This window comes from Carcharhinus amblyrhynchos, unplaced genomic scaffold, assembly GCF_965287045.1.
Source record: "Carcharhinus amblyrhynchos unplaced genomic scaffold, sCarAmb.v2.hapA chromosome_186, whole genome shotgun sequence".
NCBI lineage: Eukaryota > Metazoa > Chordata > Chondrichthyes > Carcharhiniformes > Carcharhinidae > Carcharhinus > Carcharhinus amblyrhynchos.
Genome location: NW_027649926.1, coordinates 92,501 through 337,578, shown reverse-complemented (window position 1 = coordinate 337,578; position 245,078 = coordinate 92,501). Strand labels below are relative to the sequence as shown.

At 43.5% G+C, this 245,078-nt stretch overlaps 4 protein-coding genes and 1 long non-coding RNA gene across 14 annotated transcripts in view; 1 reads left to right on the top strand and 4 right to left on the bottom strand.

Annotated features, from left to right (window-relative positions):
* Positions 1 to 7,910: 7,910 nt before the first annotated feature.
* Positions 7,911 to 14,684, bottom strand: LOC145338816 (Golgi-associated RAB2 interactor protein 3-like). The gene is made up of 3 exons (XM_080183227.1): positions 14,636 to 14,684; positions 11,159 to 11,388; positions 7,911 to 8,121 (listed from the first exon to the last, which is right to left on the bottom strand). The coding sequence occupies exons 2-3, from the start codon at positions 11,341 to 11,343 to the stop codon at positions 7,911 to 7,913; spliced, it is 396 nt and encodes a 131-aa protein (XP_080039353.1). The 5' UTR covers positions 11,344 to 11,388; positions 14,636 to 14,684.
* An 8,126-nt stretch (positions 14,685 to 22,810) lies between these two features.
* On the bottom strand, positions 22,811 to 145,649 carry sacs2 (sacsin molecular chaperone 2). Of its 9 annotated transcripts, XM_080183215.1 has the most exons (10): positions 107,748 to 107,849; positions 91,854 to 91,916; positions 82,804 to 82,838; positions 76,384 to 76,473; positions 66,213 to 66,300; positions 57,350 to 57,461; positions 50,303 to 50,449; positions 45,645 to 47,115; positions 43,979 to 44,067; positions 22,811 to 34,162 (listed from the first exon to the last, which is right to left on the bottom strand). In XM_080183215.1, the coding sequence occupies exons 3-10, from the start codon at positions 82,833 to 82,835 to the stop codon at positions 23,157 to 23,159; spliced, it is 13,035 nt and encodes a 4,344-aa protein (XP_080039341.1). In that variant the 5' UTR covers positions 82,836 to 82,838; positions 91,854 to 91,916; positions 107,748 to 107,849; the 3' UTR covers positions 22,811 to 23,156. The 9 variants fall into 9 exon arrangements, with proteins under 9 accessions (XP_080039341.1, XP_080039342.1, XP_080039343.1 ...); XM_080183216.1 differs by lacking the exons at positions 91,854 to 91,916; positions 107,748 to 107,849 and adding an exon at positions 145,496 to 145,649; XM_080183217.1 differs by lacking the exon at positions 91,854 to 91,916.
* Positions 121,467 to 182,570, top strand: bcat2 (branched chain amino-acid transaminase 2, mitochondrial). 2 transcript variants are annotated; one of them, XM_080183223.1, is made up of 11 exons: positions 121,467 to 121,523; positions 148,092 to 148,166; positions 150,436 to 150,636; positions 159,535 to 159,645; positions 160,204 to 160,323; positions 161,980 to 162,143; positions 164,447 to 164,589; positions 164,962 to 165,047; positions 169,645 to 169,785; positions 176,971 to 177,045; positions 181,203 to 182,570. In XM_080183223.1, the coding sequence occupies exons 1-11, from the start codon at positions 121,485 to 121,487 to the stop codon at positions 181,242 to 181,244; spliced, it is 1,197 nt and encodes a 398-aa protein (XP_080039349.1). In that variant the 5' UTR covers positions 121,467 to 121,484; the 3' UTR covers positions 181,245 to 182,570. The 2 variants fall into 2 exon arrangements, with proteins under 2 accessions (XP_080039349.1, XP_080039350.1); XM_080183224.1 differs by lacking the exon at positions 169,645 to 169,785.
* A 14,677-nt stretch (positions 182,571 to 197,247) lies between these two features.
* Positions 197,248 to 203,351, bottom strand: LOC145338817 (uncharacterized). The gene is made up of 3 exons (XR_013885892.1): positions 202,827 to 203,351; positions 199,178 to 199,278; positions 197,248 to 197,442 (listed from the first exon to the last, which is right to left on the bottom strand). It is a non-coding gene; the product is annotated as an uncharacterized LOC145338817 (long non-coding RNA).
* Positions 203,352 to 226,895: 23,544 nt separating this feature from the next.
* The window catches only part of LOC145338815 (uncharacterized), a 61,087-nt gene continuing 42,904 nt past the window's right edge, over positions 226,896 to 245,078 (bottom strand). The window contains exons 8-11 of the mRNA XM_080183226.1: positions 242,831 to 243,004; positions 235,699 to 235,849; positions 230,447 to 230,542; positions 226,896 to 228,643 (exon numbers count right to left, since the gene is read on the bottom strand). Of these exons, the coding sequence (XP_080039352.1) occupies positions 228,551 to 228,643; positions 230,447 to 230,542; positions 235,699 to 235,849; positions 242,831 to 243,004 (514 nt within the window). The 3' untranslated portion in view covers positions 226,896 to 228,550. The remainder of the gene's footprint in view (positions 228,644 to 230,446; positions 230,543 to 235,698; positions 235,850 to 242,830; positions 243,005 to 245,078) is intronic.

Sequence of the window (245,078 nt, the reverse complement as noted above, 5' to 3'; positions counted from 1 at the left end):
GATCGAGTCAATGCACTAACCAAAATGTCTCTCAGAATGTGGGAGGAAACTGGATTCTTTTGAACGTTATTATAGAATGTTATTACTCATTCAATAATCTGTCTTCCTATTATTGTTATCAAAATGGATAACCTCACATTTATCCACATTATACTGCATCTGCCATGCACATACCCACACACTCAGCCTGTCCAAATCACACTGAAGCATCTCTCCACCCTCCTCACAGCTCATCCTCCCACCCAACTTTATGTCATCTGCAAATTTAGAGATAATATATTCAGTTCCCTCTTCCAAATCATTAATATATAATGTGAACAGTTAGGGTCCGAGCACAGATCCCTGCAGAACCTCACTAGTCACTGACTGTCCATCAGAAAAAGACGCATTTATGCCAACTCTTTGCTTCCTATCTGCTAACCAGCTTTCTATCCATCTCAACACATTACCTGCATATTACATCCACAAACCAGTCTAAATAATTGTGTCAGCACATTGATGTGTCTGGAATATATTTATAATATTCTGGTTAAGGTTAGCTACAGGAATTTGGTGACTGTAACAGCTGGATAACTGGCTGTTGCCGGGGGAACATGGCAATGCTTTGGGGTGATTCTGTTTCAATCTCACTCTGTGAAGACACTGAGAGGTTGATGTGCTCCGTGCTGGGCCTTTCTCAGTTCCCGGTCTTTTATGTCCTCCTCTTCAGCCTTGTTTATCCACAGGATTGGCTCAGACTTTCTCCGATTCTCTGAAATGCAGCATTTTAAATTCAGTCACCTTGTCTCTTCCTGAGAATATTTTGCATCCTCTGCAGGCACATTCTCCCCTTTGAATTCTTCCTTCTCTCCTTTATTCTCACTATCTGCTTCTCACTCTCCTTTTCCAGGGTTTCCTGAAGAATTGTATGATGGTGTTGGGCTGGGCTGGATCTGCTCGCTGTCCGGTACATTCTGGGCAGTTCTGCAGTCTCTCTGTGGTGACGGGGAGTCGAGTTGCCCTGAGTGGGTGTCTGTGTGTGTGTGTGTGTGTGTGTGTGTGTGTCTGTGTGTGTGGATTGAAACAGAAATCAGATGAACAAATGATATCTGGTGTTACTAAACTCACATTTACGTAATGCCTTTCAAACAGTCAGTCTCTGAGGGTGTTGTATGGGATGGAGCAGGGTCCAAACTCCTAGAATCAGCAGAGGATGGATTTGTTCATCAAGAACTTCAAGCTCCTTCCATTCAGACCAGATGTCAAACAGGAAGCTTTGCTGCTGAGTTTCCAAACCCTTATGTTGTTTGCCAGGTCCAGCGAACAGGGTCACGCCTGCTTGTTGAGGGCCTGGGTCAGTAATGTTCAGCCGATGGTCACCGGCTGGTGAATGTTGACCCTTTTTTGTGATTTGCAAACAAACAAAGCCACTCGTGCCGACGGGACGTTGATTCACACATCAGGCTCTGCAAGCGGATGGAAAAGACCATGTTTCAAATCACACCAGCTCCTTGTGTAAATGACCCAGATTCCCAATCCCTCTCAGGATCAGTCAATCTTAAATTCTTCAGATGTTTTAAAAATTGGTTATTGTTTTCTGTAATTCAACACAAATAAAGAGTAATATTTGTTCCACAGCACTGGGCCTGTGCTTTGCAAAGTTCTGTCACCAGAAATGTTTCAGTCGCGGTCTCGTGGCAAATAACAGCCGGTAAAATATAAACTAAAAAATGCTCCAATCAGCAAAGACTAACATAAAAAACTCTAAAAAACTCAGGCTGATATCCGGTGGAAAATAGAGACAGGAATCAGAGAGTGAGAGTGAATATCAACAGATGAAAACACACTCAGTGAAACGGAATTATTGAGCAGAATAAAACAAACCATCAACAAATGACAGACAGTCGGTGGTGGATAAAGAGTCAATATGATCACTTTAACAAAATCAATGGATCTGGTGTGAGATCAGTGGATCCGGCGTGTGATTGGTGGATCTGGTGTGAGATCAATGGATCCAGCGTGTGATTGGTGGATCTGGTGTGAGATCAATGGATCCAGCATGTGATCGGTGGATGTGGTCTCTGATTGGTGGATCCCTACAGTGTAGAAGGAGACAGTCTGGCCAATCAGCACCGACTCTCTGAGGGAATATTTTACCCAGGCCCCCCCACTTCCTATCCCATAATCCCGTGCACTGACTCTCCTCCATCGATGATACACACCTTTGGACACTAAGGGGTAGTTTTGTGTGGCCAATCAGCCTAATCTCTGTGTGATATCTCAGCACACATAACTGGAAAGGGACAGTATTTATTGTTGAACAGGAAGTGAAGTCACTACTCAGTGGCAAACATAAACACATCCCAGTCGGGTCAAAGATTTTCCAACATTCCCAATATCTACCTTATAAAGGGCTCAGGCCAGACCACTGCCTGTTACCATGGGAACCCCTATTCCCCATGGATTCGTGGGGGTTTATCAAACTGGAGGGTGTGGAGTCCAAGAGGCGTAGACGAAAGTCGTGGGTAGCAGAAGGATTGGGATGAGGCAGTCACTGAGCGTGAAAATGGGCAGTGCGGATTTGTGGGGCCAAAGGGCCTGTTTCCGGTGCTGTTCTTTGTTCTTTGTGGGATTCTCCCCAAAAAAAGTGTTGAATTTGTGTAAAAACTGCAGTAAATGAAAATGAATCTGTCAGATTGTACTGCAGAGTGAACCAGTCCAGAAACCAGTGGATGGGGGTCTATTCCTGCTGGCGTGGTGAGCAGACCACTGTATACAGGCCCGTGTGCGTGGGTTACTGCGTACGGGCCCATGTGCGTGGGTTACTGCGTATGGGCCCGTGTGTGTGGGTTACTGCGTACGGGCCCGTGTGCGTGGGTTACTGCGTACGGGCCCGTGTGCGTGGGTTACTGCGTACGGGCCCGTGTGCGTGGGTTACTGCGTACGGGCCCGTGTGCGTGGGTTACTGCGTACGGGCCCGTGTGCGTGGGTTACTGCGTACGGGCCCGTGTGCGTGGGTTACTGCGTACGGGCCCGTGTGCGTGGGTTACTGCGTACGGGCTGATCAGTCAGTACTGGGATTGGCGCTTACGCAGTGACCCCTGTCTGCTGGCCAGCCCCACACCCCCCCCCCACAGTGCTGACCCTCTCACTGGCCCATGGCCCCATTGCTGGTCTCCTGGACATGCCCCTCCTGCCCGACGTCAATCTCCTGCTCCCCAACCACCCCCACCCTCCCACGACTCCCCCCTCCCCACCAACAATCCCAAACAACCTACCCTGCCACCCCCAACCTCCCCAGCAGACTGCCCCCTCTCCCCCCTCTCCCCTCCACCCAGGGGCCAACTCCGATCATTGGCGTCCCTCCTTCCACCACTGATCCCGGCTGCAGAGTGGCAGCAGAACCCCTCACCCTCACACATTACCCCCCCCCCCCCCCAACCACCCCCCATCCTGCATTAGCCCAATGATGCCCAATGGACTGTGTCCCCTAGGCATTGGCACTTTGCCCCTTGGGCAATGTTAGGGGCCCAAGTTGGCACTGCCAGGATGCCCATGCCCAGGGGGTACCACCGCAGCGCTCGACCCTCTGGGGGACCTTGATTCCCCCCCCCCCCGCCTTTCCTCCAGCAGAGTCAGGCCACCAGATCCCCCATTAGTGGGGGGTAAACCCCACTGGAGTGAAACACTCCTGGCCGGATGGGGAGGTGGGGGGGGAGAGAGAAGGGGAGTGGGGGAGGGGGAGAGAAGGGGAGTGGAGGAGGGGGAGAGAAGGGGAATGGGGGGGGAGAAGGGGAGTTGGGGGGGGGAGAGAAGGGGAGTTGGGGGGGGAGAAGGGGAGTTGGGGGGGGGAGAGAAGGGGAGTTGGGGGGGGAGAAGGGGAGTTGGGGGGGGGAGAGAAGGGGAGTTGGGGGGGGAGAAGGGGAGTGGGGGAGGGGGAGGGAGAAGGGGAGTTGGGGGGGAGAGAGAAGGGGAGTTGGGGGGGAGAGAAGGGGAGTGGGGGAGGGGGAGGGAGAAGGGGAGTGGGGGGGGAGAGAAGGGGAGTGGGGGGAGGGAGAAGGGGAATGGGGGGGGAGGGAGAAGGGGAGTGGGGGAGGGGGAGGGAGAAGGGGAGTGGGGGGAGGGAGAAGGGGAATGGGGGGGGAGGAGGAGGTTCGAAGGGCCAGTGGGCCCAAAGGCCCGGACTCACTAACGAGATTGAAATAGATTTAAGTTTGCTGCAGAGGTTCAGCAGCTCCAACGCTGATCTCCAATGCGGAGCGCACGGTCTGGGGGATCCGGCAGTGGGAAATGTGTGGAGGCTCGAGCACCCATCGGCCGCCATTCGAGTCTCCGGCCCACAGCGCTAAATAAGCAGCAGAGTGGGTGAATTGTGGGAGGAAACCCACGCAGACACGGGGAGAATGTGCAGAGTCCACACAGACAGTGACCTGAGCTGGGACCCCGGTGCTGTGAGGCAGCAGAGCTAACCCACTGCCCAATGGATCTGATGTGTGATTGATTAAGCTGATCCAGAGCTTCCAGATCTTGTTTCTTTTCATTGCAGAGTTCCTGCACCTGTAGAATTTTGTTTGTGGTTTTGTAATAAATTGTTTCTGAATAAAAGAATTACTCTGAGGAACCAAGGGAAATGCTTTACTGGAAGAAATGGGCATGAGATATTTCACAATGAGTTGAAAAGCTGGCTAATTTGTAATTTGGAGAAAGATTAGAGCAAGTGAGAACACAGGAAGGATATCGGTGAAAGGACAGCGGTCAGTCTGGAGAGGATGTCCGAGAGAAGCTGTTCAAACACCAACCCCGATATCCCCGGTTTATCACACAACAGGACAGCGTGAGCAGGGAGAGGTAGATTCCGAACACTCAGGCTGATACTGAGTAAACCTTGAAGGTTTCTAACAAGTGGTTTGAATATTTGTGCTTATTCTCAGAGGCTGGCCTCTATTTCACCATTGCAGAAATATTTCTGTAACTCCCCCATTAGTGAGTCTGGCAGTCCCCAGTCTGATCTTCCAGCGTCCTGAACTAGTCCAAGGATCTCCTGGAGAAATCCCTGTTCCAAATGCTTTGATGTTCAGTGCTGTGCCCAGTCCTGTACCTCAGTCACATCTCTGACAGGTAAATTAACCCTTTATTCAATATTGGGATCTGACCATTGATGGTAATTCTCTAATTGCCATCAGAAAGTTGGTGGTGAGGCACCTTCCTGAATCGCTGCTGTCCGTGTGGTGTAGGTACACCTACAGTGCTGTTAGGGAGGGAGCTGCCAGATTTTGACCCAGGGACAGTGAAGCAATGGTGATATATTTCCAAGTCAGGATGGTGAGTGTTTTGGAGGGGAGCTCACAGTTAGTGGTGTTCCCATATATCTACTGCCTTGTCTTTCTAGATGGGACAGGTCACGTGTTTGGAAGGTGCTGTTGAAAGAGGCTTGGTGAATTGGGAGTTTCTCTCTGCAGGATTCCTGGCCTTTGACCTGCTCTTGCAACCACAGTATGTATAATGCCCCCCGTCACTCTTACCCCCCAATCTCCCCATTCCTCTCCCCTCACTCTCCCTCAGTCGCCCTCACTCTCCCTCAGTTGCCCTCACTCTCCCTCAGTCACCCTCTGCCCCCATTCCCCCTCACTCTTTCTCCCCATTCCCCCTCACTCCCCCTCACTCTCCCCCCGACTCCCCTTCACTCTCCCCCCGATTCCTCCACACTCCCCATCCTGGGATATTGAAGTTCCCAAGTATGAAAACACAATATTAGACAGAAGATGGATCTGAGATGCTGGTTATATTCACTCTAACCAACCCTCACCCTGCGATGTCCAGTAGCTCACAGATTTCACACTGAGAATCAGAAACGGAAAATAATTTCTTTTATTCCTGTTTCATTCTGTCTCCAGCGCTGTTTCCTCTCTCTGACCTGTTGAGCTGTGAGTGAGTGAGCTTCGATATCAGAGTCAGACAGATTCAACTCCTCTGGATAAATAAATGTGAAATAGGCAAGAGGCCCAGGCTGTTTGCAATGCTGTACAAATAGTGAGTGGGTGGAGTGGGGGGGGAGCGGGGTGAGGCGAGGGAGTCAGGGTGGAGTGGGGGGGGAGAAGGCTAAGTGGGGGAGCAGGGTGAGGGTGGAGGAGCAGGGTGGGGGGGTGCAGGGTGAGGGGGGGGTGCAGGGTGAGGGGGGGGTGCAGGGTGAGGGGGGGGTGCAGGGTGAGGGGGGGGTGCAGGGTGAGGGGGGGGTGCAGGGTGAGGGGGGGGTGCAGGGTGAGGGGGGGGTGCAGGGTGAGGGGGGGGTGCAGGGTGAGGGGGGGGTGCAGGGTGAGGGGGGGGTGCAGGGTGAGGGGGGGGTGCAGGGTGAGGGGGGGGTGCAGGGTGAGGGGGGGGTGCAGGGTGAGGGGGGGGTGCAGGGTGAGGGGGGGGTGCAGGGTGAGGGGGGGGTGCAGGGTGAGGGGGGGGTGCAGGGTGAGGGGGGGGTGCAGGGTGAGGGGGGGGTGCAGGGTGAGGGGGGGGTGCAGGGTGAGGGGGGGGTGCAGGGTGAGGGGGGGGTGCAGGGTGAGGGGGGGTGCAGGGTGGGGGGGGGTGCAGGGTGGGGGGGGGTGCAGGGTGAGGGGGGGTGCAGGGTGAGGGGGGTTGCAGGGTGAGGGGGGTTGCAGGGTGAGGGGGGTTGCAGGGTGAGGGGGGTTGCAGGGTGAGGGGGGTTGCAGGGTGAGGGGGGTTGCAGGGTGAGGGGGGTTTGCAGGGTGAGGGGGGGGTGCAGGGTGAGGGGGGGGTGCAGGGTGAGGGGGGGGTGCAGGGTTGGGGGGGGGTGCAGGGTTGGGGGGGGGTGCAGGGTTGGGGGGGGGTGCAGGGTGAGGGAGGGTGCAGGGTGAGGGAGGGTGCAGGGTGAGGGAGGGTGCAGGGTTGGGGGGGGTGCAGGGTGGGGGGGGTGTGCGGGGTGAGGGGGGTGCAGGGTGGGGGGGTGTGCGGGGTGAGGGAGGGTGCAGGGTGGGGGGGTGCAGGGTGAGGGAGGGTGCAGGGTGGGGGGTGCAGGGTGAGGGAGGGTGCAGGGTGGGGGGGTGCAGGGTGAGGGAGGGTGCAGGGTGGGGGGGTGCAGGGTGAGGGAGGGTGCAGGGTGAGGGAGGGTGCAGGGTGAGGGAGGGTGCAGGGTGGGGGGGGTGCAGGGTGAGGGAGGGTGCAGGGTGGGGGGGGTGCAGGGTGAGGGAGGGTGCAGGGTGAGGGAGGGTGCAGGGTGAGGGAGGGTGCAGGGTGAGGGAGGGTGCAGGGTGAGGGAGGGTGCAGGGTGGGGGGGGTGCAGGGTGGGGGGGGGTGCAGGGTTGGGGGGGGGTGCAGGGTGGGGGGGGTGCAGGGTGGGGGGGGGTGCAGGGTGGGGGGGGGTGCAGGGTGGGGGGGGGTGCAGGGTGGGGGGGGTGCAGGGCGGGGGGGGTGCAGGGCGGGGGGGGTGCAGGGTGGGGGGGGGTGCAGGGTGGGGGGGGTGCAGGGTGAGGGAGGGTGCAGGGTGAGGGAGGGTGCAGGGTGGGGGGGGTGCAGGGTGAGGGAGGGTGCAGGGTGGGGGGGGGGTGCAGGGTGGGGGGGGTGCAGGGTGGGGGGGGGTGCAGGGTGGGGGGGGGTGCAGGGTGGGGGGGGGTGCAGGGTGGGGGGGGGTGAAGGGTGAGGGAGGGTGCAGGGTGAGGGAGGGTGCAGGGTGGGGGGGGGGTGCAGGGTGGGGGGGGGTGCAGGGTGAGGGAGGGTGCAGGGTGATAGAGGGTGCAGGGTGGGGGGGTGCAGGGTGGGGGGGGTGCAGGGTGGGGGGGGGTGCAGGGTGAGGGGGGGGTGCAGGGTGAGGGGGTGCAGGGTGAGGGGGGGTGCAGGGTGAGGGGGGGTGCAGGGTGAGGGGGGGTGCAGGGTGAGGGGGGGTGCAGGGTGAGGGGGGGTGCAGGGTGAGGGGGGGGTGCAGGGTTTCAGGAAATACGAGGGGGGTGGGGCAGGTCCTTGCCCGATGAGGAAATGTGTCTGACCAGCTTCACCCAATGCTGGAACATTTCATCCTCAAACTTTGGGTTCGCTCCAATCAGCTGCAGGTAAAAGGATTGATGTGTCGCCAATTTGAGCTTCAGTCTGTGGTTCTTCTCATCGTAGATTGAAATCTTTGTTAACTTTAGGGGGAAGAGCCTGGGAAGCAGGAGAAATCCACAGGGAGTTAGTGATTGTCAGGAAACTGCATCAGAAATGATCATCTTAACCCCGTCACTCTGAAACATCGAGATCTCCCCTGTTATTCACCATTCTATACTCTTCATTATTTAATACTATTGTCAAGAAAAGGAAGTTTTAAAATCTCTTGATTTTGGAATATCTGAGATACAGAAATTCAAGCTTACGGGCTGTGACCTGTTGAATGAGATTTGCGACAGAAAGTCTGCAAAGGACAAATATCAATAAGGAATATGTCACGGAAAGTGGTTGAATATTTTGATGAACCGAGGGTGCCAGAACATCTTAAATAATAATTTATATCAGGCAAAGGAGTGGCTTGAAGTTGGCTGTTGTATTTCCAAAGGAAACATCTAATTGGAAGGTTGTAAACAGGTGAGGAAAGATAGCAAAGATTTACTTGAAAAATATTATAGCCAGAAACTAAGAAATCAATTCTAGGAAAAAGGAACTTCTAAAGAAATGTAGGAAACAATAAAGAATAAAATTAAAAATGGATTTTAGAAAACACGGATAATGTGAGTGGCAACTGATACCATCTCAAGGAAGTTATCAGGTGAACCCTCAGAAAACTCCCTAAAAGCTACAGGGTTTTGTGTGGCAGAGTTACTGGAACTTTACCAATGTGAAAGTCTATTAATTACCATTTAAAGGAAGTTTAGCTAGGAGTTCTTTATACCAAAATCTGTTTTGAAAAGTTTAAAAAGTCTTGTTAATTGTGTCAAAGTGCGTAAGGGTACTTTCCTAACTGGAAGTGTGTAACAAGTGATATTCCACAAGGATCGGTGCTGGGGCATTTGTTGTTTGTAATATATATAAATGATTTGGAGGAAAATGTAGGTAGTCTGATTAGTAAATTTGCAGATGATAGAAAAATTGGGGGAGTAGCAGATAGTGAGGAGGATTGTCAGAGAATGCAGCAGGATATAAATCGGCTGGAGGCCTGAGCCAAAAGATGGCAGATGGAATTTAACCCAAACAAATGTGAGGTGATGTGATTTGGATGGTCTATTGCAGAGTGAAAGTATACAGTAAATGATAGAGCTCTTAAAAGTATTAGCATTCAGAGGGATCTAGACATGCAGATCCACAGTTCCCTGAAGGTGGCAATTCAGGTGGATAAGGTGGTCAAGAAGGCATATGGCAAGCTGGCCTTCATCGGTTGGAGCATTGAGTGTAGGAATTGGAAAATCATGTTGCAGCTGTATAAGACTTTGGTTAAGCCACATTTGGAATATTGTGCACAATTCTGGCCGCCACACTACTGGAGGGATGAAGATGCATTGAAAAGGGTGCAGATGAAATTTACTAGGATGTTGCCTGGTTTGGAGGATATGGACTATGAAGAAAGGTTGAACAAACTTGGATTGTTTTCATTGGAACATAGAAGGATGAGGGAGGACCTGATAGAGGTTTACAAGATTATGACAGGCTTGGATAGAGTTTTTCCCCCCCAGGGGCGAAGAGTCAATTACTGAGGGGGCGTAGGTTGAAAGTCAGAGGGGGAAGTTTAAAAGAGATGTAAGGGGCAAGTTTTCCACACAGGGTGGTGAATGCCTAGATGGTAGTGGAAACAGACTTTTTTAACAACGTTCAAGACGCATCTGGATAGATATATGAATAGGCAGGAAATAGAGGGATGTGGACCACGTAGAGGCAAGAAAATATTAATTAGAGAGGCATCTATCAGCACAGAGTTGATGGGCTGAAGGGCCTGTTGCTGTGCTGTCTCTTTTGCCTCATAGTGTCAGGCACTGTGTAACTGTGTGGAGTTTACACATTTTCCCATTTCTGTGCGGGTTTCCTCTGGGTGTTTTCTCCATTGTAGGGATTGTATAATTCTATTCACTCTTGTATACAATTCTATTAGAATCATTGAATCCTCACAGTGCAGAAGAGGCCATTCGACCCAAACCTGCAGTCACCACAATCCCACCCAGGCTCTATCTGCATTATCACACATATTTGCCCTGCGCGTCCCCCTGATACGAGGGTCCATTTAGCATCCATCGAACCCACACATTATTTGGACTGTGGGAGGAAACTGGAGCACCCGGAGGAAACCCATGCATACATTATATACTACACTATAAATTCACTATTTTATTCTGTACTCTACAATCCTCCTGTCCAGGTCACTGGCTACATTACATTATCTCAATCCCTGCTGATATGTGGTCTTAAACAATCAATGTTAGTTGAGTATTTGATTTCTAATCACTCATGTCCGTGCTCCGCCAGAGAGTATCAGTGAGAATGGCTTCAGTACAAGAGCAGGCCATTCAGCCCATTGTGTCTGGACTGGTCCTCTGCGAGAGTGATTCAACCAATCCCATTTTTCCTTTTCAGCCACTTATCCAAAGGCCACATTTGAAGATGTCTCCACCACATCCGGATCCAAACCACCCACTGAATAAAAGTGTTTTCCAAACAGCCTCCATCTGTCTTTGATTCAAACCAATTCTATCCCCAACAAACTCCAACTGTTTCCAACAAGGTTGGAAAAGCAGGTACCCTGGACAATTTAACTCTCTCTCAGGCTTTCCCCACTGAACACAGGTTAGGTCAGGTCAGCGTGACTGCATCACTCATCGTTTGTCACTGAGTGATGGGGAGAAGCTCAGGAAAGTTCTTAACCTTTGGTGATATTTCCAATTTATACACTAATCATCCTTTGACCTTTCCAAACAGAATCATCAATGTCTATAAGAGTACATTGATATCATGAAAAATTCTATATTAAACATCAGTAACAGGAGCTGGAATCCTTCATTAAACAATAGCAGGCGAGAGGAAGCTGATTTACTGATTAAAACCTGGTGACGTTGAGGTACCATTTTACAGCACGTTCCCACATTCTAAACCTCTATGATTTTATATTTTGGAATAAATGAAATATGAACTTTAGAAAAAATTTGTGACTGGAAACTTTTGTTGCAAACAAGAGCGATTAGAAGTAACTGAACAGGCTCAAAGTGATGCCAGCAGGTCTTACCTGAGGAGCTGCAAAGGGGTAAAGGTCCCAGAGTGGGAGCAGGATTCAGCCTGCAGGCCTCCCCTTGGGTTCCTGTTGAATACCTGCAGTTGCAGCTGTTTTTGTCTGTCGCTGGGTTGAGCGATCAGTAAAACATCTGGAACATAAAGTGTGGGGTCGGTGGAGGAAACACCTATTGTTACCATGGTAACTCGATGATGGATGTCACTCACATGGCCCTTTTTACTAACCTGCCACCATAAAAAGAAAGATTTACGTTGATAAATATCAATATACATTGTTGTACATATGACTATACTTCTTTCTGTTTCAGAAATATTTTAAAACACATCCTATCCAACAACTTCCTTTCATTTAATTTGAATTAAATTCCAATTTTTTCTTTCAAAAAAATACTTTCAGTTGAGCCAATGGGTCAAGAGAAGGTTGTTGAAAAAGATCAAAGGAATGAGGGAGAAGCAACAAACTTACTGACCCTGTGTGAGATTCTCACTGACCCGGTGTGAGATTCTCACTGACCCGGTGTGAGATTCTCACTGACCCGGTGTGAGATTCTCACTGACCCGGTGTGAGATTCTCACTGACCCGGTGTGAGATTCTCACTGACCCGGTGTGAGATTCTCACTGACCGGTGTGAGATTCTCACTGACCCGGTGTGAGATTGTCACTGACCCTGTGTGAGATTCTCACTGACCCGGTGTGAAACCTGGCATTCAGAGAATCAGTAATGTAATCACTTCAACATTCTCACAGATTAGAAAGAGGAATCAGGCAGCAACGTTCTATTACCGTTCCAGTGGGAGCCCTGGCCACGTTGCACTTAAGTAAACCCTTGGAATGATATTATTCGAAGGACAAATGTTGGCCAAAACACCAAGGAAATGTCCCTGCCCTACTTGGAATAAATCACAGGATCTTTTACATCCAGCTGTTGGAGCACACAGCTCCTTAACTTCAAATCTCAGCCAGACAGCAGGTGTGACAATGTGGCACTCCTGCAGTTCTGCACTGAGCTTGTCAATCTACATGTTGCATTCTAATCTCTAGCGAGTGGGTTGAACCCATAAACTACAGACCCAAAGGGGAGAAAGTGACCACCTAACCCCAAAGGCAGCACTGATTCGTCAACAAGACGACCATCATCCTGGAAAGCCAGGCAGAGTGTCTTAATGACCATCTGCCAGTGCCTCGGACACCCATCATTATGAAGTGCTTTGAAAGGTTAATCATGGCACGAATCAACTCCAGCCTCCCAGGCTACCTGGATCCAGTACAGTTCATCTATCATCGCAACAGGATGACAGCAGACACCATCTCCCTGGCCCGACACTCAACCCTGGAACACCTGGGTAACCGATGTCAGACTCCTATTTATAGACCACAGCTCAGCCTTCAACACCATTATTCCCACAAAACTCACCTCCAAACTCTGTGGTCTGGACCCCAGCACCTCCCTCTGTGACTGGATCCTAAACTTCCTAACTCACAGACCACTGTCAGTAAGCACAGGCAACAACACCTCCTCCACCATCATCCTCAACACCGGTGCCCCACAAGGCTGTGTTCTCAGCCCCCTACTATACTCCTTATACATCTATCACTGTCTGACCAAATCCCCTCCAATTCGATTTTCAAGTTTGCTGACGACACCACCGTAGTGGGTCGGATCTCAAACAATGACGAGACAGAGAACAGGGATGAAAGAGAGAATCTGGGGAACTGGTGCGGCAGCAATAATCTCCCCCTCCATGTCAACAAAATGAGGGAGATTGTCATCGACTTCAGGAAGTGTAGTGGAGAACATGCCCCTATCTACTTGACTTATCTGACAAAGGGGCAGTGCTCCAAAAGCTAGTGGCTTTTGCTACCAAATAAACCTGTTGGACTTTAACCTGGTGTTGTGCGACTTCTTACTGTGTTTATCTGAGTCCAACGCCGGCATCTCCACATCTTATCTACATCAAGGGTTGACAGCTTCAAGCTTTTAGGTGTCCAGATCACCAACAACCTATCCTGGTCCCCCCCAATGCTGACACTATAGTTAAGAAAGCCCCACCAATGCCTCTACTTTCTCAGAAGACAGAGGAAATTTGGTATGTCCGCTACGACTCTTACCAACTTTTACAGATGTACCATAGAAAGCATTCTTTCTGGTTGTATCACAGCTTGGTCTGGGCTCCTGCTCTGCCCAAGACCGCAAGGAACTACAAAAAGTCATGAATGTAACCCAATCCATCACACAAACCAGCCTCCCATCCATTGACTCTGTCTACACTTCCCACTGCCTCGGAAGATCAGCCAGCATAATTAAGGACCCCACACACCACAGACATTCTCTCTTCCACCTTCTGTTGGGACACATAATAATCAAGAATAGCTTCCTCCCTTCTGCCATCAGACTTCTAAATGGACCTACCTCGCATTAAGCCAATCTTTCTCTACAGCCTAGCTACGAGTTAAAGTTTATTTATTAGTCACAAGTAGGCTAACATTAACACTGCAATGAAGTTACTATGAAATTCCCCTAGTTGCCACACTCCGGCACCTGTTCGGGTCAATCAATGCACCAAACCAGCACATCTTTCAGAATGTGGGGGGAGCACCTGGAGCAAACCCACGCAGTCACAGGGAGAACATGCAAACTCCACACAGACAGTGAGCCAAGCCAGGAATCGAACGCAAGTTCCTGGTGCTGTGAAGCAGCAGCACTAACACTGTGCCACCGTGACACTCTAACTGTAACACTACATTCTGCACTTTCTCCTTTGCTATGAACAGTATATTTTGTCTGTGTAGCGCAGAAGAAACAATACTTTTGAGTGTATTTTGATTTGCTTTATTGTCACATGTATTAATATACAGTGAAAAGGATTGTTTCTTGCGTGCTTTACAGACAAAGCATACCGTTCATAGAGAAGGAAAGGAGAGAGTGCAAAATGTACAGTCACAGCCAGGGTGTAGAGAAAGATCAGTTTAATGTGCCAAACCTGTAGCAGATTGAATTAAAGCATTGTTAGAGAATTTAAGAGAGTTAGAATAAAGTTTTAGAAGCATAGAACGAGTGGAAAAGATAGAATGAGAAGGGCACAGGTTGCAAGAAATCATCTCGTTCCAGCACCATCTTGGAAAGAAATGTAAACCAAACATATGACAATAATAAGTCAAATCAAGCTCAACGCTGTGTGCCATCTAATCTCAGCTTCTGAATTACCCATTCTGACCAATTCCACACATAACTGCGGATGGGCTGTACTCCAGGGTTAAATCCTTCAGCAATGATTCACCATGAGAAAAGATTTACTGATTGAAATACAAAGGATTCCTAACTAGAACAAAAGTACAAAAAGCAAACCAGTAATGAGGAATCTAAACAGAAAATACTGATAACACTCCGGTCAGTAAGGCAGCATCTGCAGAAAAGTCAGGTCCAGTTGAATTGTAAACTTTGAACAACACTGCTGAGGTTTCTAACTTCACCTGAATAAAGTTGCTTTCAAAGACAGGCGCTGTTTTAAAGAGCGTATAATCTCCATTATACAAATGTTGTTGCATTTCTCCCACACATGAGGTCGGCACGGCTCCAATATCCTCCAGGAGATTATAGAATAGATAGGACCTGATATCGAGGGCAACCTTTTCAGAACTGGACAAAAAAAAATCTAAAGAATATCATTAATTGTAAATGAACTTTTAGTGTAGAACATAAGTGACATTTTCCCAGACTAACTCGCGTTTACATCTCTGTATCAGAATGATAGAGAGTGGGATAGTTTGATCTTGGGTTCGGACATAGCTCGGCACAACATCAAGAGCCGAAGGGCCTGTACTGTGCTGTACTGTTCCAGGTACCTATTTGATCTAACTGAAGATAATCTAAAATAACAATATGGCAACATCTCTCTCAACAGCTAACTGGATCAAAGGATTAACTCACTCCTTACTAACCAGAATCTCAGAGGGTAATCCACCCAAAACTAACCAGAATCCCAGAGGATAATACACCCAAAACAAACCAGAATCCCAGAGGATAATCCGATATAACTGGAGCAGTGTGGGGCTGGTAGATGGGTTGCTGCTCTGAGTTAGAGTGGGAGCCATCCACCAACCGAATCAGGGTCTGGCTCAGGGTCTGGGTCAGACTCTGGCTCAGGGTGGGTGGGGGTGGGGGTGGGGGTGGGGGTCAGACTCTGGCTCAGGGTGGGTGGGGGTCAGACTCTGGCTCAGGGTGGGTGGGGGCGGGGGTGGGGGTTAGACTCTGGCTCAGGGTGGGTGGGGGGGGCGCTGGGGGGGTCAGACTCTGGCTCAGGGTGGGCGGGGGGGGCCACTCTCTGACTGGGGTCTGGGTCTGAGTTAGGGTCGGGGGGGGGGGGGGTGGGGGCGCTCTCTGACCTGCTCCGTGTCTCAGTGAATCTGGACTCTGAGGGTTTATCTTCGGGCATGAACACAATGGCAGCGGCAGCGAGAGGCTCGGACTCTGTGTCCGAGAAGCCGCATCATTGACTCCGGACCCGGGGCGCGGCGATCGTTCCGGCCGCTCCTGTGAGCGCACAAAGGGGATAATCACCCGGGGGGGCCCCGGATAAACACCCGGGGAGTCCGGATAATCACCGGGGGGGGGGCCGGATAAACACCCGTGGGGCCGGATAAACACCCGGGGGGCCGGATAAACACCCGGGGGGCCCGGATAATCACTGGGGGGGGGGGCGGATAAACACCTGCGGGCCCCGGATAAACACCGGGGGGGGGGGGGGGAGCCGGATAAACACCGGGGGGGGGGGGGGGGAGCCGGATAAACACCGGGGGGGGGGGGGGGGGGAGCCGGATAAACACCGGGGGGGAGCCGGATAAACACCGGGGGGGGGGGGGGGAGCCGGATAAACACCGGGGGGGGGGGGGGAGCCGGATAAACACCGGGGGGGAGCCGGATAAACACCGGGGGGGGGGGGAGCCGGATAAACACCGGGGGGGGGGGGGAGCCGGATAAACACCGGGGGGGGGGGAGCCGGATAAACACCGGGGGGGGGGGGAGCCGGATAAACACCGGGGGGGGGGGGGAGCCGGATAAACACCGGGGGGGGGGGGGGGAGCCGGATAAACACCGGGGGGGGGGGGAGCCGGATAAACACCTGGGGGCCGGATAAACACCCGGGGGGCCCGGATAATTACCCAGGGGGGCCGGATAGTTCCCCGGGGGGCCGGATAAACACCCGCGGGGGCGGATAATCACTTAATATATTTCTTCAAAGGCATGCAGTGCAGAGAAGGCCTTTCGAGCATTGAGTCTGCACCGATAATAATTAGCACTAAACTCACACTAATCCCATTTTCCTGTACTTGTCCCATTTCCCTGAATATTGTAATATTTTAAGTACTCATCCAAACATTTTTTAAAGTTTAGTAGCACACGTCAAAGCATTGCCCATTTTTGTAAGAAGATGAAAAAAATCTTTAAGTACTCCTGCTCCTATTTCTTATGTTCTTATGTTCTTATGTTAGAACAAGCATTATGAATTGTGTTGAGCTAGAACTGCTGTTTATTCTGATAAATTGGAAGGTGTTTTATTGTCTGTGCCACACCAAATAGAATAGAATCTGGATTTTGTATTTATAAACACAATGCGATTCTATTCGGAGAATTGTGTCCTTTGTCCCCTTTATGGGGTGTTCTGCTAAAGGGGACAGTGTTTGAGCTTCTTGGTTACAGTCCAGGAGACACAGATCCGGTTTCTTCATAAATTCCCTTTCTTTTCTGATTCAACTCCACTTATACACCTCCTACACCCAGCGCCACCTGTATCCCCTTCATATCCCAGTGAATGGTTCACATCCAAGTTAGGATGAACTGGAAGGTAACTGTTAATCCGTTCCTAACACTCTCACCATCTCACCAAATATTTCGGTAAATATTGTTTCCACACAAAACACAAAACATTTTATTTCCCCTTCCGACCTTCCTTCACAATGTCCAAACGTTTCTTTGAACTAGCCCCTCTCTCCGTAAAACAATTGGAGAATTGATAACTACGATCAACTAATTTTCAATGTTTCCCCCTTGTCCCACATCTGCTTTAAGCTGGCAGTGTCTATCTGTAACCTTCTTTACACTCTCAGTGTGCACTTCTCAAAGTGATTTACTGTCAATGTGACACTCTATTCCTCAATCCCCTAACTCCACAATTTCTGTCAGCATCTGGGATATGAAGAAACCATATCCACTGCCTCTACAGGGTTTAGTGTCTCAGTGGTCAATGTGCTTTTAACCACTCCCCTTATTTATTTCCCACACAAAAGGGGTAACATTTACCATTTCCCCCCAAAGGGGAAGATTATAAAACCTCCAACAGTTGAAAACCCATCACTCTAATTGGACAATTGGGGCTCATTCTGGGGTAGGTGGGACCTCTACAAGAGCGATGGTCTGCACCTGAACCAGAGGGGTACTAATATCTTGGGGGGAAAATTTGCCAATGCTATTCAGGGGGGTTTAAACTGATTCAGAGGGGGGATGGGAACCTGAATTGTAGCTCCAATGTACAGGTTTAGAACGGAGTTGAGGAGGAACTTCTTCACTCAAAGGGTGGTGAATCTCTGGAATTCTCTGCCCGTTGAAGTGGTGGAGGCTGCCTCGCTAAATATTTTTAAGAAGTGGGTTGATGGGTTCTTGATAAGAGAGGGGATTAAGGGTTATGGGGAGAGGGCGGGAAAGTGGAACTGAGCCACAACAGATCAGCCATGATCTTATTGAATGGCGGGGCAGGCTCGAAGGGCTAGATGGCCTACTCCTGCTCCTATTTCTTATGTTCTTATGTTCTTATGTACAGGAGGATGAGAATAGGGAGGTCATGGATAAGGTTTCTAGGTCACAGCAGTGTATTGGCAGGTGGGAGAGTGGTTTGAAGTGCGTATACTTTAATGTGAGGAGCATATGCAATAAGGTGGATGAACTTGCAGCCTGGATTGGTGCCTGGGACTTCGATGTTGTGGCCATTTCAGAGACATGGATAGAGCAGGGACAGGAGTGGTTGTTGCAGGTTCTGGGGTTCAGATGTTTCAGTCAGAGCAGAGAAGGTGGGAGAAGAGGGGGAGGCATGGCATTGTTAGTCAAGGACAGTATTACAGTGGCAGAAAGGACGTTTGATGTGGACCTGTCTATTGAGGTAGTATGGGCTGAGATTAGAAACAGGGAAGGAGAGATCACACTGTTGGGAGTTTTTTATAGGCCTCCAAAAAGTTCCAGAGATGTAGAGGAAAGGATTGCAAAGATGATCCTGGATAGGTGCGAAAGTAACAGGGTAGTTGTTTTGGGGGACTTTAACTTTACAAATATCAGTTGGAAAAGCTATAGTTCAAGCATGTTAGAGGGGTCAGTTTTTGTCCAATGTGTGCAGGAAGGTTTCATCAGACAGTATGTAGATAGGCCAACAAGAGGTGAGGCTACATTGGATTTGGTACTGGGTAATGAACCAGACCAGGTGTTAGACTTGGAGGTAGGTGAGCACTTTGGTGATAGTGACCACAATTTGGTTACGTTTACCTTAGTGATGGAAAGGGATAGGCATATACCGAAGGGCAGAAGTTATAGCTGGGGAAAGGTAATTATAAGGCTATTAGGCGAGATTTAGGACACATAGGTTGGAGTAGGAAATTGCAAGAGCTGGGAACATCTGAAATGTGGGGCTTATTCAAGGAGCAGCTACTGTGAGTCCTTGATAAATATGTACCTGTCAGGCAGGGAGGAAGTCGTCGAGCGAGGGAACCATGGTGTACTAAGGAAGTTGAATCTCTGGTGAAGAGGAAGAAGGAGGCTTATGTAAAGATGAGACGTGAAGGTTCAGTTAGGGCACTGGAGAGTTATAAATTAGCCAGGAAGGAGCTAAAGAGAGAGTTAAGAAGAGCTAGAAGAGGACATGAGAAGATTTTGGCAGATAGGATCAAGGAAAATCCTAAAGCTTTCTACACGTATGTCAAGAATAAAAGATTGGTTAGGGCAAGATTAGGGCCAGTCAGAGACAGCAGTGGGAAGTTGTGCATGGAGCCTGAAGAGATAGGAGAGGCACTGAATGAATATTTTTCATCAGTATTCATGCAGGAAAAAGTCAGTGTAGTCGAGGAGAATACTGTGATACCAGGTAGTAGACTAGACGGGATTGAGGTACATAAGGAGGAGGTGTTAGCAATTCTTGAGAGTATGAAAATAGATAAGTCCCCTGGGCCAGATGGGATTTATCCTAGGATTCTCTGGGAGGCTAGGGAGGAAATTGCAGAGCCTTCACGTCATCATTGGCTTCAGGTATAGTGCCGGAAGACTGGAGGATAGCAAATATTGTCCCCTTGTTCAAGAAGGGGAGTAGAGACCATCCTGGGAATTATAGACCAGTGAGCCTTACTTCTGTCGTGGGCAAAGTTTTGGAAAGAATGATAAGGGATAGGATTTATAATCATCTAGAGAGAAATAAATTGATTAGGGATAGTCAACGCGGTTTTGTGAAGGGTAGGTCGTGCCTCACAAACCTTATCGAGTTTTTTGAAAAGGTGACCAAAGAGGTGGATAAGGGTAAGGCAGTTGACACGGTGTATATGGATTTTAGCAAAGCGTTTGGTAAGGTTCCCCATGGTAGGCTATTGCAGAAAATGCAGATGCATGGGATTGAGGGTGATTTAGCAGTTTGGATCAGGAATTGGCTAGCTGATAGAAGACAGAGGGTGGTGGTTGATGGGAAATATTCAACCTGGAGTTGAATTCAGTTACAAGTGGTGTACCTCAAGGATCTGTTTTGGGGCCACTGTTGTTTGCCTTTTAAGGGCTATATTCTGTAGTAACAAGGACCAGGGCAGAAAGGGCCAAGAGTAATTGATATTAGTTGATATTGACTATCTGCCTAAAGGTTTAGTTTAAAGGGTTAAGTCATGGCAGGAGAAGCCAAAGCCATGGTGCTCCTCCTGCTCGATGTTTGAAACTGAGAACATCACGAATGCCAAGGATTGGAATGTTTCTGGAAATGTCTCTAGCTGCAGATCCTAGAAGCCTGAGTTGTGGAGCTGGAGCAGTGGCTGAGGAGCATCCACAGGCAGGGATATGGTGGTTAGCTCATATAAAACGCGGGTCATACCACAGGTTCAGGCTCTGCAGGCAGGAAGGGAATGGGGAACTACATCAAGCCTGTTTACATTTGAGCAATTAATTCATCTGGTTTACCGTGAACATTCTGTGCATTAAGGCTTTTTAATATTACTTGTCCCATTCCCATAATTCCACACTGCTGCCCTGAATCATTCTGGCCCTGATTTCTCTCTCTGTCATTGTCCTTATTCCCCTTTTTGTGTTTTGTTCTTGTCCCTGTTTCCCCTCCAAACAGCTGTGGGTGTACTTACACCACATGAACTGCAGCGATTCTAGAAGGCAGCTCAACACCATCTTCTCAAGGGCAACTGGGGATAGGCAATAAATATTGGCCTAGCCAGCAACACCTATATTCTATGAATGAATGAAAAAGACAGATGTACCCATGTATCTAATTAAACAGTTTTTGTAAAGTAAATTACAAGTTTGTTCACTTGTCCAAATCCCAAGGAAAGTTTTACACTGTGTAATTTCAGACAGGCTACATTATCAGCAATGAGAAACTGAAATTTTGATGCTGTGGCTGGATTACTTTAATGTATTTTAACTTTGACGAAATTTGCTGATGACACGAAGATGAGTGGAAAAGCAAATTGCGTAGAGGGTGTGGAAAGTCTGCAGAGAGATCTGGATAGGCTGAGCGAGTGAGCGAGGACCTAGCAAGTGGAGTACAATGTTAGCAAGTGTGAGGTTATCCACTTTGGCAGAAATAATAGTAGGAGGGATTATTATTTAAAAGGTGAAAAGCTGCAGCATGCTACGGTGCAGAGGGACCTGGGGGTCCTTGTGCATGAGTCGCAAAAACCCAGTCTGCAGGTGCAGCAGGTGATCAAGAAGGCGAATGGAATGTTGGCCTTTATAGCGAGGGGGATAGAATATAAAAGCAGGGAGGTCTTGCTGCAACTGTACAGGGTACTGGTGAGGCCGCACCTGGAGTACTGTGTGCAGTTTTGGTCACCGCACTTGCGGAGGGATATATTGGCCTTGGATGGAGTGCAGAGGAGGTTCACTAGGCTGATACCGGAGTTGAGGGGGCTGGCCTATGAAGATAGACTAAATAGACGGGTCTGTACTCATTGGAGTTTAGAAGGATGAGGGGGGATCTTATAGAGACGTATAAGATAATGAAGGGGATGGATAGGGTAGAGAGATTCTTCCTGCTTAGAAAGGCTAGCAGGACTAGAGGACACAGCCCCAAGATAAGGGGGGGAGGGGCAGTTTAGATCAGAGTTGAGGAGGAACTTCACTCAAAGGGCGGTAAATCTCTGGAATTCTCTGCCTGTTGAAGTGGTGGAGGCTACCTTGCTAAATATACTTAAGTCACGGGTAGATAGGTTTTTGATAGATAGGGGAATTAAGGGTTATGGGGAGAAAGCGGGAAAGTGGAACTGAGCCACTTCAGATCAGCCATGATCTTATTGAATGGCGGGGCAGGCTCGAAGAGCTAGATGGCCTACTCCTGCTCCTATTTCTTATGTTAACTTGAAATGCTGGGGTGATTTTGAACCTGCACTATCTACAGCAATGGTAGCATGTGTTAAAATCCAGAAAGTTCCAATCTTATCTGCCTCTCGCCAGTCGAGTGGTGTGAAACATGTCATGGGACCACATTTTAATATATTAGCATGTTATTGGTGAGCACTCTCTCCAGGACTTCCCCTCCCTCACCATATATTGAGTAGGCACTGGCATGCCATCACCATTTACAACAAGTTCACCTGGACATGAACCTGTCATGGGGGCCTCTCCAAGGTTCTTCAGTATAACCCCTGGGGAGAGGGACATGACCTGGCAATATTCCCTAGCACAGACTGGCATTGCCAGGTTGGCACCATGACCATTCTAACCTGGCAGTACCGACCAGTGCTCGGTGCTGACCCCATTGGGAGCCTCATGGGCGGGTGGGAGGGGTTGGTGTTGAGGGAGATTTCATTCAGATTTGGCTGTGGCCTGGAGCTAACGGAAGAGCAGAGAATACCACTAATAGCTGTTGGGAGGTGGGTGCCACTACCCACTGTGGAAGGAGGGGTGGGGGGGGAATGAACTGATGATCGGAGGGGGTGGTTAGAGAAGTGTTAACTCCAGTCAGGGGAGGGGTGCCCTGAGACCTCTATGGTGGACTGCGGTGGGAGGTTTAGTCAGGTTCGAATCAGGGCACCCTTTGAAGATGGCTCTCTGATCCCCGCCATCTGTATAGCTGTGTCTTGTTAGTGTGTTTAGGCTCCATCTCCTTCAGGACAGCGTGTTTTTGTCGTAAGATCTGGAGAGAAAACTGACTGGTTTCTCTGGAGAGAAGTACGCCAGTTTCCTCACTGGAAATAACTGCCATTCTTGGCAAGGTTTCTCCCTATAGCAATATTAGAACTGTGTAAGGTTACCCACAGAACGATTGTATAATTTGAACCACATATTTAATATGTTTTGTTCAGACAAAAGTAAAACTATTTCAGTGAATTTATCTATTTCAACTGGAAATTGTAGTTTCCAAAACTGAATATGAGTGAATGAAGAAATTGGGTTTAGATTGTTTATATTCACTGAACAGAAACATTTATTTGACATTAGATTCATTATTAGATATGTACATATGAGAAACTGAATTACAGTGAAATTATTAACTATTTGTCAGCATTCTAAGTCAGTAAATTGTTTGACTGCTCAGCATCTCGATATTAAAAACTTGCAGGGACAATGTTAAAGAACCGTTCATAACATACCAGTACTTGTGGCTAACAGATTTAATGTACTTAACCACATTAAACACATTTTGGTCTATCCGGCAATTGCTCTGAACAAACAGTATTTCTAGTCGAAAGTCAGATATTGATTTTTTAGATTACATTGAAACAGTATTGATCACTGAACATGTGATTGGTTCTAGGAGTTGCTCAAGATGTATTCTTCAATAGTGTCCAATACTGTTTGTGCTAAATCCAGAACCTCATGTTCATGCCTTGTCTTGAACTGGTCATTTGGGACATGAGGCTGTGAGTGGTAGTTGGGATACTGGGTCTTCTTGCTGTCTACCCCATGCTCTTTAAGTTTGTTCACTATGTTCTCCAGGTTTGATAGCTTTGTGCTGTGTCTGGATACCTGGCTAGCAAGGAAAGAAATGCTGTGGTCACTTCCCCATTTTCCACTCTTTATGTATTCTGCAGCTATTAAAGCCTTTTCTACTGCTTGATGGATTTTAAAATAAAGCCATTCAGTGGCAGTACAGTCTAGACCAGTGGACCTCAGGTCATTGGATGCTGCTTTAAGGTCACATTTTGCTTGTCTAAACCATCTTTGAGCCTCGTCTGGATTGGACTGACTTTTCTTTGGGAATGACCAGAATTCATTAGCCGACGGATTTTGTTTCTGCTGTGATTGACTCTGCTTATGCCTTGATGCTTCTCTGTTCCACTGGTTAAAAAAAGAAGAAAAATCTTCTTCTTTACCAGAAAAGGAACTTTTGTAAGATGTTGAGCTGCTCCCATTCTCAGCTTGGATTATATCCAGCTGCTTTACCTTTTCTTGAATAAAGTGACACAGTTTGGTCGTCACTTCAATGTTGTTTGGATTTTTGTCTGGGTGCCACTTGAGGTAAAGGCGGCGAATTGCCTTCTGCCTCTCATCCTTTGGGAGATTTCTTATTTCTTTCAGGTATTCCTGAATTTCTTTTTTAATGTTGTCAAAAGATTCATATTTCTGGCTGACTGTTTGTGGTTTGTCTTTTGCTATATCCAATACAACAAGATTCTGACATACTTCCTCGGGTACTTTTGCTTGAGAGAATTTATAGAGATCAAGGTGGTTGACTACAATGAATGAATCTGGACCTATTTTTATTTTATATTTTTGCATCCTAATATCTTTAATAAATACGTCTGTGCTTAATCGTTCAATAAAAATGGCATACAGATAGTCATTGGAAGAGGGGCCTTTATAACCCACATATTCACCAACTCTGAAATTATGCATAATATCCATTTCCAGTGTGTGAATCAGTTCTTCAGGAATTAGTTCTCCAGGATTAGGCAGCTCCAGGGAAGCCTCAATTTTGGAGTTACTAGTGTGAATGCCTTTCCCTTCTAATACGTTCTGGATGTCTTGTGGATTTTCACAGCTGAGCATCAACACCAGGATTAATAGTGAATCTTTGTTTAAGGCATTCTTCAAGAGTAAATTAATCTCTGTTGCTAAAGAATGTATTATGACGGTTTTCATGCTGAATGGTACATTATCTCTGTGTTCCAGGTAAACCACACCACCTCCCATGTTGTTCATTTTAGTGTACACGTGTTTCCCAATGCTTGTGTTACTCAGCTGTTTTATACCTAAGCAAAGGATTGTTTCCAGCTTCTCACAACAAATAATTTGCATTTTGGAAAAGACATTTTCACAGCTACGCTCAATGTCACTCACAGGCAACTCTCCATTGCACTGACCCTTTAACAAACTCACTAACCCAACTCTAAAACTAGAGGACAGAAGAAGCTTGTGAAAATCATTTCTGAAAATGCAATTATCTCCATAAGGACATAAGCGTAGAACAGATTCATTAAGTATTTCCTCTGTTAATTGTGAAAGCATTTTGGGTCGAATTTCTTCGGGTAGAAATTGTAAAAGATTTATTTGCTTGTAAGGGTCAGGATTTAGATAACATTCACCCAGATCTAGAAGAAAATTAAACTTTCCTTTTAAAGCATTGGCATCTCTTCGGGAACCTGTAGTAATCCTGTCATTAAAACATAAAGTGTCTGAAGCGTACAGAATGCCATCACTTGCTGGAAGATATAATGGCTTTAGTTTTTCAAGTACTCGTTCTTCTACCTTGGATTCCAGAAGTGTAAATAGGTTATAAAGAGTTCGTTTCACGGTTGTCATTTGGTTCTGATTTAAACTAATTACTTTGCTGCAATCTTCATAAAGTGATCTAAGCACTTGGGTGAGGTGGGAAGCAGATGGCTCCAAAGCAACATTCAACTTCTGGAAAAACTCACGATATGGAGCTAGGAGAGGCGGGAGCCGATATAAATATGGATGAAACTCGAGATAATTTTGTAAAGAGAACACCACTTGATTGATTTTTACTAGCTTAGAATCCTCTTCCACAAGAACAATTGGAAGATCTGTCAGGGTCTGGACATCAAATGAATGCTTTTGAAGAAAGCCATAAGCAGTCTGAAGCACTTTTGATCTGGTTTTTAAAACATTATGGTTTTTGCAGGGTGCTAAGCAAACTTTCCTCAGGTTTGCTATGACTACATTTTCTGGCGGACTGTAGATGGCCCCAGCAGCTTTAAATTTGTTTATATTACTTCTTGACTGGCTACATTTGATTGGTAGAATAGGCATAGAAGTCCAAACCAGCTCTTCATCTTCATCCCTTTGCTTCACCAATGAATCTTTTAAAGCAATAAAATTCCTTCCTTCTGCATAAGGAGAATGCAAGCTACGCAAACTCTCCCGAACTTTATGTGGATAAATGAATTTAATATTTGCTACTTTTTCATAAAAGTTCTTGTGAAGGTTTTCTTCATCTATGCTACACAAGTATGTGACTAAAGCATCACTTTTCTCAATTAGTTCTTTCAAAGGAACACGCAGTTTCACTTCTTCAGAAACTTGTGAAGCAAAAGCAACAAAATCATCTGAAGATACAGAGCACTTTAATCCCAGATCCTTCAACAACTTGTTCAAATTCAAATCATCAAAGTGGCATCCCATATCTTTAAAAAAGTTCTCAGGAACAAAATTTTCTGTCGGAATCATGATTTTAAATAACTGTTCACTGTTTTCATAGAAATAAGAAATCTTCTGAAATATCCCATCCTTGGCCTTGATCAGTTTTACATTTTTGAGGCTAGATACAATTTGTTCTTTCTTCATTTCATAAGCAGTGATATAACAACAGATTATATTGTACAACAGGCGCATGACATCCAGCTTTTGATCATTAAATATTTGTTCAATGTTAGGAACGATGTAATCCATGAAGAACTGCAGATCATCAATAACTTGAATCCCCAAATCTTCCGACACCTCAATGTTAATCCTTGTTTTTTTTAAAAACATACACGAAGTGTCTAATTTATACAACTGTGGAAATGTGTCACTGAATTGTGTATTTAGAATATAAATCACATTGTACATTTCAATACTTTCAAAAGTCTCTTCCATTGTTTCAAAAAGTGGGAGTGTTTTCAGCTGTTCCTGATACTTATGCTTATCATCACTTGCTTCCATTCCAGAATGAAGGAATCTTAAAATGGTTTCCATTTCCCACTCATTTAAATTATTCCAGTTTAATTTTGTCAGACGCAGATGTTGCAGAATGGAGTTTTTGTCATCAGTCTTCAGTGAATTAGGTCTAATAAAATTAAACATTATCTTCAACGAAAAGTAATCCACAGCAATTTTAGCAAACCCCAGCTTTAGCAGAATTCGTGCTACACTAGTTTGGGTCATTTCACAGATAATGCTACTTAACGATCCAAGAGGTGCAAGGAGATGCTGATCATCATTATAACTTGGACATAACACAGGTAAGATTGCAAGATCTGAGAATAATAACTTTAATTTATCAATTGTGTTCTCTTTATCATCATCATACCTCATCTGACCCTCAAAATACTTCCAAAGTTTCTTCAGCCATTCTACGAACTGCTCATTTTCAGTCCACTTCAGCCACTGGTGCGGATCAGTGGAGTTAATCTGAAATTTATGCCCAAGTTTGATTCGAATGAATTGCTCAGCCCTTGAAATTGTGAAGTCTTCCAAAAAGCCAGCTGCAATTAAGAAATCTTTATATTTCTTGTGGATATCATAATTTGCAAAACACACCTGGGATTCTGGAAATAAATCATGAAATTTAGAAATATATTTGGGACAAGTCCTTCTAAATTTGCCCAACATGTTATCTTGTGTTACCAATAGAGGTAAGCTATTTATACAATTATAATTTCCTTCCTTGACATCAGAGAGACAGTAGTCCAAAAGTGCCATGCATCTGATGCCATCTCTAATCAAGGATTCACTGAGTAGTAAAGGATGGATAGTCTTTGTTAGCTCTGGATTGTTCAGTGGATGGTTCTGAAGAAACTTTCTGACTGTGCCTGGGTTTAAAACAAAGGCATCCATACAAGCTCTTTCTAAACCTTTCAAAATTTTAGCTGTATAGTCAGACTGGAGTACTAAATTCATGCCAATGTCTTCTAAGATTTCGATCAGTTTTTCAGGTGTGTGGACAATTACAAAATGAGGAACTTCAGCTTTCTTTTCTTTAGTCAAACTGGACCAAGTAATAGTAATGATCTTCTTTTCACAATGAAGTTGATTACTCTCATGTCTGACTACAGGGATCAGATAAAGACCTTTGTGACATATGTATCTATAAACTTGACTTATCATTAATTGCCATTCCTGTGGTACTTCTTCAGAAACATGAGGGAAGAACCATAGGTAATGAGGTTCAATACTTTTTCTACATACATCCAAATTATTAAATTTTAGAGGATCAACTTTGCTGCCAGAAAAACGTTTCCGAATGTAATCAAGTAAATCTGCATATAAAGGGGCAATCAGGTGTAATTTTAAAAAGTTGTTCCATTTCATCTTTCCACTTTGTCCATCCTGTTTCCAAAGGTCTCGCCTGGCAAAGTCAACAGCAAAGTTTCCATTGATATGTACAGGGAGACTAGTCTCTATTGGCAGAGGCAAGAAGCAAAAGACTTTACCTTGAAAGTTGTTGCAGTTAATACAAGCTGCAACAGAACTCCGGGGCAAAAGCACTTGACCCAAGTTAGAACAAAAGTTCTGCACTGACTCAATTGCAGCTGCACTATCAACTCCCACCTTATTTGCCAAAATCCATTTGGTTGGTTGTTTGATAGAAGATCGAATCTCGATTTCATAAATGACTTGATGAGATTCAATTTTGGGTACTGCCGCTGTAGAACTTGAATACTGTCGGATATAATGCTTTAAATGTTCTTCTTCCCTGGAGCTTTCCTCAGACATTTCTACTACTGCAGTAAAGATTTCCTGCAATTCGTTTGATTTTTTGTCTATTTTATGAAAACTAATTTTCTTGATGTTATTCAAAAACAAAAGGAGACTATCAGAATCTTCTTTCAACAGCTCTAGCAATTCCAAAATTACATCCTTAGTGACTGCCTGTTTTGAGATATCTGATTTTTCTGCCATTTCTGCTGTTCTCAGTGGCAAACGGAACATGGTACCCAGTTCAAGATCAAACAAGGATGGAAGAAAGGTAGTATAAATATCCTCAAATGTGTTTTTAAACTTCTGGTTGACTATAAACATACCACCTGGAGAATGTGGTTTTGCTGTGGCAAGCACAGCCAAATGAGGGTCAAAGATACACAACATACTGTCACCTGACATAAAAGAGGGACAATCTGTCAAATGATACACTGAATTAAAACCAAGACCGTATTTTCCAGTTTTCTCTGGACTGTTGCGCTTGCCACCTTCTCCAAGTTGTTGTATTCCTTCAATATCTTTGTCTGTAAACCTCTTGTTGTTATAAACACACAGTGCAGGTCCTTGAAGGGTATTCCATTCCTCGCCAAAGGTCTTTGTGTTGCCATGTTTTCTGGGATCCCAAATAAAATGAATTTCTGAGGCTTCGGCATCATCTGCATTCTGAATCAACTCCTTTAGTATATCTTTCTTGGATGGATAAGCTTTGATGATATTTTTTAAACGTACTGTCAGTTTTTCCTGCTGGCCAAATTCCTGTGCCCATACAGACATATCTTTGACCTGTAGATTTTTCATGGCTCTGTGTTTTGTTGTTTGAACACGAAAGCGGACAGCTGTTTCTCTAGCAATCTGATTATGGCAGAGATTTACATCATCTCCTACTACAAGCCACGGTGTGTCATTGTATTGTAATGTTTGAGCAGATTGGAGGATACAGTGTTGATTGGGTAGGAGGACACTCTGCAAGATGTCTTCCTGTTCTGGTGCTTCAATGAATCCAGTTGTTACAATTCTGAGACACACAGCAAGATCGCTATCAGAGAGCCTTGATCCATGGTATTTTTCTGACATTCTTTTCAACACAGAGGCATAATCTTGCAGCTTAAATTGCTCCTTAATCTCTAGGCACTTCCACAGCTCCTCACATTCTACATATTCTTTGGGAAGTTCATAAAGGTATGGAACAGCATCAAATGAAACCTTACGAGCAACCAGTTTGACAGGCACAAACTGTCCATGAACTAAGATAAAGGGAAATTCTTGAGCAGCATTAAATATTTCTTTTTTCACTTCTGGATCTCCCTTTAATTGCTTAGTCAAATAGATGTAACATTCTTTAGTTATTCTTTTCAGATCATTAATCGTTAGATTACTACATGCATACGTATGTTTCAGTTGTTCCAACACTGTCCCAACAGGTGGTTGTCTGTTCAAACCTAGAAAGTAAACTGCTTCTATAGATAGCTTGGTTCCTTTTAGCAGTTCTTTGTCTAAAACCATTTCTGTCATATTCACTAGTGATTGGCATTTGCAACTGTACAAATCTTTTGCTTTTGTCAAAACAATTGTATCTACAGAACCATTCTTTTCCTGACAATGTGGAAGAAAAGCAGGAAGAAATGGCACATTGTGCAAGTTTTGTTGGTCGTCATCACTGAGTTGAATTAGGTCTTTAAGCAAATCCAAGATATGACGAACTCTTTGATATGCTTTGTTCCTATCAAGGTCCCATATTTGTTTAATTGTCCCTGCTCTTTCAAGTAATTCAGGAAAAGCAATTTTGTCTTTTGTCATTCCCAACATTTCTAGCCTTAGCAATCTCTCAGGGTGAAGAAAATCTTCTGAAGTTCCGACGAGAAACCGTCCATCTTCTTCATCATAAAGACAAGCTATCTTGCCATCTGGATGGACAAGGTTTTTGATATATTGGAGGTTTTCCTTCCCACTAGCTGGCATGCATGGTTTTATCCTCAACATTTCATCAATAGATGAATCTCTCATATCAATTGCATAAAGAATAAAATCATTCCTAGTTTTGGGATTGAGAACATTTATGTTCTGAAATACAATTTCCTTGTAAAACAATTCCCAATTATATGTGTTTTGCTCAATGGAATGCCCACACCCACTGGCAATGAAGCTTTGTTTAACCCATTCTGGCAAGTGAGCTGATATAAAGGGTTTTGAAAGAAATTTGGTAAATTCAGTAACTGCAGACTCTCCAACTCTTTTGTTTTTAAGAATTAGTGAATCTAAAAAACGAGCCTGATTGATTGGGCACCAGTCTTTTCCATTGCTGAATGCTTTGATTGTAACACCATTGATTCCATATGCAACTGCTTTGTAGAAACTTTCCACTATTACTCTAAATTGATTATCTACACTTTTCACATTAGGCCAAAAAGTGTAATAGTCATAATTTTCAAATTCTCCCTTCTGCGACATTTGCTGCATGAGTGAAATCGATGTGACATAAGCTGTAGACACTGCATCTTCCAAAAGGGCATGATTCCAATCTCCCTTTGGCCCAGAGCTCCAAAGATTCTTCCTGTTTGAGGTGACTGCAAAAGATCCATTTATATGAACAGGAAGACCACACTGAATAGAAAGAGGTAGAAAACAAAATACCTGTCCCACATGGGCTTCAGTGTTTGGCATCCAATGTCCGGTCTCTTTCTTCTTTTTGAGGGGTATGGCTACACTTCCAAGAGGGGGGGCTAAATAAGTATATGTCGTTTTACTGCAAGCAATCTGCAAGGCTTTTGCCATCCCAAAACATGAATGAACCAGCCAATATTTTATATGATTGGGATTATCTATAGTTTCTTCTGTAAATTGTATAATAGTTGAGGTGCTGAAACTTCTAATTTTTTTAGAGAATTTATTTGTGCTTTCCAACATGTTGACAGCATTTTGTTGCATTTTTTTGATTGGGAAATTATCTGCCATCTCAATTAAATTCAGGACTTGTCTTTCCATTTTGAAAACAGAAATTATCTGGTTTTCATGAACCGAATGTTCGCTGATAAATTTCAGTGAAACCTTTCTCACATTCTTTAGGAATATAACAAGATCTTTTGACATTTGCTTGAAACTATCCACCAAGGACATAATGTGTTTCTGGTTATAGTACTTGTTAGAAAGCCCTGATACTACAGCCTCCTCTGGTGTCCTGAAGGGTAACTTAATGAGAGTTCCATCATAGTAAAAATTTTCTCCAGTGCCAATTTTAAAATTACATCCAAATATTCCATTGTAAGGATTAAATTGTCCAGGAAATCTTTGAATTAATTGTTTATGCTCATAAAGGTTAAGTTTAATTCCAGGGTTACTTACAGAATGGATATGTTTCTTAAGATGAGTAACATTTGGATCAAAAATAAGCAAGTATTTTCCACTGAGGATTGATGGGACATCAGTTATGTGATAAACAGAATTAAATCCAAGTCCAAATTTACCAATTTTATCAATCTGGTTTTCCTTGGATCCTGTTCCAATTCGTGTTATATTGTGAAAATCGTCATCAGTAAAACACTCATTGTTGTATGACCAAAGTGCCGGTCCATGGCATGAGGCCATGCCAGGATCAATAAGACTTTCAGGTGTATCCTTATTTTGTCTCATGTCCACAAGGAAACTGCAAATTGTTGATCCAGCATCTTCAGCATTTTGAAGCAACTCTTTAAAGAGATCATGTTCTTGATCATATTCTTTCAAAATGTTCTTAATTCTCAGTACAATAGGTTCCACTTGTCCATATTGTTCTATTCCAATTAAATCAGTATTCAGAACTTTGCTACTCAAGGGAGGTACATTCAACCATTCAACTATTGCAAGACTTACTTCTTTATGAACAATATAAATGTTTTCATTTTTGTTAATATCCGCCAGTATTCTCTTGTCTATATCACAGAAAACAGCCTTGGAGCATGGTTTCAAGCAGAATCCACCATGTGTGCCTTTCCACACGGGAATGGGAAGATCATTATTAAATGAGAGATTATTTCTGCGCATCCAATCAAGTATTGAAATGACAGTCTTCAATTCACTTGGGCTACCATAGCCAGAGTTCAGTTTAACCGTATTATCTTTGATGCAATATAGGATTTGAATAATTTCATCACTGCTGTAGCCTGCTTTGACTCCACACTCAGTTAGTAACTCTTTGTATGGTACTATTTCCTGTGGGACTCTCTTTACATAGCAGCTGAGATCTAAATTTTCAGGATAGGAGAATACAATTTGCCGAGGGTACGCAAACACGGTTCCATTCCACACCCATGGCTGTTCTAAGGCCAGTAAGAGGACCTTAAATTGACTGAGATGCTTCTGCATATATTCATAGATATTTTGCAAATCTGTCAGGAAGTTGTACTGTGAGTTACTATTGGTGCATACTTGGTCAATTATAACTAGAAGATTTTCAATCACTTTTTTAGGTGGTGGAAGGTTTAGTAGTCCTAGGATTTTGCTTGCTTTCTCAGTAAACTTGTCAGTAAGTGGCATTATTAACCCAATAATGTTGGCAAACTTTGAATCTCTTACATTTTCAGGCGTATGGAAATCAATATTTCTTTTGCTCTCTGCTGATATTTTTGGAAGACTGTTACAGGGCACCCAATGTAAAGACAATAAATGTTCCACAGTTTGATAAGAACAAATGGCCAAGAGTGAGGTTGTATTGCATACTTTAATTAAAGCTTCAGCTTTTTTACAAATATTTTCAATATCGCTAGCCTGACTGTGTTGTCTGTCTATCAATCGTGCCACCGTTAAAAGGTCATCTGGTGAAATACTATCTTCTTTTGATTTTAGCCCAAGCACTTGCAATGCCAGCAAAACTTTCTCATCCTTACAATAAAGTGGAGGGGGAAAGAAGTGCTGAAACTCTGGCTGAAAGAGATGCTGAAATGTCATATTGTTTGGATCAAATAAGGCAGAAGCCTGCACAACTTTGTCTTTTGATGTTAAAAACTTTAGAGTTTTGCACTTGTTCAATATCTCTGTTTTTTGTTTAAAAAGTATCTCACTATTTTTTAGAATCCAGAGCATTACCTTTTCGATCTGTTCAGGCTCATATTTTTGGGCGTCCACTCCTCTCAACATGAGCAATGCAACGTCTGCTGCAGTCAGCAATTTTCCCTTCATCAACATGAGTTTCCTGTCCTTCTCATCAACACACTTCAGTACAGTTTCTGGTAAAGGCATGTCATCTGGGATCTCAGGGTAAACATCATTACTCACAGCTCCATATGTTCCAGCTGTAATAAGTCCTTCATCTGTAGGTCTAATTGACGCCATTTGTTGGAAGATTGGCAACTTGAATAACATAATTGTCTCATCAGTATCAAATATGGATGCTTCAGCAAGAAAACCTCTCAATGATCTTCTGTCTTCAATTGACATAGAACCAATCTCTTTGACTACTTGATCACATCCCAGATTCAAAAACAGTTTCAAAACATTATTTGGGTTTGGTACAAACACGTACTCAGCTAATTGTGGATGCTTTAGAAAGTCATCAGTACTTTGAATTACACTACCTCCAGCTCTTGTGATTATACTGCCTATTGTATCTGGTAACTTGTAACCATTTTGCATTTGAAATATGGTTGTTATATTCTTGGACAAATGTGCTAGTTGGAGGATGGCTGTGGAATCCTTTAGAGAGCCAAGTGGTATAAGTGGCAATCCTTCAAATTTATCTAGAGTTTTACAATTCTTATTCAGAAAATCCCAAAACTGTGTAAGCCAGTGTATCGGAGGGTGCTGGGCATTTGTGATGTCCCATGTCACATGACCAAGTGTTTTAGTCCAATTATCAGGTAGTGCTTTCCTAATGTGCTGTTTTACAGCATTCACATCCAAGCAGATGAGATTTGAAAATAATTCTGAAAGAACAGAACAGAAAGAATTTTCATTAAGTTTAATTAATGTTGGAAACTGCAATGCTACAAGAATTTATAATCCAATGCAAAAACAGTTACAGATTTTCTAAGCTATCAAAATCATTTAGTTACAGTAAACAATCTAAGCTACCTGCATTAGAAATATTTTATATTTTCAGATTCATTATATGAATCTAGTGTTGTAGTGAGATTCTAAAGTTAATCTTGTTATGAGGCAAAAAGGATCAATTAAATCACTGGAATGTCATTCAGCCATTTTGAATCATAGAATTACTGAATGGTTACAGCATGGGAGGTAATCACTCAAACTGTTATGTGCATGCCGACACTCCAAGAGAGCTGGTCCTACTCCCCGGCCCTGAAATCTTTTTGATGCTTATCCAATTTTCTTTCGAAAGCCGTGATTAAACCAGTCTCCACTACATTCTCTGGTCGTGCATTCCAGATTCGAACCACTGACTGAGTAAAAAGGCTTTTCCTCATGTCACTGGTGGTGCTTTTGCCATTCACCTGATCTTGGTGATCTCTGATTCTTGATTTTACTGCCATTGAGAACGATTTCTATCCTGTCTAGACCCTTAAGATTTTGAACACTCTTCAAGTTTCCTTTCAACCTTCTCTTCTCTAAAGGGAACAGCTCCAACTTCACCTATCTATCTTAGGCGATGTTCTCTTTACAGAAGGTTAAAAGGAGACTTGATGGGTGTTCAAAATCTTGAAGTCACTCATTCCTGTAACCATTCTGAAAAATCTTTTCTGCATGTTCTCTCAAGCTTTTACATCTTACTTAAAGTGTGGTGCCCAAAATTGGATACAAATCCAGTTCCGGTTGAACCAATGTTTTATAAAGGCTCATCAGAACTTCCTTAATTTTGTATTGTGTGCCTCTATTTCAAAGACCAGAATTTTGTATGCCTTTTCAATCATTTTCTCAACCTGCCTTGCCAGCTTTAACAATTGTGCACATATACCCCCAGGTCTGTACCCCCTTTAAGAATTGCACCCTTTGATATATATGGACAGTCTTTCCTTGTTCTTCCATCCAGAATGTATCACTTCACAACTCAGCTCCTGCCTCTGCGACTGGATCCTGAGCTTCCTAACCCACAGTAGTAATAAGCAACAACACCTCCTCTGCAATCATCCTCAACACCTGTGCCCCACAAGGCTGTGTTTTCAGTCACCTAATATACTCCTGATACACTATGACTGTGTGGCCAAATTCCCCTCCAATTCAATTTTTAAGTTTGCTGATGACACCACTGTAGTGGGTCGGATCTCAAACAATTATGAGACGGAGTACAGGAAAGAGATAATCTGGTGAACTGGTGCAGCAACAATAATCTCTCCCTCAATGTCAGCAAAACAAAGGAGATAGTCATCAACTTCAGGAAGCATAGTGGAGGGCATGCCCTGTCCACATCAATGGGGATGAAGCGGAAAAGATCGAAAGCTTTAAGTTTTAATGTCAAGATCACAACAACCTATTCTGGTCCCTCCATGCTATTGCTATAGTTTAGACATCTTCTACCTCACTGAGGGTTGAGACCCGTCGGCTACTCTCACCTGGTTTACACGGCTTGTCGAGGCCACTGCCCGCGGTGTGGCCGCTGTTGCATGCAAACAGCTACAGGGAGCCACAGGTGAGAGCAGTGACTATTGATACAGAAGTTAACTGCAGAATAGCAAAGGCAAGTTCTGCTTTCGGTAGACTGCGCTCCAGTATATGGGAACATTGAGGAATCAGTCCAGCAACAAAACTGAAGGTCTGTAGCGCCGCGGTACTCATGACCCTCCTGTATCCCTGTGTCACGTGGGCTGTGTATCGAAGGCATAGAAGACAGCTCAATCATTTCCACGTGACTTGTCTTCGCAGAATATTACGCATCCGTTGGTGAGACAAAGTACCAGACACTGAAGTTCTCTCTAGAGCAAGTTTACCATCAGTCCACACACTGCTGATGAGAGCGCAGATCTGGTGGGCAGGTCATGTCATCCGAATGTCAGACGAGCGCATATCCAAGCGGCTCCTTTTTGGGGAACTCTCTGCTGCAAGACGCTCGCATGGAGGGCAGAAGAAATGTTTCAAAGACACACTCAAGGCCTCCCTGAAGTCACTTGACATTGATACAACCACCTGGGAAACGCTGGCACAAAACCACCCTACTTGGCGCTGCCTCACCCACAAAGGCTGTCAAGCTCACGAAGCAAGGTGTATTGCTGAAGCACAACTTAAGCGTGAGCTGCGCAAGTCCAGAGCCACCAGCGCAACAACTACAGTGCCTACACAAGTCTGTCCGATATGTGGCAGGACATTCCATGCCCGAATTGGCCTGATTGGTCATCTTTGGACACGCTGCAACCAACCTCAAAATGACTAATAGTGTTGAGGTCCTCATCGATGATGATGGACAAACAAGATAGTTTCGAGAGCCAAACAACGCCTCTACTTTCATAAAAGACTAAGGAAATTTGGCATGTCTGCTACAACTCACCAATTTTTAGAGATACACCATAGAAAGCGTTCTTTCTGTATCACGGCTTGGTATGGCTCCTGCTCTGTCCAAGACCGCAAGAAACTACAAAAGGTCGTGAACGAAGCCCACTCCTTCACTCAAACCAGCCTCCCATCCACTGATGTTGTCAACACTTCCTGCTGCCTCTGAAAAGCAGCCAGCATAATTAAGGACCCCATGCACCCCAGACATACTCTATTCCACCTTCTTTCGCTGGGAAAAGGATACAAAGGTCAGAAGTCACATACCAAACAACTAAAGAAGCTTCTTCCCTGCTGCCATCTCACCCTTGCTACAATTGCAATGCTACATTCTGCAACCTTTCCTTTCCTTCTCTAGGTACAATAATGCTTTGTCTGTATAGCACGCAAGAAACAATACATTTCAGTGTATACTTGTACTTGTGACAATAATAAATCAAGTCAAAAACTTCTCTCTATACTTCTTTCCTCCTCAAACCCTACCTTTTTGGTCAAGCTTTTGAACATCTGGCCTAATATCTCCTTGAGCGTTGGAATCAACTTTTGTTTTATAATGCACATATAAAATGCCTTTGGATGCTTATGTTAAAGGCACTGGACAGAATTTTCCCTAAATTTATCAAAGGCCGATGATAGGCAGGAAAAGCTGCAGTTAGCTCACTGATAGCAACAGTGGGTTTTTGTGCCAGACTTCTGCCACTTAGGCACTCACCTCACACTTCTCCTTGGTCAATGGCAAGGAAAGGTTGCAAGGCTGCCCTGAGGTCCTGTGACACCTGTCACAAGACAACTGAATGTAGTGGAGGCATGTGACATTCGGTATCAGTGCAAGGGAAGAAACCAGCTAACAGGGACATCAACCCTACATGGGAAGCAGTAGCAACAGTGGTCAGCACCAATGCCCTGCAGAGGACAGATGCCCAGTGCCAGAAAAGGTTGAACAATCTCCTCTTTTCTGCCAGGCTAAGTCACTCTTCTCATCACTCTCAGCTCACATACAGGGAGCTCATTCACTGCCAGATCAAAGGATACCACCATTCACTCTCCCACAAAAACCTACATCTTCCCTATGGGTTGTGTCCCCATTGTCTGAGTGCTCCCACTCACCATCTACACATGCAAGGCGTCCTTATCATTCACCCTGGCACGCATCTGCTTACATTCTCTCCATCTACTTTCATTCAGGACAAGCTGGCTCACAAGAAGAGGGAGAGATCGAAATTGGACGGAGGGATGACTCAGATTGAAGTCCCCACCAACACTGAAGAAAGAGTCCACCAGTTGGTCAGAGAGGAGGTTAACTGCTCCTATGACAATGGTTAAGGTGAGCACTGATAAATCAAATGGGGATCCAGTATAGCATCATCCATCACACAAAACTGATGTGAGTCATGTCTCCTGTATCTAAAGGTCCCATGTCTGGCACCAATGAAATTTCGCTTCACTCATGGACATGTCATGGGAGTAGCCTAGGCATCCCACTAGACTACTCCAAGGAACGTCCGAGACTAGCTCAAAGATTTCTCGGATGTGGAATCTGAAGAACTGTCATAACTTTCACTCATACCCACAATCAGCATAAAAACACACAACTTGGTTGTCCCTCATTTAGAGAGGCCTTGGAGTCACAAACTGGTGAGCATCTCACTCTTTCCAATCAATAGAGAAATGTCCAAGGGTTCTAGAACTCATTGGATTGCTGGAAGCCGGAATCTGCTGAGACCCAGTCAGATGATTTCCCTCTGGACTTGGTCATGCCTCAGTTGCTGGCGCTCCAAAGGCAATGTCAGGAACATCAATCTTGGACTGAAAGACAAAATGGGAGAAATTCTACTGTCATCTGTCCGATGAGGTAGTGCCAACAGTCCAAAGCAACCAGGTCAACATAGCAACGGCAGCAGCCATTGTGACAGCTTTGGTGCAAGGTTCTGTCCTGCACTGCTACAGGATATGCACTCCGTGATGGGGTTCCATGAGTGCCAATATCAGAGAATGGCAGGGCTTCTCAAGCTCACTCCAGCTGCCTCTCTCTCCCAAAAAATGAGCCAGGGGCCCCCAGACACACATAAGGAGAAGGAGCAGCTTGTGCACAACACAGGACCATCCACTCAGGGTATTTCAGGAGTGTCCTGCCTAATTTCCCACTTCCTAAGCCTAAGCTCTAGGTGCACAATTGAAGGAGGCTACTATGCAGCAGGACCCTTGTTCTCTTGAAATGTCTTCCTGTAATAGCTAGAAAACTGGATTCCTGTACCACAGAAGTTCTGGGTGCTCAGTCCAGAGCTTCCATGGGCTTTCTGCAAGGTTGCCAGCACATTGGCAGCATCCCCTCAGTGACTGAACACATCAGTCATGCTTTTTTCTCAGAGGGAATGAGGAGGTCTCCCATAATGTTCAGGGTTACTGTCACCCAGCCCTGTCATTGTCAATATGTGTTCTCTGCACATGTTGCCCCATACTCACTCTCATATTTAATTTGCCTCAGTCTTGGGTGGCACTGAACCCCAAAGGCACATATCACTAAGGATGACATCACCACAATATGACCCAGGCCACTGACAGTAAGCTAGGTGCCATCAGATAGACAGGGCTCAAACATTCACAGTAGCTCTGTGAGAATCTATGCACTGCCCCTACGCAAGTCATTAGCAACCTTCTGCAATGTTGGGTATATGGGCAACTGCTCCCTCTCCATGAAACAAGCATCCTTACTGAGGGCATGTACTGCCAGCAGTTAAGGCAGGAGAGCAATGCTCATGAAAAGGACATGAGAATGATGGGATGTTCGCATCATCAGCCTTCATGAACAGCTGGCAAAGAGAACGTCTGGAGCTCACCTATCCCATCTGGCCATTGCCACAGCCTCATGGCTGACATCCTCTCCCTCCAGGACCTCCTCTCCCTCCAGGACCTCCTCTTACTCTTCCACCTCGACATCTTCCTCATCCAAGGAAATGTGCCACTCCTCTGTCTCCTCCTCAAGCAGTTCCTCTCTTCCTTGAAGTGCCAGGCTGTGAAGGGTGCTGCAAAGACAACGATGCACAATACCTTCTGCGGACTGTACTGCAGGGCTCCATCAGACCCTAGTCCAGATACCTAAACCTCATCTTCAGCATACACATGGTTTGCTCCAGCAGAGTGCAAGTAGCAGCAGAAGTCTCACTGAATCTCGTCTCAACTGCAATTTCTTCGCCCAGAGAGTGGTCAGCCTATGGAATTCACTAGCACAGAGACCAAAGCATTGAATGTTTTCAAGAATGAGTTAGATATGCCCCTTGAGGTGAAGGGGAGCAAAGAATACGGGCGAAGGGCAGGATCAGGCTATTGAGTTGGATGATCATAATGAATGGTGGAGCAGGCTGGAAGTGCTGAATCACCTCTTCCAGCTCCTATCTTCCATGTTTCTATCAGCCATGTCCTCAGTGGGTGTCCCGCATTCTCAAGCAGCCCTCAAACATGCCAGGGATCTGAGAATGACTGAGGATGTATGAGATGTGTACACTCCCAGGAAAACAAGCACACACCCGGACGGTGCGCTCGGTGTGGTCACAGAGCAGCTGAACATTCAGGGAGTGGAAGCCCTTGCAGTAGTTCACAACTGCACTCGTTGATGCTACAGGGATCGGAGAGCCATATGAATGCAGTCAATAGCACCCCATATCTGTGGTAAGCCAGAAAACTGTGCGGATCCCATGGCTCTTGCATGCTGGCTTGCCTGACCCAATCAAAATAGATGTAGTTGTGTGCCCTAATAAACAGAGCATCCATCGTCTTTTGGATGCACTTATGTTCAGAGGCTTGTGAGGTGCCCTGAAAGGATACCATTGTATTAAAGTTGGGAGTGGTGGTGACTTTCAAGGCCACAGGTAATGGAGGCCCTCCAAGTCTTTGTGGCCCCAAATCCTGCAAAAGGGTGCAGAAGTGAGACACCAATTTCCTTTTGAGGGAAAGTTTTTTGTGACTCTGCAGGAAGGTCAGCAGCAAATGTAGACCCTGGATCAAGGAAGATGCCTCTGAATGACTGCGCTCTGGGGTAACTCCTCTGCCTGCATAGTGGCCTGCTATCACTTCCTTCTCAGGATTCTCCTTGTGCCTCAGGTGAACCAGGAACCCCCACTAACATCATCTCTGCTCTCTATGAACTAGAAAAATGATAGCCAGTTCCACAAGTTCCATCTCTTCCTTGCTCAAATCACTGCAAAATTAAAGGAAGACTGGACACTAGCATGTGTCTCCATAGCGTTTGCCCAATCACCTCGGGAGCTGCGTCTTGATGGCACACTGACTTGTGCTGGACACCACATTGTTGAGCATTCATTCAATCGCCTCCTGAATGGGAAGAACCTACACTACCCTTGCCTCACAAACTTAACCGAATGGCCACCGGTTTGGCCACTACACAGCATTCAGGCAGAGACCCAGTCCCATGCTTCACTTCAAGACTTTGTGCACAACCCAGTCAACGGTGGGCACCTGTCAGAATGAAGTTGAGTGTAAATATCATGTGTCAGAGCTCAGCCAGTGTGCCCTTGCTAACTGTCAAAAGGGATGGATCTGCTTGTTCGGTAATAGCAGTAAGAAGTCTCACAACACCAGGTTAAAGTCCAACAAGTTTATTTGATAGTAAACCCACTAGCTTTTGGGGTTTGCCCCTTCGTCAGGTGAGTGGAGAGTTCTGGTCACAAACAGAGCATATAAATGCACACACAGTTTACAGAATACTGATTAGAATGCGAGTCTTTACAGGTAATCAATTCTTAAAAGTGAGTGGAGATTAAGCATAGGTTAAAGCGATATGTATTGTCTCCAGACAGGACAGTAAGTGAGATGTTGCAAGCCCAGGCAAGTCATGGGGGTTACAGATAGTGTGACATGAACCCAAGATCCCGGTTGAGGCCATCCTCATGTGTGCGGAACTTGGCTATCAGTTTCTGCTCAGCGACTCCGTGCTGTCGTGTGTAGTGAAGGCCGCCTTGGAGAACATTTACCTGAAGATCAGAGGCCGAATGCCCGTGACTGTCACTGAATCTGGACTTCAGCAGACCAGGTGTTAACTGCTGGGTGGCAGTGGCCCACATATCAGTGATGATGCAGAAGGCATAAGCATTCAGACTACAGGCATGCTAACTGGGTTATGGCTGAACTATCTCAGCTGCATCAGAATGTTTATTACTGATTTTTTCAAAAATTCATTTTATGGGATGTGGGCATCGTTAGCTAGACCACCATTTATTAACCATCTCTAACTGCCTTCAAGAAGGTGGTGGCATGATGATATAAATGTAATTAATATATTCTTTTCTTATGGAAACATGTAACTCAAGGGTGTGAAAACAAGTTAATAACTTATTTTCAGCTAGGAATTTGTTAATTAGAGCTAATGGACTTTTGTTTGTACAAGAAAGTCCCCTGGACTGTGAAACTGTTAGCAGAAATGGCAGATGATTTTGAATTAATTCATAAATTAATGTTTGTTTGCAACCTCAATTTATATCCATGAAAGATAGAAACTGAGGGAAAAGGAAATCCTCAGATGGTCAAGGCAAAGGAATCTCTTTGGAGATAGCAAGGACAATGCTCCTCAGGTTAAAAATGAAATGCATGAGGGCGGAAGAGAAAGCTTTCGGTGATGATGCAGCATTTAAATTCATCAGAGACACAGTCTAAAGCAGTGGAAATGGATAGAGTACAATTGCAAATAAGTCAGCTTGAACTAGAAGCACGGGAAAGAGAAAGACTGGCATTGGCAAAGGAAAGGGAGACATAACGAGTCTTTGAACTTCAGAAACTGGAACTGTAAAGAGATCAATTTAAAATGCTGGAGACAAAGACAAAAATGAGGAGGAATCAATCCGTCTTAGTCAAAGTCCTAGTGGTGATATGTTTAAATATATTAAACTACCACCATGGTTTGCTGAGAAGGATGTAGAAGCCTTTTTCATTTCATCAAGAAAGCTTAACTGTTTTCGTTGTAATAACATTGGACACACAAAGTTGAAGTATTAATGACTTATAAAAAGCACTGGGAAGACAGAAGACGGTTAAGCCAGTGGGTGTTGTTAAATTGACAAAGGAAACCACAGTTGAATTTGAAATGTAAAAGAATGTATAAGTGTCTGCCTAGCACCCTGGTACTGTCTTACCTGGCACCCTGGCAGTGCCCATCACGCACCATAACTGTGCCAGACGCAGTGTCAATGGGATATGGCCCGAGTGGGGTACAGCTAAGACAATGAGAGAGGGAAAGAGAGCTCCATAGCGGTGATGATCGGGGTGGGAGGACAGGATCTCTCCAGAATGGGATGGAAGGGGGGGGGAACTCTGCTGAGGGAGGCAGATAGGAAATTGGAGCCACTGTCACAATCAGGTCAGCCATCATCTTATTGAGTGGGGCAAGGAGGTTTGAGGGGCTGAATTGCTCCACCTATAGGAGCTAATGTTCTTCGGGTTAAATACTTGAAGAAAAAACATTTACAGGGGAAAGAGCAGGGAGTGGGTAAAATTGGTTAGCTCTGCCAAAGAGCTGGCACAAGGACTCTGGATCAAAGACCCTGTGTTGCAATACTATATTAGAATACTCTAACATGCATCAAATTTGGAATTTTTAAAGTAATACCACCTTGTGCTTCCCTTTTTTTCTGTTTTTATTCCAATTCAATCAAATCAAGTCCAATTCAGAGTCTCAGTAAGTTGAGGCATTCCCGATCCAAGCTGACAACACAGGGCTCTAACCTCCTGTCTTGGGCTTGATCTACATGATCCAAGCTGTTTGGAGTAGGCACTGCACCTGCTCCGAGGCTTGATCTCATTTGCCTCTTGGCTAAAAGGCCGAGATGCCGCTTTTAAAAATTGCTTCAAATTAAGCTAAAACGTAACCTAATGACTTCAATAGTTCACTTATGGGCTGAGATTAATACATGGGAAAATTTCACACAGCAGCTTGTCCCACATTGTGAAATAACACACTGTTGCCGTGATTAGTAGAGATCCACAGAATTAGGTTTTCGTTAAGGCAACATGTGGGAAAGTTGTCTTTGACACGTGTGAAATAGGCAATTGAATATTAGCAACCCACTTTGCACCAATTTTGATTTTCAGTGGAGTGTAAAACAGGCTCATCATTCTCTATTATTGTCTACTTTGGACCATCACTGATAATCAATTTCATCTCCAGAGATCCAGTTTTTTTCCCTTTTGTAATTGAATCCTGAAAAATCAATGCTGTTTGGGTGCAATGTGCTACCAAAGATCATTTTCCATAATTCTCATAATTAAACCCAAACTAGAAACAAGCTTCTTACGATTATAAGCGATCTTCTTTAGATGTTGCTGCAGTACATCACTGAGATCCTCAGGCAGGAAGCTTCTCTCAAGACCTGGAAGTAAAATTCTACATATATATTTTTAAAAAGTGTCAATTTCACAGTTTGTTTCTATCTTCTTAATATTTTATGTATAGTCACTAAAATATTCTAATCTTTAGTTTTTGTTACAGCGATAATGGATATTAAACTGTTTTACCTCAATAATTTAACACTTGTACTAAATATACAGCAATTGTAACACCTATAGTTTTCATAGCTGATAGTCACTGATGCACACTTCCCAGCAAAAGATCCTGGATGGAGATCAGGAGCAGGAACCCCAAATGATCATTTCTCTATACCCAAGGTTGGAGCTGAAATTAGCAGAAACTATGGGACTGTATTATCCACTCCTGAGGAAAATTCTTGCCTAAAGTCAATGGACTTTTTGTCCATCAAAATTTATTTCCCGTCAAATTTTCCATCCCACTCCTGATGATTCCTATGGTGGGCAGGACTGGAACATTTGGGCCTAGGATTGAATTTGGAACTTTCTTAGGCAGCACAGTTAATCATCACACAGCGTAGCACATTTATTTACAAACTAATCTTAGAGCACAAAATGTTGTTATTGCAAGAGGTTTTAACTCTGCTACAATTGAACAGTTTGTGATTTATTTCCAGGCTATGTGAGCATGTTCTTCAAATCAAAAGTGATTTATGCAGAGGAATTGAAGAAGACATGCAGCTACTTATTCCTTCACATAAATCCTCCTGATTCTATAAGGAATTTGATCTTATGCATAAACACTAATCAGAGAAGTACTTCAGGAACCTTTTTACTTCAGGAAAAATTAAGTTAATTTAGAAAACGAGGCATGCTACATTATACTGAAATGTTACAGAACAATATTAATGGTGTCTTGCACAAGACTATTGAACTGGCCATTCATACCATTTGAATTTGATAATCAGCCATGATAATGATGGGGAGGAGGCTCAAAAGGCCAAACGGCCTACTCTGTTTCTAGTTTCTACAGGCAGAATTTTACTGGTACATCCGCTTGAGATTTGTACGATCCCACCCGAGGCCAGGGAGAATGCTGTTTTCTGAGCCTCGCCTGCCCCCAGAATCAGGGTGGGCATGCCAGTAAAGTTCCGGCCTAGGTTTCTGTTATCCCATCAATCTTCTATCCATCTTACACCTATACCATGAGCTTTTATTTTCTGCAATAACCTTTGATGTAGCATGTTATCAAACACTTTTTGGAAACTTAGGTACAGTACATCCACTGGTTTCCCTTTATCCACAGCACATGTTACTTCAAAGAGCTCCAATAAGTAGGTTAAACATGATTTTTCTTTCACAAAACCCTTACCTCCCTCAGCAGCCTTGGATTTCCAGTGAAAGTCCAGTGAACAATAGGGGAAGGGACTTTAGCCATTTTACTAACCCATCTGAACTGCCCCAATATTACTTCAGTTGAGACAAGCAAAAAAGATAGGAAAGAAATATGGGAACTCCCTAAGTGGCTCAGGAAAACAAACCACATTTTCATTATGGATTGCATTTTCTTATTTAAACTTCCTGTCAGGGTATTGATATTTTCTATTGGAATGATACGACCAAAACTATTTTATGTTATTGTTTTTAAATGCTTACCGTGGAAATTTTGTTGAATCAGTAAATACAGGCTCATCAGATGGACTGGTCTGGAATGTAACAAAGGATCCGCTGCTGACTGGGAGGAGTTGAAGTTTGTTGAGGGAACTGTACTGCTCATCACTTAGGACATATTCCAGGAGCTTTAACTTTTGTTCACATGGGACGGTGTCCAAATGGCAATGCTTAAGTATGTTTCGTAAAGATGCTGGAGTGACCACATTTAGGTCACTTTTATTTTCTAATGTAAATAATATAATCTTAAATACATGACTTGGAACTTTAACCAAAGGTTGAGCCTCTTTTATCAAAAGATTTTCTATTGCTTGTCTTATGTCAAGCCGATCATGGCACTGTAAAAAAATAGCTTTGTCGGCTCTTATCCACCTTTCTTCACAAGCGGCCAAGCAAAGAACGTTGTGATCAAGCAAACGTCTGATGGTTTCCTTAGTAACCTTAATCCAACGCTCCTTATGATTCATTTTTTCATGATCTGGCCACAATCGATAGACTGATGAACGTTTTAGCACTGACATTTGAGCTAGAGTAATGGCATCCAGGATAAGCTGGCAGTATGCACATGGAAAGATTTTCTCTATCAGTAGCTCATTCCACTTGGCTGCTTCATCATATCTTTGGTCTGATTCAACCCATTTGATATGCCTTCGATTGTCTGAAAGTCCAAAAAAGGCATTTATATGGATAGGCAATCCAGTCTTGTTGGCCTCATTATTTGGGAGTGGTAGAAAGAAACTAAGGCGCCCTTCAAAGTCTGTTCTTGTGTCAGTTTCAGTAGTTTCTACTTCACTCAACAGAAAAGCCAGTCCAACATAAGGAGTATAACTTAACCTCTCACCTAGGTCATCTAAATTAGCCCATTCGCCTGTTTTGCCTGTGCAATTTGTTATTAACCAGTGGTTGTGGTGTTCTTCTGTTGCAATGCGATGTGAAATAGCTCTGATGTAGGTACAAGATTTAACACTGGAGACCAATTCCTGTCTTTCAGCATTGAGGTTATGGCTAAAAGAGGGAATATATTCAGGCTGAAAAGCAGTTATTTCGAAAAGGACCTTAATATTTCCGCTGGTGTCTATATGTTTAACACAGACTGAAGTAACATTTCTAAGAAACAAGAGACTCATATCTTCATCTGCTTGGAAGGAATCAAAAAGATCAAAAATCTTAGCTTTATCATACAAGCTGTCTAATATTTCTGAAGGTTCAGTTCTCAATGGAAACCTAAATAAAGTTCCCTTGAAATATTGCTCTTTTAATGCATTAGTCCATGTTATGGTCCCAGTTGCCTCCATGGCACACCTGAATGGCTTGAACTGATCTCTGGAGTGTTCAAGGGCTTTCTTATCCTCTGGGTCATCAAGAGACCATATATACCCTGCTTCCTGTTCTCCAAACAGCTTTTCTTGTGGGTCAAATATACCAATATATTTTCCACTGAATATACTTGGCAAATCTACAGGAGAGAAAGTATAAAACTGGTCACAAGAGATCACAATACAACCTATATCAACTCACCATCATCACTTTAACTCCCAATTCCAAAAATAACACTGATTCTTTGCTCCTACTCTTTTCAGACAAGTTTGGTGACAGGAGTGGAAAATCTCCCGAGATGAGCTTTACATCAGCAGGAAATCTTGATGGAATGTCACTGTTCCTTGCCATAACCTAACAGAAATCCTGATGTTTAACATCAGCAACATCTTTGTAATACATTATCAGACCTCTTCTTTGAATCATCCTCGTCCCGATAAGAAAATCCATTCACATTGGCTTGTGAACAGACGGTTTGGATTACTACTGTTCAGCCATGGCATGCACCTGATTGGCAGACCCCACCCCCCGCAACCCCCGAGGAAATCAGGTGACTGCATCACTCAAGGAGAAAAGGGTCATGCCCGAGCACTGCCTCCTGGCACTGTTGGGTTCATGTGCGCATTGGGTTGGGGGGAGTCCTCCATTGGAGGAGTGGGGCCAGGTGTTCCACATGAACCTTTGCACCCTGGGACTGCCTTTAAAAAGGGCACCCTGATCTTTAATAAAACTATTAAACAGCATTCTGCAACCCACCCCTTGAAGTTTCCTTCCGTGTTCTCACTGATATAGCAGAGAGAGCTGCCATTGGTGCCAGCTTCAAAGCCATCTTTCCCACCTGCTACTGTACTTGGTCAAATACAGGTAAAATTTGCTCAATGGATTTACACGAACATATGAATTAGGAGCAAGACTAGGCTACTCAAATCTGTTCTGCTATTCAATAAGATCATGGCTGATCTGATTGTATCATCAATTCCACCTTCCTGTCCATCCCCAATAACCTTTCACCCTCTTGCTTCTCAGGAACACATCTACCTCTGCCTTAAAATATATTCAAAAAACTCTGCCTCCACTACCTTTTCAGGAACAGAGTTCCAAAGACTCAACCCTCAGAGATAAATTTTCTCCTCATCCCTGATTTAAATCAGTGACTCCTTCTGTTAACAATGCTTCTTAGTATTAGATTCCCCCAAAAGAGAAAACATCCTCTCTACATTAAGACCCCTCAGGTTCTTAAATGTTTCAATCAAGTCACCTCCTTGTTTTTGAGCTCCCGCGGATACAAGCTAGGCTATCTAGCTTTTTTTCATAAGACTACCCATCCATTCCAGGAATTCCAGTTAACTTTCTCTGATCTGCTTCCAATCCATTTACATCCTTCCCTAAGTAAGGATGACCAATACAGTACACAGCACTCAGATGTGGTCTCAGAAATTCTCTGTACAACTAAAACATCTCACTTTGGCATTCAATTTCCCTTGCAGTAAAAAATTACATTCTATTAGCTTTCCTAACAAGATCCCAGGGCCTGATGGGATATACCCCAGAATACTGAGAGAGGCAAGGGAGGAAATTGCCAGAACCTGAAGAGAACTTTTTGTATCCTTACTGGCTATAGGGGAGGTCCCAGAGGACTGGAGAATGGCCAATGTTGTTCCTTTATTTAAGAAGGGTAGCAAGAATAATCTAAGTCAGTGAGTCTTACACCAATGGTAGGGAAATTATTGGAGAGGATTCTTTGAAACAGGACTTACTCCCACTTGGAAATAAATGAACTTATTAGCGAGAGGCAACATGATTTTGTGACGGGAAGGTTGTGCCTCACTAACTTGATCAAGTTTTTCAAGGAAGTCATGAAGATGATTGATGAGGGTAGGGCAGTGGATGTTGTCTACGTGGACTTCAGTAAGGCCTCTGACAATGCCTCTCATGGCAGACTGGTGCAGAAGGTGAAGTCGCATGGGATCACAGGTGAGCTGGCAAGGTGGTTACAGAACTGGCTCAGTCATAGAAGACAGAGTGTAGCAGTGGAAGGGTGCACTTCTGAATGGAGGGCTGTGATGAGTGGCATTCCTCAGGGGTCAGTGCTGGGACCTTTGCTGTTTTTAATATATATATATAAATGATTCGGAGGAAAATGTAACTGGTTTGATTAGTAAGTTTGTGGATGACACAAATGTTGGTGGATTTGTGATGTGGACCATCAGAGGATACAGCAGGATGTAGATCGGTTGGAGATTTGGGCAGAGAAATGGCAGATGGAGTTTGACTCGGACAAATGTGAGTAATGCATTTTGGAAGGTCTAATACAGGTAGGAAATATACAGCAAATGGCAGTACCCTTAAGGTTACTGATAGTCAAAGGGATCAGGGTGTACAGGTACACAGGTCACTGAAAGTGGCAACACAGGTGGAGAAGGTAGTCAAGAAGGCATATGGCGTGCTTGCCTTCATCAGCTGGGGCAATGAGTTTAAAAATTGGCAAGTCATATTGCAGCTTTATAGAACCTTAGTTAGGCCGCAGTTGGAATATGGTGTTCAATTCTGGTCGCCAAACTACCAGAAGGATGCAGAGGCTTTGGAGAGGGTACAGAAAAGATTTACCAGGGTGTTGCCTGGCATGGAGGGCATTAGCTATGAAGAGAGGTTGGAAAAACTTGGTTTGCTCCCACTGGAATGATGGAGATTGAGGGGCGATCTGATAGAAGTCTACAAGATGGACAGAATGGATTGTCAAAAGATTGGATGGAACAGTCAGTTACTCGGGGTCATGAGTTTAAAGTGCAAGCGGCAACGTTTAAAGGAGATGTGAAAGGCAAGTTTCTTTTTTACACAGGATGTGGTGGGTGCCTGGAACTCGCTGCCAAGGAAGGTCATGGAAGCAGATACGGTAATGATTTTTAAGGAGTGTCTTGACAAATACATGAATAGGATGGGAATAGAGAGATACGGTCCCTGGGACTTTAGTTCAGTCAGGCAGTATGACCAGTGCAGGCTTGGAGGGCCAAAGGACTTCTTCCTGTGCTATAATTTTCTTTGTTCTTCGTACTTGTTGTATCTGCGTGCTAGCCTTTTGTGACAGGACACCAAGATATAAGAAATAATTGACCATAACTTGACTTTTAACACCATCTTAATGTTCAGTTACCTTTGTTTTATTTTGTATTATTACTTGTCTCTGGAAAAAAAACTATAATTTTCACAGTATTGTTTCATGTTTTTACAAGGGTTTTTACAAATGGCTAACTTACTAAAAATAATGAATCTTTTTATAGGTATATTACAATGTCATACTTCTTTATATTCTAAAATAATTCTTTCACCTGTGATGTGATAAACAGTATTAAATCCAAGGCCAAATTGGCCAACTTTGCTGGGGTCATTACGCTTTTTGCTGAGTCCTGTAGTTTGGATGCTATGCCAATCCTCTTCTGAGAATACAGAATCATTATACACTATGAGAGCTGGACCTAAAGGAGGAAAACATAAAACAGGAGTTGCAATGGTGATGATGCTGGCAATCAGTTACCTATCATACTGATTCTCTTCTCAAAGAAGGATTAACGCTTTTGATCCAATTTGCTCATAGGATGCAAGTGCTGCTTCAGAAAAGGTATGTTGATGCCAAAACAAATTGTTTCAAGTCTCAGCAGTATTTTAAAACTTTATTCTATTATCACTTATGTTAACAGGACCTTACTGTCACATTGCAGTGAACATGCAGAGCTACTAGGCTGGATTTACTCCTGCTGTCATTGCCTCTAGTAGCAGGCCAGGAATTAATTTCTTTAGCAAAGAAACATGTGGCAGCAAGCTCATGAATGCAGATGTGGATATGTTAGGATGATGTCAAGAAACCTAAAATCACCTGGCCAAAAAAAGTGAAAAGGGTGCCATCTTGCACTAAAAGGCTGGTGAGCTGCAGCATGGCACACTTGAGGGTTCTCCTCAAGGCACTCTGAGTGCCATCTGGAACCTGCCCCTCTGTCAGTAAGCCAAACTCCTCTCCTGGCCAAGATGAGTTCCCAGGACGGACACTGGAGAGCTTTATAAGCCATAACCTATTCCAGGCCTTGGGCTGCTAGAGGACTCCACCACAGTCATCAAAGGCCAGAGAGCACTGCAAGCAGCAGTCTGCTCCCACCACATCTCTCCAGCATTTGGAAATGATCACTTTCACACAGTAAGTCTGGACTGGTGTTTATATCATTGTGTTAAGGAAGATGTGTGAATCTTACAATTAAGCAGCTGTTTTGCTTTAATCTGCACGTGCTCCTTCAAGTGAGAGCTTCCTGACATCACCCCTTTAAGAAAGTTGGATACGTATTATCATGTGAAAAGGGGCACAGAAGCTTGCTTGCAAACTGAGATGCAGGCCTCAGTGTAATGGCAGAGGAAAATCAGTGTGAATGCTTCATTGCAACAATATCAACGGAGACAGCATAGGTTGGTGCACATATGGTCCTTAATGATGATCTATTTGGAAGATGATTAGGATGAGATGTTCCCTTGCTTTCCGTGTATCAACCTCCATGCTTGATTGCAGAAAATTGCAGAATGAAGCTGTGGATATCCTTCCATTTTTATTTCTCTGTTCTCCTCTTCAGATGAGGCTTTTATCTCTTCTTCCTCCTCCAAGTTGATGTTTTTGCCCCTTTACATGATAAGATTACATAGTTAACAGCACATTAGGGCTTTTTGTGAGACCCTCATTGAGTCAGACCTAGAGAATTCATGATTGAGGCAATGGGAGTGCATCTTCAAAAGATTGATGCTTTTCTCTGTAATGGCCCTTGTTGTGCTGTGACTAATATTGCATTGTTCTCCTGACAGGTGTCAACTGCCAGGTCCTAAAAGGGTAGCCCCTGTCTCTGAGGATCTACCCATTCATCTGTGGGCTTGAAAGAAACAAGTGAGGTACTTGTGAGCGTTGAAGTATATTGGCATCATGACTGCAATTAGAATTCTCTGCCGTTGATAAACATTACTGATGTTGATAATGTTGCCTTGATTGAGTGAATTCTATTATACTCTGAAGATGCAAAAAGTCTGCAATGACTGCAAATTCCAATGCGATCTCCATCTGGCTGTCCTCTTCTGCTTGGAATCTTATGAAGTCTCCAGCTTGTACAGTGCATTTGTCACCTCCGTAATGCAGCAACTTTCACCTGTAGATCCCTGGAGGAGCCACAGACATAAAATTTGGAGCTGCAGTGGCCTTCAAAGTCACTGGCATAGAGTGCCAATGAATTTCCATTGATACAAGTTGTCCTGCATCAGGGTGCAAAAGTCTATGTCTGTCTCCCTTCAGCAGTTTCTTCAAGCACTGCCCTTTGCTGTATGTCAACCTGGCTCTGTAAACTCTTGGATGTGCTGGGAACTTGCATTTTTTCTATCGCTGCCTAGCCTCCTGTCCTTGTGCTGTATCCTGCTACTGCTGCTGAGTGCCGAACTCTGGTTCGTTTGCAGGACGGTGAAGAAAACGATCCAGTTTAGCCCACTCCATGTCTCCAGAGTGGACCGAACACACAGAAAAATCAAATGCGACTTCACAGGAAAACAGATAGTTGGTTGGTTGATGATTATTTTTCTCAAATACCTTTCAAAACTCAGGTAATTTTAGTATTTGTATGGTTGTATTAGTAATAGTAAAGTTTACTAATAACAATAAAACTCATTGGGTGGAATTCTTCATTTTTGAAAGTAAGTGTGGTGGCAGGAGGCAGCTTTCCCATTGGTCAGATCCAACGCCTCAGTTGAGTGCTGCCTCTTTAAATTTTGGACGTAAAATCTTTGGATTGAACATTTTCTGCCCGAGGCTCCACCCTCCAAGGGTGTCAGATAAATGAGTTTTTACATGGAAAAAATACTTCTCCAAAAAGCAATCCAATGATTTACCCTCCTGAAAATCAAAAGAACTCTCCCAGTAAGTCAGGTAAATTATATATAGGTAGCCAGCTTTCAATGGGTGAGTTACTGAAGGCAAAAAGATTTGTGTCAATTCCACTAAATCGGTGAGATTACATTCAATCCTTGCAAATCCCTGCCTGTCTAAATACTAGGCCCCGCTCAGTAACAAGCTCCTCTCTGTGGCTCCCTGCACCAGTTTACAAACTCCTAGTCAAAGAGGTGAGTTATTCCATGGAGCTGATCCTCCGATCACAGGCTGTTTGTCTCCCACTTATGATTCTGATAGTTCACAAGTCCACCTATCAGTAGCAAATAAGGGAGAGAACCAATCTCTGATTGAAAGAGCAGAAAGCAGCAGCAATGTGCTGAGAGCTGTTGTGCAACAATGAGGTTAGAAACCAGGGGGCCAAATACAACAGGCCAAGGGCCTGAGGAGGGCGACGTGGAGACTGGTCCTGGAGGGCAAATTCTTGGCAGGCTGGGGAAGAGACTGTGCCAAGGTGAATGCGTAGTAGTCAGTGAGAGTGTCCACAAAGTGAGTGAATGAGTGAGAGCGTGTGAGTGAGTGTATCTGAGAGACTGTGTGGGAGTGAGTTAGTGTGAGACTGAGTGACTGCATGAGGGTAATTGTGAGTCTGCTTTACACCCAGTCTCAGGTTTCTTATTCACCCTCACCACCACACACCAACACATACACATGTGCCCACTCATACTCATAAACTGACCTTCTTACACTCTGGTCATTTTTATTCTATATTTTGTTTTAACTTAGCAATTTATTGCTAGAACACTGCTGAACTTTTGCTCAGCAACTGTTTCTTTCCTTAAAACCTCAACGTTAACAAATTCAATTTATTTTCATGCCAAACCATATCGTTCTGAAATTTGCTCATCAGCACCTCAAGTGAGAAAAATATGCAGTTATGCCCCTGCCCGCCAACACTGAGGGGGCAGATTGGACAAACCGGATTTAATTATAAACACTGGTTTCTCAGATTAAACTTCAATATTGATGAAAGGAGCCACACGTTGTTGAAGCTTTGCATCTCGCACCCATCAGAAGAAATGCAAGAGTGACAAATTTCAAACGATCACACCAATAATAGCCAAAAAGGCTACTGATTGACCGGCAAGTTGACTCAAACTGACCAACTGTTGCAATGGGGAACTATAAGCTCTCAAGCTCCCACTCAATTCAACAAAGCACCAGGCTTTAACTTATATTTAAATTGTACACAAATGGGCCATCCTGCATGACGGTGAGGTGTCCATGACTAATGCCCGAGCTTTTGATTCCTTAACTTTCTCTGTTGACTTAACAAAATACTCTTCTCCCTTCCTGCAGCTTCCTGTGCAAATCTCCACACCTGCCCTCCAGCGGGTTCTATAAAATCCTGCCTATCATTACATTGCCCTTTGGGGTTGCTGAATTCTCACCTCCAGCAACTTAGAAAATAGGAGGAGTAGAACATTTGGCTTTTTGAGCCTGCTCTACCATTCATTATGATCATGGCTGATTCAATAGCTTGATCCCGCCTTCCCCCCAAATACTTTGATCCCCTTCGCCCCAAGAGCCATATCTAACTCCTTGAAAACAACTGCTTTGTCAGAGCAAATTCCACAGGCTTACCACTTTCTGGGTGAACATTAGTGCTTTTGCAATTTTATTATTTAAATGGTGAAAAATTACAACATGCTACTGTGCAGAGGGACCTGGGGGTCCTTGTGCATGAATCACAAAATCTCAGTTTGCAGGTGATCAAGAAGGCAAATGGAATGTTGGCCTTTATCGCGAGGGGGATAGAATATAAAAGCAGGGAGGTCGTGCTGCAATTGTACAAGGTACTAGTGAGGCCGCACCTAGAGTACTGTGTGCAGTTTTGGTCCTCTTATTTGAGAAAGGATATATTGGCTTTGGAGGGAGTGCAGAGAAGGATCACCAGGTTGATTCCAGAGATGAGGGGGTTAGCTTATGAGGATAGATTGAGTAGACTGGGCCTGTACTCATTAGAGTTTAGAAGGGAGAGGGGAGATCTTATAGGAGACATATAAGATAATGAAGGGGCTAGACAGGGTAGAAGCAGAGAGATTATTTCCCCTTAGAATGGAAACAAGAACTAGAGGGCACAGCCTCAAAATAAGGGGAGTCAATTTAGAACAGAGTTGAGGAGGAACTTCTTCTCCCAAAGGGTAGTGAATCTTTGGAATTCTCTGCCCATTGAAGCAGTGGAGGATACCTCATTAAATGTGTTTAAGTCACAGATAGATTTTTGACCAATAAGGAAATTAAGGGTTATGGGGAGCAGGCAACTAAGTGGAACTGAACCACTATCAGATCAGCCATGATCTTATTGAATGGTGGGGCAGGCTCAAGGGGCTAGATGGTCTACTCCTGCTCCTATTTCTTATGTTCTTATTAAAAGCCACAGGTCGTGAGAAAGGTCATAAGTAATTGATCGGCAGGGCTTAGAAATTCAGGTGAAAGAATTGGAGTATCAGCGAAAGGAATGGGTATAGTAGAACAGAAATCTATATCAACACGGTGGCACAGTGGTTAGCGCTGCTGCATCACAGCACCAGGGACTTTGGTTCGATTTCCGGCTTGGGTCACTGTGTGTGTGGAGTCTGCATGTTCTCCCTGTGTCTGTGTGGGTTGCCTGCAGGTGCACCGGTTTCCTCCAATAGTGCAAAGATGTGTAGTTTGAGCGGATTAACCGGGATAATTTTTTAAAGTTTATTTATTAGTGTCACAAGGAGGCTTATTCTGCAATGAAGTTAGTGTGAAGATCCTTTAGTTGCCACACTCTGGCGCCTGTTCAGGGACACTAAGGAAGAATTCAGCATGGCCAATGCACCTAACCAATGGGCCAGGAGATTCTCACTTCGGCCAATTCACAGGATTCGTGCATGCATTCCCACCCCGACAGCTTCTCCCAGCACCGGATTTCACATAATTTCAATTTCATTAGCAGGCCTGGGACTGAAGTCTCCGGGTTCGTTAGCATCCCCTCCACCACCAGAGTGGTTCACTCCAGCGGGGATTACAGTGGCCTCCCCGCACTAATGGGATGCTGACCCTGCTGGAGGGGAGTGAAGGGAGGAGGGTGGGGGGCAAATCAGGCTCCCCAGTCCCAGCCTAGACCCCCTGGCACTGCCCAAGGGACACCTTGGCACTGTCCATTAGGCATCAGGCAGTGCCTAGGTGGTGGGGCCTATGGGGGCGGGATTTCCACTGCCACTCTGCAGACATGATCCGTGGGGGAAGGAAGGAGGGGATTCAGGGCTAGCCCAAGAATGGATGGGGACCAGCGATTACACCGTGAGGTTGGAGGTGGGGAGTGTGTTGCACAGCTGGCGATGTGGGGGTTGTGGGATTGCCAGCTATTGAGCTGGCCAGCAATCAGGAGGCTGGCAGACAGAGGCCACTGTGCATGTGCCAATCTCGGAGTAACAGATCGGCACATGCACAGTTGCCCACTCAGTGCTACGCTGCCGGCCTCTTCAGTGGGAGTAGGCCCTGACCACTGATTAATAATAATATACATGCTAGTGACCTCTGAAGAGCACAGCGTGTGGGAGATTCTCCTCTGAACTCCCGCTGAAGGAAAACAGTGTGACTTCTTCCAGTTTTCATGCAAATTTGCTATTTTGAATTTTTTTGGCAGAATTCTGGCCCACGTCTTTTGGGCTGTGGGAGGAAACTGGAGCACCCAGAGAAAATCCATGCAAACACAGGGAGAACATGCAGTCTCTGCACAGACAATAACCCAAGTTGAGAACTGAACTGGGTCCATGGTTCTGTGAGGCAGCAGTGCTCACCATTGTGCTGCCCATAAATGCAAGGGGTTATGGGGATAGGGCAAGGGTTGAGCATGGATAAGAGAGTCTGTAAAAATTGATGGCCTGAATGGCCTCCTTCTGCACTGTAGTGGTTCTACGGTTCTAGTGTGATCATCACCAAATAACCTGTTTGGCCAGCATGGAAGCACAGTGGTTATACCTGCTGTTCTCATAGCGACAGGCACCTGGATTTAATATCAAACGCAGATCATTGTGTATGAGGAGTGTGCATGTTCTCCCCGTGTCTACATGGGTGCTCTGGTTTCCTCCTACAGTGTAAAAATTTGCAGGTTAGGTTGATTGGCCATGCTAAATTGCCCTTTAGGTGTCAGGGGATTAGCTGAGTAAATACCTGGGGTTACATGGATAGGGCATGGGTGGGATTGTTGTCAGTGTAGGATCGATGGGCCAAATGGCCTCCTTCTGCATTGTAGGGATTCTATGTTCTATAATTTTCTTACTTATGTTGACAAAATTAGAATGATCCTCATTACGTCCACATAACTAGGTAGTACTGTATCTTTTAATTAAGATTTGCTTGGAACTTATCAGTTACCTTCAGAAAAACAAATCCTTTTAAATCTTGTCTTTTATCAGTTTTGTATTCTGAACAGACATACCTTGAAACTTTTTAAGATCCTTCATAAACACAGATGTCGTCCCATAAGTCCGTTCATCAAATAGAAACACAACCCCCTTCGCCTCAGCATCATCAGCATTTTGAATTAGTTCCTGAGTAAAATAAATGAAAGAACAGGGTAAATATACACTCCATGGTGAAGCAGTTCCATCTCTTTAGAGCAGGAAAGCAGAGTAGGAGAGAGTAACATTTAACTACAATACAACGAACCCCAGCAGATGCAGTGCAGCAAAACACAGCCAGACAGAAAGTAGCAACAGCAAGAGGCAGGGATATATTGTGAAGCAACATACTCGTTAGAGTTTAGAAGAATGAGGGGAGATCTCATTGAGACGTATAAGATGATGAATGGGATGGATAGGATAGAGGTGGAAAGACTCTTCCCACTCAAAAAAGACAGTAGGACTAGGGGGCACAGCCTCAAGATAAAAGGGGGGCGGTTTAGAACGGAGTTGAGGAGGAACTTCTTCACTCAAAGGGTGGTGAATCTCTGGAATTCTCTGCCCGTTGAAGTGGTGGAGGCTGCCTTGCTAAATATTTTTAAGACGCGGGTTGATGGGTTTTTGATAGGAGAGGGGATTAAGGGTTATGGGGAGAGGGTGGGAAAGTGGAACTGAGCAGCGACAGATCAGCCATGATCTTATTGAATGGCGGGGCAGGCTCGAAGGGCTGGATGGCCTACTCCTGCTCCTATTTCTTATGTTCTTATGTAGGACAAGGAGTTACTTGAGACTGGTAATATTGTGTCAAAGAATGTAGGTTAGGCATTGGACTCCTCAGTAACATAAGAGCTTATCTTTGGTGTGGAAGTAAGTCATCCTCAATTCTAACAGACTGCCTAAAGAGAAGAGGAAAAAATGGATAGATGAATAGATGTAGCAACCCAAGACTGGACAACTATAAAGAGCTGTAGGCCACTCAACCACAATCTGGAACCTTATTGCCCTGCATATCTCCCATTCTATCATTACCACAAGTGAGGAGATCAACCCTACTTCAATGAACAGTTCAGGAGCACATGCCAGATGCAGCACTCAGCTTATCCAAAAATCAGGTGTCAATCTGGTGAAGCTACAAAACAAAACTACATGTGTGCCCAACAACAAATGACAGTCCGAGCTAAGTGATTACAGAACCAATGGATCAAATCTAAATTCTGCAGTCCTGCCACATTCAGCCATGAATGGTGGTAGACAATTAAACAACTCACTGCAGAACAAGACTCCACAAATAGCCCTAATCTCATTATGGAGGAGCCCAATACATCAGTACAAAAGATAAGGCTGAAGAATTTGCTACAATCTTCAGCCAAAATTGCTGAGTGGATGGTCCCCAGCATCACGGATGCCAGTCTTCAGCCAATTCAACTCATCCTACATGATATCAAGAAATGGCTGAGAACATTGAATAATGAAAAGGCTATGGACTCTGACAACATTCCAGCAATAACGGTGAAGACTTGTGCTCCAGAACTCAATGCACCCCTGTCCAAACTGTTTCAGCACAGTGACAGCACTGGCACCTGCCCAGTAATGTGAAAAATTGCCCAACAGTGCCCTGTACACAAAAAGCAGGACAAATTCAACCTAGCCAATTACTGCCCATCAGTCTACTCCTGACCATCAGTAAAGCGATGGAAGGGGTCATCAATAGTACTATAAAGCAGCACTTGCTTAGCAATAACCTGCTCACTGATGTTTGCATTCAGTTTGAGCTCCACGAAGGCCATCAGCTCCTGATCTCATTACAGCCTTGGTTCAAACATGGACAAAAGAGCCGAACTCCAGAGATGAGGTGAGAGTGACTGCCTTTGACATCATTGCAGCATTTGACTGAGTGTGGCATCAAGGAGCCCTAGCTAAACTAGAGCCAATAAGAGTCAGGAAGAAAGCTCTGCTGATTGGAATCACATCTAGAACAAAGGAAGATAGTTGTGGCTGTTGCCAAGTTCTAGGACGTCACTGCAGGAATCCTCAGGAAGTATCCCAGGCTCAACCATCCTCACACCTGTGGTGGGAATCATGGGAGATGGAGCAGAAAATATAGGGAGAACATAAAAATCTGGTTTACATCAACTAGAAAACAGGACATGTTGTTTGCCTGTGCCTTCAAAGGCACCTGATGTCCAATATCAGGAAGATATTTTAATACATAAAAAAAGTAGAGGGGGTTTTAAACTAAATAGTGGAAGCAAGGGATCAAATTTGGTAAGCTGTGATAAATCAAAGAGTAGAGACAAGGCAAAAGAGAGAAAATGAAAAATATGGGCGGGGTCAATAGAGAGCACAAATTTAACAGTAGATCAACAGATGAGACTAGACGTTATGAAAGGAATAAAAGGATGAAACAGAAAGCTCTGTATCTCAATGCATGTAACATTCAGAACAAAGCAGATGAACGATCAGCAGATATAGAAATAAATAAGTATAATCTGATAGCCATTACATAGACATGGCTGCAGGAGGTCATTTGACAATCCTCAGAACATCTGTAATTATACGCCTTCCGTCTGACAAACCTTCTCAAGGAGAACTCATTTGGTTTCACCTCGATGGTGTAACTGAAAGATCAGACTTGGGCCAAGGCAGCAGCAGATGTTAAGCAGATATAACTCCATTTTGATATCACAATGTCTTTTGGTCCTTTGTGCCTCCTTTTTCTTCATCACATTGCCATCTATCACACTCAGTTAGGGAGTCTACATTCATCCTGATCTTTTCATGGACATGGAGCACATTGTGAACTTTGTGATCTCAGTGTCTGTCCTCATGGCCAGCCCTGGCCCTTGCCAGCTACAAAATTCAAACACACCATGACGCTCGTTTAATAATAAAGAGCACTCATCAGATTCATTATAATCTGGGTTGTGTCCCATTAGAACTCTCCAAAGCTTCAGAAGCTACTATATGCATTCTACAGCACGCTGCAAGGTGCCTTTGATTGCATCACATGACCTTTATTTTTAACTTCAATGACCTCTGTGAGGATATAGGTGAGGAGTGGATCCTCAAAAGTGTGAGAGTCAGCTCTGCATCTTCATATTGTGTCAAGGTCCTTGTCGGTGCAATGCAGACAACTGCAAAGTTAGAAAGAATACAGTTGGAGGCTTGTGGATCAGCAAAATGAAGTGCCTTTGAGAGTCAGAGCTCTAGCACTTAAATGTGGGATAGTGCTCACATTTGTCACTGAGCTTCACAACTGAGCACATGAGAGCTGGATACCCACAAGTTGGACGGGGTCACACAGCATCTCTCAGTAAAGCCTCAGATAGAAAATCCTGTCAGATTACAGTGAGTAAACTGAATGTGAGGACTTAGGACCTTTCTCTATTTTTTATATCTCTCAATGAAAATGAAACCTTTACTTGAAAATAATGCAGTCGAGGCAGGTGAACACTTTAGCCTCAATCACAAACAGACAGAAATGACAAATGAATCAAGCAGCACATCATGTGAACAAGCCTCCTTGCACAAGCAGATGACATTAAGAATATGGCATCAATGATGTTGAAAATGATACAAGGCCACACACACATTGTGGTGACGTGAAAGCTAACATCATCAACCTGAGGAACCTGTTCTGAAATCTTCAATAAGCGGCTTTAGGGACCATTATGTCAGGCTTGATGGACAACATCATGACTGATGATGAAGAGGAGGCAGACACACAAGAGCACAACATATGGTCATCAGCCATGCCCTCATCGTGCTTCTAATATTTCTTAACTTTTCTTACCCTACCATTGTGTCTTGGTGCATCCCAGACATTCACAATGGAATTGGAGGCAGCCTGTTGCCCACTACACCTAATGGTCTATGTTGACTTTGGCATGTGTCCTCTGGAGGGCCAAGACTTGGCTGGCCCACGCCTGCTTTGGTGTCCTGCTACAGAACAGGTGCACCCTCTTCAGCCTGTGGAGGTGGGCGCACAGAAAGAGGGGACTAAGATCAACTGGACGCTCCCAAAGTCACCTAGGAGGATGGCCCCAGTATGTTCACATGCCGGCCTCTTCCACTATGGATGTCTGAGGACCCCTGTCTGATTTCTTAAGCAAAAGAGTAAGCTGGAGTGAGATAAAATTACCGCACTCGCACTCGCACTCGTGTGGCCATGGAGGGTTTCTGTCAATGGTTACAGTGATGGAGTGCTGTTCCTACAGCAATGATGAACTACATCCTAACCAAACGCTCCATCATGGTGACCATCAATTTTCCAGTGTTAAACTTGGGCATGGCTATAACCTCAGACTGAATGCGGATGGTTTTTCCATTGTTCGTTGCAATCTGTGCAAAACAGCTGACAAACCTTCCTGACATTCCCTTGATAGGCACTGAAACTCCGTTGAGAGTCCAGAGATTATCATCAAATTCTAATTCAGCAGAATCCTGGCCTCCAGGAGCCCTCCAAGTGACAGCTATCTCAGAAGTCCCTGCCTCTGCCTGCTGTGGACCAACTGTGAGCTGTGCTGACCAAATTGTGACCCCAAGGCTACTCTAGAACTAGATCCTGCCAAAGTACATGTTGCTGCCCTGCAGAAGCTGTGGGTGAGTGCTGTGACGGATAATCAATGGTGCTCTCTTTGTCTTCTACATCCAAATGTCTTCAGAACTGGAGGAAAGGAGCTGGCTGGATGATGCACATGGACAGCTTCCAGGAGTGTCTACAGAAGAAAGTGCAGATTACTCAAGTATGGCAAGCAACTGGAGAATAGCAGAATAGATTCACAATATGGGTGTCTGATGGCCAAGCTGGTGCAAGGTCCTCAATTGGGTTGGCATGCCCTTTTCACTGTTGCCACATGCATGATCCCAGTCATCTCTGGCCTGTGGAATGGCACACTCTGCCTATGGGGTGAAGGCCTCAATATCAGCCATTCTACCTCTCGGCTAGGATTTCTCCTTCTTATAGTGTACAGTTTGTCCTACATGAAGACAAATGGAGAGACTGCGAGCAGATGATAAGGATGCCTACATTGTGTGTGTGGTGAGAGGACAGAATGAGGATGCGATGTACACGGGATATGAGTCCAAATGTAGATGCAAAGATATCTATGAGAGTGAGTGGTAATGTGCTTTCAGTGTGCAAGATCCCAGTGGCACGTCATCCTGCTAAATTCTGATGTACTTATGAAAGTGAAATGTGAGTCATATTTCCCTGACGGAACAGATGAGATTATTCGTTTTCTTCTTGCATTGGATTGAAATCCTTTTCTGTGCCACATTGGTGCTGACCGCTGAAGCCACTGCTTCCTTAGACAAAGTAGTGACACAACACAGGGGTAGAGGCCAACCCAGTGAGCCTCACCAGCATCAAGCAGGAGGCCAGCAAAGTGTCACTGAACTTGGAAGCTGCACTCTTCTTGCATTTCAGGGCTATTTCTTCCATGGAGCTATCCTGACCTGGAGACATTGAGAAGGTTGACTGCATTTGCATTTTAATTATGGCAACTGGAGTAGAGAACAGCTGAAATCACAGCAGTTCAGAAATCTGAGGCTGCCAACCTGTGATCCACATGTTTCCAGTTTTTGTATTAGTAACGAGGTGGGAGGCAGGCAATAAGGTGCGAAAACCCATCACTGTGCCTGCTGAGGAAAATGTCACTTTTCCCACCAGCCTTCGCACTTAGAGCATGGATGGAAAATCTCACCCGATACTTTCACCTGCTTTGCATCATCAGCAAACTTTATTCTCCTTCTCTTTGTTGAAGGGATTAGCTAATTACCATATATATTATGTGTAGCTGAGGGGTCCCAGCACTGCGGCACTCTAAGTCACAGCTGGCCAACTTGAAAATGCTCTGTTCATCGCTTTGTCTTTGCTATCTGTCTGTTAACCAATCCTCTAACCATGCTGATAGTTTCTCTCTAACTCTGGGGGTCCTTTTCTTGCATATTAAGCTTTTCAGTTCAATTCAAATTCAACTTAGTGCACTTTGGAAATTCATTTCAGGCACATCCTTGCTTACTAAAAAATGACATCAAGGAAAAAAATGATCCTATCATAAAGTCTGACTTTGATTAAATATATGTTAAAATTCTTGCAGTACACTACAATAATCAATGAGGCAGCAAAACCACGAAATTGACAAGGAATAAGGGATAGGAAAGTGCAAAAAGATGGAAAATTAATTCCATCTTGACTGCATATCATGCATTTATCAACTCCATTCATCAGATCCTACCTTTCAGAGAAAGGCACAAACTTATTCAAGAACCTATTCTGTATCTGAAGGATTGTGGCCTTCCCCCCAAAGGCATCTGATAGTACCACTGAGGCAAGTGATGATTCGCTACATTGATAATTCATTCATGGGCCATGGGCATCACTGGCTGGCCAGCATTTATTGCTCATCTGCTTTTGCCCTTGAGAAGGTGTTGGTGAGCTGCCTTCCTGAATCGCTGCAGTCCACATGCTGTGGGTTGACCCACAATGCCATTAGGGAGGGAATTCCACGATTTTGACCCAGCAACTGCGAAGAAACACAGATATATTTCCAAGTCAGGATTGTGAGTAGCTTGGAGGGTAACTTGCAGGTAGTGGTGTTCCCAATTATCTGCTACCCTTGTCCTTCTAGATGGTCGTGGGTTTGGAAGGTGCTGTCTAAGGATCTTTGGTGAATTGCTGCAGTGTATCTTGTAGATAGTATACACTGCTGCTGTAATGGTGGAGGGATTGAATGTTTGTAGATCTGGTGGGCTGCTTTGTCCTGAATGGTGTCAAGCTTCCTGGAGAGTTGTTGGTGCTGCACCCATCCAGGCAAGTGGGGAGTATTCCATCACACTCCTGACTTGTGCTCTTGTAGATGGTGGACAGGCTCTGGGGAGTCAGGGGTGGGTTACTTGCAGCAGTGTTACTAGCCTCTGACCTGCTTTGTAGCCAGTGTGTTTATAGGGTGAGTCCAGTTGAGTTTCTGGTCAATGGTAACCCCAAGGATGTTGACAGTGGGAGATTCAGTGATGGTTACACCATTCAATGTCAAGGGACGGTGGTTAGAGCGTCTCTTATTGGTGGTGGTCATTGCCTGGCATTTATGTGGTATGAATGTTACTTGCCACTTGTCAGCTCAAGCCCGGATATTTTCCAGATCTTGTTGCATTTGAACCTATACTGTTTCAGTATCTGATGAGTCGCGAATGGTACTGAACATTGTGCAATCATCGGCAAACATCCCCATTTCTGATCTTATGATGGAAGGAAGGTCATTGATGAAGCAGCTGAAGATTATTGGGCCTAGGATACTACCCTGAGGGACTCTTGCAGAGATGTCCCGGAGCTGAGATGACTGACCCTCCACAACCATCTTCCTATGTACCAGGTATGACTCCAACCAGCAGAGAGCTTGTCCTCTGATACCCATTGATTCCAGTTTTGCTAGGACTCCTCGATGCCACACTCAGTTGAATGCAGCCTTGATATCAAGGGCTGTCACTCTCACCTTACCTCTGGAATTCAGCTCTTTCATCCATGTGTTTAATCAAGACTGTAATGAAGTCAGGAGCTGAGTGACCCTGGCAAAACAAAAACTGGGCGTCACTGTGCAGCACTCTTTATTGAATGCTTTTTGGAAATCCATATGCATTACATTTACTGGTTCACCTTTATCCACCCTACTAATTACATCCACAAAAGAAATTTGTCAAAAATTATTGCCCTTTCGTTAAACCATGTTGACTTTGTCTGATCATCCTCTGATTTTCTGAGACTTCCTTCACAATAGTTTCCCAATGACTGATGACATGCTGACTGGCCTTACAGCCCCTGCTTTCTCTCTCTCTCTCCTTTTTGAATAACAGTGTTACATTTGCTAACTTCCCATCTGCTTAGATGGTTTTCAAATCTAAAGCCAGAATTTTACACTCCCCATGGTGAGTTCTGGAGTGGCAGCGGTGAGTGTATAAAATTGCACAGACGGGATTCCCTCCAGGATCTCACCCACCCGGCCTAGTTGCATTTTCATGTTGGGGTAGACAGGGCCTTGGGCAGGAAAATCACCCTTTCCCCAATAAAGGCCCTTAAATAGCTCCTCTGACTCAGAAATTGCCCCCCCCCCACCCCACCTCCCGCATCACCCTCCAGAGCATCCCCTACATTCCTGCCCCAGGGATCTCCAGGATTTACCCCAAGTATAGTTCCAGTGCTTAGACTGAGGCAGAGTGCTGTAGCATCTATTCTGCCTGATGCAATACTGTGCCTGGATGGGCTGGCCAATCAGATCGGCTAACAGCTCTCCAAAGCAGGTTATGCAAAGGCAGACAGAAATCCTGCCTACTGCCAATCAACAATCAATTAGGCATGAAATGATAGCGGGCCTGTCAAGAGTCAGCGGGGATAGGTTACACATCAACTCTCAGGGTGGTGAATGCAATTGAGACCTTGGGAAATTTACAGAGAGAAAAACTATTCTCGCTGACAGAATGAAGAACCAGAGGACATCAATTTAAGGTGATTGGTAAAAGAATCAGAAGCGAGATGAGGAATCATTTTGGAGCAAGTGGTTGAGGTGTGAAATGCATGCTTGAGCAGACAGATTCCATTGTGGCTTTTGAAAGGAAATTGGGTAATTATCCTAAGAAGAAAACCTTGCAGAACTATAGTGAAAAGATAGGGAAGTGGCACTTGTAGAGCCAACACTGACACGATAAGCCAAATAGCCTCCTTCCTTGTTGTAACCATTCCATGCTGCTCTAGTTTTCAATTAATTTATAATGCTATTATTGAAATTGAAATGATAAAGGAAATTTAACAAAAAATTATTTCAAGAGAATGACTCCAACTGAAAGATTCAAATTCCCCAGAAGTTGATAACATGTTCTGCTCAGTAATATTCCATGTTGAGCTTTTACCTTCAGAATCTGGCCCCCATCAGGGTATCTACGCAGTATCTCTTTTAGATAGTCAATAAATGGTGGAGTAGTTGCACCAAATTTCTTCCTACATAAATGAAAAATAATCTATGAAATGAAATTCAATTTCTAATTGTATAATTGTTTCATTCTGTTATTGCTGCACCCAATTACTTTCTGTTTTTGAATGCTATGATATTCCATAGCCTTAGTCCAGAGCCATACAATATGTATATACACCAGGCCCAACCTGGCAAGTAAGATCATCTGAACATGTCAACTCAAGACCGCACAGACAAATTTCTTGAGAAGCCTAACTTGAAATGGACTAGCTTCAACCATAATCAATGTTATTTTCTAAACAAATTTTTGTACTTTTCAGTTCAGATGTGTGCATAAGAAGAAATGGGAGAATCAAACAAGAACAGCCAAATAAAAAGTTAGTTAAATAAAATACAATTAAGATGGCAGGGCAGTTAGCATCTGTAGCATTTGGGAGCCATAGACACCAATGTGATGCACACCTAAACCATCTGCACTAAGTGCCTTCACTGCAAGGTACTTCAGTTCCTAGATGATGAGCTGGAATCCCAGCATGGGATACTGCAATGTACTAAGTAGGGAGAATATTATCTAGACATTTTTTTCCAGGAGGCAATTACCTCGGATTTGGTCGATTGTTAGAGACAGGAAGGTGTGACTACAAGTGAGGCAGATATGGGGATTCAGAGGGTAGCAGTGGAGGATTCTCAGCTCTTGTGTTTCCCCATTCTATCAAGACTAGACAGGGTAGATGCAGGAAGGATGTTCCTGATGGTGAGGGGGCCAGAACCTGGGGTCATAGTCTAAAGGTACAGGGTAAATCTTTTAGGATTGAGAGAAGAAATTTCTTCATTCAGACAGCAGTAAGCCTGTGGAATTTGCTACCACAGAAAGCAGTGGAGGCCAAAACATTGAATGTTTTCAAGGAGTTAGATTTAGCTCTTGGGCAAAGGGGATCAGGCTATTGAGTTGGGTGATCAGCCATGATCATAACAAATGGAGCAAACACAAAGATTCTTCCCTAGGCAGTACGTTTGTAAATCAGATGGGTTTCACGACAATCGCAATAGTTTCATGATCACCATTACTAACACTAGCTTTATGTTAATTTATTCATTAATTTATTAATTGAACTTAAATTCCACCGGTCAGTAGATTTAGTACTGTGGAATGAAACAGGGTTAATTAGTAATGTTATTGTAAAAAATCTACTGTGGATGGTAGAAGTCTTGCGTTTGGAAGATGCCTTTGAAGGAGCCTCTGTGAATTGTTACACTGCATCTTGTAGAGGGTGTACACAACTGCCACTGCTCATTGGTGGTGGAGGGATTGAATATTTATAGATGGGTTGCAAATCAACTGAATTGCTTTGCAACGGCACCATAATGCCATTCAATTCAATGTTAAATTTGGAAGTGACATAATCACAAACAATAATCTGAAAATTAAAGCTAATTACGTGGGGAGAATTGGCTAGATTTAGAAAAGGTTTGATTAGGTTGACTCAATTAAGCTCTTGACCGTGTTGAAACACATTGGAGAGATTGATGACCCATTAGAGATCTGTACACGGGACAATTATCAACATGTGGAACAGCCAACAGGGAATCTGAACCATGTGTAATTGGAAGAGGAGTTTGACAAAGATGTTTATCATCAGACCTCTTAGATAAAGAAATAGTGCTTGGAGAGACAGAAAGTGATGTTAAGATTGGTAGATGAATGATAACATCAGTTAGATTTGTATATGGCTTGTAGTAAGCACAGGAGGATTACACAAACCAAGAGTTGACTAATGGCAGAAAGATAGTGATACGGGTAATGATAATCAGAAGGTGATAGGAAGGGACAGAACTTACAAACATGAGATTGCATCAACAAAAAGGGTTAGAATAAGAACAAATGGTAAAAAGACAGAATTAAAAGATTTGTTATCTGAATGCACAAAGCAATTATCAAAACAAATAGAACAAAGAAAATTACAGCATAGCAATTACAACCTTCAGCCCTCCAAGTCTGCACCAGCCATGCTACCTGTCTGAACTAAAACCCTTAACTCTTCTGGAGGGAGCACATCCCTCCATTCCCATCCTATTCATGTATTTGTCCAGATGCCCTTTAAAAGTCACTATCATATCTGTTTCCATCATCTCTCCCGGCAGCAAGTTCCAGGCACCCACCACCCTCTGTGTAAAAAACCTGCCTCGTATACATCCTTTAAACCTTGCCCCGCACACCTTAAATCTGTGCCCCTAGTAATTAACTCTTCCACCCGGGAAAAAAATTTCTGACTATCCACTCTGTCCATGCCCCTCATAATCTTGCAGACTTTATCAGGTCACCCCTCAACCTCTGTCATTAGTGAGAACATAAGAACATAAGAACATAAGAAATAGGAGCAGAAGTAGGCCATCTGGCCCTTCGAGCCTGCCCCGCCATTCAATAAGATCATGGCTGATCTGTCGTGGCTCAGTTCCACTTTCCCGCCCTCTCCCCATAACCCTTAATCCCTTCTCTTATCAAAAACCCATCAACCCGCTTCTTAAAAATATTTAGCGAGGCAGCCTCCACCACTTCAACGGGCAGAGAATTCCAGAGATTCACCACCCTTTGAGTGAAGAAGTTCCTCCTCAACTCCGTTCTGAACCGCCCCCCCTTTATCTTGAGGCTGTGCCCCCTAGTCCTACTGTCTTTTTTGAGCGGGAAGAGTCTTTCCACCTCTATCCTATCCATCCCATTCATCATCTTATACGTCTCAATGAGATCTCCCCTCATTCTTCTAAACTCTAACGAGTACAAGCCTAGTTTATTCAGCCTCTCCTCATAGCTCAACCCCCTCAACTCCGGTATCAGCCTAGTAAACCTCCTCTGCACTCCCTCCAAGGCCAAAATATCCTTGCGCAGGTGCGGCGCCCAAAACTGCACACAGTACTCCAGCTGCGGCCTCACCAATGCCCTATACAGCTGCAGCAAGACCTCCCTACTTTTATATTCAATCCCCCTCGCTATGAAGGCCAGCATCCCATTCGCCTTCCTGACCACCTGCTGCACCTGCACGCTGGGTTTTTGCGACTCATGCACAAGGACCCCGAGGTCCCTCTGCACCGTCGCCTGCTGCAGTTTTTCGCCACGTAAGTAATAGTCCTTCCTACCATTCTTCCTACCAAAGTGGACCACCTCACACTTGCCAACATTAAATTCCATTTGCCATTTCCTGGCCCATTCGCCCAGCCTATCTAGATCCTTCTGCAGACTCTCCACACCCTCCGCACAATTTGCCTTTCCCCCAATCTTGGTGTCATCAGCAAATTTCGACACCCTACACTCGGTTCCCTCCTCCAGATCATCTATATAAATGGTAAATAGCTGAGGCCCCAGCACCGACCCCTGGGGCACCCCACTAGTCACCAACCGCCAATCCGAATAGCACCCATTGACCCCCACTCTCTGCCTCCTATTTGACAACCAATCCTCTATCCACGCTAACACCCTACCCCCAACTCCATGTCCGCTGACCTTCTGCAGTAACCTCTTGTGAGGTACCTTATCAAACGCCTTCTGAAAATCCAGAAAGACCACATCCACCGGCTCTCCTCTATCCACCGCCCTAGACACATCCTCATAGAACTCCAGTAAATTTGTCAGACACGACTTCCCTTTAATGAAACCGTGTTGCGTCTGCCCTATCAAGCAATTCCCTTCAAGATGCCTCGCAATTTCCTCCTTAATGACGGATTCTAACATTTTACCTACCACAGACGTTAAACTAACCGGCCTATAATTCCCCGCCTTTTGCCTGGCACCCTTCTTAAACAACGGCGTAACATTAGCCGTTTTCCAATCCTCCGGCACTTCCCCGGAATCCAGCGACGTCTGGAAAATAACCACCAAGGCATCCACTATCACCTCCGCCATTTCTTTCAGAACCCTCGGATGCATTCCATCCGGTCCTGGGGACTTGTCCACAATCAGCCCCTCCAGTCTGTTGCGCACCACCTCTCTAGTAACAGTAATGTCATTAAGACCCTCCAGTCCTACCACCTTTCCATCGCTAACACCCGGCAAATTATTCACGTCCTCCTCCGTGAAGACAGAAACAAAAAAGTTATTCAAGACCTTAGCCATATCCCCATCCCCTACCACTAGGTCCCCTTTCTCATCCGCTAAGGGACCAACGTTCACCCTAGCCAGCCTCTTCCTTTTTATATATTTATAAAAACTCTTGCTATCCTTTTTTATATTAAGCGCTAGCCCAGCTTCATAGCTTCTTCTACCCTCCTTTATCAACTTTTTTGTCAATCTTTGTTGACATTTAAACCTCTCCCAATCCTCTTCTCGCCCACTGCTCTTAGCTACTCTAAATTCCTCCGCTTTTAATTTAACACTTTCCTTCACCTCCTTCGTTATCCACGGCTTATTACCTCTCTTCCTACTGTCCTTTTTAACCATCGGAATAAATTTCTGCTGAGCACCAAGAAAGATCTCCTTAAAGATCCTCCACTGCTCCTCAGCAGACCTACCTTCCAACGCGCTCCCCCAGTCCACATTCGCCAATTCTTCTCTCATCCTACCATACTCCCCTCTATTCAAACAAAGGACACGTGTCCGGGAACCCACTTTCTCCTCCTCCATCTGCAACAGAAACTCCACCATACAATGATCACTCTCTCCAAGAGGATCCTTCACCTCAAGGTCCCTAATTCTACCCGCCTCATTACATAGCACCAGATCCAAGATAGCTCGCTCCCTCGTCGGCTCCAACACACACTGTTCCAGGAAACTATCCCGGCAGCATTCCAAGAACTCCTCCTCGAGCCCACCTCGTCCAACATGGGTCGACCAATCAATATGCAGATTGAAATCCCCCATAACTACTGCCGTCCCATTCCTGCACGCCGCACTTATTTGCGCGTTAACAGCCCGCCCCACCTCCAGATCATTATTCGGGGGCCTATAGACGACACCCACCAGCGTCTTCCTCCCTTTGCTGTTCCTAATCTCCACCCACAACGATTCCACTTTCTGCTCTTTGGCTCCGATATCATCCCTTGCTACCACCTTGATGCTGTCCTTAATCAGCAGAGCTACGCCACCCCCTCTTTCCTCCTGCCTATCCTTCCTAAACACTTGATAGCCCTGTACATTCATCTCCCAGTCCCTGTCACCTTGCAGCCACGTCTCTGTAATGGCCACCAGATCGTATCCATTTGTGTCGATCTGCGCCACCAGCTCATCCACTTTATTCCGAATGCTTCGTGCATTCAGATAAAGCGCTTTCATCCCAGCCTTCTTCTGGACCCTATTTGCCGTAACGCCACCACTTGGGACATCCTCAGCCTCTTCCCTTACCTGTACCCTATCCTTAACTGTAGACCTCCTAACATCACCTACCCTCACACCCTCCCCCCCCCTAATTAGTTTAAAGCCCTGTCTACAGTCCTCTTTACTCGATTCGCCAGCACTCTGGTCCCAGCACGATTCAGACCAACCCCATCCCGCCCGAACAAGTCCCACCTACCCCAATACTGGTGCCAATGCCCCATAAATTCGAACCCATTCCTCCCACACCAATCTCTGAGCCACCCATTCACTTCCTTTATCCTGTCAACCCTACGCCCGTCTGCACTCGGTTCAGGCAGTAGCCCAGAGAAGACCACCTTGTCGGTTCTACTTTTTAATTCCATTCCCAGCTTCTCATACTCCCTCCCCAGATCCTCAGTCCGCACTTTGCCTACGTCGCTGGCACCCACATGTACCACCACAACTGGGTTCTCACCCTCCCACTCCAGATTCCTCTGCAGCCCAGCTGCGACATCCTGTACCCGAGCACCAGGCAGACAACACACCCTTCTGTGCACTTTGTCATTGTGACAAAGGACAGTGTCAATACCCTTCACCCCACTATCCCCAATCACTACTACGTTCCTTTTCCCCTTCTCTTTGCCTATGTCCTGCTGCATCACTGTACCGTGTGCAGTTTGCTCACCAACCTCACCTGCCTCGTCCTCTTCCAGAGTGGAAGCAAGAACCTCAAACCTGTTATGCAGATTAAGAGGCTGAGGCCTCCGCTCCTCACCCCCCTTCCTCCTCCCAGCAGCCCCCTTTTGTTCCTGACCCTTAGATTTAGACAGTCTAGAGGGGGTGGATGTCACTTGCACCCCATTGACAATGACACCCTCTCTCCCCCTGATGAGCCTCAGTGTCTGTAGCTCAGAGGCCAACAAACCAAGTTTCTCCAAACTCTCCTAACAGCTAATACCCTCCATACCAGGCAACATTCTGGCAAATCTTTTCTGTATCCTCTCCAAAGCCTCCACATCGTTCTGGTAGTGTGGCGACCAGAATTGAACGTTATATTCCAAGTGCGGTGTAACTAAAGTTCGATAAAGCTGCAACTTGACTTGCCAATTTTTAAACTCAGTGCCCAGCCATATGCCTTCTTCACTACCTTCTTCACCTGCATTGCCACTTTCAGTGACCTGTGTACTTGTACACCTAGGTCCCTCTGTCTATCAATACTCTTCAGGGTTCTGCTGTTTATGTATATTTCCCTTCCATAATGTATTACCTCACATTTATCTGGACTAAACTCCATCTGCCATCTCTCTGCCTTAGTCTTCAACCGATCTTTTTCTTTCTCCAACAGTCCTCATTGCTATCCGCAATTCCACCAACCTTTGTGCTGACTGCGAACTTACTAATCAAACCAGTTACATTTTCTTTCAAATTATTTAAATATATTACTAATAGCAAAGGTCCCAGTACTCATCCCTGAGGAACGCCACTTGCCATTGTGCTCCATTCAGAAACGCACCCTTCCACTGTTACCCTCTTGTCTTCTAATATCGAGTCTATTCTGTATCCACCTTGCCAGCTCACCTCTGATCCCATGCGAATTCACCTTCTGCACCAGTCTGCCATGAGGGACTTTGTCAAAGGCCTTACTGAAGTCCATGCAGACAATCTCCACTGCCTTACGCTCATTAATCATTTTTGTCACTTCCTTGAAAAACTCGATCAAGTTAGTAAGGCATGACCTTCCCTTCACAAAACCATGTTGCCTCTTGGTAATACGTCCATTTGTTTCCAAATGGGAGTAAATCATGTCTCGAAGAATCAACTCCAATAATTTCCCTACCACTGACATAAGGCTCACCGGCCTGTAATTACCTGGATTATTCTCGCTACCCTTCTTAAACAAAGAACAACACTGACTATTCTCCAATCCTCTGGGACCTCCCCTGTAGCCGATGGCGGTACAGAGATTCTTCTCAAGGCCCCAGCAACTTGCTCCCTTGTCTGTCTCAGCATTCTGGGGTATATCCCATCAGATGAATGAATTAAACAAATGTAACTAAATAGGTTATGATCCCATTGCAGGGACGTAATTTCCAGGCAACCAAAGTTGGGAGCTGAACTTTGGGAGGGGGTGGGATAGGGCAAAGGTGACAGAAACTTGCCGTTGCAAAAAGTAAGTCTGGATTAGAACTGAAAGTAGGGTCGCTCTGCTAATAAAAGACGACATCACTACTGTAGTGAGAAATGATTGTGGCAGCGGAAAATAAAGTCCCACAGTCCAATGGTGTGTGAGTGTGTGTGTGTGTTAGGTAGATTGGCCATGCTAAATTGCCCCTTGGTATCAGGGGCTCGAGCTAGGATAAATGCATGGGGTTATGGTGATAGGGCCTGGGTGGGATTGTGGTTGATGCGGACTCAATGGCTGAATGATCTCCTTCTGCATTGTAGGGATTCTATGATTCATCCCTCTATCATTGGTGCCCTTCAGATTCCTTGTTCCTAACATTTGGAATTTCCTCCCAAACCCTCTCCATTCAGTCTTGTTTTTAAAACACGTACTGTGGTGAGCATTGCTGCCTCACAGTGCCAGGGACCCGGATTCAATTCTGATCTCGGGTGAGTGTCTACGCAGAGTTATCACCTTCTCCCCGTGTCTGAATGGACTTCCTCTGGGTGCTCTGGTTTCCTCCTACAATCCACCGGGTGCAGGTTAGGTGGATTGGCCATGATAAATTGCCTTAGTGTCCAAAGTTGTTTAGGTTAGATGGATTAGCCATGGTAAATGTGTGGGGGAGTGGATCTGGATAGGATGCTCCGTCAGGGAGTCAGTGCAGACTACTTGGGCTTAATAACCTCCTTTTGCACTGTAGGATTCTATGTTACAAATTCAAAAACAGAAAATGCTGGAAAATCTTGGCAGGTGTAAGATCATCTGTGGAGAGAGAATAGAGCCAACATTTTGAGTCTAGATGATCCTTTGTTAGTGATGAAACACTGTGAGCCATCAAAAGCAGCAGAAGTGGATTCAACCACAACCTATAACCTCATGGTTTGCGATCTTCCTCACTTTAATCATTATCATCTAGCCTCAGCCCAACCCTTGTTTCATGGGGGTATAGGAGAACATGAATAGTACGAGGCATACCTAAAAATGAGGTGCCAAGCTGATGAAGCAATAACACAGGACTACATACACACTAAATAGCAGAGGCTAGAAATAGTGCTAAACAGTCCCACAGCCACTGAATTGAATCAAAACCCTGCAGTCGTGCACCATCCAGCCTGTAAACAACTAATCAGAAAGGAAGCATTCACTAACATCCCCATTCTCAATGATGGCAGGAGAGTCCAGTACATTGGTGCAAAGCACAAGGCTTTAGCAATTGTGGCCATCTTCAGCCAGAAATGACAAGTTGATGATTCATCTTGACCTCCTCCTGAGGGCCCCACATCAAAAATGTTAGTCTTGAGCCAATTCAATTCACTCTATGTGATGTCCAGAACATACTGGACAAATCAATGGCTGTGAGCTCTGACAACATCCAAGCTCTAATACTGAAGACTTGTGCTCCAGAACTAGCTCCAGCCAAACTGCTCCAGCATAGCTAAACACTGGCATCGACAATGTGGAAAATTGTCCAGATATGTCCAATCAAAAAAAAGCAAGACAAATCTGGCCAATTGATGTACCAAACTATTCTCAATCATCAGCAAAGTGATGGAAGGTGTAATCTACAATGTTTTTCAAATGGCACTAATGGTTATTCAGCTCCAAACTTCATTCGAGCCTTGGTCCAAATGTGGACAAAAAAGCTGAATTCAAGAAGTGACGCAGAGTGACTACCCTTGATATCAAGATAGCATTTGACCATATGGAGCATCAGGAAGCACTAGCAAAATTTGAAGTAAACGGAAATCAGAAGAAAAACACACCACTGGCTGGAATCGTACCTGACAAATGGAAGGTTGTGGATATTAAAAGTCAATCATCATAGTCCCAATACACTGCTGCATGGGTTCGTCAGGATAATGTCCTAGACTCAACTGCCTTTATCAATGATTTCCTTTCATCATAAGATTAGGAGTGGGGATGTTTACTGATGATCGCAGTGTTCAATGATATATATAGTGAAACAATCTATGCCTGCCTGCAGCAAGATCCGGACAAGTTTTAGAAAAATATGAAGGATGAAGCATCTGTGACTAACTAAAGGAGTTTAGGATGGTACCAATTCAAAAGAAATGCTGCAAAGGTTAGTGATCAGCCTGAGTTTGGAAAAATTATAACAACTAGTAAAATTTGACTCAACAAAGAGAGGAAACTAGATTGAGTGTAAACTAGCAAGTAATATTAAAATAGAAAGCAAGAGCTTTCACAAATATGTAAAAAGGAAGAAAAGCCAAAGTAAATGTTGGTATTGCAGAGGTGAAACTGATGAATGAATACCAGGAATGCAGGGAATTGCAGACACTTCAAATTTTGCATGTATTTTGCATGTCTTCATGGTAAAAGACAATAAAAATATTCCAATAATAGTAGAAAATCCAGAGTAGAAACTTAAAGCAATTATCACTAGAAAAAGAATACTAGGTAAAGTATTGGAACTAATAGCTATCAACTCAACTAGACCTGATGGCTTGAATTCTAATGTTTTAACTGAAATGGCCGTATGATGCATTAGTTGTATTCTTCCTGGTTAAACTTATCTTCAAACATTGACCAGATTCAACAAAATGAGGCTACGGTTGTTGAATGTCACAGGAAAATATTGGTGCTACCCTCTCAACATTATTGCTGCATCAACACAGTACTACTCTTTCGGTACCATACCTTGTTTTCTTGTTACTGCTACTGAAACTGCCACCTGCTTGTCTTTCACAATGCAGTAAAGAAGCCATCATAAGAGATGCTGCTGCACACCTAAATAAAAGTAAAAAATACACATGGAATATTCAAGTCAAAAAGAAATATTTTCATGTTCACGAATGTGCATCCCAATAACCAGTTTTCAGAGGTAAAAAAACATGTATTTAGTGCTGCACCTTATTTCACCACTCCACCATAATTCTTGTCACCTGAAGACAATCCCATACATTAATACATGCATTTAATGGACGCACTTCAAAAACCTGATCACACTGCAGAAACTAACAGCATGTCTTGCAAACACTGGCAGCTTGTTTTAAAGTCTGATCAAGTCTGAAGGTGTTGACCTAAGCACCAAAAATTGCATTTGTCTTTGGCTGTGTTATGACACAGGATTAATCAATTATCTGATAGTGGTGGGATTCTGGTCACTGCAGACTTAATGGGCCGGATTCTAAGAGATTCTATGATTAACGTAAACTATCTACTTACATATTTAACATTAACCTTTTGTACTACAATCCCCAAGTCTCTGACTCTGATATACTCCTAACATCATGTTATATTGTGCCACTCTCCCCACTCCTATTCAAGTCTCTTTGTAATGCCTAAGTGCCCCTTCTCTGCAGCATCTTGAGTCTGAAGACTCTTGGGAAATAACCATTCTCTTGTAAATCAGTCAGTCATCCACCACAGATGTCCTTGCTGCTCACAGTATTGCATTAGGATTAAATTATTTGGAATATATACTGCAAGTAAACAGATGGGAATAGCTTTAGCACATTAAAAACATAAGAACATAAAAAATAGGAGCAGGTGTAGACCATTTAGCCCTTTGAGCCTGCCCCGCCATTCTTCATTTGCCTTTTATACTTTCTAATCTCATTTGTTGTTGATGGTAAAACTATCTTGATTATGAGATATAGACTTTATTTCATCAAAATTGATGTCTTCTTGCAAAGATTTTACAGCGTAATGCATGACAATGTGTCTGTTGTTGTTTTCCTTGCTCATATTTGTCCATTTGTTTCTTGGTGGATGCAAGCCATCCTTCCCGGTAAGGGAATTGCATCACCTGCAGTTTATGGGAAATCTTGCATCTTCTATTTTCAAGGTGGCTCTAATGCTCCTCCTCCCAAGTATTTGTTTCACTCTTTTCAAGACCTTGGAATAAAAACTGGATCACATACAAAGCTTCTGCACCTTTGCTTTTCTTTGTACAGAACTTCAGTAATCAACTGTCCCTTAATCTTCAGTGGAATGCCTCCTGGACCACAGACAGAACCATATGGTCAATGGCTGGAGGAAGTCCTGCTTTAGCCGCAAATTCTTCCTCCAATGTCCAGGTTGAAGTTTACTCTATGTTTGTGGATCATAATGTCTCTGCTCCAATAGCTCCCAAAAAAAACCTATCATTTCATCCAAGACCAGCACTTCATTTGTCATTTCAAAGCATCATAGCAGAATCCAAAGAACATAGACAACAGGCCTTTCGGCCCAAGTCTGTGCCAACACAGATGCCTCTCTAATCTAATATTTTCTTGCCTCTGTGTGGTCCATATCCCTATTTCCTGCCTATTCATGTATCTATCTAGTTGCCTCTTGAATCCCAACAGTCCACAAGGAGGCCATTTGGCCCATCAAGCCTGCACAGACCACAATTCCACCCAGGCCCTATCTCCATGCATTCACCTTAGCTAGTCCCCCGCCATTAAGGGGCAAATTTACATGGTGAATAAACCTAACCCACACATCTTCGGAGTGGTTTCATCTTCAGCTCTCTCAAACCCCCAACCCTCACTTCCCAATCCATCCCTCACCCCCAATCCATCCCTCACTCCCAATCCATCCCTCACCCTGCACTCCCACCCTCAACCCCAATCCATCCCTCACCCTGCACACCCCCACCCTCACCTCAATCCACCTCCCACCCTCACCCCAATCCATTCCTCATCCTACATCCTCATCCCCCATCCACCCCTCAACGCCCACTTCCACGTCCACACCCCACTAAGCCATATTTTACCCCATATTTGACTTCAGTGTCTTTCAGAAAGCGGACGGTACATAAGGGTAACTCGCTGGCCTGATTAAGTATTTCGATCATTGTGACATAACCCGAACTCTAAGGTCTGCAAATGTAATGGGCACCTTTGCCGGGACCATTGCTGCGTTCACACATCCCGCAAGCGGCAACCGTTTGCCACCGCGTGCCCGCCCACTCCGACCGTTAGTATTTAAAGTCGCATGGGGGAGGGATCAAGGGAACGAGGTCATGGAGGGGCGGGGCCCTTCCACGACAAGCCCCGCCCACCCTTGCCGCCCCTCCCCCCTCTCCAGGATCCTCCCAATCCCGCCGCAGATTACAGCCTCGAGCGCCGAAACCACGCCCACCGTTACCCTGACCACCTTGGCCGCGCCCATCCTACCACATGCCCCGCCCCCAGCTCCTCCCCGCGCTGACCGTTAGTATTTGAAAGGTAAATTGTTCACCTGTGTCCCACAGAGGGCGAGCTGACACTTAAGGTGAGATGGTTCGGGAGGAGGAGGTGGTGGATTTACCAATTACAATCTCACCAAAGGTTTATTTTAACTCCAGAAATTTTTTTTTGTCCTGAACTCTGATGCAATGAATCCCCGGGGTTGAACATTGGCCACAGAATGAAGTTGACCTGAGGGATATTGCTTTGCCTCAATGCCTTGAGTAATCCAGATTGTTTGTGGATTGTGATACCAGACGGCATATTCTCCCATGAAAGCTCTCCCCGAGGATGGAGAAACCAATATTGGGCTTTAGGATGTCACAAACCTCCCCCAGATTGTTGGAAAAGTTAGATCTAGACCCACCAAAACAAAACTGCATGTTTGGTTCTTTACTGGCTTGAATTCCTTCCTGTCACATAGAGAAATTATTTTGGCTTATCAGGGGACAGACTGATCTATATGGACACTGTGAACAATGTGATTATATTACTTAATTTTCAGTTTATATGCAACTCAATAGTTTAATATTCTCATGTAGTAAATATAAAGTGTTATTCTCTACCAAAACATCACACATTCCTAAGCAACAAACAGGGAGAAAGCTGTAAACTTACACAGGATTTCAGTTACTGTTCCCGTGTTCTCATCTTTAAACTGTTAGATGGATGCAGTGTGAAACAGAAGATTTGTTTAGAATTACTCTCATTACATTACAAAGTACCATCTATATTAAATTTAATGGGACCAACAGTTTAATTGTTTTGCCAAAAAGATTAACAGTGAGTGAAAGAAATTTATGTCAATGTTAGCAGATAAAGAAAGGAAAATTCTTGTGAACTTGCCTTTACTTGAGGCATACAATGTAGGAACAGAAACTAGCTCCAGGCTTTTAATCAAATGGCAGAGTTTCAGTCATTTTTGCTCGTTTTTTAGTTCTCACAAAAGGTTCTTCTCAAGTTGCTAACTTGCTTGTTCGATCTGCTGATGTTTATTGACTTAGTGAGTGCAGCATTTGAGTGCAATATTACTGAAAATATGTCCTCTTTCATTATTTGAAAGGATTACTTATACATTTGTGTCCAGCTTTGTTTTACAGGTTGGACAATTTGGAGGATTTCCTGATGGATCTATTCCTGGCCAAACTTGACCATGGGTGTCATAGAGGGTTGTGTTATGTGCAGGGATATTAGGTAGGATTTGACATTCTGGTTGTACTTGTATACACCATATGTGATGCCTAATGCCTCACTGAATGCAAAATGAAATTCTTGCTTGACTTCCTCCATTTATTATTTAATATGGTTAATTTTGCTGTTTTTTAAATTAGAACTACCTCGTGTGGTAATTCTAATGAAAATAAATTAGGAAATCTCTCTGTGTTATTCCCTGGGGGACCCTTGTTGAATTCCAGTTGGTTTGGTCAATATCAGTCGTACATTTCTCCTAGCTTGTTAGAAATGAGACCCTTTCAAGTTAAACTGACATTTGCTATTGCCCTAAATATGTTGCCCAACATTTCCTTTCTGTGGATTACAACCATGGTGGAGAGGTTCAAGCATTCTATTGATCTCGAGAATGATGCTGTCGGGAGTCTTAAAGTCCTGGCAGGATCACTCATGATGTTAAGGTTGGAGGGGAGGAATCAGATTAAACAAGTCCTCAACAGTAGATCAGGCGGAAGATACTTATACGGTATCAATGACTGCCATGGTGAGAGCTCCTATGCTACCCTGGACACCATACTCTCCAATTTTCCTATGGAAGCTAAGATCATCCTCCTCGGGACTTCAACGCCAAGATTGGAAAGGACTTCCAATTCTTGAAAGAATTGGGAATTACAACTCCAATAGGGTTCTCCAGCTCACCAACTATGCAGAACTTCCTGGAGATATCCACGATCAAAGCACTGTCACATGATTGACTGTCATTGTCCGATTCCAAGACCAAAAGGAAACTGTTATCACCAAAGTGATGACCAGTGCAGATGACTACTGGACAGACCACAGGATCATCTGCTTCTCTCTGTCCATCAAATTCCATCAGAAGCAGCAGAAGATGAAGAAACAGCGCAGAAAAAAGATCAAGAGCCTGAATTCTGGAGGCAGCTACAGGTATTGTTCAGGCAAGCCCCAACCTCTGCATGTCACATTGTTCCAGATATGTTCTGGATTGGCACGTTTTCCCACTGATACCATGGAGAATCGGGAATGCGTGAAAGATACTGGCCAGACCAATAACAGGACGCACATCCATTTCACGCTGGTTCCCAGTGGGTTTCCTGATCTGCTATGGTGAACACCCAACAGAAGATTTTTGGACTCCCATCAAATTCTTCCCTGCCTGTCATTAAACCCACGGGCCATGAGAGAATTGTGCCTCATATCTCTAATGGCTAAACAGGGTTTTTACTGGGTTAAAGTTAGTGGCATACAAGCAAAAAGGCAACCAAAATTCCACAGTCCATTTCTTTTCTATTCAACATGCGCCCATGGAACCTTGTGTAATCAGCAACTTTACAGATAACTTGTTCTAAATTATTCACACATCAGAGTCCCAGAATAGATTTCTATGAAACATCACTAGCTACTGCTGCACATTTTCCATTCTCAATCCATTTAAACCTTTTGACAATTCTTCATGAGCCTTCACTTTGTCTGCTCGCCTCACTTAAGAGCTTCCTTGAGTCCCTTTTTAAAAGTTCATGTGACTGGATTACCCTTACCGACCAGCTCATTCCAACATTTAATGCAAGTAATTATTTAATACTTACAAAGATTAAAAGCAAAATCTTGCAAATGCTGGAATTGGAAACAAAAACAGAAAATGCTAGAAAATCTCAGCTAATGTCTTGAGTCTAGATGACCCTTCGTCACAAATGCTGTCAGACCTGCTGAAATTTTCCAGCATTTTCTGTTTTTACTTATAAAGATTAACTGGATCCTGGGCTCTTCATACATTCACATATGACACCCTAAGGAACACCCTTTAAAAAAGTTTATTAGTCCTAAGTAAAGCTTACATTAACACTGCAATGACTTTTTCCTATTATGTTATATGAACCAGCATGTAGTCACTTTGTGCCTTACTCGTTTTTTAAACCTTTTGTAACTATTCAATTCTCTATTTACATTAAGAAGTGATGAAAATACCATCTAAATTCTCATTAATATTACTTCCAGGTATTCTATCTGATTGAAGAATCTTGTGGCTACTTAGTCCTACCAGATTCTGCCTAAGACACATTTTATTCACTACTGTATGGATTTCTTGACTCTTTTACTGTGATTGAAACATGTCTTTGGTTGTCTGATTAAAACAATCTATTCAGTATAGCTGCTATTTCCTGATAATTTGCAGTATTTTTCATCATTGGGTGGCACAGTGGTTAGCACTGCTGCCTCACAGCACCAGGAACCCGGGTTCAATTCTAGCCTTGGGTCACTGTCTGTGTGTGGAGTTTGCACGTTCTCCCCGTGTCGATGTGAGTTTCCTCCGGATGCTCTGGTTTCCTCCCACAGTCCAAAGATGTGTGGATCTGGCCATGCTAAAGTATCAGGGGACTGGTGGGGTAAATATATGGGGTTAGGGGGATAGGTGGGATTATTGTCACTACAGGCCTGATGGGCCGAATGGCGTCCTTCTGCCCTATAGGGATTCTATGATTCTAAGTCCTTTAATGGACACCATTTTTCTTTTACTTTCCCCTATTATTAACATAGTCGTAAAACTTTTGGGATTCCTCTTTACATTGGAGCATTTTAAAAGGAATATAAGCTTCCTGCCATTTCTGGACTGTATTAATGTTCCACTGAATATAAAGATGGAATTTAAAACTAAATAATCAGTTAAATGTAACAAGTTTCCTAATCATACAATTAATTGTTTATCTTTAAGTTTTACCTTTCAGTTGGTAACATTTCCTGGGCATCCATTTCCTGTCAAAAAGGAAAAACGGTTTCAGTAAATGTGTACAAACAAAACTTGGTTTAGGAAGTAAAACTGGTTAAGTGCAAGGATATCAGTGGGTGAATATTTTGGTGGTAGTGATCACAAATCAGTTAGATTTAACGTAGTTATGGAAAAGGACAAAGATAGTCTGGGAATAAAAGTTATGAATTTGGAAAGGGCCAATTTTACCAAGTTTCAATATGATTTGACAAAAATGTACTGGAAACAGTCACTTTGGCTGAATAGCTATCTTTTGTGGTGCTGATATGACTATTGGTTCACTGTAAGAGTAACTCAGGTCATCGCACTCCCCTCTTCTCTCGGTGCTCCTGAAAAAATGGGACTTCCAAAATGAAAGCACCTTAGACATCAAGAATCGTAGAGGGTAGGATAATACAAAAATGGAAGTTTATATCTGGTATCGAGAGCTCAAAATTTCAGAAAACAGAGTCATATAGAAAGTGCAGAAGAGAATTTAAAAGGGAAATTGGGAAAAAATGAAAAAATACTAGAAAGTAAAATCAAGGGAAATCCAGAAATGTTTCATAAATACAAAAAGCGTAAGAGGCTAATTTAAACAAGAATCTGACCTGTTAGAGACTAAAAATTTAAGCTGTGTGTGAAAGCAGTAAATTTTGGGCTGGTTCTCTGTTCAGAAGAGGGGAATGATGATGCAGACATTGTAGTTAAGGAAGCAGAATGTAAAATATTGGATTGTCTAAACATCGTGAGAAAGGAAATATGAAGGGATTCAGCATCTTTGAAAATAGATAAACTGCCACACCTGGATGAAATATGTCCCAGGCTGTTCAGAAAAGTTGGAGAAAATAGCAAAGACTCTGATTATCATCTTCTTTGGCTATAGATGACTGGTAATGTTGTACTTTTGTTTCACAAGGGAGAACAGGGTAGACTGAATAATTACAGTCAGTGATACAAGTTATTGGAAAAATACTGAGAGGCAGTATTAATCATCAATTAGGAAGGAACGGATTTAATTAAGGGCAGTCAGCAAATAAAGATTGTGTTTGACTAACCTGAATAAAATTTTGAGGAGGTAACAAAGATGACTGATAGGGTAGCATATTTGCCTATAGTATATAGGAGAATTTTAGCAATACATTTTATAAACTCTTACCTTTCATATAAGAGCTCAAGAGATCCCTGGGAAATCAACAAGTTGAATTCAAAATTGGCCCAATATTAGGGACAAACTTTAATGGTGGAGGATCTTTTTGTGACTGTAAGGCTGATTCCTGGTCTATATCAATGATTTAGATTTAAATGTTGGAGGCATTGATTAATAAGTATGCATATGTTGGTGTGTATGATAGAAAAGCTGCAAACCGTATGAAGATAGCAATAGAGTGATCAGGCGAGCAGAAAAGACCCAAATGGAATTCAATCCAGAGAAGTGTGAGGTATGTAATGCATTTGGATTTGGGGAAGGAAAATGAGGCAATCAAATACACATGTACAGTGGGTTAATGAAATGTGTAGAGCAGCAGAGAAGTCTTAGAATGCATGCATAGATGCCTGAAAATAGCACAACAGATAGATAAGATGGTTAAGAAAACATTTGGATTTGTTTCATTAGCTGAGGCATCAGATATAAGAACAAGGAGTTATGCTATAATTCATTAAAATACTAGATTGGCCATAACAAGAGTTCTGCAAACAGGTGTAATCACTCCTTGAATATGCACTTCAAGTACATTTCCGATAAGGCTTTAGACTAAAAGCTGGAAAGTGGGACTCTATTGTTCTTGTTTCTCAGCCAGAATAGACAAGGTGGGTCAATTGGTAGCTTCCTATCCTATATAGCTCTATAATTACAAGAAGGATGTGATCACATTAGGGAAGATACATAGTACATAGAAAAACTACAGCACAAACAGGCCCTTCGGCCCACAAGTTGCGCCGAACATATCCCTACCTACTAGGCTTATCTATAACCCTCTATCTTACTAAGTCCCATGTACTTATCTAAAAGTCTCTTAAAAGACCCTATCGAATCCGCCTCCGCCACCACTGCCAGCAGCCGATTCCACGCACCCACCACCGAGTGAAAAACTTACCCCTGACATCTCCTCTGTATCTACTTCCCAGCACCCTAAACCTGTGTCCTCTTGTGGCAGCCATTTAGCCCTGGGAAAAAGCCTCTGAGAATCCACTCAATCAATACCTCTCAACATCTTATACACCTCTATCAGATTACCTTTCATCCTTCGTCTCTCGAAGAAGAAAAGACCAAGCTCTCTCAACCTCTCCTCATAAGGCATGCCACCTAATCCAGGCAACATCCTTGTAAGTATCCTCTGCACCCTCTCTATGGCTTCCACATCCTTCCTGTAATGAGGTGACCAGAACTGAGCACAGTACTCCAAGTGGGGTCTGACCAGGGTCTTATGCAGCTGCAGCATTATCTCCTGACTCCTAAACTCAGTTCCTTGATTGATGAAGGTTAGTACACCATACACCTTCTTAACCACATCCTCTACCTGCAAAGCTGATTTCAGCATCCTATGAAACCGGACCCCAAGATCCTTCTGATCTTCCACACTGCTAAAAGTCTTACCCTTAATATTGTATTGTCATCCCATTTGACCTGTCAAAATGAACCACCACTTATCTGGGTTGAAGTCCATCTGCCACTTCCGCCCAAAGTTGCATCCTATCTATGTCTCGTTGCAACGTCTGACATCCCTCCACACTATCCACAACACTTCCAACCTTTGTGTCATCAGCAAACTTACCAACCCATCCCTCCACTTCCTCATCCAGGTCATTTATAAAAATCACAAAGAGTAAGGGGCCCAGAACAGATCCCTGGGGCACTCCACTGGTGACTGACTTCCATGCAGAAAAAGACCTATCTACAACCACTCTTTGCCTTCTGTGGGCAAGCCAGTTCTGGATCCACAAAGCAATGTCCCCTTGGATCCCATGTCCCCTTACTTTCTCAATAAGCCTCGCATGGGGGACCTTATCGAACGCCTTGCTGAAGTCCATATAAACCACATCTACCACTCTTCCTTCGTCAGTGTGTTTGGTCACATCTTCAAAAAACTCAACCAGGCTTGTAAGGCACGATCTGCCTTTGACAAAGCCGTGCTGACTATTTTTGATCATACTATACCTTAATATGGTCGAGGTATAGATAGGGTGGATTCTCGGACGCTGTTTCCTAGGGCTGAAATGGTCGCTACAAGAGGACACAGGTATAAGGTGCTGGGGAGCAGGTACAGAGGAGAATTCAGGGGTAAGTTTTTCACTCAGAGGGTGGTGAGTGAGTGGAATCGGCTGCCGTCGGTGGTGGTAGAGGCAAACTCACTGGGGTCTTTTAAGAGACTTCTGGATGAATACATGGGATTTAATGGGATTGAGAGTTACAGATAGGCCTGGTAGGTGTGGATATGATTGGCACAACTTGTGGGCCGAAGGGCCTGTTTGTGCTGTAGTGTTCTATGTTCTATAGCTCTCCAAATATTCATAAGTCCTGTCTCTCAGGATCTTCTCCATCAACTTACCAAACACTGAGGTTAGACTCACTGGTCGATAATTTCCTGGGCTATCTCTTCTCCCTTTCTTGAATAAGAGATTTACAAAGGAGATTTACAAGGATGTTGTCAGAAGTGGAATATTTTAAATATGTGGAAAAGTTGGCTAGGTTGGAGCTGTTTGTTTTGGAGTAAATGAGGCTGAGGAGAGGTTTAACCTCTGAGGAGAAGTGTATAAGAGGAACCGTGATTGAAGGACTTGTTTCATTTTGCAGACAGATCAATAATAACTGAGTTTGTATTTACAGTAATTGATAGAAAGATTAGAGGGGAGTTGAGAACATCTAGCTTCCAGTGGGTGTATAAATAGGAAACTCACTGCCTTAAAGGGTAGTAGAGGCATAAATCCTCATTATATTAAAAAGCACTTGGATATGCACTGGGGGTGCGTAATTTACAACGCTACAGACTAAGATCTGCAAGGTGAGATTAAGCTTGATAGTTCTTTTACAGGTGATGCAGAATCATGGGCTAAGTTACTTCGTGTCATAAATTTCAATGATTAAATCATCTCATGCATCTGTGGAAATAGTGAGTTAGCATAATGACAGCAACATAGCTGTTCATAGCACACCACATGCATCAAGACTGGAACAACATTATTGGGCTGATAAATGACAAGTAACATTTGCATCATACATTTGTCAAGCAATGATCATTTGAACAAGAGAGAATCTAACTACCTCCCCTTGGTATTCAATGTATGATTTGGATGAAGAAACTCACAGTAGGGTTGCCGAACTTGCTGATGACAAAGATAGGCAAGAAAGTAAGTTCTGACGAGGACAGGAGGCTATAAAAGGATATAGATAGGTTAAAAATCTGACGAATGAAGGATAATGTGGGATGATGTGAGGTTCCTCTTTAGCGGGATGAATAAAAAATAGCATGTTATCTAAATGGTGAGAGATTGCAGAGCAATCTTTCTCATTTGGAAAGATGCAGCTTAATCTGGGATAGTCCGCATGGTTTCGTGAGGGGTAAGTCCTGCCTCACAAAGATTGAATTCCTTGAGGAGGTAACTAAGCGTGTAGACAAAGGCAGAGCAGTTGATGTCATATACATGGATTTTAGTAAGGCCTTTGGTAGGCTCATGAAAGTAAGGAAATGTGGGATAGAAGGAAATTTGGCTGATTCAATAAGTAACTGCTGTCTCATAGAAGACAGAGGGTGGTAGCGGAGGGAAGATTTTCAGACTGGAGGCCAGTTACCAGCAGTGTACCACAGGGATCAGTACTGGATCCTCTGCTACTTGTGATTTTTATCAATGACTTGGAAGAGGGGGCTGAAGGGTGGGTTAGTAAATTTGCTGACAACACCAAGATTGGTGGAGTAGTGGATAAGGTGGAGGGCTCGTGTAGGCTGCAAAGAGACACTGATAGGATGCAGAGCTGGGCAGAAAAGTGGCAGATGAAGTTTAACCCTGATAACTGCAAGGTGATTCATTTTGAACCCTGTCAACGGCAGGGTTCTGAAGAATGTGGAGGAACAGAGAAATCTTGGGCTTCATATTCACAGATCTCTGAAGGTTGCCACTCAAGTGGGTAGAGCCGTGAAGAAGGCTTATAGTGTGTCAGCGTTTATTAACAGGGAGTTTGAGTTTAAGAGTCGTGGGGTTATGCTGCAACTATTCAGGACCTTGGTGAGACCACACTTGGAATATTGTGCGCAGTTCTGGTCACCTCACTATAAGAAGGATGTGGAAGCATTGGAGAGAGTGCAGAGGAGATTTACCAGGATGTGCCTGGTTTGGAGGGTAGGTCTTATGAGGAAAGGTTGAGGGAGCTGGGGCTTTTCTCTTTAGAGCAGAGGAGGATGAAAGGCGACTTCATAGAGGTTTATAAGATGATGAGGGGATAGATAGAGTGGACGTTCAGACTAGGGGGCATAACTATAAGGTTCATGGTGGGAGATATAGGAGGGACGTCCAAGGTAGGTTCTTTACTCAGAGAGTGGTTGGGGTGTGGAATGCATTGCCTGCTGTGATAGTGGAGTCGGACGCTTTAGGAACTTTCAAGCGGTTATTGGATAGGCACATGGAGCACACCAGAATGATAGGGAGTGGGATAGCTTGATCTTGGGTTCGGACATAGCTCGGAACAACATCGAGGGCCGAAGGGCCTGTTCTGTGCTGTACTCTTCTATGTTCTATTAGTCAGCTCGGATTTGTGAAGAGTAAGTCTCACCTCACAAATTTGATTGAATTCTTTGAGGAGGTAACTAAGTGTGTAGATGAAGGTACAGCAATTGATGTTGTATACAGGATTTTAGTAAGGCGTTTGATAAGGTTCCCATGGTAAGCTCATGAATAAAGTAAGGAGGTGTGGGATAGAGGGAAATTTGGCCGATTGGATAAATAACTGGCTATCTCATAGAAGGCAGAGGGTGGCAACGGATGGAAAATTTTCAGACTGGAGACCAGTTACCAGCGGTGTACCACAGGGATCAGTGCTGGGTCCTCTGCTATTTGTGATTTTTATCAATGACTTGGAGGAGGGGGCTGAAGGGTGTGTCAGTAAATTTGCTGATGACACCAAGATTGGTGGAGTAGTGGATGATGAGATGGAGGGCTGTTGTAGGCTGCAAAGAGACATTGATGGGATGCACAGCTGGGCAGAAAAGTAGCAGATGGAGCTTAACCCTGATAAGCGTGAGGTGATTCATTTTGGTAGGATAGATTTGAATGCAGATTACAGGGTCAACGGCAGGGTTCTGAAGAATGTGGAGGAACAGAGAGATCTTGGCGTTCATACCCACAGATCTCTGAAGGTTGCCACTCAAGTGATTAGATCCGTGAAGAAGGCCTATAGTGTATTAGCGTATATTAATAGGGGGTTTAAGTTTCAGAGCCGTGGGCTTATGCTGCATTTGTACAGGAGGTTTATAAGATGATGAGGGGGATAGATAAGAGTGGATGTTCAGAGACTATTTCCTCGGGTGGATGTAGCTGTTACTAGGGAGCATAACTATAAGGTTCATGGTGGGAGATATAGGAGGGATGTCCGGGAGAGGGAATGGACTGCCTGCTGTGATAGTGGAGTCGGACACTTTAGGAACTTTCAAGCAGTTATTGGATAGGCACATGGAGCACACCAGAATGACAGGGAGTAGGATAACTTGATCTTGGTTTCGGACAAAGCTCGGCACAACATCAAGGGCTGAAGGGCCTGTACTGTGCGGTACGGTTCTATGTTAGCTCTCAGATGCAGAGGGAAATCCTAATGTATGAGTTGAAAAAGGTTAGTATGCAGCTGCAACAAATGAAGCTAATAAAATATTATTGTCTATTACGAGGGAAATTGAAGCAAAGAGGAGGAGGGTTATGCTTCTGTTATATCTTATTGAGACCATATCTGGAGTACTGTGTGCAATATTAGTCTCTTTATCAAGGGAAGATATAAATGCATTGGAAGCAGTTCAAAGGTTTGCTGCACTAAAACGTGGAAAGATTTGATAGGCTAGGCTTGTATCCGCTGGAGTTAGAACTAAGGGTCACTGATTAAAAGTAAGGGGTTACCCACTTAGTACAGAGATGAGGAAATAAATTTCTGAGGGTTGTGAGACTTTGGAATTTTCTTCCTCAAAAGGTGGTTGAAGCAAAGTGTTTGAATTCTTTGAGGCTGAAGAAGATCAGCTCCCGATAAACAAGAGAGTGAAAGGTTATGGGGGGGTGCGATAGTTAGGAATGTGAAGTTGAGGTTAAAATTGAATCAGCTACAAACTTCTTGAATGGCAGAGCAGGTTCAAGGGTCTGATTGGCCTATTCCTGCTCCTACTTCATGTGTTTGTAAATCATTGTGCGTGTCTTGTTTTGCCAGGTTGTGCAACATATCTGATCTTGTATGAATCTCATAATTTGAAAATGCTGAATCAAAGTGGCAGTACATCATAGTTTTAGACAACACATTTGTGTTCTTTGTGGCACGGTGGCACCATGGTTAACACTGCTGCACCAGGGACCTGGGTTCAATTCCGGCCTCAGGTCACCGTCTACGTTGAGATGGCACATTTTCCCTGTATCTGCATGGTTTCCTCTGGGTGTTCCGGTTTCCTGCTACACTTCAAAGATGTGCAGGTTGGGTTGATTGGCCATGCAAGTTTGCTCCTTCGTGTCAAGGGGCTAGCAGAGTAAATACATGATGTTACAGGGGTAGGGCCTGGGTGGAATTGTTGTCTGTGCAGGCTCAATAGGCCAAATGGCCTCCTTCTGCACTATTTCTCACATAATGCCATAGAAACAAAGAAAATAGGAGCAGGAGTTGGCCATTCCGACTTTTGGGCCTTCTCCGCTATTCTTTGGGATCACAGCTGATTCTCTATCTCAACATCGCACTCCTAATTCTCCTCATATCCCTTGAATCCCTACAGAATCTACAAGTCACCAACTATCATTTCAAAAGGACCCATTTATTCCTACTCTATTCTTTCTGTCTACCGACCAATTCTCAATCCAAGTCAATATATTCCCCATCATCCCATGTCTTTAATTTTTTTACACTAACCTCTTATCTATTCTGGCAGTTACATCCTCAAAAATCTTCAGTGGGTTTGTCAAACATGATTTGCTTTTCGTAAATCCATGTGGACATTATCTAATCCTGTTGATACTTTCTAAGTGTTCTGCTATCATATCCTTTATAATAGACTCTAAGGGCAGAATTTTACACCCACCCCCAAGGCAGGCTCTAAGACATGGGAGAGGGGAGTGTAAAATTGAATGGATGGGATTTCTGTCCGACACTAGACGCAATTTCACACTTTCACAGAGGCAGGGTCTCGGGCAGGAGACCGGCCCATTCACCTATTAATACCGTTAACATTTAATGACCTTATCCCATCCAATCTCAATCTTTAGGTTGGCAGCTGTGAGTGTGGTGGGAAAGTGATGTTTTTACCTTCTCTCATCTCAGACAGGAAGGAGGGGGCCGCTCACTCTGTAGGCCCCTTTGAACTTGGAGCATGCAGCCCGGGGATGCTATTGCTCCAGGTCCCCTTTTCCCACTTGGCCTAACCCCCTCCCCCCAATACCACGATTGTCCCTCTGCCGACCCCTCCCCACTAACATTCTATCCTAAAATTTACCCTACTACTGATGTTAGGTCTTTCCTGCTTTTTTTAAAATAGTACAGTAACATTTGCCACTCCCCATTCTGCTGGGACTGTCCAAGAATCTACAGAATTTTAGATTATGATAACCAGCACGCTCACACTATTTCCATAGCCACCACCTTTAATACGCAGGGATGTATCTTAGGAGGCACCAAGGCACCAGTAAGTAATCTGATATCTTTCCACACGGAGCAAATAAAAATTGGAGGATCAGATAGATATTCTGGCAGAATAAGATTAAGAGATTTGGCAGCATTTCATCTGCTTTTTAGGTTGAATGTGATACAGAGCAGTGCAGGATAGAGGAAAAGATGAAAGAACAAAAAAACTTACCAAAGGAATGCTAGTTGAATGAAGAAAATAGCTGGATGGAATAGTGTTGATACTCTGCGACTTCTGTTGGAATCCAGGTCAAATTGATGTAATGTTAACACTCCATTTTCTGCTCACAAGTTTTAGTAAAATTAGTTTAAATGAAAGGGAATCAACCAAGTTTGAAAGGAGCACGTGTGTCCTGGATCAAACTGTGAGTAATTAATTGCATGGTCTCTTATACACTGCTTGAATCATAAAGGCTGTCATCCCAGTCACATGATGTAATCATAACTATCACTAACTTCAGAGGCTCATCCGTGCTAAGTTCAAATTTGATTTAAATTAATTAAAAGATGTAGAAATTAAGTCAGTTTATCCCTCTTCAGAACTTTTGGCAATTCCTATATCTGATGCAGGTATGTCTACAGTCCTCAAACTGTTGATTATTAACCAACATGCTTGATTTTGGAAGCTGGAAGGATATAACTGACTTGGGGTTCAGTATTCTTCCCATTCAGTGCTAGATAATATGGATCTAGTGTGTATTCCAGCTAGATTAAACATTGAGAATCTTATCAGTACCCTGTAATCTGCATGATAAAGTCAAGCAATGCTCCTACAATATGTATTAGATAAGTATTTCCAAGATTCTGGTGATCTAGTGATGGCTGAGAAAATGCCTGTTTCCATTTCTGTACTTGCCATTCCTCAATTTCTCAGTAATAGTGACCATGAAACAATTGTTGATTGTTGTAAAAACCCACCTGGTTCACTAATGTTCTTCATGGAATGAAATCTGCCTCACTGACTGATGGTGACCCCAGACACACAGCAACATGGCTGCAATTACGTGCCCTCTGAAATGGCATAGCAAACATTCAGTTCAGGGCCATTAAGGATGAACAAATGCTGGCCTTGCCAGCAATGGCCATATCCCATGAAAGAATAAAGATAAAAATACTTCTGCCCATTAATGTAAATGGAAAATTGCAAGTTTGTGAACACAATGAAAAATCTCTAAGTTAGGAGTGTACATAACTTGAAAGTGTTCATGTTCCTAATATATTCACGTTAGAGGTGTTGTCAAAGAGAGAGTTTCTTTTCGTTCAATGTTTCCTCCATTTAGGAATCCTGTCAGTTTTTTTTGGTTTCATAATTCTTCTCAAGCCTGGTGTATCTCTATCTGGTTTCAAAAAGCATGATCTTTTGTGTGGATAAATAAGATAACTACTTCCCTCCCTTTCCCAGTTATTTAATATCTGACTTGTGACAGGAGGACGGTTTTTCCACGTCAGATGTTAACTATCTTAAGAACACACACCATAAATCTGTTGTTAATTAATCATTGTTTTAAATCAAAACAAAGATTTTTAAAGGATCATGATGGAGAAAACTGTCTACTGCAACATAATTGATAAAGAAAGCAAGCTGTTCAGCAGCTTTTTTTGGATTTGATTTCTCTAGAGAATGTGTAAAAATTCCCATACTGACAAAAACACTGCCCTTTAACTTATCTGTACCTTTAATCTCCAAATGCTAATATTTAATAATGAAATATAATTGTAAAATGCTGTTAACAGAAAGAGGCCCTTTAGCCCATCATGTCTGTACCATCCAGCAAGCACCTATCTGTTCTAACCCCTTTTTCCAGCATTAAGTTCGGGATTTTACGGCCTTGCTCAAGCAACATCGGAAATTCCACCTGAGGTCAATAGAGATTTCTGTTGTCAGACCCTCACCTGCTCCGATTCTATGGTGGGTGAGGTGGTAGAGCTCTGACCCAAATCTGTAGCCTTGTATGCTTAGGTGCTCAATGTTTAAGTGCTCATCCAATGCTTATTAAATGTTGTGAGGGTGCCTCTCTCTACTACCCTTTTCAGGCAGTGAGTTCCAGATTCCCATCACCCTCATCATTTTGTACACCTTAATCATATCCCCCTTCAACCTTCTCTGCTCTAAGGAAACCAACTCCAGCCTAACCAGCCTCTGTACATAACTGAAATGTTCCAGCCCAAGCAGCATCCTGGTGAATGTTCTCTGCACCCTTCATAGTGCAATCACTTCCTTCCTATAGTATGATGACCAGTATTGCACAGTACTCTAGCTGTGGCTTAGCAAGTGTTTTACACAGCTTCATTGTAACCTCTCTGCTCTCATATTCTGTGCCTCAGCTAGTGAAGGCAAGTATCCCATACATCATGTCTGGTGGGATATTTTTTGGATTAGCAGTGGTGTGACAGGAGCTATACTCCACCAGCTCCCTCCTTACCCTTGCAAGCCATTTCAAGCCACTAGTCTCAGGCTCTGTAGACCTTTACAATATGGAACAAAACAAAACCTTGATATTCTAGTTTACGTCATAGAAAGATAAGAGCCCCTTGCACCTGCTTTGCCATTCAGTTAGATCATGGCTGATGCTCTATCTCAATCCCATCTTTCCACCCTAACCCTTAACTGTTGATTTTTTTTTTATTATTTGTTTTTGGGATGTGGGCATTGCTGGCATTTTCTGCCCATCTTTAATTGCTCTTGATAGAATGATGATGAACTGCTGCAAGCTGTGTTGTAAGAACACCTACTGTGTCATTAGGGAAGGAGTTCCAGGATTTTGCCCAATGATCATGAAGGATCAATGATTATAATACCAGGTCAAGATGGTGTTGGACTTAGCAAGAAACTTGCAGGTGATGGTGTTCCCTTGTTAGAGGTTGCAAGTTGGGACAGTTCTATCAAAGGAACTTTAGTGAGTTTTTATGGTGCATCTTGTAAGTGATACACTGTTAGGGACCAGACCAGAAACTCCGAAGTATGTTCTGAAGTTAGCCTAGACCCCAAATTTTTTTGATTTTGGTATTAGGGCAAAATTAAGGTGTTTCACTCCAGGTATGTTCTGATTGACCTACTAGGAAGCCTTTATTAAAACAATCTATTTGACAACTCAATTAAAATATAACAAAAAGAATGAGCATAACTTTAACCAATTGAAATACTTAACCGTGACAAGGTATACTTCTTAGCAGCTAACGATCGCTATAGAAACTAGAAGCAGGAGTAAGCCATTTGGCCCTTCTTCACCATTCATTTTGGTCATGACTGATCATGAATTCAATATCCTGATTTCCCCCCTTCCCCCATATCCCTTGATCCCTTTAGCCCAAGAGCTTTATCTAATTTCTTCTTGAAATCAGACAACATTTTGGCCTCAACCACATTTTGTAGTAGTGAATTCCACACATTCACCACCCTCTGGTTGAAGAAATTTCTCCTCACCTCAGTTCTAAATCTTATCTTCAAACTATGACCCCTACCACTGGACACCCCCACCATTGGGAACATTCTTTCTGAATCTACCCTGTCTAACCCTGTTAGAATTTTATAAGTTTCTAGGAGATCCCGTCTCACTCTTCTAAGTTCCAGTGAAACCAAATTCAGAAGTGAGACAGCCACCTCAAAGTTCCCATCCTTGTGTCCCAGGCTGTTGTGGGAGGCAAGGGAGGAGATTGCACGGGTTCTGACCCAATTTTTTAATTCCTCTCTGGCCACGTGGAAGGTACCAGAGAATTGGAGAAAGGCTAATGGGGTTCCGTGACCAAAGATTTGTAGAGATGAGCCAGGAAACAACAGACCAGTGAGACTCATGTCAGTGGTAGGGAGAAAATTCTGAAGGAGAAAATCTATCTCCTCTTGGATCAGGGCTAGTCAGCATGGCTTTGTCAGAGGGAGGTCTTGTCTAACAAAATTGATTGAATGTTTTGAGGTGACGAGGTATGTAGATGAGGATAGTGTAGTTGATGTGGTTTATATGGATTTCAGTGAAACCTCTGACAAGGTCCCAATTGGGAGACTTGAGAAGAAGGCAAACATACATGGGATGCAGCGTAATTTGATAAAGTGGATTCAAAATTGGCTTAGTTTTGGGAGACATAGGGTGATGACAGAAGACTGCTTTAGTAACTGGAAGCCAGTGTATCCAGTGGCCTCAGTCCCTATTGTCATTTATATAAACAAATAGTTCACAATGTTGGGGAGTAGGATTAGTAAGTTTGCGGATGACACGAAGATTGGTTCCCGGTGAAGCTGAATGTCTTGGGCTACATGAAGTTTAGACAGAATGGTCAAATGGGCAGATCAGTGGTAGATAGCATTTAACTCTGAAAAGTTAGGCAAGAGTAATTTGATAATTTCTGTGGAACAAAGGGACCTTGACATGTTTGTCCATAGATTTCAGAAGGTGGAAGGGCATGTTAGTAAAGCAGTGAAAAAGGCATATGGGACACTTTCCCTTTATCAATTGAGGCATAAACTACAAAGTAGGAAGTCTGACAAGACCAGGTTTAAGTCCAACCAATTTATTTGATAGTAAACTCACAAGCTTTCGAGGTTTGCCTCTTCGTCAGGTGAATGGACAGTACTGGCCTCAGACAGAGCATATAACAGCACAGACAGTTTATAGATTACTGATTAGAATGCGAATCTTTACACCTAACCTGCCATTCAAGTCTTAACGTGGCCAACAATTTGAGTGGAAGGAGCATTGAGCACAGGTTAAAGAGATGTGTATTGTCTCCAGACAGTACAGTAAGTGAGGTTTTGCAAACCCAGGCAAGTCATGGGCGTTACAGATAGTGCGACATGAACCCAATCTGTAACGCCCATGACTTGCCTGGGTTTGCAAAACCTCACTTACTGTACTGTCTGGAGACAATACACATCTCTTTAACCTGTGCTCAATGCTCCTTCCACTCAAATTGTTGGCCACGTTAAGACTTGAATAGCAGGTTAGGTGTACAGATTCGCATTCTAATCAGTAATCTGTAAATTGTCTGTGCTGTTATATGCTCTGTCTGAGGCCAGTACTGTCCATTCACCTGACGAAGAGGCAAACCTCGAAAGCTTGTGAGTTTACTATCAAATAAATCGGTTGGACTTAAACCTGCTGTTGTCAGACTTCTTACTGTGTTTACCCCAGCCCAACACCGGCATCTCCACATCATAAATTACAAAAGCAGGGAAGTCATGTTGGAGTTGTATAGAACAGTGGTGAGGCCACAGCTAGGGCAGCTTTGGTCACCACATTATAGGAAGGATGTGATTGCACTGGAGGGGGTGCAGAGGAGATTCACAGGATGCTGCCTGGGATGGAACATCTAAGTTATGAAGAGCAGTTGGTTAACCTTGCATTATTTTTGATGGAGCAGAGAAGACTGAGGAATGACCTGATTGAGGTGTACAAGATTGAGGGGTGTGGATAGAACAGATATGGAGCAGCTGCTCCCCTTAGTTGAAGGGTCAGTGATGAGGGGACATAGGTTCAAGATGAGGGGCAGGAGGCTTGTTTGGCAGGGGAGGTTGTGTAAGGAGAAACACTGTTACCCAAAGGTTGATGATGGTTTAGAATGTCGTGCCTGGGTAGGTGAGTTGCCTCACACCCTTTTAAAAAGTACCTGGATAAGCACTTGGCACATCATAACATTCAAAGCTATAGGACAAGAGTTGGTAAATGGGATTAAGTGGGAGGTCAGGTATTTTTCACACATCAGTGCAGATTCGATGGGCAAAGGGCCTCTTTTGCACAATATGATTATGATTCTGTATTCTTGTATCCACTGTATTAATATGACTGGTCCAACTGGAGTTGGAGTGTCTTGTTGAAGTTGTACAAGACATTGGTTAGGCCACACTTGGAATACTGTGTGCAATTCTGGTCACCCTATTATAGAAATGCTATTATTAAACTAAAAAGAGTGCAGAAAAGATTTACTAGGATGTTACTGGGACTTGGTGGATTGAGTTATAAGGAGAGGCTGAATAGACTGGGATTTTTTTCTCTGGAGCATATGAGGCTGAGGGGTGATCTTAGAGGTCTATAAACTAATGAGGGGCACAGATCAGCTAGTCAATATCTTTTCCCAAAGATGGGGAGTCTAAAACTAGAGAGCATCTGTTTAAGGTGAGAGGGGAGAGATACAAAAGGGTCTAGCGGGGCAATTGTTTCACACAGAGGGTGGTGAGTGTCTAGAACAAGCTGTTAGAGGTAGTAGTAGAGGCGGATACAATTTTGTCTTTTAAAAAGCATTTTGATTGTTACATAGGTAAAATGGGTATGGAGGGATATGGAGGGATATGGGCCGAATGCGGACAGTTGGGATTAGCTTGGGAGTTTGAAAAAAGAAACGGCGGCATGGACAAGTTAGACTGAAGGGCCTGTTTCCATGTTGTAAACCTCTATGACTCTAATTCATTCTCTGGTCTAGTGATCCCCCAGGAATGTTGCTAATAGGAGATTCAGCAATTGTAATACCATTGACTCTCAAGGACAAATGGGGACATTATCTCTTGTTGGAAGTGCTCATTGTCTGGCATTTGTGTGGCACAAATGTTACTTGCCACTTTAGTCCAAACCTGAATATTGTCCAGATCTTGCTGCATATGGACACAGACAGACTGTTTTAGTATCTGAAGAATCATGAATGATGCTGAACACTTAACAATTCAGGACAAGTCTGAAGGATAAAAATGGCAAGATTCAGGAACCCTGGATTACAAGAGAGATTATAAGCTTAGTGAAAAGGAAGAAGGAGGCGAAGATGAGCGTGGATAGGGGATTGGCTGTCAAATAGAAGGCAGAGAGTGGGGGTAAATGGGTGCTATTCGGATTGGCGGTTGGTAACTAATGGAGTGCCCCAGGGGTCGGTGCTGGGGCCTCAGCTATTTACCATTTATATAGATGATCTGGAGGAGGGAACCGAGTGTATGGTGTCGAAATTTGCTGATGACACCAAGATTGGTGGAACGGCAAATTGTGTGGAGAGTGTGGAGAGTCTGCAGAAGGATCTAGATAGGCTGGGCGAATGGGCCAGGAAATGGCAAATGGAATTTAATGTTGGCAAGTGCGAAGTTGTCCACTTTGGTAGGAATAATGGTAGGAAGGACTATTACTTACATGGCGAAAAACTGCAGCATGCGACGATGCAGAGGGACCTCGGGGTCCTTGTGCATGAGTCGCAAAAACCCAGCCTGCAGGTGCAGCAGGTGGTCAGGAAGGCGAATGGGATGCTGGCCTTCATAGCGAGGGGGATTGAATATAAAAGTAGGGAGGTCTTGCTGCAACTGTACAGGGCACTGGTGAGGCCGCAGCTGGAGTACTGTGTGCAGTTTTGGTCGCCGCACTTACGCAAGGATATTTTGGCCTTGGAGGGAGTGCAGAGGAGGTTAACTAGGCTGATACTGGAGTTGAGGGGGTTCAGCTATGAGGAGAGGCTGAATAAACTAGGCTTGTACTCGTTAGAGTATAGAAGAATGAGGGGAGATCTCATTGAGACATATAAGATGATGAATGGGATGGATAGGATAGAGGTGGAGAGGCTCTTCCCGCTCAGAAAGGACAGTAGGACTAGAGGGCACAGCCTCAAGATAAAGGGGGGGGCGGTTTAGAACAGAGTTGAGGAGGAACTTCTCCACTCAAAGGGTGGTGAATCTCTGGAATTCTCTGCCCGTTGAAGTGATGGAGGCTGCCTCGCTCAATATATTTAAGACGCGGGTTGATAGATTTTTGATAGGCAAGGGGATTAAGGGTTATGGGGAGAGGGCGGGAATGTGGAACTGAGACACGACAGATCAGCCATGATCTTATTGAACGGCGGGGCAGGCTCGAGGGACTAGATGGCCTACTCCTGCTCCTATTTCTTATGTTCTTAAGATAAATTTCAGGAAATTGAAAATGGATAAGACTCTTGAAGAATACAAATATAGCAGGAAAGAGCTTAAACAGGGGCTTAGGAAGGCAAAAAGGCCATGAAATGTCCTTGGCAGGCAGGATTAAGAAGAATCCCAAGGCTTTTTATGCGTATATAAGCAGGAAGAAGGTAGCTAAGGGTAGACCCATTCAAAGACAATGGAGAGAATTTGTGTGTGGAGCCAGATGAGGTGAGTGAGGTCCTTAATAAGTACTTTGCATCACTTTCACAAAGGAGAAGGATGTAGTGGATGGTGAGTGTAGAAAGAAGGATGTTGACATTCTAGGGACATGGGATAAACAGGAGGTATTGGAGGTTTCGATAAACATTAAGGTGGACAAGCCAGGGTCTATCCCAGAATACTGAGAGAGACAAGGGCAGAAGCTGCTGAGGTCTTGACCAAAATCTTTATATCCTCTTTAGCCACAGGCAAGGTATCAGATGACTGGAGAGTAGCTAACATTGTTCCTCTGTTTACGAAGAGGCTATCCGGGGAAATTACAGGTCTGCAAGCCTTACGTCAATGATGGGGAAATTATTAGAGAAGATCCTTAGGCATAGGATGTATTCGCATCTGGAGGAGAATAGGCTTATTAGTGACAGGCTGCATGATTTTGTGAAGGAGAGGTTGTGTCTCACAAAGTTGATTGAGATCTTGTGGAAGTGACAAGAAAAATTGACCAGGGCAGGGCACTGGATGTTGTACACTTGGACTTTAGTAAAGCCTTTGATAAGATTCCTCATGGCAGGCTGATACAGAAGATGAAATCATATGGGATTCAAGGTGAGCTAGTAAGATGGATACCAAACTGGCTTGGGCGTAGAAAGCAGAGAGTAGCAGTGGAGGTCTGTGACAGGTGATGTTCCACATATAAATGATTTAAAGGAAAATGTAGGTGGTCTGATTAGTAAATTTGCAGATGATAGAAAAATTGGGGAAGTAGCAGATAGTGAGGAGGATTGTCAGAGAATGCAGCAGGATATAAATCGGCTGGAGGCCTGAGCCAAAAGATGGCAGATGGAATTTAACCCAAACAAATGTGAGGTGATGTGATTTGGATGGTCTATTGCAGAGTGAAAGTATACAGTAAATGATAGAGCTCTTAAAAGTATTAGCATTCAGAGGGATCTAGACATGCAGATCCACAGTTCCCTGAAGGTGGCAATTCAGGTGGATAAGGTGGTCAAGAAGGCATATGGCAAGCTGGCCTTCATCGGTTGGAGCATTGAGTGTAGGAATTGGAAAATCATGTTGCAGCTGTATAAGACTTTGGTTAAGCCACATTTGGAATATTGTGCACAATTCTGGCCGCCACACTACTGGAGGGATGAAGATGCATTGAAAAGGGTGCAGATGAAATTTACTAGGATGTTGCCTGGTTTGGAGGATATGGACTATGAAGAAAGGTTGAACAAACTTGGATTGTTTTCATTGGAACATAGAAGGATGAGGGAGGACCTGATAGAGGTTTACAAGATTATGACAGGCTTGGATAGAGTTTTTCCCCCCCAGGGGCGAAGAGTCAATTACTGAGGGGGCGTAGGTTGAAAGTCAGAGGGGGAAGTTTAAAAGAGATGTAAGGGGCAAGTTTTCCACACAGGGTGGTGAATGCCTAGATGGTAGTGGAAACAGACTTTTTTAACAACATTCAAGACGCATCTGGATAGATATATGAATAGGCAGGAAATAGAGGGATGTGGACCACGTAGAGGCAAGAAAATATTAAAGAGGCATCTGTGTCGGCACAGACTTGGCGGCCCGAAGGGGCCTTTTCCTGTACTGTTCTTTGTTACTCATGAGCAAACATCCTCACTTCTGAACTTTTGGTGTAGGAAAAAGAACTGAAGAAACAATGAAAACGTTTGGGCCTAGGACACTGAAAAAATCCTGCACAGATGTCTTGTGACTGTGATGATTGATTTCCAACAACCACAACTATCTTCCTTTTGCTAGGCATGATTCCAAGTAAAGATTTTCTCCTGATTCCCATCTACCTTTCCTAATCTTTTTAAGGTCCAAGATGCCAGTGTCTAAAAGAATTATGAATTTCTGCTTTGAACACACCCAATGACTGAGCCTCCACAACCCTCCTAATAGACAATTCCAAAGATTCACCACCTTCTAACTGAAGAAATTCCTTCTCATTTAAATGGCCTCCCTCTTATTCTAAGACCATGCCCCTGGTCCTAGACTCCGTAGCTAGGGAAAACATTCTTTCTGCATCTCCCTGTTCAGTTTTGCATGTTCAATGAGATCATCTCTCATTTTCCTAAATTCTAGAAAAATTACAGGCCCAATCTCCTCTATCCTCATTGGACAGACCCACCATCCTGGGTATTAGTCTGGCAAGCCTTCATTGTACTCTTTTTATGTGAAATATATCCTTCCTGAGGCAATGAGCTACGAGAGGACACAGGTTTAAGGTGCTGGGGAGTAGGTACAGAGGAGATGTCAGGGGTAAGTTTTTCACTCAGAAGATGGTAAGTGAGTGGAATCGGCTGCTGTTGGTGGTAATGGAGGCAAACTCATTGGGGTCTTTTAAGAGACTTCTGGATGAGTACATGGGATTTAATGGGATTGAGGGTTATAGGTAGGCATGGTGGGTAGGGATATGATCGGCGCAACTTGTGGGCCGAAAGGCCTGTTTGTGCTGTAGTGTTCTATGTTCAATGAGACCAAAACTGCACACAATACTCTAGCTGTGATGTTACCAAGGCTTTATACAACTGCAGCAAGACGCTTGTACTAAATCCCCTTACATAGGATCACACAGGAATTAGGAGCAGAGGTATGCAATTCAACCCTTCGAACCTGCTCTACCACTCCATCAGATCATGGCTGATTTTCTTCCTAGTCTCAAATCAACCTCCCTATCTGTTCCCTATAACCGTAGTTTATCAGAAATATATCTACCTCCTTCTTGAAACAATTTAATAATTGACTCCACCATGCTATCGGCAGCAAGTTCCACAAATTCACCACCCTCTTCCTCATCTCAGTTTTAAATCTACCACCTCTCAACCTATACCTGTGACCTCTTGTTCTAGATTTCTCACAAAGGGAAATATTCACTCTACGTTTACTTTATCAATGAGGGCAGTACAATTGATATTGTCTACATGGACTTTAGCAAAGCCTTTGACAAGGTACCACATGGTAGGTTGTTGCATACGGTTAGATCTCACAGGACCTAGGCTGAGGTAGCCAAATGGATACGTAATTGGCTTGATGACAGAAGAAAGAGGATGGTTGCAAAGGGTTGTTTTTCAAACTGGAGGCCTGTGACCAGTGGTGTGCCACAGGGATCCATGCTGGGGTCTGCTATTATTTGTCATTTATATTAATGATTTGGTTGAGAATTTAGGACACATGGTTAGTAAGTTCACAGATGACACCAACATTGGTGGCATAGTGGACAGTAAAGAAGGTTATCTAGGATTGCAATGGGACCATGATCAATTGGGCAAGTGGGCTGGCGAATGGCAGATGGAGTTTAATTTAGATAAATGCTAGGTGATACATTTTGGTCAATCGAACCAGGACAGGACTTACTCAGTTAACGGTAGGGCATTGGGGAGCGTTACAGAACAAAGAGATCTCGTGATACAGGTTCATAGCTCCTCGAAAGTGGAGTCACAGGTGGACAGAGTGATGAAGAAGGCATTTGACATGCTTGGTTCCATTGGTCAGAACACTGAATACTCCGACACTAAGGTCAATTTAGCATGGCCAATCAACCTAACCCGCGCATCTTTGGACTGTGGGAGGTAACGCAGCACCCAGAGGAAACCCACACAGACATGGAGAGAATGTGCAAACTCCATACAGACAGTGACCCAAAACCAGAATTGTACCCGGGTCCCTGGCACTGTGAGGCAGCAGTGCTAACCACTGTGCCACCGTGCTGTCCTCAAACTGCTTTTACATTGACAGTCTCTTATCACTACATTCTTTAGTCTAAGATCATTCACTTCATGTCAGTATTGTCTGTCTGCCCGTTGAAGTGGTGGAGGCTGCCTCGCTAAATATTTTTAAGAAGCGGGTTGATGGGTTTTTGATAAGAGAGGGGATTAAGGGTTATGGGGAGAGGGCGGGAAAGTGGAACTGAGCCACGACAGATCAGCCATGATCTTATTGAATGGCGGGGCAGGCTCGAAGGGCCAGATGGCCTACTCCTGCTCCTATTTCTTATGTTCTTATGTTCTTATATATTTTCATTAGCCTAATTTGGCCCACCTGCAACAGTCCCCTTCTCTTGACCCTTGGCTAGCCCAAGATAGTTCACTAAATAGATGTGACTGTTGAACTCGCTGTCAGGGCGGGATGTCTGGTAGAGGTAAAGGTGGGAAAGGTCTTGGGAAGGGAGGGGCCAAACGACACCGTAAAGTTCTCCACGATAATATCCAGGGAATAACTAAACCTGCAATTCATCGGCTCGCTCGGTGTGGGGGCATTAAGCGCATTTCAGGCCTCATCTACAAAGAAACCCATGGAGTCCTGAGAGTTTTCTTAGAGAACATCATTCGGGACTCGGTTACCTATGCCGAACACGCCAAATGCAAGACTGTTACTGCCATGGATGTCGTGTACGCCCTGAATCGCCAAGGACGAACCCTCTACGGTTTTGGTGGTTGAAAACTGAAAGGGAAAATATTTCACTCAATAGATGTGTCTAAGTAACTAATCTTAGTCCTTAAAGGATGATTTGGTTTCTGGAGACCTTCTTCTTTACTTTGACTACCATCACTGATGCTGTGTTCAGAAAGTCATGCAATCCAAATTTCAAATATACAATTAGTACTAACACTTGGATTACAGTTAAAAAAAACTATAATTCTAGTTTTGTCCAGTCTGTGCTGCTGCAAGGTAGCCACCTGTCTTTTAAGAGAATGCAAACGATCAATTAAATCTCTCATGCACTGAAACACTGCTCCTCAGCTGTTTTCAAGTTCTCCTCCTCCTGCTAACGCTTCCTCTGGGAGGTGCATTGCTCTTCCCATCATTAATTCAAAACAGGATAACCCTATTGTTCTAGAAGGAGTAGCGCACTGTCAAAAATTATTGCAGGCAAAGCCTGTACCCAATTGTTTTTTCCCCATAAAATAGCCTTAGCTAGACTGTTCTTTAATGTCCTGTTCATCCACTGTACTATTCCTGAACTCTGGGGGAGGTATTGTATGTGAAACCTTTGTTTTAATCCCAACGTTTTACAGACCTCTCTTAAAACCTCCCCTGTGAAGTGGGTTCCTGATCTGAATCTAACTGAAGAGGCATTCCCCACCAAGGTATTATCTCATTTGCTAATATCAAAGCCACTGTTTTGGCTGTAGCATCTTTACTTGGGAGTGCTTTTACCCACTAGGTAAACTGATCAATGATTACCAAGCAATCGGCCTTTCCTTGCACTCTGGGTAAGGGCCCTGTAAAATCCATCTGCAAATTTTGCCATGGTCCTTTAGACCATGATTGATTCCTCAGTTTGACCCTGCAGGGATGACCTGGTTCCACTAGGGCACACTGCAAGCACCTTTGACAATATCTTGCCATGTCTCTTTCCATATTTTTCCACCACCAACATCCCCTTATCAGATTGTACATGTGGTCTCTACCCGTGTGTGCTAATCTATGATATGCTTCCAATATGGTCTGTTGTATTACTTCCAGGGCTATTATTCTATCTTCCCTTCTCCTACGCCATTCTGACCTTTCTGTCCTCCGTGTTTTTCCCATTCCCGTTTCTCTTCCTTTGATGCCGGTTCCTGTATTTTTTCACATCAATGTCTGTGACTTCCCTGGTTTGTGCTGCTGCCACACTTGCTGTTTAAATTCCTTCTGGACTCTGTTCCAACAGCTCTTTCACAACCTTACCTGTCTCATCATGACTTGCCAATATTTAAACTCAATGCCCCAGCCAATGAAGGCAAGCTTGCGATACACCTTCTTGACTGGATATCAACTGGCTGTAAACACAATTACCCACTTTCCTTCACCCCATTCTAAAGCATTGCTTGAAGCTAACAACTCTGCTACTTGTGCTGAATTACTCACTGGGATTTGTTCTCCTGCGATCACTGTTCTTTCATCATTCACCACCACCCATGCTGCATGGTGTTCACCATTAACATATGGCCTGGCTCAATTTACATACAGATTTATCACTCCTTTTGCTGCTAACCCTTCTGTCACTTCCACTATACATCCTTGCACTGCTAATCCTCTTGCAGGATTTTCTCTTACATCCCTGCTGATACTTACATTGTTGTCTCCTAGCAAAAGATTTGCCTCCCTCTTTGAATGTCTTCCATAGAAATCCTTTTAGTCTCGCTATTTCTAAAAGCTGGACGATTGTGCGTGGACTGTGGAGAATTATTTTTTCCATCAGGTGAGTGGTCTGATACACTTACTGCCCAGGAGGCACATGCTAAAGCTTTTACACATCGATGCATTCCCCTGGCTACTGAATCTACTTGGGTGGAGTAATACCCTACTGGTCTTAATCTGTCCCTGTGCTGTTGGGTTTTTACTGCAGCTTGCATGCCGTCATTCTCCTGACAGAAGATGTGGAAAGGCATGTTGAGATCTGGCAGTCCCAAAGCTGGGGCTCTCACCATAGTCTGTTTTAATGCTGAGCCAGCGTGTGCTTCTGTGCCTCCCCATACTACTTTCTCACCACTAACTTTTTCTCCCTTAATCAGGTTCTGTATAGGTTTGGCAAGTACAGCATAATCCTCCACAAAATTCCTCTAATTCTAATTAGGGTTACTCGAGTCCAGTTGGCATGGCCTTTACCTATAGCTCGTCCAATCTCACACATTTGTTGGTCATTGCAACCTGGTACAATTATCCAACCTCTATCTTTTAGGACATTGGGCAACATTTGCCAGCTAACTTTCCCTTCACCAATACTCTCACATCATCTGACTTATGATCCTCTCATCTCATCCATACTTTCCCAAAAAGCTGAATTCTGATTGCGACGTAACGGGCCCAGTTTATTAACAAACATGTTTCTCTGTTGCCGACAGCGGCACATCTTGGTAACGACAGGTTGTTCCTCACCTTGGGCGGGACTTCTCCTTACAGTTTGAAGTGGAGCTACAAGAATAGATGGAATTACCGAATTATACTAAGGGAGATTGCCATTACTTTTTGTTTCTCCCCCCTCTAAGGAACTCTCAATATCCAGATCAGCTTTGTCTGACTTTCCTGAGTGTGGAGGATACAATCATCGCGTTACTATTCTCTCTATGGGTGTACTTTTGATTTCTTTCTGTGCTGCCATTTCTGCTGCTATCTGCTTATCACTAGCTTTCTCCTGAAGGTGATTTCTTATTAGGGCAGCTAATATAACAGCTGCCATTTTGGACTTGTTTTTCGACTGTCCTTTCCACCATGCCTTCTACATCAGACGCATCCGGATCATACCCATTCTCTATCATTTTCTTTATTGGTTTCCCGTGCTCCGTCTCTACCACTTGTATCATACTATCTATCCTCTGCTCCCCACTGCAAATCTTTTGCATCAGAACTGCCTGTCACCAGTGAACACCCTTTGTCTCACAGATTTTGTCTCTAATACTCTAAAAGACCACACGAGGGGGCTCTAAGCCTTCTAACCCACTGTGTGTGTCTGTGTGCGCTACAGGCTATTTGCATAAAAATTACAGTGTCTCTCTTTTAAACTCCTTGAGTTCCACTCTCAACACATACGAGACTTTTACTACTCTCCCATCCTTCAAAGGACCTCTAGAGCTCTCTTTAGCATTCTCACTACTTTCTATTTTACCAAGCACCCTTAGCATTAACTTTCCTGTCCTTCAATAAGGACCTCCAGCACTGATACCTCCCTTACTCTTGGTGCAGTTCTCTCCCTCTATCCAATTGCTTCCCCATTGTGTGGCTTTTAGCTCTGCTGGGCGGAACATTGTGCGATCTTTCTCACCCCCGGTCCTCCTTATTGAGCGCAACCAACCTCCCGCGTCTTTCGCCACTGCATGGCTTTTAGCTGTGTTGTTGCAGAGTGCTAGCGTGTGTCCGTCCATGCTCCCCTCCGTCTTTGAGCGCGGTCTACTGTGCAATGACACTTTCGCAATTCCTTACGTCGATTCAGCTTAAGGCTCTGATAACCTGACACGCACTCCTCTAACAACTTGGAGTGGTTAAAATAAAACATACTCCCTCTTAGGAGTCGCATCCTGCCATCCATAGCCAGTACCGTCACCCTGCTCGTAGTGCCAAAGTTGTTGACGGAGGTTTTCTTTTGAGCTTGTGTTTTGCTAAAATTTAAGCTAAATACTCACGACTCACGAATCCAGTGTCCTGATTAAAACACGTGACTTTATTGCCCAATCGTTCGAATGGGAAAATGATATTAGATGGTTCAGCAGCCCACTAGACAGCTCTGACAAACCCAATACCACTCTAAAATACAATGCCTGTGTAAAGCAAATTATACATTTCTCAGAATTTTAATTCCCACCTTTCCGCTGGGCATAATCCAGTAAACAAACATTAATACAAATCAGTAAATTACCGTCTATTTCAACAACTCCAGCCAGTAACAATTTACATCTTGACCTCATGGGATTTTAGTTATCCTTATTTTCGGATGCTTTCTCCCTTGATTGTTCAGCAACACAAAGACTGAAGTTAATATTCCTACAGATTCATATTCGCGTCACTATAAGCCGGACCCTGAGAAAGTGTCTGGCTGCACCTGTTTTATCGACACAACTTGACTCTATTCATTGAGCTGGCATTGGAAGCCATTTTGTTCCTGACATCTACTGATAAAAATGTTCACGTTCAGCAATCCATTGCTCTACAAAAATGTGGTTCCCTTCTGAGTGCCTGATCCCATCAGACCTTGCTGTACCTTGTATTTTGTAAAACTTCAGCCAATGACATTCTAAGAAATAATACATATTTAAATGAACAATACTTGTTTAATTAAACTGCCTTTTAAATTAACAGTCTCTTGTTCGTACATTCTTTAGTCCAAGATCATTCACTTCATGTCAGTATTGTCCTAGTGTTTTAAACTCATGATTATTTATGTTGTCATTAGCCTAATCTGGCCCACCTACAACAAACACCAACTTTCTGTGATACATGATGTGAGCAATAGGTAAAGATGCTGTTAACACATGTATCTGTAGAGCATAGAGAAATAGCTTAAAGTTAAGTAGACTGAATATAGTCAGGCACATTGATAACCCACATTATGGAAACAACTGTGAGTTTAGTCACAAACATAGGACATAAGGTTCGATGCTGCTAACACAGCAATAGTTAGGGATAATAAAAAGACTGCCTGTGATGTGGAGATAACATCAGAGGTGTGATGTGCAGTGAAGCATACACCACATCCTGAAGGAATGTAAGAGGCCCAAGTTACAAAAAGCAAATGGTCTGCAAGATATGTTGTTTTTACAACTAAGCATAGAAGGGGGAAAAGGTCACTGAGATGGTTGGGACAGCAGTGATTAGGTTGGCAAAGGATTGATTACCGCCAATCTGAACTGGACATGTAACCGTGTTAGATAAGATGGATGAGTTTGCTAATGCACTCTTGTGATAACAGGAGACATTGTTAGATGGGGAATAGAGAGGATGACACCTCGAGCCAATAGGGGAATGACAACACATAAATGGGACAGGGACCACCAATTAGGGGAGAACAACATATTGCAAAGCCATTACAATGCTTGTAAAAAAAGTATAAAATGTGCTGCCAATTTATGTAAAGTGTGCCTATTTCGCTAGACACTCGGTCTTGCAAGAACGTCAAATAAAATCTTGCTCCTTCAGAACGTGACTTGACTAAATTGTTTAACTGTGAGCTGTGTTTCTCACACATGATTTGGCATTTCAAAGGTACCCAGATCTCTCTGCCAAGGCACATTTTGAATATACTTTCCATTTAGATAATATTTTGCCTTTTCTATTTTTTTGGCCAAATGGATAATCTCACACTTATCCACGTTAAGCTCCATCTGCCAAATTTTGACCCATTCTCCTCGCCTATCTATATCTATCCGTAAAATCTTTATCTCCTCTTCACTGACTGCTTTTCCTTCTTAATTTTTCCACGTACATGTTAGCTTTTGGTGACATATGAACAAGAAATCTTGGGGCCCTTTGGACATCAAGACTTCCCAATCTCTCCTCATCTAAGAAACTCGATATTTCTGCTGTTCCTACCAAAGTGGATTACTTCATTTTTTCCACATTACCTTCCATCTGCCATTTTCTAGCACACTCATTTAATCTGTCTAAATCCCTTTGAAGCCTCTTTGTATCCTCCTCACAATTCACATTCCTCGCAAGTTTTGCGTCACCAGCAAACTTGGAAAATATTCCACTTGGTCTCCACATCCAAATCCTTGATATAGATTGTGAAAAGCTGGGGCCAAGCAGTGATTGTTGCAGTACCCCACTGGTCACAGCCTGCCAACCTGTGTTTATCCCTACTTGGTTTTCTGTCTGTTAACTAATTCTCTATGCATTCCAATGTATTACCCCCAAACCTAAATTACTTAATTTTGCTTGCTCATCTCCTAAATGGGATCTTACTAACAGCGTTCTGAAAATCCAAATACATCATATCCACCAGTTTTCCTTATGTAACCTGCTCGTAAGGGCAGCACAGTGGTTAGCATTGCTGCCTCACTGTGCCAGGAATATGGGTTCAATTCCTGGCTTCAGTGACTGTCTGTGTGGGTTCCCTCCCACAATCCAAAGATGTGCAAGTTAGGTGGATTAGCCATGATAAATTGTCCATTAGTGTCAGCAGGTCAGATGGGTAAATATACAGGGTTACTGGAATAGGACCGGGGTGGGATAATTGTCGGTGCAGGCTCGATGGACTGAATGGCCTCCTTCTGCCCTGTATGGATTCTATGATTCTAACATCTTCAGTAAAACTTTAACAGGTTGGCCAAAAAATATTTCCCTTTCATAACACTAAAGACAAAAATGCCGGAAATTAGATGTATAACAAACTGGAAAACACAGTGATTGGAAAGAAGCACAAACTGTCTCCTATGATGCAATAATTAATGATTTTGACAACTTCTGAGTAAGACGAACACAATAAATATATCTTCAGGCACGGAGTGACAATAGCTCTTGCACAACAAGATACCTGGGCTACGGCATTTAAATAATATTGAGAGTGCATTGAAAGAAAATAAGGGTGAGGGAGGGGGGAGAATTAAGTTTTTAACAGCTGTTCAGTACAAATTGTAATAAAAATAGAAAATGCTGGTTAAACACAGCGGATCTGCAAGGATCTGTGGAGAGAAAAAACAGTTAACTGTCAGGAAATTGACTCCCTCTCGCCCCTGTGTTAAGAACATAAGAACATAAGAAATAGGAGCAGGAGTAGGCCATCAAGCCCTTCGAACCTGCCCCGCCATTCGATAAGATCATGGCTGATCTGAAGTGGCTCAGTTCCACTTTCCCGCTTTCTCCCCATAACCCTTAATTCCCTTGCCTACCAAAAACCTATCTACCCGTGTCTCAAATATATTTAGCGAGGTAGCCTCCACCACTTCAACGGGCAGAGAATTCCAGAGATTCACCACCCTTTGAGTGAAGAAGTTCCTCCTCAACTCCATCCTAAACTGCCCCCCCCTTATCTTGAGGCTGTGCCCTCTAGTCCTGCTGTCCTTTCTGAGCGGGAAGAATCTCTTTACCTCTACCCTATCCATCCCCTTCATTATCTTATATGTCTCTATAAGATCCCCCCTCATCCTTCTAAACTCCAACGAGTACAGACCCAGTCTATTCAGCCTCTCTTCATAGTCCAATCCCCTCATCTCCGGTATCAGCTTAGTGAACCTCCTCTGCACTCCCTCCAAGGCCAAAATATCCTTGTGCAAGTGCGGTGACCAAAACTGCACACAGTACTCCAGCTGCGGCCTCACCAGTGCCCTGTACAGTTGCAGCAAGACCTCCCTGCTTTTATATTCTATCCCCTTCTGAGTGTCACCAGGCAGTTCATCTTGGCCAGCAGCTGGATCTTCTGGAATTTCCCATTGAATCCATCCCCTGCCACTGGGAAACCCGCAGCAAGGATGTGCTATCAGTGGGATTGGAAGATCCTTCTGGCGTGAACAACAAGAAAATCTCATTTTGGATCCACACGACTCTTCTACAAAACAGTCTAAATTGATATTGATATTGATAATGACTCTTTGAATATTGATTCAAGTCATTGAAGGATTAAAAATGATCATTGTTGGATATACTATATTATAAAAACCCTACAGTGCAGGAGGAGGCCATTCAGCCCATCGAGTCTGCACCGACCACAATCACACCGAGGCCCTGCCCCCATATCCCGACATATTTACCCACTAATCCCTCTAACCTACGCATCTCAGGACTCTAAGGGGCTTTTTTTTTAGCATAGCCAATCAACCTAACCCATACATCTTTGGACTGTGGGAGGAAACTGGAGCACCCGGAGGAAACCCATGCAGACAGCAGGAGAATGTGCAAACTCCACACAGACAGTGACCCAAGCCAGGAATCGAACCCAGGTTCCTGGAGCTGTGAAGCAGCAGTGCTAACCACTGTGCTACCGTGCCGCCCTTGAAAACAGTCTTTTGTATAATGCCGGTCTGGCCAAACAACTTGCAGTCTCTGCTCAAATGGAGCTAAAAGCCAGAATTCCCCAACCTCGCCCACAGTGGGGATTTTCCAGTGCTGCTTTTCCAGTGCTGCTGCAGTGAACTGACAGTGAAAATTCTCCGTTCTGGCTGGCAGCGGGCGTATGACATCGGAGAATTCAGGCCAAAAGATCAATTACCATGTCTTCATTCATTGCAAAGCCACTCAGCTGCTGCCTCTCTGCATCTCCTCCCCCATTGCAAAGCCACTCAGCTGCCGCCTCTCTGCATCTCCTCCCCCATTGCAAAGCCACTCAGCTGCCGCCTCTCTGCATCTCCTCCCCCATTGCAAAGCCACTCAGCTGCCGCCTCTCTGCATCTCCTCCCCCATTGTAAACCAGTCATATAGAAGAAGAGGGCCACTCCTCTGCCTGAGGCCAGTGCTGGCTTGATACCCAGTAGTGTAAAACCCCTATGCGCAATGAGTGCACATTCATGAGCAGACCCTGTGGTGGGTCGGCAAATACAAAGCCGGGACACATAATGAGTAATTTAATTTACATACTTGCATAACAATTAGTGGTAGCATTTAACCCCAAGATTTAATGCAGATTCTAGGCTCAATGTTGTTAAATTTCAGTTCCTTCCATCACTGGAAAAGTTCAGGTGAATTAATTCTGATTGGAGAAATTGAATATTTACACCCTATTCCACATGTTAGTGAGTAGAAAAATGGGAGACCAGAGCAGATGAATGTATGCTGGAGAGGTGATGCAGGAGGGAGGGCTTTCGATTCCCAGGATATCGGGATTGATTCTCCAGGAGATGGGACCAGTACAACTCTTACCGGTGGTACCGAAACAAAGCCAGGGCCAATGTCCTTCTAGAGTGTTTGCATATGTGCAGGTTAGGTCAATTGGCAATGCTAAATTGTACCACAGTGTACCCAAACAGATGCTGGAGTGTGGTGACTAGGGGATTTTCACAGTAACTTCATTGCAGTGTGAATGTAAGCCTACTTGTGACTAATAAATAAACTTTTTTACTTTACATTAACCTGGCCACAGGATTGTAACCAAGAGATAGAATAGGTAAAGCAAGATGCACAAAGAACTGGGAGAGGCAGTGCTAAAGTTAAAAAGTTAGGTGGGGTTACAGCAAGTAGGAATGTTATAAGACTTAAATTAGGTCACCTGTGAAAGTATGTGAACACAGTAAAAAGTCTGACAACACCAGGTTTTAGTCCAACCGATTTATTTGATAATAGACTCACAAGCTTTCGAGGTTTCCCTCTTCGTCAGGTGAATCACCTGACTTTTTACTGTGTTTACGCCAGTCCAACGCCGGCACACCCACATCAAAGTATGTGAATGCAGTGGTTAGCACTGCTGCCTCACAGTGCCAGGGACCTGGGTTCAATTCCCAGTTACTGTCTGTGTGGAGTTTGCACGTTCTCCCTGTGTCTGCATCTTTCTCAGGGCACTCTAGTTTCCTCCCACAGTCCAAAGGCATGCTGGTTAGGTGTACTGGCCATGATAAATTCTCCCTCAGTGCACCCAAACGAGAGGATTTTCAAATGTAAGCCTACTTGTGACACTAATAAATAAACTTTAAAACTTAGCCACATGGGGCTGATACTGTGGTTATAATAGAGACCTGACTCAGAAAGGATGGGACTATATTATTGTCAAATGTATTAGTATACAGTGAAAAGTATTGTTTCTTGCACACTATACAGACAAAGCATACCATTCATAGAGAAGGAAAGAAAAGAATGCATAATGCAGTGGTACATTCATAGCTAGCGTGTAGAGAAAGATCAACTTAATGCAATGTAGGTCCATTCAAAAGTCTGATGGCAGCAGAGAAGAAGCTTGAGTCGGTTGGTACATTACTCAGACTTTTGTATCTTTCTCCCTGACGGAAGAAAGTGGGAGAGAGTATGTCCGAGGTCATTAATTATGCTGGCTGCTTTTCCGAGGCAGTGGGAAGTGTAAACAATGCCAGTGGGTGGGAGGCTGGTTTAAGTGATGGACTGGCTTTGTTCACGACCGTTCGTAATTTCTTGCAGTCTTGGGCAGAGCAGGAGCCGTACCAAGTTGCGATACAACCAGAAAGAATGCTTTCTCTGGTGCATCTATAAAAGCTGGTGAGAGTTGTAGCGGAATGCCAAATTTCCTTAGTTTTCTGAGAAAGTAGAGGCATTGGTGGGCTTTCTTTACTTTCTCTCCTAGCCTCTGCAAGCTGGCATTATAGTTAAGAAAGCCCACCAACACCTCTGTTTTTTCTCCTGTTCCCTGCATGCCGATACCATGGTTGGCACACATGTTGGTGATCTAGAGATGGAAAAACTCAAAACTTTCGACCATTTCTACTTCGTCCCCATTGATGTTGACAGGACCGTGTCCTCCATGATACTTCCTGAAATTGATGACATCAAGGAAGAGATTGTTGTCGCACCAGTTCACCACACTTCGTATCTCTTTCCTGTACTCTGTCTCGTAATTGTTTGAGATCCAACCAATTACGGTGGTGTCATCAGCAGACTTGAAAATCAATTTGGAGAGGTATTTGGCCACACAGTCATAAGTGTGTAAGGAGTACAGTAAAGGGGCTGAGGGCACAGTCTTGTGGGGCATTGGTGTTGAGGATGATAGTGGAGGAGGTGTTGTTGCCTATCTTTACTGATTGAGGTCTGTGAATAAGGAAGTTCAGGAGCCAGTCACAGAGGGAGGAGCCAAGCCCAGGTCACGGTGTTTGGAGATGAGTTTCTTAGAAATAATAGTGTTAAAGCTTGAGCTGCAGTCAATAAATAGGAGTCTGATATGGATGTCCCCCTGATAGTATGGGGCAATTTAGCATGGCCAATCAACCTAATCCGTATATCTTTGGACTGTGGGAAGAAACTGGAGATGGCAGATGGAGTACAATGTTAGCAAGTGTGAGGTTATCCACTTTGGCAGGAATAATAAGTAGGAGGGATTACTATTTAAAGGGCGAAAAGCTGCAGCATGCTACGGTGCAGAGGGACCTGGGGGTCCTTGTGCATGAGTCGCAAAAACCCAGTCTGCAGGTGCAGCAGGTGATCAAGAAGGCGAATGGGATGCTGGCTTTTATAGCAAGGAGGATAGAATATAAAAGCAGGGGGGTCTTGCTGCAACTGTACAGGGCACTGGTGAGGCCGCAGCTGGAGTACTGTGTGCAGTTTTGGTCACCACACTTGCGCAAGGATATTTTGGCCTTGGAGGGAGTGCAGAGGAGGTTCACTAGGCTGATACCGGAGATGAGGGGGTTGGACTATGAAGAGAGACTAAATAGACTGGGTCTGTACTCGTTGGAGTTTAGAAGGATGAGGGGGGATCTTATAGAGACGTATAAGATAATGATGGGGATAGATAAGGTAGAGGTAGAGAGATTCTTCCCGCTCAGAAAGGACAGCAGGACTAGAGGGCACAGCCTCAAGATAAGGGGGGGGGCAGTTTAGAATGGAGTTGAGGAGGAACTTCTTCACTCAAAGGGTGGTGAATCTCTGGAATTCTCTGCCCGTTGAAGTGGTGGAGGCTACCTCGCTAAATATATTTAAGACACGGGTAGATAGGTTTTTGGTAGGCAAGGGAATTAAGGGTTATGGGGAGAAAGCGGGAAAGTGGAACTGAACCACTTCAGATCAGCCATGATCTTATCGAATGGCGGGGCAGGCTCGAAGGGCTAGATGGCCTACTCCTGCTCCTATTTCTTATGTTCTTATGTTGGAGCATCCAGAGGAAACCCACACAGACACGAGGAAAATGTACAAACTCCACACAGACAGTGACCTGAGGCCAGCATTGAACCCGGATCCCTGGCACTGTGAGGCCTCAGTGCTAACCATTGTGCCACGCATGTACAGGCTTTTGGTGAAATTGTATCAGTGTACTTTGTGCAGCTCTGGAGTCCTAAGGATATGCTTGTGCTGGAGATGGTACAGTGAACAGTTCATTGTATCATCTCCTGAGGTTAGAGCGTTGCCCTAGAATGGCAGGTTAAATTGGGCTTTTGCTCTCAGTTTAGCAGAATGAGAAGTGATCTCTTAGAAATATACAAGATTCTGAAAGGGCTTGACATTGTTTTCCCTTTGGCATGGGAGGGAAATTGGTGTTTAGACTGAGCTTCAGCCATGATTGTATTGAATGGTGGTGCAGGTTGGAGGGACTACATGGTCTACTTCTGCACCTATTTATGTTACTAAGAAACGTTCTTAGTTTTCATCAGAATATTTCTGCTCTAAAGAGGGAGACTCATTGCTAGAACTGATTACCCCTTGTTCCCAAAATAAACCCTCCTACACTGAATTCACCAAGATACCCTTTTTTCAAACAACATTCAATTTAGCAATTCTGTAAGTCAAATCCAGTTAGTAGTTACCAACACAATTCAGCTTATATGACGAAGTCTGAAAAAATGTCTTTTCCTGGTTCAGCAAAGGCACAAAACTGCATCTTTGAGAGGAGAATATCTGCAAACAGCTGTGGCTTTAACTGTTGGATAGAACAGGCCTCCACGGTTATGATTATAGATTGAACTGGTCTCTCTGAAGATTAAAGGGAGCTGGCCTGTCTGACAGTTGGATAGAAAAGTAGGATGCTGCCCTCATGTGGATGCTAGCAGTTATATTGTTTGGCTTTGATTGTCTATACTGTGGATTTGGTTGTCTACATCTCAAATTCCTTGCCTTTAGAAATGATCATTTGTATAACCTCTCAGATCTCTGGTAAACAAATTTTCTGAAATGGCAATTTGCTCCTCAATTTCTCCATATGCCTGCTAATCCTGCTACTGGGTTAACTGCATCTCATTCATCCTTTAGATATCAGCTAATCACATTACTTATCTATTATTCTGTTTTCATCTCAAGTTCAACTGCTAATCTTGTTAACTTCCCAAATTCCTAACAAAATCTATACTTCTACACTGGTCATCCCTTTTCTCACTCTCTGCAATGGTTCTGTTTGATGTGGGTATGCCGGCGTTGGACTGGCGTAAACACAGTAAAAAGTCTGACAACACCAGGTTTTAGTCCAACCTATTTATTTGATAATATACTCGCAAGCTTGCGAGTATATTATCAAATAAATAGGTTGGACTAAAACCTGGTGTTGTCAGACTTTTTACATGGTTCTGTTTGGCACAGTTCATTCTGATCATTGTACAAACATAATAGGAGCAGATAAAAGCAAATTACTGTGGATGCTGAAATCTGAAACAAAAATAGAAATTGCTGGAAAATCTCAGCAGGTCTGACATAATCTGAGAGCGAATAGAAGGCTATTCTCCCTCCACAGATACTGTACAATAGCAGCAGAATTAGGTCATTCAACCCTTGACCCTGTTCTGCTATTCAATAAGACCCATGGCAAATTTAATTGCACTTAACTCCACTTTCTTGTTCTGTCTCCGTATCTCTTGATTCCCTTGGTGGCCAAAGATCCACTAATCTCAGTTTTGATTATACTCAATGACTAAGCACCCACATCTCTGTGGAGTAGAGAATTCTGAAGACTGACAACCCTGGAAAAATGTTTCTTCATCTCAATCTAAATACTTGAAGCTTTGTCCTAAGGGTATGATACATTGATCTAGACTTTTCAGTCAGAGGAAAATACTCAACAGCCTCGAAGGAATAACTTTGTCAAAGAATTGTATCTGTTCAGTGAGGTCACTTTTCATCCTTCTGAACACCAGATAATATAAGAACATAAGAAATAGGAGCAGGAGTAGGCCATCTAGCCCTTCAAGCCTGCCCCGCCATTCAATAAGATCATGGCTGATCTGTCATGGCTCAGTTCCACTTTCCCGCCCTCTCCCCATAACCCTTAATCCCCTCGCTTATCAAAAACCCATCAACCCGCGTCTTAAAAATATTTAGCGAGGCAGCCTCCACCACCTCAATGGGCAGAGAATTCCAGAGATTCACCACCTTTGAGTGAAGAAGTTCCTCCTCAACTCTGTTCTAAATCGCCCCCCCTTTATCTTGAGGCTGTGCCCCCTAGTCCTACTGTCCTTTCTGAGCGGGAAGAGTCTCTCCACTTCTATCCTATCCATCCCATTCATCATCTTATATGTCTCAATGAGATCTCCCCTCATTCTTCTATACTCTAACGAGTACAAGCCTAGTTTATTCAGCCTCTCCTCATAGCTGAACCCCCTCAACTCCAGTATCAGCCTAGTAAACCTCCTCTGCACTCCCTCCAAGGCCAAAATATCCTTGCGTAAGTACGGCGACCAAAACTGCACACAGTACTCCAGCTGCGGCCTCACCAATGCCCTATACAGCCGCAGCAAGACCTCCCTACTTTTATATTCAATCCCCCTCGCTATGAAGGCCAGCATCCCATTCGCCTTCCTGACCACCTGCTGCACCTGCAGGCTGGGTTTTTGCGACTCATGCACAAGGACCCCGAGGTCCCTCTGCACCGTCGCCTGCTGCAGTTTTTCGCCACGTAAGTAATAGTCCTTCCTACCATTATTCCTACCAAAGTGGACCACCTCGCACTTACCAACATTAAATTCCATTTGCCATTTCCTGGCCCATTCGCCCAGCCTATCTAGATCCTTCTGCAGACTCTCCACACCCTCCGCGCAATTTGCCGTTCCACCAATCTTGGTGTCATCAGCAAATTTCGACACCATACACTCGGTTCCCTCCTCCAGATCATCTATATAAATGGTGAATAGCTGAGGCCCCAGCACTGACCCCTGGGGCACTCCGCTAGTCACCAACCGCCAATCCGAATAGCACCCATTAACCCCCACTCTCTGCCTCCTATTTGACAACCAATCCTCTATTCATGCTAACACCCTACCCCCAACTCCATGCCCCCTTACCTTCTGCAATAACCTCTTGTGAGGTACCTTGTCAAACGCCTTCTGAAATCAAGAAAGACCACATCCACCGGCTCTCCTCTATCCACCGCCCTGGACACATCCTCATAGAACTCCAATAAATTTGTCAGACATGACTTCCCCTTAACGAAACCGTGCTGCGTCTGCTCTATCAAGCAATTCCCCTCAAGATGCCTCGCTATTTCCTCCTTGATGATGGATTCTAACATTTTACCTACAACAGACGTTAAACTAACCAGCCTATAATTCCCTGCCTTTTGCCTGGCACCCTTCTTAAACAATGGCGTAACGTTAGCCGCTTTCCAATCTTCCAGCACTTCCCCGGAATCCAGCGACGTTTGGAAAATAACCACCAAGGCATCCACTATCACCTCCGCCATTTCTTTCAGAACCCTCGGATGCATTCCATCTGGTCCTGGGGACTTGTCCACAATCAGTCCCTCCAGTCTGTCGAGCACCGCCTCTCTAGTAACAATAATGTCATTGAGACCCTCCAGTCCTACCACCTTTCCATCACTAACACCCGGCAAATTATTCACGTCTTCCTCCGTGAAGACCGAAACAAAAAAGTTATTCAAGACCTCAGCCATTTCCCCATCCCCTACCACTAAGTCCCCCCTCTCATCCTCTAACCCATTCTGCTCAATCTCTCCTCATAGCTAGGACATCCTAGGAATTAATGAATGAACCTTCAATACTGGCAGGTGTACCCACTCTTTTTTTATTATCAAAACAGTTACAAATACAAAAATACATTATAACACTGAACATGTCATTTAAATACGATAGTACAAATAACATATCACTATAACAAGCAGCTTGCAGCAACAGTAACCCAGTGAGTCACTATACAAACAACACCAACAGCCAACGCCGTCCTTTAACCAATAACGTACAACTACCCCTTGATCTTTAGGCTATCTTCGAATTTCCATGGCATTGCCCTCCATATTTTTCCTTCCGAGCATTCTGCCCTTTCTTCAAAGCTGACCCTCCGGGGGGAACCATACCACAGCACGACAACAAACATCTCCATCACAATACAATAACCATTGTGAGTCATCCGCAACTCACCAGGGCTCCAACTTCCAGATTTTCTCATCTGGCAGATTATCTGGGAGTTACTTTGTCTGAAGTGGTACACTGTCCGGGCTACAGGCAATCCACAACGATAGATTATAAAACAACAATTAATATTAACACAATAATATAAGAAACAACTCTATTAAAGCAGGTGTACCCTTAAGTAAGAAAGTCAAAACTATGCACAGTACTCCAGCTGTGATCTCACCAGCAGAATCCTGTATAATTGCAGCAAAATTTTCTTACTCCTGTTTTTTTAAAACAAAAGTTATTTATGGGATGCGGGCATTGCTGCCTAGACCAGCATTTATTGTCCGTCCTTAGGTGCCCTTGATAAGGTGGTGGTAAGCTGCCTTCTTGAATCGTTGCAATGCTGTTAATGGAGGGAGTTCCAGGATTTTGACCCAGCAACGGTGAAGAAATGGCCAGATATTTCCACTGATAGCCAAGTTCTGTACATGTGAGGACGGCCTCAACCGGGACCTTGGGTTCATGTCACACTGTCTGTGGCCCCCATGACTTGCCTCGGCTTGCAGGATCTCACTAACTGTTCTGGTAGCCACAGCATTTATCTAGCTAGTCCAGTTCAGTTTCTGGTCGAGGGTAACCCCCAAAATGTCGATTGTGGGGAATTCAGTGATGATATTGTGGTTGAATAGCAAGGGGTGATATGGTTGGATCCTCTCTTGTTGGAGATGGTCATTTCCTGGCACTTGTGTGACTCGAATGTTATTTGCCACTTGTCAGCCCAAGTCTGGATATTGTCCAGGTCTTGCTGCATTTTGACATGGTCTGTTTCAGTATCTGAGGAGTTATATACTGAGGAGTTACCAATGGTAAACGTTGTGCAGTCATCAGCGCGTATCCCCACCTCTGACCTTATAATAGAAGGAAGGACATTGATGACACAGCTGAAGATGGTTGAGCCTAAGACACTACCCTGAGGAACTCCTGTAGCAGTGTCCTAGAGCTGAGATAATTTACTTGCAACAAAAGCTAACATATTATTTGTTTTTTTTAATTGCCTACTTTGTAGTTGTGTATAAAAAGTCGCAAATCCCATCCCTGCCCCCATACAGGCACTTACTAGTGTCTCGCCGTTAGTAATGCTTTACTTTTCCATTCTTCCCATTATAATTTATATTTCCCCATATCGTAATGGCATTACAAGCTATTGGACAAGTCCATGCTCTTGTTGAAGTTACTGTTAGTTGTTTCTGACTGTGCCTTGAGGATGCTAGGCCGGCTGCTGCATTACTCAGGCCGACTGCAGAGGGGGAAGCGTTTTGTGCAGCGCTTACTGCAACCGCCTCACTTTCCTTCCAGTGTCATGGCGGCGACGGCAGCATCGGGAGCGGGGCTGCTCAGGGTGAGTGAGGGTCGAGGGAAAGAGATAATGGATGTAGTTCGGAGACCGATAAGGGTAGGCAGTACTTACTTTTAATAGAGCAGGAACTGAATAAAGACCCGAGGTTTGCAGATTTTAGTCAAAACCCAGAGAGTTAGAAGCTGTGGTCGGATCTTCCGTAGTTATTTAAATATGTTGCCTGTCCCCAGGCACTGACTCTGAGGTATAATTCTATAGGCAGCAGTCACCCCCGGCACTTACTAGAAGTGACGATTCTACATCTATAAGTTCTGGCAATGTGTTGAATAGAATATTTGATTTGACTGTGGGGAGCATCAGCTGAGGTGGAGAATGCCAACTAAACATGAGTTAGAAACCCTGGATGGTGGTATTGTATGTCACAGGTCCTTGTGTACTTTTACATCACTATATACCATGGAGCTATGACTAGTGATGATAGAGGCACCAATATTGTCCACCATATAGCTGACCAGGAATGCCCTATCTTACAGCCTGTCATTGGTGTATGTTGGAGAGAATTTGATTTGATTTATTATTAGCATACAGTGGAAAGTATTGTCTCTTGCATGCTATACAGACAAAACATACCATTCATAGATAAGGAAAGAAGAGAGTGCAGAATGTAGCATTACAGTCATGGCTGGAATGTAGACAAAGATCAACTTAACGCAAGTTGGGTCCTTTCAAAAGTCTGATGGCAGCAGGGCAGAAGCTGTTCTTGAGTCGATTGTTATGTGACCTCAGACTTTTGTACCTTTTTCCCAATGGGAGAAGATGGAAGAGAGAATGTCCGGGATGCATGCGGTACTTGATTTTGCTGACTGCTTTTCCAAGGTTATGGGGAGAGGGCGGGAATGTGGAACTGAGCCTCGACAGATCAGCCATGATCTTATTGAATGGCGGGGCAGGCTCGAAGGGCTAGTTGGCCTACTCCTGCTCCTATTTCTTATGTTCTTATGTAGTGAGAAATGTGGACAGTCAATGGATGGGAGGCTGGTTTGTGTGATGGATTGGGCTATGGTCATGACTTTTCCTAGTTTCTTGCGGTCTTGGGCAGAGCAGGGGCCATACCAAGCTATGATATAACCAGTAAAAGTTGGTGATAATCATAGCTGACATGCCAAATTTCCTTAGTGTTCTGAGAAAATAGAAGCATTGGTGGGCTTTCTTAACTATAGTGCCGGCATGGGGGTGACCAGGATATGTTGGTGATCTGGACACCTAAAAACTTGAAGCCCTCGAATATTTCTACTTTGTACCTATTGATGTAGACAAGGACATGTTCTCCTTTACGTTTCTTGAAGTCAATGACAATATCCTTTGTTTTGTTGACATTGAGGGAGAGATTATTGTTGTCGCACCAGTTCGCCAGATTCTCTATCTCATTCCTGTACTTATCGTTGTTTGAGAATTGTAGGTTGATACTCAACCTGTTTGATTACAAGATGTAGGAGCAGAAGTAGGCTATTCGGCCCTTCAAGTCTGTTTCACCATTCAATGAGACGTTCAATTTGGCCACATTATGAATGGACCTTTGTTGGTAGTGAAGTGCTTTGAGGAAATACTCTAGCTAATTTCCCTCCTCAACTCGGGACACCAAGGACCTATTGTAAATCCAACCATTATTAATTCTATCAATATTGTGGATGTACCTAGAACTTTTGATCTGTGCAGCTAAGTATATTTCATCACTGAAACACTTGGGAATTCAAAATTCACATAAATATTAATATCCAAACAAATTGGAATTTGAATGTGACATTGTAACTTGAATAGTTTGTCAGTGCCACAGGATTGAGTCTTTTAGTTAAGTATAGTTTTCCTTACTACTTTCCATTTCCTTTTCTTCATAGGCTGTTATGATGGATCATATGGCCACTTAGTTCCTGGACATGCACAATATGATGCTGGAATTTGTTTTTAACAACTATTACAGCCATTGTACTTAAAGCATTAAAAAGTTATGATGTGATAGTTCTTCAACAATGTTTATAGTCCAGAACCATTAGTAGAATTCTTCAATGCCTCTGATTTCCTCAATGTTAAATGGAACAAAAAGTATATCCTGTAACATAGGAAAACATGGAGAAAGGCACCAAGATCAGTGACTTTGTTATAAATTTAATATTGTATAATACTATGGCCCTTTGTATCAAGATATTTTAACACTTGACGAATTTACTGACAAAACATTGAACTTTTCTGAGGAGCATAGTAACAGAATTTTTTAGTTTCAGGTGGGATGCGATGATACCATTTAAATGTGTCTGTCAGCAACATAATGCTGTGAGGATTACTATAAAACTGTTTATGGCTTCACAGCAAAACAGGTCATTAGGACTTGAATAGGGCCTTGCGTTTATTTAATTATGTGACTACAAGAGTAGAAGGAGCTACTACCAGCCTTTACTCCTTAGCAAGGACCAGTACAGAATTAAAAAAGTGGTGGTGGTTGCTCTCAGATAACAAGGGTTCCTGAGACCTTGGCATGGTTACACTGCTGTTTAAACCAAGCAACCTGCAGCACCACGTGCACATTTCTTATCAAAGGGCAAATGGTACAACCTGGCTGTGATCACAAAACAAATGATACAGCCTGGTCCTGATCCCTGGGTAAGCAGGTAGCCTGAACCATGTCAGGCAAATAATACCTTGTAGTTTATTGACACTAATGCCAGTCACGTTTTTACTAATGAGTATGCTGACAAAGGATGTGTCCATATTGTTGCAGTTGAAAAAGAATTGGTCTGTGTTGAAGGAGTAATTTATGTTGTACAAACTGGCATAAACCTACATTAAAATTGGATTTCAATCCTGAACTTCCACCAAATTTGAGATAATTAAATTATAAAATCCTGATTTCAGAAACAAATCTATTGGAATTTGCCTATGAATATTTTGTATTCAATATATGATATCATATTTAGTTTGTTTCAGGTTGATCTGTATTAAGCCAACACAAATCAAGAAATGTATTCAACAGTCTGATAATACTGCATTGATTGATAACCATTATAAAGAAATGAGTGGTAATGCATATATCTAACAATATCTTTAATTCCTTCTACATGTGAAAAGGAACCTATCAACTACAAAATTCTTGAGTAAGACAGCAGTAATAAATTTGTTAAAAATGTTAATTTGGCCTCAGTTTGAGACTATGTATGGTTTAGTTTCAGATATCTCATTATCAAACGATCGTTAAAGCCACAGATAGGATTCAAGAGGAGGATATTAGGTTTGGAAATTAGAATTACAAGAAGAGATTTGCAATACAGGACCTATTGCCACTTGACCAGAGAAAACTGAGAGAGGATGTGATAAACATCTTTAAAATTATTTTGTAGTGAACAGAGGAAAAGGATTTCCTATGGTTGGGGGAATCAGTGGTGTAGGGTCATTAGTGTAAAATTGCCTCTAAAACTTGGGGGGGGGGGGGCCTGAGCGAAAATGGGCTTATTTGTGGCTTTGTTGGGAATGCTTTACCACAGGAGATGATTGAGGAAAAGACTGTTGTGTTTTGAAGGGAAATAGAGAAATATTTGAAGGAAGATAAAGGAGTATGGGAAAAGATCAGGATATCACACTTCTTTCTAGATTGTTGTAGTAAAGATTGGCATAGATGCAGATAAATAATTTCCCTCTGTTCCATATGCAATATTGGATTAAAGAGAAAGAAAGTGCAAGAGGACTTGGAATCCTTGACAGTGGAAAAGTTGCCGGAGATGGATGGATTGTTCCCTAGGATGTTGAAAGCGGTCAGGGGAGAAAATAGCAGATAGTGTGTGCATTATTTTCTAATCTTCACTGCACAAAGTTGAGGTACTGGAGGAATGAAAATGTGGTTCCATTGTTTGAAAAGGGTACAAGAGAATTGCCAAACAGTTATAGACCAGTTAGTCATATTTTGGTGGTGGGCAAATTGTTTGAATCAACCCTGAGAAATCAGATAATCTACCTCTTAGAAAGACATGGACTAGTCAGCATGCCTTTATTAAGGGACAGTTATGCATTACAAATTTGATTGAATTCTTTGAGGAAGCGACAAGGAGGATTGATGAGAATAGCGCAGCTGATGTTGTCTATATGGGCTTTAGTAAGCCATTTGACAAGGTCCCACACAGCAGAGTGGTCAGAAAAGTTAAAGCCCATGGAATTCAAGGTAACGTACTGACTTACATCCAAAGTTGACTTAGTAACAGGAAATGAAGGGTAATGGTTGATGGCTATCCTTGAGAATGGAAAGCTCTTTCAGGTGATGTTCCACAGAGTTCGATGTTGAGATTGCTGTTGTTTGTTTTATATATTAACAATTTAGATTTGAACTTGGAGGGCATGATTGGGAAGTTTGCAGACAATACAAAAATTGGCTGTGTAGTGGATAGTATAGAGGATAACTGTAAGCTCCAAAATGACATAGGTGGAGTAGGCAGCAAAGTGACAGATGAAGTTCAACTCTGAGATAATGCATTTAGGGATGTCAAACAGTAGAAGGAAATACGTAATAAATGAGAATATACTGAGAGGGGTAGATGAAGTGAGAGATCTTGGTGTACAGGTACCTGAAGGTAACAATGCAGAAAGATAAGGTTGTAAAGAAGACAAATGGAATGCTCTCCTTCATTGGCAAAGGTATAAAATACAAAAGTAGGAATATAATGATGAAACTATATAAGATACTACAACTGGAGTGTTGTGTCTAGGTCTGGTCACCACATTGCAGAAAAGACATAATTGCTCTGGACAGAAGATTTACTAGAGTGTTGCCAAGGCTGGAGAATTGCAACTCCAAGAGAGATTGGAGAGGTTGTGGTTGTTTTCCTTGGAACAGAGAAGGCTGAGGGGTGACATGATTGAGGTATACAAAATTGTGAGGGGTACAGACAGACAGAGAGAGAAAGACTAGACAGAGAGACTGGCAGAGAGTTCAACCTGGTGTTATGAGATTTCTTGGAGAGTTCAAAAACCTGGGGTCATGGATTCAAGCTAAATAACAAAAAGATTAGAGGCTCCCAGCTAGTCCAAATTGCCCACATTTGGCCCACATCCCTCAAATCCTTTCCCATTATGTACTTATCCAAATGCTTTTTAAATGTTGCTTTTGTATTTGTCTCAACCACTTTCTCCAGCAACTCACTCCATACATGCACCACCCTCTGCGTGAAGAAGTTGCCCCTCAGGTCCCTTTTAAATCTTTCCCCTCTCACCTTAAGCCTATGCCCTCTAATTTTCAATTCCCCTATCCAGGTTCATTCTATCTGTTCATTCTATCAATGCTCATAATTTTATACGCCTCAGTAAGGTCATGCCTCATTCTCCTATGTTTCAAGGAATAAAGTCCTAGCCTGGCCAACCTCTCCTAACTCAAGCCCACTGGTCCTAACAACATCCTCATAAATCTTCTTTGCACTCTTTTCAGTTTATCAATGTCTTTCCTATAACGGGGTGACCAAAACTGTACACAATACTCCAAGTGCAGCCTCACCAATGACTAATACAACTGTAACATAATGTTCCCAACTCCTGTACTCAGAGCTCTGACTGAAAAAGGCCAGTGTGCCAAATGCCTTCTTTATCACCTTAGCTACCTTTGATGCCTCTTTCAATAAACTATATACTTGTATTCCTGCGTTCTTTTGTTCCTCCACACTCTCCAAGGGCCATAGTATTCACTGAACAAGACCTATCCTAGTTTGATTTTTCCAAAATACAACACCTCACACTTATCTGTATTGAAATCCATTTGCCATTCCTTGGCCCACTTCCCCGTACAGTAAAGACGGGTGGCACTTGAATCCCAGGGGGACCAATATCCTGGTGGGAAGACTGGCTAGGGCTACTGGGGGGACTTTAAACTAGAAAGGTTGGGGGGAGGGAACAGAGATGAGGAGACTGAGACCGAGGAGGTTGGCTCCCAGGTAGGGAAGGACTGTAGACAGTATGAGAGGGAGGTTAGACGGGTGGTGGAGAAGAGAAATGCCCAGGGGCTGAGGTGTGTCTATTTTAACGCCAGGAGTGTAGTAAATAAGGTAGATGAGCTTAGGGTGTGGATTGCTGCTTGGGAATGTGATGTGGTGGCCATTACAGAGACTTGGATATCTCAGGGACAGGCCTGGGTACTTCAGATGCCAGGATTCAGATGCTTCAGGAAGGACAAGGATGCTTCAGGAAGAAAGAGGTGGTGGAGTGGCACTTGATCAGGGACAGTGTCATGGCTGCAGAGAAGGAGGATGCTGTGGAGGGACTGTCTACAGAGTCTCTGTGGGTGGAAGTTAGGAACAGCAAAGGGTCGATAACTTTGCTGGGTGTTTTCTATAGGCCGCCCAATAGTGACAGGGAAGTTGAGGTGCAGATAGGGAAACAGATCCTAGAGAGATGTAGAAATAAGAGTTGTCGTGATGGGAGACTTTAATTTCCCAAATATCGACTGGAATATCCCAAGGGTAAGGGGTTTGGATGGGGAGGAGTTTGTTAGGTGTGTTCAGGAGGGTTTCCTGACACAGCACATGGATAAGCCTACAAGAGGAGAGGCTGTACTTGACCTGGTGCTGGCTAATGAACCAGGACAGGTGTCGGATCTCTCGGTAGGAGAGCATCTTGGGGATGGAGATCATAATTCTATCTCCTTCACAATAGCATTGGAAAGAGATAGGATCAGGCAGGCTAGGAAGGTGTTTGTCTGGAGTAAGGGGAAATATGAAGACATCAGGCAGATAATTGGACGAATAAACTGGAAGGAGGCGTTCTTGGGGAAAAGTACAGAAGGAAGGTGGCGGATATGCAAGGAATGTTTGACTGGAGCTCTGCACGATAACGTTCCGATGAGACAAGGAGGTTTTGGTAGGGTGCAGGAACCGTGGTGCACAAAGGTTGTGGTGAACCTAGTCAGGAAGAAAAGAAAGGTGTATAAAAGGTTCAGAGAGCTAGGAGATGTTAAGGATCTAGAGGAATATAAGGCTTGTAGAAAGGAGCTTAAAAAGGAAATTAGGAGAGCCAGAAGGGGTCATGAGAAGGCCTTGGCAGGTAAGATTAAGGAGAATCCCAAGGCCTTCTACAAATATGTGAAAAGTAAAAGGATGAGAAGAGAAGGGATAGGACCTCTAAAAGGTGAATGGGGAAAAGTCTGTGTGGAACCGGAAGAAATGGCAGAGGTGCTTAATAAGTATTTTGCCCCGGTATTCACGGTGGAAAGTGATCTGGGAGGTTGTACTACAGGTTTGCGGCAGTCTGAAAAGATTGAGTATGTGGATGTTAAGGAAGAGGATGTGTTAGAACTTTTAAACTCTATCAAGATAGACAAGTCGCCGGTACTGGATGGGATGTACCCCAGGTTACTGTGGGAGGTGAGGGAAGTGATTGCAGACCCCCTGGCAATGATCTTTGCATTGTTGATGGAGACGGGAAAGGTTCCAGAGGATTGGAGGATTGCAGATGTGGTTCCTATTTTCAAGAAAGGGAACAGGGATAGCCTGGGAAATTACCGACCGGTGAGTCTGACCTCAGTGGTTGGTAAGCTGATGGAGAAGCTTCTGAGGGACAAGATTTATGAGCATTTGGAGAAGTTTAGAATGATCAGAAATAGTCAACATGGTTTTGTCAAGGGCAGATCGTGCCTTACGAGCCTAGTTGAGTTCTTTGAGAATGTGACTGAACACATCGATGAAGGAAGAGCAGTAGACGTGGTTTACATGGACTTCAGCAAGGCGTTTGATAAGGTCCCCCATGCAAGACTTCTTGAGAAGGTGAGAGGGCATGGGATCCAGGGGGCTTTGGCCTTGTGGATCCAGAACTGGCTTGTCTGCAGAAGGCAGAGAATGGTTGTGGATGGGTCTTTTTCTGCATGGAGGTCGGTCACCAGTGGAGTGCCCCAGGGATCTGTTCTGGGACCCTTGCTGTTTGTCATTTTCATAAATGACCTGGATGAGAAAGTGGAGGGATGGGTTAGTAAGTTTGCCGACGATACGAAGGTTGGTGGTGTTGTGGATGGTCTGGAGGGATGTCAGAAGTTGCAGCGGGATATAGATAGGATGCAAGACTGGGCAGAGAAGTGGCAGATGGACTTCAACCCAGATAAATGTGTAGTAGTCCATTTTGACAGGACCAATGGGATGAAGGAATACAATATCAAGGGTAGGAGTCTTAGCTGTGTTGAAGAGCAGAAGGATCTTGGGGTCCGGGTCCATAGGACTCTTAAATCGGCCTCGCAGGTGGAGGATGTGGTCAAGAAGGTGTATGGTGTACTGGCCTTCATTAATCAAGATATTGAGTTTAGGAGTCAGGAGGTAATGCTGCAACTTTATAAGACCCTTGTCAGACCCCACTTGGAGTACTGTGCGCAGTTCTGGTCGCCTCACAATAGGAAGGACGTGGAAGCTATTGAAAGGGTGCAGAGGAGATTTACAAGGATGTTGCCTGGATTGGGAGGCATGCCTTATGAAGATAGGTTGAGGGAGCTGGGACTCTTCTCCCTGGAGAGACGAAGGTTGAGAGGCGACCTGATAGAGGTTTATAAGATGTTGAGAGGAATAGATAGGGTGGATTCACAGAGGCTATTTCCCCAGACTGAAATGGTCGCTACGAGAGGACACAGATTTAAGGTGCAGGGAAGCAAGTACAGAGGAGATGTTAGGGGTAAGTTTTTCACTCAGAGGGTGGTGAGTGAATGGAATCGGCTGCCATCAGTGGTGGTAGAGGCGAACTCGCTGGGGTCTTTTAAAGGACTTCTGGATGAGTATATGGGATCTAATGGGATTGGGGGTTATAGATAGGTCTATGGCTTAGTAGGTATAGATGTGATCGGTGCAACTTGTGGGCCGAGGGGCCTATTTGTGCTGTAGTGTTCTATGTTCCCTAACTGATCAAGGTCCCCTTGTAAATTTGACAACCTGCTTCGCTATCAATGACACCTCCTAATTTAGAATCATCCGCAAACTTACTAACCATGTCTTGTATATTCACATCCAAATCATTTATATAAATAATGAATAACAAGGGTTCCAACACCAATCCCTGAGGTACGCCATTAGTCATAGACCTTCAGTCTGAGAAACAACCATCGACCATCACCCTCTGCTTTCTACCATAGAGCCAATTTTGAATCCTATTAGCTAGCTGTCCCTGGATCCCATGCGACCTAACCTTCTAAACTAGCCTGCAGTGTGGGACCTTGTCAAAGGCCTTGCTAAAATCCATATAGACAACATCTACTGCCCTACCATCATCCATCCTCTTGGTTATCTCTATGAAAAACTCAAAGATTCATCAAACATGACTTCCCAGGCACAAAGCCATGCTGACTATCCCAAATCAGACCTTGACTATCCAATGTTGGATATAAATGTTGGATTCAGGAAACTTTCTTGGACACGTTTAACAAATTCCACCCTGTCCAGGCTCTTTGCATTCTGGGTGGCCCACTTAATACTGGGGAAATCAAAACCTCCCACCAATACTTCCCTGTTACTCTTATAATTATCTGCAGTCTGTCTTCACATTTGTTCTTCTAGTTCCTGCTACCTATTGGGGGGGAGTGGAAGTGGAGGAGGGGTAGCGGGTGTTCCATAATACAGTCCCCTCAGAGTGACCATCCTTTTCTTGTTTCTAAGTCCTATCCATGTTTGCATGTTCTCCTGATGTCTGCATAGGTTTCATCAGGGTGCTTCAGTTTCCTCCCACAGTCCAAAAACATGCAGGTTAGGTTAACTGACTGTGCTGAATTGCCCCTTTGGATCAGGGAGATTAGCAGGGTAAATATGTGGGGTTATGGGGATAGGGCCTGCATTGAATTGATTTTGGTGCAGACTTGACCTCTTTCTGCATTATAGGGATTGTTATATGGCCTCATTTGATGAACCTCCAACAATATTGTCACTAAGGACTGTTATGTCCTCCATTATCAAAAAGGCAACTCCCTCTTCTTACCTGTATCCCTGACACACCTGTAGCACCTGTATCCTGAAACATTGAGCTGCCAATCCAACACTTCTCAGCCATGTTTCTGTTCTGGCTATAATATTCCAGTCCCCAGAACCATTGCATGCTCTGAGCTCATCTGCCTTAACTGTTAAGCATCGTGCATTGAAATTAATGCAATTTAAACCAGAAGTTTTTTATCTCCCTTTACTGTGCCCCTGGCGATCCTGACTACTAAACTTGCTCTCATTGGCTACTGTATTTTCCCTGGCTCCCCGTTGGCCCCTCTCTTGCTCAGAGTCCCAATCTCTGCCAAACTAGTTTACCTCCTGGGTAGCACTAGCAATTTTTCCTGCAAGGATATTGGACTCCCTCCAGTCCCTTTTGTACAGGCCACCTCTACCCAAAAGAGGTCCCAATGATCACAGAACTTAAATACCTGCAACATGCACCAGCTCGTCAGCCACACATTCACCTGGCCTATCTTTCTATTTCTGACTGTTCACCTTCAGAATGTTTTGCCACCGCTCAGAGACATCCTTAACCCTGGCACCTGGGAGGCAACACACCATAAAAACATATTAGGAGCAGGAGTCGGCCATCTGGCCCCTCGAGTCTGCTCTGCCATTCAATAAGATCATGGCTATTCTTTTTGTGGACTCGGCTCCACTCATCTGCCCGCTCACCATAACCCTTAATTCCTTTACTGTTCAAAGATTTATCAATCCTAGCTTTAAAAACATTCAATGAGGTAGCCTCAACTGCTTCACTGGGCAGGTAATTCCACAGATTCACAACCCTTTGTGTGAAGAAGTTCCTCCTCAACTCAGTCCTAAATCTGCTTCCCCTTACTTTGAGGACATGCCCCCTTGTTCTGGTTTTACCCTCCAGTAGAAACAACTTCCCTGCTTCTATCTTATCTATTCCATTCATAATCTTAGATGTTTCTATAAGATCTCCCCTCATTCTTCTGAATTCCAGTGAGTATAGCCCCAGTAAACTCAGTCTGTCCTCATAAGCCAACCATCTCAACTTCGGAATCAACCTAGTGAATCTCCTCTACACTCGCTCCAGTGCAGAGAAAAAGGGTTGACAGTGAGTCTACTGAGGTGTTATTTTCTTAACTCCTAGTTTCTCTACTTTGTGAGTAGGGACTAGGGCTGGATCTGTTCTGAATGAAAACTTGAACAGAAGCTAAAAGTGAAGCCAGAACACTGCCCAAGTGTACATAGCTTCACCATCATAAAATGGGTTGTGTGTGTAGAGGCAGCTTTGTCACATAATCTCACACACTCCCTTACCCACACAGCACATTGCCAGCCATGTCTAAAAGACACAGATGCTACATCCACAGCTTCTGATATCAGGAGCAGGAGGAGGCCATTTGGCCCTTCGAACTTGCTCTGCCATTCATCACGATCATGGCTGATCATTCAATTCAATAGCCTAATCCTGCTTCTTCCCCATAACCTTTGATTCCATTTGCCCCAAGTGCTATATCCAGCCACCTCTTGAACACATTCAATGCTTTGCCATCAACTACTTCCTGTGGCAATGAATTCCATGGGCTCACCACTCTTTGGGTGAAGAAATGTCTCCTCATTTCCATTCTAAATGGTCTACCCTGAATCCTCAGACTGTGACTCCTGGTTCTGGACTTCCCTGCCATTGGGAATATTCTCCCTGCGTCTACCCTGTTTAGTCCTGTTTGAATTTTAAGTCTCTTTGAGATCCCCCCCCCATTTGTTTGAACTCCAGCCAAAACAATCCTAACCTGGTCAATCTCTCTTCACACATCAGTCCTGCCATCCCCGGAATCAGCCTAGTAAACCTTCACTGCACTCCCTCAAGAGCAAGAACATCCTTCCTCAGAGAACAACTAAAACTACACACAATACTCCAGGTGTAGCCTCACCAAGGCCCTGTATAATCGCAACAACACAACCCCTGCCCCTGTACTCAAAATCTCTCGCAATGAAGGCCAACATGGCATTTGCCTTCTTTACCGCCTGCTGTACCTGCATGCTTACCTTCAGTGACTGGCGCATAAGGACACCCAGGTCCCGCTGCACACTCCCCTCTCCCAATTTACAACCATTCAGGTAGTAATCTGCCTTCTTGTTTTTGCTTCCAAAGTGAATAACCTCACATTCATCCAAATTATACTGCATCTGCCATTGATTAGTCCACTCACCCAACCAGATCATTCTGAAGGATCTCTGCATCCTCATCACAGTTCACCCTCCCACCCAACTTGGTATCATCTGCAAACTTTGAGATGTTACATTTTGTTCCCTCATCCAAATCATTTATATTGTGAATTGCTGGATCCCAGCACTGATCCCTTGAAAAGGACCCATTAATTCCTACTCTTTGTTTTCTCTCTGCCAACCATTGAATCATAGAGTTTTAAAGTGTGGAAACATGCATGCAGTCCTTTTTTTTAACGCCTAAGCTAATCCCAATTGACTGCATTTGGCCCATAATCCCTCTATACCCATCTTATCCCTGTAACTGTCTAAACGCTTTTTAAAAGACAATATTGTACCTACTTCTACTACTACTTCTGGCAGCTTGTTCCAGACACTCACCATCCTCTGAGTGAAATAATTGCCCCTCTGGATCCTTTTTATCTCTCCCCTCTCACCTTAATAAGCACATAAGAACTAGGAGCAGGAGCAGGAGTAGGCCATCTGGTCCCTCTCCGCCATTCAATAAGATCATGACTGATCTTTTTGTGGACTCAGCTCCACTTATCTGCCCCTCATCATAACCTTTAATTCCTTTACTGTTCAAAAATGTATCTATCCCTGCCTTAAAAACATTCAGTGATGTAGCCTCAACTGCTTCACTGGTCAGGGAATTCCACAGATTCACAACCCTTTGTGTGAAGAAGTTCCTCCTCAACTCAGTCCTAAATCTGCTTCCCCTTATTTTAAGGACATGCCGTCTAGTTCTAGTTTCACTCGCCAGTGGAAACAACTTCCCTGCTTCTATTTTATCTATTCCCTTCATAATCTTATATGTTTCTATGAGATCTCCCCTCATTCTTCTGAATTCCAATGAGTATAGCCCCAGTCTATTCAGTTTCTCCTCATAAGCCATCCCTCTCAACTCCAGAATCAAACTAGTGAATCTCCTCTGTACCCACTTCAGTGCCAGTATATCCTTTCTCAAATAAGGACACTGAATCTGTACACAGTACTCCAGGTGTGGCCTCACCAGCACCTTATACAGCTGTAACATAATCTTGCTGTTTTTAAACTCCATCCCTCTCGCAATGAAGGACAAAATTCCATTTGCCTTCTTAATTACCTGCTGCACCTGCAAACCAACTCCTTGAGATTCCTGCACAAGCACACCCAGGTCCCTCTGCACAGCAGCATGCTGCAATTTTTTACCATTTAAATAATAGTCCATTTTGATGTTATTCCTACCAAAATGGATGACCTCACGTTGTATTTCATCTGCCAGACCCTCGCCCACTCACTTAGATTATCCATATTCCTTTGCAGACGTTCAGCGTCCTCTGCACACTTCGCTCTTCCACCCATCTTAGTGTCATCTGCAAATTTTGACACACTACACTTGGTCTCCAAATCATCTATGTAAATCGTAAACAATTGCGGTCCCAACATTGATCCCTGAGGCACACCATTAGTCACTGATCGTCAACCAGAAAAACCCATTTACCCCCACTCTTTGCTTTCTGTTAATTAACCAATCCTCTATCCATGCCAATACATTACCCGTAACACTGTGCACCTTTTATCTTATATAGCAGTCTTTGGTGCAGCACCTTGTCAAATACTTTCTGGAAATCCAGATACATCACATCCACAGGTTCCCCATTGTCCACTGCACATACAATGTTCTCAAAGAATTTCACCAAATTAGTCAAACATGACCTTCCCTTCATGAATCCATGGTGCATCTTACCAATGGGACAATTTATATCCAAATGTCTCACTATTTCTTCCTTGATAATAGATTCAAGCATTTTCCCTACTACAGAAGTTAAGCTAACTGGCCTATAGTTACTGCCTTTTGTCTATCTCCCTTTTTAAATAGTGGCATCACATTTGCTGTTTTCCAATCTGCGGGAACATAGAACGTTTACAGCGCAGAACAGGCCCTTTGGCCCTCGATGTTGCGCCGACCAATTAAGAATAAAGCAATGACCCTCTAACCTAAACCATTCCCTTTCCATCCATAAACCTATCCACGGACCTCTTAAACGCCCCCCCAAACTTGGCGCATCTACAACTGCAGCAGGCAGGGCATTCCATACCCTTACCACCCTCTGGGTAAAGAACCTACCTCTGACATCCGTCCTATAACTACCACCCCTTAATTTAAAGCTATGTCCCCTCGTGCTAGCTTTCTCCATCCGAGGAAAAAGGCTATCACTGTCCACCCTATCTAAACCTCTAATCATCTTGTACGTTTCAATAAGGTCTCCTCTTAGCCGCCTTCTTTCTAACGAAAACAACCTCAAATCCCTCAGCCTCTCCTCATAGGACCTTCCCTCCATACCAGGCAACATCCTGGTAAACCTCCTCTGCACCCTCTCCAATGCCTCCACATCTTTCTTATAATGTGGGGACCAGAACTGTACACAATACTCCAAGTGCGGCCACACCAGAGTTTTGTACAGTTGCAACATGACGTTGCGGCTCCGAAATTCAATCCCCCTACCAATAAACGCCAAGACACCATATGCCTTCCTAACAACCTTATCGACTTGATTTCCAACTTTCAGGGATCTATGCACATCTACACCTAGATCCCTCTGTTCCTCAACACTATTCGGAGTCCTACCGTTAGCCCTATACTCTACACATTTGTTATTCCTGCCAAAGTGAATTACCTCACACTTTTCAGCATTAAACTCCATTTGCCACCTCTCAGCCCAGCTCTGCAACTTGTCCAAGTCTCTCTGTAAACTATGACACCCCTCTTCACTATCTACCACTCCTCCGACTTTGGTGTCATCAGCAAATTTACTAATCCATCCTTCTATACCCTCATCCAGATCATTTATAAAAATTACAAACAGCAGTGGCCCCAAAACAGATCCCTGAGGCACACCACTTGTAACCGAACTCCATGACGAATACTTTCCATCAACCACCACCCTCTGTCTTCTATCAGCTAGCCAATTCCTGATCCAATTAACTAAATCACCCTCAATCCCATACATCTACATTTTCTGCAGAAGCCTTCCATGGGGAACCTTATCAAATGCCTTACTAAAGTCCATATATACCACGTCAACTGCCTTACCCCCATCTACCTCTTTGGTCACTTTTTCAAAAAACTCAATAAGCTTAGTAAGGCATGACCTACCCTTCACAAAGCCATGCTGACTATCTCCAATCAATTCATTACTCTCTAAGTAACTATACATCCTATCACTAATAATTTTTTCTAATACTTTGCCCACAACAGAAGTAAGACTCACCGGTCTATAATTCCCGGGAAAGTCTCTATTCCCCTTCTTAAACAATGGGACAACATTCGCTATCCTCCAGTCTTCTGGTACTATACCTGTGACCAACGACGACCTGAAGATCAGAGCCAAAGGCTCTGCAATCGCCTCTCTTGCCTCCCAGAGAATCCTAGGGTAAATCCTGTCCGGCCCAGGGGACTTATCTATTTTCAAACCCTCAAGAATATCTAGCACATCCTCCTTATCTACTTCAATACTATCCAGTTTACAACCTTGTAACCCAGTGTTCTCCACAACTACATTTCGGTCTCCCTGCGTGAATACCGAAGACAAATATTTGTTCGGTGCTTCTCCAATCTCTTCCGGCTCCACACATAACTTCCCACTGCTGTCTCTGACTGGCCCTAATCTTGCCCTAACCAATCTTCTATTCTTAACATATCTATAGAACGCCTCAGGATTCTCCTTAATCCTATCAGCCAAAGTCTTCTCGTGTCCTCTTTTAGCTCTTCTTAACTCACTCTTTAGCTCCCTCCTGGCTAATCTATAGCTTTCCAGTGCACTACCTGAGCCTTCAAGCCTCATCCTGACATAAGCCTCCTTTTTCCTTTTAACCAGCGAATCAACTTTTTTAATGCACCACGGTTCCCCTACTCGACCATTTCCTCCTTGCCTGACAGGGACATACTTATCAAGGACTCACAGTAGCTGTTCCTGGAATAAACTCCACATTTCGGATGTTCCCAGCCCCTGTAGTTTCCTAGTCCAACCTATGCTCCCTAATTCTCTCCTAATAGCTTCATAATTACCCTTCCCCCAGCTATAACTACTGCCCCTAGATTCATGCCTATCCCTTTCCATCACTAAGGTGAACGTAACCGAATTGTGGTCACTATCACCAAAATGCTCACCAACTTCCAAGTCTGACACCTGGTCTGGCTCATTTCCCAGCACCAAATCCAATATAGCCTCACCTCTAGTTGGCCTATCTACATACTGAGTCAAAAAACCTTCCTGCACACTTTGTGTAAAAACTGACCCCTCTAACGAGCTAGAGCTATAGCTATTCCAGTCAATATTAGTAAAGTTAAAGTCTCCCATAACAATTACCCTATTACTTTCACTCCTGTCCAGGATCGTCTCTGCAATCCTCTCCTCTACCTCTCTAGAACTTTTAGGAGATCTATAAAAGACTCCCAACAGGGTGACCTCTCCTCTCCTATTTCTAATCTCAGCCCATACTACCTCAACAGACAAGTCCTCATCAAACTTCTTTTCTGTCACTGTGATACAGTCTTTGACTAATAATGCCACTCCTTCCCCCCCCCCCCTACCTCCTTCTCTACTCCGACTGAAGCATTTGAACCCCGGAACCTGCAACAACCATTCCTGTCCCTGCTCTAACCATGTCTCTGAAATGGCCACAACATCAAAGTTCCAGGTACTGATCCACACTGCAAGTTCATCCACCTTATTGCGAATACTCCTCGCATTAAAGTATACGTATTTCAAACCATGCTCTACTCCACCCCCACAATGCTGTGCTTTACAGTCCTCATCTATGACCCCCTTAATCTCATCCCTGCTACTCAGGATCCCACCCCCCCTCTGGATCAGTTTAAACCCCCCTGCATAGCCTTTGCAAATTTTCCCCCCAAGATATTGGTTCCCCTCTGATTCAGGTGTAGACCATCTCTCTTGTAGAGGTCCCACCTACCCCAGAATGAGCCCCAATTGTTCAAGAACCTGAACCCCTCCCTCCTGCACCATCTCCTCAGCCACGAGTTCAAACATTACCTCTCTCTGTTCTTCTCTAAACTATCCCGTGGCACAGGCAAGAGTCCTGAGATAACCACTCTGTTTGACTTGGCCCTAAGTTTCCACCCCAACTCCATAAATTTCTGTTTAATATCCCCTTCCCTTATCCTACCTATGTCATGTGTCCCCACATGAACTATGACTTGGGGCTGACTCCCCTCTCCCTTAAGAGTCTTGAACACCCGCTCTGAGACATCCCGGACCCCAGCCCCTGGAAGGCAACACACCAGCCCTGAGTCCCGTTCGTTACTGTTGACTCTCCTATCTGTCCCCCTAACTATGGAGTCCCCAATCACCAGGCCCAATCTTTTACTTCCCCTACCCACCTGAGCCTTCACAGCAGGCTCACCTCCAGAGACCTGCTCCCTTTGGTTATCTCCAGTTGATTCTTCCTCAACTGTAGCCTCCAGGACAGAAAACTTATTTTGGAGGGGAACAGCCCTGGGGGATTGTCTCCCCAATTGCTTCTCACCCCTCTTCCTAGCAGTTACCCAAGAATCATTTTTAGGAGTGACTATCTCTTTGTAACTCCTGTCAGTGTCCGCCTCAACCTCCCGAATTATCCGGAGTTCCTCCAATTCCAGCTCCAGCTCCTTAACACGATCCTCTAGGAGCTGCAAGTGTGCACACTTCCTGCAGGTATGATCAGCAGGAACACTACTGGTGTCCCTCACCTCGTACATACCGCAGGAGGTGCAGCGCACTGCCTGAACTGCCATCTCTGATACAATTTCCAGGAGGGAAAAAAAAATTCCCACACACTTATTATTAGGTTAGAGGAGGGGGGAGGGTGGGATACTCTACCTGTGTAGAGGATCGGGTTTCCTCTCTGTACCAATTTATAGGGTCAGAGAGACAAAAAAAAACTACAACTACTGGTAAGCCTCCTTATGATGACTTCCGGTTTCTAGTTAATTAAAAAAAGGTAAAGAAAAATTACCACTGCTCACTACTTTAACAAAAAAGAAAAAGTTAAAAATTACCTTAAACTCAAACTCTACACTCGCCCAAATCGCTGCCTCTCCGTGCTGCTCCACAGGAACCACCTCAGAGACCAGCGAAATTTGGTAAATTACCACTTGTGCATTTGCTATTTCTCCCACCATCTCTTTTAGTATCCTGGGATGTATTCCATCAAGGCCAGGAGACTTGTCTACCTTTGGCCCCAGAACTTGCCTAACACTACCTCTTTTGTGATAATAGTTTCTAGGTTCTCACCTGCCATAGCCTTCCTGTCATCAATTTTTGGCATGTTGCTTGGGGTCTTCCACTGTGAAGACTGACACAAAATACCTGTTCAATGCCTCAGCCGTTTTCTCATTTCCAGTTATTACATCCCCCTTCTTGTCCTCTAATGGACCAATGTTTACTTTTACCACTCTTTTTTGTTTTATATATTTGTAGAAACTTTTGCTTTTTGTTTTTACATATTGAGCTAGTTTACTCTTATAATCATCTTTATAGCTTTTTTTTGTGGCTTTCTGCTGATCTTTAAAGATTTCCCAATCCCCTAGGTTCCCACTAATCTTTTCCACTTTGTATGCATTTTCTTTCAATTTGATACACTCCTTTATTTCCTTAGATACCCATGGCGGATTATCTCTTTTTCTACAGTTCATCCTAGCAACTCTTCTGCTGCCACAGAATCTGCTGACTATCCCCCCCACTATCGAGTCTCCTATCAATATCACTCTGTCTGACTGCACCCTTTCTGAGCCTCAGAGCCCGTCACAGTTCCACAGACCTGACTGCTGCTAGCCTCTGAAAGGTCACCACTCCAACAGTATCCAAAGAGATATACATGTGAGGGAATCACCACAGAGAAACCCTGCACTGTCTGCCTACACCCCTTACCTCTCCTGGTGGTCACCCCACTACCTGTAGCCTATACCTTAGGTGTGACCACCTCACTACAGTTCTTATCAATAATGTTCTCAACATTCCAGATGATCCTGAATTTATCCAGTTTCAGTTCCCTAACATAGTCAGGAGCTGCAGCTGGGTGCACTTCTCACAGGTGTAGTTATAGAATCTTACACTGTGGAAGGAGGCCATTCAGCCTATCAAGTCTGCACTGACTACAATCCCACCCAGGCCCTATGCGCACAACTCCATCTATTTTTCCCGCTAGTCCCCCAACAGGGGCAATTTAGCACAGTCAATCCGCCTAACCTGCACATCTTTGAACTGTGGGAGGAAACTGGAGCACCTGGCAGAAACACACAGATATGGAGAGAACGTGCAAACTGCACACAGGCAATGAGCCAAGCCAGGAATCAAACCAAGGACCCAGTGCCGCCTCCGCTGAGCTACCACATTTGGCAAGCGGAGCATGCCACTAACTGCCATTTTGACTGCGTTAAGTATTGAAAAAAAATGTTAGCGACCTTAACCTACTCTTTTATTTGTACCTCTGCTCAGCCTCCTCTCACTGAACCTTCTCAAGCCAAAGCTTCAGCATTTCCACTCTAACACTGGCCCACCTTTCCATTTGCCACTCCCTTGTACGCCTAAGAAAGATATAAGAATCTTACCTTGCTGTTACCTCCTCACAGTGCCCTATTTTGGCTGGAGGAGCAAGAGAGAGAAACACTAATGTAGTGTTTCAGGCTTAATCACTCCTTGACATCAGTTCCTTTGCGATCTGCTATCCAATTGTGGTGACTGCACAATGTCCCCCAGAATTCCTCTCAATGACATCTTCCTACCACCCCCTCATTCAACATGAAAAACCTTCTTACACAGGTGGGTGTCTGGAATTTGCTGCCTGAGTGGGTGGTGGAGGCAGAGACCCTAAACTCATATAAAAAGTAGCTGGATCTGCACCTTAAGTGCTGTAAGCTGCACGGCTATGGGCCTGGTACAAGACGATAGGATGAGAAAAGGCACTTGGGTGTCTTTGGGTTGCCAAGAACAAAGTGGGCTAAATAGCCCTTTTCTGCACTGCATTTCTACTATGCTTCTAAGATTCTTTGGAGTCATAGATGCAGTAACTTTCACAAGCTCTTCAATAACTTTAGAACTTGTTTTCTTTAAAGATTATATTGCAGTCAATTTTGCAGTTTGTGCAAAAGCATAATAGATACAAATTATAAGCTTTTTGTTTTAGTCAGTGGTGCTAATAAACTGTCTTACAATCTCTGTACTCAAATAATAATTACTTTTGTTGGGTCAAAGTTAATTCCTCTCCCTGTAGTTGGTAGTTCTCTTGCCTTTGAGTCAGAAGGTCATGTGATTTAAGCCCCATAGTGCAGCATTCCTTCAGTAATGCACTATCAGGGGTATCATCTTTTAGATGAGATATTAAGCCAAGCCCTGTTTGCCTTACATAAAATATCCTATTGCACTATCTCTGTTCTGCTTAACTTTACTCAAGTATTCTTACTTTGCAGTATTGGTGCTGGGTTTATTTTGGACATTTCTATGAACAGAAACTTACTGACTTTGAATCAAAAATGCTGTTTTTGAAATTGATCTTTTTTTTTCAATCGGTGTTACTATGCCACCCACACCTTTTAAAATAGAATCACAGAATCCTTACAGTGCAAAGGGAGGCCATTGACCCTTAATCATCTACTCCTTCCTGTAGAAGAATGTCAGATGTGATTCCGTGATTGGACAGCCCTTCCTGAACAATTGAGTGTGCTAATAATTACACGAACAATCAATTTAAGATTGAGTTAGACTTCTAATATGACTCTTATGCTTGCTCAAAGCTACAAATATTGGTATGCAGGCACCTGTTTTTTTGCAAGCAAAAGGAACATGTCCAGGTCTGAGGGCAATTGTCTCCTTGCCAATGCCTTTATTGGAGTTAACTTGCCAACCAATCAGCACTTTTTTTTAAGACAGTTTAAATTGTTGCTCCCTTTGAAATTTGGTATTTTTGCATACAATTGTACAGCACAGAAGAGGTCCTTTGGCCCATCAAGTCCACACTAACACATTAGAAACATGTGAACTCTCACCTAATCCCATCTGCCAGCACTTGGCCTATAGCCCTGAATGTTATGATGTGCCATGTGCTCATCCAGATACTTTTTAAAGGATGCATCTGCCATCCTTTTGCAATGTATTTCAGATCGTCACCACCCTCTGGGTAAAAAAGTTTTACCTCACATCCTCCCTAAACTACCTGCCCCTTACCTTGAACCTATGTTCCCTTGTGACTGACCCTTCAACTACCAGGAACAGCTGTTTCTTATCTATTCTGTCCATGTCTTTCATAATCTTGTACGCCTCGATCAGGTCACTTCTCAGTCTTCTCTGCTCCAATGAAAACAAGGTAAGAAGTCTCACAACACCAGGTTAAAGTCCAACAGGTTTATTTGGTAGCAAACGCCAGTAGCTTTCACACCACTGCTCCTTCGTCAGGTGAGTGGGAGATCTGTTCACAAACAGGGCATATAAGACACTTTCAGAAATACTCAAGTTCTGTACTAAAAAGTGATTATTTGGATACCATATTAATATGAATTCCATACAAGTGTAGAAACTTTTGCATTCTCTAACCCAGGAATTGTTGGCAATTTTCACAAGAGATCAGTTAGCTTATTGTTTTTCCAGGGGAAAGCCTGATCAGATATTGAACATTTTCAAGCCAGTGATGGCAATTGCAAACTTTCATTTACCATAGCTGAGATTAGCTAGTTTGGTGTTGTAATTTTAAACTTAACTGACTTCACTTGCAGTTCCAAAATGAAATGAAGAGTTTACCTTGCGATTAATGGAGCAACAATGAAGGAAAGAATTCCTCTTGATCAGTTAGAATTGTTATTTGCAGTACGTATTCAACAACGTATTACACTGAAACACATTAAACATTCAATGCAGGCAGCACATAACTGATCACTTCATTTGGTACAGACTTTGGAGCATCTTTTGCTTCTTCAATCTTCATTTATGTTGTATCTGTACTCTAAGTCTCCTTACGTCATTTAAGAGGTTCTTTAAAAGGAAAAACAGACTGGCTAACCCTAAGAGAGAGACAAAATACTGCAGATTTGGAATCTGAAACAAAAATGGAAAATCTCAGCAGGTCTGACAGTATCTGTGGAAAGAGAATGGAACCAGTGTTCCCTCCGAGCTGAGGGCAAAGAAAAGATTTTTACTATGAGGGAAGATGGAGGGGGAGGGACTGTAAAAGGATGAATGGAATGTAAATGAGGAGAAAATAACCTGAGAGAAGTGCTAAAAGTGTGAGGGAGGGGTGTGAGTGTGTGTGGCAAGAAGAGCAGGAATGGAGAAGCAGAAAAATGGAAGAGAGAAAGAAGGATGATGAAAAGAAGAAACAGAATGAAATAAAATAAATAGAAATGGGGTGAAGATGGAGGGGAGAGCACATGCTCTGAAGTTGTTGAACTCAACGTTCAGTCCAGAAGGCTAGAAAGTTTCCAATTGAAAGATGAGGTGCTCCAGTTTACATTGGGGTTCATTGGAACGTTGCAAAATGCCAAAGACGGACATGTGGACAGGAGAGCAGAGTGGTATGTGGATGTGGTAAGTGACAGGAAGATCTGGGTCACCCAGTCTACATTTGGTCTCTGATGTAGAGTAGACCACATTGGGAGCAGCAAATGCAATAGACCAGATTAAAAGAAAAACTGAAGTGTTGCTTCATCTGAAAGGGGTGTTTAGGACCTGGGACAGTGAGCAGAGAGGAGGTAAAGGGGCAGGTGTTGCACCTTTATGATTGCATGGGAAAGTGCCGTGGGCAAGGGGTGAGGTGTTGGGTGTGACAGAGTGGATCAGGTTGTCCCAGACCGAACAGTCTCTGCACAGTGCTGACGGGGTGGGGGTGGGGAAAATGTGATAAGTGGTGACATCATGCTGGAGTTGGCAGAAACAGTGGGGGCTCTATTTTCTCTCCACAGATGCCGTCAGGCCTGCTAAGATTTTCCAGCATTTTCTGTTTTTGTTATGTGGTTAACTTTTAACCCTAACACACTCCAACTGTAACTAAACCAACATCTCCCAGCTCCCAGAATATGAATTGAGAGACAAAAAAAAACCATGAGCTTCTGAAACAGTGAAACTAACAATTGCAACACAGACAAACCCATTTGTTCCCTTTGACATGCAGATAGACTTACGTATTTTCAACAATTCCTATGCATATTTCCATCTCCAGGACTTGTGATTTTTTTTTATCTGAAACCATCACAGTTGTGGAAAAAGCTTAATTTGCCACTGTGTCTGCCAGAGATATCATTTGAATCTTAAATTTGTAAAGCCCAAGAAGTTAGAACATCAGATTTCCCAGCTGCGTCTTGCTAATACGGCCAAACCTCGGTGCTGGCTGGGAAAGTTGTCTAAGAGTCGGTGAAGAGTGACGAAGTAGATGAAGGAAAGTGCAGGCTGTTTTTTTTAATATATACCAACACTGAGAGATCAGTTAATAGAAAATATTACAATAATAACACTTGGAATTATTTGACAGCTGGTTGCTATTTTCTGCTGGACATGTGTTTGCAGACGTTGGACAAGAACAGGTTTAGATTTCACTCAATAGCCAAACACGAGGACTAACAACTTGGTAAGTTAGGAGAGAGTAGCCACACCCAAGCGGCCTCACTCAGCAGTTGTCAGGCGTGAAGGGGAGTATAAGAGACTGGTACAAAGCCACTACTATTGTACATTGCTTATGTTTTAGAGAAATGTCTGTCAAAATCTTATAACATTAATATCCCACAACCATTCGGAGCTTATTGTTCTTTCTTTAACAGCCAAGCCCTTGCACAATTAAACATTTTCATTGCTTTGAGAGAAAAAGTTTCTTTAATTTCCTTACCTTGAGTATCACTGATTCTCTGAAGTTGTCCCAAACAGTGATTCAGTTTTTTAAGAATAAGTAGAATGTAATGTAACTTTAAACAGGCGGAAACTTACACTGTAGTCCCCTTTTATATTGGAGCTTCATGGGCTTTGCTGCTAGTATTCTCCATTTATTGTGTCCACAGACAAAGGACTGTACTTTGAACCAAGCCGAGCTGTTTATATATCAGAAAAGATCCTTTCTTCTAACCTTTGAATTGCTGAGCTAATGAAATGCAAATGAATCTTTTTGCCTGAACAATAAATGTTTGCCGAAGACTGCACTACTTGGTATTTGTAATTCTAATTAATATAGCTTTAACTAGCAGTGTTCTGCTTGGAAGATTTTATTTAATTTATATTTTTAAAATCTCTGCTCACTTGGAGGTCTATGCTGTTATGATCAGACTGCTAGCCACTTCTTCAAAGTGTGCTATTTGTGCACAATGCTGAGATTTCTACATTCTGTTGCGCTGCTTCAAAAACAGTATGCCTTATTACGTCTCAAAAATACTTCTCAAACAGCAAATTATTTTGATGTACGATGGCTGTTCTTATGTAGGCATAAGTAGTGATTTTGAACATAATGAGAGCCCACAAATGATTTAAGGAAAAAGTAGCTGCCACCCTTTTATCTCTGACAAATGATGGACTTGCAGCAAACCATCAATTAAGGAGGTGTGTCTTTGTTTAATCCACTTTGTTCATGCCTGTGAAGGTCAGTTGAGACGCAGGTTCTGCCACCGGCATTGCTCATGAAGCTGCCAAGTGACATTGTCTGTTGCCAAGCTGCTAGTCATCATGACAGTGCATATCAGTCCACTGAAGGTGTCACTGTTTCCCTCCGTTGCCAGGTGGTGACTCCTGGGTGCAATAGCCAATGTTTAGGGCCTTTGTGTCACACTCTCAAATATCCTTGAAGCAGAGCATTGGGTGTCCCACTGTTCAGCTGCTTCCGGCCACCATAAAGCAAGGCCTTGGGTATGTGGCCGTCTTTCATCCTGCAGGCAAGCTTAATCCACTGAAGCTGCCTCGGTTTGATTAGTGCCAGCACACTTGCCACACTTGTTACTTTTTTCCTGCCAGAATATGTTTATAAAGCACCACCTACAGTAAAGATAGAAATTAATAAACTTATTTTCTTGGTAGCTGCAAGTCACCCATGTTTCACAACCATAGAGCAAGGTGCTGAGAAGTCAGGCCTTATAAATCATCACAAATAGAAAATTCTGGAAACACTTAGCAAGTTTGGCAGTATCTGTGGAGAGAAAAGTATTCTTTCAAGTGAACATACCATTCATAGAGAAGGAAACGAGAGACTGCATAATGTCGTGTTACAGTCTTATTTAGGGTGTTGACAAAGATCAACTTAAAGCAAACTAAGTCCATTCAAAAGCCTGACAGCAGCAGGCAAGAAGCTGTTCTTGGGTTGGTTGGTACGTGACCTCAGACTTTTGTATCTTTTTCCCAAGGGAAAAAGGTGGAAGAGAAAATGTCCAGGGTGCCTGGAATTCTTACTTATGCTGGCTGCTTTTCCGAGGCGGCAGGAAGTGTAGACAGAGTCAGTGGATGGGAGGCTGGTTTGCGTGATTGGACTACATTCATGACCTTTTGTAGTTCCTTGTGGTCTTGGGCAGAGCAGGAGCCATACCAAGCTGTGAAACAACCAGAAAGAATGCTTTCTATGATGCATCTGTAAAATTTGGTGAGAGTTGTAGCTGACGAGCACCCCGGGCATTCTGTCTTCCATCTTCTTCCATTGGGAAAAAGATACAAAAGCTTGAGGTCACGTACCAACCGACTCAAAACAGCTTCTTTCCTGCAGCAATCAGACTTTTGAATGGACCTACCTCTCGTTAAGTTGATTTTTCTCTGCACCTTAGCTAAAACTGTAACACTACGTTCTACATTCTCTCATTTCCTTCTCTATGAACGATATGCTTTGTATAGCATACAAGAAACAAAACTTTTCAATGTTTTATCTTCAAATGAGCCACTTCATCTAATTCTCTTCCTGGTTGTTTCTTATACTCTTCAATTACCTCTTGTAAACAAATTTAAAATGTTCTCCTTTTATAGGTTTTATAGATTCCGTTTCAATTTTGTTATTCTAATCATCTTTGTAAAGTAAATTAGAATCCCCAGGCCCCCAGTGATCCTTCTAGATCCTTTGGATTGGAATGTTCAGTCATCATCAGTGCCCTTCAACACGTTGGTGTCAGCTTGTCATGTTTCCCGTACAGGAGCAACTTGGTTGCATTCTTGCAACATATGGTGTATCGTTTTGGAGCCCAAAAGACTCAGTAACCCCACCACCCTCCCTACAGCCAGAAATTAGTCACTGGTTGACCATTAGCTTACAAGCGCAGCTTTTGCCATAGCAAAGGTTGACAGCAAATATTTGAAATAATTCTTGAAAATATTTGTTAATTGGCAATGCTCCTTGAATGATCATGTCTGTCTGTGATGAATGCTGAAAGACTGTGTGCCAGTATTTATCCTGCAACTCTTTGCAGATCCAACTTGTGTAGTAATTTCACCTGATATTAATTTCAAGATTTTCTATTTCACAGCTTTTATCACGTCAGTTGTTCCAGCCCCATGGCTTTTGCAGTGGACCATGGAGATCTGTTAGCTCAAAGTTTAAGGTAACCTGGTTGTATATAGTATAGAGCTAAGTAATTAATACTTTGCAACACATTGATTCTTATAACATCTCACTTTTAATGCAATGCAGATATCAGCACTTGAAAGTCTTTTTTTAATGATGTTTGTTTATGGCAATTGGGTGTCACTAGCAAGGAATTTCCCACAAGATGGTGGTGAGCTGCCTTGAGTTCCTGTAGTGCATGTTGTGTAGGTACACACATGGTGCTGTTGGAATGAATTAGCAATGATAAAGGAATGGCAGTCAACTGGGCAGGTGGTGCCTTTGTTGATGTTGTTGCCAAAGTTGATGTAAGATGGTCTGACTGATTTACTTTTACTTTTTCTTTAATACAACTGCATGCAATTGAGTGGCTTGGCAGATTATTTGAGTGCAGTTGAAAGTCAGCCATGCTGCTGTATGTCTGGAATTGCATGTATCCCAGAGCTGGCAAGGATGGCAGATTTTCTTTGCTAAAGGACTTTAATGAATCAGTTGGAATTTATGATAATCCGGTAGTTTCAAGAGCATCATTACTGATACAAATTTTTCATTCCAGACATTAATTGATTGAATTGCTTACCCAGTAACAACATCACTATGCTACTGTGACCCTAATTAGGGTGCCTTTGCAGGAATATATCGCAATGCTGGAGTTTCCATATGATTTATGTTTATAATGGCAACATGTGATTGAGCCACACAAAGCAAGATCCCAAGTTGCTTGCTGACCACAGGGATGTAACAATTGGCCTCAGGGCTTGAAGTGGTAAGATTTGCATTCCTGATTTGCAATCCAGGGGCTTCTGCTGGAGTGTACTTTGTTTGTACAAACACATGTCTAGATGCCCTGGCATCTGTCGTTGAATAGTCTGACTTTAGTTACTGTCTTTGCATGATTATGGCTGAATCGCCGTTTGGATTAGTTCCAAAGAGTGGTCTGTGCTCCAAAAAGTCAGTGCCTTTAGTAGAGGAATTAAACATGGCTGAGATATGAAAAAAGCCATAATAACTATAAAGAATATGAATATAAAAAAGTGACAAAAAATGACAAACTAAGGTAGCGTAAGATAAAAACGTAGATGTAGACGCATGAGTAATAGCATGTTTAATGTGGTAGGGTTGTCGAGACGAAGGACAGAATTTAGACCAGAGAACAGCATTGATCTTACTGAATGATGGAACAGCTTTGAGGGGCTGAATGGCATACACCTATTTCTAATGAAGCATGACATTGAGAGTGAAGAAATGGCAGCAGTACTAAATAAGGAGTTTGCTTCAGCTTTTACACAGGATAATGATATTAGATTTCAGAATTATCAGAGGTGCATGTAGAACAATTAGAGATTATTTTTCAGTGGGGGATTTACTGTTTGTTGTCCTTGGGATATTACAATGAGGAGTCAGCTAAAGTCTGATTGAGAAAGAATGGGACAAAAACCCATATCAAGCCCCTGTAGAACCTCTTGCTCCCTCTACCAATTTAGGCTTTGCATTATTCCAGTAATTACTTATTTAGTATGGGTCAGGATCCATACAGCATTGCACCAAAATGGAGGAGTTAGCAAATCAAGAGTGAAGAGGCAATATTTGGCTTGTAGAGCCTGTAGAGGGAAGGGAAAAGTGAAAGACAAGTTCCACAGTTTTTATATCTGAAGATAGGAAGACTGTTTTGATCTCAAGACAGTAGGGTTTCAGGAGAAGGGACAATGTATATAAGTGTATTTAGGTCTCAAGTGGAATAAAAGGACATTTTAGAAGACGGTGGTCTATTGGTATTAACAAAGGCCATGCAAAAGAAGGGTGGATTTGATTGCTTGTCAGACAACAACCACAGCATAGCAGGAATAGTTAGTGTTACAAAAGCAGCCCAGGCAATACCGGTGAAGAGATGGAGTTGAAGACATTTCTGATCATATGTTGACAGTGGAATTCGAGAAAAGATTCAGATGAGTTCCGTATCAAAACGCTGTAAAACTTTATCCAATATTTCTAGTTTTGCACTATTTGGTAGAGGTAAGCAACCTCCTTACAGTTGCCATGAGGTGGCAATAGCCACATGTAACCATCTGGACAGTATCTTATTTTTCTCTTTGCATTGCTGAGAACTATAGTGAAAGGTCATTGACCTGAAACATTAACTCAGTTCTTGCCACAGATACCGTTAGACCTACTGAATATTTCCAGCCCTGTTTGTTTGATACTTGTTATTATGTCACCCAGTTATCTTTAAGAAGACAGGATGTTTACTCTTTCTCTTCCACAAACAGGCTGCTGATTTGCAGATTGAACTTTCCAAACACCCCAAGGAGAAGCCTGATAGTAGCAAACTGGTGTTTGGAAAATCATTTTCAGATCATATGTTGACAATAGAATGGAATGCAAAGAAAGGATGGGACAAGCCCCATATCAAACCCCTGCAAAATCTTTCACTTCATCCAGCATCTTCTGTTCTGCACTATTCAATCGAGGTAAGCAGTCTCCTTAAAGTAACCACAAGATGACCAGTTTAAATTTCAGGACAGTATCTATTTCTCTTCCCTTGCAGTGCTCAGTTATGAAAAATGCATCAAACTTTCTGATCTAAACTTCTGCCCTATTTTCCTATTCACTTCTCCCATTCATTTCTTTGTTTTGGAATTTGTTGTTTCATTTTGTCTTTCTAATGCTCTTTTCACAATCTGACTGAGAAAGTATTTGTTACGACAAGGCAGTTTTTCATTTCGTTTTAGTTTTTATTTTTAATAAACAATGAGATCAGTTAACAGCTAAATTGTGAAAGTTCACTTGATGCTGTTTTGTTGGCCTCTACTCCACTTTCTGCTCTCTATTTGTTAGAGAGGCTTATCTCTCCAATTTGATGAAGAACTTATGTGCAGAACATGAGAGATCTTTTTCTGTTTTAGACACTAGACTGCTAAATATTTTCAGCCCTTTTTTGTCTTTGACCTGCTCTACCTACATTATAGTCTCAATGTAAAATGTGTGTCTCAGCTAGCTTTATGGTTGACGCTACATTTACCATTTGAGGTGGCACAGTGGTTAGCACTGCTCCTCACAGTGCCAGGGGCCTGGGTTCAATTCCTGGCTTGGGTCACTGTCTGTGCAGCGTTTGCACGTTCTCCCTGTGCCTGCATGAGTTTGCTCTGGTTTCCTCCCACAGTCTGAAACACGTGCTGGTTAGGTGCATTGACCCAAACAGACACTGGAGTGTGGTGACTAGGGGAATTTCACAGTAACTCCATTGCAGTGCAAATGTATGCATTACTTGTGACTAATAAATAAACTTCAAACTTTTTCAAATACTCAGGATTGATTTTTAATAAGTGACCCCTTCTACCCCTTTAGTTTAGGATAAATGATGAACTGGATAACTGGTATGGATACATACCTTACACCTTCAATTCCCAGCAAGCTCACAATGATATACATGTTATGAATTGATAATATACTGAACCAATTGGTGCTGTAGCCTGAATCCACTCCTACAATTTCTCATATGAGAATTTCCAATTTCAGCCTGAAATCTTAATGAAACACTAGCAGAGTCCCAACAGGAAGGGAAACGAGAGAAATCCACCTCTGCGTCACCTGCCTCTCAGCCTCAGAGCAGGAAAAGATGATAGAACGTGTGCAGGCAATGTATCTGTCACCTTGGCTTTTATAATCATGATGGCCATGAATAATCTGCTAGGGAATAGGAGAGAAACTTCATTCAAAGAGAGGGGAAAATGTAGAACTCACTACTACAGGAAGTATTTGGGGTACATTTAGGGGATGCCAAGGTATAAATGAGGGAGAAGGGAGGAATATGTTAATGACATGGGAGGAGATGCATGTGAAGCACGAATGTCAACACAGACCAGTTGGGCTGAATGGCCTGTTTCTGGCTCTGTGTTCTGAGTAGCTATGTAAAGGTTGGAGCAAGAACTTGACAATATGATTTGAAAAGCACTTTTACTGTCCCTTTTTGATATCTGGATCACTACTTAATTCTGGCTGTAATTTAGAGCAAGAGATGAAAGTATTGGATCAAAAGATGGGGGAAATTCAAGGGCTTCACTAATATAGACTTTGGTGTCTGGTTTCAGCCCGTAGTTTATTAAACATGTAGTAATGTGACTATCTCTTCCAATAGTCAGCTGAAGTAAATCTAGCAGACAGTGTCATTGCTCCAAAGCAATTTGAGTTTTGTTAAATTTTCATTTGATTATGGTAAAGGCAAATGCTTTGAATTGTTTTAATGAAATTACTAAACAATAATAGTTGAAATAGTAGCTACAAGAAACACTCATCCGTAATTTTGTGTGCAACATAAAGGGCTGTACTTTACAGGATGCTATGGTCCTCTTCAGGCAAGCTCAGGAGTTGGCGACAAGCTCACACACCCAAATGACATCTGCCCCTTAGCAATTTAATGCAGGAAGTTTAAATAGTGTAAGGTGAGACTTCCAGTCCTGTCTCGGAAGGAATCCCTGCCCTAAAAAGCTGTCAGATTGTAATATCTCTGTAAACACAACTCATTCAAACAGCAACACCAGGCAGGAGTAATGACTACTTCTAAGACTATATTCAGTTCTGACAAAGAGGAGCAAGCAGTGCAGATTTTGAAAAACGAAGAGTGCTGAGATACTCTGCAGATACTCCGAGGCAACATTACAGAGAGAAACAGAGCTAATGTTTCATGTGAATGAACTTTGATCAGAACAGATATTGGTGAACTGTTCTGATGAAAGTCATCAATCTGAAATATTCACTCTGTATTCTCCACAGATACTGCCTGACATTTTTTTGTTTCCAACAAAGAGGATCCCACTTGAGGTAAGTACAGTTTATTGTGTGGGCCAGACTGGAAAGGCGGGCGGGAGGCTGAATTGGGGTTGGATGGAGTCAGGAGGGCAGGTTAAAAGATGACCTTGTGAGATGGGAGATCCATCGATGCATACAGGGAACTCTCAAAGGAGATTCCCATTTGTTGCGCACGCCCCCCCTCCCTCCCCCCCCCACAAGCCAAACATGGTCCTGCACAACTGAAGCTGCTGGGCTTCCCTCATGGTGTGGATGTTCAGCTGCCACCCAACACTTCCACCCCTCCCCTGCCCTCTTCCACCATGCTTTTTGGGGCTTCTGGACTGTTCCCTCACCTGGAAACTTGGTTTTCCTAGGGATGTAGTATCCTCTTGATTGCAGGGCCTGAGTTGGACTCTGGAGCCTTCAATTCAGCTATTGGAGTTTCTCTTTGATAAGAGATTAGGCTGGTTTGAGAAGTTGGTCACCCTCCTCCAAGTGGTTCTGTATGGAGACTTCCGGTTTGACCTCCCTCTTGAGGTTTGGATTTCCCTGGGGGCCAGTGTCCTGTTTAGAACATAGAATACTACAGTACAAACAGGCCTTTTGGCCCACAAGCTGCATCGATCATATCCATACCTACCAGGCCTACCTGTAACTCTCAATCCCATTAAATCCCATGTACTCATCCAGAAGTCTCTTAAAAGACCCCAGCGAGTTCGCTTCTAGCACCACTGATGGCAGCCGATTCCACTCACTCACCGCCCTCTGAGTGAAAAACTTACCCCTGCCATCTCCTCTGTACCTGCTCCCCAGCACCTTAAATCTGTGTCCTCTCCTGGTGACCATTTCAGCCCTGGGAAATAGCCCCTGAGAATCCACCCTATTCACACCTCAACATTTTATAAATCTCTATCAGGTCACCTCTCAATCTTCGTCTCTCCAGGGAGAAGAGACCTATCTCCCTCAATCTATCCTCATAAGGCATGCCTCCCAATCCAGGCAACGTCTTTGTAAATCTTCTCTGCACCTTCTCAATAGCTTCCACATCCTTCTTGTAGTGAGGCGACCAGAACTGCGCACAGTACTCCAAGTGGGGCCTGGCAAGGGTCTTATAAAGTTGCAGCATTACCTCCCGACTCCTAAACTCAATCCCTCAATTAATGAAGACTAGCACACCATACACCTTCTTGACCACATCCTCCACCTGCGAGGCCAATTTAAGAGTCCTATGGACCCAGACCCCAAGGTCCTTCTGTTCCTCAACACTGCTAAGAGTCCTACCCTTATATTGTACTCCTTCATCCCATGGGACCTGCCAAAATGGACTACTACACATTTATCTGGGTTGAAGTCCATCTGCCACTTGTCTGCCCAGTCTTGCATCCTATCTATGTCTCGCTGCAACTTCTGACATCCCTCCAGACTATCCACTAACACCACCAACCTTCGTGTCATCGGCAAACTTACTAACCCATCCCTCCACTTCCTCATCCAGGTCATTTATGAAAATGACAAACAGCAAGGGTCCTAGAACAGATCCCTGGGGCACTCCACTGGTGACTGACCTCCATGCAGAAAAAGATCCACCAACAACCACTCTCTGCCTTCTTCAGGCAAGCCAGTTCTGGATCCACAAGGCAACAGCCCCTTGGATCCCGTGCCCTCTCACCTTCTCAAGAAGTCTCGCATGGGGGACCTTATCAAACGCCTTGCTGAAGTCCATGTAAATCACATCCACTGCTCTTCCTTCGTCAATGTGTTCAGTCACATTTTCAAAGAACTCAGCTAGGCTCGTAAGGCATGACCTGCCCTTGACAAAGCCGTGCTGACTATTTCTGATCATGCTAAACTTCTCTAAATGTTCATAAATCCTGTCCCTCAGTATCCTCTCCATCAACTTGCCAACCACTGAGGTCAGACTCACCAGTTGGTAATTTCCCGGGCTATCCTGCTCCCTTTCTTGAAAATAGGAACCACGTCCACAATCCTCTGGAACCTTTTCCGTCTCCATCGATGACACAAAGATTTGTTGTGAAGTTGTGCTGTTCTGTTCCTGGTAGCCTTCCTGTGAAATGTATGCTGAAAGACCACGTCTGGCTCCTATTGGATAATCCTGATCCTCCGCTCTCTGGGGTCTCCTTTCTTTATTCTGGTAGGTGGAGTGCTGATACAGACTCTGATTTGTTGTGGTTAATCCTGGAAGGTTTCCCTTGTCTTTAAGTTTATTTATTAGCATCACAAGTAGGCTTGCGTTAGCACTGCAATGAAGTCACTGTGAAAATCCCCTAACAGTCACACTCTGGCACCTGTGGGTACACTGAGGAAGAATTTAGCATGGCCAATTCATCTAACAGCATGTATTTCTGTCTGTGGGAGGAAATTCAGGTCACTACACTACCAGAAGGATGTGGAGGCTTTATAGAGCATATAGAAAAGATTTACCAGGATGTTACCTGGTATGGAGGGCATTAGCTATGAGGAGAGTCTGGAGAAACTTGGTTTGTTCTAATTGGAGCGATGGAGGTTGAGGGGCGACTGATATAAGTCTACAAGATTATGAGGGGCATGGACAGATTGGATCGTCAGAAACTTCTTCCTAGGATGGAAGAGTCAAAAACTAGGGGGCAGAGGTTTAAGGTGTGAGGGGCAAGATTTAAAGGCGATGTACAAGGCAAGTTTTGGAATGTATTGTTTTGTTAATGGAAAGGGCCCTGAGAGATAGGATTTATGACCATTTGGAAAGATTCAGTTTAATCTGGCATAGTCAGCATGGTTTTGTGAGGGGTAAGCCCTGCCTCTCAAATTTGATTGAATTCTTTGAGGAGGTAACTAAGTGTGTGGACGAAGGTAGAGCAGTTGATGTCGTATACATGGGTTTCAGTAAGGCGTTTGATAAGGTTCCCCATGGTAGGCTCATGAAGAAGATAAGGAGGTGTGGGATAGAAGGAAATTTGGCCAATTGGATAAGTAACTGGCTGTATCATAGAAGACAGAGGGTGGTGGTGGAGGGAAAATTTTCAGACTGGAGGCCAGTTACCAGCAGTGTGTACCACAGGGGTCGGTGCTGGGTCCTCTGCATTTTGTGATTTTTTTTTATCAATGCCTAGGAAGAAGGCGCTGAAGGGTGGGTCAGTAAATTTGCTGATGACACCAGGATTGGTGGAGTAGTGGATGAGGTGGAGGGCTCTTGCAGGCTGCAGAGACATTGATAGGATGCTGAGTTGGGCCAAAAAGTGGCAGATGGAGTTTAACCCTGATAAGTGTGAGGTGATTCATTCTAGTAGGACAAACTTGAATGCAGATTACAGGGTCAACGGCAGGGTTCTAAGGAATGTGGAGGAACAGAGAGATCTTGAGGTTCATATCCACAGATCTCTGAAGGTTGCCACTCAAGTGGTTAGATCCATGAAGAAGGCTTATAGTGTGTTAGCGTTTATTAATAGGGAGTTTGAGTTTGAGCCGTAGGGTTATGCTGCAACTATACAGGATCTTGGTGAGACCACATTTGGAATATTGTGTGCAGTTCTGGTCACCTCATTATAAGAAGGATGTGGAAGCATTGGAGAGAGTGCAGAGGAGATTTACCAGGGTGCTGCCTGGTTTGGAGGATAGGTCTTATGAGGAAAGGTTGAGGGAGCTGGGGCTTTTCTCTTTGGAGCAGAGGAGGATGAGAGGCAACTAAATAGAGGTTTATAAGATGATGAGGGGGATTGATAGAGTGGACATGCAGAAACTATTGCCTCAGGTGGATGTAGCTGTTACCAGGGGGCATAACTACAAGGTTCATGGTGGGAGATATAGGAGGGATGTCCGAGGTAGATTCTTTACTCGGAGTGGTTGGGGTGTGGAATAGACTGCCTGCTGTGATAGTGGAGTCGGACACTTTAGGAACTTTCAAGCGGTTATTGGATAGGCACATGGAGCACTCCAGAATTATAGAGAGGGGATAGCTTGATCTTGGGATTGGACATAGCTCGGCACAACATTGAGGGACGAAGGGCCTGTACTGTGCTGTAATGTTCTATGTTTCTATGTTCCTATGTAAGTTTCTTACAGAGGGTGGTGGGTGCCTGGGACTCGCTGCCATGGGAGGTAGTGGAAGCAGTCATAATAGTGACTTTTAAGGTGCGTCTTGACAAGATCTCCGGATTCTCGGAGGCTATTTTCCAGGGCTGAAATGGTCGCTATGAGAGGACACAGGTTTAAGGTGCTGGGGAGTAGGTACAGAGGAGATGTCGGGGGTACATTTTTCACTCAAAGGGTGGTGAATGAGTGGAATCGGTTGCTGTTGGTGGTGGTGGAGGCGAACTCATTGGGGCCTTTTAAGAGACTTCTGGATGATCACATGGGATTTAATGGGATTGAGGGTTATAGATAGGCCTGGTAGGTAGGGATAAGATCAGCGCAACTTGTGGGCTGAAGGGTCTGTTTGTGTTTGAACATAGTATTCTATGTTCGATGTTCTAAGTACGTGAATAGGAAGGGAATAGACAGATATGATCCCTGGAAGGTAGGGAATTTTAGATAAGACGGGCAGCATGATCGGTGCAGGCTTGGAGGGCCAAAGGGCCTGTTCCTGTGCTGTAATTTTCTTTGTTCTTTGAAACTGGAGCACCCGGAGGAAACGTGCACACACATGAGGAGAATGTGCAAACTGCACGCAGCCAGTGATCCAAGCCGGGAATTTAACCCAGGTTCCTGACGCTGTGAGGCAGCAGTGCTAACCACTGTGCTGCCCCCCAGTGGCACAGTCTAGTTGGGAGGAGGAGAGTCCTATCTCTTGCTGAGTGCCCTATGGATGGGTATCTTGATAATTCTTCTTTTTGATAGTGGGGTTTCCTGGGTGGAAAATGGTTTTAAGTTTTCTGGGAATGGGAAGTCTGATTGATGCCTCTGATATGGCTGGAGAGGAGGGAGGTTTATTTGTGTTGTGAATGTAGGTGAGGTGTCTGAATCCTTGGCTTACACACTCATTTCCAGGAACCAGTATGCTGCCACGCCACATCCTGTATCACTGGCAGTATCCTGATGTTCTCCTTTTTCTGAGTTCTCCTTTTACTGCTTGCAAGTGCTGGAATGTAGAGTTTGGCCCCGATTGGTTGTACATTACTCCATTCGGGATCCTGTATATTGTGTAGCTCTGTTCCTGTGAAAGAGGATGTGCACCAGGGGCCACGTGTTCATGGTGTCCTGGTCTCCTGAGACCTCCCATTCTCTCTTTCTGACATCCTTTCTTTATCTGTATGGCAATAAGTGCTGGCCGCAGCAATTGCAACGATTGATCATTTGAATCATTTGTATGAGTGTTCACTGGTGTTTTCTGTATGTTTATGTGGAATAATGATCACTCTGTACTCTACTAGATTTGGGAATTTGTTGAATTTCAATCAAAATATTCTTTAAAAAAAAAAGTGAGCTGATGCATTTTGGGGGGCACTAACAAGGCAAGGGAATGAATGGTAGGGCACCAGGAAGTACAGAAAACCAAATGGACCTTGGGATGCATGTCCAGAAGTTCCTGAAAGCGGCAGGACAGCTTAAAAAGGTTGTTAAGAAGGCACATGAGTTCTTGCCTTTTCTTAGCTGAGGCATGGAATATAAGAGCAGGGAGGTTATGATGTAATTATACAAAAAGCTCATTAGGCCACAGCAAGAGTGCTATGGACAGTTCTGGTTGCACACAATAGGTAGAATGTGATTGCAATAGAAAGGGTGCAGAGGAGATTCACCAGGATGTTGCCTGGGCTGGAGCAATTCAGCAATAAAGAGAGGCTGGATAGATTGGGGTTGTTTTCCTTAGAGTAAGAGAAGACCCAGTGGGGGGTTTTTTTTACCTGATTGAGGTGTACAAAATTGAGGGACGCAGATAGGGTAGGTAGCAAGAAACTTTTTCCCCTTACTAGAGAGGCCAGTAACCAGGAGGCATAGATTTATGATCAGGGACAGAAAGTTTAGAGGGGATTTGAGGAAAAACCCAGAAGATGGTAGGAATCAGGAACTCACTGCCTGAAAGGGTGATAGAGGTGGGAACCCTCAACATTGAAGAAGCATTTAGATGAGCGCTTCAAACACCGTAGCACACACAGCTACAGACCAAAAGCCGGAAAATGGGATTAGAATACGTGCTTGGTGGCCGGTGCAGACATGATGGACTGACAGGCCTTTTTCTGTGCTGTAAAGCTCAATGACTCTATTGGTAGCACCTCCCTTAATCTTCTAACATTCATTCCAATTGGTGCCATGATTGTGGAGGGAGTTAAAAAAAAACTGAGCTGATTGAGGTTAGTTCATGATTCAGAGCAGCACCGACGGCGTGGGTTCAATTCCCACATGAACTGAGGTTCTCAACCTTGCCTCTCGCCTGACGTGTGGTGATCCTCCAGGTTAAATCACCACAAGTCAGCTCTGCCCCTCAAAGGGGAGAGCAACCTATGGTCATCTGGGACTGTGGGGACTTTACTGTACCTAATTGACTAAAGTTTACTAATTCTGTTGGATGTTACATTTGATGTTAATGGTGCATTGTACTATGATTTGAAGTCAGGGTTTTTAATTTCTCTGCTCTGTTTGATCAAAAGCTATTTGAAGGTATGAAGGCTTTCCGAGGTGTGGACAACAAGATTCGCATGTTCCGACCTGATTTGAACATGGAGCGGATGCATCGATCAGCACTCCGAGCATGTCTGCCAGTACGTAAGGCACAGGACATTGGAAAAGCTCCACACTGATTGCATAAAAATGAAAAAGATGTGCATTTTTTTGATGCCTTGTATCTCAGAAGAACATCTCAAAGTTCTCTTATACAATGCATTGTTGAAATGCAGTGAGTGTTATGTTGCCAAACATGGCTGCCAATTTTGCACCATTCAGGTTCCACTCCAGGACTTGCACAATTTAATATAGTTCTGAAAGAGTGCTATATTGTCAGAAATGTTACCATTTAAGTGCAATATTGAACTAAACTCCCAGATCAATCCAATAGATACAAAGAAAAGTTTCATTTACACTAAAGTAAGAATATATTTTAATTCTAATCTCAGAAAAAAACCTACAAGCATGGTATTCCCATATCCAGCAGCATCCATCCTTGTGACCTATCATTATCAGACTGCAGATTTGGTGCAATGATAAATTGTTACGTTCAAGATGTTTCAAATGATCATCTGTGTAATAATGCCCTTTAGCCTGTAGGGGTTCTGTATTATCAGAGTTTCTGGAGAATGCTAACTGTTTATCTATACTTTTAGGACTTTGACAAAAAAGAGCTGGTGGAATGCATTCGGAAACTTATCGAAGTTGACAGAGAATGGGTCCCATATTCTGATACAGCAAGTCTGTACATCCGACCCACTTTCATTGGAACGGAGGTATAAAATCCTTGTTTCTCCGATTACGTTCTGGTTTATGTCCAGATTATTGTTACGTAGGTTTGCTTTAACAGATTCACCAAGCCAGTGTTGTGTTTAATCATGTATACATTGAAGGATAAATCTGCACTTGAGTGGGTGTAAATTGAGTCAGTTGCTGAAAGTAAGCACAGAGGTACAGCAGGCAGTAAAGAGGGCAAATGGTATGTTGGCCTTCATAGCAAGAGGATTTGAGTACAGGGATAGGGATGTTTTACTGCAATTGAACATGGTGTTGGTGAGGCCATACCTGGAGTATTGTGTGCAGTTTTGGAATTGAGGGAGCACAGCGAAGGTTTACCAGGCTGATTCCTGGGATGGCAGGTCTATCATGTGAGGAGAGACTAAGTCGGTTAGGATTAGATTCACTGGAGTGTAGAAGAGTGAGAGGGGATCTAATAGAAACTTATAAAATTCTAACAGGATTAGAAAGGGTAAATTCAGAAAGAATGTTCCCAGTGGTGGGGGAGTCCAGAACGAAGGGTCATAGTTTGAGGATAAGGGGTAAACCTTTTAGAACTGAGGTGAGGAGAAATGTCTTCACCCAGAGGGTGGTGAATGTGTGCAACTCAGAAAGAGATTGAGGCCAAAATGTGTGATTTCAAGAAGAAATTAGATATATCTCTTGGGACTAAAGGGATCAAGGGATATGGAGGAGAAAGGGAAAATCACGATTTTGAATTTGATGATCAGCCACAATCAAAATGAATGGCAGAGCAGGCTTGAAGGGCCAACTGACCTACTCTGCTTCTAGTTTGTTTGTATAGAAACCGGTTACTGGCAATTGATTGTCATTTGGATATGTGTGTCACATGGTCTTCATCCAGGGAGTTAGAATTATAAAAAATTCAATACAGACGGAAGTAATTTGTCCTATTGTTCCTGTGACAGTGCCGACTTCACAATAGCACTACTAGCTTTAACCTCAATTTACTGTACACTGAATAATTTTATATTTCATTTCCTCGCAATTTTAAAGGATTCCTTAAAACCAATCTTTTTGAGCAATCTTTCAATATATTGCCCAAACTCTTCCACACTCACTTGCTGCTTTCTGTGTGAAACACCTTGGGACACTTTATTAGGTAAAACACAGTTTACACATCCAAACTAATATTTGTCCACACAACAAAAATAGAAAATGCTGGAAAATCTCAACAGGTCTGACAGCATCTGTGGAGAGAGAATAGAGCCAACGTTTTGAGACCAGATGACCCTTTGTCAGATCACTTACCCAGTTCACTTTTAATTGTTTTATTGACTCAGCTTTGGTAGCTGGTGGAAGTAATATACTCCAGTGTGTTAAAATAATTTCCTCTGACCCTATCATTTGTGCTTTTAGTACTAACCTCAATTTGTATTTCCATGTCCCTGATTTGCTTGCCAGCACTATATGTAATCAGATGCATGAACTTTCTCATTCTTAACCTTCTCTGCTACATAAATAGTTAGCTCAATTTTGAAATCCCTGCTTAATTTTCTTCCCTGATATTGTGCTTGTGCATCTGGTCAGCAAGTTATTTTGCTCTCCGTTGGTAAGGAGAGTTTAAGGCAAGCAGTTTGACAAGACGCTGCAGGGAGTGCAGCATGCTTTCACATTACCACATTTTTTCCCAGCCTTCCCTCGGAGTGTCTCGAGCTGATCATGCCCTACTCTTTGTTATCATTGGGCCTGTTGGACCCTACTTTGCCACAGGAAGTTTCAACCCTATCTCATTGCTTGCTGATCCCAAGTTCGTTCGTGCTTGGAAAGGCGGTGTGGGTGACTGCAAAATGGGAGGGTAAGTGATGTTAAAAAGAAAACATTCAAATGTAATTTAAAAAAAAATGCTTTTGAATGCAGAAGGGACAGAGCTTCATGAACTTACATGGCCTAGCAGGTAAGATGCATGTAGTGTGATCTGGGCCTTATATTCCAACAGCTTCTGTGATTGATTTCCAGTCTGTGCTCCAGTCAACATCAGAGACCCTAGGCTAGGGAAGGTAAAATGGCTCCCACTGCTGACTACTATCCTGATCTCACTGGATGGTACAATGTGTGGCATCAGGTGAGCATTGGATTTGGTGGCCTAATGCATTTCTGCAAATAACTTGCCAATACTGGATTTATTTGGAGAATGGCTATTTGGGACCAGTATCAATGCTTAGGACATATTGGTGTCAACAGGAGAGGAGTTTCTTAGAGTTAGCTTTATTTGTGAAATCCAGTCACCAACCCAATAACTAAAATTATTATCCTGAAACTTGACCCATCAAATGTTGCTCTGATCTGTTATCCACTGCTTGCGTTTAGGTTCAAGATGGGAGATTGTGATGGAGCTGGATTCCTCCTGCAGTGAGGATTGTGCCACAGCAGTCAGAGAGGAGGAAGCAGTACAAGATATTGAGAAAATTACAATACAATTAAGCAGAGTCAACATGCTTTTATGAAAGGGAAATCATTTGAAAAATTTATTTGACAGTGTATATAGGGGAACCAGTAGATGTAGTGAATTTGAATTGCCAGAAGGAATACATGAACACGAGAAATCAGTAGGGGTAGATCATGCAGCCCATTGAACCTGCTCCCCATTCAATACAATGATGGCTAATCTTGACCTTCAGTTCCACTTACCTGCTTGCTCCCCACATTTCCTGAGAGACGAGAAATCTATCTATCGCAGCCTTAAATATGTTTAACAATGGACCATTCACAACCTTCTGGGGTTGAGAATTCCAAACCTTCACAAACTTCTGAGCAAAGAAATTCATCCAAATGATCAGGCCCTTATCCTAAGATTGTGCCCTGGTGTTTTAGATTCTCTGACCAATCTGCAATCTCTCAGCTTCTTCCTTATCAAGTGCCTTCAGGATCTTGTATATTTCAATTAAATCGTTACGATGCCTCATAAGTTATTATGCAAGACAAGAACTCATATTGATGAAGGCAATATATTAGCATGGATAGAGAATTGAATAACTGATAAGACAAGAATCTGGATAATATTTGGTTTGACAAACTATAACTGGTGGAGAACCACTGAGATCAATGCTGGGGTCTCAACTATTTACAGTCTGTTAGTGCAGGTTAGCTGGATTGGCCATGCTAAATTGTCCCTCAGTGTCAGAGAGATTAGCAGGGTAAATGTGTGGGATTCCAGGGATGGGGCTTGGGTGGGATTGTTTTAGGTGCAGGCTTGATGGGCCAAATGGCTTTTTTCTGCACTGTAGGGATTTTGAGAGAGGAATAGAAAAACAGAATATAATTTATTTGGAGACAGACTACAGAATGTTGTGGCAAAGAAGGATCTGGATATTTCTCGTACATGAATCACAAGATGCAGAAATGGAATGTTGGCCTTTATTGTGACGGGGTTGGAATAGAAAAATTGGGAAGTCTTGAACATCTGTACAATGCATTGGTGAGACAATATCCAGCGTAGTGTGTACAATTTTGGCCTCCTTATTTAAGGAGAGGTGTACTTGTATTGAAGGCAGTTCAGAAAAGATTCATTAGATTGATTCCTGGAAAGAAGGGATTGTATAATGAAGAAAGGTTGGGCTTGTACTCATTAGAGTTTAAAAGAATGAGAGATGTTCTTGTTGAAAAATGTAAGATTCTAATGGACTTCCCAGGATGAGACAATGTTTATCCTCATGGAAGTTCTCTTGCCCATATGACAATGGAAATTGGGCATTGAATATATTCAAAGCTGAGTTGTACATTTTTATGTACAAGGGACACCAGGGTTACGAGAACAAACAAAGTGGAGGCTAGGCCTTATTCAGATCTCTCATGCTCTTATTGAATGGTGGAGCAAGCTCAAAAATTCAAATGGCTTGCCTCTATTGATTCTCATGTTCAGGAACAAGTACTTAATCCATTAATGTCACTTAAATTTCAATTTATTCTGATTTTTTAAGACTGCTGTATGACGTCCAGTTGATGTTGTTTGTGGTGTGATATTTTAATGTGAATTAAACAACCTATTGAACAAATTATTTTGAATCACCATGCATTTTATTTGCTTAACATTTTGCATCATTTCCTCACTTAAAGGTGTAACATCTGACAGAATTCTTTTCTCATTTTCCCATTACCTAGAAATTATGGTCCCACGATTTACGTTCAAAATGAGGCTCAGAAACAAGGTTGTCAGCAGGTTCTATGGCTTTACGGAGAGCAACATGAGATCACTGAAGTAGGAACCATGAACATCTTTATTTATTGGAAGAATGAGCAAGGCGGTATGTGATTCAGCAACTCTAGTTCCACACCCAACTTGCAGGCCTTAAGTTTATTATCTTGTCCTATTCTATTAGCACTGACTTCTGAAAATCCAAGTTTGGTATTATCACATAACAGTTTCTGACTTCAATTTGTCTTACTTTTCCAGCTTTTTAACTGTCCTGTATAATGGGTCCTGGCTCTTCACCTGTTTTTCTCAATAATAAACAGGTTTTAACTGTGTGTCAGCCAATGAGAGGCTCCTAGTTTCAAATCTCCATCGAAGATGATGGTGAAAGCACTCTCGCCATTAATCACAATTGTTGTTGAATTGATTTCGGTCAGTATTTGAATTTTGTTTCTTTTAAAGAATTCTATATTTCCTTCTTCAGAGATGGAGTTGTTGACTCCTGCATTGGATGGTACAATCCTTCCAGGAGTCACAAGGCAGAGCTTGCTGGACCTGGCTCGACAGTGGGTAAGTTTGTATTGTGGTGACTAATCTTTATGCAATGTTTCTTTACTAGGAATACATGATGTACTTTGCGGGAGACATTGGTGTAGCGGTAATATCACTGGATTAGTAATCCTGACTATATAGAACAAAAATGCTGGAAAATCACTGCAGGTCTGGGGGAACTCTAATATGCCTCTTCTTCAGACCTAGAAGTTCTCTCCACAGATGCTGCCAGACCTACTGAATCTTTCCAGAAATTTCTATTTTTTCGGATCTCTAGCATCCACTGTATTTTGCTTTTATTTATGATGATGCTGACTAATGCTTAAAGAACAAAGAAAAGTATGGCACAGAAACAGGCCCTTCAGCCTTTTAGTTAATGCCAATCATGATGCCCTAAACTAAAAAGAATCTGCCTTTATTCGGTTGTATCCCTCTGTTCCCTCCCTATTTATGTACCCATCCAGATATTTCTTAAATGTTGCTAATGTCACTGTTTCCACAACCGCCTCTGGCAGCGCATTCCAGGCATCTCCCAGTCTCTGCATGAAAAGCTCACCCCGCACATCTCTCAAACTTTCCCCCTCTTACATTGAACCTGTGCCCCCTTGTAATTGACACTTCCACCCTAGGATTAAACCTTTGGCCAGAACTCTCCATTCACCTGACAAAGGGGCAAACCCCAGAAGCTTGTGAGTTTACTATCAAATAAATCAGTTGGATTTAAACCTGGTGTTGTCAGACTTCTTACTGTGTTTACCCCAGTCCAATGCCAGCATCCCCACAGCACATCTCTAGCTACAGATCTCCATTCTGAAAAGCACCCTTCCATCGCTACCCTCTGTCCTCTATAACCAAGCCAGTTTGTGTCCATCTAGCCAGCCCACTGCGAATCCAATGTGATTTTAGTTTTTGTACCAGTCTGCCATGTTTGGCCACGCTAAACCCTGTGTCCCCAAACAGAGTGAGGTAACTAGGGGATTTTCACAGTAACTTTATTGCAGTGTGAATGTAAGCCTACATGTGACTAATAAATAATAAATGAATAAAATAAAGTGGGACCTTGTCAAATGCTTACTGAAGTCCTTATAAATTACACCCATGGCCCTTCCCATATCAATTATCTTTGTCACCTTTTCAAATAACACCAACAAGTTGGTGAGACATGACTTTCCCCATACAAAACCATGCTGTCTGTCACTAACTAGTCCACTTTCTTCCAAATGTGCATATATTCTGTCCCTCAGTATCTTCTGCAAAAGCTTCCCCATCACTGATGTCAGGCTCACTGGCCTATAATTTCCTGTATTATCCCTGCTTCCTTTCTTACAACAAGGGAACAACACTGGCAATTCTCCATTCGTCTGGAACCTTGCCTGTGGTTAAAGACACAAATGTGCAAATCCCATCATGGAAGCTGGTGGTATATAAATTCAATTAATAAATCTGGAGTTCAAAGCTAATTGCAATAATTGTGACATGAAACTATCACTTATAAAAACCCATCTGGTTCACTGTCACTGGGTCAAAATCCCTTCCTGTCAGCATTGTGGGTGTACCTACACCACATGGACTGCAGCACTTCAAGAAGGCAGCTCACCACCATCTCAAGGGCAATTAGGGATTGGTCTAGCCAGCGATGCCCACATCTTATGGAAGAATATTTAAAAAAAAAAGTTGAATAGAGTTCCCAGCAAAATGTCAGTAGAAGCAGTAACTATAACATAGAACACTACAGCACAAACAGGCCCTTCGGCCCACGAGTTGTGCTGATCACATCAACACCTATCTATAACCCCCAATCCCATAAAACCCCATATACTCATCCAGAAGTCTTTTAAAAGACCCCAGCGAGTTCGCCTCCACCACCACTGACGGCAGCCGATTCCACTCACTCACCACCCTCTGAGAGAAAAACTTACCCCTAACATCACTTCTGTACTTTCCTCCCCGCACCATTTCAACCCGGGGAAATAGCCTCTGAGAATCCACCCTATCCATTCCTCTCAACATTTTATAAACCTCTATCAGGTCGCCTCTCAACCTTCGTCTCTCCAGGGAAAAGAGACCCAGCTCCCTCAACCTAACTTCATAAGGCATGCCTCCCAGTCCAGGCAACATCCTTGTAAATCTCCTCTGTACCCTTTCAATAGCTTCTACGTCTTTCCTATAGTGAGGTGACCAGAACTGCGCACAGTACTCCAAATGAGGCCTGACAAGGGTCTTATAAATTTGCAGCATTTCCTCTCGACTCCTAAACTCAATCCCTCGATTAATGAAGGCCAGTACACCATACGCCTTCTTGACCACCTCTTCCACCTGCGAGGCCGATTTAAGAGTCCTGTGGACCTGGACCCCAAGATCCTTCTGCTCTTCAACACTACTAAGACTCCTGCCCTTGATAGTGTGCTCGTTCATCCCGTTGGTTCTGCCAAAATGGACGACTACGCATTTATCCGCGTTTGAAGTCCATCTGCCACTTCTCCGCCCAGTCCTGCATCCTATTTATGTCCTGCTGCAACTTTTGACATCCTTCCAGACCATCCACAACACCACCGACCTTTGTGTCATCAGCGAACTTACTTACCCATCCCTCCACTTCCTCATCCAGATCATTTATGAAAATGACAAACAGCAAGGGTCCTAGAACAGATCCCTGGGGCACTCCACTGGTGACTGACCTCCATTCAGAAAAAGACCCATCCACAACCACTCTCTGCCTTCTGCAGGCAAGCCAGTTCTGGATCCACAAGGCCAAAGGCCCTTGGATCCCATGCCCTGTCACCTTCTCAAGAAGTCTTGCATGGGGGACCTTATCAAACGCCTTGCTGAAGTCCATGTACACCACGTCCACGGCACTTCCTTCGTCAATGTGTTCAGTCACATTATCGAAGAACTCAACTAGGCTTGTAAGGCACGACCTGCCCTTGACAAATCCATGCTGACTATTCCTGATCATGTCAAACCTCTCCAAATGCTCGTAAATCTTGTCCCTCAGAAGCCTCTCCATCAGCTTACCAACCACTGAGGTCAGACTCACCGGTCGGTAATTTCCCGGGCTATCTCTGTTCCCTTTCTTGAAAATAGGGACTACATCCGCAATCCCCCAATCTTCCGGAACCTCTCCCGTCTCCATTGACGACGCAAAGATCATCGCCAGGGGCTCTGCAATCACTTCCCTCGCCTCCCACAGTATCCTGGGGTATATCCCATCTGGTCCCGGCGACTTATCTATCTTGATAGAATTCGAAAGTTCTAACACATCCTCCACCTTAGTATCCACAAACTCAATCTTTTCCATCTGCTGCAAATCCGTAGCAAAATCTCCCAGATCAGCTTCCACTGTGAATACTGAGGCAAAGTACTCATTAAGCACCTCTGCCATTTCTTCTGGTTCCACACAGACCTTTCCCCCTTCACCTTTTATAGGTCCTATCCCTTCTCTTCTCATCCTTTTACCTTTCACATATTTATAGAAGGCCTTGGGATTCTCCTTAATCTTACCCGCCAAGGTCTTCTCATGACCCCTTCTGGCTCTCCTAATTTCCCTTTTTAAGCTCCTTTCTACAGTCCTTATACTCCTCAAGATCCTTAACCTCTCCTAGTTCCCTGAACCTTTTGTACACCTTCCCTTTCCTCCTGACTAGCCTTCGTGCACCACGGTTCCCGCGACCTACCAAAACCCCCTTGTCTGATCGGAACGTTGTCATGCATAGCTCCAGACAAACATTCCTTGAATATCCGCCACCTTCCTTCGGTACTTTTCCCTAAGAACGCCTCCTTCCAGTTTATTTGTCCAAGTAACTTCCTGACTTCTTCGTAACTCCCCTGGATATAACACTGTATCCTTGGTAGGAATACAGTATTGATGATTCTGTGAGTAGTGTTTCAGATCTGTCTTGCGTTCTGCACAAGTCACCCCTTACATGAACCTTGTGTCCTGTACTGCCCAAAATCTCGTTAAACATTAGCGTGATTCTGGGCATTAACAGTAAGAACTCTTGTGGGTACATTTACCATAATCCCATGCCTGCCTTTGTGTTTCTCCTCATCTTGGAAGGCAAACTGAACAACATTTTAGTGAGGCATGGTCAATTGTAAGCAAACTGATTCACTTCATGATATGAGTGAAGAGTATACAGTTTAACAACAAAACTTACCTACTATCAGCATTGTAATAACTAACTCAACAAGTCAGCGTTGTTGAACTAACTGGCACTGTTTAGGTAAACAAGATGTTTCTGCGTCTTTATTGTTCCAAATTCAAAACTGATGCACTTTTTTTCTTGGCGAGAGAAGAAGCATACCTTTTTTCCCTACCTTAGTAATTTTTCTTTGAAATGTAATTTAAAATAAGGAGGCTTAATTTTTCTGCCTCAAGATACAAGTTGGTATTTTTCTCATTTTGAGATGATGCTGGCTAGTTCACTTTGCACATCCCTGGTTAGCCTGACAAAATGGTGGCTCATCTTCCCCCATGAACTTCAGTGTTCATTTTACATGTTGATATTAGGTAGGGAATTACACGATGCTCATTGTATTAGTGAAGGAACAATTAATGAGAAGTCATGGATTAGCCTATGATGCTAGCACTATTAAGCTCTGTGTTTACTCCCAGGGCGAGTTTAAAGTTTCAGAACGAGGGATGGCAATGTCTGAATTGATTAAAGGACTGCAAGAGAATCGAGTGAAGGAGGTTTTTGGTGCTGGTACAGCCTGTGTCGTCTGTCCAGTCAGTCAGATCTTGTACCTGGGTCAGGTGGGTTTTCTTTTTTAAACAACTTTTAATTTATGGAAGGTTTTGCAAACTAGATTAAAATAGCAGCAGAACAAGAAACTAAAAATCCAAGCAAGCAATTCATGAAAAAACAAATGCAATGTAAATGAACTCCAGAATCGAGGAGGATTCAAATTCCGACGTGTACATTTCTCCAGGAGATTCCAGGTAAACAATACTGGCCTAAACTAGATTCAAGCTGTGCCAATTCAGGCAGATATGACGTATTTGTTCAATAATTCACCAATGTCCTCAGGCTCCATCCGCAAGTTGTTGCCTTGATCCCTAATGGATCTAATTCTTTCCCTGATTATCCTGTACCCATTGATATACTGATAGAGTATTTTGGGATTTTTCCTACTTTTACCAGCCAGAGCTTTCTCAAATCCCCTCTTTGCTCTCCTGATTGCTTTCTTAAGCTTCACCTTGCACTTTCTGTACCCCACTAATGCCGCTGCTGATTTGCTCCCTTTGTACCTGCTAAAAGCCTCTCTTCTTTACATTGTATCCTGAATATCTCTGGGCATCCATGGTTCTTTGAGCTTGTTACTCCTTCTTATCACTCTAGAGGGAACACATTAAGTCTGTACCGTCCCCATTCCCTTTTTGAGAGCCCCTCATTGCTCTTCCGTAGATTTCCCCACTAATAGTTGTTCCCAGTCTACCTTGACCAGATCTTAATTTTACTAAAATTCGCTCTCCCCCAATCCAAAGTTCTTTTTTGCAACTTGCCTATTTCTTTGGCCATAACAAGCATAAATTGTACTATGCTATGGTCGTTATCACTGAAACGCTCCCCCCACCACCACCTCAACCACCTGGCTGGCTTCATTCCCCAGAATTAGGTACAGCACTGCACCGTCCCTTGTTGGATCATCACGCATTGACCTAAATGCTCTCCTGTACACATTTAAAGAAATCCACTCCATACAAGCCCTGTATATCCCAATTAATGTTGGGAATGTTAAAATCACCGAATGTAATTACCCAGTTGTTGTTGTTTTTACACACTTTCACGAATTGTGCACGTATTTGTTCCTCAATTTCCTGCTGACTATCTGAGGGTCTATAATAAACACCTAGCAATGTAGTTGTCGCTTTTTTTAAATTCTGAAGCTCTACCCGTAAAGCTTCATGCCATTGCCCCTTTTTTAAAGAGAGATATCGTCTCTCCTTACTGCAGTAACCAACTAATAATGCAATATCTCTTTTTTTTTAATCCCTTTCCCTGTCTCGCCTGAAGATTGTATATCCCAGAATGTTTTCCATCCCTAACCATGTCTCTGTGATGGCTACTTTATTACAATTCCACATGTCAATCCTTTTAATTCATCTGTTTTATTTGGTAAGGGCTATCCAACTTTGGCCTACTCCCTTGAAACTTAATATATCTGCACTCCCTCTGACTTGATTGCTTTACTGTATTATGCAGTATCCCTATTCTGCTAACATTCTATGTCTCCTCCCCCTGCCAAATTAATCACTGAGGAATACAATTACCCCCATTTCTCATAAAGCGCTATGTTAAATGTAAAGAATATGTTAAATCACATGACACTTTTATGGGGATGGGGGTGCAACTTCCTTTTCCTGTAAACATCTCCCCATCTCTGCTGAGTGCATTGATTCCTTGCTAAGGTATTGTTCCATATGGACTAACAACCTTAAGTATCTTATCCAAAGGCCAGTTGTCAAGTGCAAGCCAAGTGAATGTCAGTAGGGTATTGAATTGTAAATGGTATTAGAGCAAATTCAGTTTCTCTGTTCATCTGAAATGTAAACATGCAAGGTATCAAAAGATCATTTTATATGGTTTCCTTCATTGTTCGCTGAGATTAACTATAAAACCCAGTGCTAGCCCAGAACAGGTCAGATTTTATTTTGGTGTATTTTCACACCCACACAAGTTTCTTATCCTTTGAGGAATGGTGAGGGAAATGTTGCAAGAGTCCCCAAGCTGATTTTCAACATGTTGAACTGCGCTATGTACACACTTTGTAGCTAACAAATCCTGGCTTTGGACTTGAACCTTGGGCTTTTGCTCCAGTGGTAAATGTGCTACCACTACACTACAAGACCTCCAGGTCAGATGTTGAACAAAGAGTTGGACTGCAACATCTTCTGGTCTTTGCAGCTCAACTATTTTATCCATTGAAACAGAAATAGAGACCCTGATTTTACCAGCACGACTGCCCAAGCCTCGTAAGATCACGCCTGAAGCCAACAGGGAATGCCGTTCTGCGAGACTTGCGCTCCCTGATTTCCAGGCGGTGCCAGTAAAATTAGGGCCAGAGTTTCAGTGCTTCTCTGCCTCAGTGGGCTGAATTTTCCCAGTACCCATGATGGCATGCTTGTAGATTAAGAGGAGGATCTACATCAGGATGGTACTCTGTGTTTCCCATGGGCAGGCACACAGCTGCACTGTGAATACAGGCATTCAATTAAGCTGATAATGGACCCAATTAGGTCCAGTTTAATAGGTGTACCAACGTTTCTCTCCCAGTGGAGCAGCCCCACCATGTGGACATTGCCACTTCCATGGAGGCAGCTTTCTCCATCAACAAAGCCAGAGACTCCATGCTCAAAGAGGAGACAGTCAGGAGAAAAGATTGTACATGTCGCCCAATCTATGGACCTAAGGATTTCCCATCCACTTTGAGGGGCCCAGGGTCATACAAATTTAGGGTACAGCAGGATGCCATTCAGCCCCTCATGTTGTCAGCCCTAATAACTTCAAATACATGCCTCCATGTATTATGCTTTGGATCAGCAGCATAATGGCACGGTGGCATAGTGGTTAACACTGCTGTCTCACAGCTCCAGAAACCTGGGTTTGACTCCCAGTTTGGGTTGTTGTCTATGTGGAGCCTGCACTTTCTTCCTGTGTTTGCGTGGGTTTTCTCTGGGTGCTCCTTTTCCTCCCACAGTCCAAAGATGTGTGGGTTAGGTTGATTGGCCATGTTAAAATTGCCCCTTAGTGTCCCAGGATGTGTAGGTTAGAGGGATTACAGGGTAAAATATATGGGGGTAGAGCCTGGGTAGGATTGTGGTCAGTGCAGACTCGATGGGCCAAAGGGCCTCCTTCTGCATCATAAGGTTTCTATGATTCAATGATAAAGAACCTACCCATCAATCTTAATGAGGTCAGTAGCATTGTGGTGATGTTACTGCCCTGGGGACAGGAGTTCAAATCTCACTACAGTTGCTGAGGGATTTTAATATTCAATTAATAAACCTGGAATAAAAAGCTACTGTCAGTAATGATGATCTTGAGACAATGGGAACATTATAAAAACACACCTGGTTCATTAATATATTTTTGGGAACAAAATCTGCTGTCCTTACTGGGTCTAGCCTTCGTATGATTTCAGACCCACAACGAGGGCATTGGGCAAGGGAGGGCGAAGAATCAGGTGAGAAAACCCATGTCTGGTTCCTGGCCTCAGGAATCTGTCTCCTCTGACAACATCCTGAATGTACAACTGAAGACTTGTGCACAATCTCTTGCCAATGTCTTGTCTTTGCAGCCCAGAAACAATTAAATTCAGTGATTTTTGTACTTTACCCATTTTTATTCCTTTGCCAATAGTTTCACTGTTCCATAAATGTCCTGTTTACCACACCATTTAACTTGTATTGTGCATCCAAATGTTGCTTGAATAATTTCAATGTTATTCCCACTGGCATCTGGAGTTCCTCCATTTTGATGACTATAAGAACATAAGAAATAGGAGCAGGAGTAGGCCATCTAGCCCCTCGAGCCTGCCCCGCCATTCAATAAGATCATGGCTGATCTGAAGTGGCTCAGTTCCACTTTCCCGCTTTCTCCCCATAACCCTTAATCCCTTTGCCTACCAAAAACCTATCTACCCGCGTCCTAAATATATTTAGCGAGGTAGCCTCCACCACTTCAACGGGCAGAGAATTCCAGAGATTCACCACCCTTTGAGTGAAGAAGTTCCTCCTCAACTCTGTTCTAAACTGCACCCCCCCCCCCACCCTTTATCTTGAGGCTGTGCCCTCTAGTCCTGCTGTCCTTTGAGCGGGAGGAACCTCTCCACCTCTACCCTATCCATCCCTTTCTTCATCTTATACGTCTCAATAAGATCCCCCCTCATTCTTCTAAACTCTAACGAGTACAAGCCCAGTCTATTCAGCCTCTCTTCATAGCTCAACCCCCTCAACTCCGGTATCAGCCTAGTGAATCTCCTCTGCACTCCCTCCAAGGCCAAAATATCCTTGCGCATGTGCGGTGACCAAAACTGCACACAGTACTCCAGCTGCAGCCTCATCAGTGCCCTGTACAGTTGCAGCAAGACCTCCCTACTTTTATATTCAATCCCCCTCGCTATGAAGGCCAGCATCCCATTTGCCTTCCTGACCACTTGCTGCACCTGCAGACTGGGTTTTTGCGACTCATGCACAAGGACCCCCAGGTCCCTCTGCACTGTAGCATGCTGCAGCTTTTCGCCCTGTAAGTAGTAGTCCTTCCTACTATTATTCCTACCAAAGTGGATAACCTCACACTTGCCAACATTGTATTCCATCTGCCAGGTCCTCGCCCACTCGCTCAGCCTATCTACATCCCTCTGCAGACTTTCTACACCCTCCGCACAATTTGCTGTTCCACTTATCTTTGTGTCATCAGCAAATTTCGACACCTTACACTCAGCTCCCTCCTCCAGATCGTCTATATACAATGGTAAATAGCTGGGGCCCCAGCACCGATCCCTGGGGCACTCCACTAGTCACCAACCACCAATCCGAGTAGCACCCATTGACACCCACTCTCTGCCTCCTATTTGACAGCCAATCCCCTATCCACGCTAACACTTTACCCCCAACTCCATGCCCCCTAACCTTCTGTAACAACCTTTTGTGCGGCACCTTATCAAACGCCTTCTGAAAATTGAGAAACACCACATCCACCAGTTCCCCTCTATCCACCGCACAAGACACATCCTCATAGAATTCTAATAAATTCATCAGACACGACTTCCCCTTAACGAATCCATGCTGCGTCTGCTCTATCAAACAATTCTTCTCAAGATGCCTCGCTATTTCCCCTTTGATGACGGATTCAAGCATTTTTCCTACAACAGACATTAAACTAACCGGCCTATAATTCCCTGCCTTTTGCCTGCTATTTGAGATTACATTATAGTTTTTGCAAACTGGATTTCGGCTTTCTTCATTCACTTTGAAAGTTTGACTTTTTAAAAAGCTGACTTTGGAAAAGTTTTTATTTGACCACTCCCTGTTCAAACAATTCAATCCAAAGGGGCATGAGGGTCCTTTTCAGAGTCCAACTTAGATTCAAAGCTGTATTCTGAACTTGACAATGACAAGTATTGTGTTAAACAACATATCAATTAATGATAATATGACAATTACAATTGATAATATACTTGTAAAAATAAAATTAAGTTAAAAAGTTAGAAGGATAACTTTATTGAAAGGAGAAAGCACTTAGTATATAGCTAAAGAAAAAAGCCATAAACAATAACCCCAAACTGGTCTGTCCCATGACAGCTCCCCAAATTAATACGCACCTTACCATCCCTTTGATACACTACCGAGTCGCTGTATAATTCCCAACAGTTGGTCACCACGGCCAGTTTCCTCATGTCTTCAGTGGTGACTATTCCACAATGGCTGCAGCACTAAGTCCCAGCAGCAGTGTCCCTATTAATCCAAATTCTTGGCTGCAGTCCAGCCTTTTGAAGCCTGGTACAGTCCATCCCAAAAAAAGAATCAACTTTTATCAGTTCTCACCAGGACTTGAAGGTTAAGCAGACTTTGTAATATTCTTTATGCTGCTCTTGTTGGTACCTTCTCATTTGCCATCAATCAAGTATTATGTCTATCAATCAAACTTCATCTGTCTCAGGTGACCACACCATGTAAGAATACTCAGCGACTTAAAGTTAAGTTGAAGGTCCCATCCCACCCTCCCCACAGACGTCACAACCACCCCACCATTAAATAATAATTTTTTAAATATGCTAAGCTGGTTCATGTTCTCACTGGGTAGGAACCAGATTATACCGGTTGCAGGGGCTGGGAGAATCCCAAAAGGCATTCACCCTGGTGCTTAATATGCAATGGCCTCTCCCCCCACAAATCTCTGGCTCCATACCACACCAGCACAATTCTGCACATGAGTGCACAGAGCTGAAGAATTACTGCTGTTGTCCAAATACCAGCTGCACAGCCACTATATCTGAAAAACAAGGTCTGAAGAAACTGGTCATTAATGGTTATTATTAATCAAAGCACAATCATTCCCTGAGTTAAAATCAATATCTATCAAGTGAAATTAAATACAAAGTGACTTTAGCTATTTACTCTAGGCTTAAAATCAAAGCACAAATGAAATTCAAAATAGAAAGTTATAAAAATGAATGGCAGCGGGCCTCAGGTTTACAGGTGCTGATGAGAATGGGCTCTCATCCTCTTCTTTCACTATTTCAATTTCCCTCTGCTAATTATAGTATCTTGATGGTAAGAGCAGGACTGCTAAATGTGGTGCATGATTCACCATTTGACTGAACAAAAGATGTGAGGTGTCACCCATGTTTCACTGCTAGTGTGTGTATAGAAACCAATAGGGCCACTCAAAGGAAACAAAGTGAAGGGAGAAGAATTAACCGATCAGGTTGGAGAGAGAGAAACTGCAAGCGTGGATCACTGTCATTTGCATAAATTTGACTGGTGTGAGCCAATGATTTTGGGTCAATTAGGCAGTAGAAACTGAAATAAATATTTGCTGGTAAAGTGAAAATTTCACATTAAAGCACAGTAACTGTTCCCCAAGGAAGAAAGGTCAATAACCAAAGGACAGATTTAAATTGCTTTGTTATTGAAAGCAGCACAAGGATTTTGTTTTTTGCTCATGGAGTGCTACAATCTTTGCACTCTCTTGTTTCGGTCACTGATCTAAAGGCATTCCTCGCTCTTGGCTGTCAGATTCAGTAATTTTTCCAATTTCCTAACCATGATGTTTAAAAAGAACCAGAAAACAGGACATCATATGTCAGAGGTCAAAGACTCGCGTAATAGAATAAGTTAAAAAGATAGTCATGGTATGTAGCAACCTTATTTTTCATACATGTCAATGATTGAATGCTGTAGATAAAGTAGTTGTTTTTCTGTCTCTTTCTTTAGAACTATCAAATTCCCACCATGGAGAATGGTCCAGAGCTAGCTAAACGTTTCCTGAAGGAACTAACAGATATCCAGGTAGAATTTCAGCTTCTTAAACTAAACTTTGTAATTTGTCTGACTGACTCTTGCAAGATAAAGGTGATGACTGCATATAACTACTTGTGTACCGTTTCAATAGAGATAGTATCTTCCTGTTAAATAGCATGGCATCTTTATAAAGCATTCTGGCATAGTGGCACAGCGGTTAGCATTGTTGCCTCACAGCTCCAAACCCAGGTTCAATTCCCGGCTTGGGTCATTGTGTGGAGTTTGCATGTTCTCCCCATATCTGTGTGGGTTTCCTCCCACAGTCCAAAGATGGGTGGATTGGCCATGCTAAATTGCCCCTTAGTGTCAGGTGGACTAGCTAGGGTAAATGCATGGGGCTATGGGGGTGGGGCCTGGGTGGAATTGTGGTTGGTGCAGACTCGATGGGCTGAATGGCCTCCTTCTGCACTGTAGGATTCTATGATCCTATAAAATGGAGGAAATGATCAGGAGCTGTTTATATTTGAAGTTTTCCTCCTTTCTATGTGCTAAAAATATTATTTTTAATAGTTTAACAGTTTAGATCAGAGTTGAGGAGGAACTTCTTCACTCAAAGGGTGGTGAATCTCTGGAATTCTCTGCACGTTGAAGTGGTGGAGGCTACCTCGCTAAATATATTTAAGTCACGGGTAGATAGGTTTTTGACAGACAGGGGAATTAAGGGTTATGGGGAGACAGCGGGAAAGTGGAACTGATCCACTTCAGATCAGCCATGATCTTATTGAATGGCGGGGCAGGCTCGAGGGGCTAGATGGCCTACTCCTGCTCCTATATTTTATGTTCTTATTATCTTCAGCCCAGAGATCAGCTACCTCTCCTTGTGATAACACTGCCTGGAAGTTACTTTAAAGTGGCCATGTGGATCATGGTGATTTTGTTAGAGTTCTTTAATGAAGTGACCGAGAAGGTTGATGAGGCTGGGCAGTAAATGAAGTATATATGGACTTCAGTAAGGCTTTTAATAAAGTTCCACATGGTAGGCTGCCCTGGAAGGTTAGATCATGTGGAATCGAGGGAGTGCTGGCAGGTTGGATATACAATTGGCTTGGTGGTAGGAAGAAGGGCAATGGTGGAAGGACACTTGGAGGTCTGTGACTTGTGGTGTGCCTCAGGGGTCAGTGCTGGGCCCACTGCTGTTTGTCATCTACGTCAGTAATTTGGATGAGAATGTACAAGGCTTGATCAGTAAGTTTGCAGATGAGACTAAAATAGCTGGAATTATAGACATTGGGGAAGATTATCAAAAATTGCAGCAGGATCTCGATCAGCTGGGGAAGTGGGCTGAGAAATAGCAAATGGAGTTCAATACAGATAAGTGCGGGGTGTTGCATTTTGTAAAGTCAAATCAAGGTAGGACTTTCACGGTGAATGGTAGGACCTTATGGAGTATCGTGGAACAGAGTGACCTTGCAGGTCAGATGCAAGGTTCTCTAAAGGCGGAGTCACAGGCTTTTAGCGTGCTGGCCTTCATCAGTCAGAGTATTGAGCATGGAAGTTGGGACGTTATGCTTTGGTTGTACAGGATGTTTGTGAAGTCGCACCTGATGTATTGTGTTCAGTTTTTGTCGCCTTGCTACAGGAAATATGTTATTAAACTGATTAAAGTTAAAGTGATTGAAGTTATTTTATTATTGTCACAAATAGGCTTATATTAACACTGCCGTTAAGTTGCTGTGAAAATCCCCTAGTCGCCACACTCCAGTGACTGATTGGCCACACTGAGCAAGAATTTAGCATGGTCAGTGCACCTAACCAGCACACCTTTCAGACTGTGGGAGGAAACTGGACAACTCGGAGGAAACCCATGCAGTCACGGGGAGAATGTGCAGACTCCACACAGACAGTCACCTGAGTGGGAATCAAACCTGTGTCCCCGATGCTATGAGGCAGCAGTGCTAACCATTGTGGAGAGAGTGCAGAAGACATTTAGAAGGATGTTGCCAGGATTCAAGGGACTGAGTTATAAGGAGAGTTTGGACAAGTTAGGATCTTTTTCTTTGGAGTGTAGGAGACTGAGGGATGATCTTTATAGTGGTGTATAAGATGAAGAGGCATCGATAGGATGAATGCACTCGATCTTTTTCCAAGGGTTGGTGAATCGAGAAGTAGAGCGCATAAGTTTAAGTTAAGAATTAATTGGAACCTGAGAAGCAAACTTTGTATGCAGAGAGTGGTACATATGTGGAATGAGCTGCCGGAGGAAGTGGTTGAGGCAGGGCCACTGACAACATTTAATAGGCATTTGGACAGATACATGGATAGGAACGTTTTAGAGAGATATGGGCCAAATGCAGGAAATGGAGTTAACTTATATGGGCATTTTGGTCAGCAGTTTGGGCCAAAGGCCTGTCTCCGTGCCGTGTATTCTATGATTCTACGAGAGTTGACTTTAATCAAGTCTGAGACACCTCATCATAGGAAGCTAAATTGCCATCTGAAAAAGCAGAGTAAAAGACTGCAGAACGTGTATATTTAACAATAAGACTTTTATAAAAATATTCTTGGGATGTTGATGTTACTGGAAAGGCTGCTATTTATAGTCCATCCCCTGAACTTTGTGACAGTTTGAAACCAGTAATTCAATGGAATTACTTCCTAGACCACTTCTGAGGCATTAAAGAGTGACCATGTTGGTATGAAATTGAAGTCACTTTGTCTCAGATGGAGTAATGTTGCAGACTTCCTTCCCGAAAGGATGATGATGAATCCATTATTATTGTTTACAAGAATCCCACAGCTTTGTATTTCTGAAGATACATTTGAATATAGAATTGTGGGCTTTGAATGGAATATATTTGAATGTTTACTTTTTACATGAAAGGGAACTGTGACTTAAAGTTTTCTTTCTCCTCTTAGTGCAGGAGGAATAGAAACACAAAGAAAAAAAAGGATGTGGGTTTTGTTGGCTAGGCCAGCATTTATTGTCCATCCCAATTGCCCTGGAGAAGGTTGTAGTGAACTGCCGCCTTGAACTGCTGCAGTGGTGTAGATATATCCACAATGCTGTGAGAGGGAGTTTCAGGATTTTGACCCAGTGACAGTGAAGGAATGGCCAATATATTTCTAAGTCAGGATGGTGTCTGACTGGAGGAGAATTTGGCAGTATTCCCAGGTATCTGCTGCTCTTGCCCTTCTAAATGGTAGTGGTGGTGGTTTGGAAAGTGTTACCTAATGTCAGTGGTGGAAGGAGTGAATCTTTGTGGAAGGGATGCCAATCACATGGGGCTGCTATATATATCCTGGATGGTGCAGAGCTCCTTGAATGTTGGAGCTGCACTCATCCAGGCAAGTAAAGAGTATTCTGAGTCTGTTGAATAGTTGAGGATCACAGCCATCCATTTCCCAGTGTAGATGCTACCTGCTATTTTCTGTGGGAGTTTCCTAAATTAAAAATACGCAAGGTAAACGTTGATGGACCAGGGAGTGAAATCAGTTCCAGAACCTTGGAAAACTTTTTGAGAAGGCACACAGCCCTGGTATTAAAAGGTGCACCATGGAATGAGAGATTTACATTGCAGAGTAATCACTTAACCATCTGCCAGCAAACTAGAGTGGGGTGATGAGGGGAAAATGAAATAACATAGCTCTGGAATTAACAGCTGGAGATGTTAGCATTTTGGAACTCTGTGCAATGGGAGAAAATGCATTCTTTTACTTTTTTTTCTCCCAAAGGCTGTGAATCCTACTGGTTGTACCATTCCACAGATGCCAAGTGTCCATTTGGCGTCTTGCCCAAGTAGGCATTCTTCATGCCTAAGTCTGATGTTTATGAACTGTTCAACACTGAAGGAAACCCGAGTTAACTTGACCCCATCCTTGTCTGACATTGCCGTACATGCTTTTCAGCAAAGGTGACTAATGTTGAGTGATGAACCTTGGCTGATCTTTCCCTCACTGACCCAGGGGTCCGAGGGCCAATTATAACAGTTTGGCTATTGCCCTGGTATTTTCCAGGGAATCTGGTTTGTCTGGCTGTGGCATTCAGTCACTCTGCTGGGAAATGAGAACAATGTTAATCCATTGCAGTCCTTTACCTGGATATGGTTGTGTTTCTCTGCTGTCAGCATTATAACTCAGGAGTGTTATGGGGAGGAAGAATTGGCAAAGTAGCACATGGTACAAACATCATTGTATTCTAATTTCAGTATGGTCGGACCTCGAGCAACTGGACTCACCTGGTGATTTAAGCGCTGGACGTCTGTTTCCCATTCCACACAGCCCTGAGCCAGAGGCCATCTGTTTCACTTTGTAAGGATACGTGATATCCTTTGCGTGCTCTTGAGGGAAATAGCTGACATTTATTAATCTTATTCAATGATAGATTTTGTCAAATTTGGATTCAGTGGTGCTGTCTTTTTTTAGATTTATTGTTCTGACTAAATATATATTAGTAATTGCATAGCAACAATGTTATTGCTGTTTTATGGAATTTTGGAAATTAAATTCTAATTGACGTCAGTGACTGCCCAAAGCTTTTAGTGTTACCAAAGTGCTTGGAGTTACTGACCCTGGTGGACTGAGAATCTCTCCACTCCAGACATCAGAAGAAATCATTCATGCTGGAAGAACTGAGAAATGTTTATCCCTGTGCAATCTTAGCTCCTGTCTTGACAATTAAAGCAGAGAATGTTGGGAACTTATAGCAGGTCTGTTCGTGACTGGAAGAGGAATGTCTATGCTATCAGACCTGATCTCAGGGCATTAAGATAACATGGCCTTTTTCTTTCCAATATAGATTAACTGCTGTGCATTTTTATATTTTTGGAACAGAATTTAGTTTTTCATTTTTATTCCACAGGCCATAATAATCAGTGCAGGTTTCTGAGTTACCTGCTTTTCCTGGGTTAGAAACCAAGAGCTGGTGACTCACTTACTGTCAGCCTCTGGATCAGACAATCTGAATACAGCCTCTGCTACTGACAAATTACTGTTTGCATCAGTGTCTTCCCTATACTTCTATTCATAATGGCTGCTAGGAATGCATTAAGTTGTTAGTGATTGCACTGACCAGTTTAAAACAAGAGCATATTAAAAATGTTACCTGCACAATGTAAATAATTCAGCATTTAACAACTTCTTAAATATATGACTTTTGCTGCATTCGATATTCCTCACCAAGTCAGTAACACATTTGCAAATCTCTGCTTGTCTCTCATTGATCGACCTTGAAGGTACATAAGCTGATGCACACTACTAACGTGTGTTTCTCTTTCTGTGCTTTTTATCCTTCAAAATTCTCCATTTAGTATAGAGTGCCTGGCTTCCATACCGTGCCTACACATACTAGATGATTAAGGTTACAGCCTGGGGAGGAAAAATGCTTGACGACAAATCTGATGAACAAACCTGGATTCCAATGAAAGGTCATAGATCTCTGTTTTTCTCCACAGATGCTGCCTGACCTGATGAATATTTCCTGCGTTTTCTGTTTTTATTTTAGAGTTTCATACTTTGACAGCATGTTACTTTTGTGTTTGACAACAAGCTCAGAGACTGAGCTCATAGGTATAAAATGTAACAGTAACAAGAAAACATCAATGCTGCCAGTTTTTAGCTAGTCAGTCAGCACCTGTAAGAGGCAAACAGTTTAATGATAAAGGTGGAGATGTTGCATAATTCAAAATGAAGAATCTCCCCACAAATCAATAATCTGACATGTCTCTGTGATTATGAGCACTTTCAAGTTTTCCCTGGTTGCTATATGGTCATGATCATTGTGGAAGTCACAGATCCAATCATTAGTGGTAGGAGTGAAATTAGTACTGCTTCACAATCTCAGTCAAGTAATAGATAAATCAAGCAATGCAGTAGATTTGTTCCAAAAATCCTACACCAATTGGATTGAATATCTAGGACTGGCCTTTCTCATCTTGTGGGCATTTTCTGTTGCAAAACAGAGTATTTCATTCTTATTTAACTTCAGTAGTGTTTTGTGGCCTTGTGTATATTTGCATATCTTGGTGTGACCATGTGTTTTTTAACAAGCCTAAGTGTGTATCTGCATGTCTGTATCCACAAGCAGCTCTGCGTGCATGCATATATTCATGTATCTATTTATGAATGTATATACACGCACACATCCATATGTCTATCCACATGCATGTCCACGTTTGTAAATTTACACCACCTGTATGTATATAAATAGTCTCGTTATTGCTGCTTACAATATTGATTTAAAAGCTGCATTTAATTGAGCTGGTATGTCACAAATTATGCAGAACTTGTAATTGTTGATGTTGGGCCTGCAAGTTTAACTACTTGAACTGGTTTCTGGGAACAGCTGAGATTGTGTCCTAGCCCTAGCTAGGTTGAAGGGAAGGTTAAAAAGAGGTTTCTTTAACATCTGACTGCTTGACTTGAAAGTAATTGATCCAATTATGCCATTTACCAGCTATCTAAACTCTTAACTAAGCTATGCAATCGTCAGTGTGTATCTACTTGAATTAGATAACTATAAGGATGTTACAGTGGTCACTTCCTGACACTTTTTCACCCTATGCCCTTTCCCAACCTTGCAAACATTGATATTCATAACTTTCACTTATCCTGAACTTTTAAAAGTTATTCAGCATTACATTACAGCTCAATGTTTCAAGTCTTCAGCTTGCTTAAAATTTCTTTCTACGCTCTCAACTGAATCACTAAATGGAGCTGTCTTTTCCACAGCTAGGTGACCAACCTGGGGTGAGGTGAGGAAAAGGATGGAACAGCAGGAATGAAATCTCAGTCATCCAGCCCATTCTACTCACTGATAATAGTGGCAGTGGTGGGGAGATATATATCAGACAAGCACAAAAAGATGTTTTGAGATGTTAGTGTGGGCGTCAGGCCTTGAACCCAGTAATTCAAATGCAGTCTTTGCAATGGAAGGTCAAACCTCCCATCAAAAAATAAATTGAATCTTTTTTCACTTCCTGCCATGGTTCTGTGTTGATGGAGGAGGAACTGGATCATTCCATTGCTTGCACTCACATTCTAATTCCTTTTCAAGTGGAAAGATGTTCCAAAAAGTAAAAATCCCAACTGATTTAATCATCTTACGCTTTCTTCAAGCCAGACTCTAAAGTAGTCTGATGAAATGGTGATAGTTCTCATTGATTCTTGACTGGAAAATTATATTGTCCATATTTACTGTGTACTGCTGGATGTGTGCGGAAATGATTGTCATCTGTTAGAGGTAACAAAAAACTCAAAACATAAAAAATAACTGTGGATTCAGAGAATCAGCGTGAGGACAAAATACTGTATTGGATAGATAAAGGGAAGCAGGAAGTTGTCCCAGCTCTTACTAGCTGCCCAGTGCTGCATTTTCTAGTTTTACCTCTATAATCACATGTTTGCTTCATTTCAGAGCAGGGAAAAGCCAAAGGGAAAAAGTTTTGCAAAACAAGTAAAAGTCGCCATTGTCCCAGATGCCCATAGGCTGACCGGTAGTGATTTAACCTGAGGATCACCACACCTCAGGCAAGGTCAAGAAGGGAATTTGAACCTGCTGTGTTGGAATCGTTCTGCATCCCTATCAGCTAACTGAGCTAAACAAATCCCCACAAACCAAATAGATGATGATGTAACAACTGCTGCAGTCAAACTACCTCAATGCAGGTGCTGAATGTGAAACACAGACCTTACTATGCAGGATTTAAGAAGGGAAAACTCCAACTTGGAGTTTGGGCAAATGAGTAAGTAAACAATCATTTTTAAATAAGAATGACAGTGTGCTGGGAATTAAAAAGTTAGTGGGTAATTGCTGGGATTGGAAGATTATTCTGTGGAAGAAGGTGTCTGTGTGGAGAGGTTTGTGCGCGGGGAGGGTGGCTATCTAGAGCGGTTAATACTTCGGTGGGGTGCTATGCGGGGAGGTTAGTGTGTGAGTGAGTGTATTGTAGGGACAGCTATTGTCACCAGACTTCATAAAGGGTAGTTTTGGATAAGAATCTAGAAGAGTGAAAATAAACTGTTTCTGTTGATCATTTCTGTCAAATTGCCATAGTTTGACAAGGTTAAACTTAAGCCAGGCATTGTCAGCTTGTTGTCATTCTGAGTCTTGGCTATGCTTTGTTGCAATGCTTGGTGGTACTGTTTAATGTTCAAACATCGAATTAGAAATGCCATTTGAACAGTGTGCTGATTGCTGTCCTGCCAATGCTTGTTGATGGGGATAATTCCAGATGACTGAAATGCAAGCTGTCTGCTGGACCTGAGGTGTGGGAAGGAGCTTGGTTACAGATTTTCTGGTTTGTACACAGTGGCTTTCACAGTGCACTCCCTCTTCATGATTGCAAGATTTAATTTCTGTATCTATTATTCATTATATCTATTCTCAAATGAAACTTGTTGCTGTAATTACCATTGGAGGCCTTAGGCAGCTGTATACAGTAGGTGGATTGACAGACAGGCTGCTATTAGATTGGAGTTGCTCGTTGCAATTATACCTGAATGTCTGACTGAGAATTTGAAGTGTTACGGTTTCAGCTGTATAAAGACCCTTGTCTCCAAACCTTGGGTTACTCTCAACGTTTGATAGTTATTCATCTATTTATAAAAATATGAAGCTTCATCTTGTGTTTTGCCAGTTTTTTTATAAATGGCCATTTTCTCATTCTAAATTAATATACCTGGTGGTATACATTTATGTCTGCCTGTATATTTGGCTGTCACTGTCTATATGTAGCCATGAGTATATTTGTATAGTTCCACCTTTTGAGTTCTGCGTGCTGCTTATTAATCCACATTAATTTCATTGTAACAACCGTCTTGTGCACTTGGACTGTTATCAGATCATTTTGATAATGCAAAAATAAACCTGCTTTAAAAAAAAGGTGTTGTTGATTTTATAAAAGGTGGTTAAAGTGCATGCATACCTTACCTACACCTAGGTGCAGCTATTCACTTGAATAATGTCATACCAATGGTAGAGATTTCTGTTGATCAGCACCAAATCATAGGTATGTTTGTTTGCCTAACTATACTGAATATTTGAACACATCTGTAATTATAACGTACTATAAAGGATGCATTTACACAAAAGATAATTTGGTCCAATTTTCTAATAGTGGAGCCAGGGTAAAATTCCAGACAGCTGGTTTTGAAATGTAAGAATATAGTTCAGATGAAATGTTTCCCTCAAACAAAGAAAATTACAGCACAGGAACAAGCCCTTTGGCCCTCCAAGTTTGCACCAACCATGCCACCCGACTTAACTAAAACTCTTTATCCTTCCTGGACCATATTCCTCTATTTCTATCCTATTCATGTACTTGTCAAGACACCCCTTAAAAATCACTATAGTATCTGCTTCCACTACCTCCCCTAGCAACAAGTTCCAGGCACCCACCACCCTTGGTATAAAAGAATCTGCCTCGTACATCTCCTTTAAACCTTGCCCCTTGTACCTTTAAATCTGTGCCCTCTAGTAATTGACTGTTCCATCCTGGAAAAAAGCTTCTGACTATCCACTCTGTCCATGCCCCTCATAATCTTGTAGACGTCTATCCAGTTGCCCCTCAAGCTCCGTCGTTCCAGTGAGAACAAACCAAGTTTCTCCAACCTCTCCTCCATAGCTAATGCCTTCCATACCAGGCAACGTCTTGGTAAATCTCTTCTGTACCCTCCCCAAAGCTTCCACATCTTTCTGGTAATGTGGCGACCAGAATTGGTATATTCCAAGTGCAGCCTAACCATAACTAAGATTCGATAAGGCTGCAACGTGACTTGCCAATTTTTAAACTCAATGCCCCAGCTGATGAAGAGTCATGAGATTGAACATTTGTCTGTCCCAAATTCACTGAAAACTCAGTTATTGCTGGAAAGTCTATGTCCATGATTGTTTTTGTTCCCTACAGTCCCTCATTTAGTCATGCTGAGGCCACAATTCATTCACACTGCAATTCTGACAGAAGAATTTTGGGAGGAACTTTTTCTATTTCAACAAAATGTTGGCACAGGACTAGCCTGTTAACATGTTACATTTGTTCATTTTCACTTTAAATGGTACCATTTTTCTGGTGGTGATAGGACTGAGATGTACACATACAAGTATCATGATGGCAGGGCAAGATGAGAGGGCTGTTTGTTGAAAAACATTCTCTATACTGAGCTTGAAAAACAAGCATACAGTACAAAACCAGGGAAGTAATGTTAACCCTGTTATAAATCAATACTTAGGTCCTGACTGCATTATTGTGCCCACATCTAGTCACCAAGAAACATTAAAGAGGATGCTGCTAGGGAAGATGCAAGATTTCAGTTTTGTAAAGAAACTAAGATTGCTTTCCGTAAAGAAGGCAGAGGGAAGCTGGAAATTGGCCAATTAGCCTAACATTTATTGTTGGAAAAATGTTGGAATCAAATATGAAGGAAATAATAGCACATTTAGAAAACCAAGATCTATTCAAGCAAAGCCAACATGGCTTCATGAATGGGAAATCGTGTCCGACTACATTGTTTGGAGTTTTTTGAGGAATTCTCAACCAGAGTGGTTGGAGGGAACCAGTAGATGTTATATTTGGTAACTCTCAAATGGTTAAGTCATAAGAATCCTTGGTGCCATGGTGTTGGAGGTAATATATTGCATGGATAAGAATTGGCTAATGGGCAGAAAATAGCAAGTGGGGATAAGGGGTTCTTTTTCAGGTTGGTGACTTGTGAGCAGTAGAGTTCCACAATGATCAGAGCAGGGACCACAGTTGTTTATAATATAAATGAATGACTTGAAAGGGAGCAAGTGTACTATAGCCAAATTTCCAGACGACACAAAAATAGATGGAAAAGCAAGTCTGAGAGGGATACAAATAGTTTATAAAGAAGTATTGATAGATCAAGTAAGTGGGCAAAAAGTTGGCAAATATAGTATAATGTGTGAAAATGTGAAGTTGTTTGGTTTGGAAAGGAGAACAAAAGAACAGAGCATTATTTAAATGGAGAGAAACTGCAGAAAACTGCAACATAAAGGGACCTTGGGTATTGTGCATAGTAATCAGGAAGGCTGATGGAATGCTGATCCTTATTTCAAATAGGTAAAAGAGTAGGGAAGTCATGTAAGTTAAACTTAACTTGCAGTTCAAAGTGCGTACATTTCCAAATTGCAGAGACCACACACATGAAGAGAAATACTGCAGGCACAGAGACTCAAATGTAAAAGTCTGTGCAATCTTAAAATGGAGCTATTGGAAGAAAGGAAAAGTTACAGGAAAAGGGAAACTGGCTTTGCTAGCTTAGGGACTCTCTAGCATTGCACAAGCTTCTTCCCAGGATGGAAGAGTCAATTACTAGAGGGCACAGATTTAAGGTACGAGGGGCAAGGTTTAAAGGAGATGTACAAGGAAGAGAAGCAAAACTGAAGAAAATATAAAATCTTGAAGCCAATAACCAAAAATGATGGGAAAGGGGAACATCATGGATGCATTTGATGAGGATTGAGAGACCTGGTACTCATGAAGAAAGATTCCAATGTTATCTCCAAGCAAATCAAATACCAGATGACCTTAAGGTTATAACGTTTCTCAGTATAGTAGCATGCAAGCTTTAGTCCATCCAGAAAAGCCAAGAGTTAAACTACGATAAACTGACCAAAGTCTTCAAGGAGAATTTCTCATCTAATCCGCTTGTTATTGCAGAACGATTTAGGTTCCATACCAAAGCCATCAGGAAGGCAAAAGCATTTTGCAGTTCATGACAACCTTAAGAAGGTTAGCTAAGTTAAGTACTGTGAATTTGGTGTGTTGCTTGTCGTAGGTTGGTACATGGATTCTGGAATGAAGCTATTCAGAGAAAGCTTAGCTCTGAAATCAGCAGTGGGCACTATAGTGTTAATGGAGCTGGCTGCGAAAGAGGCTTCACAAATGGTATTTGGGGCAAAGATTCACAAAATAGAAACCATTAAAAATAAATGCAACAACAGGTATGTCACTGATGTGCACAAATTAGACACTCAGTAGGGAAATGCTGGAGTAGGGCTCTGTACTGGGACCTCTGCTATTTGTAATATATATAAATGATCTGGAAGAAGGTGTAACTGGTGTTATCAGCAAGTTTGCGGATGACACGACGATGGCTAGACTTGCGGATAGCTATGAACATTGTCGAAAAATACAGCAGGATATAGATAGACTGGAAAATTGGGCAGAGAAATAGCAGATGGAATTTAATCCAAATAAATGCAAGGTGATGCATTTTGAAAGAACTAATGTAGCGAGGAGCTATACAATAAATGGCAGGGCCATCAAGAGTATAGAAACACAGAGGGACCTAGGTGTGCAAGTCCACAAATCCTTGAAGGTGGCAGCACAAGTGGAGAAGGTGGTGAAGAAGGCGTATGGCATGCTTGCCTTTATAGGACGGGATATAGAGTATAAAAGCTGGAGTCTGATGTTGCAGCTGTATAGAACACTGGTTAGGCCACATTTGGAGTAGTGCGTCCAATTCTGGTCGCCACACTACCAGAAGGATGTGGAGGCTTTAGAGAGAGTGCAGAGAAGGTTTACCAGGATGTTGCCTGGTATGGAGGGTCTTAGCTATGAGGAGAGATTGGGTAGATTGGGGTGTTCTCCCTGGAAAGACAGAGAATGAGGGGAGACCTAATAGAGGTGTACAAAATTATAAAGGGTATAGATAGGGTGAATAGTGGGAAGCTTTTTCCTAGGTCGGAGGTGACGATCACGAGTTCAAGGTGAGAGGTGCGAGGTATAACTCCGATATCAGAGGGACGTTTTTTATGCAGAGGGTGGTGGGGGCCTGGAATGCACTGCCAAGTAGGGTGGTAGAGGCAGACACGCTGGCATCGTTTAAGAATTACCTGGATAGTCACATGAGCAGCCTGAGAATGGAGGGATACAAACGAATGGTCTAGTTGGACCAATGAGTGGCACAGGCTTGGAGGGCCGAAGAGCCTGTTTCCTGTGCTGCACTGTTCTTTGTTCTTTAGGGAAAACAAGTGCAAGAATTATGGCAAAAAGGACCATATTACCAAAGCATACAGGACCCATGAACTGCAGTCAGTTAAGGATAGGCAACAACACTTCCTCTACGATCATCCTCAACACCAGTGCTCCACAAGGCTGTGTCCTCAGCCCCTTACTATACGCCTTATACACCTCTGAGCGTATGGCCAAATTTACCTCCAACTCGATTTTCAAGTTTGCTGATGACACCACCGCTTTGGGTCAGATCTCAAACAATGGCGAGATGGAGTACAGGAAAAAGATAGAGAATTTGGTGAACTGGTGCGACGACAAAAATCTCTCCCCCGGGGTCAAGAAATGAAGAAGATATTCATTAACTTCAGGAAGCGTAGTGGAGGGCATACCCCTGTCAACATCAATGACGACAAAATAGAAATGATCGAGGGCTTCAAGTTTTTAGGTGTCGGGATTACCAACAACCTGTACTGGTTTCTCCAGGCCGATGCTATAGTTAAGAAAGCCTACCAACACCTCTACTTTCTCAGAAGATGAAGGAAATTTGGCACATCTGCTACAACTCTCACCAACTTTTACAGGTGCAGTATAGAAAGCATTCTTTCTGGTTGTATCACAGCTTGGCATGTCTCTTGCTCTGTCCGAGACACCAAGAAACTACAAAGGGTCGTGAACGAAGTTTGGTCCATCATACAAACCAATCTCCCACCCATTGACTCTGTCTACACTTCCGGCTGCCTCGAGAAAGCAGCGAGCATAATCAAGGACCCCATACACCCAGACATCCTCTCTTCCACCTTCTTCCATCGGGAAAAAGATACAAAAACCTGAAGACACTTATCAACTGACTCAAGAACAGCTTCTTCCCTGATGCCATCAGACTTTTGAATGGACCTACCTTGCATTAAGTTGATTGTTTTCTACACCGTAGCTATGATTGTAACACTACATTCTGCACTCTCTCCTTTCCTTCTCTATGTATAGTATGCTTTGTATAGCACGTGAGAATGATACTTTTCATTGAAATAATACATGTGACAATAATAAATCAAATCAAAAATGTGACGAGAAACTTTCTCTACTCCTAAAATGCGTGGAAAACTGAAAACTTCCAAGTCTGCAGGAAAGATTTATCAGATGTCAGGTGAAGAGAAAGACACCTTAAGATCATAGAATCCCTGCAGTGCCACCAAGCCCATTGAGTATGCACCAACTCTTCAACAAAGCATTCCACCCAGGCCCTGACATGTATTCCCACATATTTATTCCACTAGTCACCCTAACCCACACAAATTGGAACACCAAAGGTCAATTTAGCATGGCCAATCCACCTAACATGTACATCTTTGGACTGTTGGAGGAAAGCCACACAGAGACGGGCAACACATGCAAACTCCACACAGTCACCTAGGCCTCTAGCACTATGGGCCGCACGGTAGCACGGTGGTTAGCACTGCTGGTTCACAGCTCCAGGGTCCTGGGTTCGATTCCTGGCTCGGGTCACTGACTGTGTGGAGTTTGTACATCCTCCTTGTGTCTGCATGGGTTTTCTCCGGGTGCTCCAGTTTCCTCCCACAGTCCAAAGATGTGCAGGTTAGGTTGATTGGCCATACTAAGAAATTGCCCCTTAGTGTCCAGGGATGCGCAGGTTAGAGGGATTAGTGGGGATATGGGGGTAGGGCCTGGGTGGGGTTGTGTTTGATGCAGACTCGATGGGCCGAAGGGCCTCTTTCTGCACTGTAGATTTTTCTGCACTATGATTCTATGGGGCAGCAGTGCTAACCACCACGTAACCCCTGGGCCATTCTGCTGCCCGAGAACACAAATGCCAAAACAAGTTGAAGAGTTTTTAGTACACAGCAATTGATAGCGTTTTTGGGTTTTCCCAAAACTTTGCAAAATGGAAATGAATACTGGGGCTGCATATCATTAATATCTGAAACAATTTATCAGCGGAAGTTAAAGCATTTGCTATTGAAAACATCAAATATTATTCGAAGAACGTACACAGAAGTTACACCATTGAAAGGTTACATAAATGAAAAGGTGGAAGTGCATGCACAAACAGTGGAGCTGCCTCTCCACATTGATTGTGGAAACTTTCCTGCCTTATTCAATAGAACATGGTTGAGAAAAGTCAAACTCAACTGAGGAGCTGTAAATCAAGTGGCTGATAGCAAGACCATGCTACATTAACTTCTAGAAAAATATAGTGTGTTTGAAAACTCACTGGGTTCAATGACTGGGCCTGAACTGCATCTAAAAATTAAGCCACTAAATTACACTAAAATGTCTAAAAGCTAGAACAGTACCGTATGCCATCAGACCAAAACTTGAAGAAGAACTAAAAAGACTGGTCCACACAGGAGTCATTGAACCAGTTGTTGTAAATAATTGGGCTACACCAATTGTACATGTTCTAAAACCTAATAGCTTAGTCAGAATATATGGTGATTTTAAACTGATGATTAATCCAGTATTGCGTGCTGATCAATATCCACTGCGGTTGAATGAAGGCTCTTTGCTGGACTATCTGGAGGCCTGAAATTCAGTAAAATAGCTCTACCAAAAATGTACAGAGCATAGGTTTAAAGTGTGAGGGGCAAGGTTAAAGGAGATGTACGAGGCAAGTTTTTTTACACAGAGGGTGGTGGGTGCCTGGAACTCACTGTGGGGGGAGGTAGTGGAAGCAGTTGCAATGGTGAGGTTTAAGGGGTGTCTGGACAAATACATGAATAGGATGGAAATAGAGGGATATGCTACTTGGAAGGGTAGGGGGTTTTAGTTCAGTCAGGTAGCACAATCGGGACAGGCTTGAAGGGCTGAAGGGCCCGTTGATTGAAGGCTCATTTGCTGTAATTTTCTTTGTACTTACAAATGAATGTGACTGCAAGTTCACAACCAATACTCTCTATCGTGACACACAAAGGTTTGTTTCAATACAGGAGAATGCCATTCGGTATGCCATCTACACCTGCTTAGTCCAGAGACCCATGGCTCAAATTTTAAGTGGGCTAAATGGTGTACAATGTTTTCCAGATGATCTCATTGCAGGTTTTAGTGAACAAGAGCACTTGAAAAACTTGGAAGCTACAATGGAATGTCTGCAAAAGTGTAATATCCAAACGAAGAAGGAAAAGTGCAACTTTTTTCAGATATCCATAAAGTACTTGGGTTATATCATTGACTTGCAAAAGGAACTGAAAATGATAATATCAATTTCAGAAGCACCACATCCTTAAGAGAGTAAAAAAAATTGTAAAAGTTTCTATAGATGCAAAAAGAGAAAACGATTGACAAAAACTAATGTAGGTCCCTTACAGTCAGAAATGGGAGAATTCATAAAGGGAAATAAAGAAATGGTCAAGGAATTAAACTTATACTTTATTTATGTCTTCCTTCGTACCAGAAATGCTGAGAGAACCATGTTTTAGTGAGGAGTTGACAAGGTCCCGCATGGGAGGTTAGTTGGGAAGGTTCAGTCGCTGAGTATATATGGAGAGATAGTAAATTGGATTAGACATTGGCTCAATGGAAGAAGCCAGCGAGTGGTAGTGGAGGATTGCTTCTCTGAGTGGAGGCCTGTGACTACTGGTGTGCCGCAGGGACCAGTGTGGGGTCCATTGTTGTTTGTCATCTATATCAATGATCTGGATAATAATGTGGTAAATTGGATCAGCAAATTTGCTGATGATACAAAGATTGGAGGTGTAGTGGATAGTGAGGAAGGCTTTCAAAGCTTGCAGAGGGACTTGGACCAGCTAGAAAAATGGGCTGAAAAATGGAAGATGGAGTTTAATGCAGACAAGTGCACGTTGGAAGGACAAACCAAGGTAGAACATACAAGATAAATGGTAGGACACTGAAGAGTGCAGTAGAACAGAGGGATCTGGGAATACAGATATATAATTCCCTAAAAGTGGCATCACACGTAGATAGGGTCATAAAGACTGCTTTTGGTACATTGGCCTTTATAAATCAAAGTATTGAGTATAAGAGTTGGAATGTTATGATGAGGATAAATCTCTAAATTGGTAAGGCCGAATTTAGAGTATTGTGTGCAATTTTGGTCACCTAATTGCAGGAAGGATATTAATAAGGTTGAAAGAGTGCAGAGAAGGTTTACAAGGATGTTGCCAGGACTTGAGAAACTGAATTACAGAGAAAGGTTGAATAGGTTAGGACTTTATTCTCTGGAGTGTAGAAGAATGAGGGGAGTTTTTGATAGAGGTGTGTAAAATTATGATGGGTATAGATAGAGTGAATGCAAGCAGGCTTTTTCCACTGAGGTTAGGGGAGAAAAAAACCAGAGGACATAGATTAAGAGTGAAAGGGGAAAAGTTTAAAGGGAATATTAGGGGGAGCTTCTTCACAGAGAGAGCGGTAGGAGTGTGGAATGAGCTGCCAGATGAAGTGGTAAATACAGGCTCACTTTTAACATTTAAGAAAAACTTGGACAGATATATGGATGACAGGGGTGTGGAAGGATATGGTCCAGGTGCAGGTCAGTGGGACTAGGCAGAAAAATGGTTTGGCACAGCCAAGAAGGGCCAAAAGGCCTGTTTCTTTCTATGGTTCTATGAAGGAAATCAGCATTAGTAGAGAAATGGTTTTGGGGAAATTGATGGGATTGAAGATGGATAAATCTCCAGATCCTGATAATCTTCATCCCAGAGTACTTAAGGAACTGGTCCTGGAAATAGTAGATACATTGGTGGTTATTTTCCAAAATTCTTTGGACTCTGGAGTAATTCTTACAGATTGGAAGTAGCTAATGTTGCTGTGTAGAGGGACCTGGGTGTCTTTGTGCAAGAATCAGAAGGAGTTGGTTTACAGGTGCACCTGGTAATTAAAAAGGCAAATGGAATTTTGTCCTTCATTGCTATAAGGACAGAGTTTAAAAACATTGAGGTTATGTTGCAGCTGGTGAGGCCACGCCTGGAGTACTGTGTACAGTTTTAGTCTCCTTACTTGAGAAAGGATATACTGGCACTGAAGTGGGTACAGAGGAGATTCACTAGTTTGATTCTGGAGTTGAGAGGGATGGCTTATGAGGAGAAACTGAATAGACTGGGGCTATACTCATTGGAATTCAGAAGAATGAGGGGAGATCTCATAGAAACATATAAGATTATGAAGGGAATAGATAAAATAGAAGCAGGGAAGTTGTTTCCACTGGCGAGTGAAACTAGAACTAGACGGCATGTCCTTAAAATAAGGGGAAGCAGATTTAGGACTGAGTTGAGGAGGAACTTCTTCACACAAAGGGTTGTGAATCTGTGGAATTCCCTGACCAGTGAAGCAGTTGAGGCTACAACACTGAATGTTTTTAAGGCAGGGATAGATACATTTTTGAACAGTAAAGGAATTAAGGGTTATGGTGAGGGGCAGATAAGTGGAGCTGAGTCCACAAAAAGATCAGTCATGATCTTATTGAATGGCGGAGAGGGACCAGATGGCCTACTCCTGCTCCTAGTTCTTATGTGCTTATTAAGGTGAGAGGGGAGAGATAAAAAGGATCCAGAGGGGCAATTATTTCACTCAGAGGATGGGTGAGTGTCTGGAACAAGCTGCCAAAGGTAGTAGTAGAGGTAGGTACAATATTGTCTTTTAAAAAGCGTTCAGATAGTTACAGAGATAAGATGGGTATAGAGGGATTATGGGCCAAATGCAGTCAATTGGGATTAGCTTAGGCGTTAAAAAAAAGGACTGCATGCATGTTTCCACACTTTAAAACTCTATGATTCAATGGTTGGCAGAGAGAAAACAAAGAGTAGGAATTAATGGGTCCTTTTCAAGGGATCAGTGCTGGGATCCAGCAATTCACAATATAAATGATTTGGATGAGGGAACAAAATGTAACATCTCAAAGTTTGCAGATGATACCAAGTTGGGTGGGAGGGCGAACTGTGATGAGAATGCAGAGATCCTTCAGAATGATCTGGTTGGGTGAGTGGACTAATCAATGGCAGATGCAGTATAATTTGGATGAATGTGAGGTTATTCACTTTGGAAGCAAAAACAAGAAGGCAGATTACTACCTGAATGATTGTAAATTGGGAGAGGGGAGTGTGCAGCGGGACCTGGGTGTCCTTATGCACCAGTCACTGAAGGTAAGCATGCAGGTACAGCAGGCGGTAAAGAAGGCAAATGCCATGTTGGCGTTCATTGCGAGAGATTTTGAGTACCGGGGCAGGGGTTGTGTTGTTGCGATTATACAGGGCCTTGGTGAGGCTACACCTGGAGTATTGTGTGTAGTTTTAGTTGTTCTCTGAGGAAAGATGTTCTTGCTCTTGAGGGAGTGCAGCGAAGGTTTACCAGGCTGATTCCGGGGATGGCAGGACTGATGTGTGAGGAGAGATTGACCGGGTTAGGATTGTTTTGGCTGGAGTTCAGACAAATGAGGTGGGGGAATCTCAAAGAGACTTATAAAATTCAAACAGGACTAAACAGGGTAGATGCAGGGAGAATATTCTGGTGGGGAAGTCCAGAACCAGGAGTCACAGTCTGAGGATTCAGGGTAGACCATTTAGGATGGAAATGAGGAGACATTTCTTCACCCAAAGAGTGGTGAGCCCGTGGAATTCATTGCCACGGGAAGTAGTTGATGGCAAAGCATTGAATGTGTTCAAGAGGTGGCTGGATATAGCACTTGGGGCAAATGGAATCAAAGGTTATGGGGAAGAAGCAGGATTAGGCTATTGAATTGAATGATCAGCCATGATCATGATGAATGGCAGAGCAAGTTCGAAGGGCCAAATGGCCTCCTCCTGCTCCTGATATCAGAAGCTGTGGATGTAGCATCTGTGTCTTTTAGACATGGCTGGCAATGTGCTGTGTGGGTAAGGGAGTGTGTGAGATTATGTGACAAAGCTGCCTCTACACACACAACCCATTTTATGATGGTGAAGCTATGTACACTTGGACAGTGTTCTGGCTTCACTTTTAGCTTCTGTTCAAGTTTTCATTCAGAACAGATCCAGCCCTAGTCCCTACTCACAAAGTAGGGAAACTAGAAGTTAAGAAAATAACACCTCAGTAGACTCACTGTCAACCCTTTTTCTCGCTGCCTGCTAATTGGTGAATAGATAAGGAACCTCACCATGCTGAGAAACCATTAACATAAATATTAAAATAAACAAGTTTCAACATTTCATTTCATGTAAACAGTTTATGATGATATAAATAAAACAAATTATTCATATTACACTGAGATTATTAACTTCTTAAATAAAGAAAGAAAATTCATCAGTAACATTCATAATCATTGCTGAACTTCTTTGCTGTGATGATAGTCTCAGCATCCCACCATTCCGAATGGATCAGCTACATTAAGATTGACCTCTCCAGATTGCAGACATCTGGTTTGCACTTCGCCAGGCGACAGGTTGAGATTTTTTGTGTTTCTGTGGTCCGTTAAGAGGAATTTAGCATGTTTTTCTTTGAATCGGCAGTTCTCCGTCAACTGAAACTAAAACAAACATCAACTCAGTTCAGAGAGTAAGTTTTTAAACCCTGGTGACTAAATCAATCAGTATTTAAGCAGGTGCATTAAACAATACACCTCAACTGGTGTGGTGGCACAGTAGTTAGCACTACTGCCTCACAATGCCAGGGACCCAGGTTCAATTCTCGGCTTGGGCCATTGTCTGTGTGGAGTCTGCATGTCCTCTCTGTGTGGGTTTCCTCCCAGAGTGTGACGACTAGGGGATTTTCACAGTAGCTTCATTGCAGTGTTAATGTAAGCCTACTTGTGTCACTAATGAACTTTTATAAAAAATTTAACAAACAGCAGAATCCTACTGTTAATGTGCATTCGGCAATGTTTCTGAAATGTAAACACTTTTAGCATTAATACCTATCCATAACCAGTGTTTTGGTTCAATGCTCTTAATAAACTGATTTTGGTGACATCACACATGGAGTTTGCAACTCTTACATTGGATAACTCCTCATTTAAACACTGTGAGATTCTTCTTTAAACATTGTCAAACTCTGTTTAAGCACAAATTCTTCATCTTAAACCTGTGAGATTCCTCATCTAAACATTGTGGGCTGTGCACTGCTTCATTTTTTTTTTCCAGATTGTCACAGCTCTGACAATGTTTGTGTGATAAATAATCAGAAAATCCCTCCAGAGATTCAACTGCTTTCTGTTTATCTTGGTAATAACAATGCTTGCATTGACCATAGAATCATACAGTGTAGAAGAGATCCTTCATCCCATTGAGTTTTCACTGATACATGAGAAACACCTGACCTCCCATCCAACACCATTTACCAGCACTTGGCCTTGAATATTACAATGTGCCAAGTGCTCCTCCAGGTACATTTTAAAGGATGGGCGGCAATCCACCTCTACCACAGGAAGATATAGATGAGAGGGACAAATGGGCAGATACGTGGCTGATGCAATTCAATCCTGAAAAGTGTGAAGCTATATGATTTGGAAGGAGTAATGTGACAAGGAAGTATTCAATGAATGGCATGACACTAGGAAGTTGTATGGAACAAAGGGACTTTGGTGTGTTTGTCTAAAGATCTCTGAAGCTGGAAGGGCGTGTTAGTAGAGCGCTGAAAAAAGGCTTATGTAACACTTGCCTTTATCAATTGAGGCATAGATTACAAAAACAAGGAGGTCATGATAGAGTTGTGTAGAACTTTGGTGAGGCCTGTTCTGGTCTCACATTGTAGGAAGGATGTGATTGCACTGGAGGGGGCGCAAAGGGAATTCACCAGGATGCTACCTGAGGTGGAATATTTAAGTTATGAAGAGAGGTTGGGTAGGCTTAGTTGTTTTAATTGGAGCAGAGAAGACTGAGGGGCGACCTGATTGAGGTGTTCAAGATTATGAGGGGCCTGGACAGAGTCGATAAGGAGCAGCTGTTCCCCTTAGTCGAAGGGTCAGTCATGAGGGGACATAGGTTCACAGTGAGGGGAAGGAGATTTAGGGATGGTCTGGAATGTGCTGTCTGGGTGGGGAGGAAAGTGAATTACATTTCCTCACAATGCACTTCATATCCCTTTGTGGAGACTTTGTGTCCTCCTCGTGGCTTCCTTTTCAGTCTGTAACAGCTGCAAACTTGGCTTCATTGCACTTGGTCCCATCAGCTAAGTCATAATGAACAGGGAACCATTCAAATTTTGACTTGATATTAAAAAGTAAACGTTGATGCAGTTCATCTATTGTATGTATTGATACTTACTGTGCTGTACAGAGTATTGTTCAGATGTGAGCACAAATATCGAGCACTCTTCCTTCCCTTAATCAGAATCCCGTTCTCAGTGAATGCAATATCCATCAGAGCTGCAAATGACAGGAAGTTTGACAAAGACTCCATTACACGGACTTCATTGTCAAAAACTAGATAGAAAATGAAGGAAGAGAAGCATAGGGAATAACTGGGAGAGGAAAGAGCAGATCACAAAGAGGGAGAGAGAGTAAATCACAGGGAGGCTGTAGATCACAGAGAATAAGAAAGTAGATCACAGAGAGAGAGAGTGGATCACAGAAAGAGTATATCACAGGGGAGAGTAAATCACAGGGAGGGGAGATTTCATCACAAGGAGGGAGAGAGTAAATCAGAGGGAGAGATGGAGTATATCACAGGGAGACAGTAGAGCACAGGGAGGAAGAGATGCATTTTGGTAGATTGAAGAAGGGCAGGACTTACCAGTTAATGGTGGGGCGTTGGGAAGAGTTACAGAGCAAAGAGATCTAAGAATGCAGGTTCAGTTCTCCTTGAAAGTGGAGTCACAGGTGGACAGAGTGGTGAAGAAGGCATTCAGCATGCTTGGTTTCATTGGTCAGAACATTGAATACAGGAGTTGTGATGTCTTGTTGAAGTTGTACAAGACATTGGTAAGGCCACACTTGGAATACCATCTACAGTTCTGGTCACCCTATTATAGAAAGGATATTATTAAACTAGAAAGAATGCAAAAAAGATTTATTAGGATGCTACCGGGACTTGATGATTTGAGTTATAAGGAAAGGCTGGATAGACTAGGACTGTTTTCTCTGGAATGCAGAAGGCTGAGGGGTGATCTTATAGAGGTCTACAAATAATCAGGGGCATAGATCAGCTAGATAGTCAATATCTTTTCCCAAAGGTAGGGGAGTCAAACTAGAGAGCATAGGTTTAAGGTGAGAGGGGAGAGATACAAAAAGTATCTCAGAGATACAAAAGTATTGCTCAGAGGGGCAGTTTTTTCACACGGAGGGTGGTGAGTGTCTGGAACAAGCTGCTAGAGGTAGTAGTGGAGGCAGGTACAATTTAGTCTTTTTAAAAGCATTTAGACAGTTACATGGATAAGATGACCATCGATGGATATGGGCCAAATGCGGGCAATTGGGACTAGCTTTGGGGCTTCAAAAAAAAGGGCAGCATGGACAAGTTGGGCCGAGGGGCCTATTTCCATGCTGTAAACCTCTATGACTCTATGAGTAGATTGCAGGGAGAGGGGAGTAGATCACAGAGAGGAAAGAAATAGGTCACATGGAGGGAGAGAGTATATCACAGGGAAAGGAGGAAGTAGATCACAATGTGAGTGACATTAGATCACAGGGAAGGAATTGATCTCAGGGAGGGTGAGAATAGATCATCGTAAGGGGGAGTAGATCAAAGGGAGTGAGAGAGTAGATCACAGGGAGGAAGGGAGAGCTGGGGAAATTGCAGGGAGGGAGAGACATTGTGAGGAATGAAGCTGCTTTATGAAGTTGCTTATTATTCTTAAGTTGCTGCAATGTGATCCTGTTTGAATCAAGTGTTGCAATGAGACTTTACTCTGCTCCATTGAATAATTCTCATTTAATTTTCTACTTAAAAAGTCATGTTTGGGCATGTTTCCTGTTTTTAGAATTCTGCTGTTCTCTTTTCATTGACTTAATACATTTGCTAGAGAGAAGATGTAGATATATTAAATATATATAATTATTTGATGTATATTATGCTGTCACCAAGAAAACAAAGATTTGTGTCTATTCAGTATCTTTCATTAACTCAGGATTTTCCAAATCACTTTACACTTACTTTGAAATATAGTTACCATTAAAACGTAGTTAGCACAGTAATCAATTAATGCACAGCACGATCCCAAAACAGCAATGTGGTCATCATTATCTATTTTACTGATATCAACTGATAATAGTAAGCTTTGGCTAGGACATCGGGGAGAACTCTCATGCAATCTTCTACATCATCTAGACTTTGTGCTCAAGTCTCTGTAGTTGAACTTGAGCCACAAACTCTGACTCGGAGATGACAGTTTATCACTGAGCTACACGTAACAGCCACTGGTAGGAACTAGGCACAAATCACACTCTGCATTTCCTACAGGCAATCTGTACATCCTTTCAGTACCATTCACTAGAGTCCGTGCCACTCAATGCTAATTTAAAGAGCTGGTGAAAGTGCCTTCATTAGACATTGTTAAAATGTACAGCGGGAAAGAACAGAATAATGGCCATATTGGGCCAATACTGCCTGTACAGGCTGGAACCACAACCCCACCCTTTCCCATGTGGGACAGACAGGCAAATGATAGCAGGCTCACCAACTACATCTGATATTCCAGCTGATCCAAAACAAGTGCAGGAAAACCGGACAAACCAACAAGTGGGATTGTCCAGATCACAGTAAAAGTTGTTTGTGTTCCTTTCAGGTTTTTCTTCTGCTCACCTGAGGATTCTGGCTGTTTCTGCTTGTTTGACAATACTTTGCCTCAGTTCTCCACTCTCCAAACACAAGGCAAAATCATGATATCATAGCAGTCTCAATGTTGTTTCCGTTTCCCTCTCTGGCTTTGTAATTTCTCTTGCATTTCATTTTTTACCTTGTTTTGCTTTTAAATGGTAATTATTTTTCTCGACACATTCCGCCATTCGCATCTCCTCTAAACACATTTTTGTTTCTTTATTATTTCCTGTACCTCGTATCTTATCCTTTAATCTCTCCTGCTTTCCACCTATCACAGGGCTTCTCTTTTGATCCTTTTCCATCCTCCCACCTCACACTTGTTCAACATTTGTAACTTTTCCCAATTCTGATAAAAGAACATCAACCTGAAATCACAGAAACATAGAATCCCTACAGTGCAGAGGGAAGCCATTCAGCCCATCAAGTCTGCACTGAATACAATTCCGCCCAGGCCCTATTCCCGTAACCCCACATATTTCCCTCCTAATCACCCTGACACTAAGCGGCAATTTAGCATGACCAATCCACCCAACCCACACATCTTTCGAGTGTGGGAGGAAAGTGGAAAACCTGGAGGAAACCAATGCAGACATGGGGAGAATGTGCAAACTCCACACAGTCACCCAAGCCAGGAATCGAACCCAGGTCCCGTGCAGTGAGACAGCAATGTTAACCACTGTGCCACCGTGAGATTTTCTCACCACAGAATCTGCCTGATAGGCTAAGTGTTTCCAATGTTTTCTCTTCATTTCAGGTTTCCAGCATTCACAGTGATTTGCTTTAATGTTGCCTATTTGACTGTGGTGGGAATCATAGGGAAACTCAATGATGCATCAGTGGAGGAAACACAGGACAGTGATCAGGAGCAAGAATCCTGTCAGATCAATGCTCAGTGAAAAGTCTGACAACACCAGGTTTTAGTTCTGGCCTCAGTGTTGTCAGACTTTTCACTGTGTTTACGCCAGTCCAACGCCGGCATACCCACATCAGATCAATGCTCCACAGGCTCACAAGATGGTCTGCTACAGCTGAGTTGGTGGACTGGGTAAGAAAACACAGATGTTCCTGATTCTTTCATCCTCCCAGCCACTCACATAAGTAAAATGACATTCAACAATAGGTAATGAAAGATAAGTTTAAATGATAATTTTCTTACTATAATCATTCTGGTGTTGTGACATGTTTACATGTCCATCATCATTGATCTGTATATACAGGATAGGATGATGGTTGGATATTGCTGGGTGACCTTCTTGTCTGTGGCTGTTGGGGCGGACTGGTTGGACTGGCTTCGACCTGGTTAGTTCCATCATGGACATTGCCAGAATTACGCCAACAAATAGTCCAGATGCCGAGTGGAACATGGTGTTAATCTGCACAAGAAAAAAACTTGTTAATAATGTTTGGATTTAAATGCTCTTAAACTGGTTCTACAATTGTTACACCCAAAATATAATATGGTTTAAAATGCTGGGCAGTTTGTAACTGAGAGGTGCAGTTAGCCATGAGATACAGGAAGCCCTTGGCCACCAGTTGCTTTTGAGCAAAAGGTTTCAGTAGGGTGACTTGTCTGGTGCAGGAAGGTTGCAACTTTTCTTCTGGGGCCTGCGTGAGCATTATGATCTCCCCTACTCCTCAGAATTCTGTCTGCAGATAGCTACAACTCTGCTCCAGAAAAGCAGCAACTGCTTCTAACGTTTACAACTGCCCCCCTGCCTATTCCCTGCTGAATGGCCCCCCAAACTCTGCCACTGTCCTTCCCCCTGTTTTGTTCCTGCCCCATCAGTTAAATTGACCCTGTTTATTCACTAGGTCTATAATTTGCAGAAATATTGAAGCTCACACTTGCATCAGGCCAACTTCTCATCCACCTTTAAACCCCATTGGTTAAAACAGTACAAAGTTTAACAACCTGTTTCTTTGACCATTGAAAACAATTTCATTTAAACTGAATAACAATAAACATTGCAAGGAGAAAATATTCTCAAAATACACAGTGTGACTCACAGAAAGACAGAGAGACTGGCTCAGAACTTAAACCAGAGGCTGATGTGAGGCAGACAGAGCACGAACTCAATTCTGAATCAACAATCAGTGGATCTTGCACTCCTTCCAAGGATGCGAGTCTGTCAGTTTGCTGCGGTGCTTTATATTACACCCTTGCTTGATATCCATCCCACTCATTGCAAATGTAACCTCTTGCTACCTTTCGCAATCTTAAACAATCAATAATAATTGTCTACATGTGAATACAGAATGTATAATAAAAATGGAGATTAGATCAATTAAAATGAGGACCAAGAAAATAAAAGAATTACAAGGAAAAATGAAGTGGTGCACTGAAATTTGTAAGCCATTTAAAAGGAAAATTAATCATATATTTTTAAAAGTAAATAAACAATAAAATGTTCTTTCAGTATCGAATAACCAGTAATTCAGAATAAGATAAAGCATAAATGGTAATTGCATAAGAACAATATTTACTGTGCAGCAGAGAATTACACCTATATCAATCCAGCATTTTATCCTGAAACTCACATTTTCCTGCTATAGACAGTGAATAAGTAAACTCCAGAAGTTGTTTATTCCTGTTTGGTGGAGGAGTGGTGGGGGAATTGTGGCCAAACCATGGCTTTCCAGACTAAATTAGAGCTAGTATCATATTCAAGGAAGAAGCATACAAATTGGCAAGAAAAAGCAATTGGCTTGAGGATTGAGAACAGTTTAAAATTCAGCAAAGGAGGACCAAGGGATTAATTAAGAAGGAAAAAATAGAAAATGAAAGTAAGCTAGCGGGGAACATAAAAACTGACTGTAAAAGTTTCCATAGATACGTAAACAGAAAAAGACTGACACAAACTAATGTAGTGCCTTACAGTCAGAAACGAGAGAATACATAACAGGGAATAAAGAAATGGCCGAGGAATTAAATTTGTTCTTTGCTTCAGTCTTCACAGAGAAAGACATGAATGATGTACCAGACGTGCTGAGAGAAACTTGTTTTCATGAGAAACTGGAGGAAATCAGCATTAGTAGAGAAATGGTTTTGAGGAAATTGATGGGATTAAAGATGGATTAATCTCCCGGTGCTGATAATCTTCATCCCAGAGTACTTAAGGAAGTTGCCTTGGAAATAGTAGATTCATTGGTAGATATTTTCCAAATTCTTTGGACTCTGGGCTGCCTCCTACAGATTGGAGGGTAGCTAATGTGAGCCTGCTATTCAAACAGAGAGGTAGAGAGAAACTGGGGAACTATAGACCAGTGAGCCTAATGTCAGTACTGGGGAAGTTGTGAAAGTCCATTATCAAGGATTTCATAACTCAGCTTTTGGAAGGCAGTAGTATAATCAGACTAAGTAAACATGGATTTACAAAAAGGAAATGATGCTTGATGAATCTACTGGAATTCTTTGAGGATGTAACTAATAGAATTCACTGAGGAAAACCAGTAGATGTGGTTTATTTAGACTTCCAGAAGGCTTTCGACAAAGTCTCACATAACAGACTACTATGTAAAGTTAAAGCACACGGGATTGCAGGTAATGTATTGAGATGGATAGAAAGCTGGTTAGCAGATAGGAAGCAAAGAGTTGGCATAAATGGGTCTTTTTCTGATGGGCAGTCAGTGACTCGTGAGGTTCTGCAGGGATCTGTGCTCGGACCCTAACTGTTCACATTATATATTAATGATTTGGAAGAGGGAACTGAATATATTATTTCCAAATTTGCAGATGACACAAAGTTGGGTGGGAGGATGAGCTGTGAGGAGGATGCAGAGATGCTTCAGCATGATTTGGACAGGCTAAGTGTGTGGGTATGTGCATGGCAGATGTAGTATTATGTGGATAAATGTGAGGTTATCCAGTTTGATAGCAATAATAGGAAGACAGATTATTACTTGAATGAGTGTAAATTGAGAGAGGTGAACCCTTAGCACCTTGGTGTCCTCATGCATCAGTTGCTGCAAGTAAGCGCACAGGTACAGCAGGCAGTAAAGAAGGCAAATGATATGTTGGCTTTCATAACGAGAGTATTTGAGTACAATGGTAGGGATGTTTTACTGCAATTACGGTGTATAGGGTGTTGGTGAGGCCATACCTGGAGTATTGTGTGCCTTATCTGAGGAAGGATGTCCTTGCTATAGAGGAAGTACAACAAAGATTTACTGGGCTGATCCCTGGGATGGCAGGTATGTCATATGAGGAGAGATTAAGTTGGTAAGGATTATATTCACTGGAGTTTAGAAGAATGAGAGGGGATCGCATAGAAAATTATTAAATTCTAACAGGGTTAGATAGGATAGATTCAGAAAAAATGTTCCCAATGGTGGGGGGAGTCCAGAACTAGGGGGTCATAGTTTGAGGATAAGGGGTAAACCTTTTGGAGTTGAGGTGAGGAGAAATTTCTTCACCCAGAGGATGGTGAATGTGTTGAATTCAGTCCCACAGAAAGTAGCTGAAGCCAAAAGCTGGGGTTAAAGGGATTAAAGGATATGGGGGAAGGGGAGGATCAGGATGTTAAATTTGATGATCAGCCATGATCAAAATGAATGACAGAACAGGCTCAAAGGGCCGAATGGCCTACTCCTGCTTCTGTTTTCAATGTTTCTGTCATTCAAAACAAAGTCAACCTGGAATTGGTTGGTTGGTTGCAGAATTGTGTAAATTGATGAAACTTAAATGCCCCTTAAAGAGAAATTGAGTTGCAGGAGGAGACATTATGACACAGCCATGGAAAATCTTCCATTTCTGGGAATAAAGCTTTGGAGCTGATGTTTCTGGAAGATGACCATTCTGGGAGTGGAAACCATCCCACTCTGTGAGCGAGTGTCCAAGCTGGTGGCCAAGTGACAAATAAATGTCATCTCCAAATAGGCTCATGAACTAAGCTATTAACTGGTGAACAATGAGAGAAAATGTTCTGAACTACTAGGGGTGACAGATTGCCAGGAAAGATGTAGCCATTGTACAGAGAGGCTGCATTGTTTGCTGGTGCTTTGCTGCAATTGTACAGGGCGATGGTGAGGCCACACCTGAAGTATTGTGTGCCGTTTTGGTGTCCTTACCCGAGGAAGGATGTCCTTGCTATAGAGGGATTATAGCTGCTGATTTGTCTCCTTGACATCACTCAGTTTCACCACTGCAGCGCTACCACCTTTGAAGTCAGCGGGTTGCTGCTGAGGAATAGGATGATCTATGGGTAAACTGGGCATGACTTCCACGATTGCTGGGCCTGCATTACGTTTGCTCTCCTGTATAAAGTTTTGGTCACATACTCTCCCTTGATAACCTTTACCAGAACTGTGACCTGTGCTGCATTCTCTGGAGGATAGATCCTGCCTCTTCCCAGCAACAGAGATTGGCTGCTCCCAGGATCTCTCTGTGTGCTGTCAAGTAAAGCCAGTCACCAATCCCTACAGTCTCCTCATCACCCCTGTCCTTTTATCCCATGTGACCTGCTAAACATTACAGGGAAAGTGAGAAATTAAAATCTCGTAACACTTTAATTGCCTCAAAGAGAACTTTATTATGATTTGTCGAAATTGCCCCTGCTTGTTTCCTGTTTAATTTGAGATGAGGATCATAAAGATTGGGACCAGATCCAATGTTACAACATCGAATTTTACCGACAGACTGGAGGGATATCTTCCCCATTGGTGAGGATAATATTTGATCCATGCAATATTACTCACAGATACACACACGCACACACTTCAACAGGCAGAGCTTTCCAGAGATTCACCACCCTTTGAGTGAAGAAGTTCTTCCTCGACTCTGTTCTAAACTGTCCCCCCCTTATCTTGAGGCTGTGCCCTCTAGTCCTGCTGTCCTTTCTGAGCGGGAAGAATCTCTCTACCTCTACCCTATCCATCCCCTTCATTATCTTATACATCTCTATAAGATCCCCCATCATCCTTCTAAACTCCAACGAGTACAGACCCAGTCTATTTAGTCTCTCCTCATAGTCTAACCCCGTCATCTCCGGTATCAGCCTAGTGAACCTCCTCTGCACTCTCTCCAAGGCCAAAATATCCTTGCGCAAGTGCGGCGACCAAAACTGCACACAGTACTCCAGCTGCGGCCTCACCAGTGCCCTGTACAGTTGCAGCAAGACCTCCCTACTTTTATATTCTATCCCCCTTGCTATAAAGGCCAGCATCCCATTTGCCTTCTTGATCATCTGCTGCACCTGCAGATTGGGTTTTTGCGACTCATGCACAAGGACCCCCAGGTCCCTCTGCACTGTAGCATGCTGCAGCTTTTCGCCCTTTAAATAGTAATCCCTCCTACTATTATTCCTGCCAAAGTGGATAACCTCACACTTGCCAACATTGTACTCCATCTGCCAGGTCCTCGCCCACTCGCTCAGCCTAACCTAACACACACACACACTCGCTAATACACACACACACTTGCTGACACACACACAGACAGACACGCTCTAATACACACACTCACTAATACACACACACACCCTCACACACATACAGATACACACTCGCACATACACTCGCTAATGTTTACACACACACTTGCTAACACACTTGCTAATGCATACACACACACTAATACACACGCTCACACACAGACACTCGCTAACACACACACACTGTCACTAACACGCACACACCCACACACCACTGCACGCACACACTCACTCACTCATTAATACACACAGACTCCACACACACACACACACACACACCGACTCTCACACACACGCTAATACAGACATACTGGCTAATATGCATGCACACATACACACACATACACACTCGCTAATACACACATACTCACGCACAGTCCCTAATACATAAACACACATACACACACACATATATATATATATATATATACACACACACTTGCTAATGCAGACAAACTGGCTAATATGCACACACACACTCGTTAATACACACACACTCACTTGCTAATACACACACATACTCACGCCAATATACACACACACACTTACACACATGCACTTCCACACTCGTTAATACACACATGCACACGCATACACTCACATTCACAGACACAACTTCACTCACACACTTGCTAATATACACTCACACACATAGACTCACTCACACACACACACACAGACTCACTAATACACACACGTTCGTACATACATCCACACACACACTCCCACACTCACACTCTCTCTCACACAATTTCATACACACACTCACTAATGCACACACACTCTTGCTAAATCACACACATAATCGCTAACACACACACAGTCTCTCTCTAGTACACACACACTCACTAATACACACACATAAATAGACACTTGCTAACACACACCCACACACCATTGCACACACACACTAATACACATAGACTCCATACTCACACACCGACTCACATGCACACTTGTAATACAGACACGCTGGCTAATACACACACACACACACATATATATACAGTTAGCAATACACACACACATACACATACACTTGCTAACATACACTCACACACATGTTAATACACACACACATCCACACACCATCGTGCACACACACTAATACATACAGACTCCGCACTCACACACCAACTCATATACACACTTGCTAATACAGACACACTGGCTAATATACATACACACACACTCACAGACACACTCACAAATACACACACATATGCACACATGCACTCCCACACACTCGCTAATACACACACACGCACACATTCACACACACTTGCTAATACACACACATTCATACACACACCCACACACTCTAACTCACACACATCGACTCACTCACACACACATTTGCTAATACACGCTCATACACACACACTCGCTAATACACTCACACACACACACTCGCTAATATATTCACACACACACTCACACACTCGTTAATATACACACAACATATTCACACACACCCACACTCACACGCCCACACTCACTAATACACACACGCACTCACACATACAGACACAGACACACACATTCGCTAGAACACACATACATTCTCACACACACTCACACTCGCTAATACACACACCCACACTCATACACTCACTCACACAGACTCGCTAATACAAACACACACATTCGCTAACACACATACACTCCCACATACACACATACCCATACTCAGACACATACTCACACACACACATTCACACACAAATTTGCTAATATACAGTCACTAATACACACACCCACACACACACACCCACACTCACACATTCACAGACACTCACTTACACAGACTCGCTAATAGACATACATTCCCACATACACACACACACCCACAGTCACACACACATTTGCTAATACTCACATACACATTCACAGACACACAGTCATTCACACACACTTGCTAATATACACGCACATACTCATACACACATCCATACAAGCACTCCCACATTCAGACTCACTCGCATACAAATTTGCTAGTACACACACACACACATGTACTCGCTACACACATACACACACACACACTCTCACACACACTTTTACACACACACACTTTCACACACAGACACTCACAAACACTTTCACATACACATACACACTCACTCATGCACACACTCTCTCACATAAACACTCGTTAATTCACACACTAACACTCATATTCACACTTGCTAATTCACACACACACATACTCACTCACATATATACTCGCTGACACACACACACACATACATGCAGTCCCACACTCACAAACACACACACACACACACTCAGTCCCACACTCACAGACACTCACTAATACTAATACACACACACACAAACATTCACACACTTGCTAATACACACACACTCACATGCTCTTGTTAATACATACACACCTGCTAATGCACATACACATACTTGTTAATAAATACACACACACATGCGTGCACACACACACACATACACATACAGATACTAATGTACGTTTTCTCTCTAATAAGAGACACACACAAATCTGCACACACTGGGATTAAGTCACACATATTTCACAAGCACATATTTGCCAGGCTATGGTAAATCACTTTCCCTCACATACCCATCTATAGCCAATGTTGTTCCTTTGTTTAAGAAGGGTAGCAAGAATAATCCAGGTAATTACAGGCCGGTGAGCCTTATGTCAGTGGTAGGGAAATTATTGGAGAGGATTCTTTGAGACAGGATTTACTCCCACTTAGAAATAAGTAAACCTATTACTGAGAGGCAACATGGTTTTGTGAAGAGGAGGTCATGTCTCACTAACTTGATTGAGTTTTTCAATTAAGATGAGGCCTTCATAGCGAGGGGGATTGAATATAAAAGTAGGGAGGTCTTGCTGCAGCTGTATAGGGCATTGGTGAGGCCGCAGCTGGAGTACTGTGTGCAGTTTTGGGCGCCGCACCTGCACAAAGATATTTTGGCCTTGGAGGGAGTGCAGAGGAGGTTTACTAGGCTGATACCGGAGTTGAGGGGGTTGAGCTATGAGGAGAGGCTGAATAAACTGGGCTTGTACTCGTTAGAGTTTAGAAGAATGAGGGGAGATCTCATTGAGACGTATAAGATGATGAATGGGATGGATAGGATAGAGGTGGAAAGACTCTTCCCGCTCAAAAAAGACAGTAGGACTAGGGGGCACAGCCTCAAGATAAAAGGGGGGCGGTTTAGAACGGAGTTGAGGAGGAACTTCTTCACTCAAAGGGTGGTGAATCTCTGGAATTCTCTGCCCGTTGAAGTGGTGGAGGCTGCCTCGCTAAATATTTTTAAGACGCGGGTTGATGGGTTTTTGATAGGAGAGGGGATTAAGGGTTATGGGGAGAGGGAGGGAAAGTGGAACTGAGCAGCGACAGATCAGCCATGATCTTATTGAATGGCGGGGCAGGCTCGAAGGGCTGGATGGCCTACTCCTGCTCCTATTTCTTATGTTCTTATGTTCTTATGATTGATGAGGGTAGGGCAGTGGATGTTGTCTACATGGACTTCAGTAAGGCCTTTGACAAGGTCCCTCATGGCAGACTGGTGCAGAAGATGAAATCACATGGGATCAGAGGTGAGCAGGCAAGGTGGATACAGAACTGGCTCAGTCATAGAAAAAAGTCTGACAACACCAGGTTTTAGTCCAACCTATTTAATAAATAGGTTGGACTAAAACCTGGTGTTGTCAGACTTTTTACTGTGTTTACGCCAGTCCAACGCCGGCAAACCCACATCAGTCATAGAAGACAGAGTGTAGTAGTGCAAGGGTGCATTTCTGAATAGAGGGCTGTGACGTGGCATTCCGCAGGGATCAGTGCTGGGACCTTTGCTGTTCGGAATATATATAAATGACCTGGAGGAAAATGTAACTAGTTTGATTAGTAAGTTTGCAGACGACACAAAGGTTGTTGGATTTGTGGATAGCAGTGAGGACCATCAGAGGATACAGCCACATATTGATAGGTTGGTGATTTGGGTGGAGAGATGGCAGATGGAGTTTAATCCAGACAAATGTGAGGCAATGCATTTTGGAAAGTCTAATACAGATAGGAAATGTACTGTAAATAGCAGAACCCTTAAGAGTATTAATAGGCAGAGGGATTTGGGTGTACAGGTACACAAGTCACTGAAAGTGGCAAAGCAGGTGGAGGAGGCATACAGCATGCTTGCCTTCATCGGCCAGGGCATTGAGTTTAAAATTTGGCAAATCATGTTGCAGCTTTATAGAATCTTAGTTAGGTCGCACTAGGAATATAGTGTTCAGTTCCCTGCGGCACATCTCTTGTCACAGCCTTCCATTGAGAAACACATCCACTGCTCCCTCTGCCATCTATGACTGAACCAGTTCTGTATCCACCTTGCCTGCTCACCTCTGATCCCAAGCGAATTCACCTTCTGCACCAGTCTGCCATGAGGGACCTTGTCAAAGGCCTTACTGAAGTCCATGTAGACAACATCCACTGCCCTACTCTCATCAATCAGCTTCGTCACTTCCTCGAAAAACTCAATCAAGTTAGTGAGACACGACCTCCCCTTCACACTACCAGAAGGATGTGGAGACTTTGGAGATGGTACAGAAAAGATTTACCAGGATGTTGCCTAGTATGGAGGGCATTAGCTATGAGGAGAGGTTGGAGAAACTTGGTTTGTTCTCACTGAAATGACGGAGGTTGAGGGGCGACCTGATAGAAGCCTACAAAATTATGAGGGGCATGGACAGAGTGGATAGTCAGAAGCTTTTTCCCGGATGGAAGAGTCAATTACTAGGGAGCATAGTTTAAGGTGCGAGGGGCAAGGATTAAAGGAGATGTAGGAGGCAAGTTTTTTACACAGAGGATGATGGGTGCCTGGAACTCGCTGCCGGGAGAGGTAGTGGAAGTAGACATGATAGTGACTTTTGAGAGGTGTCGTGACAAATCCATGAATAGGATGGGAATAGAGGGATATGGTCCCTGGAAGGGTAGGGGGTTTTAGTTCAGTTGGTTAGCATGGTCGGTGCAGGCTTGGAGGGTTGAAGGGCCTGTTCCTGTGCTGTAATTTTCTTTGTTCTTTGTTTATTGACTATCTTTGTTACCCCTTACACCCAGTATTTCTTCATAAAGTGATCCAATCACTGCATGTAAATAGAGAGTCAGAAACTGATAAGCAATCACTTCAGTAACAGTAAATAGCCTGACTGTAACTTCCCACTATTGTGCGTAGTCCCTGAGACTCTGGACAGCAGAGACAAGGATACAGATTACTCAGGTTTAATTACAACCATAAATAACGTAATAATTCTGTGGAAATCTGTTAAAGACTTGATTTGTTATTTTAATTAGATAAAAAAAGTTTATTAATTAGTAATTTCCTTCCTTTAGTTTGAGACAGATATTGTTTCAGTGATTCCTTGTTTTGTGATTTGCTGCAACTTTTCCACTACCCGTTATGTTTTGCTGATTAGAATTTCTCTCTTTGGGATCCAATTTAGGGTTGAGAAAATTGACGTAGCAGTTTATCTGCAACTGCATCCTGAGTTTAATATAAAGCTTATTCACCACAATGTCAGTGCCATCGACAATTTCCCACCAGCAGTGTGATGCAACAGATAAAACTAATCACAAAATACCTTCCCTAACAGCACTGTGGGTGTACCAACACTACAGGGACTGCAACGATTCAAAAAGACAACTCATCACCAACTTGGCAAGGACAATTAGGGATGGGCAATAAAGCCAGTGACAATTCCAGACCATTTCTGATGGGCTTTTCCCCAGATTCATTTAAATATCATATGCAAATTCCCAACTGTCTCACTTCAACCACCCCACTCCCCCGACACAAATCAGCAAAATACTTCTGCAGCTACTTATCTATTCCTCCCTCCCTCAGTTCCACTTAATGCCCTTGTCTCCACTAAAACCCTTACTTTGTACCTAGGGCACTACAGTGAGTATGAAGGACATCATAAATAGTGGCATAGACCAGTTGGGCTGAATGGCCTGTTCCTGTGCTGTAATTTCTGTTAGATTCTCATGAAAAAGCACAACAGGACAGAGCAGAAGGAAAGTATTCAGCAGAGAGTGACATCCACAGAGAGACTTCAAGGAGCCCTTCTCCCACCTCAACTTCACTGTATTACAATTGTGAAACTTATAAGATTATTATGTTTCTGGACTATTTCATTTGATTTATAAGAGTGTTATAATTTGGACAGTGTCTTTAAATTTAGGGGTAAATAAAAGGGGCCATGTGACATGCTGGAGTAAGCCTGTATAATTTGTTAGAGATCAGAAATTGTTTTACTGAGAGGGAGAGGTGTGAGATATTGACACTTGTGGACAATGATACCTGTCTAAGGGTAGACCATTACATCTCCTGAAAGTCACAGAAAGGTGGTATCGATATTAAGTCAAAATCAGTTATGCTGGAAGCTATCCCTTTACTATAAGATGAAAGGCAGTTGTGATCAAAGACAACTGACTAACATTTCTACTTGGATATGAAACTAATGTGTTTCCCATTGCCATGGAGAGGTGAGTGGAGGAAGCCATTTTGAGATCAGGTGACAGACTTCCTTTTAATCCCAGGATCGATAGGCGTTGCAGTTTGGTTGAGTGGGTCTACAGCCAATTGAGAGGAGAGGGACAGAAAGAAGGCAGCCAGGCCTGCACCTTAAGGAGAGGAAATTCTGGATGAGCTCACACTTAGCTTGAAGACCGAGTTTGAGAGGGGTTAAAACAAGAATTTGCTTAGCTGGAGGTAGAGGGAGAATGCCAAGGAGAACTCGCACTGTGGAAGATAATGTTGAAAAAGGAAAATAATGGACGTAAACTCTTCTGAAACTATAAATTCCAGGAGAATTGGATGTCTATTTAAGAGATTGAGTACAATAACAAAACTGGGGTTTGTGGTTGTCATTAAAAGTAGAGAGACACATGTCGATTGTTAATTTAGAAGGCAGGCTGTCTACAAAATAAAAAGTGTTTAGCTACTAGTGTTATCTTTGCATTTGTCACAGTAAATCTTTAAAATGGTGAAATGTTGTGTGGCCTCCTTTCAGCGAATAACTGGAAGAACAAAATTCCCTTTACAAGTTATCAGTGTCTGATGAGCTGATAACAACGGAGAAACAATAAATGAATTGTCATGCCTGATCAGAAATGATTTCCAATGAGAGTTGCAGCCATAAAAAAGCATGAAAGCGTGTGGTATTCCAGTGGGTAGGGTTACAGCAATCATTGAAACAATAGCTCTTTCAGACTCACGGAAATTACTAAATAACATTTCTATATGTAAATAAGATAACAAATCAATTAACTGATTTACGCAAATTCCTTATGGTTACAAATAAATCTGAGTAATCTGCTTCCTTATCTCTGTTACGTAGATTAAGCAGAAAGGGATGGTACAGTCAGGATGTTCACTGATATTGAAATGATGTCTTATATTACATTGCCAGCACCTGCAGCCAATGGACAGTGTGCGTGGTCCTGGCTAGACACAACACTTATTTTAATGAGAAGGCAGCACGTATACAGTTATTGATAATAAAGTTTTAATTGCATTAAGCCTCATGCTAATCAAATTCACCCCCACCAGGTTCCTCCTGTGACTGTTTTTTTAAGATTCACTTCCAGCATTGCTATCTTGTTCCACTTTCCCTTGGGGAAATGGATATGATCTTGAATGTGCCTCACCTCTGGGTGTGTACCTCAACCCTTCAGGATATATTCATGTAACAACAGTTTACATTTATCCACAGTGAAACATCCTAAATAGGTATTTTTAAGGAGAGTCTTAGAAAGGGAGAGAAAGACAGAGACATAGGAAAACTTTGGGAGGAATTCTAAAGATGAGGGCTAAAATGGCTGTATGTACAGCTGCCAATCTAGGATACACAAGAAGCTGGGATTGGAGTAGCACAGAGATCAAAGAAGTAGGTTTTAAAGAATATCTCAAAAGAGGAAAGTTAGATTGAGAGGTGATGAGGTTTAAGGAGCAATCTCCAAACCTCAGGGCACAGGCAGCTGAAGGCACAGCCAACAATGATGGAGTGAATAAAATCAGAAAGGCTAAAGAGACCTGAATTAGAGGAGCACAGCTATCTCAGAAGGTTGTGGAACTGGAGGGAGTTACAGAGTTAAGAGGCCTGATTGTACCATTTTGATTCTAAGTGAATCTGAGGGTGAACCAGATCTGACTTGTAAACCCCGTTCTTATTCACAGTCTGCCTGAAAAAAAAGCTGCGATTCTGAATCACGCTGCAGAAATCTGTGGGCGGGACTTATCATGCCTGAAACCCTGCAGTTCCCACCAGAGCTTCCAACTGCACATGCGCAGTAAAAAAAATGCCACATTGCTCCCAGGCCAGATAAAGCAGCCCAGGAGTGATGGCTCCCACAGACATTGCCCCACCCTCCCCTTATCCACCCACCCCACCACTACCCAGACTGATCACAACCCCCTGCCCCACTTCCCCCCCCACCACCAATCGCACGCAGAGTGGCAGCAGACCCCCGTGGCCCTTGCCCCCCCCTCCCCCCCCCCCCCCCAGCTCCCCCACCAGAAAATGCTCTGACTTGCCTCCCTCCTCCCCCTCCCCACCAGAGAACGATCTGACCCGACCCCCTCCTCCTCCTCCGGCCCCATTAGAGAACCATCTGACCCCCCCCACTCCCCCCAATGATTTGTGTCAGAGAGCCACTGGAAACTCTGAACTCACCTCCTCAGAAGCTGGAACGCCCGAATCGGACCTTTGCAGCCATGTCTGTTTTGTGCTGAATCTGGACAGGTGAACGTGGTTGTAAAGGAGGAAATGCCCCCTTTTGGGCGTTCAACCTATTAAACCAATTTAAATGCATGCAAAAGCAATTAAATTGATGTCGCGCCCATTTCAGGCATGGTGCCAATCGTGGCCATTTTAGCCGCTTGGTAAAGGGGAAATAGGTGCGGAGGCGATCGCGCTACTCACCTCATGCCCAACTTTACCAAGTTTCATGCCCAAAAACAGGCACAGCTTAGTAAAATTGAGTGCAGGGAGAGAGGAATTTGCAAGCCTGGATGAACATTTTAAAATGGAGGTGTTGCTTATTTGATGATAGAAATGCAATTGAAATCAACAAATATATTTTTATATCTTGTTTAAGGAGAACATTTAAAATTTCAGATTTATTCTGCAGGCAGCCAGTGTGTCTGGAAAAACATTAGCTCCAGCATGCGACAGCAAGTTAGTAACTAATTTTCAGCTAGGAATTTGTTAATTAGCTAGAACTAATGGATTTTTGTTTGTACAAGAAAGTCCCCTGGGATTTCTGATTAAACCTGATTGACAGGGTTAGGTGATAAACTGGGTCTGTAGCAAAGAGAAAGGAGCTTTTGCAGTTTAGACTTATGGTTCTAGCTGTGAGACTGCTGAAGAAGTGGTCTCTGAGCTGCTCTAAAACTCATTTTCTCTCTGAAAGCTTAAAGATTGTTAACACAATTTAGAGCAAGTATATTTTTGGTTGCTAACTGTATTTAAAGTGACATTTAAATTTTTAAGAGGAATGTTGCTTATTTGGAATTGGAATAGTCATAAGCTAGAAAGTAAAGTTAATTCCTTTCAAAGTTAAATATTGTTCAAACAGCAATAATCCAGGTAATCACAGGCCAGTGAGATTGATGTCAGTAGTGGGGAAGCTGTTAGAACCATACAACATTACAGCTCAGAAACAGGCCTTTTGGCCCTTCTTGTCTGTGCCGAACCATTTTTCTGCCTAGTCCCACTGACCTGCACTTGGACCATATCCCTCCACACCCGTCTCATCCATGAACCTGTCCAAGTTTTTCTTAAATGTTAAAAGTGACCCCGCATTTACCACTTTATCCGGCAGCTCATTCCACACTCCCACCACTCTCTGCGCGAAGAATCCCCCCCTAATATTCTCTTTAAACTTTTCTCCTTTCACCCTTGACCCATGTCCTCTGGTTTTTTTCTCCCCTAGCCTTAGTGGAAAAAGCCTGCTTGCATTCACTCTATCTATACCATCAAAATCTTATATACCTCTATCAAATCTCCCCTCATTCTTCTACTCTCCAGGGAATAAAGTCCTAACCGATTCAATCTCTCTGTGTAACTCAGCTTCTCAAGTCCGGCAACATCCTTGTGAACCTTCTCTGCACTCTTTCAACCTTATTTACATCCTTCCTGTAACTGGGTGACCAAAACTGTACACAATACTCTAAATTCAGCCTCACCAATGTCTTATACAACCTCACCATAACACTCCAACTTTTATACTCGCTACTCCGATTTATAAAGGCCAATGCACCAAAAGCACTCTTTACGACCCTATCCACCTGTGATGTCACTTCTAGGGAATTCTGTACCTGCATTCCCAGATCCCTCTGTTCAACTGCACTCTTCAGAGTCCTACCATTTACCCTGTACGTTCTACTTTGGTTTGTCCTTCCAAAGTGCAATACCTCACACTTGTCTGCATTAAATTCCATTTGCCATTTTTCAGCCCATTTTTCTGCCTGGTCCAAGTTCCTCTGCAAGCTTTGAAAACCTTCCTCACTGTCCACTACACCTCCAATCTTTGTATCATCAGCAAATTTGTTGATCCAATTTACCACATTATCATCCAGATCATTGATATAGATGACAAACAACAATGGACCCAACACCAATCCCTGCGGCACTCCACTAGTCACAGGCCTCCACTCAGAGAAACAATCCTCCACTACCACTCACTGCCTTCTTCCAATGAGCCAGTGTCTAATCCAATTTACTACCTCCCCATGTATACCTAGCGACTGAACCTTCCTAACTAACCTCCCATGAGGGACCTTGTCAAAGGCCTTGCTGAAATCCAGGTAGACAACATCCACCGCCTTCCCTTCATCCACTTTCCTGGTAACCTGTTGGAGAAGATTCTGAGAGATAGGATTTATTCACATTTGGAAGTGAATGGACTCATTAATGATAGGTAGAATGGTTTTGTGCAGGGAAGGTCATGTCTCATCAACTTGATTTGAGTTTTTCTGAGAAGGTGATAAGAATGATTGTTAAGGGAAAGGCGGTGGATGTTGTCTACAGGGACTTTAGAAAGGCATTTGGCAAGATTGTTGTGGCAGGTTGGTACAAAAGGTAAAGTCTTATGGGATCCAGGATGTTCTGGTGAGATGGATGAACTGGCTTGGTTATAGAAAACCAAGTAACAGTGGAAGAATGCTTTTCAAAATGGAGATCAGTAACTAGTGATATTCCACAGGGATCAGTGCTGGGACATTTGTTGTTTGTAATATATACAAATGGAGGAAATATGGGTGGTCTGATTAGTTTGCAAATGACACAAAAATTGACAGAGTTGCAGATAGTGACAAGAATTTTCAAAGGATGCAGCAGGATTTTGATAGATTGCAGAAATGGTAGATGGAGTTTAATCCAGACAAGTGTGAGGTGATGCATTTTGGAAGATCAAATTCAGGTGTAAATTATACTGTAAATGACAGAACCCTTAGAAGCATTGACATACAGAGGGATCTGGGCGTGGACCCTTGAAAGTGAACACAGGTGGATAAGGTGGTTAAGAAGGCATACAGCATGCTTGACTTCATCAGTCGGGTATCAAATATAAAAGTTGGCATGTTGCAGCCATAAAACCTTGGTTAGGCCACATTTGGAATATTGCTTTGCAGTTCTGGTCACCACACTACCAGAACATAGAACATAGAACATTACAGCGCAGAACAGGCCCTTCGGCCCACAATGTTGCGCCGACCAGTTAAAAAACAATGACCCTCTAACCTAAACCAAACCCTTTCCATCCATAAACCTATCCACGGATCTCTTAAGCGCCCCCAAACTAGGCTCATCCACAACTGCAGCAGGCAGGGCATTCCAATCCCTCACCACCCTCTGGGTAAAGAACCTACCCCTGACATCCGTCTGGAGGGTCTGAAAATAGATAAGTCCCCTGGTCCGGATGGGATTTACCCCAGGATTCTCTGGGAGGCAAGAGAAGTGATTGCAGAGCCTCTGGCTCTGATCTTCAGGTCGTCGTTGGCCTCTGGTATAGTACCGGAAGATTGGAGGTTAGCGAATGTTGTCCCATTGTTTAAGAAGGGGAACAGAGAATTCCCCGGGAATTATAGACCGATGAGTCTCACTTCTGTTGTGGGCAAGGTTTTAGAAAAAATTATTCGGGATAGGATTTATAGTTATTTGGAGAGTAAAGAATTGATTGGAGATAGTCAGCATGGTTTTGTGGCGGGTAGGTCGTGCCTTACTAACCTTATTGAGTTTTTTGAGAAAGTGACCAAAGAGGTGGATGGGGGTAAGGCAGTGGACGTGGTGTATATGGATTTTAGTAAGGCGTTTGATAAGGTTCACCATGGTAGGCTTCTGCAGAAATTGCAGATGTATGGGATTGGGGATGATCTAGGGAATTGGATCAGGAATTGGCTAGCGGATAGGAGACAGAGGGTGGTGGTTGATGGTAAATATTCATCATGGAGTTCGGTTTCGAGCGGTGTGCCTCAGGGATCTGTTTTGGGGCCACTGCTGTTTGTAATTTTTATTAATGATCTGGATGAGGGTATAGTTGGGTGGATTAGTAAGTTTGCTGATGACACCAAAGTCGGAAGTGTGGTAGATAGTGATGAAGGGTGTCATAGTTTGCAGGAAGACTTAGACAGGTTGCAGAGCTGGGCGGAGAGGTGGCGGATGGAGTTTAATGCGGAGAAGTGTGAGGTAATTCACTTTAGAACATAGAACATAGAACATTACAGCGCAGAACAGGCCCTTCGGCCCACGATGTTGCGCCGACCAGTTAAAAAAAAACAATGACCCACTAACCTAAACCAATCCCTTTTCATCCATAAACCTATCCACAGACCTCTTAAACGCCCCCAAACTAGGCGCATTTACAACTGCAGCAGGCAGGGCATTCCAATCCCTCACCACCCTCTGGGTAAAGAACCTACCCCTGACATCTGTCCTATAACTACCCCTCCTTAGTTTAAAGCCATGCCCCCTCGTGCTAGATTTTTCCATCAGAGGAAAAAGGCTATCACTATCCACCCTATCTAAACCTCTAATCATCTTATATGTTTCAATAAGATCCCCTCTTAGCCGCCTTCTTTCCAGCGATAACAACCCCAAATCCCTCAGCCTCTCCTCATAGGATCTCCCCTCCATACCAGGCAACATCCTGGTAAACCTCCTCTGCACCCTCTCCAAAGCCTCCACATCCTTCCTGTAATGTGGGGACCAGAACTGCACACAATACTCCAAGTGCGGCCGCACCAGAGTTGTGTACAGTTGCAACATAATGCTACGACTCCTAAATTCAATCCCCCTACCAATAAACGCCAAGACACTGTATGCCTTCTTAACAACCTTATCTACTTGATTCCCAACTTTCAGGGATCTATGTACACATACACCTAGATCCCTCTGCTCCTCCACACTATTCAAAGTCTTCCCGTTAGCCCTATACTCAACACATCTGTTATTCCTACCAAAGTGAATTACCTCACATTTCTCTGCATTAAACTCCATCCGCCACCTCTCGGCCCAGCTCTGCAACCTGTCTAAGTCTCCCTACAAACTATGACACCCTTCCTCACTATCTACCACACCTCCGACTTTGGTGTCATCAGCAAATTTACTGATCCACCCAACTATACCCTCATCCAAATCATTAATAAAAATCACAAACAGCAGTGGCCCCAACACAGATCCCTGAGGCACACCACTTGTAACCGAACTCCATGATGAATATTTACCGTCAACCACTACCCTCTGTCTCCTATCCGCTAGCCAATTCCTAATCCAGTTCCCTAGATCACCCCCAATCCCATACATCTGCATTTTGTGCAGAAGCCTACCATGGTGAACCTTATCAAACGCCTTACTAAAATCCATATACACCACGTCCACTGCCTTACCCCCATCCACCTCTTTGGTCACTTTCTCAAAAAACTCAATAAGGTTAGTAAGGCACGACCTACCCGCCACAAAACCATGCTGACTATCTCCAATCAACTCATTACTCTCCAAATAACTATAAATCCTATCCCTAATAATTTTTTCCAAAACCTTGCCCACAACAGAAGTGAGACTCACCGGTCTATAATTCCCGGGGAAGTCTCTGTTCCCCTTCTTAAACAATGGGACAACATTCGCTAACCTCCAATCATCTGGTACTATACCAGAGGCCAACGACGACCTGAAGATCAGAGCCAGAGGCTCTGCAATCACTTCTCTTGCCTCCCAGAGAATCCTGGGGTAAATCCCATCCGGACCAGGGGATCTGTTATTCCTACCACTTTGGTAGGAATAACAGATGTGTAGAGTATAGGGCTAACGGGAGGACTTTGAATAGTGTGGATGAGCAGAGGGATCTAGGTGTATGTGTACATAGATCCCTGAAAGTTGGGAGTCAAGTAGATAAGGTTGTTAAGAAGGCATACGGTGTCTTGGCGTTTATTGGTAGGGGGATTGAATTTAGGAGTCGCAGCGTCATGTTGCAACTGTACACAACTCTGGTGCGGCCGCACTTGGAGTACTGTGTGCAGTTCTGGTCCCCACATTACAGGAAGGATGTGGAGGCTTTGGAGAGGGTGCAGAGGAGGTTTACCAGGATGTTGCCTGGTATGGAGGGGAGGTCCTATGAGGAGAGGCTGAGGGATTTGGGGTTGTTTTCGCTGGAAAGAAGGCGGCTAAGAGGGGATCTTATTGAAACATATAAGATGATTAGAGGTTTAGATAGGGTGGATAGTAATAGCCTTTTTCCTCTGATGGAGAAATCTAGCACGAGGGGGCATGGCTTTAAATTAAGGGGTGGTAGTTATAGGACGGATGTCAGGGGTAGGTTCTTTACCCAGAGGGTGGTGAGGGATTGGAATGCCCTGCCTGCTGCAGTTGTAAACGCGCCTAGTTTGGGGGCGTTTAAGAGATCCGTGGATAGGTTTATGGACGAGAAGGGATTGGTTTAGGTTAGTGGGTCATTGTTTTGTAACTGGTCGGCGCAACATCGTGGGCCGAAGGGCCTGTTCTGCGCTGTAATGTTCTATGTTCTATAACTACCACCCCTTAATTTAAAGCCATGCCCCCTCGTGCTAGCTTTCTCCATCCAAGGAAAAAGGCTATCACTGTCCACCCTATCCAAACCTCTGATCATCTTATATGTTTCAATAAGGTCCCCTCGCAGAAGGACGTGGATGCTTTGGAGTGCCAAGAAGGTTTAACCAAGATGTTTCCTGGTTGGCAATGAGAAGATGTTGGATAAACTTGGATTGTTTTCACTGGAAAGATGGAGACTGAGGGGAGACCTGATAGAGTTCTACAAAATTATGAGAAGCACAGACAGGGTGGACAGTCAGAGGGTTTTTCCCCAGGATAGAAGTGTCAATTACAAGAGGGCACAGGTTCAAGATGAAAGGTTAGGGAGACAGGGAAAGCTTTTCACACTGAGGGTTGTGAGTGCCTGGAACACGCTGCCAGTGGAAGCAGGTGTATCATCAACCTTCAAGGTATATCCTGAGGGACACATGAACAAGAGGTCAACAGAGAGATAGAAACCACGTATCGGTGCAGGCTTAGTGGGCTGAAGGGCCTGTTCCTGTGCTTTACTCTTCTTTGTTAATAGTTAAGCTGCTTAATTTGTTTGAATTATATTTAAACTGTGTTATTAAAGAAAGCTTGTTTCACTATAAAAGATCCTTAATTTGTTGGTGGAATCATTCCTGGAAGGAAGTAATCTTTCCTTGCATTTATGCCAAAATAGGAAATTATTGGTGTCCCTCCAGCTGTCCTACTGTAATTTCAGATTCTGTTCCAGCACCCTAACACTTAACAGGAAACCAGTGTAGATTAATGATGAAAGGGCTAAGGGATGAATGAGACTTGATCTGAGTTAGGAAACAGGAAGCAGAGTTTTGGATCATTTGAAGTTTACACAGGGTTGTACAGGAGAGGATGGCAAGGAGAATGTCAGTATAGTCAAATCTAGAGGTCTAGGAAATCTACACTGAAAGAGGATATAGACAGACTAGCAGAATTGATAGATAGATGGCAGATGGAATTTCATACAGATAAATGTGAGACACATTTTGGGAGAAGGGGAAGCAATGTAGACTAATTGCATAATTCTAAAAAGTGTGCAGGGACAAAGAAAACTTGGGGTCCATGTGCACAGATCATTGAAAGTGGCAGGACATATTGAGAAGCCTTTGTCTGGCCATCACTAGAGGAGTATTGTGTCCTGTTCTGACAACTGCACTTTCAAAAGGATGTACAGCTCCTTGGGAGGGTGCAGAGGAGATTCCCCAGAATGGTTCCAGGGATGAGGGATTTTATCAACAATGTTTGGATGAAGAAGCTGGGGTTGTTCCCCTTGAAGCGAAGGAGATTGAGGGGAGATTTGATCGAGGTGGACAAGTTGTATCAGATTAAGGTAAGATTGACAAAGAAATGCTGTTCCCATTGGCTGATGGCACAAGAAGCAGTGATTGCAAAGGTAAGGTTTTGAGTGCTAGATTCTGGAGGGACATGGCGAGAAACTTTTTAATGCAGTGAACAGGACTGACCTAGAACTCTCTGCCTATGAGGGTGGTAGAGGTGAAGTGGGAATGACTGGTGATTTCCAAAGGCCATTTATTTACAGCATTTGTTGCTTTGATTCAAAAAAATAGGTGGACACTTGAGGGAAATAAACTTGCAGAGACACGAGGATAGCATGAAAAATGAGGGTAGGATGGGGGAATGAGGGGTAGGATGGGGGAATGAGGGGTAGGATGGGGGAATGAGGGGTAGGATGGGGGAATGAGGGGTAGGATGGGGGAATGAGGGGTAGGATGGGGGAATGAGGGATAGGATGGGGGAATGAGGGGTAGGATGGGGGAATGAGGGGTAGGATGGGGGAATGAGGGGTAGGATGGGGGAATGAGGGGTAGGATGGGGGAATGAGGGGTAGGATGGGGGAATGAGGGGTAGGATGGGGGAATGAGGGGTAGGATGGGGGAATGAGGGGGGTAGGATGGGGGAATGAGGGGTAGGATGGGGGAATGAGGGGTAGGATGGGGGAATGAGGGGTAGGATGGGGGAATGAGGGGTAGGATGGGGGAATGAGGGGTAGGATGGGGGAATGAGGGGTAGGATGGGGGAATGAGGGGTAGGATGGGGGAATGAGGGGTAGGATGGGGGAATGAGGGGTAGGATGGGGGAATGAGGGGTAGGATGGGGGAATGAGGGGTAGGATGGGGGAATGAGGGGTAGGATGGGGGAATGAGGGGTAGGATGGGGGAAGGGGGTTAGGATGGGGGAAGGGGGTTAGGATGGGGGAATGAGGGTAGGATGGGGGAATGAGGATCGAACGGGGGAATGAGGATCGAACGGGGGAATGAGGCTTAGACTGCACTATGGTAGACAGCTAAGTTGGACTAACAGAGATGAGTAGGTTGTCTTAGTGACGATGTGAATATACGGTTGGAAACCTATCTTGGGGGTCAAATACGGCATGAAGGTTATGAATTATCTGGTTCAGCTTTAGACAGCTGTCAGGAAGAGGGTTAGAGTTGGTGACGAGAAGTGCAGATTAATGCGTTCTGTTTTCTCACCATTAATGCTGCTCTTGTCCTGGTTGTCAGATGAGCAATTTGACAATGTAGAGGTGTTGATGGGTTGGGAGAAGTGGTAGTGAGATAGAGTTGGACACAGCGTACCAATGGTGTGTTTTCAGGTGATGTTACCAACGGGCTGAGGTAGATAGAAATAGGAGTAATCGCTGGTTTGTGGGAGTGGCAAGAGGGAATATTCACAGATATTAGATAGCTAAATATCAAAGGAACAAGGGCAGTGTAGTCCAATTCAGTTGGAGAACAGTGCAGACAGATCAAAAAGAGTGAGTTTATTCTTGACATAATCACTTAAGACTTTGATAAGAGCTACTTCGGTCTGTAGCAAGGGTGGAAACCTAGACTCAAAAATAGTGTTTTTGGACAGATTAGCAGAGATTTGGGAAATAACACATGGATTGGCTTTGGAAATGAAGGATAGAAACGCACTGTAGTTTGCAAGTACAAATAGGTGAAGAGAGGGTTTTTCTGAGAACAGAGTTGGTGGAAGTGGATTAGAAGCATGGGGTGGGTTGGTGGATTGTACCTAAGGAATAATTAATACTAGCAGCCAAAAAGGGAAACTGAGCAATCAACAGTTTGGTTGCAGTATCAGGTTGCAGAGAGCAGGAGATAGGATTGATGTGAAAGGTGAGGCCTGAGGAAGGAAGTGGAGTAGAATCGAGAGGAAGACCTGAGTTTACGGGGGCTATGGGATACTGCCCCAAAGGGCTAGGGGAAGCAGGGAAGTGGAAGAAGATGTTGTCGGTATAGACTCAATGGGCCAAATGTCCTCCTTCTGCACTGTAGGGTTTCTATGATTCTACAAATGGATGGTCTCAATCTATGTGATAATGTGGTGATGCCGGCATTGGACTCGGGTGGGCACAGTAAGAAGTCTCACAACACCTGAAGAAAAAAACAGTGCTCCGAAAGCTCATGATTCCAAATAAACCTGTTGGACTTTAACCTGGTGTTGAGAGACTTCTTACTTAATCTATGTGACCACAAACTCCACGAGTTCCTGGTCCTACTGTCACAGGTGCGAGTGGAGGAAGCAACAGGGGGTGCTTTGAAAAGATGATTTGTGGTAGTGAAGAGGTCAGAGAGTAAAAGAGCCAATCAGACTAAATGTTTGCTGTAACCTACTGCAGGAAACTCATGTTCATTCCATCCTGTTGCATCACTGATAGAAACGGGAATCATTGCAAAATCAGCATCACGATTTATTTTGACACAAAAATTATGAAAGCATTTTCTGAAACATCTCTCCTCAATCTCTGTCCAAAGCACTCCTTTCTACACAATCTCCATTAGTCTGTAAGCTGTAGTCCAGAATATAAAAATCTCGGAAACTACAGTCAACAGGTGCTTCTTGATCAGCTGATAGGAAGCAAAACAGGGAAGCAGCACCACCTGCAGACTGCCCTCCAAATCTCACATCCTAACCTGGAACTATATCACCATTTCTTCATTGTCACTGGGTGAAATAGCTGCAACTCCCTTGCTAACAACTGGGTCCTAGACCAGATAAGTACAGCTGTGAAGGAAGGCAGCTCACTATCACCTCCTCAAAAGCAATCAGAGACTGGCAACAAATTCTGGCTTTCCCAGTGATAGTTGCATCCCATGAACCAATAAATAAGTTCTTGAGTTGATGCAAGTATAGGGGAAGGTAGATGGACATGCCACAATTACCAGATATTGTCTTGTGGTCACCTCCGTTAATTCAATGCTTCAGAGCCGGTCAGCAGCTAAACCTTTTCTCGTTGTCCAACTTCCTTCAGGAATAAAATGCCACAAAATTTAGGCACATTAAGTGTTCTCACTAAAGCATCAAGTATTTCTCACCTCACTACTTCAAGCTTTCTCTACCAAAGACCCACATAACAGTGGGACATTCTGCAAGAACAATGTTACTAGCAGGCAATGTCACAATGGACCTATAGCAGGGTGCATTAGTTTTACTAACTAATAATCCAGAGCAAAGTTCAGAATCCCACCATGGCAGATTGAGAATTTAAAATCAGTTTCAATAACAAAATTGGAACTGAAAAAGCTGGTATCATTGAAAGACTGTGAAAGGTGTCAAGTTGTCAGAAATAAAACTGTTCCACAAACATCTCCTTGCGAAGGAAACCTTCTTCAACCTGTACATAAAACTGGATCACACCTAGTGGTTAATTTAATAATCCTCTGAAAAACACCACAAGCCACTCAATTCAATTAAAATAGGGTAACAGAATGGTCATTCAATACCAGCCTTGTCAGTACTGCTGCAATCCCAAGAAGGAAAAAATGAACAACATGTTCTTAGAGCCGGTTTTCCAGCTAACTCTAAAATGTTCAAAATTCTATATTTTTAAACAAAAGATTAATTTCCACCTAATCCCTGGGTGGCAGAGTTGGGGTGTTTCTCACTCAGTGATAGAACAAGCTTGAGAATGCAAACACCTCCACCTAGTTCATTCCCCCTCTCTATCTCAATCTCCCCCTCTGCCTCACAGCTATCTCTCCTTCCATCACACCTTAATTGCCCTCTGCCTCTACACCATTTTCACCCAATTTAGTCCACTCCCATTGGTTTTGTTTGACATTTTCTGGACAGTAGAGGACTGTGATTGGTACAAGACAGTTCATTGTCTTTGCCAGAGTATTCTAACTTAAGCTTTGTAAAAAGATTGCAGCTGAATAGTTTCCTAGGAATAGATTGCTCATTGATAGCACAAAGTATTAAAGGCCATAAAAAATCCTTTCTGCTTTCTGACTTCACAAAGATTTGCTTAAAAGTGGTTTCCGAGCTCAGATATGTTGGATATGGACGTCATGAATTGTCCTCGACATTCATGAATCCTGTTTATTTATTGGATTTTGGAGTCATCAGCAGCATCGTCAGACCAATTATCAGACCACTTGCTAGGAGAGCACCAACAGCACATAGCACCGACCCCTGTAAAGAAAAGACACAATCACAAACAGGGATTCCCAATTCAGCATCAAACACCCCCAGGACAGGTACAGCACGGGGTTAGATACAGAGTAAAGCTCCCTCTACACTGTCCCCATCAAACACTCCCAGGACAGGTACAGCACGGGGTTAGATACAGAGTAAAGCTCCCTCTACACTGTCCCCATCAAACACTCCCAGGACAGGTACAGCACGGGGTTAGATACAGAGTAAAGCTCCCTCTACACTGTCCCCTGCATCAAACACTCCCAGGACAGGTACAGCATAGGGTCAGATACAGAGTAAAGCTCCCTCTACACTGTCCCCATCAATATTTTTTAGCCAGTTTGTAATTCCAGTCCTTCTCAATTCAATGAGATTATGCAGAATCAGTGTATATGGGACTGTACCTCAACAGGAGTCAGTGTATATGGAACTGTACCCCAGTAACAGTCAGTATATATGGAACTGTACCCCAACAGGAGCCAGTGTATATGGAACTGTACCCCAACAGGAGTCAGTGTATATGGAACTGTACCCCAACAGGAGCCAGTGTATATGGAACTGTACCCCAACAGGAGTCAGTGTATATGGAACTGTACCCCAGTAACAGTCAGTATATATGGATCTGTACTCCAACAGGAGTCAGTATATATGGAACTGTACCCCAGTAACATCAGTGTATATGGAACTGTACCCCAGCAACAGTCAGTATATATGGAACTGCACCCCAACAGGAGCCAGTGTATATGGAACTGTACCCCAATAGGAGTCAGTGTATATGGAACTGTACCCCAGTAACATCAGTGTATATGGAACTGTACCCCAGTAACAGTCAGTGTATATGGAACTGTACCCCAACAGGAGTCAGTGTATATGGAACTGTACCCCAGTAACATCAGTGTATATGGAACTGTACCCCAGTAACAGTCAGTATATATGGAACTGTAACCCAATAACAGTCAGTGTATATGGAACTGTACCCCAACAGGAGTCAGTGTGTATGGATCTGTACTCCAACAGGAGTCAGTGTATATGAACTGTACCCCAGTAACAGTCAGTATATATGGAACTGCACCCCAACAGGAGCCAGTGTATATGGAACTGTACCCCAACAGGAGCCAGTGTATATGGAACTGTACCCCAACAGGAGTCAGTGTATATGGAACTGTACCCCAACAGGAGTCAGTGTATATGGAACTGTACCCCAGTAACAGTCAGTATATATGGAACTGTAACCCAATAACAGTCAGTGTATATGGAACTGTACCCCAACAGGAGTCAGTGTGTATGGATCTGTACTCCAACAGGAGTCAGTGTATATGGAACTGTACCCCAGTAACAGTCAGTGTATATGGAACTGTAACCCAATAACAGTCAGTGTATATGGAACTGTACCCCAACAGGAGCCAGTGTATATGGAACTGTACCCCAATAGGAGTCAGTGTATATGGAACTGTACCCCAATAACAGTCAGTGTATATGGAACTGTACCCCAATAGGAGTCAGTGTATATGGAACTGTACCCCAATAACAGTCAGTGTATATGGAACTGTACCCCAACAGGAGTCAGTGTATATGGAACTGTACCCCAGTAACAGTCAGTATATATGGAACTGTACCCCAACAAGAGTCAGTGTATATGAAACTATACTCCAATAACAGTCAGTGTATGTGGAATTTTAGTTCAGAAATAAGTGGCACCTTCAGGAGATGGAGAGGTTAAGTGTACCTGTAACAGAGATACACCTCTGCACACGTGGATCACAGTTCAATTCTAGCCAATGCCTGGACACAGTTACTCACCCAGCCACCAAACTGGGAAATCCGGGGCAGCACAATTCGCAGAATAAATTCTTCCACCCATTTTTTAAAAATCGCAAAGGATTCTGATTCCAAGATCTTCAAAACAGAAATAAAGCGGTTCCTTCATTACTGCTGTATATGACTGCTCCCAGTTCAGTTTAGATCACGACCTGACACAATCTGAAACAGCCTTCACCAAAGTTAGAAAGGGAATTCCCCTTCCAGCTTTGCAGTCAAAGAAGGAGGGAGTGCCTTAATGGTCATGTCACTAGGCTAGTAATCAAGAGACTCAGACTAATGGTCTAGGGACATGGATTCAGATCCCAACATATCAGCTGATAGAACTTAAATTCAATTACTAAAATCTGGAATTAAAAGCTAAATCCTCCAAACTGGCTCAGTAAGATACTCAATTGTATCAAACTGCTAAAAAGTCTCAAAGGAATGAAACAAGACAGACCACTCAGCGATGGCCTGAGCACCAGAAACAGTAATGGCAAGATCAGCTCTGTCAACTCTGCAAAGTCATCTTCCCAGGCATCTGGGGACTTGTGCCAAAATTGGGAGACAGGTCAAGAGCCAGCCTGACATAGTCATACTCACAGAAACATACCTGATGGATATGTCCCAGTAACAATCATCAGCATCCCTGAGTTTGTCCTGTCCCATCAATAGGACAGATCTGGCAATGATGGTGGGACAGTATACAATCAGGAGGGAGTTGCCCTGAGAGTCCTCAACATCTTGAACCTATTAAGTCTCATGGACAAGTAAAGCTCTTGCTGATTATCATCTACCATGCCACCACCTTCATATTTGTATGGTTGGGTCCAGTTCAGTTTCTGGTCAATGATAAACCCCAGGATGTTTATAGTGGGAGGGTTTCAGTGATAGTAATGCCATTGATTGTCAAGGAATGATGGTTAGATACTCTCCTGTTAGAGATGGTCATTGCTTGGGCACCTGTGTGGTGTGAGCCTAGACATTGTACAGGTCTTGCCACATTTGGATATAGACTGCTTCAGTATCCACAAATGGTGCTGAACACTGTGCAGTCATCAGCAAATATCTCCATTTCTGATCTTATGATGAAGGAAGGTCATTGATGAAGCAGCTGAAGATGGTTGAGCCTCAGAAACTTCCCTGAGAGACCCCTACAGAGATGTCCTGAAGCTGAGATGATTGACCTCCAACCATCATAGAGGATTGGTTGTCAAATAGGAGGCAGAGAGTGGGGGTCAATGGGTGCTATTCGGATTGGCGGTTGGTGACTAGTGGGGTGCCCCAGGGGTCGGTGCTGGGGCCTCAGCTATTTACCATTTATATAGATGATCTGGAGGAGGGAACCGAGTGTAGGGTGTCGAAATTTGCTGATGACACCAAGCTTGGGGGAAAGGCAAATTGTGCGGAGGGTGTGGAGAGTCTGCAGAAGGATCTAGATAGGCTGGGTGAATGGGCCAGGAAATGGCAAATGGAATTTAATGTTGGCAAGTGTGAGGTGGTCCACTTTGGTAGGAAGAATGGTAGGAAGGACTATTACTTACGTGGCGAAAAACTGCAGCAGGCGACGGTGCAGAGGGACCTCGGGGTCCTTGTGCATGAGTCGCAAAAACCCAGCCTGCAGGTGCAGCAGGTGGTCAGGAAGGCGAATGGGATGCTGGCCTTCATAGCGAGGGGGATTGAATATAAAAGTAGGGAGGTCTTGCTGCAGCTGTATAGGGCATTGGTGAGGCCGCAGCTGGAGTACTGTGTGCAGTTTTGGGCGCCGCACCTGCGCAAGGATATTTTGGCCTTGGAGGGAGTGCAGAGGAGGTTTACTAGGCTGATACCGGAGTTGAGGGGGTTGAGCTATGAGGAGAGGCTGAATAAACTAGGCTTGTACTCGTTAGAGTTTAGAAGAATGAGGGGAGATCTCACTGAGACGTATAAGATGATGAATGGGATGGATAGGATAGAGGTGGAAAGACTCTTCCCGCTCAAAAAAGACAGTAGGACTAGGGGGCACAGCCTCAAGATAAAGGGGGGGCAGTTCAGAACGGAGTTGAGGAGGAACTTCTTCACTCAAAGGGTGGTGAATCTCTGGAATTCTCTGCCCGTTGAAGTGGTGGAGGCTGCCTCGCTAAATATTTTTAAGAAGCGGGTTGATGGGTTTTTGATAAGAGAGGGGATTAAGGGTTATGGGGAGAGGGCGGGAAAGTGGAACTGAGCCACGACAGATCAGCCATGATCTTATTGAATGGCGGGGCAGGCTCGAAGGGCCAGATGGCCTACTCCTGCTCCTATTTCTTATGTTCTTATGTTCTTATCATAACCATCTGCCTTTCTGCCGGGTATGACTTCAACCAGCAGAGAGTTATCCCCTTAATTCCCACTGACTCCAGTGTCACGAGGGCTTCTTGATGCCACACTTAGTCAAATGCTGCCTTGATGCCAAGGGCAGTCACTATCCCTCACCTCTAGAATTCAGCTCCTTTGTCCATGTTTTAGCGAAGGCTGTAATGAGCTAGGAGCTCAGTGACCCTGGTGAAACCCAAACTGGTGTCACTGTGCAGGTTATTGCTGAGCAGGTGCTGCTTGAGGTGGGTTTCCTCCGGGTGCTCCGGTTTTCTCCCACAGTCCAAAGATGTGCGGGTTAGGTTGACTGGCCGTGCTAACGTGTCATGACAACACGACAGCTCAGTGACTATCACTGTTTGCTGTGCAGATACATGGATTTGGGCCAGTGTCTGCAGGAGTTTGCGCATTCTCCCCGTGCTTGCGTGGTTTTCTCCGGGTGCTCCGGTTTCCTCCCACACCCCAAAGATGTGCAATTAGGCTGATTGGTGTAACAAATTGTCCCTAAATTAGTCTTCCCTCAATGTGGAATGCCATAAGCATAGACAAAGGTCATGGGTGGAGGGGGAACTCATAATGTTAAGATGGCAGCGCGGGCTCATTGGGCCGAAGGGCCTGTTTCCTGGGCTGTTTTGTTCTTTGTTCTAAGAAATTGTCCCTTAGTATCCAGGGATGCGTAGGTCAGAGGGATTAGTGGGTATAATATGTAGGGATATGGGGGTAGAGCCTGGGTGGGATTGTGTTCGGTGCAGACTCGATGGGCCGAAGGGCCTCTTTCTGCACTGTAGGGTTCTATGGTTCTATGATTGATAGCGCTGTCGGTGACCCCTTCCATCACTTTACTGATGATCGAGTGTAGACTGATTGGGTGGTAATTGGCTGGGTTGGATTTGTTCTGTTTCTTGTGTACAGGACATACCTGGGCAATTGTCTATATTGCTGGGTAGATGCCAGTTCTGGAACAGTTTGGCTAGGGGAGTGGCATGTTCTGGAGCACAAGTGCTCAGGACCATTGCTGGAATGTTATCCGGGCCCATTGCCTTTGCAGTACCCAGTGCCTTCAACTGTTTCTTCATATCTCGTGGAGAGATTCAATTTGGCTGAAGGCTACATCAATGATTCTGGGACCTCCTATCATCCACTCAGCACTTCTGGCTGAAGATCATTGCAAATGCTTCAGCCCTTGTCTTTTGCACTGATGTGCTGGGCTCCTCTATTATGGAAGATGGGAATATTTGTGCAAAGAAAATTACAGCACAGGAAAGGTCCTCCAAGCCCTTGCTAACATGATGCCCTAAAAGAAAACCCTCTGCCCTTACTCGGACCGTATCCCTCTATTCCCTCCCTATTCATGTGTCCACTCAGATGCCTCTTAAATGTTGCTAATGTTCCTGCTTCCACCACCTCTTCTGGCAGCGCGTTCCAGGCACCCACCACTCTCTGGGTGAAAAATTTCCTCAGCACATCTCCCTTAAACTTTCCCCCTCTCACTTTGAGCCTGTGCCTGCTTGTAATTGACATTTTCACCCTGGGAAAAATCCTGACTCTCCACCCTGTCTGTGCCTCTCAGAACTTTTTAGACCTCTATCACATCTCCCCTCAGCCCCCATTTTTCCAGTGAAAATAATCCTAGTTTATTCAACCTCTCCTGATAATCAATGCCCTCGAGACCAGGCAACATCCTAGTGAACCTTCTTTGCACTCTCTCCAAAGCTTCCACATCCTTCAGGTAGTATGGGGACCTCCTCCAGTGAGTTGTTTAATGTCTAGCACCATTCAAGGCTGGATGTGGTAGGATTGCAGAGCTTAGATCTGATCTGTGAAATCGTTTAGCTCTGTCTATTACTCGCTGTTTGCCACACAAGTAATCCTGTTTTGCAGCTTCACCAAACTGACACCTCATTTTTAGGTATGCCTCATGTTGCTCCTGGCATGCTCTCCCGCACTCTACATTGAATCAGGGTTTATCCCCTGGCTTGGTGATCATGGTAGAGAGGGGGATATGCCTGGCCATGAGGTTACAGATTGGGGCTGAGTACAATTCTGCTGTTGCTGATGGCCCACAGCACTTCATGGATGCCCAGTCTTGAGCTGCTAAACCTGTTTAAAGTCTGTCCTTTTAGCAAAGTGGTGGTGCCACTCAACACAATGTGAAGATGGGATGTTATCTCTTAAAGGATGGTGGTGGTCACTCCTACTGAAACTGTCACGGAGAGGTGTCTATGCGGCAGGCAGGTTGGTAAGGATGAAATCAAGTAGGTTTTTCATAGAATCCCGACAGTGCAGAAGGAGGCCATTCGGTTCATCGAGCCTGCACTGACCACAATCCCACCCAGGTCCTATCCCCATAACCCCACATATTTACCCCGCTAATCCCCCTGATATTAGGGTCAATTTAGCATGAATAATCAAACAAATTTGCACATCTTTGGACTGTGGGAGGAAACCCATGCAGACACAGGGAGAATGTGCAAACTCCACACAGACAGTGACCTGAGGCCGGAATTGAACCCAGGTCCCTGGTGCCTTGAGGCAGCAGTGCTAACCACTGTGCCACACTGCCACCCTCTCATTGGTTTCTTTACCAGCTGCTGCAGTCCAGTCTAGCAGTGATGTGCTTTAGGACCTGGCCACCTCAGTTTGTGATGGTACTAAAGAGCCACTCTTGGTGATAGACACTAAAGTCCCCCACCCAGAGCACATTCTGCACCTTTGCCACCCTAAGTGCTTCCTTCAAGTGGTGTTCAACATGGAGGATTACTGATTCATCAGCTGAGCGGGGATAGTAGGTAGTAATCAGCAGGAGGTCTCCTTGCCCAGATACAGCACCCAGTCATTAGCCAGAGTGCAGTGAGCACCCATTAGTCACCAGTATTGTTTGATTTCTGCGTTATTGATTGAGTTATCAGAGTACTCACTGTTGGCAGAAACAGCTTTGCAAGGTGGAAGAAAAGAAAGATTGGGGCAACTTTCCCAGCTTCTGTAGTAATTCTCTTGCTGAAGATGGCATTCGACAAGCACTGCAGAATGTGCAGGGGGTTGGCGCTTTTCAGGAGGGGTCCGAACACCCTGCAACACAAACAGAGAAACCATGAGACCTCCAACTGACTGTGCCACTGATGCTGCGTTTGGATATGATGCAGTGAGTGAGATTCACAGCCAAGAACATCAGATAAACACCAGGTTTACTTATTTCATTTTGATTTAATTCCAGTTCTGTTTATGTTCCGTCATATTAAAGAAGCAATTCTACTTTTTGTATGAATCTTAATTTGACGCAATTTTACAAGTTCCATTCTTTAAAACTGGAAATATTCAGACTGAGACAGAGCTGAGTGATTGGTTCATTCTGTGTATGAGTGAAAGATCCTTTTTCTTAGACAGAGAGAATCTGCTAAAGGATCAGTTTGAAAATACTAAGAAGCTTCAAATTCCTGAGAGAAATATAAATAACAGTGCTAAGAAATTGTAGTAAATTTATAGGATGGCAGAGTGGTTAGCACTGCTGCCACAGCACCAGGAACCTGAGTTTCATTCCAGTCTTGGGAGACTGTTCTCCTCGTGTCTGCGTGAGTTTCCTCTGGGTCCTCCGGTTTCCAAACCAGGTGCTAAACAGTGTCCAAAGGTGTGTAGGTTAGGTGGATTAGCCATGATAAATGAGGATAAGATGGGAGGGTGGAACTCGGCAAGATGCTCTTTTGGAGAGTCGGTACAGACTCAGTGAGCTGAATAGCCTCTTTCTACATTGTAGGGATTCTAAGAATATGAATGAAAAGATTTAGTTTATTGTTATAAGCTGTTTATATAGTTTTGTACTTATATGTTGTAATCTCAAGGAGTTGGAGAAAAGATAATAATATTTAAATGTAAATGCACGGTTTCATATCATTGTTTCTTACTTGTTTGTTCATGTTTTATGAATCAAACTTCATACGATATTGAAGAAAGATATTAGCATAAATGATGTGGAATCTGTATGGATCGAATTAAGAAACAACAAGGAGCTGCAAACCTTTGATGGGGGTGGTATACCAAACTGTAGAGGTAATGTTGGGAAAAGCATTAGACAGGAAATCAGAGATGCGAGTGTTAAAGGAACATCTGTGATTATGGGTGATTTTAATCTGCATACAGATTGGGAGAATCAAATTAGTCACAGTACAATAGAGAAAGAATTTCTGGAGTGCATACGGGATGGTTTTCTGGAGCAGTACGTTGAGGAATCAACAAAGGATTGGCCATTTTGGACTGTGTGTTGGGCAATGAAAAAGGATTAGTTGGCTGTCTAGTTGTGAGAGAACCCTTGAGGATGAGTGACCATAATATGATTGAATTCTTTGTCAAGGTGGATAATGATGTAGTTGATTTTGAGACCAGGATCCTGAATCTCAATAAAGGGAACCATGATGTTATGAGGCATGAATTGGCCATGATGGACTGGGAAAGGAAAGACAGTGGCCCAAAGGCAGGCATTGAAAGAACAAATAGGTGAACTCCAGAAATTGTTTATTCCTGTTTGGCGGAAGAGTGGTAAGGGAATTGTGGCCAAACTGTGGCTTAAAAGGGAAATTAGAGATACTATCTGATTCAAGGAAGAAGCATACAAAATGGCAAGGAAAAGCAATAGGTCTGAGGATTAGAAGCTTTAAAATCCAGTAAAGGAGGACCAAGGGATTGATTAAGACGGGAAAAATTGAGTATGAAATAAGCTAACAGGGAACTTAAAAACTCACTGTAAAAGTTTCCATAGATATGTAAAGAGAAAAAGACTGACACAAACTAATGTAGTGCCTTACAGACAGAAACGGGAGCATACGTAACAGGGAATAAAGAAATGGCCGAGGAATTAAATTTGTTCTTTGCTTCAATCTTCACAGAGAAAGACATGAATAATGTACCAGACGTGCTGAGAGAAACTTGTTTTCATGAGAAACTGGAGGAAATCAGCATTAGTAGAACATAGAACATAGAACATTACAGCGCAGAACAGGCCCTTCGGCCCACGATGTTGCGCCGACCAGTTAAAAAACAATGGCCCTCTAACCTAAACCAATCCCTTTCCATCCATAAACCTATCCACGGATCTCTTAAACGCCCCCACTTAAGGAAGTGGCCTTGGAAATAGTAGATTCATTGGTAGATATTTTCCAAAATTCTTTGGACTCTGGGCTGCCTCCTACAGATTGGAGGGTAGCTAATGTGAGCCTGCTATTCAAACAGGGAGGTAGAGAGAAACTGGGGAACTATAGACCAGTGAGCCTAATGTCGTCTGTACTGAGGAAATTGCTAGCGTCAAGGATTTCACAGCTCAGCATTTGGAAGGCAGTGGTATAATCAGACAAAATTAGAATGGATTTACAAAAGGGAAATCATGCTTGATGAATGTATTAGAATTCTTTAAGGATGTAACTAGTAGAGTTAATCAAGGATGTGATTTATTTAGACTTTCAGAAGGCTTTCGACAAAGTCTCACATAACAGATTACTATGTAAAGTTAAAGCATGTGGGATTGCAGGTAATGTCTTGAGATGGATAGAAAGCTGGTTAGCAGATAGGAAGCAAAGAGTTGGCATAAGTCTTTTTCTGATGGACAGTCAGTGACTAGTGAGGTTCTGCAGGGATCTGTGCTCGGACCCCAACTGTTCACATTATATATTATTGATTTGGAAGAGGAAACTAAATGTATTATCTCCAAATTTGCCATTGAAACAAAGTTGGGAGGAAGGGTGAACTATGAGGAGGATGCAGAGATGCTTCAGCGTGATTTGAACAGGCTGAGTGAGTGAGTATTTGCATGGCAGTATAATGTGGATAAATGTGAGGTTTTCCACTTTGGTAGCACTAATAGGAAGACAGATTATTACTTGAACGGGTGTAAATTGACAGAGGTGAATACTCAGGGAGACTTTGGTGCCCCTGTGCATCAGTCGCTGAAAGTGCACAGGTACAGCAGGCAGTAAAGAAGGCAAATGGTACGTTGGCCTTCAAAGCAAGAAGATTTGAGTATAGGGATAGGGATGTTTTACTGCAATTGTGCATGGTATTGCAGTTTTGGTATCCTTATCTGAGGAAGGATGTCCTTGCTATAGAGGAAGTACAGCGAAGGTTTACCAGGCTGATTCCTGGGATGGCAGGTCTAGTGCATGAGGAGAGACTAAGTGAGTTAGAATAATATTCATTGGCGTTTAGAAGAGTGAGAGGGAATCACGTAGAAAGTTATACAATTCTGACAGGGTCAGACTGGGTAGATTCGGAAAGGAAGTTCCCAATGGTGGAGGGAGTCCAGACTAGGGGTCATAGTTTGAGGATTGGGGTAAACCTGATCAGGGGTAGGACTGAGGTGAGGAGAAATTTCTTCACCCAGAGGGTGGTAAATGTGTGGAATTCACTCCCACAGAAAGTAGTTGAAGCCAAAACATCTGATTTCAAGAAGAAATTAGATATAGCTCTTGGGGCTAAAGGGATCAAGAGATGTGAGGGAAAGGTGGATCAGGATATTGAATTTGATGATCAACCATGATCAAAATGAATGGTGGGGCAGGCTCGAGGGGCTGAATGTTTCTATGTTTCTAAACTTAACACAAAGTATGGTATAGACTCAGCCAAGCTCATAGATCACTGAGAACTAATACAAACAGTCCAACATTGAAAGCAATTAATGGACAGGTTGTCCCTTGCTCTTCACCAGAAGGCTACCTGAAACTCAAAGACAGGTGACATGAAGGTATGAGACGCAGGATCATACCATTTGGGAGTGCTTAGAGCCAAAATAATCTCAGGTCAAAAGAATCAGAAACAAAGGCTTGGAGCAATGTTGAATGGAGCAAAGTTGATGGATCTTTAAAAATGATGGGGCAGGACAGGGATACGAAAGTCCTGCCTACTTCTGATAGATCCTATTTTTGTAGGAAGGGAAAAGGGAGCAAGTGTGAGTCACACACGAGGAAAACCCAAAGGCAGCAAGCCCATTTGAACTTATTAATTTAGCTATTAGTGTCACAAGTAGGCTTACATTAACAGTGCAATGAAGTTACTGTGAAAATCCCCTAGTCACCGCACTCCAGCACCTGCTTGGGTACACTAAGGGAGAATTTAGCATGGCCAGTGCACCTAACCAGCACATCTTTCAGACTCACACACTAGAGCACCTGGAGAAAGCCCACACAGGCACACCAGAGAACGTGCAAACTCCTCACTCAAGAATTGAACCTGGGTCCCTGGTGCTGAGGCAGCAATGCTAACCATTGTGCCACCATGCTGCCACAGACTCCACGTTGGATGTTGTAAGGCTCTTAACCGGTAGTGTACAAGTCATGTAGTAGATATAAATGCTGTTGAAAGGCAGATAAGGTCTGTTTAATTGTCATGACCTAATGATTTCTCCATCCCATGCCCTTCAAACGGTATTAAAAATTGCTACAGGTGTTGGCTATAGTTTGTAAAAAAAAACTCTGCTAGATTGCTTTGATTGATATCTGTGGAGCAATTTCAACATTGTTAACATTTCCCTAATGGTATCCGTTATGAATTCTTGGTTGGGTTTCAAAAACTACAGCAGGGATTCTAAGGTCATTGATTGATAGCTATATGAGGCTATTAAAGGATTAAAATATGAACAGAAGTTTACATAGAACATAGAACAGTACAGGCCCTTTGGCCCTCGATTTTGTGCCAAGCTATGTCCAAATCCAAGATTAAGCTATCCCGCTCTCTATCATTCTGGTGTGCTCCATGTGCCTATCCAATAACCGCTTGAAAATTCCTAAAGTGTCCAACTCCACTCTCACAGCAGGCAGTCCATTCCACACCCCAACCACTCTCTGAGTAAAGAACCTACCTTGGACATCCCTCTTATATCTCCCACCATGAACCTTATAGTTATGCCCCCTAGTAACAGCTACGTCTACCCGAGGAAATAGTCTCTGAACGTCCACTATATCTATCCCCTCATCATCTTCTAAACCTCTATTAAGTCATTTCTCAACCTCCTCCGCTCTAAAGGGAAAAGTCCCAGCTCCCTCAATGTTTCTTCATAAGACCTACCCTCCAAGCCGGGCAGCATCCTGGTAAATCTCCTCTGCACTCTCTCCAATGCTTCCACATCCTTCTTATAGTGAGATGACCAGAACTGAACACAATATTCCAAATGTGGTCTCACCAAGGTCCTGTACAGTTGCAGCATAACCCCACGGCTCTTAAACTCAAACCCCCTGTTAATAAATACTGACACACTAAAAGCCTTCTTCATGGCTCTATCCTCTTGAGTGGCAACCTTCAGAGATCTGTGGATATGAATCCCAAGATCTCTCTGTTCCTCCACATTCCTCAGAACCCTGCCGTTGATCCTGTAATCCACACTCAAGTTTGTCCTACCAAAATGAATCACCTTGCACTTATCAGGGTTAAACTCCATCTGCCACTTCTCTGCCCAGCTCTGCATCCTATCAATGTCTCTTTGCAGCCTACAACAGCCCTCCACCTCATCTTGGTGTCATCAGGAAATTTACAAACCCATCCTTCAGCCCCTTCTTCCAAGTCATTGATAAAAATCACAAATAGCAGAGGACCCAGCACTGATCCCTGTGGTACACTGCTGGTAACTGGCCTCCAGTCTGAAAATTTTCCATCCGTCGCCACCCTCTGTCTTCTATGAGACAGCCTGTTACTTAGCCAATTGGCCAAATTTCCTTCTATCCTACACCTTACTTTCTTCATGAGCCTACCATGGGGAAGCTTACCAAACGCCTTACTAAAATCCATGTATACGACATCAACTGCTCTACCTTTGTCTACACACTTAGTTACCTCCTCAAAGAATTCAATCAAATTTGTGAGGCAGGACTTATCCCTCACGAAACTGTGCTGACTATCCCGGATTAAACTGCATCTTTCCAAATGGTCATAAATCCTATCTCTTAGAACCCTTTCCATTAACTTACTGACCACCAAAGTAAGACTGGCCTATAATTACCAGGGTCATTCCTATTTCCTTTCTTGAAGAGAGGAACAACATTCACCATTCTCTAGTCCTCTGGCACAATCCCCATAGATAGTGAGGAACGAAAGATCAAAGCTAAAAGCTCCGCAATCTCATCCCTTGCCTCTCAAAGTATCCTAGGATGTATCCCATCTGGCCCAGGGGACAAGTTTGTTTGTTCTTATAACAAATTAACCACTTGAGGAGACTTAGAAGCTTTGATGCTTTCATGAATGGGAGTTTTTTTGATTAGTGTGTCTGCATAGACTTGTAGAAGTTTATTTTATTTTCTCTCCATGTGGTTCCTGAGGACTTACCATAGAAGGTACTGGCCAAGTGACTATAGAGTTGACATGGAGGGATCACAGAAAAATTGTTTGCGGATGAGGGCATGTGAGAGGTGACGACCGGAGGACTAAACAGCTTCTAAAATAAGTGAGAATAATAAGAGGTTATGAGAAGTTCCAGAGGACCGAGACAGGCCTTCCAACGTGGCACACACCCACCTCTAGAACAAGGCCGCCTCCAGGGTCAGTGGGCTTTTTTAAATTCATTAATGGGGCATGGATGTCACTGGCTGGCCAGCATTTATTGCCTATCTCTAGTTGCCCTTGTTCAGAGGGCAGCTAGAATCAACCACATTGCTGTGGCTCTGGAGTCACATGTAGGCCAGACTGGGTAAGGATGGCTGATTTCCTTCCCTAAAGGACATTAATGAACCAGATGGGTTTTTACTACAATCGACAATGGTTTCATGGTCATCGTTAGATTCTTAGTTCCAGATGTTTATTTTACTGAATCTAAATTCCAACATCTGCTGTGGTGGGATTTGAACCCGGGCCCCCAGAACATGAGCTGAGTTTCTGGATTAATATTCTAGCGGTAATCTTACCAGGCCATCGTCTCCCCAGCTTCATCCCACATCGCCCCTAAAATCCTGCAATCTGGGCTACTTTCCACCGAAGCGGGTCTGGTGATTTGGGATATTTCCTCATTTGAGTGACTGCCCTCAGAGCCAAAAGCCAGTCAAAAATGTCAAATCCCTAAAAACAATCAGCATGCCATACACCTACTGTTTGAATTCGGGATCCTGTGTTATACAATGTTCAATCTTGTCCAAATATTGTAATGCTTTTTCCAAGTCCAGCACTGTGCCTCGTTCTTCCTCTGTGCTACTGAGAACTCTCCTGGACATCTCAGTCTCAGCTGCTGCTCCAGGAATCGGACGTTCCTTTCCCCTGACATAGCTGAAAAGGAGAAATTAACAGAACTTATAAAGGACCAAGGCAGAGAGTTTTAAATGATGTACAGTCCACGGTGACACCCGATACATTCAGGCTCTAACTGCTACTTGGTGAAGTGACATCATAGAACATATAACGCTACAGCACAAACAGGCCCTTTGGCCCACAAGTTGTGCCAATCATATCCCTACCTACCAGGCCTATCTGTAACTCTCAATCCCATTAAATCCCATGTACTCATCCAGAAGTCTCTTAAAAGACCCCAGTGAGTTTGCCTCTACCACCACCGACGGCAGCCGATTCCACTCACTCACCACCCTCTGAGTGAAAAACTTACCCCTGACATCTCCTCTGTACTTGCTTCCCAGCACCTTAAACCTGTGTCCTGTCGTAACGACCATTTCAGCCCTGGGAAATAGCCTCTGTGAATCCATCCTATCTATACCTCTCCACATCTTATAAACCTCTATCAGGTCACCTCTCAACCTTCGTCTCTCCAGGGAGAAGAGACCTAGCTCCCTCAACTTATCTTCATAAGGCATGCCTCCCAATCCAGGCAACATCCTTGTAAATCTCCTCTGCACCCTCTCAATAGCTTCCACATCCTTCTTGTAGTGAGGCAACCAGAACTGCGCACAGCACTCCAAGTGGGATCTGACAAGGGTCTTATAAAGTTGCAGCATTATCTCCCGACTCCTAAACTCAATCCCTCGATTAATGAAGACTAGCACACCATACACCTTCTTGACCATATCCTCCACCTGCGAGGCCGATTTAAGAGTCCTGTGGACCCGGACCCCAAGATCCTTCTGTTCCTCAACACTGCTAACAGTCCTACCCTTGATATTATACTTCATCCCATTGGACCTGCCAAAATGGACCACTACACATTCATCCGCATTGAAGTCCATCTGCCACTTCTCCGCCCAGTCTTGCATCCTATCTATGTCTCGCTGCAACTTCTGACATCCCTCCAGACTATCCACTAACACCACCAACCTTCGTGTCGTCGGCAAACTTACTAACCCATCCCTCCACTTCCTCATCCAGGTCATTTATGAAAATGACAAACAGATCCCTGGGGGCACTCCACTGGTGACCAACCTCCAATCAGAAAAAGACCCATCCACAACCACTCTGCCTTCTGCAGGCAAGCCAGTTCTGGATCCACAAGGCAACAGCCCCCTGGATCCCATGCCCTCTCACCATTTCAAGAAGTCTTGCATGGGGGACCTTATCAAACACCTTGCTGAAGTCCATGTAAACCATATCCACCGCTCTTCCTTCGTCACTGTGTTCAGTCACATTTTCAAAGAACTCAACTAGGCTCGTAAGGCACGACCTGCTCTTGACAAAGTCGTGCTGACTATTTCTGATCATACTAAACTTCTCTAAATGTTCATAAATCCTGTCCCTCAGTATCCTCTCCATCAACTTAGCAACCACTGAGGTCAGACTCACCGGTTGGTAATTTCCCAGGCTATCCCTGTTCCCTTTCTTGAAAATAGGAACCACATCCACAATCCTCCCGTCTCCATCGACGACGCAAAGATCATCGCCAGGGGCTCTGTAATCTCTTCCCTCGCCTTCCACAGTAACCTGGGGTACATCCCATCTGGTCCTGGCGACTTGTCTATCTTGATAGAATTTAAAAGTTCCAACACAACATCCACATACTCAATCTTTTCAGTCTGCCGCAAATCTGCAGTACAACCTCCCAGATCACTTTCCACCGTGAATACCAAGGCAAAGTACTCATTAAGCACCCCTGCCATTTACATAATGGCAGGGGTGAATACATTTCTTCCGGTTCCACACAGACTTTTCCCCCTTCACCTTTTATAGGTCCTATCCCTTCACTTCTCATCCTTTTACCTTTGCATATTTGGAGAACGCCTTGGGCTTCTCCTTAATCTTGCCTGCAAAGGCCTTCTCATGACCCCTTCTGGCTCTCCTAATTTCCTTTTTAAGCTTGTTCCTACAACCTGTATACTCCTCTAGATCCTTAACATCTCCTGGCTCTCTGAACCTTTTGTATACCTTCCTTTTCTTCCTGACTAGATTTATCACAGCCTTT

What these genes read in the sequence shown, in the direction of transcription:
- sacs2 (XM_080183213.1), bottom strand. Translation starts at nt 107,568, where the DNA reads ATGCAGTGGCGAAAGACGCGGGAG. An exon ending in GAAATGTTACCAACTGAAAG is followed by an intron (nt 76,474 to 82,803) that starts GTAAAACTTAAA and finishes ACTTTTATTTAG; the next exon opens with GTGTGCAGCAGCATCTCTTA. An exon ending in ATGGGGGCCAGATTCTGAAG is followed by an intron (nt 57,462 to 66,212) that starts GTAAAAGCTCAA and finishes TATTTTACTCAG; the next exon opens with GAACTAATTCAAAATGCTGA.
- LOC145338816 (XM_080183227.1), bottom strand. Translation starts at nt 11,343, where the DNA reads ATGGTAACAATAGGTGTTTCCTCCACCGACCCCACACTTTATGTTCCA. An exon ending in ACCCCTTTGCAGCTCCTCAG is followed by an intron (nt 8,122 to 11,158) that starts GTAAGACCTGCT and finishes CCTGCTTCCCAG; the next exon opens with GCTCTTCCCCCTAAAGTTAA.
- bcat2 (XM_080183223.1), top strand. Translation starts at nt 121,485, where the DNA reads ATGGCGGCGACGGCAGCATCGGGAGCGGGGCTGCTCAGG. An exon ending in TTCTGCACTATTCAATCGAG is followed by an intron (nt 150,637 to 159,534) that starts GTAAGCAGTCTC and finishes TTTGATCAAAAG; the next exon opens with CTATTTGAAGGTATGAAGGC. An exon ending in CCACTTTCATTGGAACGGAG is followed by an intron (nt 160,324 to 161,979) that starts GTATAAAATCCT and finishes ATTTTTTCCCAG; the next exon opens with CCTTCCCTCGGAGTGTCTCG.